Genomic DNA, 279,194 nt, shown 5'->3' with positions numbered 1-279,194 from the left:
TGTAAAATTATCACTATTATCTTAATTTTTTATTATAACCAAATGTCAAACTAATGATTTTTTTTATGAATTAACTTTATATGCAATCCAATATTTTTGCTGATTTTTGCTTTCTATTTTTTTGTATTAAAATTAATATAAATCAAAAGAAAATTGCTCAAAACTATTACTAAATTATGATAATCCCATTACTCGAAAAATTCATAAAGTCTAAATAAATTATTTCGACATTTTCTTTTCTATCTTATAATTTTAAATTCATAATAAAATACCGTCAAAATTATTCTATTATAGTGATAAAATTATTATTATAGTTGTTTATCAAATAATATATATGAACGTCAAATATTTGGTACATTTTCTTATAATTATACTAGATAATCTTATAATTATATAGAAAAGTAAATTAAAACTCATTACACAAGAGCATTTTTGGATATTCATTTAAAAATTTGATCAAGTCAACATAATTTTAAGATTTTGTTATTAAAACTATCAAATTAAGGGGAGTGGGTAAATTTTCCAAACATCACGGGAGATCAGTGAAATTGTAAGAAACCTTAGGGAAGGTTTCTGAAAGTATCCCTTAAAACTTTAAAGGGAAAATACACTATCTTTGTTTGGATAAGAGTTTATTTGGATGATTTATTTGAGATATTTACTGTAGCACTTTTTGTGATGTGATGTATGTGAGATAAAAAGGTGATTGAGAAAATAAAAAGGTGATTGGGATTTGTGAGAATAAATTAAGCAAACCAAATTCTCTCTATCCAAACCAAATTCTCTCTTTTAACATTGATTCTGTTGTCCCGTGCCAAATAATTGATCGAGGGAATCATAGATGCATGTGGTTGGTGAGGCCCAAAAAGCAAATCGCAAGTTCAAAAAGCGGTATAACGAGACCATTATCTACAAGGACAACTAATGAATATTCAATTGGCTCGTATCAATTGCCATATCCAGTTCGTCATTCGTGACACACACCTTTCTTTTTCTTTTTTCTTTTTTTTTAGCAAGGAAAAAGTGAGATCTAAGAAGTAAGAAGGGAGAAAAAGGATTTGAACTTAGAACCTCTACATAGAGGTGTTCACACTTCCAAAAAAAATTGAATGATTGGCAGATCAAATTTAGATTAGAAATTGGATTAAGTAAAATGGAATTTGAAAAAATCAATTGATATCTAATTCTAAAATATTTTAAAACAGAGTAAAACAGTTTGGAAATGGATATTAAAATTAGATTCTCGAATTCTCAATTATCGACCAAATTACCAAATTTTATATTTTAATTTTTTTATTTTTGTAAGTGAGAGGTTTTGAATCTAGAATCTCCTACTGTTAATTAAATATTTTATATATATTTCATGCCTAGTAATATCGCATATTACATATTAATCTATTAGTTAATATTGCTATAAGTAATAATTTATGCTTATAAACAAATATGAGACTTTAAAAGTGTATTAATTAACATATTAATAACTTCTATATTGTTAGTTACATATTAAATATACTCAACTAATCTACATTAGAAAACTAATTTAAAGCTTTGGATATTTTACTGAAATATCAACTATCCAACCAAAATCCATTACTAATATCCAAATAAATATTTGGATGGTAATTGGATGTTGACCTTGTCAAGAAGAAAACTAAACTTGTTTTTTACCGATTTACTGATTATCGCCTGATGAAACCTCTGTTTTCAAACTCGGACCGGACCGGCCGGTCGAACCGGGAACCGGCCAGGTAGCCGGTCCGAGTCACATTAAAAAACCGGAAATTTAAAACCCGGTCAAAGCCGGTCAAAAACCGGGTTTGACCGGGAAAAAACCGGTTTTTCCGGTTCAACAGTAATTTTTTTAAAAAAAATTCAAACTTTTTAATATTATGTTTTGACCCCCTAAATTGTTAAAACTTATTGATATACCTCAAATATTTGATACTTTATAAATATTGTCCTAAAATTTGATGTTATTTTTCAATTAAATTCATAATTTTAATTCTAAACTTGTTAATATTTATTAAATAATATAAATTGCTACTTGATTGTTCTAATTTCTTTGTATTTTCTTGTTAAATATATTTAAAACATCAAATATATATGGATATACCTTTATTAATATCAATATATTATTAGATATTATATATATATTATTAGATATTATATATATAATATTTTAATTTTTAAATAATTTTTATTTATGACGTCATCCGGTTCGACCCCTATCGACCCCCGGTCGAACCCATTGACCCCTGACCCCTGACCTCGGCCGAGTCGCTATCCGGTCCGGTTCTGAAAACATAGGATGAAACCCTTCCTCTACGTCCGGAGGCCTTAATTTTAGCTATTAAACTAAGACTTTCTTGGCATTATTCATGCTGCTCCAAATTTTGTCAAGGCATTTTATTCGTCCTGAGGCTAGCTACTTTTGGACCACTTCATCCCTGCCCATTGCTATAGACTAAATTAGGGATGCATTCGACTTGAATCAAGCTCAAGTAGTACCATGTTTAAGTTCAAACTCAATAATTAATAGTGCTACTCGAACTCGAGTTCGAGCTCAATTGAAGAAAGATTCTTAAACTTAAACTCGACTCGAATAAGTAGTACATGAGCTCGACTTCAGCTTGAATGAGTTCGAGGATCCTTGTGAGCCATATCAAGCTTGAGTTACTCGAGCTCAAACTCTATTTTTTAGCTGTAAATTTCACAAGTTTCATACCTATAAGTGTAATTTCACATATATATTATTTTTAATTAAAAATAACCTAATTACTCGAATAATCTCGTCAAGCACTTGAGCCTTATTATCTAAGGCTCATGCTCGACTTGAATTCACATTGAAGCAGCTCGAGCTCGATTTTGGCTGAGTTCGAATTGACCCGTTGACTGAGCTGCTAGCAAGTATCTCGTGAGTAGCTTGAATCTCTAGCAACCCTAAACTTAATTTACGGCCTCTCATCTTAAATGCACAGATTGTAGAATTCTTAAAGCTAAATTATCAATGCATCAGAAATGTAAATTTAAAATTGAGGTGTGTAGATTTAACCCCTTGTTATACCATTTAATTTAGTAATAGGTGTACTATTACCTTCGCGACTTACAAATGTGTATTTAATTAGAAAAGTAGATTGCAATTGGACACGAGTAGATTGAATTTAAAATTTTGCAAGCCTAATTTTTTGTTTTTTTTTTTTTTAGGGGTGGGGATTGGTGAAGGGGCGGAAATACTGTTGTAAAGTTTGCTTCTTGTCAAATGTCCGCGAGATTCGTTTAGAAAAACGCTCACTAAAGACGAAGGCACAGTGGGTGACTGTTCTTGAAGGTCCTCCGGAAGCTGATTGCTCATGGCCCTCATGGGTGATGGTTTTGTCGTGCTAATTGTATTCATTTGCAGCTTTTGATCGTGTGATGAGACATTTACCTTTCAAGTAAAACTAAAGATTTTAAATTTTCTCCGTGAAATTATAGGTGCAAACTTTGAGTTTACTAACGTATACAGAGTTCTAATTTTGCTCCATTTTTCTCCTATCAGCCATATTTAACAACAATTTTCCTTTTTCTTTGGAAAAATGAAGAACTAAATTCGCAAAACATTCCATTTTTATCAAAAGATATTTCACAAAATTTAATGAATTCAAAACTCTGCAACTATTCAAAATATTCCTCCTCTAATGATGAACATCAATAGAAGGAGGTGAAATGCAAATGCGATAAAATCTGTCATATGCACGTTGTTGAAATTTAAAAATCCCAAGGGGATTTCTTTATTTCTACAATTACATGGTATTCTTTTTTATAATGATTTTATTAGGTTTTTTGTGCACAAAATGGTCCTATTTTTACATTTATGGTAAACTTGAAGGCATACAAGTTTTTTTGAGTGATTCAATTTTATTTTAAAGGGCATTTTTACAAAACAAAAATATTAGAACTCCTTGACATGTAATTATTCTATAATTGCTAATTTGAGGACATTCATGTCCGTTTACTAAACCATTAGTGCTTATGGCTGGTAGTCGAAAGAGGAAAAGTAGGCCAAGGAAACTTTAATTTAGTGGTTAAAGTTGAAATTTTGAGAATTAAAAGTTTTGAACTTAAATCTTTCTTTCCCTATCTCGCATCTTAGGGTCTGTTTGATAACATAAAAAAGTGATAAATCTGAACTTTTTCAGACATTCAGATGTTTTGAATATTTGATAAATGAAAATCCATTTGCTGAACTTGTTAAGTAGTGCGAAACTTGTGTGTATTTTTTTCAGTACAATAATCCTAACTGAATGCTTAATTCTGACAAGAATCAATAAAATTACTTCAATTACCTTATCTTATCTACCAAATCTACCCTTATTTGTTAATTATGTTCAAAATTCTTATCTAATTAAACAACTTAATATTCTCTATCTAATGATTTTCTATTTCTCTTTTCTCCTTTTTGATTGACTTTCACATCTTCTGTGTACTCCTCATATAATATATTTCATCTTTTATATTAATTTGATTTAAAAATAAATATTGTAATTTTCATACCTAACATTTTTAGCTAATTAAATCATAGGCTCTATTTCTTTTTGGATGAAAAGATATAAGAAAAATTGTCAAATTTAACTTATTAAGCATTTAGTTATAAATATTTATCAAACAGTATAAATAGGTTTAGCATTAAAATTCAGACATTCATATATTTCTTTTCAGTGCTTAAAATTCAGCAAATTAATTGTTTCAGTATTTAGATTTCAGAATTCAGACTTCAGAATTCAGATTCAGTTTTATCAAACGAAATATTACTCTTTTCTTACTTAAAAAAGAAAATTTTCAAAGGGGAAAATTGCAACAAAAAAAACACATTAGGGGTGAAAAGTTAAAGGGCCTTATTGCATTTAAACTAACCCTTCTAAAATGAAGATACAAACTACAAAGAGGATAGACAGGACCACCTTACCTGCCGACAGGATTAATGGTACCCCCGCATCTGAATTATTAACAAGAAACATACATTACAATTGAGCACGAGCTTCATTTCATGTGTCGCTGTCTTTACAGAGAAATTGTAGTACCACTACTATAACAAGGGCAACCTTATGATTGTTGGGCATCTCAGATAGTCGGTAGGGTAGGTATCATTCTACATCACATTCCTTTTCAGTTTTTATCAGCATTTTATTTGAGCTCTTTTCTTTGTTTCTGTGACTCTATTGCATATATTATTGTTAATTTTGTGCCCATTACTCTACCAATGCATACGTGATACATGTGACACTGCTGCGTTACTATGATGGTGAAATTTCCATTTTTCATGTCAATTTCTTGATTCAGCTCGGGAATGATTTGTTGTCTGCAGCCTCAAGATTTGTAGAGGATCAACCAAGCAGAAGATTGATAAATGGGAAATAAGCGGCAACAGCGAGCGTTCATTCCTCTCTTTTTCATTTGCTACATTCTCTTCTTCGTCCTGGTTCGCCCTGCGGAAGGGAAAAAGCAATTTCAAGCTCTCAACCGCAAATTTTCTTTGAATGGGTTCCTAAACCTTGTTCATGGCGAGGACTCTGAGCATTATGTTGTCATCTTTGATGCTGGAAGTACTGGTAGCAGAGTTCATGTCTATCGATTTGATTCAAACATGAATCTCCTAAAGATTGGTGACGACTTTGAGTATTTTGAGAAGGTGATAATAATTCATGAATTCTTTTGTCCAGCTAATACAACATATTACTAGCTAGTTTGTTTGTAACATCAGCCATCAGCTTTACGTGAAAAACTGGAAATGCTCACTGGTCGAATTAGTTTCACTGTTTATTCCACTTTCTACTCTTTGAGTTAATTTCTATATTTCCTTGTATTGTGCAGTACAGAAGAAAAGCCATGTCATTCATTCTTTTTCGTAGATTTTAATTTCCTCTGTTTTGGCATCATTGATTTGGTGATGCAGACAACACCAGGGCTGAGTTCTTATGCAGATGACCCTACAGCTGCTGCACAATCTCTAAAGACCCTGCTTGAGAATGCTGAAGCAATTGTTCCAGAAGAGCTTCGGGCTAATACTCCAGTTTTAGTTGGGGTTAGTGATTCTGTCAAGCACTATGTATGCAGCTAATGGAGAACATGGTCTTTTGCTGATACTTTGTTGTTGAAACTGAATTGGCAGGCAACTGCAGGTCTTAGACAGCTAAATGGTGACGCAGCAGAAAATATTTTGGAAGCGGTAAAAAATGTTTCATACTTCTCTTCATGTACAAGCAGACATATTGTTTCTCGTCTTAAAATGACGATTGGAGTGTTTACCATCCTCATCCCCCACCCTTTTTCAAACTTTGCTTCTTTGTCAAATATCAAAAAAGTTTTTTTTTTTTTTTTTTGGCTGAAGGTGAGAGATTTGTTAAAAAATGAAAGCTCGTTCAAGTACAAGGCAGAGTGGGTGACTATTCTTGATGGTTCTCAGGAAGCCGCGTACGCATGGGTAAGGTCTTTGCTGTTGTAGTTGTATTGATTTGCAGCTTTTGTTCACGAGTCTTCATCAGGAAATCTGATGAGACAAATTTAATTACCTTTCGAGTAATAAACTTTGTAACTGAAGATTTTGAATTTTCTGTGTGAAAATAAATATAGGTACATTGAAGGTAGGGATAATTTTAGAAACCTCCCCTGAGGTTTCCAAAATATCAGAGACCTTCCCTAGAAGTAAGCAGCTAGTATCAAATCCAATCCAATTAAAAAAGGCAAACAATAAAAAATTGGGAGTTGGAGAGAGAAAACAACTTGATACCACAAATGCCCTCAAGCCTTGCATTAGTAAGATAATTTCATATGAACACTACCTAGGCAATTTAACAAGAATAAAATTTTAGGGGATGTTTCTGAAACAGAAAATCACCCAAGCATAATCTGCTATACACAAACAACAACTATATCAACATAAGCTGCCAAAGAATAGAAAATTTTCAGTACAAAATTCTTAGAGACTGATATGAAGATTTGACTTAAAAAGCTCTAAAATTCTCTACAATAAAGGTAAGAATCTTCACATATGGTTTAAAAACCTGTGTTTCTCTTGCTCTAATTAAAGTGACTTCTTGCTCTTGCAGTTTTCTATGCCATACATCAACCAAAGTAGGTGTCCAAATTTGGTGCCCTATTTCGCATGATATTTTAGATATTATTTGAACTTCTAAATTATTGTTAATTCAGTTAATTATATTTATAACTAATTTAAGTAAATTTGTCCAAATAATTGTGAAATATCTGATAAGTTGTGCGGGTATTTAAGTCATTTTACCCATGATGATATAAGAAGTGGGATCTAATATTCTACTAGGAGAGATCCTTGATATTTTGAAAATCTCAAGAGAGGGGAGTGAGATTGTGAGGTTTCTGAAATTATCCTTCAATGTCTGGGGTGATAACGCCACCACTCAACTGATATACTCTCTTCTGAATATGCAGGCTGCCATAAATTATCTGTTGGGATCAATAGGCAAAAATTACTCAGAAACTGTTGGTTCAGTTGATCTCGGAGGTGGATCGGTAGAAATGACATATGCTGTGTCAGAGACAACTGCTGCTCAGGCCTCCAATATATCAAATAATGGAGAACCATATATTCATGAAAATAATTTTCTGGGAACAACATATTACCTTTATGCCTACAGGTTTGTTACTCTTTTTGATGATTATGGTCTCTTGGTTCAAGTAATAACTGAGATGGTCGTCTTCCAGTGAAGTGGTGATGCGTACGGTCTTCATTTTTTGTCTACTTTATCTTCATATTCTTGAATGACACTGAAATTTTTTTCAGTCAGCATTCACTCAATTCGGTCGTCCTAGTTGTGGAAACTAGGAAGTGGTATTTTATCACGTTGATATAGCATTACAAATGACATGCTAATACTCCTGGTCCTGGGCTTTTCTGTACAGTTACTTGAACTATGGTTTACTCGCTGCTCGTGCTGAGATTCTGAAGCTTTCAAGAAATTCAAGCAACCCATGCATTCTCTACGGTTACGATGGTACTGATCACATGGATCTGTGAATATTCTTTTGACAAGTTATATGCTATGATTTTTTTCCTCTATCCACTGATATATGATTTGCATCTGATGAAATGTATTCTCAGTCTCTCCATACCTATATATAATTCAGAGATCTAGACTTCTGGAGATACTTTGTTAACCCGAAAACATAAAACACAAGGCATTCAAGTTTCAACTAAGCATCTCTCTTCCTTGAAGGATACTATACATATGAGGATGTTGTTTATAGAGCATCTGCTCTTCCTACTGGTCCAAACATCAAGCAATGCTGGGGATTTGTTAAGAAGGTACTGAATATCAGTGCCCCTTGCCAGCACAAAAACTGCACATTCAACGGTGTCTGGAATGGCGGTGGCGGGGATGGGCAGAACAATCTGTATGTCGCCTCATTTTTCTATGACATTGGTTCTGAGGTAGAAAATATTAATCGCTCCTGATTTTGACCGTAGCTGTATTAGAGTTTAGACATGTTAGTTAATAAATGTTCACTATCTAAGCCCACCTTTAACTCTGAAAACAAACTATATTTTCGTCTCAGGTTGGCATTTTTGAGCCAAATGCGCCTTCTGCTACTGTTCGTCCGGCGGATTACCTGTCTGTAGCTAATCGTGCTTGCGCAACAAAATATGAAGATATTCAATCCGTTTTTCCTAACATCTATGAAGCAGATAAGCCGGTGATATGTATGGATCTCATTTATATGTACACACTGCTTGTTAATGGATTTGGTAAGCTTCACTGTGATTTTAATTCTTCTGCAAATGTCTTTGTAGTAACGTTCAATATAACCAGTTTACATGATAGGTTAGAATATTGCTGACTTGTGTGTATATATATATATATATTTTCCAGGTGTGAATCCTTTCAAAAAGATTACAGTGGTTCAAAGCATCGAATACAAAGATTCCCTTGTTGATGCTACTTGGTCATTAGGGTCTGCTATTAATGCTGTTTCATCACTATATGAAGCAAAAGATGAGAACCGTATTAAAGATTTGATGTTCTTGGCCCATGTCTGAGGGTTGAAACTTGAAGGAATTAGCTGTTGTCCCTCATATCGGCCGGCCCATGATGTTACTATACGGAATTATCTTATTTATCTATTCGGTTAATAAACAAATAAAACAGCTTTTTCCTTCTTTTTTTGTTTTTGTTAAAAAGAAAGAGTGAGTGGATGTGTCATTTTCTTCCAAACTATACTTTTTTTTTTTTTGTCGCAACGATAGATGTCCTATAACCTAATCTACCTAATCTAGCCTAGTCTAAGGGAAAGGGGAGGGGGTTCGATGAGAGTACAGACTCCATCGATGAAGGTCAATTAAGACCGCCACAAATTGTGGCAAATTTGTGGGAGGCAGGGATTGAACCCCTGACCTCCAGCATCACCTTTAATGGTGATGACCACTGGACCAAATGGCCAGTGGCTTCCAAACTATACATTCCACCAGAAAGCCAGCAATCTTGCTCCACACAGGAATTTCAATTTTTTTTTTTTTGGTTAAACCTCCCTCCCTTAGTCATACCTTTTCCGTCCTCAATTAATTGTCAAATTTATAATTCGAATTTGAATCTGAAAGCGGAACAATCTCTGGGAACCATCCCTAGACTACTGAGCCAATCCCAATGACTAAAATTTGTTGAGTTATGCAACGTTCTGTTTTCATTTTTATCTATACACCATATATACATATTGAGGTAAGGGCAATAAACTCCCTCCAAGACTATGGTTTCATCGCTTTGCCCACTTGAGCGTTCAATTGCACCCGTATACATGTGGTCCCTAAATTTTATCAAGTACGATCGGCATATAAGTTTCTCAAGATAATTTACTTTGGGAACATCTAACTAAGCTGATAAGGTAATGGAAAAAATCATGATATTTGACCGATGGTTGTAAAAGAAGGAAAGAGATCGAAAAGATCTTTTTGCTAAAAATCTCCTTTGTCGACCCTCCCCTTCAATGAATATTAGATTTTTAGCGCATTATTCAATATTCAAATTTAAAAAAAAATCACAAATAGATCTCGTTTCAGTCGATTTTATTCAACTATTGACCAATTCCTCTTTCATTTACTCACATGACATGACATGTACATGTTATCGGAGAAAAGACTAAATAATCCCTCAATATTTTAAGCTTGATTTTGTTTTCAAGTACACCACTGTTCTTAGAGGGGAGTTTTTTGGAATTAAAACTTGAATTGATGCAAATAATAGATGTTCATTATTAGATATTTATCCCGATACGGGTGATTTTTTTTTTGGTTGTATAGAACCTTTTCTTTCTTCTGTATATAAAATGCAATCAGATATATACTTGTGAAGAAAATCCAATTGGTTGTTGTTACACACCATGAGTCAATAACTTGAACTTTATCAAAGAAAGATGTATGCCCCTCCTAGGGTAGCTCGAGTGGTTCGATGCCCCCCTTTAAGGTATGCCGACCACGGTTCGAGTCCCAAGAGTACCTCGCTCGGAGTTCAGGTTGGGCGCCTTCCCCTGGGCCCCAGGGGATTAGTCGGGCCGCAAGGCCCGGACACCCCTAGGTGAAAAAAAGAAGAAGATGTATGATGCATTGTAACATGTGAAAAGTAGATTGCTGAAGCTGATAAAGACTAAAACTTGAACTTTCTGTATATCCTCTTCTTCTTACTTGAGAATTTGTTTGATGTTACTTTATATGGCCATTTTATGCTTAAAACTTAAGTCACTTTAACTATATTTTCTATGTATTGCAAATTGTAAATGTTTTAATTCGAAAGCCGAATTGGGGGGCTTGATACATGATATGTCGTGCTCCACCATAATGCACACGGGATCCTCAGTGCCACTTTTTCAGTGACAATTCAGTGTTACTTCTATATTTATGCCAAGTGTCTTGTTTATTTAATTTGTCATGTGCTGTTTATTTAAATTTTTTCTACCGTCACGTGATAAGTGGGATTGGCACTGAATTTGGCACCAAATAGTAGCATAGAGGATCCCAACTGACCATAATGGGCCCTTTTTTTTTTGGGTAAACTACTTATTACCTAATGTAATTTTACAGAATGCCAGATGACCCTCATAAGATTTTAAAATAGCCACATAACCCCCTATGATTTTATATAATGTGAAAAATGAATAGAATGAACAATCAATTATGCATTTATACCAAACGCACGTTAAAAACGTGTGATAAAATTTTAATATTCATATAACCTCCTCATGATTTGCATAAATATCTACTTTACCACCATGTGATTTTTACATTTATTCACGTAATCTCTCTATACTTTTTATACAAGGTGGTTAAGTCATTAATTAATTTAGTATTTAGATAAGGGCACTATTGATATTTCAATTAACAATGTTACATAGTTATATTCCATCAAGTTTTCACTTTTCATAAAACCATAGGGAGGGTGAAGTAGACATTTTGAAATGTTAGGGGATCACATGATAACAGATGAAATTACAGGAGGGTTACATGTAATTTACCCTTTTTTGTCTTTTTGGTTAGATGTACTATAATATTTCTCTCATTATTTGCGTAGGTTACTTGTATTGTATACTCCGTCTGACCAATTCTCCTGCTAGCAAGAATCAAATCAAAACAGAAAGCAATTTATCCAAAATAAGGGAACAAATGAAGCAATTGCAGTTCAATTTATTGGCTTTGCAGCTTGTCCCAACATCATTGCTTTTCTGATCTCGTCACGCAGAAAGAGAAAATACAGAGATTCCTAAAAGCGCAAGTGCCCCCTTCCCATCATTCCTTAGTTTTGGGGGGGGGGGGGGGGGGGGGGGGGGGGAAACGGTGAAAACAATAATCTTTACCTGTAACTCATGGATCAGATTATCAGTGAATTTTTAAGCCTAAAACATGTAGAATTCTTATGACGAGAATATTGCAAGTTTTTACATCATATCAGTGTAATACTTGCACGAGTTGCATTAAGTTTTTGTTTTTTTTTTGGATAAAAGGGTCTTGTTATCATTTGCAAAATTTGAACAACGTATTACATGAGTATGACGACATACAAGATTGTAGTTATATAAGTATTTACCCTAAGAAATCTGAAATGTATAGATGCTAGAAAGGAAAAAATACTACAAATTCTAAATAAACACCACTCACCCATTAGCCTTTCTGAATGAATTTAAACCAAAAAAGAAAAAAAAAAAACAAACCACTTGATTCTTGCGTACTAAGGTTAGGTTCTACAAGTTGGTCCAAATTCTAGAATATATATAATCTCGCTTGCAGCAGGTTATTCTTTTTTTTTTTTTGTCATCGTCACTTTATCTATGTCATCGTATTCTATCCTAATTTAAGAAAAAATGTCCAACTGAATCTATGAAGGAATGAACCACCGTTTGACTATGCACCTGTCTAATTTTTTTAGAAAAAAAATCTCATATTATAATAACTAGTAAAAGATAAAATTTGAATCTTGACATCCAATCCAACCAAGCCTTACCTACCGCCCAAAGCCAGCTGGTCGTTGAAACTTAGGTTTCAATCCGTTTTCGGATTTTACAAGTTGAATCCACTGGTAATGTTACAACTGTGCCGGCATTTAATAATACACCAATTAGCTGGGGTCAATGATAGTGGAGTGACGGACACAGGCTCACAGCATTGAGTCCAAAAGTCAGAAGCGTAAGTATATACTTGAACAGATTCGCATCTTGATGTGCTGATCTGTTTCGTGTAGAGTTAATTACACTTTTCCCCCCTAATGTGGAACTGCAGTAACAATTCCCACCCCAAAAAAAAAAGAAGAAAACTCAGGCTATATAAACTTTGGCCTCTATAGAAAAAATTTCAAAAATTCAAAAATTCTGTAAGATGACATTAAAGCCCGTAGATAATGGTTCCATAAATAATGTTACCCTTTGAAAGGGAATACGGAGCATAATATTTGAAAAAAATATCATACTTTAGGTCACGTAATAAAAAAAATTCCCATAATAACAAATGATATATAGTGTTATAAGACAAAAAAACTAGAAAAATTCACAAATCTTTTGCACGGGGAATTTTTGCTTACTTTGCAGGAAATTTGTACGAGTCCATGAGGTGCAAATTTTGTGTCTTTATACTATATTTGCACTTTGCTAAGTAAGTTTTTTTTTCCCTAAAAAAAACTGTAATTAGCTTTGAAATCAACGCTTTGAGTTGTTTAGATTCTTGTGTAGCTTTTCTAATTTTTCGATTACTATAATTTTGTGTGTGTATAGCATCGGTTAAAAAAGGTCGTTTATTAGATTTATACTGTTACATATATATATTCGAAAATTAGTTAAGAGTATTTTGGTCAAGTAACATATAGTGTATTACATTGTCTGTTATAAACGGTTGGGGAGCAATGTTCATATATTCTTACATTAGGGGGGCAAAGTGTTACTGGGATCTGGTTGAGGGGGTTAAGTGTTGCCAATCTTATGCATGCATAGAATCCTTAAACGCAAGTCAAATGTCTTCGCTTGTCTCCATCAACGAAACTTCGCACCATTTCTCCCCACCGTGTTCTCCGGCAAGCAATAAATGCAATTATATAACATCCTAAGTGTTACTAGGTTTTTTTTCTGTTTTTTTTTTAAAAAAATTTTTGGACGAATTCGATTTCGATCATTATCACGAGATAGATCATGCTTTTGAAACGTATTTTACTTATAGAAATTCTTTTTTTTTTGGTCAATACAGGGTGTATCCCACCTTTGCCGGACTAATTATCCTGTACCTGAAGTACCCCGCTCTCCAAAGGCACCCAGGCGTTAAAGAGAGGTTCGAACCCTGAATCTTGGGACCTGAATGGCTACCTCAAGACCAGGTGATCTAACCCCAAAGGGCCCACTTATAGAAATTCTTACGGATTATATATCAACGCAATTTTTACACTAGTATGAAATTTGAATATACGATCTTTTACGTGAAAGTGATCACGCAATTTGAACACACCATTTTCCACGAAGAAGTGACTCATCCATCGGTCAAGTCATGCCTCGGGACCATAGTATGTATTACTACTAGTAGCTAATATTCAAGAAACTATTTTGGATAACCAAATAATGGCTAAACATTATATCCTTACATCACAAATACAATTTTTAACACATCTTTTTATCTTTTTAATTATCTTTTTATCTCATATACATCACATCACAAAAAATATTACAATAATTATTCCAAGTAATATTTCAGATAATCTTCTGTCCAAACACACTTACATGTGTTAGAAGAGAAAATGTTAGTATAACCGATCTTATATTTGTTAGTCCATATGATTAACTTGTACTACCTACCTACGACGTAGTAGAGTATGTACGCATAGAGTGGTCGATCCAAGTAGTTTCCTGTTGTATCCATTGAGTTTAACCCAGACTTTATACATAGAAATCCAATCATCATCATTCATAAACAATAAGCTACTAGAGCTAGTAGTAGCATAATTTTTCTGAATTAAGCTTGGCCGCAAGAAATTACAAAGCTAGCAGCGATGGCGTTGAAAGTTCTGTCGTCCCTAGACACCGCAAAAATACAGTACTACCACTTCAAAGCCATCATCATAGCCGGCATGGGTCTGTTCACCGACGCTTACGACCTCTTTTGCATCCCTCTCATCATGAAGCTCATTGGTAGCGTCTATTATGCCGGCCCTCCACACGACCAACAAGTTCCTGCCCTGGTCACATCGGCCATGGGTGCCATCGCTCTCTTAGGCACCGTCATCGGACAGCTTGTCTTCGGCCGCCTCGGCGACCTCCTGGGCCGCCGTAAAGTCTACGTCTTTGCGCTCCTGATCATGGTTTTTAGCTCGGTGGGGTGCGGATTCTCCATGGGCAGAGGACGGACGTGCGTGCTGCTCAGCCTTGGGCTGTTCAGGTTTTCATTGGGCATCGGGATCGGAGGGGATTACCCCCTGTCGGCGACCATCATGTCGGAGTTCGCCAATAAGAGAACGCGGGGGGGTTTCATAGCGGCTGTTTTCTCCATGCAGGGTTTTGGGATCTTAGCAAGCTCCACCGTCACCATGGTGGTGTGTGCCGTATTCAACAGGGCGTCGGGTTACCCGAAGAAACCAAGTCCGGAAATGGTGGATTTGGCCTGGAGGCTTATACTGATGATAGGTGCAATACCGGCGGGGCTCACCTGTTACTGGCGTATGATGATGCCGGAGACTCCCAGGTAAGACACACAACACCTCCCCCCCCCCCCCCCCCCCCCCCCCCCTTCTTTTTTTTCTCGGAGCAAGAATCCCAGATAAGACTTAAAACTTAAAAGAAGAAGGCTACCATGCATGTCCACGGAATAAGACCGAGTCGTGACGGTTGGACCCCGGCCCACAGTGTTTATTCCTTCATTCATTTGATGATTTCAAGGATTACTAGCAGCTTGTAAACAAAATAAAACCTGTACTCTTGCACACTACTAGTAATCTTTGTGATGGACTTAATCATTGTCCTTTTTCTTTTTTTACTATTATGAAGGGATGAAATTTAATAAACAGAACGGGTAAGAGGGATTTGAATCCAAAACCTATAATTTCTGAAATCTTAAATCTAACTATTAGATTCCTCTCTAACTTAATTATTAGTCTTCTTTTGGCTTCATTGTGTTGGATATTAGGCCAAGAATTGAGAATATTTGGAGACAAAGGTAGTTTCAATTGTTTCTTTCTTTTATTTCTTTCACTCTCTTGTTGTATTTCTTTAGAACTTACAAGTTTAATTTATAGTTATAAATGAACATTCTTGATATATAGGAAAGATTTCCGGCCACACTTACCAACAATCTTTTTAATTTACAATCTTCTAGATATGTAGGAACATTCCTGTTATCTCATTTACTAAGTAATTGATCAACTAATTAATTCAGCACATTATTCAACAAATTGTTATAGTCTTAATAACTGAGCTATATGTTAATTGTTATCTGGACAGGTACACAGCTTTGGTAGAGAAAAATGTGGCGCAAGCAGCTAAGGACATGAGGAAAGTTCTGCGTGTTCCGATGAGCCCGATTCCGGAGGACCAAGAATATGATGAGAAGGATCCAATTACTCCAACTGCTAGTGCTAATCCTGCCTCCAGCTCTGATTATCCTCTCTTGTCCAAAGAATTCCTGGCTCGACACGGCCGTGATCTCTTTTCTTGTGCGCTTGCATGGTTTCTTGTGGACGTCGTCTTCTACAGCAATAACTTTTTCCAGTCCCAGATATACGGCCGACAATATCTTCCCCTTCATAATAAAAATGCTTACGAGGAGGCCTTTCATGTGGCAAAACTCCAAGCCATCCTTGCAATTTGCTCCGCCATCCCGGGCTATTTTGCCGCCGTCTTCTTCATCGATCGCATTGGGAGAGTCAAAATCCAAATAGGGGGATTCTTCTTCATGGCCATTGTATTATTTGCGATTGGAATCCCATATTATTCGTACCGGGATCGCCATGCCAAAGCGGGTTTCATGTTCTTGTACGCTCTCACTTTCTTCTTCTCCAATTTTGGACCCAATACCACTACTTTCATAGTCCCCGCGGAGCTATTCCCGGCTAGGTTCAGATCAACATGCCACGGCATCTCGGGAGCTGCCGGAAAACTGGGCGCGATCGTTGGGGTGGTGGCATTTCCGTGGGCTTCTCCTGATAATTACCACCAGCAAGGAATCAGAATGATAGTGCCGCTAGTGCTCCTAGGTCTAGTTTCCTTGGTGGGATGCATCACGACATATCTTTTTACGCGTGAAACAATGGGGAGATCACTGGAGGAGAATGAAAACGAAGACCAAGCTAGCGGTAGCGGTACTGGTTGGGGTTTGGTGAGGCATTTTAGCTTCACAAGATGTTCGCTGCCAAAGTTATGTGCCAATAATGAAGTTGCAGATGGCTAATCAAAATCAGATAGATACTACTCAGTACTCGTACGTACAGAATTAAGCATGTAAATCACATATGGAACTACCGTACCCTAGTTCAGTGTCGCTCCGCTGCAGAGTGATCCTTTTTATTCTGTCTTCCTTCACATATATAAAGGGATTCAGGGTGTAGAATACATAATAATTTATTTGACTAATTCCACCTTGTGGATTAGTTTTATTGTATTGATTGTAATGTACATTTTATTGCTTGGAAATAAATTTTAACTTACAAAATGTTCATTGGAGTCTTTGTGTATTCTCCTCCCCCCTCGTCTTATTGTTTAGTACACTTCATTTTTCCTTCAGCACAATAACATGACAGGGATGGTGATAATAGGAAATGCTAAAAATAGTCACTAAACAATTTCCAGTTCCTTATTTTGTCACCAAACTTTTTGTTTAGCCAAAATAGTCATTTAATTAATAAAAGAGTACATTTTTTGTTGCTCAACTCAAAAAAACTCTCATTTCTAATTTTAGCCACTTAGGTAATTAATGAAAACATATGCTTTTTTGGTCATAAAATATAGTATGTTATAATTAGTTGAATGGCATTTTTTGGCTAAATAAAAAGTTTAGTGGCTAGAATAGAGAATCCTAACGGATTCAGTAACAATCTGTGACATTTTCTCTATTAATAACCGTAGAGAAGGATTAAAAAAATCCAAATCACAACATCAGCAGCATTTCCTACTACAGAAGTACGTCCTCCAGCATGTTAGCTAGCCACGACTCTAAAGCCCGTTCCTGATTGGAGTTTTTAAGAAGTTTTTGTGGATTGTAATAATGTAAAGTATGCAATATAAAAAAGATAATTAAAAATATATTTAAAAAAATTTTCAGAAAAACTCGCAATCCAAACAGATCTTAATTTAATATATATATATATCATTTAGAATAAGATTTTCTTTTCTATAAATTTAAAAAAAAACACACAATACAAGATTTTGTTTAGTTTTACATTGAAAGTTGTAAATTTTGCCCTTAATAATGCTTGCTCTAAACCACAAAAATGAAATTGTCTGGTAGATAACATGGCTCATACACCTCTAGAAGACTGAAAGCTAAATCTATAAAAGAAAATAAAAGAAAAGAAAAAAAAATGAAAGTGAGAACTCGTTAAATAGGAATGGCTGGAAAAAAAATGAATATTCTTCTTGACTAAGGCAGAGTGGGTGCCTTTTTAATTTGGAACATTCGTGATTAATTTCCTGAAGATAGCAGCAAGAGGAAGCCTAGCTTACATATCCCTGAGAACTTTTCCTTAAGATATGGTTCAAAGGTAAATTTTGCTAGTTAAATTATTAATCATACGTTTGTTCCACAAAGTTATAAATTCTTCCCCAACAATATGTCAGCACATACCAGTGCAACTCCTGAGTCCATGGGCAGAATTTTTTTGCAGATTCTACTCAAACTCAAACCCTCACTCCAAAAAGGAAAGGAAAATGGATAAATGCTGTCCTGTTTCCAGCATTAGCTTCACAGAATGAGAATACACAAGTATCTTCGTTTAGAACTCTCGACAATGCATGAAAGACCCTGCAGCAAACTCTCGTTTTTCTTTTCCCACAAATTTGTTATTCTATACTTTAAAGCCACGCAGATGACAGAAATGTGGACTACAACCTTTCATATGTATAAAAATCTATGTATTTGTGACTAACGAACGATTCACTTGTAAGATTTAGAATATAATAGTTTTCTTTTATGCATCAACATTGGTCACTCAGATATATATGAAACTTAAGTTGCATATATTTGCCGTTTTATTGTGGCTTTTTCTAATGAAATATTCATGTTTGTTCATGCAATAAACTCAACAATTTTTCCCGTCCAAAAAAAAAAAAAAGAAGAGAAAAACTCAATAAATTTTCTCGCCGCCTTGTATCGCATTATTGACATTTGGTTTTTGTTTATTATCAATCACATTTCTCAGTCACGGTTTTCAATTCGAAATAAAATCTCAATCGAATTAGACCAACATGCATGAGAAATGATTAAACATAAAAAAAAACACACACACACACGCACACAATATGTATTACCAGTACTGCAACAACTTGCTACAATATTCTCCTTGATTTATTCATATTACAACAATACTTAAAGGTGTTTTGGTAGTCACCCTATCACTGATTCGTGATTAATACATACACACAAACGCAGATGCATATCCAAGAGAAGAGATGGATCCATGCATTTTACTCTTATTTTAGGTTACACTGCAAGGAGAAGTCGAAGTTGCATGCACGGATGGACGATCGTCATAAACTACTTAAACCACACGAAATGCGAACGCCAGAACATTGAGAACGACTCCTCCAACACCTGTGACACCACTCAGGATCGCAACAAGTCCATTATCGACCAACAAACCAACAGGCGTAAGAACCCCCCCGAGCGCTCCACTGACTGGTAAAAGTAGGCAACTCCGAACAGGAAGTCGGACAGACACCTGGCAGACGGTAATCAATGAAGTGATGCTGAGGGTAACGTTAAGGTTAACACCGGGTGGAGTAACTATGGTGCCATTGAAGAATCCATTAGTATCAGTTCGAACAGTAACCGTAGGGATGTTGGGACAGGTTATAGCCACGGTTGCATTAACCAGGGGTGGTGAAATACCGATTGGTGAAGGGTTCCCTGTAGGAGTACAGTATAAGTTGCCAGTTACCCTCACGGCAGCGGGAATTACTGAAATTTCACCTTTTCCCACATATGGAGTAGCAGCCATGATAGCGAGGAGGAGAGCAAGGCTCAGAGAAATACCATGACTACCATTAAAAGCCATAGCTAGAATAGCGTTGATCGGGATTCTGGGCTAATTTATGTTTGTAAAAGGAGGAGGAGGCTTGTGATGGAAATGTTTGGGAGAAAGCCAGTCTATTTATAGTGAAAATTTCCCAGTGTAACGCGTGCGAGTGGAAATGTCAATGTACTTTTTATTTGTTAATCGCAGTCTTTTTGACCTTTATGACAGTGCATTATTTAGACAAGAATGCCCTTATTCTTCATTGAATTTATAATATCCCCTTTTTATGATTTTGTAATTAAAAACGAATGGTTGGGACATTTTTATCTTTTCCCACTATTAGAAAAATCAAGAAGGGTGGGAGTGCCATTTATATTTCCATGCACGAGAGTTATGAATCTAGTAGTACTTCCAGTAGCTATATATAGTAGCTTGGCCTATGAATAGCAAGGAGAATAAAATTTCTCCTCTTTTAGGCTCTAGCTATATGCAAAGTACAACCTTGTGGCCCTGCTACCCTAAGCTGCAGGGTTAGTCTTTAGCAAATGGGATAGCCTATGGAAAATAATAATAAGGATAAGTTTTATTTTATAATAATAATAATATTTATTATTATTATTATTATTGTGATACTAATAATAATAAGGATAAGTTTATTTTATTAATTAACTTGGACACACTACCATGAGAGTCACGAGAATTAGGGCCCATCTGAGGTTCCTATACTTTTGATAAAAAAGCAATTTTGGCTGCTAAAAATATTTTTAAGGCGTTTGGTAAATATCATCCTATAAATTTAGGAGTGTAGCTTTTAGTATTAAAAGCACTTTTAGTAAAAATTCAAATTTGGTACTTTTAAAATAGTTTTGTGTTTCAAAAATTAAAATATTAAATTTAATCATTATATATATTATTATTAACTAAATAAAGAGATAAATACTTTTTAAAAAAATTTAAATTATACATTATTTAATGCAATAAGTACTTATTGAACTATGTGTTCAAATAACATTCTCAAATGTATTTAAATACTTAATAAGTGCTTTTATTAAAAACTCTATTAGATGAAATACTTTTGATAAGTTACCATAATTCCAAACAACCCTCAGTGTCCTTGGAGTATTTTGAACCTTCTTTGTAGTTTTATTTGGGGTGATAGTGTGTAAGATTCCATATTTGTGTAGATAAATTTTATGTTTCGTTTAATATAAGGAAATTAAAATTGTCTAAACATATATACAATGATAAGTGAGTGGATGTGATAGTTTCTTCCAGAGATTCCTAAAAGCGCAAGTGCCCCCTTCCCATCATTCCTTAGTTTTTGGGGGGAAACGGTGAAAACAATCTTTACCTGTAACTCATGGATCAGATTATTAGTGAATTTTTAAGCCTAAAACATGTGGAATTCTTATGAGGAGAATATTGTAAGTTTTTGTTTTTTTTTTTTTTTTGGGTAAAAGGGTCATGTTATCATTTGCAAAATTTGAACAACATATTACACATGAGAATGACATACAAGATTGTAGTCACCGTATATAAAAGTATTTACCGGCCCTAAGAAATCTGAAATGTATAGATGCTAGAAAAAGAAAAAAATACTACAAATTCTAAATAAACACCACTCACCCATTCTGAATGAATTTAAACCAAAAAAGAAAAAAAAAAAAAAAACAAACCACTTGATTCTTGCGTACTAAGGTTAGGTTCTACAAGTTGGTCCAAATTCTAGAATATATATAATCTCGCCTGCAGCAGGTAGTTTTTTTTTTTAAAAAAATTCTACACTATAATAATTGATGAAAAATAAGATTTGAATATTGGCCATCAATGCTACCGAGCCTTTGCCTACAGCCCAAAGCCAGCAGGTGGTTGAAACTTACCCTTGTTTGGATTGTTTGTTTCCGTCGGAAAATATTGTCGTTTTCCGTGATCACATTTCCCTATCACCTTTTCCTTCACATATATCAAATCGCTACAGTAATTTTTCCATGAAAAATAACGAAAAATGCAATCCAAACACAACCGTTTTCAGATTTTACAAGTTGAGGCCACTGGTAATGTTACAACTGTGCACGCATTTAATACACCAAGTATCTGGGGTCGATGATAGTAATGATCGTGGACTGACGGACGCAGGATGACAGGAATGAGCCCAAAAGTCAGAAGTTTAAGTATAAAAACGTCTTCTATAGAACAAATTTCAAAGATTCAAAAATTCTATAAGATGACATTAAAGCCCGTAGATAATGGTTCCACAAATAATGTTACACTTTGAAAGGGAATACGGAGCATAATATTTGAAAAAAAATCTACTTGAGGTCACGTAATATAAGAAAATTCCCATAATAACAAATGATATATAGTGTTGTAAGACAAAAAAAACTAGAAAAATTCACAAATCTTGTGCACGAGGTCATGAAGTGTGAATTTGATCCTCATAATTTTTGCTTACTTTGCAGGAAATTTGTGCGAGTCCATGAGATGCAAATTTTGTGTCTTTATACTATATTTGAACTTTGCTAAGTAAGTATTTTTTTTCCTAAAAAAAAATTGTAATTAGCTTTGAAATCAATGCTTTGAGTTGCTTAGATTCTTGTGTAGCTTTTCTAATTTTTCGATTACTATAATTTTGTGTGTGTACATGTACGTGTATAGCATCGGCTGAAAAAGGTCGTTTATTAGATTTCTACTGTTACGTATGTATTCAAAAATTAGTTAAGAGTATTTTGGTCAAGTAACATATACTCCAGCCGTCCTACTTTGATAGTCCTATTTTCCTTTTTCGTCTATCTCAAATTGTAATCCACTTTCCAATTCAAGAATGTAGTTGTCTTTTAATTTCTCTAAAATACCCTTATTTAATGTAAGTTGTTATTACTATAAACTACCTTATTTAATATAGATTGTTAGTATTGAATATAACCTACCCTATTTAATGCATTTAGATTTTTCAAAACATATTGATATATGAAAAACCAACTTTATTTAATATAAGGGTATTTTAGAAAAATAGCAATCTAAATTTGTTTTTCCAACAAAATTAATTACTTTTTCTTAAACTATGTGAAAAAAAAACTAGAACTATCAAAATAGAACGGAGGGAGTAATGTATTACATTGTCTCTTATAAACGGTTGGAGAGCAATGTGCATATATTCTTACATTAGGGGGGCAAAGTGTTACTGGGATCTGGTTGAGGGTGTCAAGTGTAGCTAATCTTATGCATACATAGAATCCTTAAACTCAAGTCAAATGTCTTCGCTTGTCTCCATCAACGAAACTTCGCACCATTTTCTCTCAAGCGTGTCCTCCAGCAGGCAATAAATGCAAGTATGTAACATCTTTGAGTGGGTTCAATTTCGATCACTGTGGTTAGGTACAAAAATTTTTATAGATCGCACATTAATGCAATTCTCACACCGGTACAAAATTTAAACATAATACTCCATTCGTCCCACTTTAATAGTTCTGTTTTCTTTTTTCATCTGTCCCAAATTATAGTATACTTTTCAATTGAAGAATGTAGTTGTATTTTAATTTCTTTAAAATATCCTTATTCAATGTAAGTTATTGTTACTATAAATCTACTCCATTTAATGAGAGCTGATTCTTTTTTTACCATCAATTCAAGTTCCTATAAAGTTATACTCTAATTAATGTGAGGGTATTTTAGAAAAATAATTATCTAAATTGATTGTTTTAATAAAATTAATTATTTTTTTTAAATTATGTGAAAAAAAAATCAAGAATATCAAAATGAGACGGGAGTATCTTTTACGCGGAAATAACCACGGAATTTGAACGCACAATTTTCCACGAAGAAGTGGCTCGTCCGCCGGTCAAGTCATGCCTCGGGACCATAGTATGTATTACTAATAGTAGCTAATATTCAAGAAACTTGTGTTAGAAGATAAACTATTAGTATAACCGATCTTGTATTTGTTAGTCCATACGATTAACTTGTACTATCTACCTATGACCTAGTAGAGTATGTATGCATAGAGTGGTCGATCCAAGTAGTTTCCTGTTGTATCCATTGAGTTTAACAAAGAAATCCAATCGTCATCATTCACAAACAATAAGCTACTAGTCTACTAGAGCTAGTAGTAGCATAAATTTTCTGAATTAAGCTTGGCCGCAAGATATTATAAAGCTAGCAGCGATGGCGTTGAAAGTCCTGTCGTCCCTAGACACCGCAAAAATACAGTACTACCACTTCAAAGCCATCATCATAGCCGGCATGGGTCTGTTCACCGACGCTTACGACCTCTTTTGCATCCCTCCCATCATGAAGCTCATTGGTAGCGTCTATTATGCCGACCCTGCACACGACCAACAAGTTCCTGCCCTGGTCACATCGGCCATGGGTGCCATCGCTCTCTTAGGCACCGTCATCGGACAGCTTGTCTTCGGCCGCCTCGGCGACCTCCTGGGCCGCCGTAAAGTCTACGTCTTTGCGCTCCTGATCATGGTTTTTAGCTCGGTGGGGTGCGGATTCTCCATGGGCAGAGGACGGACGTGCGTGCTGCTCAACCTTGGGCTGTTCAGGTTTTCATTGGGCATCGGGATCGGAGGGGATTACCCCCTGTCGGCGACCATCATGTCGGAGTTCGCCAATAAGAGAACGCGGGGGGGTTTCATAGCGGCTGTTTTCTCCATGCAGGGTTTTGGGATCTTAGCAAGCTCCACCGTCACCATGGTGGTGTGTGCCGTATTCAACAGTGCGTCGGGTTACCCAAAGAAACCAAGTCCGGAAATGGTGGATTTGGCCTGGAGGTTTATACTGATGATGGGTGCAATACCGGCGGGGCTCACCTGTTACTGGCGTATGATGATGCCGGAGACTCCCAGGTAAAACGCACAACCCCCCCCCCAACCCTTCTGTAGTGGGGCAAATCCGCGCATGACATGTGTTAGGTCGGTAGACCACACGCGGCAGGTCGGCAGTGGGTACCTCGAGGCTGGCATGGGCCAGCTCGGCCTAAGAAAGCCAGCTCGGCATGTCGAGGGTCTCCTATGATGGGCTTGATGGGCCGCCGTCTCCGAACATTTAGGGGCCGCCGCGGGAAACCCTAGGAAGACTCCGAACCCTAAGGGAACTTTGACTCCCATAAGGAAACTATAACTCGAACGGTCCTATATATACTCCGCTATCAAGACTACACAAGGTACACTCACAAGTATTCTCTACTATTACTACATCCTTCTACGGCCAAACTAACTTGACCGTCGGAGTTATCCCAGGGACATCAGTCCCACCTCCGTTCTTTCTTCTCAGGTCACCTAGCACGATCCCAGCTCGACTTTTCCAATCAGGTCGGCCGCATCAGCTCGGACACGGTTTTTGGCAGTCGCATCAATTGGCGCCGTCTGTGGGAACCACGTTACACTTCATTGCGAGTCATGCCGAATACTAGGTCGCAGAGGAACGCTGGCGGATCCAAGGGGACCGAGCGTGGTGGCTCCCAAAACCCCTCTCGGGGTCCAACACCCGGAGAAGGAGGGGCAGGGCCCTCACGAATCCCGCCTGAACAACTGGTTCAGACAGTGGCCGAAAACCTGCCCACCTTCGAGGCAATCATGAACTATCTCAAAGAGCAGTCGGGAGGTCATCAGGACAAGGAGCCCAAGGTTCAGGGAGCAGATCCGTCAGAATCCCGAACTGGGAGTCCCACCAAAACTGGGGCCAAGCGAGCACACCGGGAAGTCACGCGTGAGCAAGTCGAGGTCATGGAGCCTTCTCACAAGAACTCCCGGACTGAACACCCGGAGCCCGTCCGGAGGCTCCCCAGGGAAGACCTCTCCCCCCGGAGAGAGAGACAGCAGGTGCGGGACGAATTGGACCTACTTCTGGACCCAGAAGCGGACAGGTACATTGCTTCCCCCTTTGTGCTCGATATCGAGGAGTTTCAACTGCCCGCGAAATTCAAAATTCCGAACATGAAGCCTTACGACGCAACTACGGATCCGGAAGACCACCTGTTTGTGTTCATGACGCAGATGCGTTTACAAACAGCCGCGGATGCGGTCAGGTGCAAGACCTTCCCAATGTTCCTAGAAGGAAGGGCTCGGCAGTGGTTCCAGGGGCTTCCCCCTAGATCGATCAGTTCTTTCACTCAGCTCGCACGGCAGTTCTCAGCACAGTTCGTTTCTTCACGAGCTTATTCTAAAAGCACCGCGCACCTCATGACTATTCAACAGAAGGCCGAGGAGTCCTTACGCGAGTACATGGTGCGCTTCAATAATGAGTCCCTTCAGGTTCGAGATCGCGACGACAAGGTGGTCATGGCCGCCTTCATCAACGGGCTGCGCAAGCAAAAGCTGTACACCGAGCTGGTGGAGAGACCTCCCAAGACAGTTCGGGAGATGTTAGATCGAGCCCATGAGAAGGCCAACGCGGAGGAAGCCAATCGCCTTAAGAGTGCACAAGAAAAATTGAGGGATGACAAGCGTAGGAAGGGCGCCGACCAAGTGAGGGCACGGCCTGACCAGGGAAGGAGGGGTGCTTATGACCGCCTCCCCAGGAGTCGCCCGATGGGAGGGGACAAGTCCTGGACTGGCCTCACGGCACCCAGAGCTCGAGTGCTCGCAGTAATGGAGCAGGAGGGGCTATCCCGACCTCCTCGACCTTTGGTTGGGGACAAAAGTAGACGGGATCAAGGTCTGTATTGCGCTTATCATCGGGATGTGGGGCACGATACGGAGGACTGTCGTCACCTCAAGAAAGACATTGAAAAGCTCATCAAACGAGGTCATCTGGGGCAGTTTGTACGAGAGGAACGAGCTGACCAGCAACGGGGAAGGCCCAGGTCGGAACGCCCGAGCTACCCGCGGGACCGGCCTCAGGGGCCCCGCGGCCGAACTCCCGAGCAGGAAATACAGAACCTGGCGGGGGTGATTAACACCATCGCCGGAGGACCTGCGGGTGGAGATAGTCATGCAGCTCGGCGGCATAACCGACCCCCTCCCACGGGGGAGAGCTCGGCCAAGCGTTTGAAGATGTATGAGGAAATAATCTATGGACCTGAGGACGCAGTCCCTTTGGCCTCTAATAACCATGAAGCCATTGTGATAGAAGTCATCACCTGTAACTTCAAGGTAAGGAAGGTGTATATAGACAACGGGAGCGCCATAGACGTGCTGTATTATAAGACCTTCAAGGAGCTGCAGCTGGAGGATAGACAGCTCGTACCGGTCCGAACTCCGTTGATCGGCTTTGCTGGTCCTCCGGTGAGGCCGGAAGGGATGATCACTCTCCAGGTCACGGTGGGGGTGTCCCCGAAGTGCCGAACGATTCCGGTAAACTTTGCGGTGGTTAAGGAGCCGTCCTCCTACAACATGATCCTGGGACGTCCCACGTTGAATGCCCTCCGAACTGTTTGCTCCACCTTGCACCTCAGTATGAAATTCCCTACTTCTGATGGGGTGGCTGAGGTGCTGGGAGATCCAGAGGTAGCAAGGGCGTGTTACATTGCCACCCTTAAGGGCAAAGAAAAATTGGTAGCTCAGACGATTTGTCTGGAATCCTAGGAACCCCTGGAGAGGGGGGAGAGATTGGAGACAGATGAGGGATTGGTCGAGCTACCCGTCCAGCCCGACCGACCCGAGCACACGGTGAGGGTCGGCGCCGGCCTGGGTGAACAGATCCGAAGTTCTTTGGAATCTCTCTTGGAAGAGTATGCTGAGATTTTTGCTTGGAGCACTGATGATATGCCCGGAATACCCACCGAGCTGGCAGTCCACAGACTACATGTAGATCCCAACGTCCGACCAGTGAAGCAGAAGAAGAGGAATTTCGCTCCTGAGCGAAAGGAGGTCGTTAAGAGCGAGGTGGGTAAGTTACTGGAGGCTAAGATCGTTAAGGAAGTCTATTATCCTACCTGGCTAGCCAACCCGGTGCTGGTCAAGAAGGAGGAGAAAGCCTGGAGAATGTGTGTGGATTTCACTGACCTGAATAAGGCTTGCCCGAAGGACTGTTACCCACTCCCACGGATTGATCAGCTCGTGGACTCGACAACGGGCTACGAGATCTTCTGTTTTTTGGACGCCTTCAAGGGGTACCATCAGATAGCTTTGGACGAGGGGGATCAGGAGAAGACCTCGTTCATCACTGAGGACGGGACCTACTGTTACGTTACCATGCCATTCGGGCTGAAGAATGCAGGCGCAACCTACCAGAGGTTGGTGAACAAGCTGTTCAGAAATCAGATCGGCCGGAACCTAGAGGTTTATGTGGATGATATGTTAGTGAAAAGCCGAACCCAGGAGCAGTTCGTCTCCGACCTGAGGGAGATCTTCGAGGTCCTTCGGAGCTCGCGAATGCGGCTAAACCCCAAGAAGTGTACTTTCGGGGTCAGGTCGGGCAAATTCCTGGGCTACATGATCTCTAAAGAGGGGGTCAGAGCTAACCCAGACAAAATCAAGGCTATCACGGACATGGCTCCTCCCCGAAATATAAAGGAGGTACAACGATTGACAGGGAGGATGGCAGCCTTGAACAGGTTCCTGTTCAAATCGGCAGTTCGGGGAGCGCCCTTCTTCAAGGCCCTGAAAGCTAATCGGCAGTTCGAGTGGAGCCTGGAGTGCCAAAGGGCATTCGATGAGCTGAAAGCCCACCTCGCACGGTTGCCGGCCCTGACCTCTCCAGAGTTGGGGGAGACCCTGTTCATCTACTTAGCTGCGGGAGAGGGGGCCATTAGCGCAGTATTGGTGCGAGAGGAAGAAAGAACGCAGAAGCCGGTGTATTACGTTAGCCGCGCCCTGCAGGGGGCCGAGGCAAGGTACTCGGCGGTAGAACGCTATGTTCTGGCATTGGTACATGCAGCTCGGAAGCTTAGGACGTACTTCCAAGCTCATCCTGTAGTGGTCATAACGGACCAGCCCTTGAAGCAGATCCTTTCCAAACCTGAGTCCTCGGGACGGATGGTAAAGTGGGCTGTGGAGCTGTCGGAGTATGACTTGGGCTACCAGCCCCGGACCTCCATCAAAGCCCAAGCATTGGCAGACTTCATAGCAGATGGTGTATCCTTTGGATCGCCTGAAGCGGAGGTCAATCAGGCCAGTGACATGCAGGCTATGAGGAACAGGGGAGTTGGTAAGGAGGTACCTGCTGGGCAAGCAGCTAAGGCTTTACCGACTCACGAGGCTACCAAGGCCGTCCAGGCCCAAGAAGCAGCAGAGGTCTTACAGGCCGAAGATGCTGCCGAGATCACCCAGGTCACACAGGTAGCGGAGGGAAGACCGTCCGGAGAAGCAGCTGAGGCCCGGCAGGCCGGAGAAGCTGCCGAGGACAGACCGTCCGGAGAAGCAGCTGAGGCCCGGCAGGCCGAAGAAGCTGCCGAGGACAGACCGTCCGGAGAAGCGGATGAGACTCAGCAGGTCAAAAAAGCCGTCAAGGATAGGCAGGCCGGAAAAGCAGTGGAGGCCGAGCAGACCCAGGGAACTGCCAAGGCCGGAGAGGCCGAGGAGGCAGCTAAGGTCGGACAGGCCGCCGATGCTGACGAGGCCAGGCATCTTGGAAAAGCAGACAAGGCTAAACTGGCAGGGGATACTGTCCAGGCTAGGAAGGACGCAGAGGCGGTGGAACGAGCAGGTCCCACCTGGACATTGTACGTGGATGGTGCGTCGAGCAAAGAGGGGTGCGGAGCAGGTCTCCTCCTTATTAGCCCTATGGGGGAAGAACTGCCCTATGCACTAAGATTCGACTTCAGAGCCTCTAATAATGAATCAGAGTACGAGGCTTTGATTGCAGGGATGGAGATAGCCCGGAAGTTAGGGGCCAGGTCGATAAAAATCTATAGTGACTCACAGCTGATAGTGAACCAGGTGTGGGGAAGCTACGAAGTCAAAGAGGGGACGCTTAGAAGGTACGTAGCGAAGGCACACGAATTGAAGGGTTTGTTCGAGCAGTTTGCGCTTGAGCAGATACCGCGGAGCCAAAATAGGAGAGCTGACGCCTTATCCAAACTGGCCTCCACCTCGGCAGGAGGCATAGGTCGGGAAATACTGGTGGAGATGGTTAAAAGCCGAGCATATGACCAAGTCAGCACGGCGGTCATTCAGGTAGTGAGCTCCTGGATGGATCCTGTCATTCAGTATTTAGCTCAGGGAGAGCTTCCACCAGACAGGACAGAGGCCCGCAAGATCCTCCTCAAGTCACAGAGGTATGTACTCACACAAGGGATTTTATACAGGAAATCTTACTTGCAGCCCTGGTTGAGGTGTGTGACGCCTGAGGAAGGTAATTACGTCTTACGCGAGCTGCATGAGGGCATCTGCGGCAACCACGTCGGCCCGAGAGTATTAGCCAAGAAGGGGATGTTGGCGGGGTACTATTGGCCCACCATCTTTAGAGATTCAGCCGAGCTGGTAGCCAGGTGTAGGTCTTGCCAGCTACATGCCCCGATCCATCACGCCCCCACTCAGGAATTGATTCCTCTCAGCAGCCCGTGGCCATTCTTCCAGTGGGGAATTGATCTGTTGGGGCCGTTTCCCCGAGCTCCAGGGGGTTGTGAGCACTTGGTGATAGCCATTGATTACTTCACCAAGTGGATAGAGGCCGAGCCCCTTAACACGATAAGCAGCAGGTCTATTCAGAAGTTCCTTTGGAAAAGCATAGTTTGTCGATTCGGCGTACCAAGGACTCTCGTCTCGGACAACGGCAGACAGTTTGCTGATCAATCTCTTCGAGAGTGGTGTACGGAGCTCGGCATCCAGCAGCACTTCACTTCAGTGGGGCACCCCCAGGCCAATGGGCAGGTCGAAAACGTAAATAGAACCATCCTGCATGGCTTGAGGACAAGATTAGAGTCCGTGAGAACTAGTTGGCTGGAGGAGCTACCCACCATACTATGGGCTTACCGGACAACACCTCGGACGGCCACCCAGGAAACCCCATTTATCCTAACATATGGGGTCGAAGCGGTGATTCCAGCAGAGGTTGGGGTACCCTCAGGTAGGGTGCAACACTTTGTGGCTCAAGACAATGATGAGGAGATGCGGCTTAATTTGGACCTGGTCGAGCACCAAAGGGAAGAGGCGGCTATACGGATGGCTAAGTACAAGGGCCAGGTCGCACGCTACTACAATGCTAGGGTAAGGCGCATTTCTTTCAAGCCAGGAGACCTGGTGTTACGCAAAAACTCCGTTAGCCGAGCTGTGGGCACCGGTAAGTTGGATCCGAACTGGGAAGGTCCCTACGTGGTAAAAGAGGCTGACCGAGCGGGTTATTGTAGGCTGGCCCGCCAGGATGGAAGCGAAGTTCCACGTACCTGGCACAACTCAAATCTGAAGCTTTTCCTTTAGGGGCTTGCCCGAGCTGAAGTGCTCAGCTGGACAGGTCGGCTCTATGATTTATTAGTTCACTTTATTGGTTCACTTTATCTAGTTGGGCCTATCTTGGCACCACTCAGTTTTGAGGTTTTTTCTTGATAGTTCGTCCGAGCTGAGGTAATCAGCTGGACAGGTCTGATCTTCACTTCATTAGTTAGCTCGGCCCGTATTAGAACGGTTTCAATGCCCGAGCTGAGATATTTTTATCTAAGTACCGGATATTTTTATTCGAGGGGGCCATACAAAAAGTGAGCTGGCCGAGCTCGCCCTAGTCTAATAGACTTATCTAAGTCACTATCCCTAGTTCTCCCCTTGCTGTTCTTGCTCTTGCTCAGGGGAGGTCGCAGGCAGGGCAGGGTTGGCGACCAAGGCAGCCAGGTCGCGCCCATTGGAGTAGCCCGTGACGAGTCTGTCAATCTGGTCAGCAGCCTGGGGATTATAATCAGGCCATCTGCTCAGGTCAAAGCCCGGCAAATTCAAAGACTGAACATCCGCCATGGCCTTGGTGTAGCCCAGCTGCAGGACGGGGCCATTCAAGATGGCTAAATCATCCATAAAGGCCTCGGACTTCTTAAAATCTCGAACGCCTAGCTGGCGCCCTTCCGTCCTGGCCGCTTCCACTAGCTCGACTGATTTTTTCTGCTCACTCTCTAGCTGGGAAGTCAGCTCGGCGGACTTTTCCTTCTCAAGCTCGCAGGCGGCCTGGGAGTCGGCAAGCTGCTTTTTCGTTGCCTCCAGCTCTGCCTCGGTTGCTTCGAGCTGACTGGACAGCTTGTTCTTGGCCGCATCAGCCTGGGAGAGATTCTCTCCCATGTTTTCATATCGCTGAGCCAGCTCGGCACCGGCAACGTTGAGCTGCAGGTCCAACTATGAGAAGTCTATGGATTAAGGATACTAATAAAGTACCAAGTGAAGAAGCTACCTGGGCTGCGCTCAGGTAGTAGTGCGACAGTAACTCGGAGTTGGATGCGAGCTGGATAAAATGATGGTCGCGTGGGAGCACCGAACCTTTGACGAGCTCTCGAGCAGCCTCTGGAAACTGAGCTCGGTCATTCATCGACAACCCCCACTTCGGGCAGAAATGGAGTGGGTGGGGATGTGTGCTCAGCTCGGTTGGGGGCTTGAGAGGAATGATGTTCCTCGTCCGCCACATCGAAGGGGGCGACTCAGATGAGGCCTGCAGCTCGGCAGTGTTGACCCCATAGTGCTCCGTGGACGCGCCAGTAGGAGATGGTTGGGGCGTAGGTGTAGCCGAGGTGGTCACCTCGGTCCTGGTTTTCTTGGCAGTGGTCTTCCTCCTCTTCTTTTTGGGTTCCTCCAAGGGGGTAGACTGAGCTGCGGGAATAGGCTCTGGTGGGGGAGGAGCCACGTCACCAGGAGCTGAGGAGGGTACCGAGGTAGCCGCGCGCGAGCTGCCTGTCCCTCCTATGTTCAGAAGCTGGGAGAACCTCTTCACTGAGAGCAAAGAAAGGGGTCAGTTCGTGCGACAAAGGAAAAGAAAGGAAAGCAAGGAAAAGAAGATCAAAGGGATTACAAGCTGTAAGCTCCTCGGGTGTGAGAGGTCGGAGGTCAGGCGCAGGGTCGTTCACCTCTGCTCGAATCAGCCCCGCCGACCGGAGCTGGGCATTGCTAAATTCCTTCACCGATAATCGAGCATCCGAGCTGACCAGGAGGTCCAGTTCGGCCGCAGGAAGAGGTGAAGGAATGGGGTCGGACACCTGGGTCTCCTCCCTCCAGGTCAGGGGAGGGAAACCCGTGTTCTTCACATAGAAGAACTGAGCTTTCCAGCCCTTAATGGAAGAGGGGGTGTGCGTGAACAGCTCGCGGGTTGGGAGTTCTCCCCCGCTCCTGCGAGCAAAATAGAACCAGCCATGAACTGGCCCGCTCACTTTCATCTGAAAGAATGACCTGAAAAGGTCTAGAGAGTATGGAATTTCGAGGACTCGGCACATAATAAAAAAGCCGAGGATCGATCTGATGGCGTTTGGAACGAGCTGGGTTATACGAATTCCCCAGAAGGTTAGAATTTGGTAAAGGAATTGGGGAATGGGAAGACGGAGACCAGCTATGAGCTGATCCCTGTAGATAGCCACAAACTCAGAAGGAGGTCGGCAAGCGTACTCCCCTGGTCGGGCAGCCCTGGCCTCGAACTGAAGGGGGATATCATACCTCCCCACCAGCTCGTCGACACTTCCCTGGTCTAGGATAGGGGGGATAAGCTCGACTTCCCCGAAGTCGATATCCGGCCCCCTGGAAGGTCCCGCCCTGGTCCGAGCTGGAGTTACCTCTAGGGGAATCCCTAGGTCGGCAGCTCCAGCGTCAGGCCGGACAGGTTGGATGGGTTGGTCCATCTCTAAAGTAGGAGAATGAATGGGGGAAGGTAGATACTCTGACGAGCTGGAAGAAGAAGAGCTAGAGGAGGAAGAGATTATTTCTATAGGTGCAGGTCGGACTACTCTACGCCTAGGTGCCGAGCTGGTGATGTCTGAGTGCGTGGAGGAAGAAGACATAAAAGGGAAAAGAAGACTTACTAGTGGATGAAGAGCTGATATGTGCTTAAGGGAAAGCGCTACTCTGGAACTCTCTAGACGGGGAGCGAGCTGGTAAAATTTGTGAAGGAGGAGAAATGAGGAAGGAAGCATGAAAGTGACGTCTGGTAGGGCCTATTTATAGGCCACCAGGGCGGGAAGTTGAAGAGTCCCGAATTGAAATCTCAAAATTTATTGCTGAGAAACCGTCACCTTGGAAAACGTTTGAGCTAACAACTACCGTCATGGGCGGACGTGACCCCTGAAGTGACGGTTATGACAGCATGCGTGGCGGTTATCCGTACAAGGTGCACGGTCGTGGGATCGTGGGTCCCATCCCTGGCAGACCTGACGCCTCGAGATTTGGTCTAAATTCACGCGACCCCTCGGTGACTCTAGACTCAAGGGGGGCTAGTGTAGTGGGGCAAATCCGCGCATGACATGTGTTAGGTCGGTAGACCACACGCGGCAGGTCGGCAGTGGGTACCTCGAGGCTGGCATGGGCCAGCTCGGCCTAAGAAAGCCAGCTCGGCATGTCGAGGGTCTCCTATGATGGGCTTGATGGGCCGCCGTCTCCGAACATTTAGGGGCCGCCGCGGGAAACCCTAGGAAGACTCCGAACCCTAAGGGAACTTTGACTCCCATAAGGAAACTATAACTCGAACGGTCCTATATATACTCCGCTATCAAGACTACACAAGGTACACTCACAAGTATTCTCTACTATTACTACATCCTTCTACGGCCAAACTAACTTGACCGTCGGAGTTATCCCAGGGACATCAGTCCCACCTCCGTTCTTTCTTCTCAGGTCACCTAGCACGATCCCAGCTCGACTTTTCCAATCAGGTCGGCCGCATCAGCTCGGACACGGTTTTTGGCAGTCGCATCACCTCAAGGATTACTACCAGCTTGTAAACAAAATAAAACCTGTACTCTTGCACACTACTAGTAATCTTTGTGATGGACATAATCATTGTCCTTTTTCTTGTTTTACTATTATGAAGGGATGATATTTAAGAAACACAACGGTAAAGGATTTGAATCCAAAATCTATAATTTCTGAAATCTTAAATTTAATTATTAGATTCCGCTCTAACTTAATTATTAGTCTTCTTTTGGCTTAATTGTGTTGGATATTAGGCCAAGAATTGAGAATATTTGGAGACAAAGGTAGTTTCAATTGTTTCTTTCTTTTATTTCTTTCACTCTCTTGTTGTATTTCGTTAGAACTTACAAGGTTAATTTATAGTTATAAATGAACATTCTAGATATAAAGGAAAGATTTCCGCCACACTTACCATCAATCTTTTTAATTTACAATCTTCTAGATATGTAGAGAACATTCCTGTTATCTCATTTACTAAGTAATTAATCAACTAATTAATTCAGCACATTATTCAACAAATTGTTATAGTCTTAATAACTGAGCTATATGTTAATTGTTATCTGGACAGGTACACAGCTTTGGTAGAGAAAAATGTGGCGCAAGCAGCTGAGGACATGAGGAAAGTTCTGCGTGTTCCGATGAGCCCGATACCGGAGGACCAAGATTATGATAAGAAGGATCCAATGACTCCAAATGCTAGTGCTAATCCTGCCTCCAGCTCTGATTACCCTCTCTTGTCCAAAGAATTCCTGGCTCGACACGGCCGTGATCTCTTTTCTTGTGCGCTTGCATGGTTTCTTGTGGACGTCGTCTTCTACAGCAATAACTTTTTCCAGTCCCGGATATACGGCCCACGATATCTTCCCCTTCATAATAAAAATGCTTACGAGGAGGCCTTTCATGTGGCAAAACTCCAAGCCATCCTTGCAATTTGCTCCGCCATCCCTGGCTATTTTGCCGCCGTCTTCTTCATCGATCGCATTGGGAGAGTCAGAATCCAAATAGGAGGATTCTTCTTCATGGCCATTGTATTATTTGCGATTGGGATCCCATATTACTCGTACTGGGATCGCCATGCCAAAGCGGGTTTCATGTTCTTGTACGCTCTCACTTTCTTCTTCTCCAATTTTGGACCCAATACCACTACTTTCATAGTCCCCGCGGAGCTATTCCCGGCTAGGTTCAGATCAACGTGCCACGGCATCTCGGGAGCTGCCGGAAAACTGGGCGCGATCGTTGGGGTGGTGGCATTTAAGTGGGCTTGTCCTCATAATTACCACCAGCTAGGAATCAGAATGGGAGTGTCGCTAGTGCTCCTAGGTCTAGTATCCTTGGTGGGATGCGTCACGACGTATCTTTTTACGCGTGAAACGATGGGGAGATCACTGGAGGAGAATGAGAACGAAGACCAAGCTAGTGGGTGTGGTACTGGTTGGGGTTTGGTGAGGCATTTTAGCTTCACAAGATGTTCGCCGCCAAAGTTATGTGCCAATAATGAAGTTGCAGATGGCTAATCAAAATCAGATAGATACTACTAGCATACTACTCGGTACTCGTACGTACAGAATTAAGCATGTAAATCATACTATATGGAACTACCCTACCCTAGTAACAGTTGAGTGTCGCTCCGCTGCAGAGTGATCCTTTTCACTCTGTCTTCCTTCACACACACACACACACACACACACACACACATATATATATATATATATATATATAGGGATTCAGGGTGTAGAATACGTAATAGTTTATTTGACTAATTCCACCTTGTGGATTAGTTTTATTGTATTGATTGTAATGTACATTTTACTGCTTGGGAATACATTTTAACTTACAAAAAAAAAAAAAAAACATAATAGCATATTGCTGGCAGCTTAGTAAATGGAGTATATGATTGTGCCATTAAAGTATTTGCACCAACAACCAGTTTTTTCTACTACATGGAGTTTATGATGATCTGTGTGGAGGCAAATAAAACTTTGATTTGATTCAAAATGTTCATTGGAGTCTGTGTGTATTCTCCTCCCCCCTCGTCTTATTGTTTAGTACACTTCATTTTTCCTTCAGCACAACAACATGACAGGGATCGATGGTGATAATAGGAAATGCTAAAAATAGTCACTAAACAATTTCCAGTTCCTTATTTTGTCACCAAACTTTTTATTTAGCCAAAATAGTCATTTAATTAATAAAAGAGTACATTTTTGTTGCTCAACTCATAAACACTCTCATTTCTAATTTTAGCCACTTAGGTAATTAATGAAAACATACGCTTCTTTGGTCATAAAATAAAGTATGTTCTATCACTATTTTGGCTAAATAAAAAGTTTAGTGGCTAGAATAGAGAATCCTAAAGGATTCAGTAACAATCTGTGACATTTGCTCTATTAATAACCGTAGAGAAGGATTAAAAAATCCAAATCACAACATCAGCAGCATTTTCTACTACAGAAGTACGTCCTCCAGCATGTTAGCTAGCCAAGACTCCAAAGCTCGTTCCTGATTGGAGTTTTTGAGAAGTTTCTGTGGATTGTAATAGCGTAATGTATACAAGATAAAAAGATAATTAAAAATATATAAAAAAAAAGTTTTCAGAAAAACTCGCAATCCAAACAGTTCTTAATTTAATCTTAATGTTTCCTAAGGTTCAAAGTAGTCTAGTAATCCAGCGCTGCGTGGCCATGTAGATCTAGATTATATTCATTTTGAGTATAAATATATAATGAAGTCAATTTTGGAATTTAAAGACGATTATGGTGTGTTAACTAATAGATTGTTAAACATGTTTCTCTTTCAGCTAGATTTTCTCACGAACTGAATAGCTTTATCTCACTGTTTGCCCAAATATCTTCTAAGCCAACAACCTATCTAATATTAAGAGCAGAATTTTCTTTTTTTTTTTTGGGGCTGAGCTCTTAGAATCTGTTTATAGAGTTCACCTATAAAAAGTGATTGAAAATCACGCTATGTTTAAGTGATAGATACAAAATTGAAAATTTCTAAAATCAAGGAGGCAGATGATCATTTAGTTTGTGTTTGTCATACAAAGTAGTATATTGTTTAGAATAAGATTTTCTTGTCTATAAATTTAAAAAAAAAAAACACAATACAAGATTTTGTTTAGTTTTTGCATTGAAAGTTGTAAATTTTGCCTTTAATAATAATGCTCTAAACCACAAAAAAAAAAAAAGAAATTGTCTGGTAGTTAACATGGCTCACACAGCTCTAGAAGACTGAAAGCTAATCTATAAAAGAAATACAAGAAAAGAAAAAAAAAAAAAAGAAAGTGAGAACTCGTTAAATAGGAATGGCTGGAAAAAATGAATATTCTTCTTGACTAAGGCAGAGCGGGAGCCTTTTTAATTTGGAACATTCTTGATTAATTTCCTGAAGATAGCAGCAAGCGGAAGTCTGCTTACGTATCCCTGAGAACTTTTCTTTAAGATATGGTTAAAAGGTAAATTTTTCTAGTTAAATTATTAATCTATGTATTTGTCTATAAATTATTAATCTATGTCCCAAACAATACGTAAGCACATACCAGTGCCAGTCTTGACTCCATGGGCAGAATTTTTTTGCAGATACTACTCAAACTCAAACCCTCACTCCAAAAAGGAAAGGAAAATGGATAAATGCTGTCCCCCTGTTTCCAGCATTGGCTTCACAGAATACATGAAAGACCCTGTAGCAAACTCTCGTTTTTCTTTTCCCACAAATTTGTTATTCTATACTTTAAAGCCACGCACATGACAGAGATGTAGACTATTTATTTTTAATGCATCTTTATTTACCAAAAAAAAAAAAACAGAGATGTAGACTACAACCTTTCATAAAAATCTATGTATTTGTGACTAACGAACGATTTCACTTGTAAGATTTAGAATATATATAATAGTTTTCTTTTACGCATCAACATTGGTCGCTCAGATATATAGGAAACTTAAGTTGCATATACATGCCGTTTTATTGTGGCTTTTTCTAATGAAATATTCAAGTTTGTTCATGCAATAAAGTACTCATCAATTTTTCCCGTCCAAAAAAAAAAAAAAGAGGAGAAAAACTCAATAAATTTTCTCACCGCCTTGTATCGCATTATTGACATTTGGTTTTTGTTTATCGTCGATCACATTTCTCGGTCACGGTTTTCAATTCGAAATAAAATCTCAATCGAATTAGACCGACATACATGAGGCATGATTAAACATTAAAAAAAAAACACAATATGTATTACCAGTAAAAGCAGTACTGCATGCAACAACTCGCTACAATATTCTCCTTGATTTATTCATATTACAACAATACTTAAAGGTGTTTTGGTAGTCACCCTATCACTGATTCGTGATTAATACATACACACAAACGCAGATGCATATCCAAGAGAAGAGATGGATCCATGCATTTTACTCTTATTTTAGGTTACACTGCAAGGAGAAGTCGAAGTTGCATGCACGGATGGACGATCGTCATAAACTACTTAAACCACACGAAATGCGAACGCCAGAACATTGAGAACGACTCCTCCAACACCTGTGACACCACTCAGGATCGCAACAAGTCCATTATCGACCAACAAACCAACAGGCGTAAGAACCCCCCCGAGCGCTCCACTGACTGGTAAAAGTAGGCAACTCCGAACAGGAAGTCGGACAGACACCTGGCAGACGGTAATCAATGAAGTGATGCTGAGGGTAACGTTAAGGTTAACACCGGGTGGAGTAACTATGGTGCCATTGAAGAATCCATTAGTATCAGTTCGAACAGTAACCGTAGGGATGTTGGGACAGGTTATAGCCACGGTTGCATTAACCAGGGGTGGTGAAATACCGATTGGTGAAGGGTTCCCTGTAGGAGTACAGTATAAGTTGCCAGTTACCCTCACGGCAGCGGGAATTACTGAAATTTCACCTTTTCCCACATATGGAGTAGCAGCCATGATAGCGAGGAGGAGAGCAAGGCTCAGAGAAATACCATGACTACCATTAAAAGCCATAGCTAGAATAGCGTTGATCGGGATTCTGGGCTAATTTATGTTTGTAAAAGGAGGAGGAGGCTTGTGATGGAAATGTTTGGGAGAAAGCCAGTCTATTTATAGTGAAAATTTCCCAGTGTAACGCGTGCGAGTGGAAATGTCAATGTACTTTTTATTTGTTAATCGCAGTCTTTTTGACCTTTATGACAGTGCATTATTTAGACAAGAATGCCCTTATTCTTCATTGAATTTATAATATCCCCTTTTTATGATTTTGTAATTAAAAACGAATGGTTGGGACATTTTTATCTTTTCCCACTATTAGAAAAATCAAGAAGGGTGGGAGTGCCATTTATATTTCCATGCACGAGAGTTATGAATCTAGTAGTACTTCCAGTAGCTATATATAGTAGCTTGGCCTATGAATAGCAAGGAGAATAAAATTTCTCCTCTTTTAGGCTCTAGCTATATGCAAAGTACAACCTTGTGGCCCTGCTACCCTAAGCTGCAGGGTTAGTCTTTAGCAAATGGGATAGCCTATGGAAAATAATAATAAGGATAAGTTTTATTTTATAATAATAATAATATTTATTATTATTATTATTATTGTGATACTAATAATAATAAGGATAAGTTTATTTTATTAATTAACTTGGACACACTACCATGAGAGTCACGAGAATTAGGGCCCATCTGAGGTTCCTATACTTTTGATAAAAAAGCAATTTTGGCTGCTAAAAATATTTTTAAGGCGTTTGGTAAATATCATCCTATAAATTTAGGAGTGTAGCTTTTAGTATTAAAAGCACTTTTAGTAAAAATTCAAATTTGGTACTTTTAAAATAGTTTTGTGTTTCAAAAATTAAAATATTAAATTTAATCATTTTATATATTATTATTAACTAAACAAAGAGATAAATACTTTTAAAAAATTTTAAATTATACATTATTCAATGCAATAAGTACTTATTGAACTATGTGTTCAAATAACATTCTCAAATGTATTTAGATACTTAATAAGTGCTTTTATTAAAAACTCTATTAGATGAAATACTTTTGATAAGTTACCATAATTCCAAACAACCCTCAGTGTCCTTGGAGTATTTTGAACCTTCTTTGTAGTTTTATTTGGGGTGATAGTGTGTAAGATTCCATATTTGTGTAGATAAATTTTATGTTTCGTTTAATATAAGGAAATTAAAATTGTCTAAACACATATACAATGATAAGTTACTAATTCAAAATAGAAATATGAAAAAAATAATAAACTTTTGGAACACAAAGCTAAATTGGTTGGTTCATCATCTTAGAGCTAATTTGTTTGGATCTAGGAGCTCTGGTCTATCAGATATGAAAGGGATGGAATGGTAGGATTTTCAAATAGCCAGCTGCTCCTGCGGATCTAGTTGTCCTAATGGTCCTGCAGGAAATTCGAAGATATATTGCTACTTGCTGCAATGTTTTGAATGCTAGCTAGAAAAAAAGCATTGGCCACTGAGTTTGAGTGGGTAAACAGCAGATTAGTCTGATAATCTACAGGCTGCAGTTCTGTGCTGTTCAACATTCGTTTTTGCACCTATTTGCTTGTGTAATTTTCTTGATTGTCGATAACAGTAATATATATACTTCCGTGAGGAGGGGAAAAAAGCGAAAATGTTTTGGATCTCATACAAATAATGGGTTTTTCCTTAGATGATTAAACTTAGAGAAAATCCATGTTAAAGCACATACTCAGAAGTGCTTTAAAAAAAAAAAAAAAAAAAAAGCAACAAGGGCACAGCCCAATTTAGAGAGAAAATTTTCAGTAACAAACTCTGAACAACAAGAAGGAAGAATGTAATCATAAGTAATCAATGCAAAAAGTAAAGGAGTACAGGATCTTAGCAAAAGCCGATAAAGGTATTAACTTTTTTTTTTTAAAAAAAAAAGGGTAAAGGAGCACAAGGACATCAGCGAAAAAGATTTGTCTATTCACAACTACATACAAGAAGTAAAATAAAAAAACGAGGTACAATGACTAAAATGAAAAAAAAAATTCTATTTTTTAAATTTATTTCTGCTGCAAAAGAAAGTTTTTGGACCCCAACTTCAAATTTCAACAAGAAACATTTTAACCCCTAGAGGGCCTAGACAACCTACAATAAAAGAATTTTTAAACCGCACACATACAATTCAATTGGCCATAGATACATCTTGATTAATTTAGTTTGGTAGATTTCTCATATTTGTCAACATTTTTGGCAGGCTAGGGTCTAACGTTTCTTGGAGTTTCTGTTCTGTCTGTCCACTAGCTTTGCATCAAGTCCAGTTGGTTGATTAGGAGTAATGGCTATTAGCTAGTTAGCTGCAGTTTTGGGGCTCACTTTTTTTTTTTTTTTTTTTTTTTGATTTGGGGTGATAGTTTTTTTTTCTTTATTATTTTTAGTAGCAGAAGATTCAAATAGAACTTCCACAAGCTCGAGCTTATGGTATTAGAATCTACTCTTTTACATGTAAGACTTAAAACAACACACTTGTTTTCGTTTTTTGTTATTTTTTCCCCTTTTCTGCACTTCATCCCTGGTTGCTTATTGCAAATGATGATGCCATGCTTTTTTCTTGCCATTTGATATTTGAAATCTTGGGTCATTTCTACAATAACTTAGCACTTTTACTTTCCTTTCACCACCTTTATCCCATTGTTATTTTTTTGGATATGTAGAATTTTAGAATCACACATTTTTTGGTTCGTTTTTTTGGGTTCCTTGAGACCTTTGACTTAGCTAACGTGAGAATCGCTTGATTGTGCAGAATTTTAATGCTTAATCAATTAGAAGTAAGTAGACAGAGCAAGCATTACCTACACATTTATGGAAGGAATTAGGGAGGGAGGGGGTCACCATCCCCAAGTTTTAGTAAATTAAGTTTTTCAATTGGAAAAATCTTTTTAATTTAAATGTTCTTTTCAATTTTAAAATTTTGTCCCTGCAAAAATTAGAAAACATATTAGATTACATACTTAAGTTTAGATATTCACCCACTAAATTTTCTAACTCCAGCTATGTGCAGAAGTTCTCGAGAATTGGTCTAAGCAAAATCAATTCCAGCAGAGGGCTTAAAATTGTACGAGCCTCATACGCGAATCACTATCACCTTTAGATTAATATTTCCTATGCTGTAAGTATATAAATAATTTTGCAAAAAAAAAAAAAAAAAAAGAGTCTTGATTCATCACATTTAATCTGTATGCTTTTAAATCGAACTTCTTATAATTTGCATGTTTCCACCTTCAAATCGACTGGCTCTCCACACTGGGTCCAAGTGATGCAATTTCAGCCAACACGCTTGCGTCTAAGGGGTGTTCAATTATTCCACAACCATTCTTTGAAGGTTATTCTAGAATGAAGCCTTGGACTTATTCACGCTCTGAACCTTGTTAACATGTCATATTCCAAATTAATAATTTAAGCTCAGGTAGTACGTGAGAAGTTCTTGGTACTTTCGTAGAAGCTGTAGCAGACGGCCAAGGTCACTTCCAGTGATTTTCTTGCTATTGCTAATAATTAAGTTTTGTCCAGTTTTGTCTTATGCATGGTCATCACTATCAATCATCCGCAAAATTATCACTATATACAATTTTGGCTGTTATAATAGTAGTCAGTAGTAACAGCTAAGAAGCAGTGGATTGGTGATAACGGCAAGTGTGATAGATGATATGCCGATAAGAATTTGGGTTAAGTACAAGTTAAGCGCCTTGTGAACGTCGAATCTCAATAGCAGTAATGTGAAAATGTGAAAATAAAACATCAACAAGAGTTTCTTGGTATACCCTGGATTTAGAACCCGTCAACCTGAGATTGTAGAAAGTATAGAAAATCGGTATTGAAAGTTCAGTATACAGTAGTGTTCTTAGAAGCGGGAGTTTGATTGCCTGCTCTCGTTATCTAGCGGAAAATCTGTAAAACTTGCTTCTTCTTTCTGCCTTTTTTGATTCATAAGAATATTGAACACATTTAAAGAACTTTAACCAGATTTACAACGCTAGTCTCGAATGCATCTTGTGTTGATCAGCGTCAGAAATGTTGATTAATACTAGGCATCGTCAGATATTTCACCCTGCCAAATCAAGATTTCGAGGAATTTTGGTCCCTCTCTTGATAACCTCCAGCACAATTTGCCTTCGACTTGCTGATTCATTTTCTGAAGCCAAAAAGTTCCCATTATCCGGCAGCAATTCGCTTGACAATGTGGTGCAGAGTCAAGAGCCTAGGAAGTACACCATAATCTTTGATGCAGGCAAACGTTGGACCAGAGTCCATGTCTTCTGCTTTGATCGATGCATGAATCTCCTTCCTATAGGCAACAACTTCGAGAATTTTATACAGGTAATCCATTTCATATTCATCCAATCATACTGTCAACATCGAGGCAAACCTGTCAGGGAGAACCCCCTTCCTTTTATTTGGCCTTCGAATCGTTTCTCAAGTTTCAATTTTGCAGAATTTGACTATTTGTACTCTTCTTTGTTTTTGGGACTGCAGATAATGCCAGGTCTGAAAGCATCTGAGAAACTACAAGAAATTTGGTCATCAGTGACAACTGATTATTATCACAGAAAATGTAAAAGTCGTCACTAACGTGTTTTACTGACAACATTTTAGTTGTCACAAAGTCATCAGTGAATCTCTGTCGGTAAAGGTACACAGTCATAACATTAAATGTCGTCAGTAAATGTTATTCATTAGTGACAATATTTTTTGTCAATAATAAATACATAAATAGTGACGACATTTCACCTTATCAATGATGCTCGTAGTAGTGTCGTCAGTAAAATCCTTTTCATAGTTGCCGTTGGTATTGATTGGTTACTCACAACTCTTTAGAGTCGTCACTAAAAATGGCTCTTTACTAACAACATTTATCATCACTATATACCTTTTTGTTATACATCCTATTTAGTGACAACTTTTTGTTGTTAGTGGAGAAATCTGATTAGTAACAATATATTGTCACTATGAAACCTGATACAAACGATTGTCCTAAAAGCAACCAATCCAACAATACATCAAATTAGAACCATATAAGGCCTGCTAATTAATATCTAAAAGCATCCATTATACTAAAAAGGAATCCAACAATTCATCAAATCAAAAGAACCATAAAAGGCCTGCTAATTAATAGCTAAAAGCATCCATTATGCTACAAAGGACCAAAATATAATGTTTAACTTCAATGTCATCCTACAAATACTACAATAGAAGTGGTACTGTGTAACCCAAATTGTTCATGAAAGTCAATCAAGTTTACAAAAAGCATCCGAGCCTCAAAAGTCATAAAAACTTCCAAAACACTTCACGAGCCAAAAAAGAAGCTTTATCTTCATCCTTCTTGAGTCCACTTAGTAGCTGTGAATTTTGCACAAAATCTGACATAGTAGCATTTGTCTGCATAAAGTAGTATAACAATAGTAAGTAACAAGCATTTTGAAAAGGAAAAAAATCTTAGATTTACTTATCACAAACTCAAATAATGAGTAGGAAATTATTAAGGAAAAGAATAAAGAAGGTGAAGAATTGTCATAACAAGAACAATATCCCAAATGAACTCAAACGTTAGCTATTAAAGTATTAGTAATGTCAATAACTTATTTATATTCTATATGTTCTACTGAAGACAAAGGATTGTTACTTATAAAAATTAGCCATGGATAACATAAAACAATGATTCGCTGCAAATTGCTGTGCTACAATAACTTGATTAAGTTCATTCTTCAACCCGTAAAAGGTTATTTTAAATTAGCTTACTACCCAAAATTAAACCATCTATATAAATGCCCTCATTAAGTCAATTGGGCAGAAAATTATGTCCATGATTCATACTGCACTTGATTTGTACTATTACAAATCTACCTTATTAAAAGTATGATCAGAAAAAGGTTTTGCCATGCATTACGAGCATCAATTAGCAACTCTGGAGTACAAATCTACCTTATTAAGTTTTATTGCCATGCATTACGAGCATCAACTTTAGTCAAGTTGTCAATAAAACTTATCAGTGATGACTTTAATGTGTCGTCGAAAAATTTCTTGAGTATAGGATTTTCTCTACAGTTCTTGAGTCAATTAGCAACTCTGGCTGCTGATCTTCCAAAAATCTAAAATAAGCAACATATCTGCAGTGAAGTACTTCAATTATTAGTAGGTGAAAATAAAAACTTGAGACAAGAAAGAGAACTTAGAAAATAAGCTGAATCATTTCTTTTATGTATCGTCTAGACAGTGACTGAACAAGAGCAAAGTAAGAGATAAAGCACTTGAAACTTTAGAACTCAAGAAAGCTTCAGATTGGCTTCAAAAACTCACTAATTTCAAAGACTGGACACACATGCTCGGAGTACAAGTACTACTAAAATGAAAATGTATTATCAAGTAATAACAATCAAATGTAAAGACAAAAAATTTATGTATGAATGATTACAATCATATCCAAGTACCGGTATAGTAATCATAATGAAATGAGTAACATAGCAAGTATAGCAGATAAGTTCCATAACATTATAAAGCTCAGAAACAAGTGCAATAGAAATGAAAAGAGCATGATAATCAACTGCTTTGAACCTCTAATTTAGCTTTGATTGAAAAACGTATTCAGCACACCATGCTAAAACACTTGAGTAAAACAAAAGCAAGAATTTTATCATCCTTATGAAATTAAAGCTGTCAAACCATACAACTAAATTAAATTAATGCACAAAATCAATCATGGAACTGCAACCCATTAAAAAAATGCTACTGCATATAAATACTTACAGTGTCATAATCCATTCAGATAATACAAACTTTCACCACAATATATCCACATATTATAACTATAGACAATTCGCCTACACAGTAATCAGCCATGACATCTAATTAGAAGAATACAGACCAGTCAATTTATGGTATTCTTTTATGCAAAATTTGTTTTCACCCATGTGACAACCACTTTGAAATTTCATAAGAATAAAATCTGGAAAGTCATATGAATACATTGCCCGTGTAACTAAAACTCGTGCAACCAAAGCCCACAAATCAAACAGAGTTCATAGATCATATTACAAACTTTTGAGATGATGTCCGTGTTTATTCCCTACTTATCACTAAGTTCAACTTATATCCTAGCATGAAAGCTTAGTACACACTTTTATAGCAAGACAATTACATAATTCAGGTTTAAACACAAAGACTAGTCCAACTAGTTATGTTAAGAAAAGTATCCAAATCTGAGTTTTTTTTAAAATCTCCCTTTTGACATTCAACTGGCTACTGTAATCAGTGCAACAAAAAGCTGACTGAAACTCGTCAATCACTAGTCCAGAGCACATAGGCATCAAAACTTCTCAGAAGCAGAGCAAACTACACAAGCTCGACAGCTTCACTACTTTATCTTCTATGGCAAACTCTCCTTTCATTTAACGTCAACAGTGGAAAATGCGGGCCAGATGCAAATCTCTAAAAGATTCTAGATAACATAGGAAGACATACAACTGTGAGTCTGTGATGCAATAGTAAAGAAAAAGTAAACAAAGAGCCACTGAATATTAGAAGTGAAAGAAGAAAACTTCAGAATGAACAAGCCAATTGTCAGGACTAAGCGTTCGATAAACATAACTTGAAGTAATTCTCCATGCATCAAATTATTTCCACAAAGAAAAAAGAAGCATTAAGTTTTCATTTCCTGAATCAACCTTACAAAAAATGCCTTCCAATCCAAATTTGAGTATTTAGTGTTATTGTATGAGACAACTTGATGTACACATAACACCTGGAATATACAATCTATACCCAGATTAGAAAAGGGAACTTTTCCCACAAGTCATTACTTCACCAGAAACACCAAGGAACCATATATGAACGCAGGAAAGAACTCTATTTTACTAACACAAACAATTAAAGAACATTACTTTAGCATTTACCAATAATTAAGAATGCTATGAGATGTAGTTACATAAAAACAGATTGAGCTAAGATGCTAGAAGTAGAACAGATTCATTGTACCAAACAAAGAAGAAAAGTAAATCCAAACTACAATCAAAAATGAAAAGAAAAAATTCCCTTCAATTAACCAAAAATAGTCCCATAGTTATCACTTCGGGCAAAGCACAAAAGAGACGGGAAGAAGAAATAGAAGTGATTACCCTCTTGGAAACAGAACGAATGTTTCGTGTTGCAACCTTGGAGAAAATTGAAGTGCGCAGTTCTGGAGGAAAAATCATTCAGCCAGAGCAATAAATATTTTGAGGTAAATGAGTATGCTATTATGCCTCATCTAAAGCTTGTCTAATTGCCTCATCTAATTTGGTCATTATTATTCAATTCTCCCCCTACCAAGTCCAGCTGTAGCTGATTTTGTACCAAAAATCTTTGGAAAGTAGCAAGTCCTTCCCAAGTGGGCCAAGAAGTAGAGGATACAATTAATCTAGGGGATTCACGATAACTAGGTAAAAAATTTTCCCTAAAAATCAACCGAAAGAACTAACCCTAGAAATCAACCGTTTTCTCTTCAATTTCCTCAAGAGCTAGTGAATTTGGTAACAACCTTGGTGCCTTCGGAGACGGCGTGCTTGGCCAATTCACCGGGAAGTACAAGTCTCATAGTAGTCTGAATCTCCCTCGACGTAATCGTCGGCTTCTTATTGTACCTGGCGAGCCTGGAAGCCTCCTGAGCCAATTTCTCGAAAATATTGTTGATGAAGCTGTTCATGATACCCATGGCATTGCTGGAGATCCCGATGTCGGGATGGACTTGTTTCAGCACCTTGAAGATGTAGATCTTGTAGGTCTCGCTGCTCTCTTGACTCTCTTCTTCTTTTTGTCGCCGGCAGTGGCTCCGCCTTCCTTCGGGAGTTTCTTCCTGGCCTTTGGCTTCTTCTCTGCCGGAGCCTTCTCGGCTGCTGGGGCTTTCTCGGCCACGAGCTTCTTCTCAGCCGGCTTCTTCTCCGCCTTTGGTGCCATCGCTGCTTTTGAAGCTGAAATTAGAGAGACTTTGACGGGAAGGATAAAAAACGGGCTTCGATTTAAAGACTGGAGAGGGGAGATGTCTGAGAGAGAGTTCAACACTTAGAAAAGTTATTATTTTGCATCTACGTAGTACAAGAGACTTGGACAATTTTGCGCCTCTTTTTTTGCCTTGAATTTTAAAATTGCGCCACTTTGTTTTTGTCTTGAATTTTAACTAGATTTGGACATCATAATTCCCCCCCTTTTTACACAAGAAAAATTGGTGCAATTTTGTCTTTTATAATTGTATTTGAAATATAGATTTCATTTTTATTCATTATTTTTGTGTCACAATTTTAAAATTTTAGTATGATTAAAAATTTTAGTATGAGTGGCAAAATTTTTTAAATTCATATAAATGGAAAAGCATTTTAATAAAATTTAACTAGTTCTTATAAGTGCTAAAACTTTATATCAATTATAACTACTATTTATAAAACTTCACTATTAATCCATTATCTTCAAATAAGAAAAAAATGCACAATTCAACTAATACATAAAGTGTATTAGTTAATTAACTATGAAGTTTATGATTTATCCGCTTCGATAACCGATTCAATTTGAAAACTCTTATTTAAATTCATATCAAATTAACTAATAATCATTCTAAGTTAAGTAGTCACAAGTTTATTTACACTAATGAATTTTTTATTTTTAAATTATTTTTTATTCTAATGAAGTTATTACATATACAAGAAAATTAAACTAATAAGGAGGCTCGTAAGTATACAACAACTAAAAATCATTAGAGAACACATAATGATTACAAAAAATTAAGAGTAATAGTTGCAAAAAACAATAAATATTTAAAATCAAACAGTGATAAAACTAGTTGTCACTAACAGCTATATAATGTTATCAGTGACAACAATAGCAAAGTTGTCAAAGAAAGGTGCTATTATTACTGACGACTTTTAGAAAGTTGTCACTATTGCAGTTCCCGCTCTCTTCATGACTCCTGGCGGGAATCGAATTGTGACAACAATGCAAGGTCGTCACTGATGTGTTGGCTTCCTTGACTCGATTGTGACAACTTGCCGTATTGTGGTTAAAGGACCCCATTTTGTGACGATTTTTTTTCATCACTGAGAAATATTGTCACTAATGACCAAATTTCTTGTAGTAGAACAGACCAGAGGCGATCTCAGGTTGTTTTCTGCACCTACTAGACAGAGCCAAGAGTGTGATTCCAAAAGATCACCACAATAGTACAGTCGTCAGATTTGGGGTGAGCAATTTTATGAAATTTAGAGAGTCAATCAAATTCAACATGATCTTGTTAAGTTGTTTTAACTGGATGCTTATGTTAGCAGGCAACATCATGGGCACAAGGAAATGCATATCATAAAATTTTGCAGGCGGTAGACTTTGCCTCTACTCATAATATTTTTCTAGCTACAGGTTCTACATGTTAGCCTGCTGTTAGCCTCTACAGGTTCTACAGGTTCTACATGTTAGCCTCTACTCACAATATTTATTGACTGCTGAAGCCCCCACTGTCGCGCGCACTGTCGGCGTCCTGCCTCGCGCCGCCAGCAGCACCTCTGTCTTCGCTCGCCGCTGCTGATCTACCTCTGCCTCACATCCGCTTCACCCACTTCACCCGCCACCAACGAGCAGCCGTTGCTCACTCACGGCCACCGCCGAAACTCCTCACGCGATTCTGGCACACCTGGCACCCACCACTGTCTCATTTCGTCTGGCTACCATCTACGGTGGAGGTAATTCGCCGTTGCCGCCCAATTTCTTAATACTCATTGGTACTGCCTGGGTCGTTCCATAGTTGATATTGTTGACGAGTAGAGTTTACTTTCTCAATTAGTGATTTTCCACCAGTGGTACTGGTTGGATTATTTTGCTTGGACTTGCTAATTCTTTTGGGTTGGGTGCAATTGTGCATTTAATTGGCCATCTAAAGCCACTTGTTGGAAATCTGGGTGAGCTACAATACTACATTGGTTTGACTGTCTGAGTAGCTGTGTTTATTGCGTTGTCACTGTCCCCTTGCTGCACTCCTATTGCTGAATATGAGTTAGCAATTTTTCTTGGCCAACTGGAGCCGTTTATTGAGATTTTAAATGTGTTACAATGCTCTGATTATTTGTTCGATTTGGAGATGACTTTGTGAACATCACGTTGCTTGGGGATATTGCTTGAATTGCTGGATAACTCGCTGGGGTTTCTCTTGAGGTTTTAGTTGAGTTATTTCTGAATTGCTTGTTGATTACTTGCTGGAACCCTTTTGTTTGCTATTGGCTGGGTTACTACTGGGAGGTTTTCGCTTTGTTATTGCTGCTTTCTATACCTGTTAGATTTTCGGTTGCCTTGAACTTACTGTTGGGGGACATGGTGAGACCAAAATCATCCTCTAGGTCTAGAGCCTCTCGTTCTCAGCCCCCTCCACAGGCATCTATTCCTGTGAATACACCTACCAACCTACCGTACTCTTCTAATGTCCGAACCCGTTTGGGTAGGGGTAGGGGTGCTCAGGTAGATACCCCAGCTCACTTTGGAGGGCACCTGACCTTCACTAAACCTGCGGATCAGCAGAGGTATGCCAAAGTCTGTGAGCGGCGTATCATACCTTGTAAGACTAGTGACAAATTAGCCATGATGGGCCTAGGCATACGAGAGGAGGTAGAGCAGATGTTTACAGCCATCGGGTGGCGCCCATATCTCAATATCTTCTGCCCCGCATTTGTCGAGCTAACTCGGGAGTTTTATGCTACCTTCGAGTTTGAGTTGCCCTCGAGGTTCACCGCTGCGACGCCTAATGTCATTCGCTTCCGTCTGATGGGTCGGGAATTTAATTTTTCGATTACTGAATTTAATTTGGCATTTGGGCTCATTACTCGAGAGTATGCTGAGACGAGGGAGTATAGTGAGAGTGCCTGTGACTACGTAGAGCCATTCCTCTCCCGCTACCATGATGTATGGGAGGACATGTCCGTCGATAGGGAGCGCTACGATCCTTCCCGGTCTAGGAGTTCCTTTCTTAAGGACACTAGTGCCCGCTATGTGCAGCGATTCTTAGCCTACAGCTACTCAGGGCGCAAGGACAGCTCCGGTATACTCTCCCGCCCCGAGTTTTTCTTCCTCTGGAGTATGAAGAATAACATTAAGGTCAACTTGGGGTGTTGGTTGGCGGCGCAGTTCAAGACGGTTTTGACCAAGAAGAACAAGCCTCTGATCCTTGGGTCCTTTATCACTCACTTGGCGACCGAGCTAGGGGTTCTTAACCTGGAGGACCATGACTTACATTTGGCATTCGAGATGGAGCTCTTGGATGCGGATTGCTTAGAGAGGATGGGAGTCGTCGAGCGCTTGCCCGATGGTTCCTACCAGTTTACCCCTCCGGGACCACCTCGAGCTCCGGGTGCACGCCCTACGCCCCGACCAGGACCCTCTTCCTTTCATGAGTCGGCCGAGGACACGGCTGGGCCGTCATCTTCTGCACCACCTCCACGCCGTGGGACTTCTGAATGACAGCAACTCCGGGAGCAGGTTCAGGATTTGCAGGCCCGGATGACCAACGTCGACGCCAATGTCGCCGGCATAGCACAGAATTTGGTGCAGTTTCTGATGCATACAGGCTATGCACCTCCGTTTCCACCTCGCCCTCCGCTATGACCCGATTTCAGGGAAGTTTGGCTGATTCCCCTCTCACTTTTGCTTCACTTTTGGTTCTTATTTGTCATATTGAGGACAATGTGTCCTATAGGTGTGGGGGGGATCTAAAGTTATGCTAGTGTGCATGTTTTTAGTAGTTTTCAATTTTCAGCTTTCCATTTTAGTAGTTTTTAGTGTTTTTAAGTTTTTAGTTTTCTTAAGTTTTTAGTTTTGGGTTTTAGTTTTTAGCTTTTTTTCGTTTTATTTTCTTTCGTTCATTCTCTTTCAATCTTGTTGGTTAATGTTACAAAAAAGAAAAAAGAAAAAAAAAAGTCAAAAAAAAAAGTGAGTTTTTAGTTTTAGTAGTTTTTCGTAGTTTCATTTCTAGTTGCTTATTTTCCGTTCTTTCTTCTTGGTGCTTACCTTTCATGTGAATGCTAAAATTGAGATGTGGACTTATTGACTCCAAGTCTACTTTTGCCAAGTTTTTAAAATACAAAATGTATCGGGTTAGTGTGGTTGGGTCCTGAATATCTCCTTGGTGAATTTTGAACTGTTTGACTCTTTCGAGTTCTTTGTTAACTTTTCTAGGCATTGGGAATGACTGTTGGCATTTTAATGTGAACTGATCCAATATTGACTCCAGTTCTCCATGTTTGGCAATAATGAGGCGAGCTGCCCCTGTGTTTAGTTGTTAGTGCTGTTATTTTGCGTTTCTGCTTTGATTAGCTGTGAATAAGCTTGACTGTACTCCTCTATTGGCTACTACCGAGTAACCGGGAATCTGCACCTAAAAGTGTCGATTCTCGCGTCAAAAGGTGGTACTTAATATGAGTACGTGGTTGCATAGCGGTAGGAGCTGAGTAACCGGGCTCCTTCATCTAAAAATGTTGGAGTTCGCGTCAAAAGGTTCCGGCGGCTAGAGACTAAGTCTTCGTGTGTCAAATATTATTAGGTGCTTTAAAAAAAAAAAGACAAAAAAAAGGAAAAAAAAGAGAGAATACATAATAGGGAAGCTTGCTGGTTTATGGACTCCATATGGGGACTTGTGTGAATATTTGGACCATTAGCTGATAAATGCTGTGTGTCATTCCTTTTCCTTAGACTAGTTAATTTGGAAATTGAAGGAGTTTGCGGTAGAGGCTAACTGGGGGGATGTTTCTCGGATTTTAACTACTAGTGTCCGATATATGATTTTCTCTTGAATCTCTTGGCAATGTGGTAGATTAGAGTGATGACCACTGTCAACTTTTTGGGGTCTGTCCACTTTTCTTATGCTTGAGGGCAAGCATGGTTTAGGTGTGGGGGGAATTGATAGGGTATAATTTGTTAGTAATTTTATTATTAATTTCCCCTTTCATCCCTGATAAATATTGTGTTAATTGCAGATATCTACTTATATTTGGTTTGTGGCCTTTATTTCAGGGATAGAACGGAAAACTACCAAACATGAGGGATTTTCTGGAGAAAATTGAGTCTTCAAGCGAGTCACAGGCCAGGGCCACAGTGCTGAAAAGAACTGGACTCCCATCCCTTTATTCTTGTTGACCAAGAGGATTACAACCGGAGACTTTGGCAGAGAGAACTTGAAGGCTTGGGCCTTTGACTTCGGTGGGGGCCACGGAGGAAAGGAAAAGGGCTTTGGTCCTTTGGTTCTTAAAGGAAAAGCAACGTACAAAGCCTAAGGAAACTAAGAAGAAATGGGGCAGCTTGTGGCCAATTGGTGGGGACCACTGGATATCTTTCCTTTGGCTTTAAATAGGGAGCTAACGTACGAAGACGGACGGCCAGCTTTTAGTTTTAGTTTCTTAGCCTAGTCTTTAGTTTAGTTTTTCCTTCTTTTGACTGGCCTCTGACACACGTCAGGTGTTCCACAAAATTCTCCAACGGGAAAAACACCTTTTATTCCTTGCTTCTTAATAGAAAACGCTATGCCTTTGCAATCCATTAATTCGTGTGGTGATTTAATTATGCGGCGTGGTTAAATCTTCCATCTAGTCAAGGGTCAACTTGACGGCGCAGTCCCGAAAATCTGTGAGATCTAATTAGTTTTCACGTGTTCCTCTATTTATTAATATTTGCACGTTATCTGCTTGAATTTTCATGGGATTATTTTATTAATTGGATGTCAAGGGCCCGATGTTCAATGTGATTTATTAATCTCGTGCCAATTTAGTCAATTAAATCCGTAATTGTTTGATTGATTAATGTTAGTGGCAACTGGTGTGTTTACACATTAGGGGAACGTGCAATCTAATTTAAATAACCCTCGTAGCGTGTTATTGGTTAGGGCTAGGTTTTTCTAGTTATTAATGCAATTGGAAAATTAATTCCTACGGTCGTACCTAGGAGTACTTTTCTGGTTAGAGGTGATTAATGGTCGTACCTTGGTCATCTATAATTTAAGGAAAATTGGTCGTCAGACTATAACTAGCCTATTAATACATTAAGTGAACCTCTCTTGCATCAATGATCGGATGATTGGACTGTGCCTGAGTAGTTGTATCCTTGGCTAGAATTTATTTATTCTTGATTTAATTCCTGTTTTACTTGTGCTAGTGATTTATTTATTTTTAATTAAATTGTTTAATTATTTTTAGTTTCATTCCGGTGAAATCCCCCCTTATCAATTGGACTTTAAAAAGAGACAGATATCTCCAGTCCCTGAGGAGACGACCCTACTTGCCACTGTCTACTATTTAGTAATTTTTGTCTATTAATTAATTCTGGTATATCGGGTTAAGCAAACTCTTCGGGAACAGGGTGAATCAAGTAACTCATTGCACACCTAGAGTCCCTGCTCCAGTACCTAGGATTGATTATTGACTGCTTTTAGTGGTATCTAGGTTCTATATTTATTATTATTATTGCACAGGCTGACGACCTGTCATACATGTTAGCCTGCTGTTTCACCAACATTTTGCTTGCTGCAGATAAGAAGTTTTCTCAAGAATGAAGGTAGCTTTTACTATGAAGTTGATGATGTTGCCATCGTAGATAGAACACAAGAAAGTGTTTACAAATGGGTATGTTGTTTGAAGACTATATATCCAGAACTTTTGCATCAATTATATGTTCATCGTTTACATTTATTTGACATAGTTTTTGCCTGAGCCGTGAACTATATGGAAGACTGCTTTATCATTTTAGAATCTCATCTGAGTTGTTACTAAATCATTCTTCTGCTTTAGTTTTCTTGCAGCCACTGTATTTTTTCTGTGCTGCAATGAGCTTATGTCTTTGTTCTCCTTGATGTTGTTGAAGTACCAATATGCTCATTAATCTCAAAATTTGCCTATTAGAGGAATCCCTGACAAGTTTTTAATGTGGGGAGGCAACAATTTGACTTAATTCCAGAAAATTGTTTTTGGCAATTCAACCTGAGAAGATTCAACTAAGCGGATATTGTTAGCCTGTGGTTTTTGGAATGCTTTGGTGAAAAATATGCAGCTGCAAAACATGAAAACACCACTGTGCTACATCTGCCTAAAGAGGGATCACTTGCCCTTTCATTAGCCAAATATTGGTTTTCTTCAAGTAAATTAAAAATTCATGAAGGAATAACTTCAAAAAATTCATTGTAACATACATGGCCATATGATCAATATATATAGAATAAAACAAATGAAGGAAAACGGATCAATAACGGAAACACTTTGCATCATCCAGTTCTCTACACGAGTTAAAATTCAAATGATATAAGAGGTTATGGGATTTTAAAGTGCATCCTCTGGGAGTTGTGGCTTGTGGAGGTTCAGTCGGTGATACTAGAAGCTATTCTAATCATATGTAATGTCTTGTAGATAGGGATACGTATTAGAACACAATAGATTAATCAATCAACATTCAGAGGCTTACTCCAGTCTCCGGTTTTCATATTATATCCCATTTTTTTGTGCAGATTACCACAAATTATCTGTTAGGAAGTTTGGGCAAGAACTGTTCAAGTTCAGTTGGAGTGATTGATCTTGGAGAAGAGGCTGTCCAGATGGTTTATGCTATGTCAAACACAAATGCCTTAAATGCACCAAGAACATCAGTGGGAGACAATGTAGATGTACTGGAGAAATATCTAAATGGAAGAAGATATCATCACTACACCAAAAGGTGATAAAGCATGATCTGCATTTTGCGACATGTCTTCCCCTCATCGACCATATAATTGTTTCAACTCCCATTCTCCTCTGAGTCTATTTTGGTGAAACTGACCTCCTATTTTGCAGGTGTATCCCTCTTATGTTTCATGATGTTTTTCCAGTTTTCTTCTTCCCGTTGTAAATATTGAATGCTTTTCGTGATATTTCAACACATTGACAGTTGTGAGAAGTATGGCATACTCTCGGTTCGAGCCGAAATTCTCAAGCTCTTCAATAACACTAGCAATCCATGTGTTTTAGAAGGCTTTCATGGTTAGGAATACTTGAGCCCTGAATTCTAGTTTGTAGTGAGCACTACGGTATTTTTCTGTGTTTCCTCCTTTCTTTGTGTAGATATGCCTTTTTGTGCATCATCAGGTCAATAGGAAAACCATATTAGCTCCCATGCTGACTAGCAAACTATAATGAACATATGGAACATTAGTTTCATATTTATCTGTTTGTCTGCACTAATTGAAGTGTAAAGCATGTCAGCCAATGGGTTTTTGTCTCATAATCTCATTGAACATACCTCATTCGCTCTTAATTCGCCCAGGAACTTACAGATATGGAGAAGAAAAATATTATGTAACTGTAGTGACGGAGCCAGGATTTTTTTCTTGGGAGGGCCAAAATTTTTTCGAACAAAATTATCTTAATACGTTATGTTCAAACTAATTTGTGTTTATTTAAATATATGACATCTTAAAATATAAAATTTTAATTTTAATTATAAAGGTATGTCTATTTCATAAATATGTAGCATAGTCATAACTAAAATTAAGATAAGAAATAACATTTGATTAAATATCTTATAACATCACAAACCACTTAAGTTGCACATTATGAGAAGATGCTCCAATATGTCACCTGTGCAAATACAAAAATATAACTATGTAATATAAATATAACTATTTTCAATTAAAAAAAAGATAAACGTTATGTTAATATACCTTGAAATTTCATCCTCTTTTATTAAGAGTAAATGGAGTTTTACGTTCTTTCATAGAACTAAATTCATCTCTAATTGAATCGCTGCTAAATTTTCGAACAACTTCCTTTTTTTATGTACATTGTTAGACAGTCATTCAAGAAATTATCTTTTATCTTGTTTTGGAGTTTTGTTTTGATTATATTCACAATTGAAAATGTACTTTCTATAGTTGTAGTTGATATAGAAAGAGTGAGAACAAATATAATCAATCTGCCAATAACAGGATATATCACTCAATTTCTTGTCTTCATCAAGCCTTCAAGTAATTATTTGTATATTTGTATATGAGTCAATAAGAGAATAGATCACTAATTTCAAATTTTTTATCAATTAGGCTAAGGTGTATATTTGTATATGGACCAATAAAGTAATTAATTTTATTTTAGCCCATTGATAATTATGAATTGAATCTTTTATTATAATACATCAAATTGGGTCAATTTATTATGGATCATCAAATTATATGTTTAATTTTTTGAATGTTAAATAATTAGTACAATAAAAAATAAATAACTTTTTTTTGAAGAAAAAATTAAATCAAAAGGTGGCTAATTCACACACACACACACACACACACATATATATATATATATCTATATACTCTCATAATATAAACTAAAATTGTAAAAAATTAGGGGGTCAACTTTGACTTATATATATATTTACATATTATGAATTAAAATTTTCAAAACTTAGGGGGTCCATGGCCCCCCTCTGCCCCCGGCTCCCTTTGGCTCCATCATTGTGTAACTGCTTCTCCATCCGGTTCAAGCATAACTAGATGCAAGGAATTAGTCAGCCAGGCTCTGGGACTCAATAAAATACAGAAATGCAGATGTGGAGAGAAAGAGAGAGATGGAGGGGTGCCTGATCAAGATTAGCTGTACATATCACCAGAATTCTTTTACAAGTCCGTTCAGGTATGCATTGGGCATGCATTATCATTACTGATGCATCTTTTCTTCCCTCGGCATTAATGCTGACCTCAGTAATTTCTATCAACAGCTTGGTCTTATCGATCGCAATGCAGACGCAGCTGTAATTCGTGCAACAGATTATGCGAACGAAGCTGATCGGGCTTGCAGGACAAAAATGCGAGATGCAAAATCCAAATACCGATTGGAGGATCCTAACCTTCCTTATATTTGCATGGATCTAGTGTACCTGTATACTATACTGGTAGATGGATTGGGTACGTCATTTAAGCATCTCAATCTGTTGTTCGTACGTTTATCCTTCAGATTAATCAGGATTCAGGAAAGATGCTGCAATTCACAGGTCTAGATCCTTGGCAAGAGATTAAATTGCTGCATCAGATAACATACCAGGATTGGTTGGCTGGACCAACATGGCCACTGGGCTATGCCATTGATGTTGCCTCATCAATCACAGAAAGCCAAATGACAGCCTAGTCATATGGGGTTTAATTTTGTTGTTATTTTACACTTGTTGTTTATGTTCCTATAGTTATGTCCATTGAAATTTGAAGAGTGCACTTGTGGTTGATCATGACAATTATATAGCCCCTTATTTCCAATTTGCTGTCCCTTTTTCAAACGCGTTGATTAGTATATATAGCCATTTCTGGCTCATTCTACTATTGAATTTAAAAATATCCTAAAATATATCCCAAAAATACCACTAAAAACATCTACAGTAAAAGTTTTTCATATACATTATTACAGCAAAATATTTCAAAAATATCCCAAAAAACAGCTAATCCAAACAGAGCCTAAATTTCACCATTTCCATCTAATGATGTTAGTATTAATTAGCTTTATGTCCCACATTATGCATGACAATTACAAATAATTCAAAATTTAGAATAAAATACTTATAAATTTTTTCATAGAAAACAATTTAAAATTTTTACAATTACATGCAATTCAATGATTATTTTTTAAGTTAGTTTAATAAAATATTTTCTACTTAAAATATAGAAATTTAAATATTTGAACTAAACTAACTAATAAGTAGTATTAGATAACATTAATTAAATTTATTAAATAGTAGTTATCTTTAAAATTAACCAATATTATTCCAAATGTCTTCAGTTGGTTGTATTTACTTCTTTTTTTTATCATTAAGGATAAATTACACTTTTCTCCCCAATGATTTAGCTCTTATCCACCTATACTCTCATATAATTTCAATAACTATATTTGACCCCTCATAATTTGGACTAAAATATCAAAATGACAAGACTTACCTTCTGTTATAGAGTCGACTAAAATATGAAATTTATTTGTAAACCACGAGGGAGTTATGATAGATTTTGAAACCATATAAGGCTATAATAAAAACTGCTAAATCATAGGAGATTAAAGTGTATCGTATGCTATATTAAATTTTTGTCCACTTCAATCATTACAGTTTCTAGATGAGGATAATCTTTACATTTCATCTAATTTCATTACAGAGGTGATTTTCCTTATTTTGACACTTTAATCCAAATTTTGATAATGTTATTTATAGATGTTGTAATTATAAGAGAGTTATGTGCGAAGCCACTAAATCGCACGAGGGTAAAGTATAATTTAACCATTTTTATTCTATATTTTCGTTGACTTTGTCCTTCTTGATTAAGAACTTGTATGAGTTTTTAACAAGAATAAAAACAAAATGAAAACCCACCTTCACGTGGTAGGAGATTTGGTATGGCCCCTACCCGTTAATAACTAGTTCGCAATCTGAAAGAGATTTAGTGAAAGATTCTTGTTCCAATGAAATCCAATCGAGAGCCGCGTAGGATGTACGCTCAAATTGACGATTGGTGCTAACCACATTTGACCGGGCTCATTTAATTAACAAAAGGGTAAATTACATGCAATTAACTTTGTACTCTTGTCTCACTTTGTCGGCTTTGATTTTATTTATTATCAATTTACCCCTTTTTTTGGTACCTTGAGGAACCAAAGTACCCCTTCAATGTCATGCAAAATTCATAAGTAGGGTTCAGTTTTTAGTAGATTTTGAGAAAGGGGAATCAACTAATATTCACTCAGTTTAAAGCATATTGTAAGCCTTGCGAAATTACCTAGAAGCCTTATCTTTCTTCTTCCAATGATAATTGTACCTTTCTTGGTTTTTTTTTTTCAATCATTTTTCCCCTTTAAATCTTTGTCTTCCCCTTCATCATCTTCTTCTGGCTACCACTATCACTACCCTTTAAGATGGCATATTTGCAAATTATGCATTCAATTTTTTCAAAAGTTGAGCTGAGGATTTTAGTCAACCATAGTGACATTGAAGGCAAACAAACAAACAGTTTTAATTTGATCTAACAAAAGTGCCCCCAACACAATAAATAGTAAATGTTTTTATAATGAGTGTTCATTGGGCATGTATTAGTGCACCAAATCCATTATATATGTGTGTGTGTGAGTGCATACACTTACATTGATTGTCCCTTCCTTGTGCTTAAACATTTTTTTTAATATAATTTTTTTTTTTAGTTTTTTTCCAAACATTAACACTTGACACTTTAAACAAATCCAAAAAAGTACACACACACTCACGCACAAGAGGGAAGATAAACAAAAATGAAGGAGTCAAATAAAGACACTCATATAAACATAAGAGGGTCAAGTATAATTTACAAAAAAAAAAAAAAGTTTTTCTAATGGGGGTTAAGTGCTAATAAACAAAATTGAAGGTGATAAAATCAGACAAACATATAAAAATAAGGGCCCTAAGTCAAATTTACTCTTGATAAGGTATACTTTTTCTAATTGATGCCCATAGCGCATTAAATCTATAACCAGTACATGTAAATGCATCCGCGTGCACTCAGTCATGAGAAACCGTCTCAATTGGAAGCTTTCCTTCTCGAACCAGGAAAATTTTGCATTCTTGACCCGGCCAACATTTTATCCTTCTCATTGGTAGAGGAGAAAATAAGCAACAACAAACTCGAGATTGACCTGCATTGCAGAGAGTAACAATAAAATGGCAAAACTAAATTAAAATTAGAAGGCAGACGACTTTGAGTTTGAGGAAAATAAACTACTGTAGTATTAAAAGCAACTTCACAAGTAAATAAAAAAAAAAAAATTGACTTTAAAGTCAAGGACATTGTAACACGCTGCAGTTGCCGGCCGGGGCTGAAAACCCTATAAATGAAGTAAAGATTCTTTGCAATTTTTATATCAACTCATATTCATCTAGCAAAAGAAAAATCATGACAGACCCTTGTGTGCAATTTGTTCTTGCAAAGCTCGATGCTTTTCTAAAGCGAGAATTGCAGTTGCCAAAGAAAGTTGATACTGGAATCCGGACTTTGGGAAGCGAACTGGATTCTATAGCAGCATTTCTGAGTGCAGCTCATCAAAGAGCGGTCCAAGATCAACAAATTTTGAATTGGGTTCGAAAGGTTCAAGATGCAGCTTATGACATCATCGACATTCTTGACCTTTTTGACCATCACAAGGCAGAAAATGGCAGGGCAATATCGGTGACCAGACGGCGGGCATACCGGTCAATTGCCGATCAGATAAATGATATCAAATCAATTCTCGAGGAAATCAACAAGGGTAGAGAAAGATACCCACCAGCAAATTCGTCCCAAGCTGCCTTACCACCAAGTCCAACTACAAACCGTGATTACTCAGATCTTCATCCAAGATTTGCTCCTTTGTTCCTCTCAGATGCTGATGTTGTAGGCTTTGAGGAAGATAAGGACATGCTGATGGCGTGGGCACTAGATATGGTGGATGAGCACAAGGTCATGTTTGTTGTAGGCATGGGTGGATCTGGCAAGACTACTCTTGCCAAGCAAGTATTCGACGCAGTTAAACAAGACTTCTGTTGCTCTGCATGGATCAGTGTTTCAAAGTCCAAGAAGAATCTGGAGATCTTGCGGAACATGTTAGATCAACTATGCAGATGCAGCTCCAGGGCGGAAACAGCCCCAACTCTCCTGCAGCAAAGCTTGGACTTCTACATCAACCGCATTAAGGAGTATTTGCTGGATAAGAGGTATGTAATTGTCCTCGATGATCTGTGGGTTGATGATGTTTGGAGATCTATTATGTTAGCATTGCCAAGAAGGAATAGGAGTAGAATAATCATCACCACGCGAAGAGGGGATATAGCCTATTCACTGAAAGATGGATCCGTTGATGTCCATCCCATTCAGCATCTATCTCTAGAAAAGGCTAAGGAACTCATTCACAGAATCGCCTTTCCAGGGTCTCGTATATGCCCTCCAGCTTTAGCTACACTGTCCAATGAAATTCTAGGAAAATGTGAAGGGCTACCATTGGCAATCACTGAAATTGGTCACCTTTTGTCAACTAAGGGGGAAAGGGAACCTGAATGGAAAAAATTGCGTGATAGTCTTGCATCAGAACTGACAAGCCATGGCCGGCTTGCAAATATTGCAAAAGTGTTGATTCTTAGTTATGATGACTTACCTTACCATCTTAAAAACTGTTTTCTGTTGATGAATACTTTTCCCCCTAATCACCCCATCCAGCGCACAAAGCTAATACGGTTATGGATAGCAGAAGACTTCATCACAGAAGGGAACAATGGAAAAGAACTCGAAGATTTGGGGGAAGAATACCTGAACGAGCTCATTCAAAGAAACTTGGTTCAGGTGTGGCAAATGGACATCGATGGGAGACCAAGAACTTGTCATGTTCAAAATATTATGCATGAGATTGTTCTCTCACAGCTTCAAGATGAAAAGTTTTGTGAAGTTTATCCAGAACAACGTACATTTGCCGTCAGTAACGAAAGGATCAGGCGAATATCGATCCATAAAGGTGATCTAGGCCAGCTGTGCCCAAATCTTCGTGCTCGTGCTTTGCTAATATTTGACTCATTGGATCCATACCAGCACTCCATTCCAATTGGCTATTCAAGCTTAAAGATGTTGAGGGAATTGCATCTGGAGGGTGCAAACTTGGACATGTTTCCTGCAGACATTGAAGAACTATTGTTGTTGAGGTACTTGTGTTTGAGGAATACAGGAATCAGAAGCATTCCGAAATCAATAGGAAAGCTTAAGCACCTTGAAACCTTGGACCTCAAACAAACATTAGTCAGAACGCTGCCAAAAGAAATATGCCATCTTTCTAAGCTTCGTTACTTACTTGTTTACAGATATGACATTGAACATTATGTGGCATTTAACACAATTAAAGGATTTGAGGTCGCAGGAGAGATCACGTGGTCGGCCAATCTTCGCAAGCTACTGTTTGTGCAAGTCAATAAAAATCACAAAATCATTGTTGCAATGCGAGGCCTCAGAGAACTGAGACGGCTGGGAATCATGGGTTTGCGCAAAGAAGATGGAAGGATCTTGTCTGAGACCATTCAAATGCTGCCAAATTTGCATTCTTTGAATGTGGCAGCAGAAAATGAGGCTGAAGTTTTAGACATGCAAGAAATTTCACATCCTCCTCGACTCCAGCGTTTGTATTTGAATGGAAGACTGGAGAGGATGCCTAGCTGGATTTCCAAACTTCACGATCTGGTAAGGCTTCGTTTGAAGTGGTCTCGGCTGGATCAACAGTCCAACAATCCCATTAATAGCCTTCAAGATCTTCCTAATTTACTAGAACTCCAGCTGCTTGACGCCTATAATGGGGAGCAACTGGATTTCAATGCTGGCAAATTTCAGAAGCTCAAGATACTGGAGTTGGAGCTCCTTCCACAGCTGAAAATGGTCATAATGGAACGCAATTCATTGCCTTGTCTACAAAAGCTGATCATAAGGCGATGCGGTCAGTTAAGGCATATTCCAGTTGGTATAGATGACCTCAGCCAACTCAAGGAGATTCATTTGTATGATATGCCGAGAAATTTTGTCTCCATGCTCGAGAAAAATGGTGGCAGTCTTTATCAGCTTGTACATCATGTGCCATTAATACGTTCTTATGATGCTCAGAATGGTGGACGGTGGGATGTGAAAGATCTTTCTGATTGATTAAAAAAAGAGATCAAAATGAGAGATTCATTCCCCCTTTTTGGTAAGGCAAAAATTTCGGTTGTGTAAATTTATGAATTATATGTAATTCCTACAGTCACAAGATCAGAATTTTCTTTTGTGAAATAATTTTAGTACTACTATACAAGTTGCTCTATTTTACACCATGTCATGCGAGCCTTCTCCATTATATCATTCTCAAAGGGTTTTGTGAAAGTGAAGAACGAAGAATGCAACTAAAGCCAATTAGCTTTTGATCGCAGTTAGTACATTCAAAGAAGTTCGTGTGTAAATTTCAGTTAGCTTTACTTCATGGAACTTCAGATAAGATCAGTTATATTAATGTATTAGGGGCCGGCGGGGGGGGGGGGGGGGGGAGGAGAAAGTCTAAGCTCATATTTTCTAACTATTTTCTTAGTCTTAGTTTCAACTCGATCGTTTTTCTAACTAAGATGCAATCGCATATCATCTAGAAGAGAATTTTCGATGGAATGAAAAGATTAATCTAAAGTAAGACATTATGAAATTACATATTTAAACCAATCTAAATTAATTTATCAAATTAAGTTACATATTTATTGTTAGTGGTTGCCTGATTGGATTTATTTTGCTGAGTACATGGGATCATAGCCCATGTTCCTGTTTATTTTGGTAGTTGCCTTTTAATTAATTCAAACCAGGAAGTTCTAGTATATCCACTGGTTGATATAATTTGGCGTGTGGAGCTATGTTTCTTGAAAGTTAAAAGCTGAATAGTTTTTTTTTTTTTGGAGGAAACAGTGAAACTCCGTGAGCTAAAAAAGAAAGCCTACGAATTGTTCATTATTTTTTGTGGAGTTATAAATAAATAAAATTTGGTTAAATATTTGTCTGTATATATGATTATATTCTCTCTTCCCACATATATTTATGTGGTAAAAAATACCTACTCTGAAATATAATTTTAGTACAATATATTATTAGTGCAACAATAACCTACTTACATTCCCCTTGGTTAATTCGATTTCCTTGTCTGTAAGCTTTGTAACAAATTACATTAGTGTTAAGCAATGGCACCTGCTGAAGGGGGGATAGCAACGGGTGCTCTGAGGAGCCCACCCCGTGGCAGAGCTGAGCATTGTCCGATTGGAAGCCGGACAGCGACTGAGCAAGTGGAAAGAAATGTGGTCGCGGCCGTGACACCAGAGCCGTTGTCGGTTGAGCTCCTTATAGGGTGAGTTTGAAGAACCCATTGGCATTTGTGGCTGTAGTTGCCACAGTGCTGGCAATGGTAGTGGTACTGGTACCAGCAAGATTGCGAGTGATCGAGACATTGGCTCCAGATAGAGGAGGAGTAATGCCAATAGGTAAAAGATTCCCCGTATTAGTGCAAAACAAGCGACCAAAAATGGTAGCTGAAGCTACAGGTAATGCAATCTTGTCAAGTGCGACGGTGGACGGGGTAATAGCAGTCGTGAAAACAATGAGGAGAGCAAGGCCAAGAAACAAATCATTATGTGCTGATGAGAAGCCATGACTGCAGATATCAAGTATGCGGCTTTTGCTGGGAATGCTTGGGAGAAGACAAGCTTATATAATAGAATTTTGGCCCTGGGGAATGTAGATGATGGTTATCAAGGTAGCTATCCTTTGAAGTCTTACACCTATTTACCCTTTCAAGTTTCTTTCGTATTTTTGCTAGGTTAGAAATTATGACCACTTCATCCAGGAAATACGAGAATGATTGGTTTGATAATAGGTATCCACTTTTGTAAACTTCATAGCCATTGGGTCTATTTTCTTTTGAATTTTAGTAGCATGACAAGTCTGTCATTTTGGAAGTTTCCCACATACTACAGCTCTCTCTATCCTTAATTATTTATCACTTCATGTAAGACATAGGCGAAAATATCTACAAATCAGGGATGGAAATACCTAACATAAAGGGATAAAATACGCAACGGATCTTCTGTATCACACCCTGTCTCACATCCTGTCCCACTTCTTAGAATCTCGCCAAGTGTCCCTTAATAAACCAACCTCTCAAACAACCCAACTCAGACCATATTAAATTAATTAATCGATTAACCGGACAAAGAAACTTAATCTCTTTAATCAATATAATCAAAACCAAGAAAAATAAAAACTCTTTAACCAAAATTACAATTTATCAACGGAAAAAACCCTATAACTCAAACAACCTCTGTCCTCTTCATCATCTCTTCTCATGGGAAACAACTTTTTTACGAGGATTAGATAAAGCTTCGAAGCTCTTCCCAAAGGTGAGAAACAACTTATTTCTTAAAAACCTTGGTGGGTTTCTTATGGTCCGAAGTTGTGTTTGAGCATGCAACTTAATTCTGCTACCTCCGGAATTTGAACGGTTCTGGTAATCTTTGCATCTTTTTTTTTTAAAAATAATTTGCTTTCAGGGCATTTTCTTTCTAGCTACGCAGGCCAATTTGATGTAATTTGCTAAGCTCACCACCTGTTCGAGCAAATTCCTAAGAGGAAGATGAATCAAACTGTAAGGTAAAAGGGAAAAGGGTTGCTCCCATATTTATTAGGAGGGTGTTTTGCGTTTTATACGTTTGATTTTGTTTATTAGGACTGCCTGTAGGCTTGTAATTAGTAGTTAGAAAATATGTTAAAGTTTGCATGATGGTTACTTTTTTGTGCTGGCACATGCGATCCTTGTCTCCCTTCTCTGCGCAGGCCAATCAAACTGTAAGCTTCTAATTTGCTTAATTTGCTAAGCTAAGCAGGCCAATTTGATGTAATTTGCTAAATTTGTTTGAGGACTCTTAGAGTGGAAAGTTCAAGGTCCATACGAACTCAATATTATTTACTCTCTGGCCTTTTCAGTCGTGCAGAATTAAGAGTTTTGTGGGGACTATGCCAGCGATGCTCTGTATTATATGGAGATAATACTTGAGGGCAAGGAGTTCATATATTCTTTGATTCCGTGACTACAGTTGCTGTATTTGATTTGTGCCAACAAAGTAAGCGAGCCTTTGGACTTTTTCCCATAACGTTTGAAAGAAACTTGAAATTCAAAAGAAGATATGAAAAGGTAGGCTCCCGCTGCCGATGCTTTAGCACATTGAGCCATCCAACTCACAGACTGGCTCTCATGGTCAAACATATTCAACAGCCTCTTGTTCGAATGGGAAGGATAAGATTCAGCAACATTTTAAACAAGTACAAACTCATTCTCAAGAATGTTCAAGTAATTCATAATTTTGGTTTTAATATCATGCTCCACAGTACCTTCCTCTGCACCCCCATGAAGTACATGATTGCTCAAATTTGCAATAATTTCCTTTAAGCTAAATGTAGATGAATCCCAATACTGTAGCATTTGAAAATAAGAGAACAACCCGTACAAAGTCAAGTCTCAATTGATCAATTGTTTCTGAACATTGGAACTTTGGGTACAAAGTCAAGAACTTATTGAAGGCTTCATTAAAGCCAGGAATGGATTCTTCAGTGCAAAATGTCCTATCAGACAATGACCCATCTTCAGAAGCCTCCTCAAGAGCCTCCCTTAGTTTGTTCTTGAGAGTTGATGGCTTTGCCTTACCCCACTCCTCCTCCTCCTCCACGCAAGAACCTTTCCTCTCCTGCTCTTCTTGTCCATCATCAAGGTTGCGCAGAATGATATAGGCTTCCATAGTCTCAGATGCATTAACACGAATCAGTTCCAGTTGACTGAAAAAACCTATCATCATATCAGATACCCCTGCAATATTAGGGAAAAAGTTACAAGCTCTACATGATTGAAGCTTCATTATGCATAACATTCTGCAAATAAGAGATTTCAATTATCTAAGTTTCATAATTTTCATAAACATTGAACTTTGTAAACAACAACAATGAAGTGAATGAATACATAAACCCTGCAACTAGTCACACTAATACAAGTCAAGATGGCACCTCTATCAATATAGACCAAAACCAGAAAACCATTGCAATTTGCTGCAGCAAATGTAACTTTAAAATTATCGGTAAACTTATCCTTTAAAATTTAGAAAAACTAAACGTAACAAAAGAACTTTGGGGGAAAGAGAGAGTGAGAAAGCATTTCTCTGTTAGTTGCACAGCACCCCAGAAAGAATTCGAAGAGCATGGTGATTAAAACAAGGAAATTCATCATTTTTCAGACACAGGATAAAAATTGTTATGTAGATTCTAGCTTCTTTTTTGAGCTCACCATTTAATAAAGCTTTGGAGAACACTGTACAACCGATAACTAGTTTGTCCCAAAAAAAAAAGACAAAAAAGTAAATGAGGTGATTGGATAAACAAACTAAAGACTAATTTATCATCCTTCTGCTCTGAGTGAGCTTTACAAGTATAAATTCAGAATAATGAAAGGGCAAAAAATTAAAGCTATAATTGTTATTAGAGAAATAATAAATAAAAGGACCCCAAAAACTAACAGAAGAAGAGCTCTACAGAAGATAGGAATAGGCTCGCCTAAACCTATTTATTGGAATATGCTTTCCACACTGCAAAACAAGGAACTACACTCAAACAAGTAAAGGTTATACAGAAAGGCATGAACGGAAATCCAATCCATAAGCCAGCCTAGGTCGCCAATTGAATTCACAGTCCCTATCACAGATCAAAGGATGAAATTTCAGAACATTCAGTAAAGTATCCACGATGCAACCAATCAGCAGCTTCACTCAGTACATTCAACAATCAACCGCCCAAATATCCCTCCACTTTAACCAGAAACAAAACCCACCTAACGCCATCCATCAAAAACCTCAAACAATAAAAAAATCACTACAAATGGCAAAACAAATAAAAAAAAAACCGCAACCGAGAGAACAAAAAATGAAACCGCAATAAACTCGTCCAGGGTGCACTAAAAAGCAATCTGGATTTTCTAGAAAGGCAAAAGATAAAGATAGCAGCTTGATACCCGATACTAGTTTCAATTGCTTCAATGGAGTGAATGCCATGCTTCGGAGCAGCGCAGGTGACAATTTTGAAAAAGCTGTTGGAATTCCATCGATGGGTTGGAGGGGGGAAAAGGGAAAAGGGTTTTGAGGAATCCGAAGGAGGAAGAAGAAGAAGAGTCAGTGAAGCAGAGGCTGAAACAACCGTAATTATGTTTTTATTTTTCTTCGTAAAAAAGTTGTTTCTCATAGAAGAGATGATGAAGAGGACAGAGGTTGTTTGAGTTATAGGGTTTTTCCCTTGATAAATTGTAATTTTGGTTAAAGAATTTTTATTTTTCTTGATTTTGGTTATATTTGTTAAAGAGATTAAGTTTTTTTGTCCGGTTAATCGATTAATTAACTTAATATGATCCGAGTTGGGTTGTTTGAGAGGTTGGTTTATTAAGGGACACTTGGCGAGATTCTAAGGAGTGGGATAGAATGTGAGACAGGGTGTGGTACAGAAGATCCGTTGCGGATAAAATAAAGATAGGCGTGAGAAAAGTAGTGGCCAAGAGTTTGCTTTCACAGGGAAAAATGGGGACTTGGACAAGTACAGTCGTTCACATTATAGTGGTATATTTTTGTTGTATTTGCTATACGGATTAGTGTACAATCATATTTACTCCTCCCTTAACAAGCCATCATTAAAATTTTAAAACCCTAGACAATTCGAAAGCCAAATACATCACCTTAAACAAAAAAAAGGCAAAATTTTGCATGCCCCAAAAAAAAAATTGTAAGCAGAAAAAGGGGGCCAGCAACAAAATTTGCTCCAACATCAGTAGTAAAGTTGGGATTTTAGTAGTGGGATTTTAGTTAAGCTCACTTTTGTTTCAGAAGACAAGCTTTTATATATGCAGATGTTTGGACTTGAGGGATGTAAAGGACAGTTATCAGGATAGCTATTCTTAAATTCTGAAGAGAAAAAGTGAAAACTTGATAGAGGCTATGCCTCCAGCTATACCTACAACCAGGTTTGTACCCTCACTTCCCTTTAAATCTTACTCTTGATATGTATACTACTAGTTGCAATAGTAGCAGTGTATTGCACATTAGCTCGTTAATCTCATTGCAGTTACTGAAACGAAAATCATCTCATCTCAAGACTAATAAAAAGGAAAAGAGTTTTAATGATTTAGGCTGTTCTAAATTATGTTTTAGCTAAGCAGAAGGAATCATCAGTTGAGTTGATTCATTTTCAAGTCCGAACATTTAGACCAACATCACTTGATTGAGAGAACAAATTTGTTATTGTTATAATGAAACAAAACTACTATCTTAATGCTATTTTTTTCAATATATTAGTATCTTAATGAGGTGATTATTTTGTTTATCAGCATGTATTAAATTTGACTTCTCGTAGGATGGGTGATATCTCGTAATTGTAATTCAAACATGTATCACTATTATAACTTATTATTTTTCTTGGATAAAAATTAGGTAGAGATTAGTTAACTAAGGTTTAGCATTGTTGACTCTTTTTGGATGCATTAATCGATGTGTGTAGGCTTTTATTTCCATTGAATGGAAGGCAGCTCGTAAAGGAGAGGGCTGATGCGAGAAGAAAATGGGGTTGTGCTCGTCTACATTTTAGAGAAAGGTGGGTTTTTGGAGTGTGATGGGTGTTGGAAAGAGCCGGGTTGCGCTTGGAGGAACGGTTAGGTGATGGGACAAGAAGGTGTCAACTTGGGATTTGAAGAGGGATTGACTTCTCTTCGATGAATTCTCCCCTCATTTTTCACAATACACATTTGGATGCATATTACACACGTTTGTCTTCATGTACTATGAAGAGACATGATCATTTTAAATTTAACTAATTTTAACCCTTGTTAATAAATGAAAATAAGTGTCCTATATGCATATGTACACTGCAAGAAATAAAGAAAGAATCCACTGAAAATGAGCTAAAATAGGTAGGGAAGGTAGCGGGTGTAAGTATATTCGAGAAAAAGAGTTTCGCTTGAGGAATGGGTATGATAGTTGGGGGAAGAAGGGGTTGGTAACGATGGCCAGAAAATGATGAATGTACTCTTCTTCTTTTTTTTTGGTTGGATTCTTGCATGAACGGTAGTGATTTCATTTTATATCAAAGGAGGTAAGTGTAATATTATTGAAACAAGGAAGGGGTTGAATGTAATTATCATAAACCTCAAAGGAGGTTTATGAAATTATACCATAAAAATATAGATGGTGTTAGGTGAATATAGTAAAACGATTGGGCCAGAAAAAAATAGTTAAACAATTGCGGGATAACGCGGTAGAATACAAAATCATAGAAGGGTTAAATAATAATAATTGACCCTTTTATCTATTAGATTTACATTACTTGGATATTATAAGCGTCCATAATTAGTTTAATTATGATGGGCATCCTCCATTTCGATGTAGTTCATCAATTCTGGCTACATGAAGTACTTCAAGGTCATAATGTGACAATGAAAGGATATACATATGCGTAAAATTTATGGATATGGAAAGTAAAAACTTTTGGAGAATTCATAGTGGAAAATTGTCTATACTATTCAAAATTTTTAAGATCTTTAACTTTTTCTATCTTTCAAATTGAAATTAACAAGTTCAGCACAACCATATGCAGGTGAAATCGCAAAGAAGTACTTCAACAGTGACTTCCAAGGTAGATTCTCCATCCTGTCCCCTTCCCCCTTCACCAAAAAACTGCGTAGGTGAATTTTAACCGCAAGATCTATTCTAGTTATTGAACAATTTATGAACAATTCATAAGTTACTCAATAGCTAGAAGTGCATAATTACTCTTTCCGTCGTCCCAATATGTTTATCGTTCTTCAAGAATCCAACTTTTTAATAATAATACTTTAATTATGATATTTGTATTTTTCTTTTCAATTTGATTCTCCAAATTTTGAATTTTGAATTTTAACATAAAATGTGCATAAATAGAGAAATGGACAACATTGGAAAAAGAAATTAAAAATGACTTTAACTTGTATGGCATAACAAATATATTGGAACATTTTAGAGTGAAATAGATGACAAATATTTTAGAACTTAAGGGTGTAATATGTAATAAGTACATTTGGCAAGGAATGCCAAGTCAAATTTGACTGGCTGTAGCCCACTTCTATTCTATGTCCTTGTCCCCTCCACCGCGGTTCTGCACTCCACAATCTTCTCCATTCGCATTTGCCCGAAGGGCTGCAGAGAGTTGAGTGAGGGAGGAAGAAGGCATAAAAGAAGAGAACTAAAATAATATGTGTTTGAATAGAGTACTATTTAAAATATTATTTGAAATAATTACTATAGCACTTTTTGTGATGTGATGTATGTGAGTTAAAAAATAGTTGGAAATATAAAAGAATGAATTGAAAAATGTGTTTATGATGCAAACGAAATATTTTATTTGAGATAAATTTACCATCCAAACACAAATACAAAGCCACAAAAGTAATAAAAAATTGCAAATAATGACTTGGCATATACTTTTGCCAACTAGACTCATTGGTCATCCACTTAATAAGTTTCAATTGACTATCCTTAAAAAAAATATTTTTAATTAACTATTGAGCAACCCTATGGATTGTCTGTAAATTGCTCAATGACCATAATAAAGTTTGTCGGATTCAACACCCCAGTTATCATATGTCAATTAAAAAGAGAGAAAAATGCAGTTTTGATATCCAAATTTTGACACATGAGCGGTTTTAGTCCCCAAATTTTGGGCAACAACAAATTTGGTACCCAAATTTTCAAATTTCGCGCACATTTAGTACCCTTGACGATTTTTTCCCAAATTGCTACTCGAAAAAGTCATTGTGGCAGTCATATGTCCGGCCACTATTGTATAAAAAAATGCCAAAAAAATGTCAAATGGCATTCTAATACTAAGTATTAAGTTTAAGGACTAATAATGTAATTAAAAACCCTAAGTCATTTAAAAAAAAAAAAGAAGAAAATGACTTTGGCAGAGTTTTACATCGTTTTCTTCTTCTTTTATTTTTTAAATGACTCATGTGATGTTATTTAGTCCTTAGGGTTTTTTTAATTACATTATTAGTCCTTAAACTTAATACTTAGTATTAGAATGGCATTTGACATTTTTTTTGGCATTTTTTTATACAATAGTGACCGGACATGTGACTGCCACATGATTTTTTCCGGTAGCAATTTGGAAAAAAATCGTCAAGAGTACTAAATGTGCTCGAAATTTGAAAATTTGGGTACCAAATTTGTTGTTGCCCAAAATTTGGGGATTAAAACCGCTCATGTGTCAAAGTTTAGATATCAAAACTGCATTTTTCTCTTAAAAAGATGTGAACGGCATTTGCACCCAAGAAGGATCCATCAGACGAATATGATTTGGGGCTTGGCCCTAAATTTTAGGCAAAATACACTTTATCCATTGTGGTATAGTTATTTTTCACTTAACCCGTCTATAGTTTTAAAAATTATATATAACTCCCTCATAATATGGATTAAAGTGTCAAAATGACGGAAATGATCATTCGTAAAATTATAATTATTTAAAAACTAAAATAGCTGAAATGATTAAAATATATAAATATAATATGCATGACACACTAATCCTGTATGATTTTATATTTTATCATATAACACCCTTATAGTTTAGTACTTTACCATGTAACTCCCTTATGATTTTCAAAATATATATATAACCCTCCTGTGGTTAATAAATTAGTTGGCTCCATTATGGAATACAAATTCTGTCACTTTGACATTTTAATTTGAATCATGAGGAGGTCATGTATAGTTTTTGAAACCATAGAGGATTATGAAAAAAAATACTAAATCACAGGGGGTAAAATGTAATTTATCCTAAATTTTACATTGCGAGTGAATATCCTTGATGCAATTCAGCCAATTAATTAACTGGGGTACCTTCTTTCTCTATAGCGCTGTCTACAAATTTTTTATTTATTTATTTTTTTGTGAATATACTACTGTCTACATCTTTTGATGGAGACTTTCCTTTTTTTTTTTTTTTATTGCTGGCAAGTTGCAAGTCGGGCTTTCGTTTATTAGTAGCAAAGTTGTTTGGTCCCAACTACTTGACAAATACATTTGCAATTAAGCATCCCAACTACGTTGAAAGTTCCCTTGGATTTTCTATTCTTTTCAAGTGGGTGATGTAGGCTGGCTCTGAGCTGCAAGTGGGAATTTTATTTGCTAGTAGAAGCATTAGCAGTAGAACAAACAGCTTGTACCTTTTCGAAGTATGGTTGTCAAGAAAAAACTAAATAATGATAATAGCAATAAAGAAAGAAAAGTATGCTTTGCAGTTCGACAAACTGAAAAATCAAAGATTCTCGTTCTTATCCGAGTCGACGGCTATGTTTGCACGGATTGTCTATGCCGTGCTTACAGGATTTGACTTTTACCAAAACAAAAAAAAAAAAAAAAGAAAGAAAGAAAGGGTTTTGAACATTGAATTCACCTAACATAAATCAAACAAATGCACATACATCGATTGTGTCCTTTTGCATTTAAGTACCTTGGCACGCCTGTTTTAGGAGTGTTTTAGAAAAACAAAATTTTACTATTCAAATATTTATTTAAGGTGACACTTTAAAACACTCACAAGTTTTAAAATAGAGATAATTTCAAAAATCTCCCTTGAAATTTTTAACAATTGCACTTAAATATTCCCTAATATTAGAAATTATACTGCCCTCTCCTTGAATGACATTTTTTATAACTATTTTAGCCCTTGTCAAGAAAAGCTTCCTTAAAAATGGAGAAAAAGTACTGACACATAATTTTCAACCAAATTTGCCCTCCTTGTATGTAGGAGAAAACATGTACCACTTTTTTATGAAATTAATAAAAAAAAGGAAAAATATTGGCCTTTCAATGATCCTCTTAGGACAGCAAAGAATACATATATAAAAGTCAACTTTTGACCATTAAAAACAAGCAGTGTAATTTTCAATATTAGAGGATATTTAAGTGTAATTACTAGAAGCTGTGAGAGAGGTTACTGAAATTATCCCTTTGATATATATATATAGTAGTGGTAAGTGGTAGAGATTGCTGGTAGTGAGTAGGGATGGCAACAGGGTGGGGTTGGAGTGAGGGATGGGGAAGCCCCTTAATTTCCCTCGGTCCCCTGCTCCTCCCGCCCCACCCCGCTTCCCCCGTAGAGGCATCCACAGGGCTAATAAAAATTTATTATATAATTTTATTATAGTCAAATTTTAACAAATAATCAAGTACTAAATTATCAACACATCACCAAATTATTATCCATTGTAATTTCACAATTGAAACTCATAAAAATAATTTAAAAAAGTTATTTGAATACAATCTAACATGATGAAACAAATATAACTAAAATAGTTAAGTTTTTACTTTTAATACAAATACAATCACTAAATCATTATTGCATTTTTTTTTAGAAAAAATGTGTTATTATGTCAAGTGTAATTAGGAATTCAGTATAAATGTATTAGTAAATTTATTTTAACTAATTAATAATTTCTATTAGTATAAACATATATAATTATTAGTATAATTGATAATATCAATTATATTATATATACTAATATACAATATATAATACATATAACTAATAATATCATTGTTATAAGTTTGTAACTAATTAAGTTGAATATTAAATATAGATATATATATATTTATTAATTTTTTTAAATATAGATGGTGATGACGAAACTGTAGTTGAACCTGTGACAGTAGATCCCTACAAAATATATAAACTACCAACCCTGCAAGCTTTGATTACAACGAGAGCATCTTTAGAAACCTTCATAACTTCATTTTCAGTTATGTATTTGCACCTAAGAGTCTCTAGGATGCCTAAAGAGATGAGATTTTTTTTTCAAATTAAGAATATGTCTAATATTAGTGAGCGTCCTCACAATACCATTATGCATTTTAATTCAGATTGTACCCTTATCAACAACATCACAAATGACATTATTGCTCATCAAAATAATTCCACCATTACAAGATTCATAAATGAAAAATAAATCCCTATTGGGACACATGTGATAAGAGCACCTTGAATCTAAAATCCATTCATTTTTAGACCTTGTTCTGTCATTAGTCGCAAAGAAAATATTTCTTTCATTCTCATCAGCTACAACATCAGATTCGGCAGTCTCAATATTTTTCTCACCAGATTTCCCCTTTTATTTCAATCTATTTTTCAATTTAAAACAATTTGCCTTAATGTGCCCCAATTTATAACAATAATTACACTCCCAATTTCTATGTCTTTATTTAGATTCAGATTTAGATCTACTACTGTCAAATTCTCTTTTCTTTTTTCTACCCATAACAACCAGACCTTCCACCTGACTTCCACTAAATTTTCAGTAATATCTGTGTCTATCTGCTTCTTAAATTTTAATGCAGATCTCGATACGAAATTATTTCTTTTCCATAAATCATAGTATCACGAAAATAGTTAAAAAAATTTGGTGAAAGGAATACAGAAGTAACAAGGCCTAATCCTCATTATCAATTTTCGAATCTATATTCTCCAAATTCATAATAATGGAATCAAATTTGTCAAGATGTGAGAGTATAGATGTATGTTCAGTCATGCGAAGCATATATAGACTTTGTTTTAAATAAAGCCGATTCTCAACTGTCTTCTTCATATACAAGACCTTAAACTTGTCCCACATGGCCTTTGCCGAAATCTCAGTGGCTACCTCCCGCAAAACCTCATCAGAGAGATTTAAGATAATACTGGATTTTGCCTTCTTATCCATCTCAGCAAAATTTGCATCTGTCACACCTTTTGGCTTTTTTTCAATTTATTGTATTGCTAGATCAACTCCGTCTTGAACCAAAATAGCCTCCATCTTGAGCTGCCACATCCCGAAATTGACATTCCTGTCGAATTTCTCGACAACAGTCTTTGTTATCGTCATTGTTGTCACAAAATTCAAAACCTCCGAAAAAACTCTGATACCAGTTTGTTAGGTCTGACTCCAGGAAATTAACGAAAAAATTTTTGGCAACCCCAAAAATACAAATAACAAAGCAAAGAATAAATAAAATAAGAACACATGAATTTACGTGATTCGATCAAATTGATCTACGTTCATGAGCGGAGGAGGAGCAATATTTTAGTATGAAGAAGAAAGTACAAAAATGCCTTAAAAAAGTATTTTTAGACTCAAAACACCTAGCATTTAAAACACAACTGAGTCCAAAATATTTGACTAAACAAAAAATTTAATAACTCAAAAGTCCAAATAGTCCACTAATACTCTTTTGATTTGGTGCACTTAATCCCATCACAAACCTATTATATTTATAGACAACCAAAGGAAATGCTTCTTTATACAAAAGGCAACGTGGGACAAAGTCATTTTAATACTATGGATGAAGTTTTGAACAATTATTGCCCCTACCAAGATAAAAAAAAAAAAAGAGGCGTTTAATCATGCATGTGAGACAAAAAAAAAATCATGCATGTGAGACAAACAACTCCATGAGATTCTCCTCAAGAAAATAGCTCAGGGCTTCACAGGATCACAATCACGTGTGAAATTTGTGGATACAAAGCATGGATCGGTAAATAAATGTGATATTTGTCTTTTGGTTCTTTCTTGGGAATTTGCGCTTGTTCCCAGTCATGACGTAACCGTCTCAAGTGGATGAAATAAACAACATTAAGAAAATCGAGATTGACCTGCTCGCAATAAAATGACAAAATTAAATCAAAAGCAGAAGGGAAATGAAAAGAAAAACTTTGATGCCAAAGTTGACGGCAACTTTTTGTCGTTGAATACTAGAAAATTGAGACGAAATGGAAAAACATTCATGGACAAGGACCGCAGTGGCTTTTCCGTAGGACTGGGGGCCAGCACGGCTGGGGAGACTGGCAGCCTGGCACTGGCTCCGTTTGCCCTTTCCGTATAAAACAACAATATCTAAAAGTAAAGATTCTTTGCAATTCTATATAAACTCGTATTCATCATAATATAGTCCAACACAAACTACACACAATCTAGCAAAAGAAAAATCATGACAGACCCTTGTGTGCAATTTGCTCTTGCAAAGCTCGATGCTTTTCTAAAGCGAGAATTGCTGTTGCCAAAGAAAGTTGATACTGGAATCAGGACTTTGAGAAGCGAACTGGATTCTATAGCAGCATTTCTGAGGAAAGCTCATCAAAGAGCAGTCCAAGATGAACAAATTCTGGATTGGGTTCGAAAGGTTCAAGATGCAGCTGATGACATCATCGACATTCTTGACCTTTTTGACCATCACAAGGCAGAAAATGGCAGGGCATTATCAGTGACCAGGCGGCGGGCATACCAGTCAATTGCCGATCAGATAAATGATGTCAAATCAATTCTCGAAGATATCAACAAGGGTAGAGAAAGATACCTACCAGCAAATTCGTCCCAAGCTGCCTTACCACCAAGTCCAACTACAAACCGTGTTTACTCACATCTTCATCCAAGGATTGCTCCTTTGTTCCTTGCAGATGCTGATGTTGTAGGCTTTGAGGAAGATAAGGACATGCTGATGGCGTGGGCACTGGATATGGTGGATGAGCACAAGGTCATGTTTGTTGTAGGCATGGGTGGATCTGGCAAGACTACTCTTGCCAAGCAAGTATTCGACGCAGTTAAACAAGACTTCGGTTGCTCTGCATGGATCAGTGTTTCAAAGTCCAGGAACGATTTGGAGATCTTGCGGAACATGTTAGATCAACTATGCAGATGCAGCTCCAGGGCGGAAACAGCCCCAACTCCCCTGCAGCAAAGCTCGCACTTCTACATCAACCTCATTAGGGAGTATTTGCTGGATAAGAGGTATGTAATTGTACTCGATGATCTGTGGGTTGATGATGTTTGGAAATCTATTAAGTTAGCGTTGCCAACAAGTAATAGGAGTAGAATAATCATCACCACGCGAAGAGGGGATATAGCCTATTCACTGAAAGATGGGTCCGTCGATGTCCATCCCATTCAGCATCTGTCTCTAGAAAAGGCTGAGGAACTCTTTCATAGAATCGCCTTTCCAGGATTTCATATATGCCCTCCAGCTTTAGCTACACTGTCCAATGAAATGCTAAGAAAATGTGAAGGGCTACCATTGGCAATCACTGAAATTGGGCACCTTTTGTCAACTAAGGGGGAAAGGGAACCTGAATGGAAAAAATTGCGTGATGGTCTTGCATCAGAACTGAGAAGCAATGGCCATCTTGTGAATATTGCAAGAGTTTTGATTTTAAGTTATAACGACTTACCTTACCATCTTAAAAACTGTTTTCTGCTGATGAACACTTTTCCCCCTAATCACCCCATCCAGCGCACAAAGCTAATACGGTTATGGATAGCAGAAGACTTCATCACAGAAGGGAACAATGGAAAAGAACTCGAAGATTTGGGGGAAGAATACCTGAACGAGCTCATTCAAAGAAACTTGGTTCAGGTGTGGCAAATGGACATCGATGGGAGACCAAGAACTTGTCATGTTCAAAATATTATGCATGAGATTGTTCTCTCACAGCTTCAAGATGAAAAGTTTTGTGAAGTTTATCCAGAACAACGTACATTTGCCGTCAGTAACGAAAGGATCAGGCGAATATCGATCCATAAAGGTGATCTAGGCCAGCTGTGCCCAAATCTTCGTGCTCGTGCTTTGCTAATATTTGACTCATTGGATCCATACCAGCACTCCATTCCAATTGGCTATTCAAGCTTAAAGATGTTGAGGGAATTGCATCTGGAGGGTGCAAACTTGGACATGTTTCCTGCAGACATTGAAGAACTATTGTTGTTGAGGTACTTGTGTTTGAGGAATACAGGAATCAGAAGCATTCCGAAATCAATAGGAAAGCTTAAGCACCTTGAAACCTTGGACCTCAAACAAACATTAGTCAGAACGCTGCCAAAAGAAATATGCCATCTTTCTAAGCTTCGTTACTTACTTGTTTACAGATATGACATTGAACATTATGTGGCATTTAACACAATTAAAGGATTTGAGGTCGCAGGAGAGATCACGTGGTCGGCCAATCTTCGCAAGCTACTGTTTGTGCAAGTCAATAAAAATCACAAAATCATTGTTGCAATGCGAGGCCTCAGAGAACTGAGACGGCTGGGAATCATGGGTTTGCGCAAAGAAGATGGAAGGATCTTGTCTGAGACCATTCAAATGCTGCCAAATTTGCATTCTTTGAATGTGGCAGCTGAAAATGAGGCGGAAGTTTTAGACATGCAAAAAATTTCACATCCTCCTCGACTCCAGCGTTTGTATTTGAATGGAAGACTGGAGAGGATGCCTATCTGGATTTCCAAACTTCGTGATCTGGTAAGGCTTCGTTTGAAGGGGTCTCGGCTGGATCAACGGTTCAGCAATCCCATTAATATCCTTCAAGATCTTCCTAATTTACTAGAACTCCAGCTGCTTGACGCCTACAATGGGGAGCAATTGGATTTCAATGCTGGCAAATTTCAGAAGCTCAAGATACTGGAGTTAGAGCTACTTCGGCAGCTGAAAATGGTCATAATGGAACGCGATTCATTGCCTTGTCTACAAACGCTGATCATAAGGCGATGCGGTCAGTTAAGGCAGATTCCAGTAGGTATAGATGACCTCAGCCAACTCAAGGAGATTCATTTGTATGATATGCCGGAAAATTTTGTCTCCATGCTCGAGAAAAATGGTGGCAGTCTTTATCATCTTGTACATCATGTGCCCTTACTACGTTCATATGATGCTCAGAATGGTGGACGGTGGGATGTGAAAGATCTTTGAGATTGGTCAAGATCACAGATCAATTGATGATGATTAGTGTTAGGAAATTTTTCTTGTAGACAATGCTCATTTTGCATTGCAGGTAGTTTGTACTAGTTGCTCTCTACTTGGAATAGTGGTTAAGGAATTTTTTATTTGTTATGAGTTTTGGAATTAGCACAAGTGATATTTTATTATTATTTGTATGTTGGTTAAGTAATATGACCTATAAATAAATTGGTTGGCTAAAAAAGTCTTTGATTCGTTTCCCTTCAAATTAAGTAAACTTACCTATTATATATGCACTCGAATATGTTAGTGTAAAAATATCATTACAGTGACAATGTTCAAAAAATTAATGCTCGTTGGCTGAGATGATAAAATAATCGTGTAAAAATATCATTACAGTGACAATGTTAGTGTAAAAATGTCATTACAGTGACAGTGTTCGAAAAATTAATCTTAGTTGTCTGAGATGATAAAATAATTGTGCTTTTGTTTTCATGTTGTAGCTATCAAAAATGAAGACAGTTGAGATAATAGTTCTTGCTCGAGTAAGAAACCTTCATTATAGTGCTAATCCCTAAAAAATTAGAAAGGTGAAAATATCAACTTAGACACAAAACCAGGTAAAAATGTTTTCACAAATGGGGGAAAAAAAACAAATTCTAAGTAGAGAAAGGGGGGAGAACATTAAAGAAGCAAGAGATATCGTCATCAAAAGGTTTAATGTATGGTCCCAAACACCAAATGCATCAAAGTTAGTATTATAGCATGGTTGTGTTGCTCATAGTATAAGTGCAAGCTTGAAAAACGAAACTATAAAATAAAAAGGCCTCAAGGGATGCTCAGAAAGAGTCTTTGATTCCTCTCCCTGCAAATAAGGTCAGTGTTCTTATTATGCAATAAAACCAGTTATTGCCTTCAAAAAAATTATTTACACTAACAGCATTTGAAAGATTTATCCGAATTTTCTTTTTCAGTTGTTCCTATGTCTAGGTTCAACTCTGTTGTTATGGTTATAACTTACATTTGATGTTGTTTTTTAACAAATTTAACTTACCTAAAAAAAAAAAAAAATTCACCCGAATAATGCTTTTTCTTTTTCATGAGAATAATGGTTGTTAGCTGCAAAATTAAAAAAATGTAGTCTTTTTTTCACGCTGTTGTAGCTAATTTTTTTTTTTTTTTTTGTCGACACAGGGGTGTTGTAGCTAATTAAGTAAGACAATTTAAACAATGCTTGTTCGTCCACTAAGAAATCATCATTAAAAAAGCTCGTAGTTGGGAATTTAATATTGAGCTTACCCAGGTCTAAGTACGAGGCTTTTGTTGGAATCGCTTTGGATAAGACAAGCTTATATATACTTCTGCAACTTGGAATGCAGAGGGCCTTAGTTCGATCAACATAGCTATCTTTCAATCGTGGAAAATTGTTGATCATCCGTCCATGACCATTATATGAAAAGAAAAAATGTTGGAGGCTCCACCTCCGGCTACAGCCACTTACCCACCTTCTAGTCTTCACTTTTCCTACAAAACTTGCTCCATTTTACACTTCATATCGTTCAAGAATTGTTTAAAATATAATTTACGGTTAAATGCAAAAAACCCTCCACGAGCTATTATATGTGAACTATTATATCGAGTTACTCGCGAGTTTGATTGGGCAACGCTCGAGCTCAAGCGAGTTCGAACCTTATATATATATATATATATATGCTTGAGTTTGGTCACGTATTTTCTTTTCATTTTTGCTTTCTTTGTGTTCTATAATATGCTTGTTTCTAAAATCACTGAGGAATTCTATAATGTGTATATGCTTTCTAGGGAAAAGAATAGGGACTTAATGGTTTATTGTGGTGAAAAATTTACATGCTGAAAATTTAACTGATCAGTAAGGATAGTTATTCCTCTAATTTTTGCTCACAACTACTTACATGCCACGATCGATCCATCATCTGTTTGATACCTTCATGTAATTCTGGCCATCGTAGGATGAACTCTCGTGGAATTCCCATAAAAGTAACAGACGATCGCCAAATGAACTTAACTAAAAAAAAAATGACTTAAAAGAAAAGAAAATAAAGAGTAATTGCTTGACTTCGATTCCTACTTTATCAACTCCTATTTGGTTTGTAAATAAATAACTAACAACTATTTTGGTTTCTTTTTTTCGCCAAAATAAAATTGTTACCATGTTTTTCAATCTCCACAAGATTTACATAGATGAAGGCGTAAAAATAGGTGCTCAAAAGAGGAGTTCCAAATTTTTAGATTGAGCAATTTTTTATTTTTATTTTTTCACAATAAAAAAATTATGTGTTTCTTGTTTATCAATTTCACGATGCAGCTTCGTAAAACATGCATCATAATCCTTCTTTAATGGAAACTGTCAATCAAATTGAATTCTACGTGAAAGTTATTCAATTGATGACCCAATTCAGAGAATTGATTAAATAATCACATCATCCAGATCTCAAACAATATAAACTGATATTCTTGTATATTCATCCTAAAAATATTACAAACGAAAATAATATTAAGGAAAATGGTCTTCCTACAATGGATTACTTAGAAGATATGTTCCAAGGGAAGTTTTTTCCGACCATATTGTCCGCGCTAGCAATTTATGGTGCATTTAATAAATTTGAAATTTGAATCTGTTAAGTTACTGAATTATTAAGTATTAAAATTTTAAAATTTGAGTATATTTTACATTAAGTGATAAGTAAATAGTCCATCACTTATTTTTTGGAGTGAGTTTTGTTTAGGTATTTCAGAACAATTTAATTAATTAAGATATTCAACTTTTTGTTATTAAACACATCTAAACATATTAAAATCTGATTCCATTAATTTTAAATGCTGAATTAAGTTATCAAACCGAGTCTTACCCTCCTTAGTTGACCATCCGGGCAACAAGAAATCACAACCTCCTGATCCTATATATGGTAAACATCTGAATTGTACATGAAATTATATGATTCAAGAATTTGCAAAGCAAGATAAGACTTTTATCATTTAGAATATATATTTTTATTACTCTACATAAGAGCGTACAGCTTGTTACATCCTCAATTTATTCAATTTCCTTATCCATAAACTTAGATAGAGCCTAACACACAGACACATGCATGTACAACCAAGAGAAGACATGCATGTTATCAACACATACATAAAATACTCCAAGGAGAATTGGAACTTGCACACATGCATATACATGCCCAATAAAGCACTATACAGAATTGTAGGAAAAGGGGCCAGCCGCAGCTCTTACTTCAACATAACCTAATACTGATACCGACACAACATAAACAAAAAGTCCTTCATTTGAACTGTAACGAGCAACCGAGTCGAGAGAAAGGAATTCTCCAGAGGTACTCAATAAACCAACAGGTGCTAGAAGAACTCCTGCAGGTGGCAGAGCTGAGCATTGTGGAACTGGAAGTGGGACATTGACTGTGCAAGTTGGAAGAGATGTGTTTGTGGTGTAATTAAGGATGATGTCGACATCTTTTATGGTGACACTGAAGAAGCCATTCACATCTGTTATAGTTACCGGAGCGACAAAATTTGTAGTACCAAGATTGCAAGTGGCTGAGACTTTGGCTCCAATTAGAGGAGGAGAAAGGCCAGCAGGTAAATGATTCCCCGTATTGGTGCAGTGTAATCGACCAGAAACCCTCATCCCTGACACAACTATATATTGACGTTGGCTGTAGCAGAAGCCATGAAAGCAAAGAGGATAGCGAGGCAAAGAAAGACATGACAGAAAGAATGATCACGATGAGAAGCCATTGAGGAAAGCGCTGTCTTTTTTTTTTTTTGGGAAAGGAGGAGAAGTTAGAGAAAAGGAGGAGAGTTATATACTAGAAAATATCGTTCACCACTAATGTTTAATACATAAACCAGTGGCAGCGTTTTTTTTTTTTTTTTTTTTAAGTATATATAAGTAGAAGATTTCAAATCTAGAATCTCTCAGATATACTACCCATATCCACCCCCACCGGTGAGAATGTTTTGATATTTTTATTATACCCTTAATTGTAAGGCCTAACTGGTCCTAACCTCTTAGGTTAAAAAAAAAAAGGAAAAAAAAAACCATTTTTGAATTTGAACTATTATCCCCAACAATTGCACATTAACCCCGATACTGCTAAATTAACAACCATATGTTATTTAAAATTTTCTAATCATCCTTGTAAGTGATGATTCTAGAGGCCTGACTTGATCAAGTGCAGTGACTAGAATTAAAACCATCCAACCTTTTTTCTATCTAATAACTTCTCCAATCATTCATTCCTGATCCTCCACCATTTTTAAACAACTTCATTATTCATTAAACAAGTAAAAACTAATTACTATAAGTTACTATCCATTCACATAGACGTATCTATATATTCACTAGGAAAATACAAAATCAAATTTCTTAAAAACAATTTTACAAATATATGATATTTAAGATTTGATGCATATGCATTGAGTGTGCACTAAATACTAATTTTATGTAAATTTGGTACAATAATAATATGTACAAAAAAAAGATTGTAGCAAGCACAACAACTAGTAGAACCGGTCCAACCGGACAAAGCACAGCTATACTGACTTTGAAGTGTAACATTATCCCGTGCTACACTAATATCAATCATATTTTAATTTATGAACAATTTAATTGTACTAAGTATTTGATAAGAAATGATGGATAGTGAGCTATTGCACCCATGCAATAACTTCTCGGTCCTATAGATAAGGGACTGCCCCGGCAAACGTGCAAGAACAACTACCTTAGGAAACTACCCTACCACAATCCCACATATAGAGCAGGGACAAGCTTATACATGGCTGGGACCGTCCATGAAAATCCACCGCAGCAACTGTCCTGCCATACTGAAATCCCCTAAGAAGTAAGAGCTTGGACAGGGAAGTGCCAAAGTAAAAAATTTACAGCTAATAATAGTTAAAAATATATATATAGATCCCAAATCACAGTGGGGATACTTAGCAAGAAAGGACCGGAAGTTGTCAGGACTCGAGGAGAAATGGCCAGCTACAGCGTTTGCTTCAACATTACCACCTAAAACTAGCAGCTATGGCGGCAGCGAATGGATAAGCAAAAGCATAGATGGATCCAATTGTTATAGCAATGGGTGAAATGGGTGCTCTAAGGAATCCCCTTTGAGGCAAAGCTGAGCATTCATGTCGAGATTAGAGATGTTGACGCCGGTTGGGCTACTTAGGGTGAGATTGATGAACCCCATCGACATTTGCTTTGGTTCCCGGAGTGACAAAATGTCGTGGTAGGATTACAAGAAAGTAAGACATTGGCTCCTACTAGAGGAGGAGAAACACCACAAGGGAAAAGATTCCCCCGTATTGGTCCAATACAAGGGAACAAAAACATTCATCGCAGGTACAACTACAGCGATCGTCCCCCCTGATGCGTCAATAGTAAGTAACCAGGCCACCAAACTGTCCTAGACATTCTACCGTGTCCTACCATAATCCTATGTATAGATCCAGCACCAGCTTATTTATGGTTGGGACGGCCCACGAAATTACACCGCAGCAAATTGTGCTACCAAACTTTAAAGTCTAATCCTTGGAGCGGCGGAATCAGGGAACTCCAAAGTCAAGAATTTACAGCCAAATATTCCTATAGTAGTTAGGAATGGCAAACCGATAGTAGGGCGCACTGTAGCAGGATGTGATGGGATGGAAGATGAGAGAGAGCAAGTGAGAGTCAATTTCAACATTGTGCTGAAGGTATGAAGAGCAAGGATGGAGGCTTGTATGCATTGGAGTTCCAAATAAAGACCTGCTGCAGCAAATTCAAGGGGGTAAAACAGTCTATATATGGCCAGCTACCCTGACAAATGACATCCGTGAATTTTTATTTTTTATTTTATTTATTTTTTTTTTTGTCAATTGTCAACCCTACTCTTACTCCTACTCTATCTACGGGGAGGCTCAACTGAGCCTATGGGGACCGATGGGGACAGAACCACCACCGGACCAAACGGGTGCACGACGCACCCGTCTGGATTTGAAGCAAGCCACAAGAATGGCATATTGGTGGGAGGCAAGGTTTGAACCCTTGCCTCCCACCCCAAGGGCTTGGTGGTTAAATGACATCCGTGAATTGAGTGCTATGTTTTACAAATACTCCTATTGTCTAGAAAAAATTAATAGGAATTATCTTAGCAGTTTATTTAGTGCTCAAGCTCTGAACGATTCTCATGATGTAGAGTGGGTTAATCCAATTTACTGTGCTAAATGCACAGTATAAAGCATCGAGCATGTGCTCGCCTATGTATACTTTTGTCCAATCAATACAATCCCATAACTTCGATAAAAAAAAAAAAAAATAGTTAGGCATTACAAACACTTGCCACATTTTTCTTCCCCCATTTTAAATGGGGCAAGGAACGGGGAAGAACATTCTCGTATAAAATATACATACATACATAATATAAGGCTACTTGTCTGGGGTTTAGATAGCTAGAGTTTAGGATGCCATTAATTAGCTTGATTTTTTAATCTAGAGTTTATAGGAAATGTATATACAGATATTCCGAACTAAGAAAAGACAATTTACTCTCCTTATCACTCAATAAGCAATTTCAAAGGAAGCTCTAAAACATCACAAAAAATAATTTTGGTGAGACAATACTTCTTAGGAGAAGTAACAGATCCAAAGAGGAAAATAAAGCGTTTCAAGGCTTTGGCCAATGTTAAGCTTCTCATCTCTTTCTTCCTCCACGCTCTCTGAGAGAGAGTTGAAGTGTTTCTCCGGGTGCAACGTTATAATATGCGAGCGACAAATTGTCCTTGAGAAAACCAGGCCTTCCACTCAGTTTCTGTTTGTTAGCCGGAAGTTGAATCTCACCAGCTATTTTCTCTTTCAAGCTGCTGACAGTTTCAGACAGCGACTGCACAAGAATCTCCAGCACCTGCCCTTTCATATTGCCTTCATCATGATTGGGCACAGACACGTTGATACGAGCAGGTCCCTGCAGTGCACACAAATGCAAGCTTAATTACAACCCAATGACGTAAAACCTTCTCTTTTTTCACAAAAGGAAATTTTTTTTTTTAAAAAAATCACAAATATAAATGAATGCAAAAGTGCATCATACCGAATGTTGAGCTAAAAATTGATCCTCGGGAACAAGCAGAGCATCATCAAGTTTCTGTCTTTTTGGTTCTGGTTCTTCAGGAAGTGGTGGAGGAGCTTCCTCAGGTGGAGGTGGTGGCATTCCCTGAGGCATGGATGGTGGTGGGACCATAGGCAGGCCAGGCTGAGACATGGAAAGGGGAACAAAAGGCCGGGGAGCAGACAAATGTGTAAATTGAGACCCAGGTGGCGGTGGCACAGGCATGTTGGGGGAATTCATGGACATGGACGGATGCATTTGGGGTCGATTTACCATCAGAGGTTGCTGGCCCGGCATCATTGACATCGGATGAGGTGCAGGTCTAGGCAGAACACCGACGACTGGAGGCCTAGGAGGAGGTGGAGCCAAAACACCGGGACCAGTTGGGGTTGAATACTGAACAGTATTAGGAGGCCTAGGGATATTCAAGGCAAGTCCAGGAGGTGGAGGAAGAGGTCTAATTGATGGCATGCCAGGTCTGGGAGGAGGAGGAGCTGCAGGACCTGGAAGATTTCTCATGTCACTGTTGCCTGCTTCATTTAGATCTTCTCCACCAGCATTCTGAGACATGGCCTGACTTGCCGTACGACCAATACTTCCTGTATGCCCATCCCAAATGACTTGCTTTGGTTGATCATCTTTTTTCTTCTCGATCTCTGCCTTAACAGCATTAGAGACTTCCTCCTCAGTAGTACCAAAAATATCAGGACGGGTTCGAGCAAGTCCAACAATATTTTTTGTGATCTCATCATCAGGAGCAAGAGTTGTATCCCTAATTTTTGCAAACATCCTCTCCTTCTGCTCCTTGTACTTTGGATCAATTAAAGAGATCCTGATATGTTCAGACATCTCATTGTCAGGAATCAGCTCACCAGTTATTGGAGACACAACAAATTTAGTTGGATCTCTTTCAGCAGGTAACCTCTCCTCAGGTCTCTTCCAATTCTTTACTATCCTCATAGGTGGTTCTGCTTCATCTATTGTAACCTTAGCTTCATTATTCTTCAGGTCCCCGTTCTCTTCAAGACTAGCTGCCCTCATGCCCTCCTCAACAAGCTGCACCTCCTCTTCATCCATTTCCATTTCTACTTCCTTCCCAGGCTCAATGATCTCCTCTTCTTCCACTCCTGTCATCTTGCTTCTTCGTATAACCTCCTCCAGGGTCATAGGAGGGGGCAAATCTTCATCCTCATCATCTGCAAAGTCTATGGTCTCTACTACAACAAAGTCATGCCAATCAATCATGGCCATATGTAATCGCTCCTGTTCTATCTCATCTTCAGCTTTCTGCCTAGCCTGCTCCTGCGACTGTTCCCACTCCAAGCGATGAAGGCATCTTTCAAGCACCGTAGTCATGTCAGTTACACTCCTCCTCAACTTATCCGTTAACGCTTTTGGAGGCATCAATACTTTCGAATAAGCATCCGCAAGAGATGTAAAAAACATAAACATGCTATGGGTTGGTTTTAGAAAAAGAAATTGAGGATTGTTAATCTCCCTACTGGTCAATCCAGTCAAAAATGATTTCCCATTCCTTGCGACAAACTGGGCAGTAAGCTTAATTATGTCCAACTCCTCCCCTGTAATCCCTTCAGGGAGACGAACAGTGTACTGCTCTGCTTCAGGGGGTTCAAGAATTTTACGAACAGGCCTAAACTGCACTGACGGATCAGGCTTTGCAATCGCATCCTTGCCATCAGCAGCCGGGGCAGCAGCTGCAGACTCAGGAGCAGCTGAATCTGCCAGTTGCAATGGCTGCAGAGCAGAAACCTGATTTTGTGCACGAGCTTCAGATAAACGATGCTGATAGTATGCATGGTATGGATCAGAGGCATTCAAAAAGTTAAATTTTGGATTCCCAGCATTGCTAGCGATAATCCTCTTTTCAAACTCAGGACCATTCTTGGCCACAAACTGAGATGTCTTGTCAACAATATTTCTGATATCTGGAGGAGGATAAATAATACCAATAGTTCTCGTATGAGTCGCAACCGAAATAGGAGCTGAGTTGGATTTGTCAGCTTTGCTCAGATCCTCTTGACTTCCATTCTGTTTCTCGTCTTCTTCAGTTATCTGAGCTAGTGGTAAAGGCCCAAGATTACCATCAGAAGGGGGTGCAGGTAAAGGCAATATCGGCAAATTGCCCAACATTTCCAGATGGTCTGCAAAAAGTTCACAAAAAAGTTAAAAACAAACCAACAAAAAACACATGCAGCACACTATTTTTACTTCCTAGCATATCATGCTCTGATAACTCATGACTTCATGAAGCTTTATCACGATGAAGACCTCAAAAATGAGCACAACTACAAGAGACGGGTATTACCCCCTTGAAGATCATAAACTAGGTATGAGTTCATGCCTACTTCAGACCATCCACAAAATTTTCAATTCACTCAAGACAAACATTCACAAACATATTTCATCACATACGTTCACATACATCAAGTGGAATCACTGCATAATCCCAAGTACAAGCAAAATAAACTAACGAATCAAACATGTTAGAAAGCCACCTCTGCTTAAAATGAAAATAAATAAATTACAGTAACAGAACAACCAACTTCAGAATAAACTAATCACAATGAAATTCATTAGAGCATCAAGATTCAGATTTCAGCAAAAACAACACCAACTAAAATAAGCAAGGAGAACTCATAACTAACGAAACAGAAAATATCCCCCAACCACCAAGGAATAATAAGAAACTTTCTCAGCATAAAGAGAGAGTAAAGAGGTCACTACAAGCTGCAGATTCAGAATTGTCGATAGGGGAACTAGGGTTAGGGATTTTGAATTTCATTTTTTTTTTTTATTCTCGCTCTCTCAGACTTTCACTCTTGCTGACTCTACATTAATTGACATAAAAACTCAACAAAACCCGAAGGAAAAAGAAATGGGTGGGTTGGGGTATTCCAGGTTCTTTTACTACTTCCTATACTTCCTTTTCAGGGTCCGCTACCCTGCCCTAAAACTTTTTCAGGATGCAAACAATATCCTTCAAGCGGTGTTCTTTTAATAACTGTCCCCAAAAATTCTTACTACTTAATCAAGTTGGAGGAGAAGGTTTACAAGTTAAACTTTTTTTTAGTCATTTTTTAGCGTTACTTTTTCCTTCACTAGAAAGGTTAAACAGTAGCATTTGAAAATAAGAATATGTTAGCCCCCACTTCATATTGATTAATCAAAAGCTTCCCTCTTCAATTTATTTCTTATCTATATATGCATACACAACAAACACCACTAATATACATCATAAACGGTATACAGAAATAACAATAAAAAGGTTAATTACAACATTCACTCCAAAACTATTATTAATTTGTACTTTCTCACTTATAATATCAATTTAGCACTTTACAACTAACAATTTGTGCATTAATGGCAAACAAGTGGGATGACCAGGGTTTAAAGAATTCAAAGATACAGAATGAACTAGACACAAGAAATCCAACGTTGGTCAAAGAACTAATGAGTAAGGCAATACAAAGCCTATTTTAGTACCACCTCTTATTTTACAAATTCTACCCATATTAATATGCACCTACTTACACTCTCTACCTCTCTTTCCCACCGCTCCAAACACCTTGAGGTACTTGGATTTACAAGTTTTTAAAATCATTGAAGGTACTTGGATGCATGTTTTTAAACTCAATTCTGATATTAAAACAAATTAGTTTGGTGTCTGGTTAACTCAAACAATCTAGTAGGTCTGGTTCAAAGACTAGGAAATAAGTACAAGTTTTTCCATCATTTGTTCCAACTCGAGTTAAAATACAATTGCACTTGGGCTTTCTAACGGTGTTTTTTTATAATTAAATGAAGTAAATCCAAGATGGTTGTCTTTCAAGTCCTTCGTCCTATCCCAAATCCAAGTGGGTTGCCTCTCTACGAGATTTTCTTTAACTATTTTGTTTGCTGAAATCAAAAGGGGGGAGGGAATCCATTTAACAATGAAAAACTAGGGAGAAGGTGGAATCTTTTCGGAAATTGACATTTTTTCCCTAAAACATGAGCACGATTACAAGAGAAGGAGTGTCACCCCCACTGAAGAACACAAACTAGAGTACACTTTCCAGCCCATTTGAGACCATCCACAAACTTTTCAAGTCCCTCAAGACAAACATTCACACACATTTCCACCCCATATGTCTACATATCAACTCATATCACTACAAAATCCTAATCAAAAGCAAAATGAATAAACGAAGTTTAACATGTTAGAAAGCTGGCTATGCTGAAAACGAGAACAAATATTATTGTAACAGAGCAACCAACTTCAGAAAAAAATAATCACGATGAAATTCACCTGTCCAGACGAAGAACAAAGCCCATTAAGATTCAGACTTCAGAGAACAAAAATCACCAAATCAGCAAGCAAGAATAACTCGTCGCTAACCAAACACAAAAAATCCCAAACCCCAGCGAGTAACCCAAAAAAAAAAAAAAAAGATTTCAGCATAAAAATAGAGTAAAGAGGTAATTATAAACTGAAAGCCTGCTACTTCTAAGTCAAATTCACCAACTTTACCAGAATTTTACAGAACCCCAACCAAAAGCGGAAACTTCTACTTTTATAGGGTTTATTCATTACAGAACTTCAAAACGAAAAACAAAAATAAAAGGAAACAAATGGAAATGATTAAAGCGAAGAAGGACTGACCAGAGAGATTTGAGCTCGCCAAATGAAGACAGTATATTGAGAAATTAGGATTAGGGATTCAGAATTTCTTCTTTTTATTCTCCCTCTCTCCAACTCCCACTCTCGCCGACTCTACGGTTCGTTTTGAGATGGTAAAATCTAAACGAAACCCGAAGGGAAAATAGGTGGGGCGGGGTTTACCGGGTTCTGTAACTTCTGTCACTACTTCCTAATTGCTTTTCTCTTTTTTTTTTTTCTTTTTTTTTCTCTTTTTCGTCTATTTTCTTTTTTATACTCGTTACCACACAACCAAGTTAGGTTTTGGATCGGAGACTTCCTATTTGTAATTTAAAAAAAAAAAAAAAAGAGTTGAGGTATGAGGTTTAATGTTACCTTTTTCTCTATTTTTTTTGTCATTTTTTTAATGTTAATTTTTATCATCGGAACCACAGCAAAGAAAGGAAAAATGATAGCATTTGAAAGGTAACAGTTTTGTTTAGATAGAAGATTATTTGTAAAATTTATCAATTGGACTAGATGTGAATAAAAAGCAAAATATTTGGGATTATATTTGTTTTGTTTGAACTCTAGGGACTAAAATCGCTTGTGTTCCAAATATTGCGAATCAAAATTTTAATTCTCTCATTTTCTCTTATGAGTAAATTATCTCGGTCGCCACCAAACTTTTGGTATCGTTGAATTTTGACTATTGAATTATTAAAAGTTTGATTTTGACCATTGAACTATTTAAAGTTTATATTTTGAACCATTCCGTTAGGTTTAATCATTAAACATGACAGATCTAAGTGTTCGCACAATTCACAAGACAAAAGAAAATGACATAGTTAACGATTAAATCTGATAGAATAACCCAGAATCTAAATTTTAGATAGTTCAGTGACCAAAATTCAATGATTCCAAAAGTTTAGTAACCATTCAGATAATTTGCTCTTTTGCAATTATTAGCCCCTCTTTATATTGATTGATCAATAGCTTCCTTCTTTCTTTCATTTTATGCTGTATATTAGGAATATTCTTGTATTGATTGATCAATAGCTTCCTTCTTTCTTTCATTTTATTTCTTTTCCAAATTTGCAGACACATCATCGAGTATTTCTAATATACAGCATACATGGTATTAAAAAATAACAAGAAAAAGGGTTAATTAACACATTCACTCCAAACCTATTATTAATTTGTGCTCTGCCACTTAAGTTATGTATTTCAACACTTAATGACCGACAATTTGTGTACTTAAAGGTAAACAAGCAGAATGGACAGGATACAAAGGAATCAAGAATAATGATCTATACCCAAGAAATTCGATGTTGCTGTAAGAACTGAATAAATTGTCAGTATTAAATTTAATACATTTGAATGTATATCACATTAAGTGATAAATGAATAACTTATTATTTATTTTTTCGAACAAATTTTGTCTAGAAAATTCAGTACCACTTAATGAATTCAGATGTTCTAATTTTGGTTATCAAACGCATCTGAATATATTAAGATCTCATTAAATTTAAGTGTTAAATTGAATTATGAACTCCGCAATAGTGGCAGTAATCGGTCTAGGCTCCAAGAGTTTCACAAAGTTGTACAGTTTTAAATCCGAGGGAAACAAGCATGGAAAAAGATATCACATCTTTACGTTGCAGGCATGGGAAGGATGAAAGCACCATACATTCAAGCTCTTCTTGTTTGATGACATGTGGTAAATGAACAATATAATGGTTTTGAAGTAGGAAGTTCAAAAAACCCAGATTCTTAATGCTATCATCAAGGAAGGAAAGTTCGAAGTTCTTGAAAACGCGAGAGGCAGAATGGAAAAAGAGCAAGAAATTGGAATTTGGCCATCCAATTTTGAGTCAAATTTCAAAACTTAAAACAGCTTTCCAACAAAACCAAGTTGCAGAATATGGACTTTGAATGATAATTTACCACCTCAACGAATTAATAGTAATATTTTGCAGAGAAACTAGTACGCTAATATGTTATTGTACCTGCATGTTTACCTAGATGCCGAATCGAGTCATAAACACACATTGAAGACAGAATTTTATTTTCCCCTACAAAATTTCCAGTTATGAAATGGCAAGGTGAATTTATCTGGAAACAATTATCATATAGTACTGTAGAGTAAACATCTATTTCCTAACAATCACTTTATAGCTTATGCTCAACCTGTCAAGGACGAAAGGCAGACAAGTCCCCTGATAAGCCTGTATAGTTTCTGTTGTACAATGTATGATGGAAAAGGATTCGAGACTCTACAAAAATTTGTCAATTCGCAGAGCTTAAAGAGATCAAACAATTATATTGATGATGAGGATTCCGCAAACGAGTATTGCCCAGTTTACATTGGACCTCAAGACGGGTTGAAGGAGGCCAGCAAAATCATGGCATTGCCAGGGCAACCAAAACGAGTGAATTTTGATCAGTATTCTGGGTACGCCACTGTTGATCCTAAGGTTGGTCGAGCTCTCTTTTACTATTTTGTCGAATCCGAAAACACTTCTAGCAAACCTCTTTTGCTGGCCATCACGTACCTCAACTTCTCCTCCATAACAACAAAATAACTAACCAAGCAGTGATCAACCTGAAAGGAATTGCAGTATGTTTTAATCTCTTCTTTTTCCTTTATTGGTTCCATGAACGTTTGTTGTTTGAACATCTACAATCTATATGTTCTGCATCTAATGGTGATATTTCTTGTTATTTTCAGATTGGAAATGCAGTTCTGGATACAGAAACGGAATGGAAGGGGCAACATGATTTTTTGTGGTCACACAGCCTAATTCCTGATGAAATGTATCAAGGTTTAGTTACAAATTGCATTGCTACAGATGGTTCCTTATCAGATGCTTGTGTAAACTACCTTGAACAAGAGGGAAAGGCACTTGGCAATATCAATTATTATGACATATATTCTCCCTTGTGATCTTCTGCTTCAAATACTCCTTCCGTAGAATGTGATTCTTCATTTATGACATTATCACCTCTCTATTCTCATCTGAATGAAATATCAAATCACCTTTGTTCCATGATTGAAATAGATATCTGGAGCAGATCCATGGGCAGATGATTATGCATTATCCTACCTAAACAATCCTGACGTGCAAAAATCACTTCATGCGACTACAACAGGAACATCCGGACCTTCGAGTTTGTGCAGGTACGTATGGAATCATACCATTACATTATTTAAAATCATTATTCCAATATATGTGTGTGTCTGTACACTTTACTTTGAATTACCAACATAGTTCTGTTACTTGGATTTTCATATATAGCAACTCCATTAATGGGACAGATAGTCCAGACCATGGTTCAAAGGCGCGGTCGCGGTCACGGTCGTGACACAGACCGTTCCACATTGGTTTCTACATATCGGTCGCGATCTCGACGAGATGCAAATTTTTGATAATAAAAAAATAGTAAAAATAATAAAAATTTGAGTTAACTCGAGGCGACTCGGCCATTTTTATCCTTCTCGGAGACGTCTTGGCCGAGTTCTTGGCGATCCATTATCTCGGAGTAATCTCGTCTCGGTATTGAAACAGAAAGAAAGCCCTGTTCTGGTGACAACTCGGCCGAGTCGTCTCGGTCTCAGTTTTACCTACAATCAAGGAGCTAATGGCAAGTGGCATCAACTTGTGGATTTATAGGTAACTAAGTGATGACCTTGTGGTTGTGTAAAAGCTAGCATTAACGAGATTCTACCTTTCCATTTCATGTGTAAACTAAGAAAATGGAACAATTTTGAATTGAAGTGGAGATACAAATGACTTTAATACCTGTGACTGACGGCAACTAGGTATGCGATAAACAAGTTAGGGGTATCTGTGAAAAGGAAAACCACTTTTCATCCTTGGTACACCCAAGGCGAGGTAATGAAGAGCTGAATCTCAGATGCATTATACTTTTTTCAAGTCATTTTTATTTCTGTCCAACACTTAGTGTTGAATAGACATGATCTAAATCAGGAATGATCAGGTTGGAGGATATGTGGTGGAATATCAGAACTAACATTTGTGACCGTACGAGGAGCTGGACTTTTGGTTCCTCGCTATCAGCCTGCTCGTGCACTTGCTGTATTCTCATCCTTCATGGAAGGAAAGCTTCCATCATCAAGCTAGAACAAGATGAAATGGTGAAAGAGAAAAGGATTTTGATTAGTGTGATCGTTGTTTCCAGTATGGTTCAACTTTGTTGAACCAAAACAGGTTTCTGTACTTTGCTTTAATTCTATAATATTATGGGGGCTTGGTATGTACCCCAGCTTTGTGGCTTGGTCATCATACAGCTAACCTTTAATCCGAGATTAGTCTAGTTTATACTTGTTCAATCATCTAATTTGACCACGTTTGGAAACATACTAATCACTACATTTTAGCACATCCGCGCTCAAGAAAATATTGAATTTACATTCCTAGATGAAAGTTACAAAGATGGCATTTCCTTGGCTTCAAATCCTCGGTCGCATTTCTTGAGGCACTATTGACTGATAACCTTTCGAGTCACAGATGCCTTGAACAAACCCTTTGAGAATTGAATGGTGCCACTAATTCAGCTTCCACTACTGACACTGCTATATCCAAATTGCTTGACCAATCCTCTGCTTTCCATTAACCTCCGTACTCTCACAGCATCATCTGGTCTTCCAGCTTTAGCATATAAATTTGACAATGTCACGTAGTGTCCAGCATTTTCTGGCTCCAGATTGACCAGATGCTCTGAAGCCAGGACTCCAATTCTTATGCTTTGCTGTTCTAGAGAGGCAGCAAGTATAGAACCCCAGATATGTTTATCAGGCCCGTGAGGCAATTTTCTGATGAAGTCAACAGCATCATCAAGCTGACCAGACCGTGCTAGTAAATCAACAAGACATGTAAAGTGTCCTGTCTGAGGTTTGAAGCCAAAATCAGTGCTCATCCTGTTGAAAATCTTGAGACCCTCGTTTACAAGACCAGAATGACTGCAAGCTGACAGCACAGAAGCGAATGTCAAAGAGTTGGGGCTAACACCAGAACTACACATCTCTTCAAGGAGTTTAACAGCTGCTTGGCCGCAGCCATTCATTCCAAAGGCTCGAATCATTGTATTCCATGATACCAAATCCCTCGATTCCATTTGAGAAAATACCGAATAGGCAATATCAACATCTCCACATTTGGCATACATGTGAATGAGTGCGTTACAAACCGGACCTGATTGAGTAAAATTGTCTTTTATAATGTAGGCATGGATTTGTTTCCCGAGTTTCAGGTCACACACTGGCAAAAGAGTGGAAACTGTTGTGTGGTCATTCTTAATTCCCATGTTTTGCATGTCTGTGAAGCACTTCACAGCCGAATCCACCCTTCCTAATTCGGCAAAGCCAAGAATCATGGCGTTCCAAGTAACAACATCAGATGTATCCATCAAGCCAAATACATGCTCTACGTCTTGAGTTCTCCCACACTTGGCGTATAGGGCAACCAAGGCAGGCCCAGCTGACTTGTAAAATGCATTCCCTGGTTGAACTTTAATCCCAGAAGCATGAATCTCTTGTCCAAATCTTAACACCCCAGATTGTCGACAGGCAGCAAGGACACTGGAAAGGCAGTCTACATCTGGACAAACTTTTCCTCGGCGAACCATAGTCCTAAAAAGATCCAGAGCTTCTACATGTTTTCCTATTCTAGAATAACCAGATATCAAAATTGTCCATGATATTACAGTAGGTTCCTCAATCTGCCTAAATATTTTCAATGCGTCGTCACATTGCCCCATTCGACAATAAGCATCCATTACAGAATTCCAAGCTACAATATCAGGCTCCATCCCATCCAATCTCATAGACCCCAGCATTTCCACAGCCAGCTCAGCAAATTCATTATATACGTACCCTGAAATCATTGCATTCCATGACAACAAATCTCTCCCCACCATAAGATCAAAAACCAACCTTCCAGAACCAACCTCCCCACATTTTGAATACATATCAATCAAAGCATTGCAAACCCGGACATTACTTTCCACTCCACACACAATTACATCTTTATGAAGCTGAATGCCAACTTCTAAATGCAAACTCACAGCGCACGCTTTCAAAGCCTTCGGAAACACGTAATTATCAGGCAACACACCCTTGAATTTCATTTCTTTGTAAGTGAATATGCACTCGTTAAAAATCCCATTTCGCGAGTAGAACGAAATGATAGCAGTCCAAGCGAACACGTTTGGTTCAGACAATTTGTCAAACAACAGGAGGGCGATCTCTATCTGGTTGCAATCTGCATACATTTGAACCAATTTGGTAGACATGAAATAATTCTGTTGAAGCCCATTAATGATGATTTGCTGATGGGCCTGTTTTCCTTGGTTTAGCGCTCTAGAATTGCTGCAGAGTTGAAGCAAATGGTTGAGTTGAACTGGGGTTGGTAATTTGAAATTGGTAGTGTTAACAGAAGAAATTTGTCTACGAACAGTCCAAAATAGTCTCATCCAAAATGCAGTAGAGTTGCATCTGGGTAGCTAAATAGAAGTTGGTGTACAAATATACGGATATGTCAAATATTTCTTCGTGTCAAATTATTCTGAGGAGGGGACAAAAAAGGGTGTAACTCTTGGGACAATGAACAAACATTTACTCAATTTTCAATGTCGAGATTTTGCTAGTAGTTAAGCGTGGACAATCACATATCATAAAGACATAACCCAAAGTCTGTCTACTTCAATAAAATTTCTGATTGAGTTTTGCTAGCAATAAATTGCTTACTCGTAGCAGACAATGATGATGCTTCAAAGTTGTACTTTGTGTTTCTAATTTTTAGTAGGATATTAATTCTACATGATGTATTTCAAGCTTATCCTTAGCAAAAGCCACTTCAAATCAAACTAGTGAATCTAACTGTGCATCTGAAAAATTTGCCAATAAGAAATGGCTAGTTTAAATCCAATAACAGTAAGTATGTTGAAAGAGAATTATGATGAAAATTTGATGTCGAATGTGACTAGATCAAACATGATTCTTGAAACGCTAAGGTAAAAATCCATACATAACCCGGTAGAGGACAGAAAATGGAAAATAAATAAATAAATAAATAAAAACCCAAGACACAAGGAGGAGGTGGGAATAAGAATTTTAATACCACTGGTACTATTTAATTTGCAATTTGAAGAAGTTAATAGAACATTTGGCATGTATGACAAACAGTCAATCCACTCATTCAACTAACTACTGTAGATAAAACAGGAAAGAACTTAAAGAAGTTTCTAAATCTCTAGGAAAGAGACATGACCCAGGATTGGACATACTGCCTTTTGAAAGCTTGTATAATATAATGTCTGAAGAAACAGAGTAAACCCGAAAAACAACCGTTATAATGCAGCAAGAGCTTCTACTGAGCTTGAGATTTCTGGCGCTTTATGTACTGAAGGATTGGCTCTCTGACCTGTGAAAGAAAATGGTACATCTCAGGAGAGAATTATATCAGGATGACAAATATCTAACCAGTTTATGGCAAATTTAGAGCATACCGTGCTTGCTTTCCTGTAACGCTTGCCTTGTGTGGACCTGCTACATAAAACAGTGTCAACTTCATCTTGGAGATTTGCGTTTGATTTATCTCTGCCATTCTCAGCCCCAGCAGCAAAACTCTCCCCAGAAGCCACGGGCTGTCAAACGCCAATACATTAAAATCAAACCACTGAAATATATCAACAAACAGATAGAATTGTGTTGCTTTCAATAGATGGTTTTTGTCATTTCATGACTGAAAAAACCTCAGCTCTACTCATGGGTGTATTTCCATGCTCCTTTCTCTTTGAGACAGTGTGCTCGCTCCTAATGGAGCCATTCTCATATCCATCAGATCGGCCTCTAGTACGTGTAAGATCTGATCCAATAGAGTGAAGGCCACCACAGGTGGACAAATCCTTGTGACTATTTCCTAATTAGCCACCAACAACATCATTAATTTCCATTACTGTATGCAAGAGTCATCTCTCTCATCCAAAAGTACAGAGGAGGTATGATCAAGTACCATTTGCCTCAATCTCTAGACGGTTGGGCTTTTTAGTAGATTCATTAACATCCACATCCTGGCCATAAAAAAGTTGATTAGGAATAATTAAAGACGTGCACTATTATATAAGCCTTCTAAGTAAAAGTGTAAAAAACGACGACTATCACCATGGCGGCATCCAAGTCCAGGGTTTTCTTGACTTCCAACAACTTTTTCTCTGTCAGATCTGAGTGTATGACTCGCCTCCCTAAGACGAAAAATGAAAATGTAAATGATACAGCTGCTTCCAAACATAAAGACGAACGACGTGTTTGAACTGAATGTACCTAATTTGCGGTTGCTATTAGCCTCAACAAAGCCATCTTGGGTCATTTTATTTATTAACTTTCGCACAGTAGTCAGGTTGGCTTCTCCATCGAGTTTACTCTGAAGCTTTGCAGCAGTGATGTAGTTCATTGGGAGAGCATGATACAAAGCCTGAAAAAAAGAGATAACCATATGACAAGCTATGCAGGAATATAGGAAAGAAATAGCGACCTGGACAGCAACTTTACTTCATAACTACAGTCTTCGTCAAATATGATGCAGGGGTAACAGAATTTTGATGAACTCCAAGTTATCCTACCCTTTATTTAGATTCTTATTTTCCAGGTTTTACCTCAAAATTCTTATTTAGTCAATCAACCAGACTCGTAATGAAAAACAAAGTAGCTCTGCCCATAGGTTCCAGAGGATGTGCAGTAGTCGAATTGGAAAAATCTGTTCTTGAAACAAAAACCACAGTAGTTGCATTTCCATGGCAATCAGGTAATAAAGAATCAATAGACCCAACTCAAAAATTTAAGCATAAAGCAGACAACATAGCACACTCTTCAGCAGTTCTTTCTATTTCCTTTTCTGGTTACATAAAACCAATGGCAGCTCATATTGCATACTCATGAGCTCAGTAGTATGCTGCAACGTATCCTTAAATGAGGTTGACATGCTTTACAGAGGAAATTCTGATGGTCCAAAAGATTAACTGCTAAATGATATTAAACTTTGCCAAACGTGGACAAGAAATTTCAAAATACCTCACCTTCATGTACATAAGACCTTCATCTGTACTGTACTTTCCAATTGGTAACATTTGAACATTGGGTTCTTCTTTCACAACATCAAACTCATAGTCAAATTTCTGCAATTGATACATTGCCAAAAAGGGAAAAGAATTAAGACACGACAACAAATATGAGTAAAAAATGCTAATCAACAAATGAAAAAGTGCAACCTTCTTTTTGTTGATATTATAACTGTCTTCACCAGATTTTGATAGTACACCTTCCTTAATGAGCTTATCCATGATTTCTGATACGAGTAAAACCAGGACGAAATGATGAAACAGTGGCAACAGTAAGTTTGTTTTGTAATCAGCTTTAGCACAAAACAGGTCTCTGAGTTACCTTCAATCAAAACCTGCAATAGAAATTTACAATGATAGCATGAACCATACTCCTTTACTATGAAGGTGCTTAATTAAGCTTATTAGAAGATTTTCAAAGAGATCAATTTTCTTTAACATAATTTCGCCATATAAACTACTGCTTACCACTGAGATATCTGGAAAGTTTGCGAGAATGTTGGTAATTTCAATGGTTTCAAGGTGGTAGGTGTTGATCCAGTCCTTTACCCGCTCTAATTGTTGTTCATCCTCTGCCGGATCCTGAGTATCATCTGAACAAATAGCTTGCCATGGATCAGATTGTGATCCTGAAGTCCAGTATTATTTTTTAAGCAAGTAGATGTATACCTTCATCAACAGTGGTGCCATTTTCAGGACCCTGCTGCTTTTCTGCCAAAGAATAATTATTTGCTGAATTACATAAAAGGTGAATCTTCAAGAATTTGCAAAGCACAACACAATAATGTCCATTTACCGACTGGCGCAACTATGTATTGATCTTCATCTGACATACTGGCCTGAAATGAATTCCAGTTAAAAAGTTTTAGTATGTTGAAACATCTTGAATTATGTATGCAAGAGGGAAAGTTTAAACAGAACGTGCTATTGAGACATTACATCACTATCAGAATCACTATCTCCGTCAGTCTGAGAAGAATCAGCAGCTCCCAAGCTCACTTCATCCTGGTTTTCATCATGTTCATCCTCACAAGGATCAAGCACACTCTTAACCTACACAAGTTCCCAACACAATCAATGTGGATTAGATGCTGCCCTTGACCTAAATAGTATAATTTCCAGCAGCTACATCATTTACCTTCAGAGTTAGTACCAAATGCTTGCTGTTGACATTTCCAACCTCCATCTTGAGAGGAATTTTACTCCAGGGATTTTGAGCTTCCTCTTCTGTGCAGCCTCGGAAGAAAGGAGGCTCATAATCAGCAGGCTGCAAGATCAAGAGTTTTTCTCTTACTTTATGTGGACAATATAAGGAAGCCAAGCAAATGCACAACTTTAAAGAATCCATAAATGCAACTTTATGGAGGTGGATTAATCCATGAGATAGCTGCCATATGCATGGCCATAACTACTCGAGTCCTAACAGAAGACTAAACTATCCCCCTCATATACTAATTACCTAAATATTTCCGATATAGAAGATTAGAATACCTCAAAGAGTATGACAGTAAATTATGGAATCCTTGAATATTTCAATTTGTGTCATGTACTCCAAAGAAGAAAATGGATAGACAATCTATGTGTGTATACAATTTAACTACCTGAAACTCAAATAATAGTTATTAAAGTTCTTTAGAAACTCAATAATACAATGAGTGGTGGAAATAACTGGTAAATTATAACTTGATAAATCACATACCGTGATGTCCTCATACAAGAGCTTCATCAGGATAATACGCTGAAAGAAAATATGTTAAGTTTAGAATCATGGAAACAGAAAATGACCTCAAGTATGAGTAACAGAAGTAATTTCAATTTAAGTTTAAAAATAACAGTAAAGTACCTCTTCTGGCATCTGGTCCAGAGTTCTCATCAGTTGAACCAATGTTCTGACCATCTTACATGCAGAACTCCTGAAAACAATGGCTTGCATAAAACTCCAAGCCACTCTTGAAATAAAGTAACATTTTCAACATAACAACAACCAGAATCTAGATCCACTTATCTTGCTTGAACTACCTCATCTCATTGGGAGTAACTTCTTTTGTGGAATTGCATTTGAAGGTCCCTCCCTTCTTGGTTCCAGAACGATTAATGTTCATTGAAACTTCTTGAGAATCAGAATTTGGATAACTGAAAGAAACTGTGGGAACAAATGTGTTAATATATGACCAAAGCAACAGTGGAATGTTAAAAAAACAAATTTCCTAAAACAGAGAGCAGTATCTATGTCCTGCTTTATGTATTATGTTCATCACTAAGCAAATTTTAAAGTGGTATGAACCTAAGCTGTAGAAGCACAAAGGTAGTTCCTCAAGAAAAAAACTAAAATGCAACTGTCTTTGTCTGAATTCATGATTTAGTGTTGTTGTACAAAATATCACATGTAAAAGATGATACGGTGTTGTCAACATTATCTCCACGACCACAAATTCCTGCAGAGCAAATTTAAATTGTAGCATCTTACATGCATATTCTTCAATCATTGGCCCTTCAACAGCTTCACACACACAAAAGAGAAGCGTTTTCAGGTACTTCTTCTGTAATGCATCATAAACACCTACAAATGAAAAGAAACATGCGTGAAATAAAATAGAGAGAATAAGATTCTGAGCTATAATTCCAGCAGATAAGGAGATAGACAGGCCTTTTTCCATCCAGTCAATGAGTCTGCGTGACTCCGCATCCATTGGCATTAGTTTCTTAATTTTCATATCTGATAATAAGGCAGAGAGTAATAGAATCAATCCTGAAACTCAGTAAGCACATTTAGCACAAGTGTCATAGAAAGTTTACCCAAGGCTGGAACAGATTTGTCAGTGAAATATTTCTCAGGGAAAAGGCCCCTGATGTAACTAATGTTGAATATTGCAATTCGCAGCAGATTCCTCGTCTGTTGATTGTCACAGATAAAATAAGATGGAGCGGTTCGTGGTGTCCTCAACAGATAAGAGTATTCAGATATTAGAAACCTTAACCAAAGAAAACAATCTAAAACACAATCGAGATTTGCTCCAAGTAAAACAAACAGAAAATCACCATTCTCAGTTTTGCAGGAGGTTTTACCAGGGAGAACTTGGTAAATTAGACTTATATTATGATTAACAGAGATTATAGCACATAATTAACCAAAACAGGGGACGAATCAGATCTCTCCATTGGATAACCGAGTAATTAAACAACTATAACTAAATTCAATGCTAATTGTGTGTACAATTTGCGTAATACTCCTCTACTCTCTCATCTCTAAGAGCAATTTGATGAACTTGATCAAAACACATGAGATGAACAAGCAAACATCAGGCAGAATTCATCATTTAAAAGCGCAATATCTCCAGTTAAAACTCCAATACAGTTAAATTCTTATGAGAAATACTCAAGGACGCAAACTGCTTCAAAAGTCAATATCTGGAAACTACATTAGGCCATGATTTGTGTAATTTTTCATTCATCATCCAAAGATAGAACCTCCAGTGATCAAAATTCTACACTAAGTAGCAAAAAGAAGATCAGAAAATATGGCAACTAAAATGACGGAAACAGCTCCGTTGCATCATCTGATCAAATTAATCAAGACAAAAGGCGAAATAACAGCATCATCAACTCGAGCAACATGCATACCGAACGTTGAAGATAGAAGAAAAAGCTACTAGTACTCAAACTTTTAACAACGTAAAACATTTTTAAAAAAAATCAATGGATTAAATCACCAGGAGAAGCGAGTCCTGCTCGGTAATCTCCGATTCCTTCACTTTCTGCACAACAACCTGAAAACAAAGAGGAATTCATGGTTAAAATTTCTGGAAATTCATGCCGCACGCGATCGGAGCTGAGAAAAAGCGACGAAGTTTGAAGGAATGCTAAAAATCTCGAAGAGATTATCTTAGCTCACCATTTTTGTTTCTCGTTCCAGAATCTGTTAGAGAGAGAGAGTTGGAAAACTTGGAGAGAAGGAACGAAAGAAAAATTTGAAATGCGTTTGTAGTAAAACGGAAAGATGCTGAAATGGAATGAAGAAGAAGAAGAAAACTGGCGGGAGTTTATATAGAGACGTCAAAGGTAACGCGTGGTTAATTGCAATTAACTGTGGTTAATTGGGCAATGTGGATTGCATGAGGGGAGGGGCAGACTTGTATTTCTCTTTAAAAGTCGGGGTATTTGGATGAAGAATGGTATTCGTCTTTTCTATTTTTGTGGTTTGAGAAAATAATAAGGAATTTACGATTTTTCCTTTTACTTTCTGTAATTTATGAGAAAATAAATTATGGTGACGGATTAATCATATTAAGCCGGTGTGCATTTAATTGGTAAGAAATTAAACAAAAAGAGTAAAAAATATTAGGTTATTGTGCGAATGTTGCCTATGGAATTTTCTTGTTTTCCATTTTTTCTTTATATAATTTCATGGGTTTTTTTTTTTGTATATTTTGACATTTTTTTTATATATAAATAGGAGGTTTTAAATTCAAAACTTCCTATTTACGATCCCTCCTACTGTACTACCCAACCTAATTTTATGAATGAATTGTCGCATTAATATATTGTAATTCTATTTCATAAATGGATTTGACACAATTATATTCTATTACTTTTTGTTTGCAAGGACGTGGAATATTAGAGCAAATAAACAATTGCAAAAAAAAGAAGAAGAAGAACAGTGAGTGCAGAATTCTGCATTGGACTTGCAATCCTTTGTTCACCTTTTAAACAATGAATCTTGTTACAGTTAGGTGCTCTGAGCCACCATATTCACAATGATTTTGCAGAATTTTTTGTATTGCTTCCCTCCTTATATTAACAATGATGTTAATTCACCAAAGCTACTCCAAGTCATTAAGCATGACTTGTCCATCTTAGCCTGTGCGTTTGGTTCCCTGATCTCAACTGTTGAGACCTTCTATCCTTGAGAAACTAAAGCTTACAGAGATATTTCAAGAAAAGTTGGAAATCAATCCAGCATAGCGCAAAAATTACAAAATCTATAAAGAACTTTAGTACTTATTTTACTAGCCCTTGTAAAACACCCCTCTAATCTTACAATGGCATTCTTATAGAAGAGATCGTATGCCAGATAACGGCTGCCAACTGGGAAAAATGGAGCCATACTACACAAGAAAGAACTAAGCAAGACTAAGAAGTTAATCTTTTCTTTCCTTTTTTTTTTTATGGAGGAATAAGAAGTTAATCTTCATCATTTCTTTTCTATAATATACAAAAGAAAGAACAATGTCAAACCACCCAGCTAATCTGCAATTCTCTCAAACCTAAGACTGCCTTCATCCAAGACAGCCATGTGCTTCCTTTTCTTGGATAATTTAGTAGAACTTTGCCCATCAGTGTACTGAGCAGCTGTACGAGCCCGCAGTTCCTCTAAGCTCTCACCTTCTTTTGCTCTCTCCAAAACCTGAAGGTCAGAACGGCAATCAGATAACTTGGAACAGATATAATATATTCATGTTTCAAGAGGTCTCAACTAACATACCAGATGGCGACCATACAGATGGGTGTTAGAAAGAGCTTGAAGAGCATTCTTTGTCTCTTGCTTTGTCACATATTCCACAAAGGCAAAACCTCTGTGCTTCCCGAACCTCATTGGCAACCTCAAATGCTTTATCTGGTTCCGTATCATACTTACGATGTCAGTCAAAGAGAATAAATTTCAATGAATATGATAGAAAAAGAGGCTGTTCAACTTTAGTCCACCTCAATCGCCAGAAAGAAAGAAAAAACATTTAAGAACAACCATACAACAAAAACTTTTTTGTCAGAAGCCCTTCAGCTTGATTCTCAATTTATTTCCCTCCTCTTCTTTACTTTTGGGCCGACAAGGGGGGAGGGGGAGTGTGGTGGTAAGTGGGGTTGCCGCAATTTTGATAACTGCCTCAAGATGAAACCCCAAGGTATGATGTAGGACATTGGCAAGGCGTTGAGTCTTTGCCAGCCCGCCAACCCAACCCCAACCTCTCTTTCTCATTTTTTGGAAATTTCATGAAAGACTTTCGTCCGACTCTAGAAAAACCAACAGAAAACATTTGACAAGCTAGAAACAACAAAGAAAGAAAAGGATGGCATGATTCTGCTGTCAGGTTTGAAAGAGGCAGCATAGCACACAGAAGAACTGCAAATTGTGCCACAACTGAAACTCAGGTGACCTATAAACCTCATTAGCTGGTGTGAAACATGCTTATCACTGTGATCATGTGAGCTTATATATAGCATATTGAACTGTCACTGCTGATTATGCTTGATGTTCAAAATAAACAGAGTTAGTATCTGTAATCCACATGTAAGAACCTAAATGGAGTGCAGTAGTTCATTTTGAGGTCTAGTTATTACTTAACCAAATAAGTAACTTATCAATCATTGATTCAACAACACAATACTCTACTACTTATGGTCGTGACTCTTAACATGGCAATAAGTAATAGCTACCTGGCCAAATGGACTGAATAATTGTTTAAGATCTTTCTCCGTCGCCTCAAAAGCTACATTTCTCACTATTAATTTTGTCGAACTCCTATCATTCTCCCCTATTTTAGGCACTTGTTCGTCCTTCTTAGCATGACAAAGTTGCAAAATAAGTGCGTGCCCATCTAAAACAGTTCCCTGGGGCAAGGAAAAGAAACTGAAATTAGTAACTCAAAACAGTCTAAAAAGGTTTAAAGGTTGCATGAACAATAAATATTACCTGTAAATCTCTGCAAACATTCATTGCTGTATCCATGGAATCAAACTCTATAAAACCAAAACCCATAGAAACATTTTTCCCATTCTTTACATGTTTCTTCACCTGAATGCGAAAACCATTGAGTACAGGAAAGCATCTAAACATGTGAGTGATGACAACAGTAGCACTGGAAGTAACATGTTCTGAACTTCTGATGAAGTTAAGAGAATAAGAAGCAGAAGCATTACCCGGACACTCTGTACTCTTCCTTCCTTCAGGTGTCTGATGAAATGCTTTTTCAAGCTCTCATCAGATGTTTTGAAGTTCAGGTTCTTCACGTACAAAGATCTCGACTGTATGACCAAAAGATGGCAAACAAATGAGTTCTAGAATGGACCCTCAAGCTCAAACACATGACCCTAAATGCAGCTCATGCACCAAATAACTCAAGAGAACATTATGGAGGTCAATAGTAGGTAAATCACTAAGTTCAACATTGTCTGAATCAAATTGTGTTTCCTAATTGAAGCTTGATCTAAAGCCAACCAAGCTTTACTCATTTGCCACAAACAGACAACAGACACACACACAGAGACACAGAAGGTATCAAAATATTTTGAAAGGGGAGGGATTGTTGCAATGAACCATCGTTACTTCCCTTCACTTCGTCAAAGGCCACTGGATATTTTACCTTAAGATTATGTTTCCTAATTGAAGCTTGAGGCGGTGACGACCAACCTTGACCCATTCGGAACCTTCACGTAAGGAATTAAAATCGTCTGGAGGGGTATTAGTTGCGATGAACCATCTTTACTCCCTTACTTCGTCAAAGGCAGCTAGTTATCTTGTCTTATGCTAGTTATCCTAGATATTATCACGTGGAAAGAGGAAAGAGAGTTGTATTTTGTCTATGACAAGTGTCAGCAACTACAATAATCAACACACACTAACAGTTTTTACTTTCTCCACAGTGAAGTTTAGTCAAAACACCCGAACCAAGCGGAACTTATAATTGGTCATATGCAGTGCCTTTAAAGCCAACCAAATTGATAACTTTGAAATCAAGATAAACATTATAATTCATGAAATCTGGGCAGGAGGACACAAGTCCTTTATAACTCTTAAGTGCAACTAAAGCTTGAGCTGTAACACGCAGGCTTGAATTTCTTGCATCCATAAGTCACATTTTTCTGATAACCCCCCCCCCCCCCCCCACCACAACCAAAAAAAAAACCCCCCAAAAACCAAAAAAAAAAAGAAAATCAACAACAACAAAACTTCATTTAAAACATAGGAACTGTAGAAGGGAGAAGGGACTATAACCACACTCAGCACCACCTAGTTGAAAACCAATAGAAGATTTAAACAAATACAATAATTGTAAGATGAAAACTACCAATGAAGAAGAGTGATGACATGAAATAGCTCATATTATCACCTCAACCCTGTCAGGATCAACGTCAGCATCCGTAATTCCTCTTTGTTGCTCTAACAAAACTTTCTTTACATCATGCTCACCAACAACATTATCATCTGAACCATCTGAAGATGATGCATTTTGACTAAGGATGTTTGCAGGTGCCCATTCCAAGTACAGTGGAGCATCTCTACGTCACAATAAGAGATGTCATTATTAATGTCACTAATATTTACCATCTTGCAGATTTTCTTGAAATTAAAAGTATCACCATCAGGTTAAAAAGCTAAAAAAGCCAATCTCTAAACTAGGGAGGTCAATTAATTGACTGAACATGTCATTAAATACGTTCAAAACCCCACAAACAACAAAAGAAGCTGTCTGCATGGCATCTTTCAAACTTGAGGATACATTTTATACTATGAGAAGCAAGACAACAATGATATTAAAGTGCATTGGCAAATTGGATAGTAATCTCACAATTCAAGTACTCAAGTTATTTATGTAGATGACTAATGATAGCAGTTTATCCACATAAATTGGATTTAGATACGTGAATTTTTGCTTCAACTAAATCAGACACATATGATAAAGCTTTCAAACATGTACTCATGTAAGCATAATTGTGGTTAAGCCAGCATAATATTCAACTAAATGTGAACCAGCACATAAATTAAAAAAATTCTACACTATTTCCCGCAAAGAACCTTTAACAACTGCACAAATATTTTGCCTAAGAAGCATGACTACAGAAAGCACAACAAGCAATGTAACCATAAAAACAAGGCCATGTACATCATGAATTTCTAAAGGAGAGAATGGGAGGAAAGTATGGCAAGCAAGAAAGAGAGCATATGTATGTAGACAAGATACAAGAAGACAGCAGGCAAGACATAAAGAGAATTATTTCAAACTCCCAGCAGATTATAAACAAGAGGAAATTAAATCAGCACGGCATGGAACTTAATTCAAATGCATGTCTCCTCTAGATTACAAGTTTTTTTTTGCAAGAGACAAACATCCAAAACCTTCTATAAAACAGGGTCAGCAAAAGGGATTTCAGGCACCTCCCATCTTCCAACAATAATGCCAAAAAAAGCAAGCACTCAGATGGTGCATGAGACCAAGAATTTGAAAACAACTATCTGAACCTCAAGAACTATTAGTTTCATTTCTCTATCAAAACAGCCTTGTTGGTCCTTGTAAAAGGCTAAATCTATAGAAAGGAACATGGAAGAACACTGAGTTGTGGCCAGGCCAACCCTTAAATCAATAGAAAAAGCTCAAAGCAAGACATAAAATTAGCATATAACTGCTTGAAAATATGCAAAATAACTCAACCAGTATCCAATATGCCAAATAACTTGGATAGGAAATGAAAATTAGCTCCTTAAAAAAAGATAAACAGGATTGGAAGCAGCTGCTGCAAAGTATCATGAATCCATTATCAATCATGCATGGTTCCTATGAAATACAAGAAAAAGTCCTTATGTGTTGCTTCTATGAAACAAAATCAGCAGTCTGTCTACATATTCTCTACCACAATGCAGGATGGATTTCAATAGTTTACATATTGTTAAGAGAAATGAAGCAGCTTAATGCAGCACTTGGGCCATGAATATCAGATTTTCATCGCTAGGTTATGACCAACTCATAACCAAATATTCAACAAATTTGTTCCATTTACTTAATGTGTAACAGTATTACATACACAAGTAGCATGTAAAACCTTGCTAGCTTTGACTCCATGACAAATTGAGAGTTAGAATCAGCTGAAGACTTTAGTTGGTTTCCCCAGCTTAAGAAACCACTATCAAAGCTTCCACGCATCAAGGACATGATAGAAGAGTGCCAAGCACAGATACCAGATCTACAGGCAAATAACGAATGCAGACAATGAGTACTAATAGTGAACGAGGGTGCAAAACATACTTGTAACGCTTGTAAGCTAAACCCCTGAAAGCTGCACGTGCTTCAGCCGCTTCAAGGAAGACAACCTAAGTTTCGCAATAATAAGATAGCATAAGAATCTGAAGCATTTAAAAGAATAACCATAGTCTATCCAGTTTCTTCATCATGATATTTCAATTCTCTATATAGCATGAAAAAAATTTCTATCCCTAAATATCACTACACACATTTTGCTCAACTTTTGTCCAATGCCCACCACTGAAAGTTGTAGTAGCGTGGTTTAAATTTTAAATATAAAAATGTTGACATTAACTGTGAGTATGGGAGAGAGAGTATATATTGTCTTTGCTCGAGCGTAAGCCTGTGTATACAGGTGTGTGAATGTGTCCACACCTGCATGCCACTAGCTATTATATGCAAGACAGATAGCACAAGACACAGCTCCAGTCAGAGAAATAATGCAAAAGATTTTAGTGCTATATATGAAGTTGATATCATGAAAAGGTGTGGAAGCCATTCACCAATAATATGTAAGACACAGCTCCAGTCAGAGAAAAATCATGCAAAAAGTTTAATGCCAGATATGAAGTTGATATGAGTCAAAGTGATCTAGTCAACTCAATGTCTAACACGTGAAAAAATGCATGTAAAGAACAATTCAGAAAATGTAAATATTGGTGTGATAGCTCGAGAAGCCAGAACAAATATGATCTGGCAATAAAGCATGAAAAAGATACAACATAAAGACGAATAGGAAGTTTTCCTATTTTAAAAGTGAAAAAAATAAGTAAATCCATAAAAAATTAAAAAACCTAAAAGAAGTGCTCTATGTGCATCTTCAAGGTCAACTATGTCGAATGTTCAGTAACACAACGTAAAATGGACAGCGTTCATTTGTCACATCCCAAAAGCAGGGAAAAGAAAAATTTTCAAGCAGAGAAGATGCATACCAAAGCCAAGGTTTTTGACGGAGGTAAAATTATTTTGTCCAGGCTCCCATATTTCCCAAACATGTTAGCTAGTTCACCTTCAGATGATCCATAAGGCAAGTTCTTCACTAAAATAACATGGTTGCTTCTTTTTATACCATCAGTTTTTCCAGAAGCAAAATCCTCCAAGGAAGCAACATTGACCCCAGCATTTGCCAAAGCCTTTTTTGTCTCCGCAATCACTTGAGTTTCTCCAAGAGCAATACGAACAGCCAAGTCATCAGCTTCCTTATCTAAAAGGTCGCTCTTACTTACGCCAAATTTTCGAGCAATATTTTCCACAACCTACAATTTATGAAGCAAGTGAAAAAGAATTAGAGTTTGCTCCACATATACAAATTAGGAGAAGACATGGAAAAAGAAACTATTACAGACAATACCAATCCATAGTCAAAGATGAACATATTATGATGCCATACAAGATATAGAAATGATTATTACACCACAATAAAGCAAATTTAAAGACACTAAGGGAATCCTAAAACAAAACCACAGGAAAAATTGTTTTGGATAAATTAAGACTAAGCAGGAAAAATTATCCTAACCACCGCAAGATAAGAAAGAATTAAGGAGAAACCAAATTAAAATATAAGAACCAAATAGCAGTATAACCATTATAAGAAAGGATAAAGTAATATAGGAACATATCAAGCATCAAACTCTGTCCAACAATGTACATACAGTTGACAGAGAAAACCAATAGCGTAACTTGTAGGGTGAGAAATGCTCAACAGGTATGACATTGAAGTTGAGACTCTAAATGAGGAAAACCTGCAGATGCGAAACTCTAGTAGATATGAGAAACAATATTCTTGTCCCCCAAAAAATAAAAAATTCTCTAGCACATGCATAACTAAAATTAGTTCTAAAGAACTAAGGCAGTACTTGAGCAACCAAAGCAGCTGACTACATCAGACACCCAAACAACTAGAAGATTAAAGATGCTATAACATTCAGAGGAAATCCTGATTTAGGAAAGAGGTTAAAAACATTGACAGCTTTACTCAGCAGCTTTACTCAGTTGAAAGGAAGACATCAAAACTAGAGGTTGCAATTTGCGGGCAATGGATGAAGTGGAGAGAGCTAGCATTTTGCATGGCACCAAAGGGAGATGTACCTTTTTTTTCCTATTGTTGCTTTCTTTGCAATAACACATTTTCACTATATAGTGTACCTATGTGAGGAGAAATCTAGATTCATTTTCAGTCCTTAATCTAAAAACATAAAAATGACATCATTATCGCGGGCTGCATTTGTTCTTTTTCTCTCCTTGAGAACAAATGCGTGCACCAAAATCATTCAATCAATCATTTGAATTCTATCTTCTTTTCATCTTTTCATTCTCAGGAACAACACGGATAGAAGTCATGCACATGAGGTACAGTATGTCCAAAAGAGTGCATTCTTCCAAAAGCTCAACAAAAGTATTCACAACATTAAATATCAATTAATGCAGGATGCGAACATAATGCTGAACTATCCAATAAACATGTGTTTCCTTCAGGTTTTGAACTCCAAACATTTGCGCTTGCTATAACATAATATTATCGCCTAAAGCTGATCGTTGTTTTCATATTCTTTTTTAAGTCCTGTCAGTACTCGTCCCTCTCTCTCTTCAATTGTGTAATGGGTAGTGGGGTTGCAGATGAATAGGATAATGTAATCAATCTCCATAAGTTCTTAAACACAGAGGCCAACAGCTAAACTAATCATCTTACAACTTAAATATTAACACTCATTTAAAGAAAATAACGATATATACAATTCGCTCATTATCATGTTGCCCCAATGATAAAATGTTACCTAGTGATAAAGCTATTATTCCTCCCTGCAGTAAGACAGAAGGCCTGTTTTAATGGTAAAGCACCAAATTACACAACAAATTCTCCAATCCTATGGAAGAATAACTACTCTTTTTGTCTTGGGAGAGAAGGATAAAAGTCATTGGATGAAAGGTACACGACATGAATGGGCTTAATCTGGCATTAAACCAGAAGCAGTCTCTATGAAGGTGTTTGCCCAGTGCTCAACGTACCATTATCTTGAAGCTTTAGAAGAAGAAACCAAAGGAAGACTTTAGAACAAGCAATTGATGAAGAATACACCAGGTAATTTTACTCTTGTAGTCAACATACTCGATGGAGCGACTTCGGGAATTGTAAATGAAGCTTTTCTCCTACTCTTTGTTAGGGACTGGCAAGCAGCCTTGTTGTATGTTGGGTTGAAAAAGAAGCAAATAGAAACGAGAAGAATAGAATAGAAAGCTAGGAATCCTGATGATGAAATAGAAGGTCAAGAAACTTAAACAAAATCCTCATCAAATTTTAAGGGTAAACTCAAAAACATATGCAAATCCTGCAGAGCATTATAAATTCTTTCTGAGTCAAGCTGTGAAGATGAGTAAGAAACATACTGTATCAGGGCGCATGAACAAGCTATTCCATGATCGTGTATTTCCACTAGCCTCAGATGTCTTCCTCTCCTCCACCTTCTGTTGCTTAAAGGTTTTTGCAGACTGTTGAGTCAACACATTGGTCCTACAACACAAGAACAGTAGAAGTGTGGCTCTTGTCAATCATACAGCTTCTAAACAAGTACACAGGATACATTATTGATATTTAAACCTTGACATCGACGTAATTTTCCCTGTATGCATTTCAAAAAAGAAAAAAGAAAAGGAAGACCAACAATCTCTGCAGAATAGAAAAATCTAAAAATTTAACGGGGGAAAAAAACTTACTTTTGTTTCTCGTTTTGTTTTGCCACCATAACATGCAGTAATCTTCCTTGGAAAATGGAACTATCCAGTTCTTCTAGTGCCCTAAAGAAATCTAGAAGTTAGCTGCTTGAATTTTCAGATGCACATACAATGAATACAAATTTACACGACTTTATGCAATAGAATTACAAATGACATGCTCTCAAAATAAATAAAATATGCCAAGGAAAGACGGAAAAAAGAACCCTAACATGCTATAGAACTCCTTGGGAGAAGAAAATTTCATTGTTAATATAGTGACAAAAATAAAGTGAATGATGCAAAATATGAATCAGATCTAGATAATGAATTTGCATCACTAATACATGTAAGAAATGATTTATTCAAACAAAAAATCTAGCTTAAATCTTCAAGCACAATCCAATCCAATCAAATGAGGTAAAACTCAGATTTCGCACCTTGATGGTGCAAAATACTTTGCAATTTGAAGTCTAATGGAAACTAATACCAGCAAATTTTCATAAAAAAGCATATTTCTGACTGTTTCTCGATACAGTACCTAGAAGCAGATTCTGGAAGCGCATATAGAACATAAGCAATCCCCTTGGACCGTTTCGTATCTTTATCCACAACAATATGGACTTGCAAGACATTTCCAAATTTTCCAAAGTGCTCTTCAAGTTCCTCTTCTCTAAAGTCATTATCAGAAGTCAAAAGATAAGAATGTCACAAATTGGAAAGACCGTGGTTATTGCCATTCTGGCAACTTACGTTATTATGGTATGATTTTAAGAAGAAGAATGTTCAGTACTTACGTGGTAGTATATGGCAAATTACGGACAAATAGACGGCCACTCTCCAGAACTTCTTTTGGATCTTCCACAGTTGATGATGGTCCTTCAGTCTCAATCAGTTCATCAACAGGTTCTTCACCATCTCCATCTTTGTCATTTTCTTGTTGGACATCTTCTTCATCTTCATCTTCATCTTCAATATCCATTTCATCTTTGGTTTGCCTCCGAGAATCACTGTTACCATTTTCGATATCTCCTTCCTCATAACTATCCTCATTTTCTCCATCTTCACCTTCTGAATCTGACCACTCTTTCTTTACTCGACTTCTGAAATAATCCATATCAGATATAACATCATCGTGAACTGGATTTTGTGGTTTATCTGCATCTAGAGTCTCAGATGACCTATTTTCCTCTTCATCACTTTCATTTAACTTTGATTTCTGGTCACCTTTTCTCACTTCACTTTGCTTATCTCCAATCATTTTTCTTTGATCTGTTGAGGTAGCAATTAGGGTATCATTAGCCCACAACTTTGACTTACTTCGTGGCTGCATGACGTCAAGGAATTCCTGAAGCTGAGGATCGTCATTGCCATCATCCTTCTTATTCTTTTCCTTTTTCTTCTTCTCTTTTGAGTTTGCAATCTTTGAACTATTTGAGCCAGGCACTTCCTTTCCCTCCTCTGATGATTTCTCTTGTTTCTTCAATGAGTGCCTACTCCAAGGACGTGGAATATTTGGATCGCCAACTTTCCTGGCAATCTGGCAAAATGTAGATGAATTTACTCTCAGAAAAAGAAAAAAATCAATCACAAAATCTTTCCAAGTGAAATGAACTTTGTCTACAATTGTAGTAACAGGTACTATAACAAATAAAATACAAATGAGGTATTAATGTCTAAGACAATCAACTGATGTCATCCTTCAAGCATTTAAGCTAAACTCTTTATTCTTCAATATTTTCGTTATCTACTAAAACTATTATTAAAAGAGCAAGGAACTTGCCATTGCCAGGAACCTATAGCAATACAAAAAAGACCATTTCCAACTCATTTGGAAAGATCATTCTTTGCTCACTTTAAACTTTCAGGAATTCACTACTATAAGAGAACTTCAAAACTTGCAAAAGGTGACTGTACTAACTTAATCATGCTTACAACCAATTTATTTTGTAAGAATAGTTTAACTTCAAACCTTGCCAAATCAAACATACTAACTTCTAAAATCATCAATCTTCAAAAACTCATCCATGTTAGCATATTTCTTCAAACACAGTTAATAAAAGTTCAGAATTGCTACCAAAAATACCAAATAGAGAAACTGACCAAGAAATGAATAGAAAGGGTAAAAAAGAATCACACCTCGCAAGTAATTCTACAAGTATCCATGAAAGACCTATGGAAAAACTTGATAGCTTCCTCTGCTTCTTGCTCCGTTCGAAATCCTAAAAACCCAAACTGCCTACTCTTCCCATCCCTGCTCAAAACATAAAAAAACATACCAAGCAAAAAAACTTCAAAAAAAAACCCCGCGAAAATTCAACAATGACATCCTCATATTGCATAAAATAATTAATATCAAAAATTAATAACCAACAAACGCAAAAAGATGTATACTTGGTACGCATGAGCTTGGCATCAGTAACTTCACCCTTTTGGGAGAAGAATTCTCTGAGACGATCTTCACCAACGTACTTCGGCAAATTCTTCACACATATTCGAGACCTTTTCCATAAATGCACAAGCAATTAGTACAACAGTTGCAACTTAACTTCCAATAGAAAAAAAAAAAAAAGCTAGAATTAAATGATGGAGACTTACATTGCTTTGAATTTCCTGTTAGAATCAGCTCTATGCGTATGAAAGAGAAAAAGGGTGAGAAAATGAAGTTACTGGGATTCTGAATTTTGAGGGTTTTGAGGTTTTTCTCCACAGGAGAGAAAATGTGGCCGGTGGCGGCGAAGTCCTGAGCGGCGCCGAAGCTGCGGCAGGGTGACGAAAGAAAGCACGAAAGTAAGAGTTAGTTTATCTTTTGGGTTAATTACACTAAAACCCCTTATGTTTATAGTTAATTAGTTACCCCTCAACAGCCTAAACAACTACTTTTTTTTTTTTTTCAACATGGGCAGTATCCTAATTTTGCCAGACTAATCTCCCCGCTTGTGAGCCCTAATTTAAACTTTACAAGGTTGGGATTGGTAACACCCCTAGTTGGCTCATTTCTAGACTAAATTCACCTATAAATAGTCATGAAGTTGCAAGAATCAAGAGAACTTAGAGAAGGGGTGAAGAAACACCACAAAATGTAGTTCTTAGATAGTTTTTAGCTCTTTAGTTTAGACAGTATAGTTTTAATTAGTTCATCATTTCTTGTGTATTAACTAAATGAAAAAGAAGTTGGAGGATGAAAAAAGCAAGGAGAGAGCTCATGTGACAAGGTTACTCTACCTTTCCAACTCTTTATCTTTTGAAATTGATTTTAAGTTTAGTTAATATGCAAGTTTTGGATTTTATATTTATTATGTGTTTCTAAAGTTTATACCTTAGGTTTGGTTTAACTTTTTATGATTGTATTGTGTTAATTTCTTAGCTATTTGATATTTTTATTTTGAGCAAGTTATTTAGCACTTTTGCTTCTCAAATCATGATTAGTTTGGTACCATTAATTGTGATTATCTTTTTTTTTTGTCAGACAAATTGTGATTATCGAAAGGTGTTGTTTGTTCAATGAAAATTGGGATTTAATACTAGTTCAAGAAGTGCTAAACCTAAACAGTACAATCACGAGAGTAGAGGTACATTTTTGTAGTTTTAGTGATTCATTTTATATAATTTCATAGAGGTAATTAATTTGTAACTAATTTCATAACCACGAGAGTAGGCATGGTTAGTTATAAGTATAGTTGATTCACTACGAGAGTAGGTTTCACATGCATGAGAAAATTACGCCATAACTAGCTAAGATAGTAGTACTCAATGATCCAAAAATAGCACTTGCATGAATAGTTAGGAATACTATAACCTAAGGAACTTTTATTTACTATTTTCTTGCATAAGTTTAGCATATTTTTATTTCCTTTAATTTGTTAGTCGTCTAAATAATAGAAAAATTTTAGTAGTGACGGTAATTGACAATCTTCCTTGTAGGTGCACTTGCGAAAAATCGCGTGTGGAATATTTAGGACGTTATAAATATAAAACTTGACCATAAAATGAGCTAATTGTTATATGTATACCCGCACTTATCAAATACAAATTTTAAGATATAAGTTTATGTACAACCCTATTTTGATTACTTCAAAATACGACCATTCTTCTTAAAGATGCCTAAAAAATTATGAATACTCATCCTCTTACCCATTTTTTATATGAAATTATTAGACAACATCCCTCAAAAAATTGAACCCTTTTTTTTGGGGAAGGTTTATTTCAAGAATAATTAACTCGATTTGATAATTGATGGTCAACTTCAATTTTCAGGTTTTGCAATTGGCTATTCAGTTTTCAAATTGAGCAATATAAAGGGTGTAAAACTAAGAGAACTTCTGTTCAAATTCAGAACATCACACATTAGAGTGATCAATATGTCTACATGAATCTCTTTTTTTTTTTTTTTTTTGCCAATGTAGTTCTTTACTGGGACAAGAATACTTGTAGCTTTTACTTATTTTCAGGATTTTTTTTTTAATAAGAAAAGATGTACGTTTATTGAGGAAAAATTATTACAATGCCGAAAAAAACTAAACCATAAAAAATGCATTCATGATAGAAAAATTAGGCGCTTTTGCATAATACAAGCATAATTACATCAAAAGATATTTAAAACACGTATGAAAAAAAGTAGTATCTGATTCCAATTATATCAAGTCATTTTTTCTTTTTCTCTCTTTGCTGCTGCAAATTGGCTTTTATCCTCCTAATCGTATTCAAAAGAATTTTGTCATATACTGCATCCAAAGCTCTTCCCCAGAACTGACAGCTGCAAGAAATGCCAGTAGTGTAACAATGGCTTGTCTTCTGTTCTCAATTAGCCAAAAAGGGGTTTCAGTTCTTTCATCTGTGAAAACTAATATATTGCCTCAATGGATTCCTCCAGCTTCTTCTTGACAACTGGCCGCCCAACTCTTGTTGTATTAGGTCCCTTCAGAAACTCCATCGCTTGCTCTAAGGTAACATCTTCAGACTTAATGTTCTGTCCACAATATTCAGAGGATTAAGCATTATAGCAGACTGCATTGTGTATTTGGAAAAAACAAGAAAAGAGGTCAAACTTATACTACAGTTACAGTTCAAAATAAGGAAACATACCAGACAAGAAGGGTAAGCTACTTTTGGATTCATTTTTCGAGCCCATGTCTACTTCATGATTTACTACTTCACCATATCCCAATTTCTTATGTGTACTCTTTGTGTTCTAGATGCGACATCCATGGTACCGTTAAAAAGAAAGGAAAAGGATATGCTACAATGTGACATAAATTTGTGCATGCATCAGAATATCTGTTGAAGGGCAACATCTTCAACCAACAAGGCAATAATGTTTTTTAACTGTTTCTGTTGTCAAAATGAGTTAAAAGTTTCCAGTACTGGGCTCTGCACACCAGAAGCAGTAAATTATCCCTAGCTTGAACATCCTATGACAGCCATTATAACCATTGTAAAAATTAAACGCAATACTCTAAATCACATATAGACATAAATGGTACAGTTGCAGGCCGGTGAGAGACTTTAACTAGAAAACATACCTTGGGAACAGGAGCGAATGTCCTCCCATGTCTAATGACAAAACTTTTCTTCTTTCCAGGAAATAAAGTCACAGGCCGGCCGTCATCTGGATGTTTCCCCTAATATATCAGACAAGCAACTTAGATGAGTTGACCAGCAAATACTTAAGCACCATTTTGAGTTTTCCTTTTTTTTGTGTGTGGGGCCTGGGGGTGATTTTTTTTTTTGGGGGGGGGGGGGGTGTGTTGGGGAGTGGCTGGACAAAGAACAACAGTACAATCTGCTAACAGACACACCAAGGTCACTGGATAGCGCAGCAACTCAAGAGCGACTTCCAAGGTAACGCAATCCAAATCTTTTACCTGGAAAGGAAAAGGAAATCCAGTAAACCTTCCCATTCATGGTATGATGTGTAAAAGTCAGAATTTTGAAAAATAAGAACTGAATTTCTGATCCCTGTAGAAGGAAAGGACGATAGATACTCACGATCCGTAACTTTTAAATTAAGTGTTCAAATCAAAATAAACCAGTTTAAATGTTCCAAGAAAGAAAGCAACTAAAAATGCTTTTCAACTTGGGACAACCTCAATCAACAAGAAGACTTTAAGCCAATTGTTGACATCAAGTCACAGGTTTAACGGAGTAGATGTCACAGATGAATAAATGACAAAATAGTCCAAGATATGGTAAAGTGACATAGTTGCGCAACAACAAAAAGGAATAAGGAAGTATAACACTGCAGTGTTAAAATAGGCTCCATGACAGTAAAACAATGTAATATGCGACTCCCATCCATGAACCAAACAAATGCAACCCATGTTCTTAAATGGCATTGACCCCTAAAAGGAAGTATCCAAATGACCATATTGCTTACCAAAACCATAACTGTCCATATTAACAATTATCAAACATGATGTGATATTTCTTGAGCCAGATCTAAAGTCATATTCCAATTTTCTTGTAAGTCATAAGTTAAATTGACTAGACCAAGAGGCACAATCTGTGCACCGAAAATGTGCACAAAATAAAAGTTCTGGGGGCCTCAATAAGTCAACCATTAGAAGACGAGACATCCACCCCCAAGCTTTCAACAAAATTTTGTAGTGAACTCACAATGAAAAGTTTGACTTTACCAGCTAAATGACCAAAAATTCTGTTAACACATATATTTTCCTTTATGTTCAAAATGGAACTATTACACTTGCACCAAATTTTTCTTGCAAAAGAGTTAAATAAACTACAAGGAAGATGTATCAGAATACCGGAGTTCATCGATGCAATTATTCAAAGATACCAAAAGTTGGCAGAATTAAGAGAAAAAAGAATTACAAGATTCTGTATAAACAAAAGTTATACATCACTCTTTCAGGCACAGAAGCAGTATTAAAAAGGTATTGGAGAACAAAACCATGTTCACATAACAGTTGAAAATGCTGGCGAACCAAAAATAGTTAAATACTGGACAGTGCTGCAGACTCTAGCGTGCAACACAAACAAGTTGGACAAATTAATATAATTCCACAAGAAACTTCATGGTATATGGTGGTAATATTCCCCTTAGAATTAAATTTCTCTGTAAATAGATGTTAAATCCTAAGTAACAAGAGTGCAGATTTTTTTTGTAGAAGGGGGGGGGGGGGGGGGGTGTGTTCGCGGTTGGGGAGCTCTTTATGTAACCCACTAACTGTTTTACTTACATTGTTCAGGGAAGCTCGTTTAGGCAAGAAACCTTCCCTGTCTTCACCAAGCTGAACATAGTTTCCATACGGACCACTCTTCAGAAGAACCTAAACACAACCATTAATGCATGTATGTAAACAAAAATAATCTACACAACACATATATCATTTGGTAACCCAGTAAGTAGAAAATTTTAGCCAAACCTTCTCATTGGTACCAGGATTTAGGCCCAGCAACTTTGGCTCCTCCATATTTTTGTTGTTATTGTTGTCACTAGGGATCTCTTCATCGCCTTCGCGACATAATGTCTTGGCAATATACCTGCAGAACAGCTCATAATTTCAGATGTAAGCTCAATCACAAACCAATGGCTATCAACAAGCAGGGACCATTAACAGAAGTCTAATAAATATAATTTGATGACATTTGCAGCCAGACAGTTACCAGAGAATGACAAAGAACAGTCTAGTTACCTGCCCAGAATTGACTGGGAAAACAAAAATCATAAATTAGCAAAACATAAAGAAAGAAAAAAGTGTAAGAACTCCACTTAGTTGGATTAGCCTTGTGTTGTATATTGTTTTCATCTTTCGATTTCATTCAGCTCTAAGAAAATTAAAAGAATGTATGATGCAGGAAAAAAGTTGTACATCTACACAATGATTGAATAAGGAAAAGAATCTATCAGACATATAGATGAAGTAACAGCCTGATCTGTTCCTGTTTCTTTCCCCTTCCAACACTCCTCAATCAAGATAATTTATCAGGTCTGGTACTGAGACTCCAAAGAGATAAAAAATGCCATATCCCACCAACACCTATCCATCTTAAAGTTACAACTAGTAAGTATCCTCCCTCAGTTCTTCGAACAGAAAATGAATACTGATATAGTTTTCTTTTGTTTTCCTCAAGTTCAGCTGTTAACATAGTAAGGGACCAAATCTATTTACTCTGGATTACTTCCCAATGAAAAGTATCTTTTCTGGTTGTGAACAGACTATGAAAGAATACAACTGTAAGTTTCCAAATTCATTAACATTCAATTTCAGGCAATCCTTCACCAGCACTTCAAAAGTAAGCAGACAAAATTCTGAATTAAAATTGAGAGACCTTTTTCATTCGTTTAGAGATCTTCCAAAAAGGAGATTGAAAGAACTGCAGCAGTATATCACTCTCTAGATATCTTCTGGACTCTTAAGAGTGATAAAGCAATAATTGATTTGATGGTGGACTGAAGCCCAAGATCATTCAATTATCTATCAGTAAAAGTGATGGTAAGGATTTTCTAGTAATGCTAATTCACAAAAGTAGGAGCGGATGTTTTGAACTGTTTAATAACAAAGACTACTACAGGATAGTGAGATCAAAATGACTAGCTTAGATGTGAGGCGCATAGCCAGCAAGAGAGAAAAAAGATGAGGAAGAAACATTCATCAAGTCTACAAGAAGATAAAACAAAACAAAATCTACAGGAAATATAAAAATATATTAAAATATAAAGGAACATATTTGAGAGGCAAGCTTTGCTTCACTTTTTTTTAAATAAAGAAATGTATCATAATTACTTCCAAAGCGGGACAAGATTCAAAGGTTAAGTCAACTGCATCATCCAAGCCACTGTGTCTAGTGTTACCCGGAATTAGTTTGCTTCATCATCATCAAGACATAGATTCCTCATTCAAAGCCTTAGCTCTATAGCAAATATCCCACCAAAACTTAATCTAGAACTAGCTTTTATAAAATGGGCAATGAACTTTGAAGAAGATTACAAGGAACTGCATTTTACTTCTCTCCACAGTTGCCCCGGTCAATGCCTTTTTTCCCTATAGTATGCCACTCAACAAAGCATCTTATTTTACTTCCATAACCATTTCAACTTCAATGCATGATATGCAAGTCTTGGTATATTCGATTCCGCTCCAAAAATTTCAGATCATTGACTGATACCATTTCTTGATTATACATGACTTTTTGTCAGCACTGAGATTTTAAATTCTTAAGGCAGATTTTCAAGGAGGACTAAAGCTCATAAAACTTCACCACACCTTCCTTTGAGTCACAGGGCTCAAACATGTCGCATCTTTTCTGAAATAATATTGAATCTTTTGTGCACATGAGAGCCCAAGCTCATTCACGGCACTAATGGTGTCTCAAGACGGAACTCTAAACACATTGATGTTCTTGCATATATAGCAAAGATCCTAGAGAAAAACTAGGTTTTCAAAGCAGTAGACAATTCATCCTTAAAATTAGGCTAGAACCTAAACGGCCACTAAACTAGTCTCATTGATTAACCTTGCACAATAAACTTGTAGTTTCAATCATACATAACTCACAATTACCATTAAGATAGACAGAATCACGAACGAGTATGATATTAGATATTGTTTTTAAGGATATCTATGTCATCAAAACATGTAAAAGTAAAGCAAAAGACATATCAATGTAAAATTGCACCTTATCACCAGACAGACTGTCCCAGAACCCCAACCACCTGAGGGTGAGCCCCTTTTCCACTCATTACAGCCTAAATACCTCTCTGCAACTACTCACAACAAGAGAAAGAAAACAAGAGAAATTTAAGCTCTCCTCTTCCAGGCCTGAAGAGCCCCCCACCAACCAAGCCGTATGCTGTGCTGATATATTCGATACTCTTTCCATTCAGCTTTATCTCTTTTAGAACTGGACCAAGTTAAAAAATTGTGCCAAGAAACCATCTGGTCTTGTTCTTAACTTTTGGTCACAGAATACTATATAAGCATTATCCCCTCAAGCTCTGACAGAAATACTTCCTTTTTTGTCAAATTTATCTTTGTGTGTGTATATATAGAGAGAGAGAGAGAGAGTCTAATAGAAGAAATCTCACTCTTCTTCTCCTATAAACTTTATGATTTTGCTTAAAATTGTTAAAAAGCATTCACAAAATGATGTGCAGGCTCATTTGGTTGGACAGTGGTTCTCTTTCAAATTGGTCTCCAAAAGTCCCATCTACACCGGTGTCGACAAGTTCAATCTATGATGTCTAAAAATTAAAAGATATGGAGAATTGAAAGAGAAGATTGAATTTTATTTGGTCAAACATATGATCAAGTGCTATGTCAATACAGGGACTTCAACCAGCAGATTGACCAGCACAGTGGTAAATTTCCATTCTTCTGGTGATCAAGTATCCAGTATATAAAATGATGTTAAATCCAGTCTTAGAAGCATACAACCTATCAAAAGTCATTTATATAAGATTAATACGTTTTTACTGCATTGCGTACCCCAGGGATGGTATTTAAAGAAAAAGAAGAAAAGAAAGTTGGATCACTTATTCATTTCTTGACCTGATTACTACTTAATCAAAACTCTCATTCTTTCAGAGCATCCGATGCTCATATACTTGCACAGACTGTACCAAATAACCATGGACATAACACATTGATGTGTAACGAACACTTTTATCACATAGGAAATTGTAGTCAAACAGTGGAGACAGCACAAGACAGTGAAAGTACAGACTGAAAAAGCATCCACAAAGAATGTAGCTAGCATTAGAAAATAAATATGATAAGCAGCGTACTCACTTGCATCTTGGATGCTGATCACAACCTATAAAGTAGCCTGCCCCAAATCTGCTGACCTTGAAGATTAGATTTCCCTCCAAACAACTAGGGCATCTCCTACTTCCATCTGGGAGAGAAGCAAACAAAAAATCTGAAAATTCCTTCTCCAGCATCTTCTCCACCTGATGAATATGGACATTAATAGCATGTGTACAGTACTTGCTAAACCTTGTCCAATAATCTTTTAGAAGGCCTTTCCATTCAGTCAATCCAGCTGAAACATTATCAAGTTCAGTCTCCATGTCAGCAGTGAAACTGTAATCTGTGACCTCAGAAAAATAATGGGAAAGAAAAGCAGACACCATCCGCCCTCGAAATTCTGGATGCATAACCCTGCTATTTATTGTTACGTAATTTCTATCTTTCAACACCTTAATCGTTATTGCATAAGTCGAAGGTCTTCCAATGCCAAGCTCTTCCATCTTTTTGATCAATGCCCCCTCAGAGTAGCGTGGTGGTGGTTGTGTATAGTGTTGCTCAAGTTCTACCTTACCCAAATTCAAAGAATCCCCAGATTTCAAAGTACTCAAAACCTTGAAAAGCTCACCACGATTATTTACTTCATTCTCATTCAAACTTACTGTCTTGGATTCCACATCCTCAAACACAGTTTGGTAGCCTAGAAATTCAACTCTTGAGCACGAAGATCTAAGCATAATGGATCGATCAGTATTCGCAATATCAAGTTGTACCTGATCAATAATAGCAGGTTCCATTTGGCTGGCAATGGTTCTAGACCAAATAAGTTTGTATAACTTCACAGAATCATCATCCAGGACCCCAGCAAGCACTGAAGGTAGCCTCCTGATATTAGTTGGTCTAATAGCTTCATGGGCCTCTTGAGCATTCTTCACCTTCTTAAAATATTTGCGAGCACTTTTTGATGCAAAATTTTGTCCATACCTTTCTGTTACAAACGACTGAAGGTCTTTTACAGCATCATCAGAAATGTGTGATCCATCTGTCCTCATGTAAGTGATCAATCCTACTGCTTCACCATCAGCTAACTGCACCCCCTCATACAGCTTTTGTGCAAGTTTCATAGTATATGAAGCAGAAAAATTTAATTTGTTTGCTGCTTCTTGCTGAAGTGTGGAAGTTATGTACGGGCTGGGAGCATTTCTTTGACTTTTGCTTTCCTTAGAGGCAATAACTTCAAACTTGGATGAGTTAATCTTCTGTTCAATATCCCTTGCCTCAGTGTAAGAACCAATAGATACCTTGCTTAACTTTTTGCCACTAAAGTGGGTTAAATTTGAGGAGAAGCTGAGAGTATCTGTTGAACTTGTGTCCTTCTTGTTGAACTCAACCTCAATTGTCCAGTACTCCTGTGGTTTAAATTTATCAATTTCTGTTTCCCTGTCACATATAAGAGACAAGGCAGCTGACTGAACCCGACCAGCTGACTGGCAACTAGGCAATTTCCTCCAAAGCAATGGTGAAATGTTGAACCCAATCAAGTAGTCCAATGCACGACGTGCAAGATAAGCATGTACCAAACTTACATCAATCTCTCTTGGAGCTTGAAGGGCATTTTTGATGGACGACTCTGTTATTTCATTAAAAACAACCCTTGCCACAGTGATATCATTGCGTAAGGTATCTTGTTGCTGCAACATCTCAATTATGTGCCAAGCTATAGCCTCTCCTTCACGATCAGGATCCGATGCAAGAATAAGATTTTTGGCTCTGAAAGGGAAAAAATGCACATATGAGAATGCAAGTAAAGATGGTGAACAAGCCAAACCTAAATGGTAATTTCTTGTGACCAAACTGAAACATATTATCAAATCTTGTCATAGCAAGTATAGAATTCAACTGGCAGTCAAAAACAAGTATTCAAAAGAAAGACATCATACCCACTTAGTGCAACCTTGATACTCTTAAGATGAGTCCAGGCCCGCGATGGAACCTCCCATACCATACTGAAGTTATCATCTGGTCTAACAGATCCTGACCTTGCAGCCAAGTCCCTAACATGACCGTAACTTGGTAGGACTTCAAACATGTCGCCCAGGTACCCTTGAATAACCTTTGCCTTCGTGACAGACTCCACCACCACAACTGATTTAGCAACAGGTGGATATAATTGAGGAAATTTGCCCTGCAAACTACTTTTGCCACTCATCTGTGATTTGTGGCTCTGTGATACCTCGCTGCTAGATGAATCAGCAGGTGATTCATCAGATTTTGAAAGGGCAGCAACCCCTTTATCAGTCTTTTTCTTCCTAGATGACTTAATAGGCTTAGGTTTGGAATCCTTGGTCAAGACATCATTTTCGAGTATTTCTGTAGAAGTACTTTGAGTTGTATTAATCTGCAAAACTGCGTGGTCAGAACAATTTCCAGTTAAGAAGAACCGTTATTGGCTAAATAACAAAGATTACTTACCTGAGAAGCTACAGGAGATTGGTTTTTTTTCTTAGGTTTAGGCTTCTTGGCTTGAGAAACTTTTTCAGGGTCTTTAAGATGGTTTGCCTCATCACAAGCAGCAGTATTATCAGAACCATGATTTTTGCTTTTCTTGCTCCTTGCCTGCTTCACTTTGCTAACACCATTGGAATTACGACTTCCACTGGTATCAGAAGAATGTGAAGTGTCCAACTCCACATCCTTCATCTTGTCCATGGGAATGCCATCTTTTGAACTGACCGTACCAGGGGCTTTAGTATCAGATGTTTTATAACTAGAATTGCCTCTTCCAGGTCCAATATTGGAGATCGCATTCCTCCTATGAGCAGAAAATGCCTTTTTCCTTTTCCAGTACTTGTTGTATACTTTTAAGGTTGAATTGCTACCACTTCCACCACCTCGTATACCCACTGCATCATTTTTATGTGTCAAGGCTCCAGAGACCTTGGAAAAAGACCTCTTGCCAGTGACAAATGCATAGCACTGACTTTCAAAACCAACTATTGACCTATAACTTATTACATTCATCTGTATTGCACCACTTAATGATGCTACTCTCATATTGGGCTGTTGAATTGAGGCAGAGAACGGCCAAAGCCCATAAGAATGGCTTTTGAGAGCACAAGATTTTCGCTCAGACTTAATCCTTAAAACTTTGGGTTGAGATCTTGTGAATGCAGAGCACACCCTAAGTTTTCGGGCTAACTGGGCAAATTGATCAGCACCTTTGAATGGTGAACCTAGTAAGCATGTCCCTGAGAAATTATGCAAAGTCCTATTCTGCAACTTTTAGCACAAAAACACAATTATGATTTTGCAGTAACTGAAGATACAAAGGAGGATAAGGAAGCTCACATTGGAATTAATCTAAAATAACTTCTTCTATGATCAAATTACTCAAAGCGTATTAATTTAAAGTCAAACTTTGAGACTGAACAATACTCATACAGGAAAGAAAAAAAAGTCAAAGAAATATTAGTCCAGGTAATGGATTAGATTATTAGTAAAATTATGAAGAACATAGCCCAGGCCCAGTATCAACACATTTGCACTAATTTAAAAAAAAAAATATCAAACATAACATCGCAACCATTTCAAGTATAACATATTACTGATATTAGTCATTCGTGCTAGATAAGGTTTATGAGAGTGCTGGAACAAGAAAATCTACAAAGTTTTCACGTGTTCTATCAGCTATATATAAGCAAATCCAACTTACACAGTAATGCAACTCAATGGCATCAAAGATGACAGGCAGTAATGCTTAACATCTAGCACTTAACTCGTTCAACTACTGAAAACCTCATTCCTGCATTCTTTTTGCAGCAATCCAACAAAAATCAGTTTTCCTTCCAAAAACTTTCTTCCTTTCCATCATGTTCCTCAATTTCCCTATTAACCCTCAAGGTTCTCCAGTTATCTTTGGTCATCAATTCAATTCATTTCTAGTGAAATAAGAGAAAAATGAGGGAAATAAAAAAGAAGCAAAACTCCTCTTTCTAACAAATTATATGCATCAAAGTTTAGAACTTTCATATGCACAACTTGAAAATGAGAGACACAAGCCCAAGTGATGGCTTGCAAATTCAGTCCTCCAATTGTTTGACAACGAGTTCTGAGAAAACAAATAAAATTTCTTTCTCGTTTGATCATTTCCTTCTCGCCGCATCCCTAAGTTCTGCATTCCAGACAAAGCCCACCTAGTTTAACACATATAGAAAAGTAGCACCATGAAGAACTACAAACCATAACAGCATTTCGCTTATTCAACCCGTTAAACAAACCAATTGGATAAGTCCCAAAAGGAAAAGATGAAAAATAAAAATCCTTCCTACCAGCACTTTCAACAATTTAGAATTGAACCCATTAACATTCTACCAGCAAAGTTGGAAAAGAAATAATAAAGGGCTTCAAACGAAAACAAAAATGGGGTTGGCTTTTGGTACCATAATGGAGCGGCAGCTAGAAGTAGCAGTTGAAAAGAGTAGTTGAACCAGAGCCATAAAAGAAGGCGATTTATTATTGGTCGTTAATACAAGGCAATGCCCAAGAACAGCCAATTATATTCTTGAATTCTTTATTTAGATGAAATTGATAATGAAACATCTGTTTTGTGGGAGTGTGACCGCCGGCGGGGGTGGCGGTGTGTGACTCTGTGTGAATGTTGTTCAGTTGGGAAGAGAGATGGATAAAAGAGAAGAAAGAGTTTTAGGCCCTTGTGCCCCCCCCTTTGAGGGAAGTGATGGAAGGGTTTTAGATTTCAGAAAAGGTTGAGGGGCCACGGCGTCGTTTTTTTTTTTTTGGCCCTTTTTGTTAAGTCAAATGAAATTATAAGAATGTAATAAAATTAGGAATTTGCACTCCATGTTTTATTATTCACACTCCCATCATTTGTTTTATCATATTATTTTAATAAACGAAAATTATATAATAAGATGATAGCGGGAGTATGGGTAATAAAAATGTGAGTACAAATAACATTTTTATAAAATTATCTCAAAGAATATATGAAGTTTTATGAGAATACAGTATAATTATTTTTAATAAGGTAAATTACTTAGAAATTAAAGCTTAACTTCATAACTTTTTTTCCTTAAATTAATTAAGCGCATAATTTTGGATATTATGGATATAAGGGAGTCGCCTTTTTACTATTTATATTTTTTGCTCAATAAACTTCAAGTTTACAATAAAATCTTTCATCTTTGATAGTAGATATTTCATTATAATTTGAAAATTAAGATTTTTAAAATTATATTTTTATTATCATCTTGAAAAAAAAAAAGAGATTCCGTTCTAAACTTTTTTTCTTCTTGAAATTTAACATGCTAAGACGGTAATCCAAAATTCTTGACTTGAGATATGAGGACTAAAATGACAGTTTGTGCCTTTTTTCTTCAACTATGGGTAACAAATTTAGAAAATATTGTTTTAATATCAGAATATGGTAGCTATAGCAATTTCTTTTTTTAAAAAAAAAAATATAGGAGTTATTTTTATTTAGAAAATTACCCTGAACAAGCACAAGAAATAGAATAGAAGTAGAACAAACGACAAACAGCAGAAGGAAAAATACGTAAACCACTCTTGCCCTCCTTCGGCCTGCCCTCAGTCTCCGGCCGCCACCACCATCATCCTCTCTTGCTGCTGCCTCTCCGATCGTCACGGTTTTACCATATCCCATCCCTCTATTTTCACTAGAAGAAGGAAATCATAGGATAAAAATGGAAGCTTTTCTGCAGATTATCTGAGGAAGCAGTTGAAGCATTTGATTCTTTACTTGGTTTTTAGTTAGTGGACTGAAGCTCCTATCCAAGAAAACCCAAACCATAGAAAAGGTAAAATTTTTCAACTGCCCATTAACGGTTTTTAGCTCTGGATTACTCACTGTTCAGTACAAGGTCAAAACATTTCAGTTCTTGTTTGGTTTATTAGATTTTTTACCGTTTGTTTTTTCCTCAAATATGCATTTCCCTGAATTTAGCTTTCCACTTTAGTGTATTCTTATATAGTGTGCATACTTAGGTTGAGTTAATGATGATTTCCCCATCCAAGTTTATATATGTCATGAATGTTTCATTTGTGGGCTGCTCCCCTAGAGAATGCTTCCAATAATGGGGAAATTTCTAAATGTTCAATCTGCGTTTGCTGAAAGGTAGGACGGAAGGATATATAAGGGAGTAAGATTGGCACATAGCTGAATTAGCCACTTAAGATGGACTCCTAGTAATAACCATTTACATTAAATTTCAGCTTGTATTAGCTACAAGGAAATGAGCTTCGGGAGCTTGAAGAGCGTACTGGCTGAAGCAGCCATCAAAGGTGTGACTGAGGCAAGAGCTAGAATATTTGGGCATATACTTAACCCAACCGGGCAGAGATCGGCTCACAAGATTTTGCGCAAGAAGCTAATTGGTGAGAAGGTTTCGCAATGGTACCCTCACGACATCAGGCACGACGACCCTCTTGTCATGGCCCAACAGGAGCAAGAGTAAGCTCTCTGTCTGACCCTCTTATCTTGTTGTCAAAGAGTTTTTCTATGGCCATATTATGCTTACAGATGTGTGTTTGCTTATTGACTGTTTTATTGTATGCTTGATTCTTACATTCATCCTTGTGTTTGTGTCTTTCCTGGTTTTTTTTTCCTGTTCAAAAAGTTTGATTTGCACAATGGGGATGAAAATTTTGAGAATTTGTCCTTTTTTTTTTTCCATGTGAACAAATTTTGCATGACAAGAGAGAGCAAATTTTGAAATTGTATGCGTGACATGAGAAATATTTGATTGTTGCATGGTCCCAAATCTGGGATATGTTATGGTGGTTCTTGTCAGCAAGAAGTAAAAATGGTTCATTTCCTGCTAGGGGAAGGTTGTGAGATGAGATGAATATATTCCAGATAATTGCTTTAACTTCATATATTTGTATGCTTCCTTGTCCTACTGAAATCTCAATTTTCCCTTCTTAATGAGGGAAAACTCTGAATTTGAATGGCTTCTAAATTTACCTTTACTGTGTTGATATAATGAGAAAGGTTTAATAGCTGTCTTGCTGATCAAACAAACTTGTCTTCTGTTCTATACCTTTCCTTCAAGAATGCCGCTAAGAGTTGTATCTAGATCTGCTGGAGTTTTTTAAGGTTTGAAAAGTGTCTGTAAGTCATGATATCACTGAAAAATGAAATGAAAATGACTCGTAAATCTGAATAATGAGGTTATGTTGAAAGATTGTCACACCATAATGTGGAGGTAAGGTTCTCTATGGAAAGATAAGATAACAATCACTGAGCATGTTGATGAGGCAAAGATGTGCTTTTGAAATTGTTCGTGCATATTACATGAGCACTACTATGATAGAATTTCATACAATTGATTCTGTTGATATGTTTTTGTAGTCTTTTCATATTCGAACAATTGTTTTGAGGAGTCATCTCTCAACATACAGCAAAGCAGGTTTTGATAAACATGCTCAATGAATACAGTGAAAACTTCCAAACTTTTAACAATGGTATAGATGAATTCCTGTTTTTGATAAACGATTCAGGTGGTTTTTTGGAGTAAGCTAAGAAATACAAACTTAGGACAAGAACGAGTTAACAAAGTTTGAATGAGGAGATGTACTTTTCTTTTCTTTTCTTTTTTGTGCAAACCAGTGTCCGGTGACCGCATTGGGCCCTGACTAATGTGGAGTCGAGCAATAATGAATGACTGTAACGGAGGATTGAACTCTGCTACATTTTGGCTCCATATGGATTGGAGCTTTTTTTCAGAAACTGTTTTTGTTTGTGGAGTCTACAGTACCAAGTCCTTGTTACTTCAGCTTCTAACATTGAATGACTATAATAAATGATTGAGCAATAATGATGTTTTAGCATATGAGTTATTCTGTGTGAAAGTAATATGATGTTTCTTGTGCCTTTTACCTTAAATAGGATTATGTGTTGATCTAGCTAAATGGTGAAGATTATGTGTTTCATATACCATGTGGGATGTAACCGAATGTTTTTGCTTCTAATGCATGGGATTCAATGTATTCAGTTCATAGATCTTGACTGCGTGTTCCAACACGTGATCCTATCTTCTGTAGCTTTGTCCTCATGTTTACTTTCTTAAGACACAGTTGAAGAATCTACCTTATGGCCAACCCCAAAGAAATATGAAAACGCCCCATCTTTTCCATTTAAATTTGTCCTGTGCAGCAGCATCAGGTGTTTACCTTCCCTCTTCCTTGTGGTGCTCACACGCACAATGGAGACAATTGGACATTCATGTCTTCACCAAACCTATATTTACTTACTACATCTTCTTGCTTCTTTGGATCTTCTTGTTGGAACCTGTACTTACTACAGATTCTTGCTTCTTTGGAGCTTCGCCTCCTTTCATTAATCTTGTTTGGAATTTTACTTAACCCTTGCCTCCTTTCGCTTATCCTGGACATAGTGCTGCCGTACCTCCTGTTTGAGCTAAGTAGTTAATGGGTTGATACCGGTCTAATGGCATGGTTATGTTTGTATATTTGGCAGGCGCCTGGACAAGCTTGAGATGTTAAAACGTCGTGGAAAAGGACCACCGAAGAAGGGTCAAGGAAAGAAAGCTGCAAAGCGCAACAAAGTCAGCACCCCTGGGAAATAGTGACTTTGTCTTGGAGTTGAATGTGTTCCAAGGAAAATTTAGACTAATAGCATTGGAAAAATGGGTACCTATTGATGGTTGTCCAGTCATATTCTGAGCTACTATGTTGATATTGCCACAAGTTTTTTTGGGCTGACTTCAATGACAATGGGTACGATCTTCAGGATATTGTAGAATTATCTTTTTTGGTCTATAGTTCCATTCTCTTCATTTTTCTTTCCTCGTCCTCCTGTAGTAAACTATGATGCTCGTATGGCAGCATTGTTGGGTCTCTGTTCTGTAGTAAAGACTAACTTGTATCTAATTTTAACGCCGCTAGGCCTTTGGCCTGGTAGTCACCACCAACTTGGTGGTGCGGGAGAACCCTTGACCTCCCACCAAAATTTGCCACAATATGTGGCGGTTTTAATTAGCTTCCTTCGATAGAGTCTGTATTCAGATCGAATCCCCCTCCCCCTTCCCCGTAGATTAGGTTAGATTAGGTTATAGGAATTCTATCGTTATCACAAAAAAAAAAAAGTAACTAATTTTAATGCCTTTTTTCTTTTTTTTTGGGTTTTGTGATTTTTAATGGCTGAAATCGGCTCAATCTAGCTCGGGCAGAAGTCGACCGTGATTTGAGTTGAAATTCAAGTCAATGGCTGAGATCAGCTTTAGTTCTGCTGGGCTGATCTCGGCCGTTAAAAGACCTCTGCAGTTGCACCTACTACCACAGAGTATCCGCTTATCAGTGCACCTCTCCTTCCCTGTGACGTTATATTTTCTCTACACTTAAATTTTGGCCTTTCATAGATTGTGCATTGAACATGATTATATGTTGAGAGTCTTAACAACAAAACATTAAATGAAAACGAGTTTTCAGATGGAATCTAGCCACCCTCACGCAGATGACTCCCAAGGTATTTCTGAGAACATTTTCTTCCTCCTCCATAACCCTCTATATGCTCCACAAAAATGGTTGCCCTTAGAATTATCAGTTTTGCTAAGTCATATTTACCTCTTATTTTCCAAGCACTCATGCAACAAAAGTGTGTCATCTGGCTCTGGACTTGGAAATGCATCAGAATTCTTTTCCCAATCCTCACTCTCCCCTTTTAGCATCAACATCATCCATCAGTAGACAAACTTAGTCGATGAAATAAGCATTGTTGTTTAATTTGTTAGTTAATCAAGTTTTGCAGTTCTAATCTGCTTGGTTTGTGGAGAAACTTGGTATTAATGTTCCAGTGACAATTTACTGCCTAAAGACTTTATGAAAAGTTGGTATTAAAGATGAGAATTTAATCAACTACTGTATTAAGAAAGTGAGAAAGTTAAGCAAACTACTCAATATATCCAGGGTTAAGTAGAATGTGGTCATATGAATCTGACAGGAGGACACAGCTGGAATACACTATTAAGAACTTACAAGCTTTTGATCGTATAACATTTCTTCATATCTCATCTCCGCTCTGCTGATCCTCAAATTGTCAACAGAGAGCAATCAAACACTAGATAACAAATGACACAAAATGTACATTTGGTGTTTCTATCTGTACTTAGCTCAAACGTGTCTGTTTCCATTAGGGACAAAATATCACCAGTAATCCCCACAAGAGCAAGTACCATCCTTGAAATGATGGAACCTGCGAACATCTCTCACAATGATCTCCCTCTCTACAATCTTTGAAATGAATTTGCAAGCAGCATGACAATCATTGCAAACTCTAAGATTCTTGGCTACTCGAATAGTAGTCCCAGGAGGGGTATTTAGGAGACCAAAGGCCATTGCTAATCTCTCACTATGTCCACACAGCAAATTCTCTTTCTGCTCTTCATCAACATTGTGAAGTACACAGGAAGTATCAGGCTCATAACCCTCCTCTTTCATCTTATCTGACAGTTCATCAATAAAGCTGTATAGCTGCTCACTTTGTGGGTGTGATAGGTCTCCAGCCAAGAACTTATGAACCTCATCACCAAACTCAATCCAACTGCACCCAGGTTCTTTTCTCACTCCCTTTTCCTTCATGTTCTTGCGGACATTATTAGCTTTTTCCCAAAGTCCAGCAGATGAGTAAATGTTAGATAGTAAAACATAGTGGCTAGCAACATCTGGCTCCAACTGAATGAGATTGTTTGCTGAAATTTCGGCAAGTTCTACATTTCGGTGGACCCGGCAAGCACCAAGCATACTGCTCCAAGCCCCTACCTTGTCACAGTGTATGGGCATGGAATTGATGAGTTGAAGTGCTTCCTCAAGCTGACCAGCTCGACCAAGCAAGTCAATAACACATGCATAGTGGTCCGCTGTAGGTTCAATCCCATGATCTTCTTTCATTTTATGAAACAGTTGCCGGCCTTCATCTACCAACCCAGAATGACTGCATGCTGCAAAAATCGCAATAAAGGTCACTTCATTAGGTCTCAGTTCTCCATTTCTGGATCCATCCACTACCATAACATTGAAAAGTTCCAAGGCTTCGTTTCCTTTCCCATGCATCCCGTAAGCCATGATGATGACATTCCACGAGATCAAATTTCTGGTAGGCATGCCATCAAAAAACCTTTTTGCTAAATCTAGACATCCACATTTGGCATACATATCAACCAAGGCACTACCAACAGCAACATCTGAGGCAAGGGCATTTCTAATAGAATAGGCATGAATCTCTTTACCCTTTGATAGTGTTGATAAGGCAGCACAACCAGGAAGGACAGTCATTAGTGATATTGAATTTGGTTTAATGGGAGTTCCAAGATTGCCCTCATGGTTATCCTTCCATTCCATGCTTATTTCTGCTTCTTGCATTTGATGCATTAGACGAAGTGCATTTTCATGGTATCCACACACTACACAGCCCGTAATCATAGTGTTCCAAGAAACAATATCTCTACTGTCCATGATTGAAAAGATATATTCTGAAACAGTTATCTTGCCAATCCTAGAGTACAAGTCCATCAATGCATTTTGCACATACCGATCTCTAGCAAAACCTAGTTTTATTATATATCCATGAATGACTTCTTTATTGGAAAATGCTTCACAGTGCACGCAAGATGGCAAGACACTTGCAATTGTGGTTGGGTTTGGCAGAAGCCCTGGAATCTCCATCATATCCATAAAAAGCATCAAGGCATTCTCATAAAATCCATTCCGTGCATAACCAGCAAGCATGGCATTCCAAATCCCAAGCCTCCTCTCTGGAGTACCATCAAACACTCTCCTCCCACTTTCCACCTGTTTACAATTGCAATACATGTCAACCAATGCACTTGCCACGAAAGAGTTCTCTACCAAATCTTCATTCCTCAGAACAAATGCATGAATTTCCTTCCCAATGTCAAGTAGCTCTAAATTAGAACATGCAGGAAGAATACTCGAAAGTGTCATGCCATCAGGCATGAACCCCTCAATTATCATAATTCTGAAGTGCTCCAATGCCTCATAAAATTGACCATTCTGTTGACATGCACTTATAATGGTATTCCATGCAACCACATCACGATTAGCATAAACCTCAAATACTGCCCTAGAATCACCAACACTTCCTAGTTTTGCGTACATAGTCATCAAAGCATTCTTGGTAAAAGTCTTGCAATCATCCACTCTCAAACTATACCCATGAACTTGCTTCCCAAGCTTCAACCCATCACTACCACCCAAATTACTACACGCCAGTGCGGCACTCACCAAAGTAAAGGAGCTAGGCTCAGTTCCCTCATTACCCATCAATCTTAACGCTTCTAATGCCATTTCCCACTCCTCAAATTTACACAAAGCATTAATCATCGTATTCCAAGACACTTGATCTCTTTCAGGCATTCCATCAAATACCTTGAACACTTCTGACACATCTCCACAACTCCCATACAAATGCAGCAGGGTATTGGCCACGGTAACTGACGAATAATCATACCCAAGCTTAACAACAGAACCATGTACCTGCTTTCCAAAATTCAAGTCATGAAGACCCGTGGCGGCCTTCAAAACCGCTGGAAAGATAAAGTTGTCCGGCGTAATGCCTACAGTGGTCATCTGAATGTAGGTGGAAATGGCCTCTTCGAAGCGTTTGGCTTGGGTCAGGGATCGAAATTCTTTGCTCCATGAGGTTAAGGAACGTGCGTGTGAAGTGGGTTTTGGTGGGTTTTCAGTGATGGTCGGAGGAAAAAGAGTTTTAGTGGTGGTGGTGGAGAGCGGTGGTTGAGGGTAAGTTTTTATCTGAGATGGTGGCTTCGGAATTTGAGTTTGTACAGAAGAAACAGGGTAGGGAGGCTGAGAAAGAGCTTGTGCGGATGTACAGGGGAATGACATTGGCGGATAAGGTAGTTATCACTGTTGATGCGGCTTCCCTCCCATGTAGTCGTTTGTTTTGGATGGTTTATTATACTTGCATACTTTTATGGGTTAATCACAAAAAGTCCCCCTAAAGTTTGGTGTGTTTGGAAGTTTACCGCTTAACTTTTCTCACTTGATCCTCTTCGTCAATTTACCTCAGCAAATGGGCCGTCAAAAGTCTGATAAAAAAAAAAAAAAAAAGGGCCGTCAAAACATTGTAATTGGCAAAAATATCCCTCAATTTAATCATTAAACTTTTTGATGAAAATGGCACTTTTCATGTTTGATAAAGAAATGAACCCCAGAAGTTATCAAGTATGTTTTGGGCATTTACCACGTCAAAAAATTTGCTCCCATTCTTTTGCAATATTTGCAACTAAAATGCCAAGTTTCTTAAAATGCATTCCCTTGCTCTCTCTTTAGATGTTGCTCAGCACACCATATGAAAAAACCAATTCAAGAAACCTGTGAATATGTTAAAATAGTCTTGAGAAGATGTTGAATGTTGAAAATTTTTCGAAAGGATATTTCATGGATATTCAAATTATAAGGTTTAATTTTTATGACAGGCTAATTATTTTTTGTACTTTTTAGAAAACTAATTTGAAATACAGAATTTTTTCGTCATGCATATAATTACTTCGAATGGATAGACTCGAAATTTTGCGCAAGAAAAAAAAATATATGCTATATCCAACCCAAATCTATGGGCATTTATATCTGTTCATTATTTTTTAGGAATAGCATTGTCCTTTTGATGTCCACTGTTTTTTTTTTTTTATCAGACTTTTGAAGTTAGTTAATTAAACCTAATCCCAAATTTAACCCCAAAAACCGGCAACTCTTGAAGCAAACTTGGGGACTGAACTACCCAACCCCCAAACCTTATGATGTCCACTCTCAGCATTACCCTTTTTTATGTTAATTGTCAGCACCGTCACTAAATGTTTGCTTTGACTATCAGTCAAGGGGATAAAATGAGAAAAATAAAACATTAGGAGACAAACTGCAAAACCTTAGGGTTAGGGGGACTCCTTGTGATTAATCCTAATTTTATTTGCTTGGATTTTAAACCCATTTCTTAACCACCATTTATTTGGAGTACATTACATCAAAATAGTGTTACAGATCTTTTCAAAAAATTATCCCAAATACTCTTCTATCCAAACCTCGTCCCTGTTATATTTAGTAATTTCTTATTCATTTATCAGGGACAAATTAATCATTTCTTGATTGCATTTTTACTTCAAAAGAAATAAATTAATGTCTTTCCATTGGATACAACATGAACATTCTTGCTTTTCTTTTCACAGTCTCGATGACATGTAATTGAACTTAAACCTAACCGAATCCAAAGATAATTATGCAGGAAAGTTTAATTGACATAAATCAATTCCTTTACTTCTCAAATTTCTTATGGACTATAAAGCATAAAGATTTTTTGCATCACCGATCTAAGATAGACATGAACACATCTTAGTGCATCATACTATTGCACGGATGGTTTGACAGATGAATTGTGAACGTTTTTTTAACATTTTCTGTACTTGGCAGTATTGTGAAGACAACGTAAGATAGGATTATTTATATTATCCAATGTCCATTACTAAAACTTTAGGATCCTAAAAGTGACATTCCATGTCTATCCAGAAAGATAAAAAGAGTAGAATCTCTTTTCAAGAAAAAGGAAAAAAAAAAAATCTTATATTATTGACTGACGTTTACATTGAGAGTGTATACACTATTACAGTTGGAAGGTAGCCGACCTAGTGGTGTAGTCCCTAGTTAGGGTATCCACCAGAGTTCGACCCTTATAACAAAAATGGGGAATAACCCAACAACCCAAATAAGGGTTGGAGCCTGAAGTGGGACCAGGTCTTTTTTTTTGACAAAAAAAAAAAAAACAACACATAAGCAAAATTTAATTTTCAAATTTAAATTATGTATCATACATATAAATATAAAGTGTATATTGTCTGTGTATTAACGATTAATTAAAAAATATGCCAAAAAAAAGAAGGGGAATAGATTCAATAGAATCTTGCAGAACTTTTCCATAGAATCTTTTGAAAGTGCAAGTGAAGGATAAGAATCCGCGCTCTTTCCACATTTCTGAACCTGGTCATCATCTTTCATCCTTCCAGCACGGAATCCCCCCAGGCCCCAGCCCATCCTCGAGACCGCTTGACTACGACCGATCACTTTCCCGCATCAAAATCACATTTAACATCCATCCCTCCAGACAACAAGAATCCCAGTTAAACTTTCTTTCTATCATTTTACTGTAGGTTAAGATTTTGGTAGAGACTGATTGCTACTATAAATATGGAGTCTTGAGCAAGGAAGATTGCATCCCAGAACAGCTTTGCTTTATCTACCATAATATCAGCACCAGCAGCAGACTGGTAGTACTAGTAGTTGTTACTATTATAGAGGCACAAAAATGGCCGAGTATAAAAGAGAAGCAGCTAAAGTTACATCAATCTTTGTATACCCCATCAAATCTTGCCGTGGAATTTCTGTTTTTCGGGCACCCCTTTCTTCCACTGGTAAAATCAATCACTCCTCTACATCTTTTTAAATTTCAGATTTTCATCTTCTTGTCCCTTAATTGGTTTGGCATATGCTTTCAATTTCTATCATGGGTTCTTGGAATTTCCCCGCCATGCATTTGATTATAACCTATTTGTGCTGAAAAAAGAAAATATGATCTTGGAATTTTGGTCTTCAGTCCATGCATATGTAACTAAATTCAGTTCAGTTAGAAGAGAATTTTGGGTTTTTCTTTAGTTAACAAGAATGAGAACATTTACTGTCGAAAGGGATAGATTATTGAAGGCATAGGTCAGTTGAAAAAAGGATTCTGGTACAGGTTAATGGGGCCGTGCTTAACCTTGATGGTTGTTAATGGTCCTTTCAAGTTATGGTAATTATGCCTTCCTATTCTCTTTCTTTCTTGTGCTACTAGTCATTCATTTCCTTCTACACACGGCAAATTGAGCCCATAGTTCTGTTGGATGATAACCATGTAATCTTAGTACTACAAGAAGGTATTGGATGGTTAAGGTACACGCAATTTATAATTTTTAGCAGTAATACTAAATTTTAATTCTGAAATGCTAGCCTGGCTTGTCAGCGATTCTTCACTAACATGAAACTTGATTTCAATTTCACGTTCAGAATGATACAAATTCTTTCCTGCTAAATTTATGTTGCAGGGTTTCGATGGGATCGACAGTGGTTGGTAGTGAATTCCAAAGGCAGGGCTTATACACAGAGAGTAGAACCAAAGCTTGCTTTAGTTGAAGTAGAACTGCCAAATGAAGCATTCTCTGATGGTTGGGTTCCAAATAACAGCTCATACATGGGTAAAAGCTCGGACTTCTACAATAAAATTCAAATTTATTCTCCAGTTTTTAGATATTTACCTTCTTGTTTTGTCATTTGATCAATAACAACCTACTACAGGTTTGAAATTTTCCCCCTTGACTTGACTTTTCATGTCAAGCTGCATATCTTAGGCATTATTAACACAATAAGATAAAAGAATTTAGATAAAGAACTGGCGGAAGAGTTGAGAACTAGTAGATTAATTGCGAAATTATGAGCATACTTTCCCTGTTGCCTATTCGTCCTTTTCTTTTTCTTTTTCTTTTTTGGGGGGGGGGGGGGGTGGGGGGGTGGTTGGTTGTCTCCAGAGGTTGGGGTTGATGGAGAGATTGGAATTTCTTCCTATAATTTATGATTGCAATATACCTGTAATCTTTGGTGACTATTGGATATGCCATAAACATTGATAAGATGTGCATGTAACTTTTTGTTCCTTTCCCTGACCTCCGAGGTAGGGGAACTTTTCCCCTGGTTCTATGATTACATTATGCATGTTCTTTTTCTGACTAATGGATGATACATAATGTCACAGTGATAAGAGCTCCTAGCATGGATCCACTGAAGGTTCCCTTATCTAAACCCTCTGCAACAGCTGATGGTGTCTCAGTCTGGGAGTGGTCTGGCTCTGCATTTGATGAGGGAGATGGTGCATCAAAATGGTTCTCCAGATATCTTGGAAAGCCCAGTAGATTAGTTCGTTTTAATGAAGGTAGCGATCAATCTTTATATCTACAGAAATTCTGGTTTTATGTCTAGCAATGAAAAATCTGCCGCTTGATATTATGGTTGTCTTCACCTCATGAATGCAAATTCATGTTTGTGATATTTACCCTGCTTATTTCTTGAAAGGTCACTAGGCATGCTCTGAAGCATTTCGAAAGCAACTTGTTGAGCGTTGTAGCTTTTTTTTTTTTTTTGCCCCTTTTATAAATTAAGAACTGTACTCTTTTGTTGGTTGGCTACATTTCACAGAAACCTGGCTTGAAATAAACTTCTCTTGATCTTTTTAATTGTTATTCTTCAATTTTTTCTTTTTTGGTTTTTGAACTTTTTGATTGAACCATCGGCTTCTCTAACTTCAAGGATGACTTGTCTGTACTACTAAGTTTGAGATTCTTAGTCATACATGGATCTCTCTGATAGTCTGTTTACTTAACAATTGATGCCTAGAGATCCTTACTATGTTTGACAAGAATTGAAGTTTCAAAGTAAATTTGAGTTGCAGTCGTAAGTTGAGGCTATAAGGCTAGGATCTCCAAGGCTTTTCATGTTATGCTTTACTGACAGATTTATTCAATTAGCAGGAAATTGACTGTCTATATATCAATACTTGGTAATGTCCCTGAATTTCCACAATTGCTAACATGTTGAAATACAGGGTAGTTTGATTGCCTGTTGGCAGTTGTTGGCAATTAGAGGATTTGACTTAGTTGGATGTCCTTGTTGATGACTTAGAATCCAAAAATGCTACTGTTTTTCTTTGCATCTAAAAATTTGACGTGCAGTCCATGCTGCACCTAAAGCAGAATGACTAGGCTGTTTATTTAAAAGAAAAAAATAAATAAAATATAGAGGGATAGGAGGAGAATGATTTTGTGTGTTGTTTGTGGTGCAGCGTCAGAAACAAGGAATGTCGACCCTAACTATGCTCCTGGATACAAAGTCATGTTTTCTGACCAGTATCCCTTCCTCCTTGCATCCCAGGTTAATTAAATTTGAATTACAGTGGCATTGTCCTATCAGATGGTTTCCAGATGTTGATAATTCCCAATATGCCTTTTGCAGGGATCATTAGAAGCCTTGAATAAACTTCTCAAGGAACCAATACCAATTAATCGTTTTAGGCCCAAGTAAGTATAGAAAGTTCTCCTTTTCATAGTTTTGATCATTCCTCACTGCATATCTAACACTTCTGCGTACAATAGCTACACTCAATTTTTGCAGTGCTCAGACCAAACATATTTGGTCTTTTAAAATCCTTACAGGTGTTTGCTTCTCCTGAAATGGGCAGAGATTCTTGTTTATTCTTTCTGCAAAAAAATGTTCTTTTCTTGAACTAAAGATATTAAAATTTGCACAACGGCAGTATTCTTGTTGATGGATGTGAACCATTTGCTGAGGACTTGTGGAAGGAGATCAGGATCCAGAAGTTAACATTCAATGGTGTCAAATTATGCTCTCGCTGTAAGGTAATATCCTATCCCTTATCTTTTGGCTGAACTATTTTCATTCACCTTGTTTCTTTAGAATCCAATTGTCGAGTGGAGAGATCCTGGCTTTCAGTGGGCAGTAATTTATTGGTCATCTTGTTGCCAGATGTTTTATTGCTAACAGAAATGTGGCTGTCTTACCAACTGGAAGAACAGTGCTTGGTTTGTAGTTGAGTGTCGCAAAATGCTAAGTAGCTCCTAAATATGTGAATTTGTGGCTGACCATGCATGTCACAAAGCTTTAAATATGAATACGATTGTACTAAAAAATTTTGCAGGTTGCCATAGGTTCCGAGTCGACCGTGCACATTTATTTGTATACACTTAATAGACTCCAAGAGCCATAGAGAAGACTTGTCCAACTTGGTCTGCTACCTAAAAGGAAATTGATATTTTGTCATCATGTGATTTTTTGAGTATAAATGAGACTCTAAGAACCGAAGTAGAATTTAGCTGGTGTATTAGGAATTTTGAAGCGAAATAGCTTGAGAGCTAATCAGAACTACAATAAAAAGTTCATACTCTAAGCTGTGTAATGTATTTTTTAGCTTGAGAAAGGTTGTAATCTCATACACAAGAACCATTCATGATAACCTGCTATTGGATTTCTTTTTTCAACTTTCATAATTAACCAGCCATAATCAAATGTATTTATTCCTTGCCTTTCGCCCTTATTTCATCATGAGCTTCATTTTGGGCCAAACTTGCACTGATGGACATAAACCTCAATAAACACGCAGTGCTGTAACATGCTGAAATCACAAAACTCGTATATTATAATTACTAGGGTAGAAAGATAGTTGCTGTTCTTGTACTTCCAGCAGTTCGATTCTCAGTCTGATGTAAATGTCCAGTCAAATTTACAATGTCAGCTCAAAAGCCACATGTCTGTTCATCACAGATTACAAACTGACCTTACATGATCTTAACATCTGTAATGTTGACTCAAATCTTTCGCGTCCAAACCGTGGGATTTTAGATGGTTGTTAGGTAGACTGTTTATTGAATGCAATTGTTAGTTCAGGCGTGCATGTGTTGATATGTTATAGTACTTCTCATCAATCTAGAGTTGAAGACTTTAATGTTCTATGCTACATGTCTCTTTCAGGTACCCACAATTAATCAAGAAACTGCAATTGCAAACTCCGAGCCAACCGAGACTATGAAGAAGTTCCGTTCAGATAAAGTACTGCGCCCAAGCAAGAAACCGCAGGGCACCAAGGTAAATCAGGGGAACTTAGGCTATAACTTGGAATATAATCTATCAGCATAATTACGTATTGAGGGTGTGAGCATTTGAATCTGCAGGTGTATTTTGGACAGAACATGGTATGCTCCGACTCTCAAATTCCAGGAAAGGGAAAGATGATAACGGTGGGAAATCCTGTCTATGTCCTCAAGGCGTTCTCTTCTGCAGCTGATGCTGCAGCTTGAATGCTCTTGTAGTCTTCCCATTTGCCAGTAATCTGTTTTATGGGAAACAAAAGAACCAAATAAACAAGTTGTCACAGGGTATTTTCTTCGCCTTTGTGAATCATTTCCCCCGTTGCCCGATGCATTTCCTCTACTGCATGCCATGGCATGGTTTGCTCGGAAACCGGTTCAGAATTACAGAGGGAATTGTATGCAAACAAATAAAAATCCCGTGTTCTTGCCTTAAGCAAAGATAGTTTATTATTATACAATGCCGTCCAAGTAATCTGAGATATTTTTTAAAAAGATTTTATACGGTAATTATTATATCAAGCTTTTCTTTAAAACTATCTATAAGTAGTAGCACAAGACTGATAAACACTTAGTGAAGGCTACCACTTAAAACCTGCTGCTCATTTTTATATTTATAATAAGGGTCAAATTCGGGCCAAAACAGACTGATCTGATTATTGATTGATTCCTGTTCTGAAGATCAAAGGCTCATGTGCTAGATTTTGGAAACCACAAAGCACAAATTGTGGAATCCTCCTCCCCTTTTGTTTTTTTTTTTGATATGATAGTAATACCAGTGGATGAACCAAGCTGCAGTTAGAAATCTGCCCAATCACTCAAAAAAAATTGCAAGAAGACAAATTTAAATCAAAATTCTGTAACCAGCAAGTTGTATAATCTAGTTGCTGGCAAAATCTCAAAATCCTTGACCATTAAGATAAGCAACACTCGTACAACTAAACAAAGTAATGCGAACTAAAACAAAACAATTCTGAGCAACCACTGCTTGAAGCAAACATGCTCCAGCTCACAGGTCCTGCACGCTCAAACCTGCAATACTTGAAAGAGAACGAACGTAAGTGTCCAGGAAAGATGATAAAACAATCTCAACTACACCACAAGTATCAGACATAATGCACATAGCTCTTGCAACCTTATTATTTGATCTGTCAAGGGCAAGGCAACTCAACCATAAATTACAGCCACTAGCCAATTTCCTGTCTATTCATATTTTGGTTTTCATTCATACATTGTTAAGAATCTGTGCCAGAATACCCAGCTTAAAGTTTCAAAATCAAGAAATCACTTCAAACTCAGAAACAAAGACATGAAGCTAAATAATGAAATCTACTAGTTTAACATTGGAAAGCAAATAAGGTTTAGAAGCACGAGTCAAATCACTACAAAATCCAACTTAGACAAAGTCTACTCAATCTATGAGACTTCCACATCATTATCAACAATAGCAAAATGAAGTTAGAGATAAAAAGCACAAAAAACGAGCTTGTACTTTATATTCTGATTGATAGTATGTTACACTACATAATTATGGTAGTGAATGGTTTTGAGAAAATACTAATGCATGAATATCACAGTACTTGGAGTAAAAGCAGTCATCACAAACCTGGGGGAAGTGATTGCTTCAACTTGTCAGCCTTCTCGGAGTCGAAGACGCAGAGTGTGTACAGATACTTAGAGCAGCGAACCTTGAACTTCACCACATCTTTGCTCCTCTTTATCTTCACGGAACGCGCATCCTTCCTTCTAGCAGTGAGAAGGAAATCCTTAATCTCGTGTATTTGCTTCGGCTATGATCAAGATCAAAGATCAAAACAGAAGGCAGTTAGTGACATCCACAAGAAAGAAACATTAGCAGCTAAAGTTTTACTGTAAAAGTAGATACTATTGCATAATAATGAATTAAGTAGGAATTCCGCAGAAAAACAATTCTCGCAAATCAGTTTTTCAGCCTAAGTGTCTCTTTATCAGATTTCAACTTCTAAGGCTTTCCTCTTCCCTATATAGAAACATAGTGAATTTATCAAAAAATAGCACCATTTGTGAACTAGATAACAGTCTTGCAATAACATCAGGACAATAGCGTATGAGCTCTGATAACAAAGTCAATCCAAGCATAATGAGTCCACGATGGTCCAAATTCAAAAAGAAAACTTTCACCAACTGAATTGTACATAGCTAGATATTCAGCTATCGCTCAATCTCATTACAGTTACCAAATATAAGCAGAACTTCAAAACAAATTCTACATAAAAGTAAATGTGCATATGATCTCAACGCTAATAGGGGAAATTTTATATAAATTGAGCCCAGGAAGCTATGAAAAGGGGAAATGACAACAGAAAACGGTAATAACCGCAACATAATTACGTATATTCGTATATCCACTCCAACCAATAGTCATCGTTCACACAAAATCAAATGATTGTATGACATTTCCTTAAAATCAAAGTAAAATAAAATCCAAAAAGGAAGAAAGATCCTAAGCCCGAAATGGAAAAAAAAATGAATCGATAATCCCCTAACCTCAAGTAATAGTAGAAGACAAACAAATGCTAGTTCTTCCACGAATAAGAATTAACCAAAAAAAAAGAGGAAAAAAATGCAAAGAAAATGACTACAAATGGCGCATTAACTCGAAACTCATACAGAAATATGGCAAAGAGAAACCAAATTTAAATGGCAAATCGGAAGAAATTTGAAGGGGAGATAGAGATAGAGAGACAGAGTACCATGTTTAGCGACGATGAAGAGCAAAGTAAAGCAGCTGCTGCGGCGGCTCCTCCTCCAGCACCAGAGCAATGGTTTATATAACACTCTCGGCGGACATAAAACCCTAGGATTTTGTTTTCCGAAGTTTCTTTTCCCAAAATTTACCCCTAACCTCATGATATTTATCCTTAAGTCCCTCCCTTTCTTTGGTCTTCTAATTTTTGTTCTGGAGTTTTGAGGGAGAAAATTAGAAAATAGTGTTAGTATTGGTTCTAATTGTAATATAGACACAAATAGGAAAATTTTTGATAAGATAATTCTCTTCTTTTTTTTTTGGAGTTAGGCCCCGTTTGATAACTCAATTCAGTACGTAAACTTAATGGATTCAGATCTTAATATATTCAGATCGTTTGATAACAAAAAATTAAACATCTGAATTAATTAAATGTCACTAAATTTTCAAGGCAAAACTTGCTCTCAAAATTAAGCGATAAATTATTCACTTATCATTGAATGTGATATACACTCAAATATATTAAATTTAATACTTAACAATTCAATAATTTAATAAATTCACACTTCAAATTTCAAATTTCAGATTTCAATTGTTAGACTTCAATTTTATCGAATGTATTGCTTAAATATTTCAAAATCTTAATTGAGTCCTTGAAATTTTAAAAGGTTTTCTTTTATCCTTTAAATCATTCCAAATAATAAAAATCTCAATTTGGTCACTTTGAGAGAAAAACTTTCAATTTGGACACCAAAGGTAGCACAAAATTGTACCTTGGACTCTAAAAGTGAAAATCTTAATCGGGTCCTCCAAATTGAGAAAACATTCCAACATGGTCCTCTATATGTATTTTGCATTTGCTATTAAAACAAGATACCAACGCCGAAAGAATTAACTCCAAAAATAGAAAAATATAAGCAAAAGTAATTCTTGTCCTTCTATCTAAAAAAAAATCTTCGTTGGTGGTTCTTCTTCTTCTTTCTTTTTTTTCACACAATGGTGAAAATTATTTGGAATAATTCTTTTTTTTTCACATAAGATGACAAGTAACTCATAATGGTGAGAATAACATAATTATAAAATTAACCCATTAATAATGAGAATTATAAATAAATCATGTTAGGATAAGAGATTATTTGAAATAATTTTTTTAAAAAATACTATAGCACTTTTTTGATGTGATATTTATGAAATAAAAATGTGATTAAAAAAATATGTTGATGATGCAAGCAAGTCAATGTGTACAAATAAAGTGTAAATAAAGTGCAATCCAAACACAAAGTTGAACCCCTTGACTTCTATTATTGATAAACTCCAAGCCTTTTGTGCTAAAAACTCAATACAAGTAAATTTTTTGATTTAATTTCAATACAACATACCGTTTTATTATCGATGAAACTCAAAATTGTTTTGTGTTAAAATCAAAAGAAATTAACAATAGATTGGACTCTTATCATTGAATAAATTAAGCCTCAAATGCTTTTTGTAACAAGACTAAAATGGGATTGCGTTTTGTATGTATTTTACTGTTGTAGCTCCAAATCAAACAAAAAAAGCAGGGAAAAAAAAGTACTGCACATCTAATATACTATATACACCTGCTTGAATTTTACATCTATAGGTTTTAAAACAGCACTGGCATGGTCCATGGTTGGAGCAATCATATTCGATCTAATCATAATGTGATCACGCTCAAATTGAATTTAAATCAATTAATTAGCTTGGCCTGAATTCTAGTTGGAACTTAGTAATTAGTTCAATTAATCCTTTAACCTTCAACCAATTAGAAACTGCATACTCTAAGTTCAAAAACCTTAATTCTCGAAAGGGAAAATGGCCAAATTCATTTCTAAACTTTTTTCTAGTGCTGATTTAGTCTCTAATTTTTATTTTTGGCCAATTTGATACGTGAATATATGTTGTGGTTCTAATTAAGGACTTCTGAGGCGGTAACACCACGTAAAAGCACTCGAACCTCTAATTGAATAGCTAAATAGGGGTATTTTGGGAACTTCAAGTATGGATGTTAATAAAACCAAGTAAATCAGAAAAAAATCATTAGTTTTTGGGGTATTTTAATATTAAAAACTTTTTTGAGGTATTTTTAAAATTTTTATTTTAATTTATTTCCTTTTCCCCTACCTTACCTCTTCCTCGTCCCTACCATCATCACCAGACTCACCACTCTCCTCTTTGCCACAGGCACTACCCCCACTATTTCCTCTCCTCTTTGTCTACTATTCTCTCTCCTACCCCTTTGCTAATGCTGCATCTCTTGATCTCGTTCCATCAAAGAAAAGTCCAAAAGATGAAAAGCCAAAGTTCCCAAATTAAAGGAAGAAAGAAAAGTTTTTAAAACCAGATCTTGCAAAAATCCCAGATTAAAGGAAGAGAGAAAAGCTTTCCATTCGATCTCACTTCATAGGATAGGATTTCTATTCCAAAACTAGATCTTACAATTCAAATAATTAAAAAGGTGACTGCATAAGAACATTTTGAAAAACCCAAATTCAATATTAGAAGTCTTTGGTTTTTTTCCTCAGTTCATTAAACTCTTTCTCAATCTCAATGCGTTGGGATTTGTTGTCCATAATACTTCCAGTTATCTTTCTTATTGCTAGATTTCTTGAATGTCATCAAGATGTATCATTTCCTCAGGCAATTGTCCTTCAAAAGAAAATTTTACTACTACTGCACTTCGCTTCTCATGTCCCAAGGGAGAGGTGGGTGGTAGGCAATGGAGTTTGGTAGTGGAGGAAGAAGATAACCAAAAATACCAAAATAACCTTGTTTGTTCGGTCTATCAGGAACTAAATCGATGTTTAGTGGTGGCACTGTCGCGGAGGTCCCTAATTAGAGTCGCAATATAAGTTCACATATCAAATTGACCAGAAATAAAAACTAGGAACTAAATCAGCACTAGAAAAAAGTTTAGGGATGAATTTGGCCATTTTCCCATTCTCGAAACTTTAAGGCTCTTATAAAAACTTGGATTAATTTCACTTTGCACCTTTCAATTATATTCAAATTCTCATTTTAGACCCTAAATTTCAAAATGAGATAGTTAATTAGTTCCTAACATATAAAATTTGTCCCACTTAAATAAAATCATTGACTGAAGTAGGACAAATTTTATACATAAGTTGGATGAATTTTATGAATTAATCTTTTCTATATTATTATTATATATAGTGATGGATTTAGAAGCATGACACAACATCTCAATTTGAATTTGAACACCAAACTTTGCACAAGTAACACTCACTAGTGTAGGCATTGATAGTGCATAAAAGATTTATCCAAATTTTGTACTTTATGAGCTAAAGTGCGACATAATTTATATTTTAGAAAAGTATGTTAGATTTTATATATATTTTAGAAACCAAAATAGGACATATTTTATAATTTAAGAAATAAATTATCATATTTCCAAGTTTATGAACCAAAGTAGAAATTTAGCTATTGTTGAAAGTGCAAAGTGGAATTAGCCCTAAAAACTATTTTTGTTCATAAGTTCTGAAAGCACAGGTACTAGCAAATGTATTGACATAATTAAGCATCTTACATAGATTTAGTTTTGCATGTGATGCCCATTCTTGGTCTGAATTGTCGAAGATGTTTTGTTTACTTTGTGTTAAAGGGTACGTATTTCTAATCTAATTTGTTTCACATAATAAGTATTGCTTCTAGTACTTGAAATAGGATGGAATTGATCATAATTCAACCTGATTATAGTAGCAAATAAAGTCTATGCAATAGTCTCATGACTTAAACGTAGTAAAAGGACATAAGATAAAGATGCTGCTGCTTGTTTGTACGTAGATGGCCATGCAAATTCTTCACTTATAACTACCTGAGTTTTCTCTGAAGTATACCTTATGGCACTTAAGAATTATGGTTGCTTTTTACCTCATTTTAAGTAATGCAAACATAGAAAGAATATAAGATGATCGGGTTTTGTGAAGCAGTAAGTGACTTTTTTTTTTTTTTTTTAAATCAGTTTGGGAAGGAACAAAATTTAAAGAAACAAAGATTATGTTGCTTTATAATATATAAACCAAGTTCAAGCCCAAAGAAAAAAAAATAACGAATCAGTAAATCTAGGCAATCCCACTCGTATTGATATTGGCACTCAATTCCAGGTTTGCCAATTTAAAGAAAATTTCACGTCGTTGAAGCAAAATTAACCAAATTCAAACGCTAATAAAACCAAAAACACAAAATTTTTTTTTATTAAAGAATCATCTCAAAGAATTGAAGTCCCAATCTTGATCTTATTAATCTTATACTCTGTTTGGATCTCCTGTTTTTGGAGTGTTTTTCAAAAACTAGTTTTTCAAATACAATAAAAGTTACAACAAAGTACTCTAAAAGATAATCTAAAAATTAGTTTAAAATTATTTAAAATTTTACCAAATATCTCATAATAAAGTGTCAATAAAAAATATTTCAAAATATTTTCTAAAAATATTTCAAAATATACTCTAAAAACTCTGCTACAGCAAAATTTTTCAAAAATACCCCCAAAAACAGCTAATCCAAATTGATTATTGTTTTAGCAGGAAAGCAAGAATTAGAAAATCACCTAAAATATGCATGCAATCGTCTTCTTAACCCTAAAGGGCCTAAACATTCAGGCTCACACTGCATATACACAACATGTATCTACCTGATTCTTTTGTCTCCAATTCTTGCAATCAACTGCTGATTTTGGTCATTCATAAATACTCTTAAAACAAAAAAAAAAAAAAAAAATCATGTCTGCTCATGCTGCACCTGAATCACAAACTTTATCAAGGGTTTTCTTTTGGAAGTTTTTTCATGCCAAATTTCCATTCAACAAAGGGAATTGAAGAACAATTTCGAGGCCTTCCAAGATTAGCCAACTCACATTGATTAACAATCATAAACAAACTTCTTCTGCACATCAAACATGCATGCATGCATGCACATATAATTACAGAATTAACAGGGAATATATATATTAGCATTATAGAAACAGAATGCTATATATATATATAAATAAGTCTAGTTCTAGATCAGTTGATCATCGTCTTCTTGCTTTTTCCTTCTCCTTCCTCTTCGAGATTGCTTTCTAGTCATCGTCCTCTTTCTGCCTCCTCGAGGCTACCCCTATATCTTTCTTGATATCAGCATATATATGTCCGTAGTTTCGGCAATGGGCTCTTCTTTGCTTTCAAGTCATCGTCCTCTTTCTGCTTCTTCAAGGCCGCCTCCATCTCTATGTCTTTCTTGATATCAGCATATGCCATCACCCTACACTGAAACGACATCCTCTGCTCATCATGCTCGTTACTACTTTTAGACTTATAGAATAAGCTAAGCTGTAAGAGAAAAAAAGGGCAAAGGATATTCTTAGAAGAGGAAAATAAGCTTAGAATTAAATGTGGAACAATTTTATTAACTCCAAACCCCATGAATTTATCAAGCAAGCTATATAGTGGCTGATTTCTAGCAAGTTTCATGATAATTTTTTTTTTTGTCAAATAAAAAAAAGCTCCACCACAAAATTTCAAGTTCGTTGAAATAAAAAATAGACATAAATTGCAATATTCGGCTTGTTCACTGCATTTTGTATTCCTGTTTAGAGCCTATTTGGGAGTGCGGTACTTTTGTTTGAAAAAATAAAGGTACTTTTCAGTAATAGAAATATTTTTGTGGTGTTTGCTGAATATTATTTCATAAATTTAGGTATATAGTTTTTGGTGTCAAAAGCACTTAGCAAATGTCCAAAATCGGTGCTTTTAAAATAATTTTTATGTTTTAAAAAATAAAACTTAAATTTTGATCATTTTATCATAAATTTTGAACTCAATAAAGAAATAAATACATTTCCAAAATTTAAAATCACACATTATCTAACATAATAAGCATTTATCCAAGTTTACATCCAAACAACATATTTTATCGGTTGATTATCATAGTAAACATTTGATTGGTTAGGCTTGGTAACTTTTAAAAATTAATTTTCTATACACTAACAGTACATATATTTTCGACATAAGACGCAATCTAAATTTTGAATTTAAAATTCAAATTTTGCATATATGTCATACATCAAATTATGATAGTATATACATTTTTAGTGTATATAAGGTTAACTCTATTTTTACCAATGTGGTATGTGTCGTTATATGTTATACATTCAATCGTGATTGTAATGTGTGTCGTTATGTGTTATACTGTTATGCATTTAACCATGGTAACGTGTACATTATTAATATATTTTAAAGGTGAACTCTACTTTTAATGGCTTGTAGAGTCCTGTCCGAAAATACAAGCGTGATATGCGAAAATATTCGAGTTGATAACCTGCGGGATGCTAGTGTACGTGGTTACTGGCCAACTTCCGGCTGGGGGCTGCTTAGTTTCTAATAAATCCGGCAAACTTTATGCTGACCTTTGGGCTTTATTGAGCCCACTCTGCAACTCCTTTCCAATAGGTAGTGTTTTTCAGTGATGAGAATGGCGGCAAATCAAGCATTGCCGTTTGCGTGTGTCCGATATGATTGTTGTAGTTATCCTCTCAATCTCATTAAATTTACATTGAAATAGTTTTAACCTAGGTTTGAAATTCATTTACGTACACCAATACTATGTAAAATTTATATAGATATTATTTCAAAAAATTATGTGGATATTAACGTAGTTAAATACTTATATAAGTGTAATACTAAACATTGTAAAAAATTTGCAATAGCGACCATCCCTTTGAAATTTTCATGACCACTAACAAGTCTAATTCCATGAGTCACTATTTCCCCGTTTGGATTGACTATTTTTTCAAAAATAATTTTTTTAAATACAATGGTACAATAATACACAATAATTCCAAAAAACATCACATCTATACAATATATCAAATTTTTTTTCAAAAACACTCCCAAAAACATTTAATCCAAATGTAGCCCTTTCACAATTACAAAACTAAGTAGTGGTGTCAGGTTTGTTACACCCTATAAAACTAAAGATTCAAGATGCAATGAATATTTGGTAAAACCTATGAACTAATGAACTTAACTACATGTGATTTGCTACTTCCCACACCGAAAATCAGTTCTTTAATCCTTGCCATGTTAAATGCCGTTCTGACATTTTTATTCCTTTTTGTCACAAACTATGGAAACATCAGGGCCAGACACAGTTTTCAAGTTTCAACCCGCTGTTACATACATACAAATTCTGGTATTTGAAAGACCAAGAAAACAAGAATATGGAGACGAGCGTCCGTGGTTGAATACCATTTTCTGTCATGATTGATATGTTGTAACATGTAAACATTTTCCAGAACTACAATTGCCTTGGGTTTCGTTCTCATTTATGCTTCATACCGTCTTATTTGTGCTCGTCTTTTCTGGTTTGCCGAAGTTTTCATCACCTATAAATACCCTTGAACTGATTTCCCTAAGGCATAAGATCACCGACTTCTCTTCTTGATACTGAAAGGGGAGCAACAATGGATTCCTCCTTAGCATACATTGTAACACTTGCAGTGATCCCAGTTTCAATTGCCTTCATTTTCTTGATCCGCAAACGAAATTCGAGCAGCTCGAAGCTTCCTCCAGGAACGTCAGGGTGGCCAATGGTGGGAGAAAGTTTGCAGTTTGCTTTATTAGGCCCCCAGAAGTTTGTAAAAGATAGAATGAAGAAATATTCACCAGACGTGTTTCAGACGTCCCTGATGGGAGAAAAAATGGCTATTTTCTGTGGTGCACAAGGCAACAAGTTTCTATTCACAAACGAGAACAAACTTCTAACCTCATGGTGGCCTCAGTCCATGAAAAAAGCTCTGCTTTTCCCTGAATTTGTTGAGGATTCTTTAAAGGAAGTATCAGCTCTGAAGCGTAGTTTCATGCATGATATTCTCAAGCCTGAAGCTCTGAAGCAATATATTCCAGTCATGGATGCACTGGCTCGGGAACATATCGAACAAGAATGGGCTCCTCACAAGAAAGTTAAAGTCTTCCCTTTGTCAAAAAAATACACATTTGATTTAGCCTGTCGCTTGTTTTTGAGCGTTATGGATCCTGAGCACATCAAGAAACTGGCTGATCCTTTCCATCTGGTTACCAATGGGATGTTCTCTGTCCCTATTGATCTCCCTGGAACAGCTTACAATGGAGCTATCAAAGGTGGAAAAATGGTCCGTGAAGAGCTGTTGAGGGTCATCAGGGAGAGGAGAAAGGAGCTGATGGAGAATAAAGAAACTGCAGCAGCATGCAAGGACCTTCTGTCGAGAATGTTACTTGTCACAGATGAAGATGGACAATATTTGAGTGAAATGGAAATCTCCAACAACATCATAGGCTTGTTGGTAGCAAGCTATGAAACTACAAGCACTGCAGTCACCTTTGTGTTGAAGCACCTTGCTGAGCTTCCCCACATTTACAGAGAGGTTCTCAGAGGTAAAAATTTCTTGTGCCACTTCCAAACTTTAATTCTCCTTGTTTTTTCCGTGTAAAGAATGGTTGATTGACTAATTCAGTTTCCATACACCCATACATACATATATACATATATATATTATATATATATATTCAAAAGGAGATTATCGTATTCAAATTTAGTGTACTAACTTTTTAAAATAAGTTAACGGACATTGATTATCGTATTCATCACCACAGAACAAATGGAGATTGCAAAGACAAAAGGTCCAGACGATTTGTTGACTTGGGAGGACATTGAGAAGATGAAATATTCATGGAATGTAGCCCGTGAATCCCTGAGGGTGACGCCGCCAGCTCAGGGAGCTTTCAGGGAATCTGTTGCTGACTTCACTTATGCCGGTTTTACGATTCCAAAAGGATGGAAGGTATATGAGCTGAAATATCTATATCTATATCTATATCTACACACACACACACAAACACATATGTATATATTTATCCTGCAATCTTATTTTCTTCATGACCGTGAGCTATGAATACTGAAAATTCAGCGGCAATCAAATTTATTTGCAGACGTTTTGGACAGTGCACACAACTCACAAAAATCCCAAGTACTTCCCTGAGCCCGAGAAGTTCGATCCTTCAAGATTTGAGGGAAGTGGACCTGCTCCTTACACTTTTGTTCCTTTCGGAGGAGGACCTCGAATGTGTCCTGGAAAGGAATATGCTCGGCTAGAAGTTTTGGTTTTCATGTACAGAATCGTGACCCAATTTCAACTGAAAAAGGCAATTCCAAATGAGAAGATAGTGTACCATGCATCTCCTGTGCCCGCGAATGGGCTTCCCGTCCTTCTCCAGCCTCATGGGAAATAGCTTGCAAGCAGTTATTGGTACCATGCATCTCCTGTTCCCGGGAATGGACTTCCTGTGTCCTCCAGCCTCAGGGGAAGATAGCGTACCATGCATCTCCAGTGCCCGTGAACGGGCTTCTTGGTTGAGTTCGAAGTTTGCTGTTGTTTTTTTCTTTTTTCTAAAGATTATTGTGAAAATTTGTGCAAATTATTTTGTGCTGTATCCATAAACAGACCTAATATGTTCGTTCATTTGAGAAATGGACTATATCTTCAAAATAAAGTTTGTTAGTCAACTTAGATATGTATTGTAATAATTCATTTCTGTATTCTAGTATCATTTTGTCTCTGGTGAAACAGAAAGTAAGACTTCCCCAAGGAGTTATCAAAGAATATTATATGTGCAAACAAAGAGATTAATATGTTATCTTGTTTCTTTAAAGCCAAATATGCTGCATCCTAGATGGTTCTCAAAAATATAGTATTTTCTTTCTTTCTTTCTTTCTTTTTTAGCTAAAAAGTTTCTCTTATTTTTCAGAAAATCTCTATTTACTTCTACAGAATGTTATTTTTGTAATATAAAAATTGCACCAAATTGGTTCCAAATTCTATGTTCTGCCATAAAATGCAAAAATGTGGCCGTTACCACATATTTGATGTGTATCTTTTTGATAAACAAATTATAAGCTGACATATAACTCCCCTGAGAAGTCTTGTCATACTTAATTAGAGAATGCTATAGTTAGCTAGTTGTCCAAGAACGATTTGCACCCATCAGGCAACCAGTATCGAATGTAAAACTTGAAATTATTAACTTCTATCTAGACAACATCTAATGCTTAAAAAAAAGAAAGAAAGAAACTATCGTACGAAATGTGTTAAACTTGGTTTAAAATAGTAATCAATAATGGTCCACAGAAGTCAGTGCCTGGTTGTTAAAAAAAAACAAAGCATAGCATTCTCTTTTGGTTTCTTAGTGAAGGGAACTACTACTATTTTAAGTCATTTTTCATCAAGTATGAATTGACATCTTTCTTCAAAGTAAGAAAAAGCTTAGGCATTTCCTTCTGGTATTCATCATCAAAGTTGTATAGTTTGACAGCAGAAGAAAAAGGGGCATAAGTGAAGGTAAATAATGGCATCCCAAGAAGTGGCTGCAGCAAAGGTGGCATCGATTTTCATATATCCAATCAAATCCTGCCGTGGAATTTCTGTCTCTGAAGCACCTCTTGCATCCACTGGTATGAATTACACTCTTGTAACTGTACCAACCTTATCAATTTCAAGAACATGCTTTAGTGCTGCTGCTTTTCCTGGTTATTTTGCAGTGATGGATGAATGGGAGAGGATGGCCTCATTGCATGTTTATGCTGTAGCTGAAATTTCTAAATGTTGCATCTTTTGTCTGCTGCCAGATTAATTCACTTCCTTCTGTTATTTCAACTCTGGTATTATAGAATTGAGAGGGGGTAGGGTCCTCATCACCCCACAAAACCAAGCCAGTGTGGTATTACTGTTAAAACAATTTTTCTAGCAACTAAGAGCTTAAGAGTTCTTTGTTGTTGACAAAATATAAAAAAATTCCATCAATTGAAAAAGGAAAAATTCTTTCTTTGGAATATGGCTCAATGATCTTCAATCTGTTAAGTGTGATGTTGGCAAAGAGAAAATTTTCTGTGTCAGGTCAAATTTGCACAAATAAATCTTCTATGGTTCCTTTTCTGTTTCCATATTCTATAGCACTGTAAATTCTGAGTAGATGATCCACACTACAATGATATAAGTTTTATTTCCCTTCCAGTAATGTTATTCTGTTCGGATATTAGCATCTGCATCTTAATGCTTAAGCCATAAAAGAGAATTATAACATCTTAATCTGCCAAAAGCTCGTTAGCAGACTTGTGTTCTTGAGTTTTCTTCTCCTAATTCAGCTGTATTCTATTTCGTTAAAGTTCTTGATAAGATGGAGTGAATCAGATGATGCATGCATTATCAATATCAAACTACTCTTTCGATCTCTATGAAATCTTTGTTCTTTTGATTTTCATTTTGATAAGATATTCGATTCAAAAGTAAAGGTAGTTTTTCTGGCAGAAATTTGGCTTACTTTTCTTCTGTTTAAATTTACTTACAGGTTTTAGGTGGGATAGATTGTGGATGGTTGTGAATTCTAAAGGCAGGGCATATAGTCAAAGAGTTGAGCCAAAACTTGCTCTAGTTGAGGTAGAAATGCCAATAGAAGCATTTTCTGATGTTTGGGAACCAAATAACAATTCCATCTTAGGTGAGTTCTTGATCACTGAGAATACATAGATAATACCTCTTGATTAGGCTGTTTTCATTCCTCTTTTCTGCCGCCTTCCCCTTGTCCACTCTTGCTAGTTCAACAAGTAAATTGCTTAAGATCTTAATACTCCCTGTTGCTTTCGACCGTCGTTTCTCTTTTTCTGCGCAATGTGGACCAAAATGTTAGAACAATGGCAGATCACCGATCGCTTTTTTCCAATTGGAGTTGTGGTAACAGCTGAGAAATGAAAGAAACGCCTGGAAAGAAAATTAAAAAATCAGGAACAGTTTTAATTCTTTTGTGATTTCAGTTAGTTCTGAGAGTTGGTTTTGTTCCATTAATGCAAGGTAAAAGAATGATTGTTTAAAGTAGCTGCAGATTTAGCTGGTGATCAATGTTCTCTTCATCCAACAGTTGTCAGGGCCACAGGCATGGATTTATTGAAGATTCCGCTGGCCGAACCATCTACAATAGCAGATGGAGTCTCAATCTGGGAGTGGGCTGGCGGGGCACTTGATGAGGGAAATGAAGCATCAGAGTGGTTCTCCAGATTTCTTGGCAAACCAAGTCGGCTAGTGCGTTTTAATGAAGGTAGCACTCAGTTAGGCAATGAGATTTAACTTTCTACCTCTGGGCAAATGTATATGAACTCATTTTTGGCAACATAAAATGCTGAGAGCTAGGCTGCTGCATACAAATCAGAATGAACTTCAGCATTAGGTTCTTGATGAACTAACATTTCTAGTCCTTTTCTGTTATCTTTGGATGTTCAAATTGTCTTTGTTTTCCCTGTGTAATTTGGCTTCTATCATTTCTAGAAATTTATTGCATTACTCTCGTCTCAGAAATGCACCAATGTCCAGAATTAGGACTATCTTTTGTATCTAAGGAATAGAGATGATAATTTTGAGAAAGAGCGAATTTCATGTATGCGTGCTTTATTACCAAACTCTTGCATTATAGCTTTTTTTTTTCCCTGAAAGTCTATTTTCTGAAGCTTATTTATTGAAATCATGCATCATTGAAATGTATTTAAGTCACAAAATCAGACAGTAATTTGGGTTTTGATTAATCATGCAGCATCAGAAACCAGGCCTGTCTACTCTGATCCTGTCCGCAGTTATAAGATTAAGTTTAATGACATGTATCCTTTTCTCCTGGCATCTCAGGTTAGTTAGCGCGACTGGTACAAATCGATATCTGTCCAAGTAGAAGTTTTGATCTAAGAATTTTTCATTGGTTGTTCTGCAGGGATCATTGGATGCATTAAATGCTCGTCTGGAGGAACCTATACCCATGAATCGGTTTAGACCTAAGTATATGCATGCTCGAACCCCTTGCTCTCCTGCTCTTGTTTGCTTCTTTCAGTTTCCTTTCACTTTCTGAGTATATTTGTACTCCTTTTTCCTATATGCTTCATAACCCATAACCCATATTTTACCCAATGCAGAAGAATTCAAAAGGCTTAAAAAATGATGTGTTTTTTTTGTTTTTCAGTATACTTGTTGAAGGATGTGAGCCATTTTCTGAGGATTTGTGGAAGGAGATCAGCATAAACAGATTAACATTCTATGCTGGCGAGCTATGCTACCGCTGTAAGGTAAAAGTAAAACCTCACTTTTCTTCAGTTTTGGTCTTGATCAGTATACTCAGATTTTATTTGTGAAGACTAATCAAGTATAGGTTCTAATCTGCCCTGATCATTTTAGTTGATTATCGTGTAACCTTTTCCTTTCTTCCCCCATCCCAACAAGTCCTCGATTAGAAAGTATTTTAGTTTCTTTATTGCTTTCAGAGAAAGAGAGAGAGGAGTGGCAAATTGTAAACAATCTTGCACCTTTTCTCATTACTGATCTTGGTAGTGAACTCACTCCATAAATTAAGTTTCAGAGGGCTCAACTATGTATCCTGAACCTTTGCCTAGATAGGAGGCCCTGAGATAATGCTGGAGGATTACCTGCTCTAGAAGTTCACTGCCTCTTATCATGCTGCATAAAAATTGCTCCAATCAAAAAGGGGCAAGAAAAAGATTAAAAAAAAAGTGCCATAATACATATGTTTGCTGTCAAATCTGTATTTGCCATTTCCGTAGCTGTTTGTTTAGTTGAGGTTAGTGTTGCGAATGTGCACAGAGGAAGTAACAAAAGTATGCTATTGCACCTATAAAGACTTGACATCTGAATCTCTCTATGAGTTTCTAAGCTCAGAAATCTTGCCTCTTACTATTTACAGATTCCAAGCATCAATCAAGAAACAGCAGAAGCAGGTTCAGAGCCCACGGAGACGCTGAGAAAGTTTCGTTCAGACAAAGTCCTGTGTCCAGATAAAAAACCACAGGGGAGGGTAAGCATAAACAAAACATTGTCATGGTCCTTCTAGAGACCAAATCCTGCTACTAACTTAGCTCGGATCTGCAGGTTTACTTTGGAAAAATGTTAGTTTGCAAAGATTCACTTACTCAATGGAAATCGAAGAAAATACAAGTGGGAGATCCTGTTTATATTCGCGAATTATTACCTTCCTATAACGATGCAGCAGCTTGACCTTAATATGTTCCATGTACAGATTCTGCCCACTTGCCCTGCCTTGAAACCATGCAAGTATAATGGTCAAACATTTTATGTTAGCAAAGATGTGTTTTAAACTGCAACCCTTCGTTATATGTTTACCAGTCAAGCTAGTTGTAAAACTTTTCATCTGATGTTAAGAATTATGTGGTTGGTTTGTGGAACACTTTTCCTCCATTGTTGGCTCGTATGTCCCCTGGTAAGGTGATCATAAATTTGATATTGAAGATCAAACCATCCAAGATTGTTTAATATAGGTTCATGAGTGATAATTGAATTCCAAAATCAAGTGATAGTTTGCAGCTGAACTCTTGGATACACAAGCAAATGATTCAGTTATCTGTTCCATCTTTTTATAGCCACCAATTTTGCTGTTTGTAGATAATAAAATGGTAGGGGATCGATAGTATAAACTTCTGATTTACAATATGATCCTAGACAAAATAAACAACAGATCCCTGGTTTAGTGTACAAAGTTCAACATTGAAAGAAAAAATCACTAACACTTCAGGAAATGAATGTTACACTAAACAGAAGTTGTAATGGAACAACAAAAACATTAAAACCAAAATTTTTCTCTGTGTTTCCTTTGATTTAATTGCAATCTACAACCCTGTAAAACCGTTACATTGATGTCACAACTCTCGTGCATTTAGGATGCTATGCTAAATCTTGTGTAAACATTCACTCTACAGTGTAAAATCAACTACGTGTTGTTATGCCCCTCTGGCCTATGAATTAAACAGGGATGGAAGCCCTTGAGTAGGGACTCGTTATGCATCAGTTGAATCACTATGAAGCCTGCCGAAGCATCTGCTGGAGTTGAATGACCTGTTGCTGCTGATCAGGTGGCAGTGAACTTACTTGCTCAGGTGTTAGAAGAAGCACTTGCTGTAGCAGAGCAGTCTCCACATCAGGAGGAAGCTGTACCTTGAGAATGAGAAAACCAAAGTCTTACTACAATTAAAGAACAAACCAAGCCACCAACATTCAATTGTTCATAGTTGCCACTGAAAAAGGTCACAACTTATAAGCACCAATTTTCAAATGCATAAACTACTGGAGTCTTGCGGTCATATTCAGCAAAGAAGTTACACTCCAACTCAAACCGCCGTTTGCATAATGCCACGAGCCAGTCTATTTACGCAAGATGAGACCCAATAAAGAATAAAAATGAAGTCTGGAAAGATATGGCAAGAATTTATAAAAGATTCCAAAATTTAACTTATGACTTGTACCAAAATAGATGGAGCTCCAGTTAACTAATCATCAATAGATATATGTGTCTGTAACCAATGCCATGTTCAAATCTCAGTTCGTACTTCCTTAATCACTAGTTCCATTTTGTTCTTTCATTGCTATATTAAATTCCTAAGGATCTTACAATGATGTTCTAAGTGAAATCCTCAGTGAAGAAAGCTGATCATATTAAGCAAAAATTTTCCATCTATTTTCCTAGTTCAGTGAATTTTCCAATTTGACAGATATAAGGCCATAAGCAATTCTCTAGAATACTATGATCTCAGTCATGTAAAGACCTTCAGACATAAGTTCTCAAATCTACATAAAACTTGATTGAATTTCTACTAACAGAAAAAGAAAACACAGCTTGACCATCTAAAAAAAATAGTTTCCAGTTCAAGCATAACCTCAACAGAATCAGCATCCATACCCATCCGTACACACCATACATAATTAAAGTAGTCGTACTTTTGAGAAACTGACTGTGCAGGATCATAAATCTCTAAATTGTAGAAAATGGATGTAAAATAATAATCCCATCAGCAGATACCTGAGCAGCTTGTTTTTCAGATACAGAAGCTTCTTCTACTTTAGGAACTTGGTTTGTAGTCATGCTAAAAGTCTGAGATGGTCCAGATGCAGAGGCTGCCATATTTTCATCGGTGGGCGAAGGTATAGGCCTTCCGTCATTTAACCTAACCAGTTTTGATGGCTGATTTGTTGGATCTAGACTGTCATTGACTCTTGAAATCATAACCTGTCTGCGTGGATCTTTATTAATGCTATCTTGTATGCCAGATAACAGTGAAGAACCATGCTGCTAGCAAAACAGACACATACAAGAACCACAAATTTACATTTACGAAGATAGTGTTGTTCCAAATGAAAAGGCAAGAATGTAAACATCAGGATAAACTTACGGCAAGGTTAGCTCTTGCCAAGTCAAATAGTTGGAAGATAGCAACAGTGAAATTTAGCAGATGTGAGCATTTCTACTAGAGAACTAATCTCAACAAACCAAAATATTCATCAGTCAAACTGATGAAAAAGTCAGTGTTGTCATTAATGTGTTACAAAAGTTGGAAGATAGCAACAGTGAAATTTAGCAGATGTGAGCATTTCTACTAGAGAACTAATCTCAACAAACCAAAATATTCATCAGTCAAACTGATGAAAAAGTCAGTGTTGTCATTAATGTGTTACATCATTTGGGTCATGGAGCATACTGGTTAAATCTACAGGAGAAAAAAATCAAATAAAATGTATACTGTACTTAAGGTATAGATTAAAAGCCACTTGAACCAAGATTTTAAGATTGACAATTTGAACTCAGCAAACATATCATTATGGTTGATACAACACATGGATTAATTAGACCAGTTCACTTGCAATACAATTCAGTATAGCCCTAGACACTTGGCCACTTCAGATCAGCCCACTTGGCAGATATATTACAACCAAAGGATACAAAAAGAAACAAATCATAAATTTCCTCCAATCATGCCTTCTAGGTCATCACCAATTGCAATGTATCTACCTGTCTAGGGGGAGAATTTAGAAATAAAGAAGCATGATCTGGGCTTTCTTACTCCCCGCATCCCACTGTAAATCTAATCATGGTCATCTGAATCCTATCTTTGCACGGAAGAGATACTTCAAGAAATTTCAGAAGTCAAGATCATATATAACTCCTCCAGATCTCAATTAATACTATTTAATCCGAACAGATTGTAAGACTGCTGGTGGAATATTGACTGATTACAGACTAGATCTAAATTCAAAGAATCCTAGTTGCTTAATGCAAAAAGATGTTAGACAACAGAAATCAAATAGGAGATACAAATGCTACAGCTCTGCATTATCTGGTTGGATTCAATTTTCAAATTATAGTTGTTAAAGGAGTCGAGACTCTCCCATATATGACCTTACATCAATTCGCAGTCTCACTAGATCAAGACCAGTCAAACAAAACCTAAGGAAAGCTTATATACCAATCACAGTTGGTCTTTTCTACAGTTGGGCACACAAGAAACTAAACTGAAACTTGCACCTGAAAGCCTTGATCCAGCAGTGGTGGCTGTATTGATTGAGAAGTTTGAATAGATGCTGCGGTAGCAGCGGCTGTAACTTGCCCTAAATGTTGCATCTGAGGAGGAGTTTGCACGTGATGCTTCAAAGAAGAGGAAGCTGCTGCCTGAATTTGCGGTCTAAATGAGAAATTGCCCTGAGATTGAGGGCGTATCAATGAAAGGGCTGGATTTCCAGACTGAATAGGCAATTGGTTCTGCTGCAAAACTTTATTCTGCATAGGCTGTGGAAGCTGAATTTGAGGTTGTATAGGAAACTGAGTTACCGAAGCATGCTTGTTATTCAACATAGAATTTGGACGACTAGCAGAAATTGCACCCTCTTGTGCTGTGGGCAACAAACTGTATTGCCCTTTATTCTGTGGAAGAGGGGGGAGCCCAGGAACATTTTGAGTTGTTAATAGTTGATTCTGCATACCATCTTGCAGTAAAGGCTGCAATGGTGGAGCAGACACCTGCCTAATGTTGGGCATCTGCAACTTTATAATTTAAAGAAAGAGAGGAGGAGAGAGAGAGAGAGAGAGAGAGAGGAACAAAACATTCAAATCTCATGCTCAAAAGATTCGAAGCTCAGTAGAAAACTATAAAACTAAAAGTTAATCGTTCAGGGCAACATGACAAACCATGTGTGGTGGTACTATTCCCAGCATTATCCCTGCCTGCAATGACATCACAACCAACCTTGTAAAGAAGCAAGAAAGTCAGAAACAGATAACTAAGGCAAGAAAAGGAGTAGTGGAAGACAGGCCATAGCAGAATAGATCAATTGCTCAATTCTAGTCATCTTCACTTGATGTAATATATTGCTGTAATTGCTTTTTAATCCTTGAAGAAAACCTCAGAAAAAAAAGCACAACTAACGATGAAGTGACATGTAACAAGATACTTAAAAGTAACATCAATAATAGTGGTAGTCATAACTAATATGCCTATATGGAAAGATAGTGTGTATCCTTGATCCCCAAGGACTTGATACCATACATAGGGTACTTAACACCAAAAAGAATTGTTTCATCTCCGTAAATATGTTTAATTTTTCAGAATCTAAATTATTCTCTCAACTGACCAAGGCATTTAAGAGGTTTTGAGTGATCTGCTCAAGATAATAAAGGATTATTTGCACCCACTATTTGCTCCAGCTTGGATACAAAGTAAGAAGGCATCGTCACTGCCAATTGAGAGCAAGCTACCTTTGGTGGTCCTTCAATAGTTTGCTTATGAAACAGTTTCTGGCATAATGCCTGAGGGAAGATTTTCCATTACGATGCCCATTCCACCTAAAGCATTCTCTTTTGTTCCTTTAGTGTACCACAAAATATCATTCTTTAATTGCATATATCCTTCAAAAAATTTTAAATGACAACTCCTCATCACATAGATTAACTCTCCTTCCCAGCATATCAGGTACAATCCTCAAGAGCCACCAATGGCAGAAAGATTTTTCTCCTGGCTTATTTATATTCACAACAGTATACATATGCAGAAGTCTATTTTTACTGGAGTTCCTCCAGATTTCAAGCCAGAATCAGCATCGTTTCAAATGTTGTTCTTGAATTTCCTATGAAATTCAACTCCTAAAATCAGAAACTCTTGATCAAGAAATCACTTGCAAAACATTTAGGAAATTAGAAGCCTAAATTGCCTCAAATGCTTCTGACAAGATTTTCCTGGATTACACATCAAAATTCTCTCACCAACCAGCTTTTTGCTCTGGAGAATTCGTTCTGAAAATCACAAGCTTTGCAAATCGCCCAGCAACCATGGTTTAAGTCATAAACTATAGCTCAATATCTTAGTTATTCATTTTTTATGGAAAAAAAAAAATCCTCCCTCTATTCTTCCTAAATTTCAATTAATGAGACAAACTCAGGTATATACACACAGCCAAAGTCCTTGCAGAAATATCATAAAACTGTAAGAAAGCATATTCTGTAGCTGCACAAGACATAAAACAGGGATCCATTAATCTCATCATAAACTGACAGAGGTATGGAAGATCAATGAAAACCTGTAAAATTGCTTTAGGCAAATGGGGGCACGCAAGTAACAGTTGACGAGCTTGCTCCTTGTTTTGTGTAGCCATTGCCTGATATGAAAATGAGAACAAAAACAATTTGATACATTAAAAGTTATCCAAGAAGTAATAAGCCCTCACTCTAAAAGATCTCCCCCATTACTTCACCTTGTGATGTCAATTCCTAAAGTTTATATGCAGAGTTTAATCCTTCACTACATGTTTCTCTAAATTTTTTGACATAGTTCTATTTTTCTTACATATAAAGTTAATCAATGGAGCAAAGGCGGTATAATCCATATACTGTCATTCTTGAATTTGAATGTTATCTAGTCTAGAGTCTCTAGACAGAAAGTTAGACCCTTTGCCTGGTTAAACTAGCTTATCAGGTTTTTGATACTTCCTTTGCAATTAGATGTGCATGTTGAAAGAGACTAGAATTTCTCTAGTTTCTAAGTAAGTTTTAAGCCTCCTTGAAGGATCATATTCTTCTGCAAAGAATATCCATAACTCAGAGGGAATACATAACAATCTAGGCTTTGACATTCACACATAACTTGCTCAAGCAGAAAAGATTTTATCTGAAACTGACCTTCATCTCAGACATAAGCTCGATTAGCTGGCTTCTTGACATTTTGGCCAGATGCAAAGTTAAAGGATCACTGCCCAATGTTGGCTGACTAGGTATACCAATCTGATTGGACATGCCACCAGTCTGAGCAGCACCAAGAGCTTGTGCCATGATACTTGCAGCAGTCATAGCTACAGAGACACCTATTGGCTGAAGAAGACTGGAATCCTTGAGGACTGCTGGTCCCCCAAACTGTTTTTGATTATCTACAAATACCAAATATCTCTAGATTATGATAACTCAAGATAATTTAGACTCCAGAATTTCTTTGCTCTATGCAAGGGACAAGTGTACTGACAGTCCAGAGAAGCAAGTAAAGATGAAACTTACCAACATGTGCAACCATTCCAGGTCCACCACGGCCCTGCAAGGAAAAAGAGTCAAAACAAAAATTAGCTGAAATTGAAGTAAATTTAGTACCCTGCAAGAGGAAAAAAGTTAGAGTGTTCCTGATTGCCCCATCCCAAATTCCAGTGTTGGCTGATTTACCATATGTTATCCAAATTTGTTGTATCAAACCTTTAACTATCTAGAAAAGAATGAAAGGATCCTCTAAAAGGCCTCAATTTCTTAAAGAAAAATTTCTGCTCACCCCCTAAGGGCATATTAATTTTCCATACAGTAAGAAATAGAATTACCACCAACAATGATCAGGATAATTAACTAAAAAGAACTATTTTATTTCAATATTTCCACCAGTTCATAAATTCTTTAATATACTGATATACCCACACTAGTAGTTGGCCAGTCTTGTCTTTAATCAATGAGTGAATACACAAGCAGCAAGCATCTGGTTCGCTGTAGTTGGTGTTATTAATCTGCAGATGCTTCATTCTTCATTTGTGGGCAATTAGACCTTGCCCCTCTCATCTCTATATATACGACAGCTTGACAAAATTCTTTAGGGCCAATAAACTGTTTTACTTTGGTTGTAGACTCTCTAGTAACTACTATTAAAGCCCTAAGACTCTTTCAGTGAACGAAAATTCCCGGTAAAAAAAAACAATTTTCTACAGGTACTAGTACATACCTGTTCGCGATTCCTGTCAGCATTTTTATCATTTTCAGCAAAATCAACACGTAATTGTCGTCCGTTTATCTCGTACCCCTGAAGATTCCGGCGTGCACTCAAAGCCGTCTCCTCATCCTTATACTCACAAAATCCGTAACCTTTTGGTTTCCCAGTTTCTCTATCAATTACTAATCTGAACTAAATGAAATAATAAGTTATAGATCACTCAAACTCTACTAAGATTAGAATAAATAGGAAAAAAGTAAAGACACACCACATCCCTTTCCTATACATAAACTAGCTTTTAACAATGTATCTTAAGCAATGCAGTTGATTTTCCAGGCCAAGGAATTCTAAGATCCTTTCCATGTAATTTATGTTTGAAGATTAATGTCATCCCGGCTCTTACTTTTCAAATCTACCCAAAGCTAAACCATTGCATCAATATGGACTAACAGAAAATTGGTGAGCACGCCACTATAGAAGAACTTACCCACTGAACAATACAGAAGTAGCTTAATCAATTCTGTCAATAAAGTCCATGCCATGCCAAACACACTCTACCAAATATTCTCTAGGTCAGGGAGTTATCGTCTGACTACAAATTCAATATATCTTTGCAGCTCTGCTGGAGGTGGAGGTTGCAACAATATAAACAATCCTACTATGTCAGATACCTATCATGTTGCATACAATTTCCAGTACTATGCATCAAAACACCTCCTTTTATCTATGCTCCTTTGAAGGTCCATTTTTACCCAAAGCCACTCTTTTCTAGGCGAGCTTATACATGTCAAAAACTGAAACAAAGCCTAGCTTGACTGTTTTCCCGCCAAATATTCTTAAGAGAGTAGACATTGCAATTAAATCTACAGATTCAGCTATAAAAACCTTGAGACCAAATCTTGACTTAAAAATTCTCCCAAATCACAAGCAACAAGAAAGAACTCACCCAATTCGAGGAACAAAGAGCATATGAAAATATCACAATATCAACTCCAATGATAAAAAATTTCTTCTTTTTAAATTTTTGTTCTTTAGATGCAAAATGAAAGACATTCAGTTAACCTGGTTCCAAAAAAAATTAAAAACAAAAACAAAAATGCTTCAATTTGTAAGATGAGGGCTGCCCAACACACAAAAGTAAATCATATCTTCAACCCATTTTGCTCGTTTACAATATTTTTCACTCTCAATACTATTACTAATTGAGTTTCACCTACTCACACACCTACTCACATATTTAACTAAATTAGCATCCAACACAGAAAAAAAAAAACCCACAAAAATGAAAAGTAAAAAAAATTCATCAACTTCTAAACACATCAAAAGGGAAAAATAGAGGAAGCTGCAAAATGAGGAATTAAACAGAAAAAACAACAGACCTGAAGGAAACAACAGGGCCCACCTCCTCACAAATTTCTTTCAGCTGTTCTTCAGTTGCATCATAAGGTATATTCCCAACTGCCAAAAAACCCGAAAATCAGAACAAAAAAACCCATTTATCAAATTCCCAGTTTCTGATAAATAACAGAATTCCAATTGAATCAACTTTGCAAAAAAAAGGTTCGAATATAACCATGGAGAGACAGAGGGAGAGAGGGGGACTAACCAAAGACGCAGCGGTGCTGAGGGTGAGAAGTTGCCATTAAAATTCAATAAGAAAGCTAAAAAAGTAAGATTGAGAAGAAGAAGAAGAAGAAGAAGGTGAAGAAGCTTTGAGCATGCAGCTTCATCATCTTCTTCCTCCTTTGAATTATTTTATTATTCTTCTATTATTGTTGCCATAGAAATCCTGGTGAAAACATGCATCACTACTCTACTTCACAATCCCAAATTAACTTTTGTAACAATTTTATTTACTACCAAATTATGAAATTAATTCACTGATTCCTCTTTTCTACCTTTCCAAACAAATTGTTCTGAGAAAAACCCAGAACTCTCCCCTCTGTAAACGTGTGCGAGATGAGTTCGTGTTTCTGGCGTGGGCTATTTTTCAAAGTGCAGTTTGCTCTCGAAACTTTTGCCTTATTGTAGGTTGACCCTTTATTTTTTAATACTGCACAAAGTAGTCCTTATAGTTTTTGACCACTGACATCGAGAATAATAATGCATTTTAGCTTTATAACAATTTCACAAGCAATATTGGGGTTGGTTGGATGGTATGGAGAATCGAAAAGAGAGATTGATTGGATGAGTTGAAGAGGTCGTAAGTGAGAGATTTTGAATTTGAAATTTTTCGATTACAAAAAAAATTATATATAAAATAAAAAAATGATTAAAAAATATATTCGTTAAAAAATCTAAAATTTTTCTATGAAAAAACTACAAACCAAAAAAGGCGTCAGCCGACAAATATGACTTTTGGACCAAAGTGGAAAGGAAAGAGAGAAAGAGTAATTGGACCTTCAAATATATTTGTGTGAAGTTGGAGATATAATTGGTCTGAACTAAAATGCCAAGGACCAAATTGAACTCAATTAGCCTTCCTTTTCCCTTTCCTTCTAGACTAATTGAATAATTGAAGAACTTTTCCATCATAATTGCCATTAATCACTCAAAATTAAGAAAATTAATTGTTCAAATTTGTTTTCAGGACATTGTGGACCAAAAATGTAACTCAAAAGGGGAAAAAACTTTTTTCTTTGATTTGCCCCAAGGAAAAAAAATAAAGAAAACGAAAGAAAAGCCAAACTTGGCAGTGGACTGCAAAAGTTGTCAACAATGAGTTCTATTGTTTTTCCTTTTCTATATTTTGTCAATATTCAATTTCACCTAAAGAAGAAAAATTGTAGGTAAAAATCGTTCAAAGCGTCATTCACATTTTACAAAATGATTTTTTTCGTCCTTTACTTTTAAAAATATTCTTTTATATCCCTTACAAATTCATATTGGTCAATTTGATCCCTACCTAAATTTCTGACTAATTTTTGGTCGGAATCCACCACATGCCTTGCACATGATCATTTTTTAAGAACAAAATTATCAAATCAAAATTTATGTAATCCGATCCATAGTCCCTTATATTTCATAAAATGAATTTTTTCATCCCTCACATTTTACAAAATAATTTTTTCATCCCTCATTGATCATGTGTATGAATAAATTTTTTTAAAACTCATGTATATATCTATTTAATTTAACCTGAACAATACAAATAGTATATAATATATCTATATTTGATTTCGCCTGAACGTACTGCTCAGGTGAAATTAAATAGATGTATATATAGGGTTTTAACAAATTTTGTTAATTTTTCACTCATATTCATTTCCTTTTACTCGAAAATTGAAAACAAAGAAAACATTTAATTCTAAACATTATCAAATGTTTATAATGAATTAAATTTGGACAAAAAAATAAATAAAGGAAAAGTATAACAAAAAGAAATAGGTGATTGACACTTTCAAATTTTAAAACAATCACACAATAAGAAATTCAACTGTTAGTCTTAAAAGTGATGAGTATGATTGTAATTTATTAGTATGACTATAAAATTTGAATTAGGATCGATTAATTAGATGGTCTTATTACGCAACTCAATAAATAAATTATTATCAAAAGAGAAAAGGTCACAAATATTGAAAGGATTCATATAGTGAAATCAAATAGATATATATGTGTTTAAAACAAAATTGTTAAATTTAAATCCATGTATATATCTATTGAATAGTATGTATACAACTATAATTAATCTGTTTAGATAAAATCAAATAGAAATATATTATATGCTATTCGTATTATTCAAGTGAAATCAAATAGATATATACATGGATTAAAAAAATTATTCATATGCATGGTCAATGAGAAATAAAAAAATTCATTTTACAAAATATGAGAGATGAAAAAATTTATTTTGTGAAATATGAGGAACGAAACAATTTATTTTGTGAAATGTAAAGAATTATAGATCAAATTATATAAATTTTGATTTGACAATTTTACTCATAAAAAAATGATTATATGCAAGGCATGTGATGAATTTCAATAAAAAAAACTAGTCAAAAACTTAGATAGGGACCAAATTTAACCATTATGAATTTATAAGGAATATAAAATTATACTTTTAAAAATGAAAAACGAAAAAAGTCATTTTATAAAATGTGAGATACTTTTGAACATTTTCCCAAATTATAGTATTCACTTCACTTTTGTGCTTATTTTCTTAAGGGTTATTATCATTTTACCCCCTTAAACTATATCACTACTAGCAGTTTACCCCATAATGTTATTTTTTAGTCATTTCACCCCCATAAGTAATTCAACTCAACATGTTAAGCAATTTTGGACAAAAATAACCTTTTATTCTATAGCATTACTACATTGTTATTATTATTTTATTCCTTTAAATTATAGTGATATAATCGATTTAATTTCTAACATTATTTTTTTGAAATTTTATTTCAGCGTTAATCTAATTAGTATGGTCAAAAAATTTTAAATATATTTACCCTTATATAGATAATTAAAAATAAAAATTTAGAATGATTATTCTTCTTTTTTTTCACTTTAAGAGATCCAAAAATATAAAAATAAAAGGATTTTCTCAAATTTCTTTTTTCACACTTATTAATATTAGAAAAAAAAAGAGATAGGAAAGAAAGAGACAGAAAATTAGATTTTGTAAAGAAAAAATAAAAAAGGTCTAACATTATCATATTAATTTAAGGTTGTTGGAAAGGATTGAAATCTGGTGGTAAACAGTAAAGTGAAATAATTTTAAAATAATAAAAGTATTTAATTCTTTCTTATTTGTATTTTCTAAAAAAAGAATTGAGCTCTCTCTATCTATCTTTTTTTCCCTGTCTCCCTCCCTCTCCCTATCTTTCTATTTTTTTAATATTAGTAAGATTGTCAAAAAGAAAGAAATTAATATTTTAACCTTTTTTCTTGATACTAAAGAGGAGTAGAGTCACTCTAAATTTTTTTATTATTTTTATTATACAAAGATGAGGGTACTTTTTTTTTAAGTTTTTTAACTTGTTAAGTTGGTTTAATAATTGGATAAATGTCCAAAAAATAACTCCATGGGGTAAATTGATAATGAGACTATAGTTTATAGGGATAAAATGATAATAACTTTAAGGGTTAAATTTGTCTTTTTACTTTAATTAACAAACTCCGTTAAGTTTGACTATTAGTTTTAAGGGATAATTTCAGAAACATTCCCTGAGGTTTCTGACACTTTCACTGGCACCCCCTGAGGTTCTCAAAATTTCACTGACCTCCTTTGATAGAAAATTGGGCCCCTTTGCTGACATCATGAAGGCCAAAATTACAAATATATCCTATGAAGTTGGATTTTATTACTGAAGATGGAGTGTATTACTACCGTTTAGTTGGAGAAAAAGGCATCTAAAGTGATTAATCAAGCTTAATAACAATAACACAAACTTGATGGCTAATACATGAATTAAAGCTGGATTAGGGAGTAAGGCGCCATTTTTGTGCCTGCTGTGAATATATAAATGTTTTTAAGTAAAATTCAAAAAATGTTACAGTAACTTCTTACGAAAAAAAACTAGTAGGTTATCTATTTAACATAAATTAAATATTTTTTAAAAAAGAAATATCCCATAAAGTACCAACTCTTTATGGCTTTTCTCTATTACATGAACCAAGTACCAGGTTTTATGGACATTTTATTCTGAATCATTTAATTTATGTTAAGTTCATAAATATTTGCAAATAAAATTCAAAAGCCGTTACACAAGTATTTTTAAGAAAGGAAAAGTAGCATGTTTTGTATTTAATATAAATGAAGTATGTGAAAGTAAAAAAAAATTTCCATAACATACAAGTTCTTTACGAGTTTCTTCTATTGTATGGAAAGTACTAGCTATTTATGAGCAATTTAATTTGCATCATTTAATTTATATTAAATACATAAATGTTTACAAGTGAAATTCAAAAATTGTTACACTAATATTATTACGAAAGGGAAACTACTAGGTTTTGTATTTAACATAAATTAAATACGTGAAAGTAAAAAAATAAATTACCCACTTTTTACTAGCTCTTTACGAGTTTCTTCTATTATATGAATAAATTACTAGCTATTTATAGGCATTTTACTCTGAATCATTTAATTTATATTAAATATACAAATGGTTGTAAGTAAAATTCAAAAAGTATTACACTCATATTTTTACGAAAGGAAAACTGGTAGGTTCTGTATTTAACATAAATTAATTATGTGAAAGTAATACTCGCAGGTAATTTAATTAGTTTAATTAGTTACTTAAGTTATGTTAAATAGATAACATACTAGTTGACTTAAGATTTATGAAAACCGGCATTTTCCCTGGCACATCTAGTGCTTACAATTTTTTGTATTGTACTTACACCCCCTCAACTTCAGTAATCATTCTAATAATTTATTATTCTTTCAATCTTCTACTAATACAAGGAGCAAAGGGGCAGCCATGGAATAAAAATTCCTTCTCACACATGAAAATAATATTTTAATCAGATTTGGACTGCATTGTTGCCAAAAACTCAAAAGCAAGGGAGGTCAGTGAAATTTTGAGAACCTCAAGGGGTGCCAGTGAAAGTGTCAGAAACCTCAGGGAAGGTTTCTGAAATTATCCCTAGTTTTAAGGGTAAAGTAACTAAAAGATAATAACCCTTTTCTTAAGGGAAAATTAACAGTGGCATCGAACGTTAAACGGGTAAAGTGATAATAACCCTTTTCTTAATTTCTTTACTTTGAGTGTTGATGCAGAGGGAAACTCGAGGTTCAGTCGCCCAGGTGCTTCAAAAATCCGGCACCCGCTCTCTCCTCCTCCTTTCCCACCTTCGTCGGCCTCTTTTGATTCCATGAAGCTTGATTTCTATCAAGAAAGCTAGAGCCCACAAAGGCATGCCCGCCAAGGCCTTTGCTTCAAAGCGGCTTGGCTTCAACCTCAGTTCAATCCCTTGTAAGTCTTCTCCCCATTTCTTGATTCATTGCCCCTTTTCAGCTCTCCCAAACCCACTTTCTGAAACTGAAGGATCCCGCGAAAAAGATGATCTTTCCATTGATTCCCCCAATGCTTGCAAAGTTTTTAAGCCACCCCAGAAAGTTACAGGTGAATTTAGAGTTGAGCAGCCCCCAATTTCTCATAAGCTGTTTAAATATGCTCAGAAATCGGGTTCTTATAAAAGGGGTGATTCCACATTCTATTCGCTTATCGAGAACTATGCTAAAAATGGGGACTTTAAGTCTTTGGAAATGGTTTTTGGTAGAATGAAAAGTGAAAGGAGAGCTTTTGTAGAGAAGAATTTTATAGTAGTTTTTAGGGCTTATGGAAACGCCCATTTGCCGGAAAAGGCGCTAGAGTTGTTTGATAGAATGGTGGATGAGTTTCACTGTAAAAGAACTGTAAAGTCTTTTAATTCTGTTCTCAACGTAATAATTCAAGAGGGTTTATATTATCGTGCATTGGATTTTCATTCTTATGTTATTAATAAGAAGGGTATTAGGCCGAATGTTTTGACTTTTAATTTAGTTATTAAAGCAATGTGTAAGGCAGGGTTGGTCGATAGAGGAGTGGAGACATTTAGGGAAATGCCATCTTGGAAATGTGAACCGGATGTTTTTACTTATTGTACTTTGATGGATGGGTTGTGCAAGGAAGATAGGATTGATGAGTCGGTGGCATTGTTGGATGAGATGCAAATAGAGGGTTGTTTTCCGAATCCAGCAACATTTAATGTGTTGATCAATGGGCTTTGTAAAAAAGGTGACTTGGCTCGAGCAGCAAAGCTTGTGGAAAATATGTTTCTTAAAGGTTGTATTCCAAATGAAGTTACTTATAATACTCTTATACATGGTTTATGCCTTCAAGGGAAATTGGATAAGGCAATTAGTTTGTTGGGTAGGATGGTAGCAAATAAATATGTTCCCAATGATGTTACATATGGGACTATTATCAATGGCCTTGTTAAGAAAGGAAGAGCTGTTGATGGTGCAGACGTCCTGATGGCCATGGAGGAAAGGGGGCAGCAGGGAAATGATTACATTTACTCAACACTTATTTGTGGGTTGTTCAAGGAGGGGAAATCTGTAGAGGCACTGAATATGTGGAAGCAAATGATGGAAAAAGGATGGAAACCGAATACAGTTGTTTATAGTGTTCTTATAGATGGTTTATGTAAGGAAGGAAAACCTTTTGAAGCTAAGGAAGTTCTTTCTCAGATGGTTAATATAGGTTGTGAACCAAATGCATATACCTATAGCTCCTTGATGAAGGGATTTTTCAAAAATGGCAAAAGTGATATGGCAATTCTAGTATGGAAAGAAATGAGAGAGAGAAATTGCCCCTATAATGGAGTTTGCTACAGCGTACTTATTCATGGACTCTGTGAGGATGGGAAGCTGAAGGAGGCAATGATGGTGTGGGGGCAGATGTTGGGTAAAGGATACAACCCTGATGTGGTCGCTTATACCTCAATTATATATGGCCTGTGCAACAATGGTTCAGTAGAGCAGGGCTTGAAACTTTTTAACGAGATGCTTTGTAAGCATTCTGATTCTCAACCTGACATAATCACTTATAACATACTTCTTACTGCTTTGTGCAAGCAAGATAGGATTACCCGTGCCATTGATCTCCTGAATAATATGTTAGATAGAGGATGTGATCCTGACACTGTGACATGTAACATTATTTTGACAATTGTAAAGGAGAAAATAAATCCATCTCAGGATGTGACAGAATTTTTGGATGAGCTAGTTTTACGGCTGTACAAGCGACAAAGAATTGCTGGAGCATCCAAAGTCATTGAAGTGATGCTTCAAAAGTATCTTCATCCCAAAGCATGCAATTGGGAACTTATTATTCAAGAGTTGTGCAAGCCAAAGAAGATTCATGCAGCCATCAACAAGTGTTGGAATAACTTGTTTGGCTGATCTGAGGGGTAAACTTAATTCCTTCACTCTACTATTTTGTTACTTGTTTTTCAATTTCAAAGAGAGATAATGTGTTCCAATAGTCTGTTACAATAGCTCCATACCTGTAAAGTTCCTTTTCCTCAGGAAATCTGGAAGTTTCATTTATCTACTTTTGGCTTGGCGGAATTGTCAAAGAATAAGAAAGTTATCTTGTTAATCTTCCGGTGATATGTCAGTGTCAGGAATAGCATTTACAAATTCATGATAAGAGATAATACTTCGGAAAAGCAGTCATAGTTAAAATGCCTATGCTGATTAGTAACTAGCTAGGGTCTGTCAGTAAATATCTATAGAGGTGACAGAACTGGCAATCTACGATAGAATAATGGTCATCCATGATCTAGGTGCTTCCAGTCCAATAGCTCGTATTCAGTGTGGATATATGTAAGATATAAGTATTAAATTTACATAAACCTCAATTTGAGCAACTAGAAATGCTACTTTCTTTTTTTCTTTTTAGCAGGAATAGTGCTAATTTTTTTATGGAAAAACAACCATGTTCAGATCAAAGACTTGATTTTGCTAACACGGAGTGTTGATAAGGGATACTCTATAAGAACATAATATGCTGGAATTATCTTCTCCCCTACCTCAACTTTTCTTCATGTAAGAAAGCCACTTGTTGATGGATGTTTAGGGGTTTGTCGCATTACCTTATTGCATTGTCACAAAAAAGTTTCTCGTTTCAATGATTAGGGTCACTTTTTCCTTCTTTGAAGACTTTTTAGGAGTATTAGGACGGTGCAAGGCAATAGATTACAAAAACTAAACTGGTTGAAGAGATGGTACTGGGACCCTCCCAATTTTGAAATTGAGCATTAATCTGATAAATGGGACTCGCATAGTAGAAGAAAATAAAATTGAATCAACTACGAAAAGATCCTTTAAACAAGATGAAAGGTAGCAAACCCTAAAGTATTAAGCTTTATCGTTTCATATGACAAGCCATCAAGTTCCAAATTTCTATAATGCTGCATATCAGAAACAGGCCAATGCATCTTGAGTAGATTACCTATTTGTTATCACTGCATAATGACTCTTTTACTTAAGTCGGATACTCAGAGTCTTCTTAGTTTTGCAGATTTATTGAGTTTTGGTGGAAATATTCCATCATGATAGTGATCCTGAAAACACTCTCTGAAAAGTTAATAGATTTTAGTGTTTTCTTGTGCTCCGGGTGATTGAAGAGTTTCTATTGATGATAGTCTTTTCATCTTAGACATCACGTTTATGGTAATTATACAAACAATGGTCTGTGAAAAATGTATATAATTTAAAGCATCTCACCATGAATAATACTATCAACATGCAGGGGTTATTCAGTTGGCCGATGGTCTAAAGCTTCTGGGCTGTGTGAGAGACTTTTGTGAAAACACTCTCCTGTGTTTCAGAGGTTAGTTCACACTTTAAGCTGTAAGCATGTTTAATTAGACTCTATTATGTCTATCCAGGATGCATTTCTCTTTGGATTTTCTTCTCCTCTTTTGGTTCAATCTCTTTCCCTACATTGATGGTTTGTTAAGCCTTCATTATTATACATCTCAGTATGCCATATGCCTCCAAGCTGAAGATTATGGAGATAAGAGGTTGTTCAAGAGAAATTTGCAGGCCTTGTATTTTCCTGGTGAAGGTAACTTTTGCCTAACCTATCTTCATAAATTTCTTATTCCTGCAAGTTTTATACCTTGTAATTTTTCATTTTTGTGCTTATATATGCTTTCCTGATGGATATTTTTTGATCTAATCTGTGTAACTTGAAGTTTCAAAGGGTTTCAATGTGTCTCAAGTCATAAAACTTACCAAATGGCGCAATAAGTTGGAATCCTATTACATCATATAAGAAGATGATAGAACAAGACTTGAGCTTCGAGATGCCATCAGCAGTAGTTCCACTTGGACATGTTGGAACTTCAAAAGATGCTGCTGAGTATAACTAAGACATGGAATTTCAAAAGATGCTGTCAACACTAGTTCCACCAGAAGTAGATTTTTAAGCTACATAAGTGAATGGGCTATCAATTTTCAAGTCAGTTTTGCTTAGATTTAGATGAAACCTTAAGCTGAATTTGACTTGTTATTTTCTCGGACACCACTAAGACATAAAAAGTTATGAGTACGGTACTTAGGTTACTGGGAAAACTGATACTGTGAACTTTTGCTTTGAATTTTTTTCCATCTCTTTTCGTGCAAGCTTAATTTATTGGCTGCGTTATTCAGTGTGACATAATTTTTTTTTTCAAAAAAAGGGCTTGAAAAATGAAAAGACGAAGGGGATTCCCTTTGCTGGCCAGGCACTAACGTGATGCATGATTGCACAAAAAATATGTTTATAAAGAAAAAGAAAACAACATATTATACGAACTAAGTGTTGCTGAATGCCCCAGTAAAAGTTCAAGCGGAGGAGTTCCAGAAAACAATGATCATAAAATGGCTTTCATGGTGAAGTGAATGGTCTGTGTCCTGTTAGGAACATAATTAGATGCATGCATGGCTCTGTTTTACCATGGTGCTGCTTATGTTTTGTGTCGTCAAGTGAGTGTCATATGCATTATTGGACTATGAGCCATGTGGAATATCCCCTAATTATGTGCTTTTACTTGACATGTTTTTATTTATTTTACCTTTTTTTCCCTGTTTCTTGAGAAATGGAAATATATTATATCTTTATGAACTTTTGGCATTTACTATTATCTAAAGAAATATAATGCTTGTTGAACATATAATATAAAATGCACATGGTGAAGTCCATAGAGTTAAAATTTGGACACCTTTTGGGAGGGAAAGATATGTAGTGTATTTTCACAATTTGCACAGCTTCAACTATCGTTGCCATCACATATATGAATAACAAATTGGCTCGCCAAATCTGATATATTGACCACAAAAACAAGTACTTGAATTGAATTGATGCTCAAAAGAGTTTTGAACTCATTGCTGAAACCACCAATTACCTCTGCTTGCCAGGAACATATCCCTATTGTAAAGCAGGTGCATTTGCAGCTTTTTTCTCCAGATCTCCAGCTACCTATGTAGACAGAATTAAAAAATTGACTCTGTTGTCAAATACAGCTACAGTTATCATTTTGCAAAAGAAAACCTTTTCAGGTTATTGTTGATTTGTAATGAGAATTCTATCATACTGGTCAAGAAATATATTTATCTTGCTTTAGATCAATCGCTTATGTGCAATTTGTACTTCAAATTAGCTATCTTCTGTTCATTGACTAGTTCTTAAATCATATTTAGATTCCTGATTTGAGCTTGGTTTTTGGCTGGGATTATGGCTAGTACTAAAAGCCATACAGAAGGAGGAAAGGACTTATAAGATGCAACCAAAATCCAGTGAAGAATAAATTCTTTGTGAATGATCAAAGAATCCCTGCTGAAAAAGTGCATAATTTCTACTGGCATGAGGAGGGAGATGAGGCATGCAACGGTTCTCCTCGATTTTGTTGAAGGTATTAGAACATCAGAAGGAAAGGAAAGGACTTATAAGATGCAACCAAAATCCGGTGAAGAATAAATTCTTTGTGGATGATCAAAGAATCCCTGCTGAAAAAGTGCATAATTTCTACTGGCATGAGGAGGGAGATGAGGCATGCAACGGTTCTCCTCGATTTTGTTGAAGGTATTAGAACATCAGAAGGAAAGGAAAGGACTTATAAGATGCAACCAAAATCCGGTGAAGAATAAATTCTTTGTGAATGATCAAAGAATCCCTGCTGAAAAAGTGCATAATTTCTACTGGCATGAGGATGGAGATGAGGCATGCAACGGTTCTTATTGATTTTTTTGAAGGTATTAGAACATCAGAAATCGCCTATATTGGTAATAATTGTATTGCTCCCTCTAACAAATTGAGTACGACCACCCACCCCGGCGTTATGAACCGAAGAAGAAGAGGGAAAATTAGATAAGAGGACGAGCTTGTTAGTCACTGTTTGAAATATTATGTACTTCCTAGTTCAGTAGCGCTCGGGATCCTGAAGGATGCTTTTATGGTGGGCACAGAGTTACTGTCCCTTTGAGGGCATTAACAAGTAAAAGAATATTTCTTATTCTTCGGAGCAACTGTAGCATATCTCATAATGGGAAACCGAAGACAAAAGGGCCAGAGGTGTATCATGCGGAGGATGCTGATTGTTTTGTATACTATTGCAGAGAACAAGGCCTCTTGAATTTGCCTAATACATCCTTGAAGTGCCTTAATTTCGTCAACCTCATTGCAACCTTGCTGAGGTGGAACCAAGAAGTTCAGGCAAATCTTAGTGAAGTTTCTTCGTATTGATTTTGGCAGATGTACATTTTCTAAAAGCTAACTTTGTATTAGAATATTTAGGGAGCTGATTATGAAATTACAGCTGTAGTGTGGTCATTTATGGCCTAGAATTTCAGAAACTTTGTTGAAGCTCAACCTCCCACAAAGGATGAGCTCTTGTAGTAAGAAAAGCTAAGGTCAGAACAAGGCTGAACCAGAATATAAAGCAATTGTGCTCTCTTTCTCCCTCTTTGCACGAGTTCAAATATGAGATACTCGGTTCGATTCAACTCGTTTACAGTTCTAGTCACTTTTGAGGTTAGGGTGGAGTTATTTTCCGGATATAGATTTCTTTGTGGACTACCGATGCTTTTATTGCAGGAATTTTTGGAGCATTTTGATAATTTTTTTTGAAGTGCAGACAAAAATGTCTACACTGTGTGCTAAAAAATTAAAGAAAAAACCTGTAGAATAGGTTGAAATACTACTCAAATCACTTCTCGACTTATGCACTAAAAAGGGAAGATTGCTGTTTAGAAATCATCAGGGGGAAGACCACTGTGAGCGTAGTTTATAGTAAGTCTCCTCTTTTCTCTGTTGGACATGATCATATTCATTTGAATTACAGATTGAAAAGTAAAGCTCTAAGAACCACCTTCTTAATGTACCGCTCAAAAGTGGATTTCTAGTGTTCGCAGCCTTGACAAGCAGCAGCCCATTTTACTAGCAAGTTTCTAACTTTCTCTGGGAAGGAAGCCAACCATTTTCCACTGCAATTACATTGTTGCAAGAGGTACAGACCACTCTTCAGTCCTGGTATTTAATGTACCTCTCCTGGTGTTTAGGGCTAATATGAGGTGATTGAAGCACAACCTTCTCATGCTTCCTTTCCCATAAAAAGGAAAGAACTATAAGTTGATAGAGGCCTCATTATGCCTTCACTGGGGAGCTCAGCCTCAGAGAGCAAGGATCTCAGGGTCAATTCTTCTCAAGAACCTGAAGATTTCTCCTCCTTAAGAGTGGTTTAATAAATGCGACAGTATCCTGGTTCACTTATCACTATCGCTGGTTGTTTCAGATGCATGGCCTAATAGCTTGTATACCTTTGGTATACTGTATTTGTCATGTTACATTGGTTGCTTTCCTCATGCACAAGTCAGATGAATCTGTCTAATAGATACAAAGTGTTCTTTGGCCCCCAAAATCTCTAAAAAAAAAAATTCCTTCCTCTCTGTCTAGGCCTGGTATATGCATTAAGCTAGACAAAGTTTGAGAAATTTCTGGTTTAAAAAGGATAGTTTTTAAACTTTAGTTTCCATCAGACAAGGTTATTATTGTGCCTCTATGCGCTACTTCATGCACAAAAAAATTTAGCTGCGTGTGGCAACCCGCCTGATAGTGTAGAATATTCTTGATTTGCCACCTCCTGGGGTAAAGATTTTTGGTTGGTGGAGAAAACCTCCCAACAACTAGGCCAAGCTGTGTATTGCTTCCTGTTGGCGTAGAGGACTTGAGGGTTTAGAGATTCGGGCAAAATGTACATGTATTAAGACAGAAGAATCAAAGGAAAAGGCATTGATAGAACAAAATTAGCTTTCCAAAGGATGTCAATCTCTTGATTAATGGTAGTCTGATTGGTTTTGCTGTTATCCACATTGAACTGCTGCAGAAATAAGATTGTGCTTATAATGTTTGAAGCACTGTAATACAGCGTTAATTGCTCTGTGACTTGTAAAAATTAATCAATTAGCCATTGAGTTTGAGCATGAAGGGGAAAGATTAATATATGCATCTCGCAATTCACAACCATATCAGCAGCAACTTTACACAACCAGGAAACAAGAAATGGATACCATATCTGCCTTTTAACATTTCTAAGGATACTTCATCCTGAACTTTGCATTGGATAACCACAGCAACAAAGGGTCTGAACAATTGACAAGCACAATTGTTTCAGACAATTGATGGTTATTATTTTGGCTGAACAACATATTCTTTTCCTCAAGTATTAAGATCATTCGCGCGGACAGACACTCTTGGAACGTACACTCGTATATTCTCTGAGCGTATGTAGAACTGGATAACAATAATGAGACTGTATAAAAGTTAATTTAATCTAGGGGTTGGGATTTCCTGTATCTTCTTCATCAACAGTCTTCGACGATTTTTGATGAGCCAAGTCATAAGTAGCATGTAAACCAACAAAGACATAATAAATCAGCATTACCACTGTACATATTCCAAACCTCATGAAAGCCTCAGCACCTAAAGATCCCATGAGAAACAAATTTGTGGCAATGGATAAGGAAGGCAGCCACGGAACAAGTGGAACACCCCAGACCTTTGGAGCTCTCTGCTGTGGCAAGAAAACTGAAATCCCCAGAGTCGCAAAAAACCAAAGAGGAATTGTTATAGTGTAACCCAGCCAACCTTTAGGATTTAAGCCCCAGTAAGCAGAAGTTCCCATGGCGGAAGCAATGATAAGAAGTAAGAAGATCATCAGCTTCAAGGCATCCCTCTGAGGAGTTATTCCTCTTGCATAGTACCTTCTCACAAGAAGGGCAACAGACATCATCATGAAGATAAATAGGGTGCTAACCGATAAGAGACTTGACAGGACACCTAAGCCTGAAAAGAAAGCGATACAGGAACCAGAAATGGTGATCAAAAGAGTAGCATATATAGGAGTTCCTGTCACCGGATGGACAAGTGAAAACCATGGAGGAATCATATGTGCTCGCGCGATGTGAGTAATGTATCGTCCTTGTCCAAGTGCACCCACCAATAAAACAGTGGTCATTCCCTTGAGAGCTCCCAGAGCAACCAGATACTTTGCCCAGTTCATACCCACACTCTGAAATGCAACTGAGTAGGCAGCATTTGGGTCAATATCTGTATACTTCTGCATCATACTAAGTGAAAGTGCCATCAGACAGTATATTACTGTGATCAGTGACATTGATCCAAGCAATCCTAGTGGTATATCTCTTGATGGATTTCTTGTCTCTTCAGCCATAGTTGCTATGTTGTCAAATCCTCCATATGCAAAATATACAATTGCTGCCGCTTGGAAGACCCCTTCAGCACCATGGGGCAAAAAGGGGGACAGATTGGTGGTATCGGCATGAGCAAATCCTGCAATTATAACAAATATAATTACAATGTTGTTGATTGCAGATGCAATCCAATTGAAGTATGAAGTCTTCTTTGTGCTGGTCATGGCAATAGTACTGGCAACTACGAGAACTACAACTGCAATTGGATCTAACAAGTTATATCCATCAGCAAGATTTGTGTGGATACGCAATGAATTGGGATGGCGATTAAGGAGGGTTGTAAAGTATGAAGTCCAAGCTCTTGCTACTGCTGCATTTCCAACCATGCACTCAAGAAGTATATTTCCTGCTGCTATGAAGGCTGCAAAATCGCCTAGTTCTACTCTGAGGTAAGCAAATGACCCTCCAGCAACTGGAATTTCCACTGCAAATTCTGTGTAGCAAAAGACCGAGAGCATTGCAGAAATGCCTGAAGCAACATAGGATAACACAATAGCTGGTCCGGCATGCTTATGAGCTTCCTGGCCAGTGAGTACAAAGATGCCAGCTCCAATAACTGAGCCAAATCCAAACCAGATGAGATCCCACCAACTCAGGCATTTTTTCATGTCATTCTCACTTTCTTTCCTGACCTCCCCAACTTCATTAGCATCATCAGACCGACCTACAAGACGGTCCTTGAATCGAATACCAGTCTGTGATAAGGCAGACCTGTAGTTACTCCAGCTCTGGAAGGATTCTTCAGGAAAGAAGTCTTTTTTGCTCCATCTCCAATAACTCCTTGGTTGAGCCTCATTGATACTTTCTTTTCCCACTGACCCCATTTGCTAGCTTTTCTCAAGTGACTTGCTTTCAAGACTATAGCAAAGCTAGAGCTCAATCTGTTGCTTATTCTATGCTTGTGTTTCTGTTGACATTAGACTTGTAAAGATGCCTATAATCTGTGTCTTGCTCTGTTAAGGCCAATTAATTACAGATATGGGTAATCCAGCAAACAACTTGCAATTTGATATTCTGCGTGAAATAGTCAGATTAAATGCGTTTCTTGTCTTCTTCTATTGATTTTCCAAGATCCTGTCCTCTTTAATTTTTTCTATTTTCTCTAGTGTCATCTGATGTGGACAGAGGACCACCCACAATATCTCATCCTCATTGCTGGGTGCTTTGAATTGCGGTGGGTTTGCCTTCTTTTATTACACGCGTCCAAGCTGTGTGGTTCCTCTCATTGTTTGGCCAAATGCATCGTGGTATCTTGTCAAGTTGATTATAACCTTCTCAATTATAAGCCTAAGTTGTGGGAGATGCATGCAATTCTGCAGAGTTTCACACCTCCAAATAGAAGTCAAGACTCATGACGTATTCTTGATTGGTTCAAGAGTTAAAATCACTCTTTTTCAAGAGTTAAAAAGACTTCAGCGTGATTGTCTTGCTATCTGTTCATTTCCACAAAGCATTTAATTTATTTTTGGCTGTGGAAAAGTTTGAACTGGTAGCTTTCATATTTTAAGGCTATTTTATCCAATATTCAGGAGTTATAGTGCTCAATTTTCTGGTTCATATTGCTTTCCTTCATTTCATATTATTTCGATTTCTTGTTTCTTTGGGGTCAGTTGCTTTCCACCTCTTAACTTTTTCAGCCATAACAATCTGAGAACGTTAGACCCAAAGATGGTTTGAACCCAAAAAATTATAAGCAAGTGGCATGCTCAGATTCATGTGCATGCTTGCTCTTAAAGAATCCAAGGACGAGAAGACAAAAGTGACAGCCAAGAATCTGAACTTATCCTTAATATTTTTCTTTGCAATCGATCATGATTAGACTAGTAGACCAAGACAGTAATCATGGTTCATGGAAGAAAACGTTCATATGACATTAACTTTTCTTTCTTTTCCTGTCCAGTTCCATACTCAGTACCTTATTTATGTGGGGTGAACCACATTAAGAACTGTCTTTGACTTGTCAGGCCTCCTGCATTATCTTGAAAAGAACGAAGAGTCACTATCTTGCCGTCCCTTGATGTCTTGTCTTCTTCTTTTCCCCTCAATTCCTGAAAATCCCATATTCCTAACCATTTTGCCTACGACCACTCTAATTTGGGACAATGAGAGATTATGTATGATGTTAATGACTTGTCTGTTGTCTGTATTGAAACATGGCTGCCAAGATGATCATGACCATTTCACACCAAATAAAAATTAAAGAGCAAAAAATAAAAAATAAAAAGAAAGCGGGATCAGATGCCCATAAAACTATTTTGGATTTAAAATTAAAAAAAAAAAAAATGACCCCTAATTGGGTTCAATTATTTTCAGTACTCTCTGTATCAGTGTCCAGTGAAAACGTTAATGATGTAGCTAATCATGCTCATTCATGACATATTTTCTTGGAATCCAGCCTAATTTTTTTCTGAATGTATATAGGAATATGATAACAATAATGAGACTCCTGTATATGAAAATTTAGTTTGGGGCAGGTTTGGTTTTTCTGTATTTTCTTCATCAACAATCTCCATAGATTTTTTATGAGCCAGGTCAATCAGATAATGACACAGGGATCAAATTCAACATTTTGGGGTTGGTTTGGTTTTTCTGCATTTTCTTCATCAACAATCTCCATAGATTTTTTATGAGCCAGGTCAAAAGTGGCATGTAGACCGACAAAGACATAGTAAATCAGAAGCAACATGAAGGCAGCATGAAGATATTTTCTTCCATCCACGCTTTCAAGAAGTATATTTGCTGCTGCTATGAAGGCTGCAGAGTCTCCTAGTTCTACTCTCAGATAAGCAAATGACCCCCAGCTACCGGAATTTCTACTGCAAATTCTGTGTAGCAGAAGACTGAGAGCATTGCTGAAATGCCAGAAGCAACATAGGACAAGACAATAGCTGATCCAGCATGATTGTGAGCTTCCTGGCCAGTGAGCACAAAGATGCCAGCTCCAATTAACTGAGCCAATACAAACCAGATGAGATCCCACCAACTCAGGCTTGTTTGACAAGAATCTTGAAGGGATAGGAACAAATTAGACATTGAAATTCTGATCAGTGATGGTCATTGATGAATAATGATACTCCATTATTTATTTTCTTGCATGGGCCAGGACGGATCTATTTTTTGACTTTTGGAACAACAATATGCAATTCCAAAAAATAATTGCGACCCTCTTGTCTTTATAGCCTTTTTCAAGTCAAGGCAACATTTTGGAATACACAACAAGGATCAAAATACAAAAGCTCTGATTTTTACCACCTTCCTCTATTTCCCTTTTTCCGTTTTTGGTCAGGCACAAGACTCAAAAGCTATGGTTTAGAGGTGCAGAGGTGCCTTGTTCATGATATATATTTCCGGTTAATGAAAGAATTATTTGTGTGTCTGTTACTTGGGGAGTAGGAGTTTTATAACAAATCTCCTTTTTCCAGTTAAAGAATTGGTGGCCTATCATTTGCACCACCATCAGAGTCTCGTGTCTTTTGTCATTCCAAATTACAACAGGGGAACTTTGTAACTCTCCATCTATCACATTCATTAGCTTTATACTTCAACTGAATCTTGTAATTAAGAGGCAAAGTTTGTATCCAACTGGAGTTGTATTAGGATTTTCTAGTAACCAAGTATGAAACTTTCCACCATCTTGAAGGTAGTTTTCCACCTGTTTTGTTTCCCTTTTGTTTACCTTTTCTGGGGTATATGGGAAAGTGATCACAAGTTCACAAGGCATGTTATCACATTTTACATAAAACTGCAGTTTATAGAGCATGTAATCACATGTTAAACTTGTATATATACAAGCTAATAAACTCAAATAGACCAAATGCAACGATACCACACAAATGCAAATATACAAGCTATTGAAGCTAGCAAGGCTGACTACTGCAATCATCAGTGATAACGAAATAACAGTAAACTGTCAGTTTGAAAATGCCGCAGTTTCAATACACTCTTCCAGATTGTAAAATTCATCATCTTGATAGGAAATTAGCAAGATGTGGGGGAAAACTTAGCCCGTACAGGTAATCAACTCTCTTTTACCTAGACATGCTGTAAAGCTAGCATATTATCTACTACCCCACATTAGCAGTAAGTGCAACACAATATTACAACTTATACATACACTGTAGCAAAAAGAACAGGCAGCCACGAGCTTTTGCATGAAGATTTTCTCTTAAGGGATTGAATGATGGTTGAAAGCACTACTTATAAAGGCTAAGATTTTCTTTGCATTGGATCAAAGGTACACCATCTTCCCGCCAGATTATCCTTTCTTCACATAATGCTGCCACAACCTCTTTATACAATTTATGTTCCTAATAATAGTACAAAAAAAACCATGTCATCAAAGATGAAAATATCAGCAAAAAGGTGCAGTGTAAAGCAAATTTGAGGTGAATTACACAAAATTCAAATCACAGTAGAGAGTGTGTCAGGCTTGAGCTTTTCTAATCCCTGTTCTTCCCTTCTATGATTTCTAGTCTCAATTTGAAGAAAAGCATGCACAGTATACATTGGAAGGAATGCAGTGGATAGGGGGGTAGGAATACAGATGATAAGCCATAACAATCGTGAAAAACTTCAACCAGGTGTCAATTTATTCAAGGCAGGCACTAATATGTTTGAGACAAAAGAAGTTCAAAAGCAAGAACCAGTAATGGTGCTAAACAGATTAGCAATAAACTTTTCTTCCGGTAGTCATTAATACATCTGAATGAAACATAGAATTGCATATTTGGCGTGTAAAACCTTACATAAAACTTCATTACCTCATGGAGGACTCTCGCAGCTAGCTCTTCTGCTGTGTCATTAGGTAGCACGGGTACAATCCTTTGGGCAAGTATGCGACCCCTGTCATACTCCTCATCCACATAATGTATTGTGGGACCCGAGTATCTAAGAAACACCGAAAGAAATAACAGGAAATTACTTGCTATATGAAAGGTATAAAAATTTAAATAAAAGTCTCTTGACTGAAAACAGCTAAGCCTAATAGAATTCTAACGTCAAAGATATGTTCTACATCCACGTAGAAGAGGAGTGTATATAGACCCATGATCTGATGTTTCACAGTAAAAATCTCTTCTCACCAGCCACTACCTTCCTCTTCTCCAATCATTTAAAAAAAAAAAGCATTGAAAATGGGAAACAAAGAGAAGAGAAGACCAAATATTTTTTGATGCAAAGAGAAGCAAAACATGAGTTTGAAATACTTTAGTAAGGCATACATTGACAAATATCAGGTATCAGTTCAATGACAGGTTATGCTTGCACTATCGCAACCCTCAAATAATGTTCTGACAGATAACTAAGCAACTTTGAAGCTCTGCCATTAAAATTGATGGATTTTACAAATTATCCAGCTCAGTCTGGAAACTTAAACCACTTTAATAGGTAAGGTGTCAAAGAGATTGAACTGCTGATAATACTCGCCATACATTTTCTTAACACTTTGAAGGAAATTCCATCAAAGACAAAGGACTACCAGAACCAAAAGAAAAAGAAGTTAAACATCAACGACAGTGGGGACAGGACTAACCTTGCTCCAGATGCAATGACTGCCTTATGCACCTTCATACTGTAATAACCTTTGCCTCCAAAAGCTGGAAGAAGTGAAGGATGGATGTTCAGTATGGACCTTGGAAATGCTCGAATCAACTCAGTAGGTATAAGCTTCAAGTAGCCAGCTAAGAGAATGAAATCGACCTTGTAGCTTCTGTCAAGTTCATGGCACAGGGAGAATTAAAAGAGAAATGGCGAAGCACGAATAGCCATTAACTTCTTTTTTCTTTCTTTTTTATGGATTCCTGATCTTTCTTGATTTTGCTTTTTCTTTTGTGGGTTAATTCATCTTGTTTGGATGGGATGCCGATATAGAGGATACCATTAGTGATTGATAAATGTACTAGCTGATGACAGAAACTTACTTAGCATGGATCGGTTTCACAATTATACATTCATATTCATCAAGATATGCAAATTTTCAAGGACAAATTTCAGAGAATAATTCATGCTCTTTGGGGAAGGAGAAGTACATTATTATCATCCAAGCCTCTTAGATTACATCACTTTCGTAACTTGAATCACGCACATCTATCTTCATTGCCTTTCCATTTCCAATTTGCAAATATCACCACATGTGAAAACAACCCCTTGAAATCGAATCATATGCCCAATCAATTTCAAACACACTCTAATAACTACCACAGTTTTCACATTTTTCCATAATCTTTACTAAAGACTTCAAAGAGGGTACATGTGAGAGTTGTTGGAAACTTTTCAAAATTTGTATGATGTACATACATGTAATTAATGTATATTCATTAATTTTTGGTACATGTATAGTATTGTGAATGTTTCTAAAATGTACATTCATTTATGAATGTATTCATGTATATGGGAATTATTGAATGAAAGGATAGATTCATGTTTTGATCTAATGATCATGAGATGCATGAATTAAAATGCATGAATGTGTACACAATACTTTGAATCTATTCATACACAATACTTTGAATCTATTCATACAAGTGTTTAATGAGGTCTTTTGTTTCCCAAACAATCTTCCTATATAAAGAGGTCAAGTAAAGAGTGGTTTGCTGCAGAAAATCACTTTCCTACTATCCTTACTCTCTCAAAAGCACTCCTTAGTTCATAAAGGGTTTGTCTTACTTTGTGCAAAAGTTTAAGACAAACAAAACTTCATCTTATCCTAAAGGATATTTGTCCAAGGTTATTGCACGTTATACCGGACAAATAAAGCCTAAAGGAAAGTGATATCTATCACGATTTGAAGCCAATTCTTGTTACTACATTTGCTAGTCATTTACAATTTACCCAACAATCTTTAGGCTTTATTTATACTCTACAATGGCTGGTACCTTGAAAGATTTGGCATCCAATATTGTCAAGCTCGAGAGGTTTGATGGAGGGAATTTCGTTCGTTGGCAAAAACGTGTTCGTTTCCTTCTCACTGCACTCAAAGTGGTCTATGTTTTGACCACACCAAAACCATTGGTCAATCCCGATGAAGAAACTCTTGAAGACATCCGAAACCGTCAGAAATGGGAGAACGACGATGAAATATGCCGTGGTCACATCCTCAATACCATGAGTGACAACCTGTTCGATGTCTACCATTCAATTACGACCGCCAAGGAACTTTGGGATCGATTGGAGTCCAAGTACATGCAAGAAGATGCTACAAGTAAGAAGTTTCTTGTCTCGTCTTTTAATAATTATAAAATGGTAGATAATAAGTCTGTTATGGAGCAATTTAGTGAGATTGAAAGGCTTCTTAATCACTTCACACAACACAATCTACACATGGATGAAGCCATTATTGTTTGCTCTATAATAGATAAGTTACCACCTTCTTGGAAAGATTTCAAAAGAGACCTCAAACATAAGAAAGAGGATATCTCTCTTAAGATTCTTGCTAAATCTCTTCGAGTAGAAGAGGAAATTCGCATGCAAGAAAAGAAGGATAGTCAAATCCTTGAAGAGAACAAAGATTCTACTTCAAAAGTGCATGTGATTGAAGAGAGACAAACTGAAAAGTCTCAAGGAAGCAAGAAGGGCCAACAACCCAAGAATCAGTCCGAGAAAAGAAAGAAGGGACAATGCTTCTATTGTAAGAAAGAGGGACACTACAAGTCCGAGTGCAAGATTCTTCAAAACAAGAAGAAGAAGCAAGAGTCTTCCCAAACCACAAGCAAAAATCTTGTAGCAATGATATCTGAAATCAATATGATTGAAGATGATTTTGCTTGGTGGGTTGATTCTGGAGCTACGCGACACGTAACAATAGAACGTTCTTCAAATCCATGAAACCGGTGGATGAAAACACCGTTGTTTACATGGGAAATTCTGCTACAATTCCGGTTCAAGGCATTGGAGAAGTAGAATTAAAATTTACTTCCGGAAATGTTGTAACCTTGACAAATGTGTTTTATGTACCGGAAGTTAGGAAGAACTTGGTGTCGGCTGGGCTGTTAAATAAATTTGGCTTTAGACTTGTGTTTGAGTCTGACAAATTTATTTTGTCTAAAGGTGGTATGTTTGTAGGCAAGGGTTATCTTTGCAATGGGATGTTTAAGTTGAATGTACTTGCTATTAGAAATAATAAGAGTGATATTATTTCTGCGTACTTGGTTGAGTCTTCTTTTGAATTGTGGCATAATAGGATTGGTCATGTTAATTACAAAAGAATGCATGAAATGATGAGACTTGATTTGCTGCCATATTGTGATAAGATTGAAGGAAAATGCAAAACATGCATGCTAACGAAAATCACAAGAAATTCGTTTCCTAAAGTTGAAAGATCATCTAAAATATTGGATCTCATTCATAGTGATGTATGTGATTTGCATGGTACTCCTACTTTGGGTGGTAAAAAGTACTTTGTGACTTTTATTGATGATTATAGTAGATACTGTCATGTTTTCTTGTTACACTCAAAAGGTGAAACTTTGCAAAAATTTAAGGCATACAAATCAGAAGTTGAACTTCATTGTGAATCCTTTATCAAATGTCTAAGGACAGATAGAGGTGGGGAATATTATGATATTACCTATTTTGAGTCTGTTGGGATAAAACATGAGGTGACTGCTCCTTACACACCACAACAAAATGGTGTAGCCGAAAGGAAAAATCGTGTATTGACAGAAATGGTTAATGCACTTTTGTCAAAATCTGGTTTAAGTCAAGGATTTTGGGGTGAAGCCTTGTTAACGGCTTGTCATATTCTAAATAGAGTTCCTAATAAAAGGAGTTCTATAACCCCTTATGAATTTTGGAATAAAAGAAAGCCCAACCTAAACTATTTGAAAGTTTGGGGTTGTAGAGCTGTTGTAAAACTCCCAGAACCTAAAAAAAGGAAATTGGGAGAAAGAGGTGTTGAGTGTATATTCTTAGGATATGCACAAAATAGCAAAGCATATAGGTTCATGGTAATTGAACCTAATGATTCAATTTCGGTTAATACCATAATTGAGTCTAGAGATGCTATTTTTGAAGAGAATAGGTTCACCTCTATAAAAGATATTATTCCAAAATCAAGTGAATTGACAAAAGATGGTGAAAATGAAACCATTGAATTGAGAAAGAGCAAAAGAGCTAGAAAGTCAAAAGACTTCGGTTCGGACTTTTATATGTATCTAGTTGAAGGAACTAGAGATACAGTGAGCAACCAAATCTCATATTGCTTCAATATTGAGGCTGATCCCAAGACCTATGAATAAGCAATGAACTCACAAGATGCTCCCTTTTGGAAGGAAGCTATTAATGATGAGATGGACTCAATCATGGGTAATAAAACCTGGAAATTAGTAGACTTACCACCTGGTTCAAAACCAATTGGTTGTAAGTGGATCTTCAAGAAGAAAATGAAGATCGACGGAACTATTGATAAGTTCAAGGCCAGGTTGGTTGCCAAAGGGTTCACACAAAAGTATGGTGTGGACTATTTTGACACATATTCACCAGTAGCTAGAATTGCTACAATTAGAGTGCTACTTGCTATAGCTTCGATCCAAAATCTAGTCATTCACCAAATGGATGTTAAAACAGCATTCTTGAATGGTGATTTGGATGAAGAAGTATATATGGAGCAACCCGAAGGGTTTGTGATGCCTGGTCAAGAGCATAAGGTGTGTAAACTTGTAAAGTCTTTATATGGACTAAAACAAGCACCGAAGCAATGGCATCAGAAATTTGACCAAGTTATTCTTGCTAGTGGGTTCAAAATAAATGAATCTGATAAATGTATTTATAGCAAGTTTGATGATGGCAAAGGTGTCATAATTTGTTTATATGTTGATGACATGTTGATTTTTGGGACTGACTTGGAACAAGTTGAAGTCACAAAAACTTTGCTTTCAAGCAAATTTGACATGAAAGACATGGGTGAGGCAGATGTCATTCTTGGTATGAGAATCTTCAAACATGATAACAATATAATGTTGTCTCAAACACATTATATTGAAAAGATTCTTAACAAATTCAATCAAAGTGATTGTATTTCAGTCTCAACACCATTGGATCCCAAAATAAATTTTGTGAAAAATGAGGGGGATCCAAAATCTCAAATGGAATATGCCAAGGTTATAGGGTGTTTAATGTATGCAATGACTTGTACTAGACCTGATATTGCATATGCAGTTGGTATATTGAGCAGATATACAAGCAACCCTAGTAGGTTACATTGGCAAGGTGTAACCAGAATTTTAAAGTACTTAAAGGCCACTAAGGACTATGGTATATGTTATACCGGTTATCCTTCAGTTCTAGAAGGATTTTCAGATGCTAGTTGGATCACCAATAAAGATGATCACTCGTCGACAAGTGGTTGGATCTTTATGCTTGGTGGAGGTGCAATTTCTTGGGGTTCTAAGAAACAGACTTGTATCACCGATTCAACAATGGCAGCAGAGTTTGTAGCACTTGCTTCGGCCTGTAAAGAAGCTGAATGGCTACGTAATTTACTTTGTGATATACCATTGTGGCCAACACCTTTGTCGCCTATCTCAATCCATTGTGATAGTGCAGCTACACTTGCTAAAGCATATAGTCAAGTGTATAATGGTAAATCAAGACATATCGGTTTGAGACATAGTTATGTCAAAGATTTGATTACAAATGGAGTCATATCAATTGACTTTATGAGATCAAATGAAAATTTAAGTGATCCTTTGACAAAAGGATTATCAAGAAATTTGGTGTCAAAGACATCAAGGGGGATGGGTTTAAAGTCCAAAATTCTTGATCACTAATGGTGGAACCTCAATTCAACGCTAGATACAACGTCTAGTCTTGAATTCAATGAGTGAAAGTACACCATTCTAGTGGTTGGTGCACTATGTGAAGTTTAGACATCCCAATGTTGAATAGTGCATGTTATTCTCGCCAGTGCAAATGTAAGGATGAGTCATTGGACTCTTAACGAATCTTAAAAGTGCTATCTATGGCGGGGGCACTAAGATGTCGCCTATATGAACGTTGGTTTTCGGCAAACCACAAAGTTAAGGACTTTACTTTGTAAACATTCATGAAAGGATAGTGATACAAGGCCGTAAAATGTATCGTTGAAGAACTTATGGTTGTGCATTGCTCAGTGTGTGATGTGTTTATGAGGTTGGTCCAATGTCCAAGTGGTTCAAAGCTTGTCTACCATCTTGACGGATTGATTTCAAAGAACCTTCACTAAGATAGTGGTTCAATCGAAAGACACCATTATTTATGCATATGAGTGTCAGATTACTTGGTGACCTTTTAGAAATCCATTTTCTAATTTTGAAAATGGCGGGGGATTGTTGGAAACTTTTCAAAATTTGTATGATGTACATACATGTATATTCATTAATTTTTGGTACATGTATAGTATTGTGAATGTTTCTAAAATGTACATTCATTTATGAATGTATTCATGTATATGGGAATTATTGAATGAAAGGATAGATTCATGTTTTGATCTAATGATCATGAGATGCATGAATTAAAATGCATGAATGTGTACACAATACTTTGAATCTATTCATACACAATACTTTGAATCTATTCATACAAGTGTTTAATGAGGTCTTTTGTTTCCCAAACAATCTTCCTATATAAAGAGGTCAAGTAGAGAGTGGTTTGCTGCAGAAAATCACTTTCCTACTATCCTTACTCTCTCAAAAGCACTCCTTAGTTCATAAAGGGTTTGTCTTACTTTGTGCAAAAGTTTAAGACAAACAAAACTTCATCTTATCCTAAAGGATATTTGTCCAAGGTTATTGCACGTTATACCGGACAAATAAAGCCTAAAGGAAAGTGATATCTATCACGATTTGAAGCCAATTCTTGTTACTACATTTGCTAGTCATTTACAATTTACCCAACAAGAGTAAGCACACAATTCATCACAGCAATCATATATAAGTTCCAACTGACAAGTTCAAATCAGGAACCAGTCATATTGTAAGACCAAATGCCTTTCATGTACCTCATATTTCTATTTACTGTATACTCTAAGAGGAAGACACTAAAATATGGAAATCAATGTCCAGTACTCTTCTTTTATTTAAGCAAATTCAAAAGCAAACAAGAGCTTTCAGCTAGAGTATCCAGTAAATTAATCCTAAAAATGAATTTAGGCAGCAGAAGGACTTCCAGAAGACATATTTTCACCCAAAACGTGATTTTGAATCAGATAGCAAAAATGCTGGCTATAAAACAGGGAGGGAAAAAAATACCTAATAGCATTTACAAGGTCTTTGGAAGACAAACCAGAGTCATCTTTCACCTTAGGGAACAAAATGACAGGGATGCCTTTATCTCTAACGAAGTGTGCACCTCCACAGTCTGTTATGCATAAAAAGTCACAAGAAAAAAATGATCAGAAGACAGCATATCTGTTTGGATCCCCTGTTTTTGGGGTGTTTTTCAAATACAATAAAAATTTTAAAAAGTACTCTAAAAGATAACCTAAAAATTAATTTAAATTTTTTTAAAATTTTAAAAAATATCTCTAAATATATTCTAAAAACTCTTCTATTCTTAAATATTTCTAAATAGTTTCTAAAATATTCCAAAATATACTCTAAAAACTCTGCTGACACTCCACCACTTGCTTGTTTGATACAAACAAACATGTAGGACCATGATTTCATTAGTTTATACTAAAATGGAGCTAGAATGCTATAAATCCATAAAGCCTTTATTATCACAAGAATCTTGGTATTCAGTTCATTAATCTCCTTTCACAAACTTATCGTGGCATAATCTTCACAAAACCTTCTCTACAAGTGTTCCTAAACAAAATTGCTAAAGCCTTTAAACATGTATGGCTAGAGGTAGCCCAGATAGTTTGATTATTTCTGCTTTCCCAAATCATTCTTCAAAGATTTATGGAGGCAATGCACACTAGCATGAATCTATAAAGGAAGAAAACTATGCAATTCATATCTAGACAAACCAAAACAAATGGTAAAGCTTAAAACTTCATACAATGAAGCATTGAATACCACAAAACCATAACATGCAAAAATTGAAGTGGAGAAGCAAAAAAATGAAATACCAAGCTTTCAATACCAGGTTTATTGGTGACCAAGACAGAAATGTCTCCATGAATAAAGCCATTGACAGTTGCCTCATGAAGTGACTTGAAATTAGAACCTCCACCAGAAACAAAAACAGCTAGATTTTTCCTCCTAACTTTTGCTCTTACACTATCCTCAAGCACATTAGGACCAACTATTTCACTATGTACCTCCTCAACACTACCTCTTATCCTCAATCTTTTCTCCATAATTGTAATATTTGAAGGAAAAGATAAATGGGTCCTCAAGAGAACTTGTTTTGAACTTGAAAAAGACGCAAACTTTAAGGCATAACACGGGGTTTTAGGACCATGAATGGTAGAATAATTTCCAAAAATAGAGCTATGAGCTTCCTTTTTTTTTTTCCCTCACTGTTTTCTCACAACATTATCTATCATAAATAATAGCATCCCTCATCAAGTGTAGATGAAAACGAATTAACGAAGAATAAAGGTTCAACTATTGGACTAGCTAGTGTAGTTGCAGAAGCCTCTTTTCTCCTTGGGGATCATGGACGAGGATACAGGGGAAGGAAGGGCTTTAAAGGAAGTGGGATGAGGTCAATGTATTTGTGCACTGGGATTCTGGGATGTCGAAGGAGGCAGTGATGGTGTTGGAGGGCGGAGGCCGCGGAAGAGGGCGGAGGCCGCGGAAGAGGACGAAAGCTGCGGAAGAGTGAAGAAGTAGGGGTTGGCGCTTGAAAATCGAGAAAAAGAGGCAGAGGCAGAGCAAAGTAGGAAAAAAAATTGTAGTATAGTTATTTTACAGAAAAACCTCCTTTAGTTTCAAATCATACATATCGGTACCCCATGATTTGAAATAAACTGAAAAAATCATCGAAAATCGTTAAATTTGAAGCGTTTGATGTAAACGCATTGGAAATGCACGAGGTTGGTTCTTCCAAAAATAGCTTTGTAAGGTAAATTTTGACCTAAAAAACCTATTTTGCTCCTCATGCCTTAATAAAACAACCATGATTTTTCTTCAAATTTGCTCCAAACTTGTAGAAATCGACATTTTTTGCTTATATCATTTGTGAATGAAACTAATGAATAAAAAATAGTTTGTTTTAGGCTATTTTTTACTTATATTGTCAGGGCATTTCTCTCATTTCACTCAAAACAGTTTTTTTAACAATTTCTGTCAATGTTTTAAATTATTTCGAACCATGAGGTACCAAAGCGGTTTTTCTATAAGATAGCTACACTATATGGGACTTTTTTGTTGTTTACCCAAAAAAATATGTTTATTGGATAGTTTTCTATTATTATTATTACTGTTGTTATTATTATTATTATTTATTATCTCCCTTATTTCATTTTTCTTACAGATTTTCTTTTAAATTTTCTCAGCATTCCCAAGCACAGTTATTGATAAGGGTATTCTAAAATACGTTTGAAGTGGCAAGAAAAGAAAAATCAGAAGTGAGTAACCACGAAAAATTAGGATGACTTGAGATAATTAATGGAAGAGTAGTAGCTGACACAAAATAATCTAGGGGAAAAAAATGTAACGTTTTCTGTGAATACAAACAAGAACGGATAGAATTTCAGTTAGAATGGTGATCATTTAAAAGAGAGGATCATGGTGAGAATTTCATTCATTGACTTGAAATATTTTCCAATGAAAAAGAGGATAATGGTGTAAATGTGTTCTTCTCCCCATGCTAATGTTGCATCTCTGCATTTTTTTTTTCCTGGGTAGGATCGTGTATTATTCTACAATCCGATCCTGCAAAACTATTCGGTGCAGATGCAGGATTCCGACTTTATAAACTTTGGTAAAAATTAGCTTAGTAGAGTAACAAAAGTAGTCTGTTGCCACCACAGCAGCAAGTACAGTGACAATTGCAGTAAATCTTTTCGTACAGAAGCTACGATTATAGAAGCAATGACAACCAGCTCTGAAATGGCTTTTGCAATTGAGAGAAACTGGACTTCTATTTGCAGATGTTCTGATTGTCAAGAGATAATTAACTGATATCTTGAGATTGAAGGATTCCTTCTCGAGCTATTTTTTGCCTTTGTTCACAGGCAGGAATACAAAATGTTGGGCACTCATCGGCAAGATTTGCCACAAAGCTTCTTCATCATGTCAAGTGGGAGTTAGAATTCCCCTATGGCTTGAAAGAGAAGCATAAAATTATGGTCAGGCAGTTGTGCAATAAATATACATCTACAAGTGACAGTTTTATACCCTCCACCACATCCCCCCACCGTGCCTCCCCACAAAAATATAAGAGGAAGGGCGGTGTTGGGGGGTTGGTTTGTTAACATATCTAACAATGAAATTCCTGTTGTACAGAATCCATGTTCTAATAGCAATTTTCGTAGGCATAACATGTTCGCTGTTCACAGATGAAAACTTGATGTTTGATCAATGATGCGACTGCCGAAGTGAAGGTCCGAACTGGCCGGGTGCCTAGGCAGCGAGCTGGTCAAGCGTTCGACCTGCACGGGAATGAGCTGCGGGGCTAAGTCCCCTGAAGCAACTCCGACGATCAAGTCAGAATATATTCGTAAGTAGAAGAGTAGGGTTTACGCTATGAGAAGCGTACCTTGTGTTTTTCCCACGCGTGGTATTTATAGGGTCACAGATAGTAGTCTCCTAGTAGAACAGGGAGTCCTTATGGGAGCAGAACTCTCCCTAGGGCTCCATAACTCAGTTAAGGCGTGCTTGGGCTCTGCAGCCCGCGCGGCCCATCGGCTTGGGGAGACCGCGCCCTCTGGGCCCCCAAGCCGACCTGCTGGGCCGAGAACCTCCTTCGAGCCGAGCTTGCAGGCCAGGCCGACGTGCACGTGGGCCCCACTAGACTAGCCCCCCCTCAAATCTAGAGTCATCGATCGTGCGCGTGAATCTAGGCCGAATTCCAGGAGATCGTGTCAGCTCATTGTGGGGCCCCCCGTCAGAGAGTGGCGCAAGCAACCGTCGCGTCAGTTCGCGCCTGTCACCTCAACCGTCACCTCGGCTAATTATGGCGGTTAGGAACGGTTCCCCATAAACTGTTCGAATAAATGCGCGCCTCTTCGCTTTCCCGCGCTGTCGTTGCCTATAAATAGGATCCTCCAAGCGTCATTTTCACTCTCCTTCTCTCATTTCCTCAGTTCGCTCCTTCAATCCCTAGCTCGCTGCCTCATCCTTTTCTCTTCGAGAACACGTCGGGTCGCCCCGCCTTAGGAGCCCAGAGTCAGCCCGCGCATTCCTTAGATCATCCTTTCACCAGTAAGTCCCCCTTTCCTTTTTATGTCTTCTTACAGTTCTGATAGTTCTGACGTCACCAGTTCAGCCCATAGGCATAGAGCAGCTAGCCCCATACTCTTAGATAGCAGCTCTTCAGATTCCTTTAGCTCTTCTCCTTCTATTTCATTTGGACCGAGACCAATAGCCTCTCCTAACCTGTCCCCTGTTAGAGTAATGAGCCCAGCCGAGCGACCTGCCCAACCTCTAGTCGGAGCAGCTGAACAGGCAGCTCCGGATCAGATGGCAGCGGGGACCTCGAGGGGGCCAAGTGGCGACTTCGGAGAGGTCGACACTATTCCCCCAGCCCTGGAGCAAAAAGATGTTGACGAGCTGGCGGAAAAATATGAAATCCCAGCCCAATTCGAGCCCAGGGCCGCGCGTCCAAGGGAGGTTGCCAGCCGACCTCCCACTGGTTTCGTGGCGATCTACAGGGACCAGCTGATGGCTGGCCTCCGTCTGCCCATCCCCAACTTCCTCTTCTTTATTCTTACCTTCTGGGGTATTCGCATAACCCAGGTCATTCCCAACGCTGTTCGCTCTATCATAGGCTTCTTCATCCTTTGCCGAACACTCGAAATTCCCTTTTCTCTCGACCTGTTCCGTGCCTTCTTCCAGATGAAGGTCAGCGGGAAGGTGCCAGGGTGGTTCTACTTTGCCCGCCGAAGTGGAGCAAAGACCCCCACCCGCGAGCTGTTCACGGGGGCACCTTCCTCTATCAAGGACTGGAAGCCCCAGTCCTTTTTCATGAAGAACCTAGGTTTTCCTCCCCTTATTTGGAGAGTAGAGACTCAAGTCTCAGATCCCCTTCAATCCCCGCTCCCCGTGTCCGAGCTTAGCCGCCTACTCAGCTCGGACGCGAAGCTGGACGTGAAAGAGTTCAGCAATGACCAGCTTTGGGCGGCGGGGTTGATCCGAGCTAGCTCCTCGGATCCCTCGCCAGAGGACAGGCCACTCACCCCGGGCGAGCTGGACACCTGTAACTATCCTGCCCTTCCGTCTTTTCCTCTTTTTTTTTGTATACATGGGCATCTGCTGACCTCCTGGACTTCTGTTTGTGCAGTGAAGCGGTTTTCCTCACTTCTGTCCATCGGTGGTACTACCAACCCGGGCGCTACCACTCAGAGTCCATCGGCCATCCCAGCCAGCTCGGTGCCAGCTCCCATACCTCAGCCAGCTCCCGCCCAATCCTCCAAGGCGGTTGAGGCTGGGAAGAAAAAGAAAAAGAAGACAACTGCTAAGAGAGCCAGGGTGGAGACGCCCTCGTCCCCAGCTCGGGAGGAGAGGTCAACACCTGAGCCTGCCCAAGGTGGCCACTACGGTGTGAACACCGCCGAAGAGCAAGCCCGAGCTGAAGCTCCCCCTAACCTGTGGCAACGTCAGAGCTCCCTGCTCTTCGACCCCCAGACTCGGTTGACGACGCACCAGCACCCCATGCACTTCTGCCCCCAGTGGAAGCTATCCATAAATGACCGGGCTCAGTTCCCCCAGGTGGCGCGGGAGCTCGCTCACGGGGCCATCCTCCCACGGGACTACAATTTGACCAAGGCCATGGAGTCATCCGACCTCCTCAACTACTTCTACACGGGAACGGCTCAGGTGAACCTGGTTGGGTCCGAACTGGCCAAGCGCTACGAAAGCCTGCTCCCCCTGCTGAATGAAACAAAGGCGGCCAACGAGAAACTGCTCAGCCAGAACGAAGCAGCTGTGGCCGAAGCTGAAGGCCTGAAGAAGCAACTCGCGCAGGTCCATACAAACTTCGAGCTAGAGCTGAAGAAAAATTCTGAGCTGACCTCCCAGCTGAAAGAGGAGCAGCAGAAGGCAGCCGAGCTGGCGGCTCAGGCGGAAGCGGCCAGGGCTGAGGGAGGCCAGGAGGGCGTGCGGGCCTTCCTCAGGTCGGATGACTTCAGGGGCGATCTGGCTATCTTAAACACCCCCGTTCTGCAACATGGGTATTCCCAAGCCCTGAAGGAAGTGCAAGGGCTAGGTCTGCCCGGGTTCGACCTGGAAAACTTTTCCAGCTACAATCCCCTGGCCGTGGAGCAGCTCGACCGCTTGGTAGAGGGTTACACTCATGGACGGAAATTGACCGACCTGGTCGCTGACCCCCTGCTGCCAGTGACCACCCCCGAATCCGAGCAGGAGGAGGAGAGGGAGAACTAGAGTAAGGCTTAGGATAGGACCCGAACTGTCAGTAGGCAGTTCGTTTTGTATGAGCTCTGTTCTTCCTTGTACAGTTTTTATTGAATGAAATGAAAAGCCTTCCTCTTGCTTTATACTTAATCGCATTCGCAAAGTTTCTCACAATAAGACATATCAGTTCGGCCCTATGCCGACCTAAACGAGCTATTCTATAAGCTGAAATAACTTACTAGCCAAATACATTAACATTAATCAAAGTCTTGACCTTGAAACGAACTGTCATGCGCGAAGTTAAGTTGGAATTGTGCCAAGTACGCGGGACCTCTTCTCCGCTTAGGTGAGTTAACTTGCAGTATCCAGCTCGGTCCGCTTCTTTCACCACATAGGGTCCTTCCCAATTTGGATCCAGCTTGCCCATGCCCCGAAACCGACTTACGCTGTTCTTCCTTAGGACCAGGTCCCCTGGTTTGAAGGATAGAGGCCTCACCCTAGCATTGTAATGTCGCGCAACCTGTCCTTTATACTTAGCCATGCGTATAGCCGCCTCTTCTCTCCTTCCTTCCAGCAAATACAGGTTAAGACGCAGCTCATCTTCATTGTCCTGAGCTATGAAGTTCTGCACCCTGTTCGAAGGAACACCTATCTCTGCAGGAATCACAGCCTCTGCTCCATAGGTCAGAACGAAAGGAGTCTCCTGAGTGGCAGTTCGGGGAGTGGTTCGGTAGGCCCATAGTATGGTGGACAGCTCGTCCAGCCACCCAGCTCGAGCGGACTCCATCCGCGTCTTCAAACCATGCAGGATAGTCCTGTTAACGTTTTCGACCTGCCCGTTGGCTTGGGGATGACCCACCGAGGTGAAGTGCTGCCGGATTCCGAGCTCCGTGCACCAACCTTGGAGAGAACTGTCCGCGAACTGTCGCCCATTGTCTGAGACTAGGACCCGAGGTATACCAAATCGACAAACGATGTTTCTCCAGAGAAATTTCTGAACCGACCTGCTGCTAATGGTGGTGAGGGGCTCGGCCTCCACCCACTTGGTGAAATAATCCACCGCCACCACTACGTGCTCATAGCCTCCAGGAGCTCGAGGGAACGGACCCAGCAAGTCTATCCCCCATTGGAAGAAAGGCCAAGGGCTCTGAAGAGGCACCATCTCCTGAGTTGGGGCGTGGTGGATCGGAGCGTGCAGCTGGCAGGGTTTGCACCGAGCTACCAGTTCGGCTGAGTCCAAGAAGATAGTGGGCCAGTAATATCCAGACAACATTCCTTTTTTGGCCAAAACTCTTGGTCCGACATGATTCCCGCAGATACCCTCATGCAGCTCACGCAGGATATAGTCTCATTCCTCCGGAGTTACGCACCTCAACCATGGACGCAGGTATGATTTTTTGTAAAGTACCCCATTCGAGAGCTCGTATCCCCGCGACTTGAGAAGGATCCGTCGTGCTTCCACCCGACTTGAGGGGAGTTCTCCATTGGCCAGGTATCGCACGAGGGGATCCATCCAGGAGCTCACTACTTGAATAACGGCCGCATCTACCTGATCATATGCCCGATTCCTGACGACCTCCACCAAGACCTTTTTGTTCAATGTGCCCACTGAGGTGGAGGCGAGCTTGGACAGTGCGTCTGCCCTCTTATTCTGGCTTCGCGGGACCTGCTTGAGCGTGAACAATTTGAACTGAGCTCTCAGCTCATGCACTTTTGCGACGTACCTTCTTAGTGGCTCCTCCTTGACTTCATAACTTCCCCCTACCTGATTTACTATCAGCTGCGAATCGCTGTAGACTTCTATTGATTCGGCCCCCAACTTTCGAGCTATCACCATCCCCGCGACCAGGGCCTCGTATTCGGACTCGTTGTTGGAGGCCCTGAAATCAAACCTTAGGGCGTAGGCCAATTCATCCCCCATGGGGCTGGTCAAGAGAAGTCCTGCTCCGCATCCTTCCTGGCTTGACGACCCGTCCACGAACAGCGTCCAGGTCGGAATGGACTGACCTACCTTTCCCGCGGCCTGCTCGTATTTCACAGCTTTTCTGACCTACTCGGCCTCCGCTGCGTTTCCGTTCAGATCGTCCGTGGCTTCCGTTGTGGCCTGTATGACCTCGGCAGGTTCCCTGGCCTGCTCGGCCTCGGCTGCGTCTATGGTCTGTTCGGCCTTGGAAGTCTTAGCGAACTTGGTGACCTCGGCAGCTTCTCCGGCCTGCCTGGCCTCAGCTGCGTCTTGGGTCAGCTCGAACCTGGTGGCCTGCGCGACTTCGGCAGCCTCTCCGGCCTGCTCGGCCTTAGCTACGTCTCTGGACTGCTCGGCCTGCGATTCCTGTTGCCCAAAGGAAATTCCTTCGGCTATGAAATCTGCTAATGCTTGGGCTTTAATGGCCGTGCGGGGTTGGTAGCTGAGATCGTACTCGGACAGCTCCACAGCCCACCTCACCATTCTTCCCGAGGCATCGGGTTTCGAAAGAATTTGCTTGAGAGGCTGGTCGGTCATCACTATCACGGGATGAGCTTGGAAATACGACCTGAGCTTTCGGGCCGCGTGAACTAATGCCAGAACATACCGCTCAATCGAGGTGTACCTTGGCGCCGCGCCCTGCAGAGCCCGGCTGACATAGTATACGGGCTTCTGGATTTTGCCCTCTTCCCGAACTAGAACCGCACTGACTGCCTCCTCCCCTACCGCCAGATAGATGAATAAGGCTTCTCCTTGCGCGGGAGAGGTCAAGGATGGCAACTGAGCGATGTGGGCTTTTAGTTCGTCAAACGCTTGCTGACACTCGGGGGTCCATTCAAACTGAGGCCCTCTTCGCAAAGCTTTGAAGAAAGGGGAACCCCGAACTGCAGATTTGGACAAGAACCTGTTTAGGGCCGCCATCCTGCCCGCCAGCCGTTGGACCTCTTTTATGCTTCGGGGAGGAGCCATATCCATGATAGCCTTTACCTTGTCGGGATTAGCTCTTACTCCGTCCTTAGATATCATGTACCCAAGGAACTTGCCCAACCTAACCCCGAAAGTGCACTTCTTGGGGTTTAGCCGCATCCGCGAGCTCCTTAGTACGCCAAAGATCTCCCGAAGGTCGCAGATGAACTGCTCCTGAGTCCGGCTCTTCACCAGCATGTCATCCACATATACCTCAATGTTTCGGCCGATCTGGCTTCTGAACATCTTGTTGACCAGGCGCTGATAGGTCGCGCCAGCATTCTTTAACCCAAAGGGCATGGTAGTATAACAGTACGTGCCGTACTCGGTGATGAAGGCAGTCTTCTCCTGATTCTCCTCATCCAGGGCTATCTGATGATACCCTTTGAAGGCATCCAGGAAACAGAAGATCTCGCATCCAGCAGTCGAGTCTACCAGCTGGTCGATGCGAGGGAGGGGATAACAATCCTTCGGACAAGATTTATTCAGGTCGGTGAAGTCCACGCACATTCGCCAAGCCTTGTCCTCCTTTTTGACCAGCACCGGGTTGGCCAGTCAGGTCGGATAGTAGATCTCTTTCACAATTCTGGCGTCCAACAGTTTGCCTACCTCTTCTTTGACAACCTCGTTGCGTTCAGGTGCAAAGTTTCTCTTCTTCTGCTTCACTGGCAGGATGCTCGGATCCACATGCAACTTGTGAACTGCCAGTTCAGGAGGAACTCCCGGCATGTCATCAGCACTCCAAGCAAAGATCTCGGCGTACTCCTCCAGGAGAGACTCCAGGGCTCTCCTCGTCAGCCCGTTTAGTCCAGATCCCGCCCTAACCACACGATCAGGCCGCTCGGGGCAGATAGCCAATTCAACCAGATTCTCGTCCGTCTCCAACCTCTCCTCCTTCTCAGTAGGCTCCCAGGGCTCCAGAAGGACTGTCTGCGCCACCAGCTTCTCCTTACCCTTGAGGGTTGCGATATAGCAGGCTCGTGCTACCTCCGGGTCTCCTAGCACCTCGGCCACCCCCTCAGGCGTTGGAAACTTCATGCTGAGGTGCAAGGTCGAGCAGACAGCTCGAAGTGCGTTTAATGTTGGACGTTCTAGTATCATGTTGTAGGAGGACGGCTCCTTTACCACTGCAAAATTCACCGGGATAGTTCGGCACTTCGGCGATTCCCCCACAGTGACCCTGAGAGTTATCATTCCCTCTGGTCTTACGGGCGGACCTGCAAATCCTATCAGAGGAGTTCAAACCGGAATGAGCTGCTTATCCTCCAACTGCAACTCTTTGAAAGTTTTGTAGTACAGCACATCGATGGCGCTCCCATTGTCGATGTATACCTTCTTTACTTTGTAGTTGCACGTGATGACTTCTATCACAATTGCCTCATGGTTGTTAGAGGCTAAGGGTACCGCGTCCTCTGGCCCATAGATGATCTCCTCGTACATCTTTAAACGTTTGTTCGAGCGCTCCCCGCGGGGGAGAGGCCGGTTGTTCCGCCGAACCGTATGGCTATCTCCCCCCGCAAGTCCCCCTGCAATGGTGTTGATTACCCCGGCTAGGTTCTGGTCCCCCCGCTCCGGAGTCCGATCACGTGGACCTCGAGGTCGGTCGTGCGAGCTGGTCGTCCGATCTCGCTTGAATCCCCCTGGCTTCTGATCTGCTCGCCCGTCACGGACGAACTGCCCGAGATGACCTCTTCGTATCAGCTTTTCGATTTCCTTCTTAAGGTGGCGGCAGTCCTCGGTATCGTGCCCCACATCTCGGTGGTATGCACAGTAGAGGTCCTGATCCCGTCTACCTTTGTCCCCGGCCAAGGGTCGGGGAGGTCGGGAAAGCCCCTCCTGCTCCATCACTGCAAGGACCCGAGCTCTGGGGGCCGTGAGGGAAGTCCAAGGCTTATCTCCCCCCAGGGGCCGGCTTCTCGGCGGAGGGTTATAGGTATTCTTTCGCCCCTGGTCACGTCGCACGTCTCCCTGGTCGGTGATCCTTCGGCGTTTGTCGTCCCTTTGCCTCTCCTGCGCGCTTTTCAAGCGATTGGCTTCCTCAGCATTGGCCTTCTCGTGAGCTCGGTCCAGCATCTCCCGAACTGACTTGGGCGGTCTCTCCACGAGCTCAGTGTATAGCTTCTGCTTCCGCAGCCCGTTAATGAAGGCAGCCATCACCACCTTGTCGTCTCGGTCGCGGACCTGGAGGGATTCGTTATTGAACCGCACCATGTATTCGCGCAGTGATTCCTCAGTCCTTTGCTGGATGGTCAGGAGGTGAGCGGTGCTCTTAGAGAAGGCTCGCGAAGAAACGAACTGTGCTGAGAACAGTCGTGCGAGCTGGGTAAAAGACCTGATCGACCTGGGAGGAAGTCCCTGGAACCACTGCCGGGCTCTTCCTTCCAGGAACATCGGGAAAGTCTTGCACCTGACCGCATCTGCGGCCGTTTGTAAGCGCATCTGCGTCATGAACACTAACAGGTGGTCTTCCGGATCCGTAGTTGCGTCATAAGATTTCATGTTTGGGATTTTGAACTTCGCGGGTAGTTGGTAGTCCTCAATATCGAGCGCAAAGGGGGAAGCAATGTACCTGTCCGCCTCAGGGTCCAGTAGTAGGTCCAGCTCGTCCTGCACCTGTTGTCGCTCCTTCCGGGGGAAAAGCCTCCGGACGGGCTCCGGGTGTTCAGTTCGGGAGTTCTTGTGAGAGGGTTCTATGACCTCGACCTGTTCACGCGTGAGTTCCCGGTGCGCCCGCTTGGCCCCGTGCTTGGGACTCCCAGTTCGGGACTCCGACAGGTCGGCTCCCTGGACCTTTGGCTCCTTGTCCGATTGACCTCCCGTCTGCCCTTTGAGGTAGTTCATGATCGCCTCAAAGGTGGGTAGGTTTTCCGCCACCGTCTGAACCAACTGTTCGGGCGGGATTCGTGAGGGCCCTACTCCTCCTTCTTCAGGGGTTGGATCCCGAGGGGAGTTTTGGGGGCCGCTTCGCTCCGTCCCCTTGGATCCGCCAGCGTTTCTCTGCGACCTAGTTTTCGGCATGATTCGCGAAGAAAAGTAACGTGTTCCCACAGACGGCGCCAATTGATGCGACTGCCGAAGTGAAGGTCCGAACTGGCCGGGTGCCTAGGCAGCGAGCTGGTCAAGCGTTCGACCTGCACGGGAATGAGCTGCGGGGCTAAGTCCCCTGAAGCAACTCCGACGATCAAGTCAGAATATATTCGTAAGTAGAAGAGTAGGGTTTACACTATGAGAAGCGTACCTTGTGTTTTTCCCACGCGTGGTATTTATAGGGTCACAGATAGTAGTCTCCTAGTAGAACAGGGAGTCCTTATGGGAGCAGAACTCTCCCTAGGGCTCCATAACTCAGTTAAGGCGTGCTTGGGCTCTGCAGCCCGCGCGGCCCATCGGCTTGGGGAGACCGCGCCCTCTAGGCCCCCAAGCCGACCTGCTGGGCCGAGAACCTCCTTCGAGCCGAGCTTGCAGGCCAGGCCGACGTGCACGTGGGCCCCACTACAATCAACATTTACCGTCGCTTCATCAGCGTCTACAAAAGACATACACGTAAAGCACATTTTCTTTTCTTTGGTTGATTCTTCCCGACCATCATTCTCTCAAAATTGTTCTTCGGACCTCTCTCATCAAAAGGAGAAATATGTTCTTGTATCACTCTCCTTATGGATTTTGACTTTGGTGCAGGAGGGACCTTCTTTTTCTCTGTCTTTTCCTTCTTCTTCCCTGACCATCTTAGAGGATAAAAAATGGACTGGGCAGGTCTTCATAAATAGTAGAGCCCCTTCAACCATGGTTCAAAGTCGTGGTCGCGGTCACGGTTGCGGCCCGGAACGTTTCACATCGGTCTCGGCATATCGGTCACGGTCTCGGTGAGACGCAAATTTTAAAATATTTAATATTCTAAAAATTGTTAATAATATAAAAAAAAAGTATGCTAAACAAAAATAATAAAAAATAGCAAAAGAAATGGCCGAGTCAATCCATTACGGTGTAATTCGGCCAATTTCTCGTCTTGACTCGGGATAACTCGAAGCGACTCGGTGTGACTCGGCCGAGTCAATCCGTCGCGGTGACGTCTCGGCCGATTTCTCGGCGAGTCAAGTATCTCGGTATCGTTTCGTCACGGTATCGTATCGGTAGGGACCGAGACGGTGACGACTCGGCCGAGACTTCGAACCATGCCTTCAACTCCTTGGTTCTCTGAATGGATTTTATATCTAAGATTTCCAGGCCTTCTGCAATTTTTTACTAACGTACTAAGCTCCGCCAAATACACCAACTGTCAATAGGCCAGCAACAGCCTGCCTTGCACTTGAAATCATAACTTTGTTCCTGAGAAGCTTCTGCATACACTTTGCAGCCTCTTCTTTTGAACCAATTACAACTTCTTGTTTAACTCGACCTACAAACCAAATGCCAATTACCTTAGTTGTATACACAAAAGGCCACGTGGAGGTCCAAGTCAACAACTTGTAGAGCATGTGACACATTAATCCATAAAATAAGCAACATCATACCAAGACCAACTAAACAAATGAATGAATGAAGGTCCATACCCAATTCATCCAGTATTTTCTTCTCTCCAACTTTTATCCCCATTTGACTTCTGATTGGTGGTGGAAGAGAAGAGACAAGTTTTGAAGCAGCAGATGACCCACAATCCTTATTTTAACAGTTCAAAGTATATATTAGAAAAAGAGTAAATCTTATATACACTGATAGTGTATACACTATTACCATTGGATCTATGACATATGTGCAAAAGTTGAATTTCAAATACAATACATGATAAATATCAGATCTTCTGAGACCAGGTTTGACTATAAACATGCACTTTCAGACTACGTAGTATCAAATTTCACTGGTCACAAGTAGAGAATATCCTATACAGATGCAACTAATCTTGTAAACAGACTCTAGAGAAAAGTACACCAACTTAGAGTGCTTTAAATCGCATGAAACCTAATATAGCCTCAATAAAGAAAATCTGAGAAATCAGAAGTTTCCCTTAGAAGCTCAGACAAGTGAGAAGCAGCTGACAGTCGACAGTCATTTGAAACTTGATAAATTGAATGCTTAACATAGATGACAAAAAGCGTTCCATTTCAAAGAACAAACAGAAAAGTGTACTACATGCCAGATAACATCAATAAGATTTGACCTTTTCAAAGAAAACACAATGATGCTAGTCATACAGCATTCAATTACAAAGTAAATCAGTGAAGAGGTCCCGACTACTGATTGTCCAAGCCAATATTTTTGGCAAGCTAGAGGACATAACTTGATCACAGAAATGATAGGTGAGGGAAAATTGAGTTGAGTTTAAATGTTTAACAAAAAAAATTGAATTGAAAGATAACAAGAACTGGAAGAATGAGTTAAATTCATGTAGCTAGCTAAAAAATTTAGACATACCTACCTGAGATACAGTTACTTGAGCATCACCAGAAGATGAAAGTCTCAACAAGTCCTTGGCTGCATATTCTTCAAGGAAAGGGTTATACATTCTATGAAACAAACTGAACTGCCCTTGGACAATCTTTTTCACCTGTGGACAGATTGGCATTTCTGTTAAATAGAATGATGATACTCAAATAAACAAAAGAACCAGCATCGCCCTAAATCTTCTCAAGCTTACAGCTATGCCATATAAAAGTCATTTCTAAAAATTTATTTCAGGGAATAACACCTTTGATGGTGGAGCTTTAGGCATGGTTCTCTGGCACTTTTTCAAGAACTTAGAGAATTTCAGGAATGGAGGCGGGCATAAACCTGACCTCCAACTCAACCACAAGAACAAGTGGACCCCAGCCTGTCAAGTCTAATCAGTCCTACCGTTAAGAAAGGAACATCACTTGAAGACAAAATTTAAATTAGTTTGACAGCTGACGCTATAACTAGATAAAGTATCAACTGGCTTATAAGAATCCCTATATTTGATCCACTCCGATGATTGGTACCTTACACAGAAGCCCTTAATAACTCGACTTACATGGTCTAAATACCAAGGACGCTGCCAATGATCGTTCAGAACACCAACAAGGATTTCAGGATCCAGCCCTACTTGTAAGGGGAAAATATTGTAAGAAGTGCACAAATTAATGCCATCAGGAGAGCCAAAGTCTGCTGTTTCTTAAACTAGTATCTAGTTGGTGATATAGCACACAAAATAAAACATTGGAGAAAACTATTGATCTGATTAAGAATCGAGGAAAGATATGTGTTTAAACTTTGTCAAAATAGGTGCTAGAAACAGAAGCCATGTCCATCTTGTATGATAAAACCAACAAGAAAAGAAAGGATCTGTAAGCTGTTGATAATTCCATGTGACAAAAGACGTGTAGAAGGAGAAGATAGAGCTTTTCTTGTGCTACCAAAAGCCATATCTACTGCAAATCTCCCAGAGTTTCAATCAGCTTACTTTATTTTTGTCTTCAGCAAAGAGCATTCTTAAGTCGCCCATATATGATAGGCTACATATTTTGGCATATAGATCCTCCTGCAAAACATGCCAATTTTTAGAAGACAGAAGATAAGTTTATGAATCAAACATAAAACATCACAAACCAGCAAACCTCTGTAAACTTGGATGGCAAAAGGAGAAGAGCAGCAGAAGTTGCAGCCCTCAGATTAATGTGATTCAGATTTTCAAGATCCAAACTATCCATGATTATATTTACCTACAAGCAAAATGATATATTCGAATGTGATATAAGCTTCAGTGCAACTTATTAAGCATTTAAAGATGAAATGCAAATGGACATTTTCTAAATTTAAGTATAACGGAAAACATTTCCATGAAAACTTCACAAGCCAAGTCCTACCAGAAAAAGCAATTCATTGAAAATTGGAGCACTTTGAAATAAAACATACAGGTTTTTGCAAGCGGCCACAAGGGTAGAATCTCTGCCATCCCAAAATGTCGTTAATCAAGTCATCCATTCTAACAACTCCATACTTATACATCTGCCAAAATCAGTTAAAGGTAAAATTACAAGAAAGATATACCGCAAGGCATTGATAGAACCCATGTAAATGTAAGTCAACAACCACTTGAACTTCACAGAGTTGTGGTGTGTTCAATTCCTCGCACTAAAAGCACACGAAAGAGACACATGCCAGCTCATATCATCAACCAAAACCATACACTCTTTATGTTTTCGACGGACAAAAGAAAAATATACGCATTCATTTGAAATGGTAGATACCTTATCATTCAACGAAACAAATAGATTGAAGTGCACGCCAACGCCAATATCATCAGCTACGCCAGCAATCTATTATCATATGATCGAAATCATTTATATAATTCAACTTAAACCAAATTAAATAAGTAAATCTTAGTCAAAAATCAAGCAAGAGTAGCACCAGCCTTGCACCACCGAAGCGCAGCAACCATGAAGCATAGTGATGCGCAGCAACCATGAAGCATAGTGATTCCTATTCATCTTCAAGTCCTTCATTTAAAACAGGGAGTAGACAAAAAATCAGCATGGTTCACCGAGTTCATGAGAGACATAAAGCAATATAAATAAAGATGCAGCACAAAGCAATCCAACTGCATACCTCAGAATGCCATTTCTCAGGATCAGACACACCAATAATGCAATCTATCATCGAGTTCTGCACAACCAAACAAAATTAAACAAAGAAACACACAAGTGAATGAAAGAAACCTGGAAATGTTGCACAAGAGTATTCAAGTGATCATTGCTACAAAACATAGTGGAGAAAAGGGAAGAAGTGAAAACCTTGTCGAGATTGTTTGGATGGAGAGTGGAACCATAAACACAACAGAACTCAACTGGGGGTAGAATTTCCAGCAAACCATTTAGCTCCGATGTACCATATTGTAGATCAATAATATGCAGAGGTTGGCCGCGGGCACAAGCTGAAACTGTGAAATTAATCTAGTACAATTTTGTTTAGGCTTGTGAAATTCGTTTACAAAAGTACATAAACATGTCAATTTTTTTTTTTTTTTTGCTCGAGTCCAAAATATGTGCTTTTTTTAAATAATAAATATATGCATGCTATACATTGTGATATTGCATTTGCACATAATAGCAAGTCATCTGTCACGTTTACTTTGTGTACACACTATCTAAAGTTGTTAATTGCAAGCCTGGCTAAGTTTGTTTGGATTACACATTATTTACATCTTATTTATGCACACTGATTTGCTTGTATCATTAATAAATTTTTCAATCATTTTTTTATCTTACATATATCATATAAAAAAAGTGCTACAGTATTTTTTTACAAAATTATCTCAAATAAACTACTATCCAAACACTGTTGTAATATGACATGTAAGAAAGCTGTTGCAACAATTTTTTCATTACTCTTTGGAAAATAGCGATAGTGTCAAAGGATATCAAACAGAATAATGCAGCTCACTCCTTTACAAAGCCCTAACATGTCATTTGGCATACTAGTTTTTTTTTCGTCAATAAGCAATTTTTATACTATTTCTATTTCTACTCTTATGTTAACTTATCTAAGAAAAGTCTAACCAAGTCAAGAAAATCGACAAAAACTAAATCACCGTCGAACGAGATGCATGCGTAGGAGTGCAATCAAGTCAAGCCGCTCGCGAATAGCTTGCGAGCGGCTTGGTCAAAAGTTTGGCTCGAGTTCTCAAACCAAACTCGAGCTACTCGTTACATTCAACAAGTCGAGTTCGAGTTTCAAAAATAAATACTCGAGTGCTCGACGAGTTTAATCGAGTTTTAATATTATATTTATATTATATTCATAATATATTTATATTATATATTTTGAGAAAATTTTTATAGGTTTAATTCAAAACTCGAGCTCGAGTTCGAGTATAACGGACTTGATATTTACTCGAGTTCAAACAAGTCGAGCTCGAGTTTAATTTTATTTTATCGAGTCAAGCTCGAGTCCAAATTTATTTATTCGTTCGAGCTCAAGTAGCATTGATTGTGATCGAGTTCGAGCTCGAGTATGGTACTACTCGAGCTCGACTCGGCTTGATAACACCCCTACACATGCCTGCACCCCGTTTTACATACTAGATGATTTACACCAATTTGCCAGTCAATGATGCTTTAGTTAGTAGGGTAACTTGAATTCAAATGTTCTGAATACGAAATTAATTCCCTACCAACAGCAGCGTCAAACATAATTTTGAATTAAAAAAAATTAAAAGTGTTCATCGTACCACGATCCTAATTCATTATCTGGACAAATGTGCCACAATCTTAGGAGTAATTGCGGTGGATTTGAAGAAAACAGGCAGAGGAAGGAAATCAGAAATCTAGGCGATGAAACTATCGGTGCAATTGCCTGCCAGATATTGGGACGCTCTTATGGCGCGTGACTGCAATATGACAAGAACTCTAATAGCTAGTTTGGGAGTTTAGGATAGAAAAAAAAAAGAAAAGAAACCTTAACAAGGATGAGAAGAGAAAAGAAAAGAAAAGATTTTGATGTTATTTGGGAGTTTAAAGAAGAGATTGGAAAGATTTTGAATATATATGTCATTAAAAATTTGTTCAATAACCATTTAGGGACATAATTGGTATTTTGAGAAAAATTTTCCACTTTCCGTCCAATCAGCCCAAAATGGGCGTAAGGCTTTTCCTGCTATAGCCTCAAAATGGATCTGATCAAATCGGTACATTTCCTTTCTTTTCTGACATCAAAAATCTCCATAACGAATAGAAAATTAATTTCCTCTATTATTTTCTTTTCTGTTTTGGTCAAATCTCTCCTCCCAAACGCCCTATAAATCCTACGTGCAGCAAAAGTCGTGTTGGTTTGGTCGCATCTGACTAGTGTATTCGAGCTCGAGATCAGAGTGTATTACTTGCGTTCGAATTTGAACTTGACCTCGACGAATTCTCGATTTCGAATCTTGAATTCGATCGCGTAAAAAAATGGAATGCTTAAAATTGAGATTGAGTTTGCTCAAAAAATAAATAGAGATAGAGTGATAAAGCATGTAATTTTATTCTAAATTGTATAAACGTTAACAGTGTATACACTATAAAAAAAATATGAGTGAACTTTCAAAAGGTTGAATTTGAACTTGAACATGTATTATCGGAGTTTGAACTTGATGAACTCGATGAACTCTTGATTTTGAAACTTGAGCTTGACCGTATAAAAAATAGAATGCTTGAAGTCGAACTTGAATTCGCTCAAAAAGCAGATTGAGATAGAGTGATAAAACATGTAATTTGTTCTAAATCTTATGTACGTTAACAATATATATATTAGGGTTAATCACATTTTATCCCCCTAAAGAATACCCCATTTTTCAGTTTACTCCCTAATCTTTAATTTTACTCACTTAACTCCCTTTAGGACAAAATTGCCCTTGCATTATTTTGATTTTTCCTTTACCTTATTTTCCTTTCTTTTATTTCTTTTTCACTTTCTTCTTTATTTAATTCTTCCTCTTTCCCACAAAAATCTTTACCTTAATGATTGAAATTAAAAAAGAGGAATTGCGGAGATCTATCTTCTCCTTAAATGATTAAAAAAATATTCAAATCACTTTCCTAAAATACAATTTTTTTAGCCTTTCAATTCCTTTAATTTTGGGTTTTCCTCTTTCCTTTTTAGTTTCTCATTTTATTCTCAAGAAAATATCATAAGATGAAGTTGTAAAATACGTGTCATTTAGCTCTTATTTCAAGTCATCTACTGAAACGTGGTGCGTTGATGTAAATGGTTTTTGGTGTTTGTTTTGATGTAGAAGCAATAACAAGAAGCGTATCAATCTAAGCGATACCACCTACAATTTGGAAAGCCCAAATGCGAAGCTGTAGAGCAAAAGTTTAGGCGTACAAAGTTTTAAAAGTGGTAAACGCCTACAACAATCTAAGTCTGCACTTTCAATTGATGGATGTTCCAAACTTTTACAAATCCCTAGATCCTATCTAAGTCTGCAAGGATTCCATGTTCTTAGTTTTCAGAGTAACTCGCACATATTTGCCTCCCCTGCTGCCTTTTTCTTCCAATAGTGCCTTAAGCCTGAATTCTCAGTATCTAGCGTTGAGCACTGGTTCAAGTTATTGGATATAGCTTCTTGAAAAGGACAATTTGGGTGCTCTAGTTTGTAGTTCCCAGGTGTTGGTTTACCCGCTTGACAAACTGATGAAAATAATTGCTTAGAGATCAATCATTCTAAGTTTCTGGTGAAACATTTTGCAAGAACTTACTTATAAAACAATTTTAAGATATATATAACAACAGGTCAATGGACGTGAAATGTAATGAATCTCATATGGGCTGACTGAATAAATAGCTCAATCTTACTGTCTGATGCAGGTTTTTTATGTGTCCAGGAAGCTGCTAATGTGCAGTTCAAACGATAGCTTCATTATCCTGCTGAATTCTGATAAAATTAGATACAAAACTTCTGAAGTAAAGCTCTGAATTACGAAAGCACAGACCTGTGATTCAGTCCACTATACAATGTCTACGCTAGCAAAGTTGCGCTGTGTCACACTTGATGTTACTGGTACACTGATAGCATATAAGGGCGAGCTTGGTGATTACTACTGCATGGCAGCTAAAGCTGTTGGTTTGCCATGTCCTGACTACAAACGAGTTCATGAGGGCTTTAAGCTTGCATATACTGACATGGCAAAGAAACATCCATGTTTTGGGTTTGCAGAAAATATCCCAAACATAGTTTGGTGGAAGAGTTGTGTGAGAGACTCTTTTGTTAAGGTATAACGATATGCAGGAGCACGAATTCTACTTATTTTTTATTTGGTTCATTGAACTCTTTTTCTGTGGAGCAATTTACTAACAAGGAGATGAGATAAGATTTGATCTTGTGGTGTCCACTGTGTCACAGGTTTCCTTCTTGTCAGAATATTCCATATGGTTATGAAGGCAATTGCTTTTGTAGATATGGCATTGCAAAATGTACAAACTCTAGGAAGGATGACATATTTTAAGCATAGGAAAGGACAGGATGGCTGTTTCCTAAGAAGATCAAGAGACTTGGTGCATTGATCCTCCCCAGAAAGGATTGAAATAGTGAACTTCGATTAGCATAATGTCACTTTTGAGGTTAGGGTGGAGTTATTTTCCGGATATAGATTTCTTTGTGGACTACCGATGCTTTTGTTGCAGGAATTTTTGGAGCATTTTGATAAACTTTTTTTGAAGTGTAGACAAAAATGTCGACACTATATGTGCTAAAAAATTGAAGAAAAAACCTGTAGAATAGGTTGAAATACTACTCAAATCACTTCTCGACTTATGCACTAAAAAGGGAAGATTGCTGTTTAGAAATCATCAGGGGGAAGGCAACTGTGAGCATAGTCTATACCACTAGGGGAAAGATTAATATATGCATCTCGCAATTCACGACCATATCAGCAGCAACTTTACACAACCAGGAAACAAGAAATGGATACCATATCTGCCTTTTCACAATTCAAAGGATACTTCATCCTGAACTTTGCATTGGATAACCACAGCAACAAAGGATCTGAACAATTGTCAAGCACAATTGTTTCAGACAATCGATGGTTATTATTTTGGCAGAACAACATATTCTTTTCCTCAGGTAATAAGATCATTCGCGTTGACAGACATTCTTGGAACGTACACTAGTATATTTTCTGACCGTATGTAGAACTGGATAACAATAATGAGACTGTATAAAAGTTAATTTAATCTATGGGTTGGGATTTCCTGTATCTTCTTCATCAACAGTCTTCGAAGATTTTTGATGAGCCAAGTCATAAGTAGCATGTAAACCAACAAAGACATAATAAATCAACATTACCACTGTACATATTCCAAACCTTATGAAAGCCTCAGCACCTAGAGATCCCATGAGAAACAAATTTGTAGCAATGGATAAGGAAGGCAGCCACGGAACAAGTGGAACACCCCAGACCTTTGGTGCTCTCTGCTGTGGCAAGAAAACTGAAATCCCCAGAGTCGCAAAAAACCAGAGAGGAATTGTCATAGTGTAACCGAGCCACCCTTTTGGATTTAAGCCCCAGTAAGCAGAAGTTCCCATGGAGGAAGCAATGATAAGAAGTAAGAAGATCATCAGCTTCAAGGCATCCCTCTGAGGAGTTATTCCTCTAGCATAGTACCTTCTCACAAGAAGAGCAACAGACATCATCATGAAGATAAATAGGGTGCTAACCGATAGGAGACTTGACAGGACACCTAAGCCTGAAAAGAAAGCGATACAGGAACCAGAAATGGTGATCAAAAGAGTAGCATATATAGGAGTTCCTGTCACCGGATGGACAAGTGAAAACCATGGAGGAATCATATGTGCTCGCGCGATGTGAGTAATGTATCGTCCTTGTCCAAGTGCACCTACCAATAAAACAGTGGTCATTCCCTTGAGAGCTCCCAGGGCAACCAGATACTTTGCCCAGTTCATACCCACACTCTGAAATGCAACTGAGTAGGCAGCATTTGGGTCAATATCTGTATACTTCTGCATCATACTAAGTGAAAGTGCCATCAGACAGTATATCACTGTGATCAGTGACATTGATCCAAGCAATCCTAGTGGTATATCTCTTGATGGATTTCTCGTCTCTTCAGCCATAGTTGCTATGTTGTCAAATCCTCCATATGCAAAATATACAATTGCTGCCGCTTGGAAGACCCCTTCAGCACCATGGGGCAAAAAGGGGGACAGATTGGTGGTGTCGGCATGAGCAAATCCTGCTATTATAACAAATATAATTACAATGTTGTTGATTGCAGATGCAATCCAATTGAAGTATGAAGTCTTCTTTGTGCTGGTCATGGCAATAGTACTGGCAACTACGAGAACTACAACTGCAATTGGATCTAACAGGTTATATCCGTCAGCAAGATTTGTATGGATTCGCAATGAATTGGGATGGCGATTAAGGAGGGTTGTAAAGTATGAAGTCCAAGCTCTTGCTACTGCTGCATTTCCAACCATGCACTCAAGAAGTATATTTCCTGCTGCTATGAAGGCTGCAAAATCTCCTAGTTCTACTCTGAGGTAAGCAAATGACCCTCCAGCTACTGGAATTTCCACTGCAAATTCAGTGTAGCAAAAGACTGACAGCATTGCAGAAATGCCTGAAGCAACATAGGATAACACAATAGCCGGTCCGGCATGCTTATGAGCTTCCTGGCCAGTGAGTACAAAGATGCCAGCCCCAATAACTGAGCCAAATCCAAACCAGATGAGATCCCACCAACTCAGGCATTTTTTCATGTCATTCTCGCTTTCTTTCCTGACCTCCCCAACTTCATTAGCATCATCAGACCTACCTACAAGACGGTCCTTGAATCGAAGACCAGTCTGTGATAAGGCAGACCTGTAGTTACTCCAGCTCTGGAAGGATTCTTCAGGAAAGAAGTCTTTTTTGCTCCATCTCCAATAACTCCTTGGTTGAGCCTCATTGATACTTTCTTTTCCGACTGACCCCATTTGCTAGCTTTTCTCAAGTGACTTGCTTTCAAGACTACAGCAAAGCTAGAGTTCAATCTGTTTCAATTGATATTAGACTTGTAAAGAGGTCTATAATCTGTGTCTTGCTCTGTTAATGCCAATTAATTACAGATGTGGGTACTCCAGCAAACAACTTGCAATTTGATATTCCGAGTGAAATAGGCAGATTAAATGCGTTTCTTGTCTTCTTCTATTATTGATTTTCCAAGATCCTGTCCTCTTTAATTTTTTCCATTTTCTCTAGTGTCATCTAATGTGGGCAGAAGACCACCCACAATATCTCATCCTGATTGCTAGGTGCTTTAAATTGCGGTAGGTTTGCCTTCTATTATTACACACGTCCAAGCTGTGGGGTTCCTCTCATTGTTTGGTCAAATGCATCGTGGTATATTTTCAAGTTGATTATAACCTTCTCAATTATAAGCCTAAGTTGTGAGAGATGCAGTCAATTCTGCAGAGTTTCAAACCTCCAAATAGAAGTCAAGACTCATGACTTTTTCCTAACTGGTTCAAGAGTTAAAATCACTACTCTTTTTCAAGAGTTAAAAAGACTTCAGTGTGATCGTCTTGCTATCTGTTCACTTGCACAAAGCATTTAATTTATCTTTGGCTGTGGAAAACTCTGAACTGGTAGCTTTCATATTTCAAGGCTGTTTTATCAAATATTCAGGAGTTATAGTGCTCAATTTTTTGGTTGATATTGCTTTCCTCCATTTCATTTTTTTTTTTTTTATCGAAACGTTAGAATCATTTCATTCAAAATGCTAAAAAACACAGTACGAGCAAAGGCTCCATTTCATGTTATTTCGATTTTTGTTTCTTTGGGGGTCAGTTGCTTTCTACCTCTAACTTTTCAGCCATAAAAATCTGAGAACGTTGGAAACAAAGATGGTTGAACCCAAAAAATTATAAGCAAGTGGCATGATCAGACTCATATGCCTGCATGCTCTTAAAGAATCCAAGGACGAGAAGACAAAAATGACAGCCAAGAATCTGAACTTATCCTAAACATTTGTCTTTGCAATCAATTATGATTAGACTAGTAGACCGAGACAGTAATCATGGTTCATGGCAGAAAACATTTATATGACATTAACTTTTCTTTGGTCATGTTTGAATTGTTTGTTTTCGTTGGAAAATATTATCGTTTTTTATGATCACATTTTTTTATATCTTTTTCTTTTACATATATCAAATTGTTACAATAATTTTTTCATGAAAAATGATGAAAAATACAATGCAAATACAGCCTTTATTTTCCTGTCCTGTTCCATTCTCAGTACCTTACTTATGTGGGGTGAACCACATTAAGAATTGTCTTTGACTTGTCACTTGTCAGGCCTCTTGCTTTATCTTGAAATGAACGAAGAGTCACTATCTTGCCGTCCCTTGGTGTCTTTTCTTCTTCTTTTCCCCTCAATTCCTGAAAATCCCATATCATTTTGCCTAGGACCACTCTAATTTGTGACAATGAGAGATTATGTATGATGTTAATGACTTGTTTGTTGTCTGTATTGAAACATGGCCTCCAAGATGATCATGACCATTTCACACCAAAAAAAAATTAAAGAACAAAAAAAAAAAAAGAAAGCAGGATCAGATGCCCATAAAAAATTGTGAGCTGATCCAGCATGATTGTGAGCTTCCTGGCCTGGCCAGTGAGCACAAAGATGCAAACCAGATGAGATCCCACCAACTCAGGCTTGTTTGACATTGAAATTCTAATCAGTGATGGTCATTGATGAATGATGATACTCCATTATTTATTTTCTTTCATGGACCAGGACGGATCTATTTTTTGACTTTTGGAACAGCAATGCAATTCCAATGATAATTGCGACCCTCTTGTCTATATAGCCTTTTCAAGTCAACATTTTGGAATACACAACGAATCAAAATACAAAAACTCTTGACTATTACGACCTTTTTCTCTTTTTCCTTTTTTCCGTTTTTGGTCAAGCACAAGACTCAAAAGCTATTGGTTTCGAGGTGTAGAGTTGCCTTGGTCATGATTTATGTTTGCGGCTAATGAAGGAATTATTTGTGTGTCTGTTGCTTGGGGAGTTAGAGTTTTATAGCAAATCTCCTTTTTCCAGTTAAAGAATTGGTGGCCTATCATTTGCACCATCATCAGAGTCTCATGTCTTTTGCCATTCCAAATTACCAAAGGGGAACTTTGTAACTCTCCATCTTTCACATTCATTAGCTTTATACTTCAACTGAATCTTGTAATTAAGAGGCAAAGTTTGTATCCAACTGGAGTTGTATTAGGATTTTCTAGTAACCAAGTATGAAACTTTCCACCATCTTGAAGGTAGTTTTCCACCTGTTTTGTTTCCCTTTTGTTTACCTTTTCTGGGGTATATGGGAAAGTGATCACAAGTTCACAAGGCATGTTATCACATTTTACATAAAACTGCAGTTTATAGAGCATGTAATCACATGTTAAACTTATATATACAAGCTAATAAACTCAAACAACTTTAAGACAACAGCAAATTTACCACAAAAATGCAACAATACCAATGGTGGCAGCAGCCAATAGCCCAGCACTGTAGAACACCGAATGGATGGGATAATACAAGAGCAAAGGCAACAGTTTACCTCGCTATTGAAGCTAGCAAGGCTGACTACTGCAATCATCAGCGATAATGAAATAACAGTAAACTGTCAGTTTGAAAAAGCCGCAGTTTCAATACACTCTTCCAGATTGTAAAATTCATCATCTTGATAGGCAATTAGCAAGAGATGTGGGAAAACTTAGCCCCTACAGGTAATCAACTCTCTTTTACCTAGACATGCTGTAAAGCTAGCATATTATCTACTACCCCACATTAGCAGTAAGTGCAACACAATATTATAGCTTATACATACACTGTAGCAAAAAGAACAGGCAGCCACGGGCTCTTGCATGAAGATTTTCTCTTAAGGGATTGAATGATGGTTGAAAGCACTACTTATAAACGCTAAGATTTTCTTTGCATTGGATCAAAGGTACACCATCTTCCCGCCAGATTATCCTTTCTTCACATAATGCTGCCACAACCTCTTTATACAATTTATGTTCCTAATAATAGTACAAACAAAACCATGTCATCAAAGATGAAAATATCAGCAAAAAGGTGCAGTGTAAAGCAAATTTGAGGTGAATTACACAAAATTCAAATCACAGTAGAGAGTGTGTCAGGCTTGAGCTTTTCTAATCCCTGTTCTGTTCTTCCCTTCTATGATTTCTAGTCTCAATTTGAAGAAAAGCATGCACAGTATACAATGGAAGGAATGCAGTGGATGGGGGGGGGGGGGGAGGAATACAGATGATAAGCCATAACAATGGTGAAAAACTTTAACCAGGTGTCAATTTATTCAAGCCAGGCACTAATATGTTTGAGACAAAAGAAGTTCAAAAGCAAGAACCAGTAATGGTGCTAAACAGATTAGCAATAAACTTTTCTTCAGGTAGTCATTACTACATCTGAATGAAACATAGAATTGCATATTTGGGGTGTAAAACCTTACATAAAACTTCATTACCTGATGGAGGACTCTCGCAGCTAGCTCTTCTGCTGTGTCATTAGGTAGCACGGGTACAATCCTTTGGGCAAGTATGCGACCCCTGTCATACTCCTCATCCACATAATGTATTGTGGGACCCGAGTATCTAAGAAACACCGAAAGAAATAACAGGAAATTACTTGCTATATGAAAGGTATAAAAATTTAAATAAAAGTCTCTTGACTGAAAACAACTAAGCCTAATAGAATTCTAACAGCAAAGATATGTCCTACATCCACGTAGAAGAGGAATATATACAGACCCATGATCTGATGTTTCACAGTAAAAATCTCTTCTCACCTGCCACTACCTTCCTCTTCTCCAATCATTTAAAAAAAAAAAAAAGCATTGAAAATGGGAAACAAAGAGAAGAGAAGACCAAATATTTTTTGGTGCAAAGAGAAGCAAAACGTGAGTTTGAAATACTTTAGTAGAGTACACATTGACAAATATCAGGTATCAGTTCAATGACAGGTTATGCTTGCACTATCGCAACCCTCAAATAATGTTCTGACAGATAACTAAGCAACTTTGAAGCTCTGCCATTAAAATTGATGGATTTTACAAATTATCCAGCTCAGTCTGCAAACTTAAACCACTTTAATAGGTAAGGTGTCAAAGAGATTGAACTGCTGATAATACTCGTCATACATTTTCTTAACAGTTTGAAGGAAAATTCCATCAAAGACAAAGGACTACCAGAACCAAAAGAAAAAGAAGTTAGACATCAACGACAGTGGGGAGAGGACTAACCTTGCTCCAGATGCAATGACTGCCTTATGCACCTTCATACCGTAATAACCTTTGCCTCCAAAAGCTGGAAGAAGTGAAGGATGAATGTTCAGTATGGACCTTGGAAATGCTTGAATCAACTCAGTAGGTATAAGCTTCAAGTAGCCAGCTAAGACAATGAAATCGACCTTGTAGCTTCTGTCAAGTTCACGGCACAGGGAGAATTAAAAGAGAAATGGCGAAGCACAAATAGCCATTAACTTCTTTTTTCTTTCTTTTTATGGTTTCCTGATCTTTCTTGATTTTGCTTTTTCTTTTGTGGGTTAATTCATCTTGTTTGGATGGGATGTCAATATAGAGGATACTATTAGTGACTGATAAATGTACTAGCTGATGACAGAAACTTACTTAGCATGGATGGGTTTCACAATTATACATTCATATCCATCAAGATATGTAAATTTTCAAGGACAAATTTCAGAGAATAATTCATGCTCTTTGGGGAAGGAGAAGTACGTTATTACCATCCAAGCCTCTTAGATTACATCACTTTCGTAACTTGAATCATGCACATCTATCTTCATTGCCTTTCCATTTCCAATTTGCAAATATCACCACATGTGAAAACAACCCCTTGAAATCGAATCACATGCCCAATCAATTTCAAACACGCTCTAATAACTACCATAGTTTTCACATTTTTCCATAATCTTTACTAAAGACTTCAAAGAGGGTACATGTGAGAGTAAGCACACAATTCATCACAGTAATCATATATAAGTTCCAACTGACAAGTTCAAATCAGGAACCAGTCATATTGCAAGACCAAATGCCTTTCATGTACCTCATACTTCTATTTACTGTATAATCTAAGAGGAAGACACTAAAATTATGGAAATCAATGTCCAGTACTCTTCTTTTATTTAAGCAAATTCAAAAGCAAACAAGAGCTTTCAGCCAGAGTATCCAGTAAATTAATCCTAAAAATGAATTTAGGCAGCAGAAGGACTTCCAGAAGACATATTTTCACCCAAAACGTGATAGCAAAAATGCTCGCTATAAAGCAGGGAGGGAATACCTAATAGCATTTACAAGGTCTTTGGAAGACAAAACAGAACCATCTTTCACCTTAGGGAACAAAATGACAGGGATGCCTTTATCTCTAGCGAACTCTGCACCTCCACAGTCTGTTATGCATAAAAAGTCACTAGAAAAAAATGATCAGGAGACAGCATATGAACTTAAACTTTTGACACTCCACCACTAGCTTGTTTGATACAAACAAACACGTAGGACCTTGATTTTATTAGTTTATACTAAAATGGATCTAGAATGCTATAAATCCATAAAGCCTTTATTATCACAAGAATCTTGGTATTCAGTTCATTAATCTCCTTTCACAAACTTATCATGGCATAATCTTCACAAAACCTTCTCTACAAGTGTTCCTAAACAAAATTGCTAAAACCTTTAAACATGTATGACTAGAGGTAGCCCAGATAGCTTGATTATTTCTGCTTTCCCAAATCATTCTTCAAAGAGTTATGGAGGCAATGCACACTAGCATGAATCTGTAAAGGAAGAAAACTATGCAATTCATATCTAAATAAACCAAAACAAATGGTAAAGCTGAAAACATCCTACAATGAAGCATTGAATATCACAAAAACATAACATGCAACAATTGAAGTGGAGAAGCAAACAAATGAAACACCATGCTTTCAATACCAGGTTTATTGGTGATCAAGACAGAAATGTCTCCATGAATAAAGCCATTGACAGTTGCCTCATGAAGTGACTTGAAATTGGAACCTCCACCAGAAACAAAAACAGCTAGATTTTTCCTCCTAACTTTTGCTTTTACACTATCCTCAAGCACATTAGGACCAACTATTTCACTGTGTACCTCCTCAACACTAGCTCTTATCCTCAATCTTTTCTCCGTAATTGCAATATTTGAAGGAAAAGATAAATGGGTCCTCAAGAGAACATGTTTTGAACTTGAAAAAGCCACAGGCTTTAAAGCATAACACTGGGTTTTAGGACTATTAATGGTAGAATAATTTCCAAAAACTGAGCTGTGAGCATCCATTTCGACCCGTTTACCGACGGGTCTCTTCTTTATGTTCCGGAACCGGATTCTACGGGTCTCGGATCCGGGTCGGCCTACCCGCAAAAAAGAGAGAGAGACGGTACAAAGCTGAACCACCTTAATAAAAGAAATTGGTTTAATTTTTTTTTTTTAAAAAAAGGAAAATATGCATCAATAGAAGTGAGCAGAGCAATCCCGTAAAGAAAGTCCGAAGTAGAAAAATAGAGGTGGGAAATCGAGGCGATAAAAGTGCCTCCTGTTGCTTAATTGTTGTTTTGGAGAGCAGGAGGTAGAAATGATGAAGGAAGCAGCCGCAGGAATGAACAATGAAGAATGGAGGATGAATATACCCCACGGTCCCCACCAATACAGTCCACTGCAGACTGCATTTAAACCAACTAAACAATAACTGCTCTCTCACTTCTCTTTCTTCTGCTTCTTTTTCTTTTGCTCTATCAATCCATCAATGTAGTAGCGTATTTACATTTCCGAGAAGAAAAACTCCCTCTCCCTTCTATTTCCTTAACAGTTAACAGACCCAGAAATAGAAAAATGCAAAACAAAACCCAACCTGGCTTTTTTCACTGCAAATAGATCCTTTCCGATTTTTTTTTTTTTTTTAAATTGGTTTGGGCATTGCAACCGCTTCTTTCCTTCCTTCCTTTTAACTAATTGCCCGGGGCCGATGAGAAAGAGAGGCGATGGACTGGAAGCTTAGATTTTGCCTTGCTCCTCTTTGAAGCTTGAAAAGGGGACGGCTAAAATTGGGGACAACAAAAGAGAAGAGAGAGTGAGAGAGACATGCGGCGCTCGTCTAAAATGGGGTATCAGGGTTTAGCCTGTTTGGATAACAAATTGAAGTAAAGTTGGAGTATTATAGTGATAAATATATTTTTTTAAATTATTAATTAAATTATATTCGATCCAGGTCGAATAAGGATCGGAATATATTCGTATCTGATCGTTTTTATGTTTGATAAAACGGATCCAGATCCAGGTCCAGGTAACAGAATTATATTCCTACCCGTACCCGAAATTATTTGCCGGATCCGATCGGGTCCGGGTCTGGATCCGGACCGTTGACAGGCCTACTCCTAGTATAGCTATTTTATAGAAAAGTCTCATATGATTTTAAATTATACACATCAGTACCTCATGGTTTGATATAAAGTGAAAAAATTAACAGAAATTGTTAAATTTAATGTGTTTGATGTAAACATGCTGGAAATGCGTGCGGTTCTTCCAAAAAATAGCTTTTTAAGGTAAATTTTGACCTGAAATACCCATTTTGTCCCTCATACCTTAATAAAACAACTATGATTCTTCTTCAAATTTGCTCCAAACTTGTAGAAATCAACTTTTTTGCTTATATTATTAGTGAATAAAACTAATGAATCAAAAATCGTTTGTTTTAGGTTATTTTTGCTTATACTATTAGAGCATTTCTGTCATTTCACTCAAAACCGTTTATTTTAACGATTTTCATCCATTTTGAATCATGAGATACCAACACGTATGATTTAAAATCACAAGGAGTTTTTCTGTAAGATAGCCATACCACATAGAACTTTTTTGTTGTTTACCCAAAAAAAAATATGTTTATTGGGTAGTTTTCTATTATTATTATTATTTATTATCTCCCTTATTTCATTTTTCTTACAGATTTTCTTTTAAATTTTCTCAGCATTCCCAAGCATAGTTATTGATAAGGGTATTCTGAAATATGTTTGAAGTGGCAAGAAAAGAAAAATCAGAAGTGAGTAACCACGAAAAATTAGGATGACTTGAGATAATTAATGGAAGAGTAGTAGCTGACACAAAACAATCTAGGGGAAAAAATAATGTAACATTTTTGTGAATACAAACAAGAACGGATAGAATTTCAGTTAGAATGGTGATCATATAAAAGAGAGGATCATGGTGAGAATTTCATTCATTGATTTGAAATATTTTCCAATGAAAAAGAGGATAATGGTGTAAATGTGTTCTTCTCCCCATACTAAATGTTGCATCTCTGCATTTTTTTTTTTTTTTTTTTTTGATAGGATCGTGCATTATTCTACAATCCGATGCTGCAAAACTATTCAGTGCAGATGCAGATTTCCGACTCTATAAACTTTGGTAAAAATTAGCTTAGTAGAGTAACAAAAGTAGGCTGTTGCCACAGCAGCAACAAGTACTATGACAATTCCAGTAAATCTTTTTGCACAGAAGCTAAGATTACAGAAGCAATGACAACCATCTCTGAAATGGATTTTGCAATTGAGAGAAACAGGACTTCTATTTGCAGACATCTGATTGTAAAGAGACAATTAACTGATATCTGGAGATTGAAGGATTCCTTCTCCTGCTGTTTTTTGCCTTTGTTCACAGGCAGGAATACAAAATGTTGGGCGCTCATCGGCAAGATTTGCCACAAAGCTTCTTCATCATGTCTAACAATGAAATTCCTGTTGTACAAAATCCATGTTCTAATAGCAATTTTCGTAGGCTTAACATGTTCGCTGTTCACAGACGAAAACTTGCTATTTGATCCACATTTACCGTCGCTTCATCTGCATCTACAAAAGACATACACGTAAAGCACATTTTCTTTTCTTTGGTTGACCCTTCCCGACCATCATTCTCTCAAAATTGTTCTTCGGACCTATTTCAGCAAAAGGAGAAATATGTTCTTGTATCACTCTCCTTGAGGATTTTGACTTCTGGTGAGTCTGGTGCAGGAGGGAGCCTTCTTTTTCTCTGTCTTTTCCTTCTTCTTCCCTGACCATCTTAGACAATAAAAAATGGACTGGGCAGGTCTTCACAAATGGTAGAGCCCCTTCAACTCCTTGGTTCTCTGAATAGAGATTATATCTAAGATTTCCAGGCCTTCTGCATTTTTTTACTAACATATCGAGCTCCGCCAAATACACCAACTGTCAATAGGCCAGCAACAGCCTGCCTTGCACTTGAAATCATAACTTTGTTCCTAAGAAGCTTCTGCATACACTGTGCAGCCTCTTCTTTTGAACCAATTACAACTTCTTGTTTAACTCGACCTACAAACCAAATGCCATATACCTTAGTTGTATACACAAAAGGCCACGTGGAGGTCCAAATTAACAACTTGTAGAGCATGTGACACATTAATCCATAAAATAAGTAACATCATACCAAGACCAACTAAACAAATGAATGAATGAAGGTCCATACCCAATTCATCCAGTATTTTCTTCTCTCCAAGTTTTATCCCCATTTGACTTCTGATTGGTGGTGGAAGAGAAGAGACAAGTTTTGAAGCAGCAGATGACCCACAATCCTTATTTTAACAGTTCAAAGTATATATTAGAAAAAGAGTAAATCTTATATACACTGATAGTGTATACACTATTACTATTGGATCCATGACATATGTGCGAAAGTTGAATTTCAAATTCAATACATAATAAATATCAGATCTTCTGAGACCAGGTTTGACTATAAACATGCACTTTCAGACTACGTAGTATCAAATTTCACTGGTCACAAGTAGAGAATATCCGATACAGACGTAACTAATCTTGTAAACAGACTCTAGAGAAAAGTACACCAACTTAGAGTACTTTAAATCACATGAAACCTAATATAGCCTCAATAAAGAAAATCTGAGAAATCAGAAGTTTCCCTTAGAAGCTCAGACAAGTGAGAAGCAGCTGACAGTCGACAGTCATTTCAAACTTGATAAATTGAATGCTTAACATAGATGACAAAAAGTGTTCCATTTCAAAGAACAAACAGAAAAGTGTACTACATGCCAGATAACATCAATAAGATTTGACCTTTTCAAAGAAAACACAATGATGCTAGTCATACAGCATTCAATTACAAAGTAAATCAGTGAAGAGGTCCCGACTACTGATTGTCCAAGCCAATATTTTTGGCAAGCTAGAGGACATAACTTGATCACAGAAATGATAGGTGAGGGAAAATTGAGTTGAGTTTAAATGTTTAACAAAAAAAATTGAATTGAAAGATAACAAGAACTGGAAGAATGAGTTAAATTCATGTAGCTAGCTAAAAAATTTAGACATACCTACCTGAGATATAGTTACTTGAGCATCACCAGAAGATGAAAGTCTCAACAAGTCCTTGGCTGCATATTCTTCAAGGAAAGGGTTATACATTCTATGAAACAAACTGAACTGCCCTTGGACAATCTTTTTCACCTGTGGACAGATTGGCATTTCTGTTAAATAGAATGATGATACTCAAATAAACAAAAGAACCAGCATCGCCCTAAATCTTCTCAAGCTTACAGCTATGCCATATAAAAGTCATTTCTAAAAATTTATTTCAGGGAATAACACCTTTGATGGTGGAGCTTTAGGCATGGTTCTCTGGCACTTTTTCAAGAACTTAGAGAATTTCAGGAATGGAGGCGGGCATAAACCTGACCTCCAACTCAACCACAAGAACAAGTGGACCCCAGCCTGTCAAGTCTAATCAGTCCTACTGTTAAGAAAGGAACATCACTTGAAGACAAAATTTAAATCAGTTTGACAGCTGATGCTATAACTAGATAAAGTATCAACTGGCTTATAAGAATCGCTATATTTGATCCACTCCTATGATTGGTACCTTACACAGAAGCCCTTAATAACTCGACTTACATGGTCTAAATACCAAGGACGCTGCCAATGATCGTTCAGAACACCAACAAGGATTTCAGGATCCAGCCCTACTTGTTAGGGGAAAATATTGTGAGAAGTGCACAACTTAATGCCATCAGGAGAGCCAAAGTCTGCTGTTTCTTAAACTAGTACCTAGTTGGTGATATAGCACACAAAATAAAACATTGGAGAAAACTATTGATTTGATTAAGAATCGAGGAAAGATATATGTTTAAACTTTGTCAAAATAGGTGCCAGAAACAGAAGCCATGTCCATCTTGTATGATAAAACCAACAAGAAAAGAAAGGATCTGTAAGCTGTTGATAATTCCATGTGACAAAAGACGTGTAGAAGGAGAAGATAGAGCTTTTCTTGTGCTACCAAAAGCCATATCTACTGCAAATCTCCCAGAGTTTCAATCAGCTTACTTTATTTTTGTCTTCAGCAAAGAGCATTCTTAAGTCGCCCATATATGATAGGCTACATATTTTGGCATATAGATCCTCCTGCAAAACATGCCAATTTTTAGAAGACAGAAGATAAGTTTATGAATCAAACATAAAACATCACAAACCAGCAAACCTCTGTAAACTTGGATGGCAAAAGGAGAAGAGCAGCAGAAGTTGCAGCCCTCAGATTAATGTGATTCAGATTTTCAAGATCCAAACTATCCATGATGATATTTACCTACAAGCAAAATGATATATTCGAATGTGATATAAGCTTCAGTGCAACTTATTAAGCATTTAAAGATGAAATGCAAATGGACATTTTCTAAATTTAAGTATAATGGAAAACATTTCCATGAAAACTTCACAAGCCAAGTCCTACCAGAAAAAGCAATTCATTGAAAATTGGAGCAATTTGAAATAAAACATACAGGTTTTTGCAAGCGGCCACAAAGGTAGAATCTCTGCCATCCCAGAATGTCGTTAATCAAGTCATCCATTCTAACAACTCCATACTTATACATCTGCCAAAATCAGTTAAAGGTAAAATTACAAGAAAGATATACCGCAAGGCATTGATAGAACCCATGTAAATGTAAGTCAACAACCACTTGAACTTCACAGAGTTGTGGTGTGTTCAATTCCTCGCACTAAAAGCACACAAAAGAGACACATGCCAGCTCATATCATCAACCAAAACCATACACTCTATATGTTTTCGACGGACAAAAGAAAAATATACGCATTCATTTGAAATGGTAGATACCTTATCATTCAACGAAACAAATGGATTGAAGTGCACGCCAACGCCAATATCATCAGCTACGCCAGCAATCTATTATCATATGATCGAAATCATTTATATAATTCAACTTAAACCAAATTAAATAAGTAAATCTTAGTCAAAAATCAAGCAAGAGTAGCACCAGCCCTGCACCACCGAAGTGCACCAACCATGAAGCATAGTGATTCCTATTCATCTTCAAGTTCTTCATTTAAAACAGGGAGTAGACAAATCAGCATGGTTCACCGAGTTCATGAGAGACATAAAGCAATATAAATAAAGATGCAGCACAAAGCAATCCAACTGCATACCTCAGAATGCCATTTCTCAGGATCAGACACACCAATAATGCAATCTATCATCGAGTTCTGCACAACCAAACAAAATTAAACAAAGAAACACACAAGTGAATGAAAGAAACCTGAAAATGTTGCACAAGAGTATTCAAGTGATCATTGCTGCAAAACATGGTGGAGAAAGGGGAAGAAGTGAAAACCTTGTCGAGATTGTTTGGATGGAGAGTGGAACCATAAACACAACAGAACTCAACTGGGGGTAGAATTTCCAGCAAACCATTTAGCTCAGCTCCACTTTTCTCGTTCTCTGATTTATCGTTATCATGAGCCGGTTCCATTCCTGCAGCAAATTCAATAATAAAAAAAAAAAAAAGAGTGTGAACCAAATTGAATTAAGCTTATCCTTCTTCGCTACTGTCCACTAATGGAATTAAGGGCTTTTTCAAGTATCTTGCATATACACTAAATTTGACTCGGGAATTTCGTCGAACAAGTGGTATGCAAATGCTTGTTCAAAGTAATGAACTTTATTTATGGGAAGAAGAAGAAGAAAAGGATCGCCTTTTGCATTCATTCTACGTTTGTTATAATATAATTGGCTTCAATCCATACCTGAAGTGGTAAAAATGCAATCGTGTTAAGCATAGAAATGCAGCTTCACCGAGGAAAGTGGAAACTTTTCTGTGTCCTTTGTTTCTCGCCCTTTTTTCTTGGTGGAACGGCTTGAAGTTTGAAGATGGAGAAATGGCGGTTGGGTCAATGTTAGGCTGGGCTGGGCTGGGCATGTCTTTTTAGCATCCTGACTCGATTGCTCAAACGCATGCATACCATTTGGTGGGTTAGACAGGAAATGATCAAGGCCCAACTGGAAGAGCTCATTTGTGATTTGAGCCAATAAACGACCAAATATTGACTAAAAATTCAAGTATTTAGTTAATGAACAACGTACAACAAGATGATAGTTATTTATTTTAAAATTCCCTACAAAAATTTTATTTATTTTAAATTTTTAAAAAAAAAAAAACTAGATACACTTTACGCAACTTCAGATCATTTATATATTTTTTTCCTTAGTTGCTAGCTGTTGAATCCAAAAATTTCTCGAAAAACCAAAAAAAAAAAAAGGGGAAAGAAAAGGCTACAACAAATTGGTGGGCTATTACCCACCTCAATTGCCGGTATGTTGTAACCACTAATCACATATACTGTTAACTTTTCTAACGCTGTCATTGATTTGATTTAAATGAGATAAATTTGAGAATTTAGAACATAAAGTATCCAAAAATTAAGATTTTAAAATGCAAAGTTAGAAAATGATACGAGTTCAATGATGGAAAGTGGAGTTAAGTTAATCCGATGTACCATATTGTAGATCAATAATATGCAGAGGTTGGCCATGGACACAAGCTGAAACTGTGAACTTGAAAAAGTGCTACAGTATTTTTCAATCACAAGCCGTGGACATTTTTCAATCATTTTTTTTTATCTTACATGTATTACATCAAAAAAGTGTTACAGTATTTTTTCACAAAATTATCTCAAATAAACTACTATCCAAACACTATTTTGTAATATGACATGTAAGAAAGCTGTTGCAACCATTTTTTCATTACTCTTTGGAAAATAGCGATAGTGTCAAAGGATATCAAACAGAATAATGCAGCTCACTCCTTTACAAACCCATAACATGTCATATGGCATACTAGTTTTTTTTCGTCAATAAGCAATTTTTATACTATTTCTATTTCTACTCTTATGTTAACTTATCTAAGAAAAGTCTAACCAAGTCAAGAAAATCGACAGAAACTAAATCACCGTCGAACGAGACGCATGCATAGGAGTGCAATCAAGTCAAGTCGCTCGCAAATAGCTTGCGAGCGGCTTAGTCAAAAGTTTGACTCGAGGTCTCAAACCAAGTTAAGAAAATCCACGAAAATTGAATCACTATCGAACGAATGCACACCGTTTGGCATACAAGATGATTTACACAGTAGAGTGGTTTTTCAATTTGTCAGTCAATGATGCTTTAGTTAGTAGGGTAACTTGAATTCAAATGTTCTGAATACGAAATTAATTGCTTACCAACAGCAGCGTCAGGCATAGTTTTGAATTAAAAAAATTTAAAAGCGTTCATCGTACCACGATCCTAATTCATTTTCTGGACAAATGTGCCACAATCTTAGGGGTAATTGCAGTGGATTTTAAGAAAACAGGCAGAGGAAGGAATTCAGAAATCTAGGCGATGAAACTATCGGTGCAATTGTCTGCCAGACATTGGGACGCTCTTATGGCGCGTGACTGCGATATGGCAAGAACTCTAATAGCTAGTTTGGGAGTTTAGGATAGAAAAGAAAAGAAAAAAAAGAAACTTAAGTTACGAAAGAAAAGAAATGATAGGAAAAGAAAAGAAGAGATTTTGATGTGGCTCGATAGTTTAAAGAAGAAAGTTGAAAGATTTTGGATATATATTTTATTAAAAATTTGTTCAATAACCATTTAAGGACATAATTGGTATTTTGAGAAAAATTTGTAGCCACTTTTCCACTTTCCGTCCGAATCAGGCAAAAATGGGGGCAAAAATTGGTATTTTCTTTTCTTTTTTGGTCAAATCTCTCCTTCCAAACACACTATAAATCCTAGGTGCAGCAAAAGTCGTGTTAGTTTGGTTGCATCTGACTAGTGTGTTCAAGTTCAATCAAATTAGAATACTAGTGTATTCAAGCTCGAGATCAAAGTGTATTACCTAAGTTCGAATTTGAACTTGAACTCCATGAACTCGATTTCGAATCTTGAATTTGACCATGTAAAAAAATGGAGTGTTGGAGATCGAGATTGAGTTCACTTAAGAAACAAATTGAGATAAAGTGATAAAATATGTAATTTATTCTAAATCTTATATACATTGACAGTATATACACTATAAAAAAATATGGATGAACTTTCAAAAGGTCGAACTTGAACTTGAACATGTATTATTGGAGTTTCAACTTGAACTTGAACTCAATGAACTCTCGATTTCAAAACTCAAGTTCGACCGTGTAAAAAAATAGAATACTTGAAATCGAACTTAAGTTGGCTCAAAAAATAAATTGAGATACAGCGATAAAATATATAATTTATTCTAAATCTTATATACGTTAACAATATATACATTATTAAAAAAAAATAGATGGACTTTCAAAAGGTTGAATGAACTTTGAACAGAATAGTTAAATTGCTCCACCTCGAGTCAAGCTTTATCATTGCTATATGTGACCCCGTCTGTTATAAAGGCGCGTGCGTTCATTCCTTCGTACAACCCGCAGCGGTGCAATTTTGATGACACGTCCCCGGCCGCTACAAAACCAGTGGCAAATCATCCATGGTTTTTCAAAATTTTAAAGAAATTGCTGAATCGATGCCCTCTACTTTTCCTAATTTGTCATTAAGTCATTATCGTCTTTATTGACACCCATATCGACCCACCGTTATTTTGCAATTTATTTTTCTCAACTTTTCCAGCATATAAGGTTTGTTTTTGATTGATTATTTTAATTGATTATAAATTTTAATTTTAGATAATCAATTTTTATAATATTTTTGATTACTTTTATATTTTAATTATAGATATTTTAATCACTAAAAATGCTAAAATCTATAATAATAAAAATGTAGCTTTTTGTTGATTCTGTTTATTCTTGATATTCAGTATCTATAATCAGATTTTGTAAAATAAAAAACAATCAAGAACAAAGCCATAACACTAAATAAAAGCTATTAGAACATTAGGAACGCATGAGCAGCGCATTTAGTAAATTTTTAAACAATAAATAACAACACTAGTACAAAATTAATCCAATTATCATATATGCAAAAAAAAAATAAAAGATTAGTGATATCACAAATGATATTTTTTTTTTCAATCTAATCGAGTTTCTACTAATTGATAATGTAACTATAATTTCTTGCCATGTGATAGTATTGAAAGTAGTAGTTAAAAATGTTAAAATAAGAACCAAAAGAAGAGAATCAAACAACAATGAAACAAAATAGCAATTTTTAGAAGAAATTGTTGGGGAAGGGACAAGAAAGACCAGCATGAAAATAAATTGTTCCCGTCCAAAACATTTAAGCAAACTATGGGGACCCCAAAGGCAAAAAAGTTTCCCACCTTAGTTATAAGTAGCTGCAAAATCCAGAACAAAAAGAAAAGGGTACTAAATACAGCACGTGGGAAGGAAGAAAAGATAAATTTTTTAAAGCAGTTTTGGCTATGTGTTTACCAAAATCAGCATTTTAAAGGAGATACTCCTCCTTCTCCAAGTTGCTGACTCAAATCGAATCATGGCAATTTTGTGAAGCAACCAAGACTCCTTTCGGCTTATTCTCATCTGGGTATGCTTTTAATCCCTTTATTCTCAAATGGGTCTGAGAAAAAATTTGATCTTTCCCAATGCTGTTTGGTTGTGGAATGTATAAAAATTTGAGCTAATTCAAGGTAGAATTTTCTATTGAAGTGACTGCATTTCTTGGAGGTGTTGGGTGATTTAGTTCAATGAAGTCAAAGATTTTTGCTTTGGGTTGGTACTTCTTTTATCTTGGGTTTCTCAAGAGTCTTTAATCTTTCTGCTGCCGCTTGTATGGTTTTTTATTCATTTTAGCGTGGAATTTGTTTTGTCAAGGAAAGAAATGAAAGTAAAAATCTGGGATTTTGTCCTTGTGTTTGTCCAGGTTTGGATTTTACTTGGAAATTGGGATGATTATATCAACCTCCAAAGTTGATTTCTTTTCCCCCTTGTTTCACTAGGGAGCGGTTAATTGATTGGGATTAAAGATGAGTTGATGTCTTTGAGGGACAAAAAAAAAAGCTGATTGTTTCTGGTTAATTGTGTTTTATTTCTGCAGGCAGAAGCTTAAAATGCGATTTTGTAGTTTCAGTGTTCCATTTTGTGTCGTTTGAATATTTTTAGGTATTAAAAATGGGGCTACTTCTGCTGCATTATGTCTCAAATAAATTGCATATAATATTATTTTTTAGACTTAGTCCTTTCTTCTTATAAATACAATTCTGTCTGGGGTTAGGTTGATGTATGTAGAGTATGTGTCATTTAGCTCTTATTTCAAGTCATCTCTGAAACGTGGTGCGTTGATGTAAATGGTTTTTGGTGTTTGTTTTGATGTAGAAACAATAACAAGAAGGGTATCTATCTAAGCGATACCACCTACAATTGGGAAAGCCCAAATGCGAAGCTGTAGAGCAAAAGTTTAGGTGTACAAAGTTTTAAAAGTGATAAACGCCTACAACAATCTAAGTCTGCAATTTCAATTGATGGATGTTCCAAACTTTTACAAATCCCTAGATCCTATCTAAGTCTGCAAGGATTTCATGTTCTTAGTTTTCAGAGTAACTTGCACATATTTGTCTCCCCTGCTGCCTTTTCCTTCCTATAGTGCCTTAAGCCTGAATTCTCAGTATATAGCGTTGTGCACTGGTTCAAGTTATTGGATATAACTTCTTGAACAGGACAATTTTGGTGCTCTAGTTTGTAGGTCCCAGTTTTTGGTTTACCCGCTTGACAAACTGATGAAAATAATTGGTTAGAGATCAATCATTTTAAGTTTCTGGTGAAACATTTTGCAAGAACTTACTAATAAAACAATTTTAAGATATATATAGCAACAGGTCAGTGGAAGTGAAATGTAATGAATCTCATATGGGCTGGCTGAATCAATAGCTCAATCTCATTCTCTGATGCAGGTTTTTGATGTGTCCAGGAAGCTGTTAATGTGCAGTTCAAGCGATAGCTTCATTATCCCGCTGAATTCTGATAAAATTAGATACAAAACTTCTGAAGTAAAGCTCTGAATTACGAAAGCACAGACCTGTGATTCAGTCCTCTATACAATGTCTACGCTAGCAAAGTTGCGCTGTGTCACACTTGATGTTACTGGTACACTGATAGCATATAAGGGCGATCTTGGTGATTACTACTGCATGGCAGCTAAAGCTGTTGGTTTGCCATGTCCTGACTACAAACGAGTTCATGAGGGCTTTAAGCTTGCATATACTGACATGGCAAAGAAACATCCATGTTTTGGATTTGCAGAAAAAATCCCAAACATAGTTTGGTGGAAGAGTTGTGTGAGAGACTCTTTTGTTAAGGTATAACGATATGCAGGAGCATGGATTGTGTAGTTATGACTACTGTCACGTATAGGTTTCTTTTTTCGCAGTGTTTTCAAATAAGACAATACATGTATGCTCACTTTGCCATGGAGAATAAGTGAATAACATGATCAACACAGCTGAATACTTCACTTTGTTTTTCAGACTGCTACATTTGGCACAAGGTGGCTGAATAGAAAACAAATTTTTAGCGGCTGGATCTGGAAACACGATTCTAATAATTATTATGTGAATAGGCATGATTGTTCTTGTAAACTAGATAATCTGTTGTCTGCAGGCTGGATATGACTATGACGAGGAGACATTTGAGAGAATCTTTAAGCGCATCTATGCTTCATTTGGTTCCTCTGCACCTTACAGTATCTTTCCAGATTCTCAACCTTTCCTTAGATGGCTTCGAAAAAAGGGGCTTAAAGTTGGGCTTGTTAGCAATGCGGAGTACCGGTATCAGGATGTAATCCTTCCTGCATTGGGCCTGAATCAGGTATTTCCTATTAGGTCTCGTAAAAAGCTTACAATCTTTATTGATCAAGCCTTCTGAGCTCTGATACTCATTACTGAATTATGAACCATTTTCAAACAATATATTGGTTTCAGGGATCAGAGTGGGATTTCGGTGTATTCTCTGGTCTTGTAGGTGCGGAGAAGCCAGATCCGAGGATATATGAGATTGCCTTGGAAAAGGCTGGAAACATCCCACCGGAAGAGGCTCTCCATATTGGAGACAGCATGCGTAAGGACTACTTACCTGCAAAGAGTGCGGGAATGCATGCGCTGCTATTAGATAGATTCAAGACACCTGATGCTGAGAATTGGCGGAAATCCGGTGCTACAGTTCTTCCTGACTTGGTTGCTACACAGGAGTGGCTTACTAATTCTGAACGATTGAGTTGCTAATAAATTGTACCCCTTTTTGCTCAGTCTGATTACCAGTTTGGTTAAATTATATTCGCTTCAATGGCAAACCTTGTTGTAATACACAGAAGAAAGAAAGGGTGCAGGGAGAAATATAGGATCTTCCTTTCCTTTAATGTTTTTCAATTCCCTTTTCAGGTCATAATATCATTTCATGTTCCAAACAATAAGCAGCCACTTGATTAGCATCCCTATCAATCCATCGAATCTTTCTTGACTTGAAGATGTTTGGTTGGCATCATTAATCAAATTTCCAATGTCAGAATCATCTCCCTCGGATTCCTTCAGCAAATTAAAATGTTTTCTGCTGAAATCTGGAAGCCAGACCAATACCTTCTGCAGCTGTCATTATATCTGCTACGTCGGGCCGCAAAATCCCAAGCATGAATTCGCCTTTGTGGTCCCTTGTATTGTAACCAACCCTACTCCAGCTGCCTGCAAGTCCATAAATATTGCACCGCCAAAATTTACCTTCAACTCATCTATAGTAGAAGGAATCCATGGATCCATCTTTGGTAATGAAAATGATCTTTTCTTTGTTGACATGAAAATAAGAATCTTTACAATCAATTGTGTGCTCAATCACAATTTGGCAAGCATTTCTTTTTTTCTGATTTTAGCACCCGAGAAATTTTAGAAGTTTAAAGAATAGAATGCAAGAATAACCTTGTAAAAATTTAAAATAAAAATCCCAACTTTAGTCATATATATAACATAGACATGCAAGCTGGGTTTGGAGTGTCATTGAAAAAGATGATAAGATTCATAACTTCATAGTGATAAGATCCATGGCTTGCAGAAATAAATTAGTAGAAGCTACTTACTAATTACACGAGACTCTTATGTGTTTGGATGGTAGATTTTTTGAAATATTATTTAAAATAATTACTATAGCACTTTTTGTGATGTGATATATATATATATGAGATAAATAGATTGTTGGGATTAGGCCTGCAAACGAATTAAATTGAGTCAAGTTTTGATCTAATCGAATCGAGTCTCGACTTAAATTTACCAAAACTTGAACTTGAACTTGAACTTGAGCTCGACGAGCTCTCAATATAAAATTCAAACTCAAGCTTGATCTGAAATTCGAGTCGAGCTCGAATTAAAAAAAAATATTTTATTTTTAAAATGAACAAAATAGTAATTTTTCTTAACAAATAATAAAATATTAGGAATATATGTGTGTGTGTGTAATTTCACTATTAAAATAAGAAAATAAAAAATATAGATAAAATCGAGTCGACTCGCGAACTAATGACCTCAATATCTTTGATCTTGAACTCGATTTCGTCAGCTCGAACTCAACTGGAGATCGGTGTTGACCGAACTCGAGTCGAGTTTTGACTCAAACTGCTCGTGATCGGCTCAGGAGTAACTCGACTCGTATGCAACCCTAGTGTTATGATCATTAAAAAATGATTGGAAATTGTAATTGTGATGGAAATAAAATAATTGATATAACACACATCTATTCAACCAAAATAACGAGCAAAAAATGATCAAAAAAAAAAAAAAAGAACTTGCCAATAATGCCAAAAGTTTTAAAATCAGTCTTTATTATCAAGAATTTCAATTGAAGCAAACTACAACAAAGAAAAAGTGGACATAAAATAAATTTCAAATTTCCATTGGAAAGTGAAAAATAAAAGGGCGGTGAAGGGTCTGAATAAAATAGCAAACATATTTTAAATTTAATTTTTTTTAGTAAATAAATAAAAAAATATAAAACTGGAAATAATTGAAGCATATTGCCTTGGCTTGGGCCGAAAGACAGCTGAAGAGAAAATAGCATTAGATATTATAAACCCCATCCCAACCCAAAGCTAGGCACCTACTCCGTTCTTCAACTCCCCGATCTCCGTTCAGGTATATTTACGACTGCTAATATACATATACTCGCAGATTACTTATTGGTTTCTAGTATTTGCTGTCTCGTCGGTCTCTTCTAAGTCGGCCGTCAACTGGGTCTTCTTGGTAATCCCGGAATTTTACAGATTCCGGCGAGAAAAGCTTCAATTTTTACTGGGATCTTTGTTGATTTATTTCTTGGAGTTTAACAGGAAAATTGATTGATTCGTTGGTTTGATCGTTTGCAGGCTGACAGTAAATCCCGGCAAGCAAGTCCCTTTTTCAGTTTTGGCCCTAATCTTCACCAGGTAAATTCTACAATTTTTTGGGATTTTTTTTGTTGAATAGATTGATTTTCAGCGTTTTTTTTGGGTTGTCGAAGTTGTGGGTTGGTTTTGTTGGTTTAGAAGGGTTTATGAATGTGACAAGAATCCACATTGGCCCTGATTGGGTTTCTATCTTTCCTAAAGATACAAAAGGAAAAAAAAAGATAAAAAAGGGAAAAGAAGAAGTTAAAGGGGAGATGTTCTACTAAAATTAGCTAATTCAGGAACTCCAAGGTTATTTTATTTAATTTAGATATTAAATTGAATATTTTGCTCAATGTTAACATATTATTAAGGTTTTTGAAGATTAGTGTTGACATAATTAGGTATTGTTGAAGTTCCTTGTTTGAGGTTGCAGGGGAGAATGCTTTCCTGTGTAGAAACTTTTCTACTTCAGAAGCATGAGAATATTTTTTGGTGTAGAAAGACTTGGTTTTGGAGCTCATTATGTTCATTGAGCTCATTTTGTTAGTTGTATCCACTTCTTTTAGGGTCAATTGCTAAAACATTCTATGAATTTTTCACGAAATATTGTTGTCGTTCTTGAGATCTTTATCGTTTGCCAATTTAGTAATTGAACTTTGTTCATCCTTTGGTGGTGGTCTTGTGGTCATTCTTATGGGCATATTGATTGGTTAGCTTGTTTAGTCATTTGATTTGGAGCAAAAGGGGAACTAAGGTTCAGTCCTCCAAAACTAAAGTCTTCTGGGACAAAATCTATTCTTTGGATTAATTTGAGACCCAGTAAATGAGATGATGGTGATCAATTAATTTAGTGACTTCTCCGTTGGATCTAAAGGTTGCCTGTGCTCTTGTACATCTTTTTTGGATCACCAACTGAAACCCAATAAAGAAGGCAACTGGTTTTGGGTGCTCCAAGTGATTTTATTGCTTTTGGATTCCATTTGAAATTGTGCACTGGTGGGAGAACGTCAGAAATAGAAATAGCTAATAACAGTTAGTGGCCTGGTTGTCTACCCATCACCCTACGTTGTGTTGGAAGTCAGCTGTATGCCATATTTATCATGCTATGGATGTTGGAATCAATAGAATGTTGGAGATCCAGAAAAATACAGTAAAAGAGGACTAGCAACCTTAGAAGCTTTAGAAGATTATTCATAATCCTGAAAATCTATTTGGAAGTCCACCGCATGATTCTTTTCAGTGTTCCTTTGGGGAACAAGTACATTAGTGCTTGTGTACACATAGGTGTCATGTTCGGGAAAATGCTTTGAACTGAACATATAGATCCATATGCACCTTTTGGAGCACCAAAATATTTTCCATAACAAAATCAAATTGTCTTAGAGAACCATTTGAGGATAGAGTAATTGGGTTTATATTCCAGTGCTCCTAGCATTTTGATCGTATTCAATATTTATTTTTCTCAAAACATATTTATGCCTTTTTTTATTTATTTGGCGATCTAGGAATGTTGATCTTACCCAAAAGTACAAACAAAATGCAACCAAAGTTTTAGTTATTAATCTTTGTATGTTGTAGAAACATCACCACATGTTTCTCAGTCTGTAGCATGATTCCTGGCTGAGCGATAGAGACTAAAATATTCCACCGAAGTGTTTAATTGATTTTGATCTTTGCTATTACTACTTTTAGTTTGCTTTATGCTTGTTGATTTTTAAGTGGCTTGCGCAAAAGTATTATTTGGATTTGTAAATTACACTTTCCTTTTGTGCTCACTATCTTACGTGTTTACTATAGAGAAAAAAAATGTCACGAAGGTATGATAGCCGCACAACTATCTTCTCCCCAGAAGGTCGTCTCTATCAGGTCGAGTATGCAATGGAAGCCATTGGAAATGCGGGTAGTGCAATTGGAATCTTGTCTAAAGATGGGGTTGTGCTGGTAGGTGAAAAGAAAGTCACATCAAAGCTTCTTCAAACATCAACATCCACTGAAAAGATGTACAAGATTGATGACCACGTAGCATGTGCTGTGGCTGGAATAATGTCTGATGCCAACATCCTAATTAACACGGCCAGGGTTCAAGCTCAGCGCTATACTTACGCTTACCAAGAACCAATGCCTGTGGAACAGTTGGTTCAGTCTCTATGTGACACCAAGCAGGGGTACACACAATTTGGTGGTCTCCGTCCATTTGGTGTTTCGTTTCTGTTTGCAGGCTGGGATAAAAACTATGGTTTCCAGCTCTACATGAGTGACCCAAGTGGAAATTATGGTGGTTGGAAAGCAGCAGCAATCGGAGCGAACAACCAGGCAGCACAATCGATGCTGAAGCAGGACTACAAGGATGATATCACTAGAGAGGAGGCAGTTCAACTTGCACTTAAGGTGCTCAGTAAGACTATGGATAGCACTAGTCTCACTTCAGAGAAGCTTGAGCTTGCAGAGGTATTCAGCGTGGATGGAAAAGTCAAGTACCAGGTCTACTCACCAGAAGCACTTAATAAATTGCTAGTCAAGTCTGGATTAACCCAACCTGCTCCAGAGGCCTCTTAAGATATTGTACTTTCCTTTGTACTTGCTTATGTGGTAACTGGTGCCCTGTTGCAGTATTTGGTATTTTGTTCTCGTTAAGTACATTGATTCTTGCTGATATAAGCTTTTTTACTCGTGATCCAAGAACTTCGGTGCGTTTGTTCCGTTTCTGATTTGTTACCTTCATCACTGTATTTTGTCTCTTCGCTAACTTCAGACTATTCTATAGTTGAACTGAGCAGAAGCAGCTCCCGTCCATTGGAGGTCTGCCTGGAAATGTGCCATTGGGAATTGTTGGTGCCTTTTGTGCTTAGCTTTGTTTTCTACAGGGACTAGGTGTATTTCCTTTGAGTGTTTTACTTTCACTGTGCTATTGAATTTGTGCAAAACCATAGCTATTAACTAAAAACTGAGCTGATCAGAGCGATGTGCTTTTAACATGGGATTCATAGTCTGGTTTCAATTTGAACAAATTCTAATCAGGTAGTTTTGATGAGAATGGATTTTCGTTTAACATCCAATATAGGGGTAACAATTAATGGATTGGATCTGGGAAGAACTGGTAATTTTAGACCTAGATGTAATATACAATAAAATGATCCAAATCCGGATCTGGATCCGGATTCGGATACAGATAGGTTTCATACTAGGTCTGATCGGATTCAAATTTGGGTCGAATGTATCTGAATTTTGAAATTAATTTAATAAAATTATTTTCCAATAAATTTAAAATTTCTATTCTTACATAAAATTTATCAACACAATATTAACAATACAATGAGACAATTCTAACAACTATTTGATATATAGAAAATCTTTTTTTTTTTGGTGTGTATAAAACAAGAGGTTTAGTAACATATTTTAATGAATATGTAGATGCTCATATATAATTTTTTATGAAATTATTTATATTAATTGGATTTGAGTCCAAAACGGGCTGAAATATATAAATTCATTTTATATTACAGATAAAATGGATTTAGGTTAGATGCGAATAAGAAACCTACTCTCCGTTCGGAGTCTAGGAAAATGGACTAGATTCGTTAACATCCCTACGTTGATATTGGATGATTGTTGGTCTTCAAGGAAGTACTCTGTTATATTAAGAATCATTTTCATTTTCCCTACTATTTTTCCTCTGTTGACCAAATAAAGAAAAAAAATTAGGATTTTCAAGAAATCACGCCCTCTTTCCTTTATTGTCCAACAGGGCCTAAAGGTTCTATTGTTTGGGTATTAGCCATGCAAATCAACACTCAAACTACTAGCAATTTGGTTGGCATGTTTATAAAAAAGGAAAAAAAATTCCGTTGCTATAACCAGAAAACTCTCCCTACTTCCCTCATTTTTGCGATGCCTTTTTTTTTTTTTGTTTTGACAATATTTAGAGAAATTAGCCACTAGGGGCTGGGAAGAAGAAAGCATCCAAATTGTCATAAAAAAGATTGTGCATGCAGCACTCCAATACCTTGACAATAACACAGATTAACAAGATGCTAACTACAAATTAGGACTGCAAACGAATCGAATTGAGTCGAGTTTTGACCTAATCGTACTGAACCTTGACTTAATTTTATCAAACTCGAGCTCGAAGAACTGCCACAAATAAAGCTCGAGCTCGAGCTCAAAAAAACAAAAAAATTATTATTTTATTTTGCAAAAAATAAATAAAATAATATTTTTTTCTTAATAAATAATAAAATATTAGGAATATATATGTAATTTTACTATTAAAATAAAAAAAATAAAAAAAATATATATATATATACTCGAGCTCGCAAACTAACGAGTTTAATTTTTTTGAACTCAAGTTCGATTTGGCCAGATCGAACTCGACTCGATCCGCTCGTGAACGGTTTGATTCGTTTGCAAACCTACTACAAATGATGACAAGTGCATAACATATAAAAAGGTAATTAATATTCGAGATAAATACAATTAAACTGGATGGATGGCTTTTCCTGCCACCATCAAATTAATACATAAGGATCTTAAAATGATTTTTTTCACAACTCTTATTGCTAATAAACTTTGATTTGCGATGGTTGGATAATATAAAATTGAGATTTCCCTACCAGGTTCTAATAATCTAATTTTTCTATAAAGTACAACACAAAATATACTACATGCAAAGAATGTTTGTGTTGTTTATAACTTTATACCACTCCATCATCCGTGGTATGGTTCCACTTTCCTTATTATAGTATTATTATTATTGTCTCCTTAAACATTTCAAGTATTAGGAGCCCAATACAATTAATATAGTAGCCCAACACCACCTACATCAATAGCTTTCACAATTAATATCATCATCTTTATTTCCCTGCCGCCCATGATGTCCCAGATATCAAAAACTTGAAGCAGCACGGGTCCCAATCCCAAAGAGAGTTTTTGGTTAATTTTTTTTTTTATTTTTGATAAGTGGGAGATATTGAATTCGGATCTCTCATTTATATTTTTTTTCATCGTACCACTCAACTCATCTTTCTCATTAGAGGTTAAATTATAGTTTTGGGACTATTTGTGTGAGCGTTTTTTTTAACAATTTAAACTTGAGATAGTTTAGCTGGTAGTTATTTCGTGAAACTGAAATTGCTATTGAGCATATCTTATGCATCTTTGAATGTAATGACAACAATATTATCTCTGTTGTAGCTAGGGCTGCAAACGAGCCGAGTCGAGTCGAGTTTTGAGCTTATCGAGCCGAGTCTCGACTAAATTTTACCAAACTCGAGCTCGACGAGCCGGCAATTTTCAAGCTCGAGCCCGACTCGAATCAAGAGCTCGAAAAAAATAAAAAATAATTATTTTATTTTTTAAAAAATAAATAAAATAATATTTTTTTTAATAAATAATAAAATATTAAGGATATATACGTAATTTTACTATGAAAATAAAAAATAAAAAAAAATATATATAATATACGTAATTTTATTATTAAATAAAAATAAAAAAAATATATATATATATACATATACTCAAGCTCGCGAGCTAACGAGCTTAATATTCTGATCTCGAGTTCGAGCTTGAGTTTGACTCGAGCTCAACTTGAGTTCGATTAATATCGAGCTCGACTCGAGCTTGACTCGAGCCGCTCGCGATTCGTTTGCAGCCCTAGTTGTAGCTATGATTCAGACATTCTTCACAAAAGGGTGTGAGGCCAAAAAAAAAAAAAAAAAAACTATGGGTTAGAATAAATTTTTGATGTTGAAATTAAGATTTCAACTTTCAACTTCTTGCTGCAGTTCCATTGGAGAATTCTCATTTAAACTTATGGAGGATCATGTTAGGCGAAATGTGTAGTTGTAGAGGAGTGGCTGATTCAGTACCAAGCCGGTGCTTGTCATGGACCAAAGATATCGAGAGAATTAGCTGCATGTTAACATGCAATTTGTGGGTGCCCTGTCGCCGACCCGCCTTGCTACGTTACAACTGGTTGCCCTCTTTTTGACCTGCGAATTTCCCTGTTGCTATGGAGCAGCTATTATCAAGAGCGTCGCCTTGGGAAGATTCCGTGATGTGGCCCTCTATTAGGCGTCGGGTCCCCCTTACTGACAATTTGTATCAGCCCTGACACCATTAATTATCCCAAACTGTGATGTCAGGTTTGGTCCCCCTTCTCCTCTCTTACCTATTAGTATAAATCGTCCTCACAACTCGCAAAAACATGCACTGTTCATTATTCCTTTTGATAATGTTACTTTCTCTAATAACACCGATTATTCCCAAGATGTGATGTTAGGGTTTGCTCCCCTTCCTCTCTCTTACATAAAAAAGTAAGGTGTTACATTAATATTTTTTCAGAAGGAAAATCGCTAGGTTTTGTATTTAACAAAAATTAAATATTTGAGAGTACAAAGATTTGTATTTACTCTCAAATATTTAATTTTTGTTAAATACAAAACCTACCATTTTTCCTTTCGTAAAAATATTAATGTAACACTTTTGCACTTTTACTTACAAATATTTATGTATTTAACATAAATTAAATGATTTGGAATAAAATGCTCATAAAGAACCAATACTTTACTTATCTAATGGATGAAAGCCATAAAGAATTAATACTTTATGGGCCATTTCTTTTTTTTTTTAAACATTTAATTTATATTAAATAGATAACCTACCGATTTCCTTTTTGGAAGAATATTACTGTAATACTTGTTGAATTTTACTTACAAACATTGATATATTTATCATAAATTAAATGTTTGAAAATAAAATATCCATAAAGAGCCGGTACTTTAAATGGGTAATGTGTATTTGCTCATAAACTATATCCCTTAAAGTTTATTAATTGTTAATTGATTTGTAGTACTTTGTCATTCATTGGACATGTAGCACAAAGGGCAAATCTGGTACAAAATTCTAATTTCACTCCCTAAAACAATATTTTAATCGTTTGGACTGAATTTGCAAAGGATTAGTAAGTTTAGGGGAGGTCAGTGCAATTTTTCAAACCACAAGAGAAGTCAGTGCACGTGTCAGAAATCTCAGGGGAGGTTTCTGCAATTATCCCTAATATAAATACTCCTCACAACTCCTAAGAAACACACACTACTATTCTTTACTTCCTCCGTCCCACTTTAATAGTCAATTTTCCTTTTTCGTCTGTCCCAAATTGTAGTCTACTTTCCAATTGAAAAATGTAGTTATATTTTAATTTATCTAAAATGTCCTTATTCAATGTATGCTGTTATTAGTATAAACTACTTTATTTAATATAGATTGTTAAATTACCCCATTTAATACATTTAGATTTTTCAAAACATATTGATATATGAAAAGCCAGCTTTGTTATTCTTTCAAGAGAAAATGTGAAATAATAATGTAAAATGAGGATTGATTCTTTCTTGATCATCAATTCAAGTTTTCATAAATAATTAATATAAAATTATACTCTATTTAATGTAAGGGTAATTTAGAAAAATAGCAATTTAAATTTATTGTTCCAACAAAGTTAACTACTTTTTCTTAAACTGTGTGAAAAAAAAAAACTAAAACTACCAAAATGGAACAGGTTGTATTTCTTTTGACTATTTACTTTCATTTTGCTTTGTGCTCTTACTCACTTAAGCAGCGGAGTTACACCGAGAAATTAAGTCCCATCTCTTCCTAATTACATGTGGCAAGACTACTGACCGTCCATACCCGAAGTCCCAGATTGGCAGGTTCCAGCGCATCATACACAATTAAAACACAAACATAAATTTTGTTTTGGTTAAAAAGATAATCAAAATTAAACTCAAAACATGGAGAACAATATGATGAAGACAACGAGGTGACGAGCACACCGGCTCGCGCGGCAACGCTGCCACCATCACCGGCTCGAAGTCCGCATCGACACCGCTATGGCCAACTCCTCCTTTTGTCCCCTTCTCCTTCCTATTTCTCACCCTTTCCCTGTGTCCCCCGCCCCGTTTTCCCTGCCTGATCTGGAAGGTTTCAACTTCTTACTCGTGTGAACTTGCAAATGTCAGAACTATGTAACTCATTTTGATTTGCATTGCTGACGCCAAGAGTATAACCTTAATCCAGTTTCAACCAAATTGGAACTTCTTCAAATAAAAAACTAGACTATGATTCGTAAAATACCCACAAAAAAAAAAAAAAAAAAACAGATGGTATGAGCGACGAGCAGCGGTTGAGGTAGAATATATGGCTAGTGCAGTATTGGAGATTTAAGATGATGTCATTATTATGCATGCAAAGATAAATTTGATTTAAGATCATGCTTGCATTATGAGCTTTTTTAATTGGTTGTAAAGTTATTTCTTGTCTAAGAAGCAATAATATTTTGTGCTTTAAGAGCTCTAAAACAATATTGTATCATAGGAGACACGTCTCAAAGAAATTGGTTGGTTGGTTGGTTGTTTAGGAAGGTAATGTTAAGGGAGATAAGGATTTTTCATAACATAGGGGCAATATTAAAAAGAAAAGAATATTTTTTTTTTATAAAATTGAGGGATGGCAATAATAAGGGGAAAAGGAATTTTCTAAAATTGACACAATTTATTTCTTAAAATTTGCCAGGTTGAGGGGGGCAATTAATTGCACACCCTTAACACACAGGCTGACAAGGATGTATGTTGTCAAAATTAATTAACGAAATATTAGACGAATGAAGTGATGCTCAAAATTTAAGGATTAAAATAAGATGAAATCCATACTTAAGGGGATAACGTATTCAAATATGATGTTTAAAGACTAAATAGGATGGATTAAAAATAAGTGAGATGAATTTCATATTTTAAGAAAGCATAATGCTCGAAAGTGAAGTTTATATTAAGACCTAAAATGAAAGTGCATCTATCTTTAAAGGTCCAAACCAGAATTTATTCTAAACACCATTATCTTTCATAAATAGTTTGAAAAGGAAAACAAATCTCTAGCTATTTTTTGATTTTCTTTGGTCTGTGAAAAAATTACTGAGATAAATAAAATAAAATAGGATAATAAAAATTATCAAACAGCCTATGCGTAAAAGCTCATCGCAGATCATCTCAACTATTATACAAAGTAAATAGCTATGGTTATGGATATACACAAACCAGCAGGGAACGAAGCACGAGAAAAGATTAGACAACTTATAAGGCCTTATTTGGATTGTGATTTTCTGTCAAAAAAATGTTTTACATTTTCTACGAACACATTTTTTAATTATCATTTTACTTAACCTACGTCAAATTGCTACATCATATTTTGCTACAAACGATCCTAAAAATAGCAATTCAATTTGATTGCTGAACTGCACTCCACTCTCCTAGTCCATTTCATGACAGCTCAATGCATAATAAAACGAACCGTTAGAAGATACCTGCCTCTGTCATCTGCTGAGATTTTTGACGAAAATTTGCTCCGCATACAGTACATTTCAATCAATGATAGTACTGTGCATGTCAAATTATTGTGAACTATGAAAAATTCTCACCCTTGCCATTCTTGCCAAAATTCGAGATACATGCATTTTTCTGCACGAATCATGTGGGCACGTAATCTGAATGGAATGCAAATGCATGGAGCCCATTATGGTCATCAAGTTTGAGCAGCCATTTTCTTTCAAAATTTGTACATTTAATAGCTCCACGTGAAGAAAATTTGTCTGTACAGAGGATATGGAATGCACCAAGCAGCACCAAAAAAGACATCGCACACAGAGTGTTCAATTAGCTAGGGAATCCTCCATGTACATACTGAGTCCTTTCTTGTTACGTTTCTTTTCTGTTTTGGGATTTTTGGAATAATTCCTTTTACTTTGTTATCATCTTAATAATGATAATAGTTTTCGACGTAGGTTTAATTGATTGAGACTGTACATTTTTTTTTGTATCTTTTCATTTGTATGATTCTTCTTCCTTTATTGTACCCTTCCTTAATATTGGTGGTAGGTTTTCTGATACGGTTTAAGGAACCCTTAGTTCTTCAATCCATTGTTCCATATCGTTAGGGCTACCCAAGAGTTAATTAGATGTAAATAAAGTTGGTAGCTAGTCGTAGTATTTTAGTAGTATTCTTAGTTGTAGTTTATTTGCTTTAATCTTTATTACTGTTCTTGGTGTGGTGTCGATAGAGGAAAGGTTAACAGGAATGGAGCTGATTCAAGTCGAGTCGGGCACTCGGCATGGTACTCGTCATATGGCCTGCCACATTCTGGTTCCTATTTGGCTTGCAGAGCTACTAAGATGGATGGTGATTATTGAACTCAACATATGACCAAACATCGTCAGAGGTCATCCCAGCCAAATAACGTAGCATTGTTTATTAGGGTTTTAGTGGTGTTTGTTTCCTTTTTAAAATAGGACTTATTGTAACCTATAAATTGACGTAGTTAGGACTTTTGTAACTAGACAATACAAGACTTTTTCCTCCAAAATAAATATATTGTTGGTTGCTGTTTATCAATTGTGAGAGTTTTCTCTCATTTTCATGAGTTTATGATTCATGGCTGCGTCTCGTTCGAGTAACGATTCTGGTTGAGAGGGTGCTTGTGAAATCCCTTCATTTCCTACGCTTCCGCTACTGCATCATTTTCAAATAACTTGTGTTATTACACAAGCTGGATCATAGCACAAACAAGTTGATACTATTGTGGTAAATCCCTTTTATAAGAGCAATTTCAAAGAACAAGGTGATACTATAGTTTAATGATGCAAACGAGAAATAATGAGAGAAATGCGAAACTTTAGAACAAGACAATGCATGGCGTGTACAAGCAAAGATCGATGCAGATCAAACTGATTTAGCTCTGGGAAAGATATGAGCCCGGAGTGGATTCTTCATGACAACAGTGAAAGTATGCTTCTCTGATAGATCGACACCAATCCCATCAACAGCTTTCCAGTTAAAGTACCAAACCAAATTGGCCACAAAGTACTCCAAATGATGCAGTGAAAACTTGGAGCCTGGACACATTCTTCTTCCAGCTCCAAATGGCATCATCTTCATTTCTCTATTCCCCTTGATCATGTCCAACATTTGAGGGCTATCAAGCTCGTTATCATGGGCAGCAGCAAAGCTGGTTGACAAGAACCTCTCTGGCTGGAATTCCATAGGGTTTTCCCATACCATCGGGTCCCGACTGATTTCAGCTAGCATGAAATTCACGGAAGCATTTTTTGGGATTGTGTAGTTGTCTAACTCAACATCTTCTGTCACCCAATGGGGTAAAACAAAGTGCCCCGGAGGATGACGCCTTAAACCTTCTAAAATTGTTGCTTTTAAGTAGGGCATCTTCTCCAAATCTTTCTCTTTCACCACTCCAGCATTGACCAATGAGGATGGTTTCAGAAGTTGTGGCGGCTCTCCAACAACTCCTGCTATCTCTTGATAGAGCTTGTCTTGAATCTCAGGATTTTTCACTAAGTTGGCCATGATCCACTCCAATGCTGCGGCAATAGTATCAGTGCCCGCATTCAGGAACTCTCCGCATAGGCTCACTATTTCCTTATCAGTGAAAGCCCTCTTCTCATCAGGCAGTTGAAGATCAAACAAAGTATCCACATATGCCCGAGGTTGATCTTGGTCATCTTCATTTGGTCCTTGTTTGGCCATTCTTCGAGCTCTAATAAGTGGTAAAAACATGTTTTCTTGATCTCTCCGAGCTCGGTTGAACTCTTCCAATTGCTTGCCGAACAATATTTTCCTGAGTCCGCGCCAGAAGTCGAACAAATTTAGCCATGCATGTCTAACCAACAGTAGAAGTTGCACACTCTCGAATTCTTTAACTTTGTCCTCGTCGAGCTTGTGATCACCAAAACACATAATTACAAGCAAACTAAACACGGAAAACCTCAGATTTTCCATCACATTGATGGGCTGGTTTGATTGGCTAACGAGTTTTTCAACCAGATTGCCAAGGACGTGTAGCCGAGTATCAGAGTAGGCCCTCATGCAGGATGCACCGAACATTTCTGAGCTGAGGTTGCGACGAAGGAGGTGCCATGTGGTGCCGTTGCTACTGCTTATGATTTTGTGTAATTTGGGTCGATTTGGTGTTGGACGATTGGAAAAGATGGTACTCTTCTCGACAAGAGCTTGGCGGGCTAAGGAGTGGCTACAAATGACTATGTGTGATCTAGCACCTAAAATCCTCACAAGGAATATTGGACCATGTTTTTTCTTAAGGTCCTGGAGTACAGTTTCAAGATTAAAACATGCATTCTTTTGATATTGCAATAGGAATGTCAGTATATTTTTCAGTACAATTAAAAAAGGGGATGGTTCTGGTGGGGGAGGAAGCTTTTTTCTCTTGTTCTTGTGATTATCAGAGGTGAAATTGAAGAGAAATTTGAAGAATATGGAGATGCAAAGGGCTACAGTGAAGATGATCAGGATGACCCCGAAGGAGTACTCCATCCTAATAATTTGGTGAAAACACCCCACTCGTCTAAGCCTGCAAACTGGCTTCAATATGTAGAATTGCTCTCACCAACTTTTCTGTATCAAATTTATTAGCCCATGTTAATTACCGCCGGATTTGATTCAGAAGTTAGTTGATCTCCCGTCTTTTTATAATAAAAACTACTCCCTCCGTTCCATTGAAAGTGTCGTACATTTCTTTTTTGGCTATCCCAAAATATTTGACATTTCAAACTATTTTATACTCTGAAATTTCTCTTATGCCTTTCATTAATGATACGTAAAGACAAATGTGATAAGATTGCTTTTTATCTTTTACTTTGACCAGCACATGATTAAGGATAAAAATGAAACAAAAGAAAAAACTTTTTGATGGAGTATATTATGCATAAAAAGTACATATTCCCAAACATGACAAAATATATGGGACAGAGAAAGTAAATAGAAATTTGAACAGTTTGGATCAGGTCATATCCAGTTACAATTTCAGCTTCTCGAGGTTATTATTGATCAAATTTTTTAGGTACATACATGCCCATTGATCATCAATGTTTGTCCCGAGATGGCTATATTGGCCTTGCTACATTTATGTGTCACACAACCAGTCTTGTAATACGGTTAGTTGATCATCAATGCCATTCTGTTATTTCGCAAGAATAAAGTCAGCAATCTTTTTGTTTTTTTGGCTTTTTGGGGTAAGTAGACAGCAATCTTTGACTGCTGTAGAATTACCACGATTCAATAATGTTCATGCTTACCGTAATTGGCCGAGGCAGTGTTACAATGCCACCATAAATGCCAGCCTGAATTTTGGTGTGATATTAGTTGGCACCAATTGCTAACATTGTTAAATTTTGGCGTGGCATAAAACATCTTGCAGTTGCAGTGGTAAAAAATTCCCAGCAAATGACAGTGCCACTGCTACAAGCCAAAGCAGTTGCCTACCACTTCCGAAGGCCAACCACAGCTTCCTCCCCTTTTCTCATCAAGCCGTCCCCCTCCCCAGCGACTCTCGCTCCTTGTTCCATCCTTCTTTCTTTATTTTTTTTCATTCCTGTTCATTGTCAATAATGGGCAGTTTTAATGGTTACTATTAAGGTTTTAAAACCCAACCTGCTCAATGAATCGAAAACGTTAATGGATCAAGAGTTACTAGTTCAACCATTAGACTAACCGTGATGAGTTGTTGTTGACTTGTGATGTCATCAATATGTCATTAATAGTTAATATATTATTTGTATTATCATATATACTACACGTAGTCACCTACTACTAAAATGAGTTGCGTGAATCTTATACTTGGTTGATCAATGAATGACATTTTTTTTTCATTATTGTTTTTAAGTAGGAAGTTTTGAATTTACAATCCCTCTTATTTTATCATCTAACTCAACACTCTCTGGACAGCGTTAGTACACTTTGGTTCATAAATTGAAGAAAATAATTAGAAGTTGAAACATAATAAATTAAGTAAATATATATTTACAATCACAAGATATTAAAATCAAGAAGAAAATTACATTGCAGCAAATATGAGTGATACGAAAGAAAAAGATAAAATAGAAATGGATTTAGCTTTGATAAACATGAAATTTTAATGATATAAATATATAATACTTGTGAATTCATGAATAAAAAATGCAAAGTTGTCTAAAAATTAAGCTATAGTTATAGATAGCTTAAAAATGGTTCACTGGGTAAAAAAATATGAAATTTATTCAAAAACTTTGAAAATTTTAAATAATTGAGAGTTAAACTGTAATTTTAAAAGGTAAAATGATAAAAACTAATGTTAAACAAAAATGGGGTAGTTTTTAAACTCAAAAGTAAGTATAAGGATCTCATAGCAAAAGGTTAGAAAAATGTAGAAGACAGCAGGCGCCTGCCCAAATGTCAGATGATATTGGAGTGGGCCAGTATTTTTTTTTTTCTCTTTTAATGAAGAAAAGTACATCTGGGGTGGTTTAATTAGAATTTAGTAAGGTTCGGTACGGTCGGATACCCGGCCGTCGAGCATTTGGCTGGTTTGACCCGCATATTGCGGATAAACTGTTTTCTTGCTCTTAGTTGCCTTGCATATGAATGAGTATTCCATGATTGGATGCCCGGTGGAAGAAGGTCGGATTTGCTGGTACCCCCCTCGCTTCTCTCCTCATTTATTTTTTTTTAAAAATAATTTATACTAATTTAATTTTATATTTTACAGATTTATCTAAGATTCAATATAGATTTTTGTCAAAAACAAATCTCATGCCGAGAAACAAACTTGCAAGAGAATACAAAAGAAAAAAGAAAAAAAGAATACAAAACTAATAAAAATTGTTATAAGCATTGCCTTGCGCTTTTTTTTTATATATATTCTACATCAATTAATTTTTTTTTATAAAAAATAAGATCATAACATCTATCAATGAATCTTGTAAACAAATTTTAGGATCTCATATTTGGAGTGTAATTTGCTCAATAAAATTGCTTAGTTAGTTCTAAATATAATATTTTTTATACGTATATAATTATATATATGTATGTATGTATGTGGGGGCGAGTTGAGTACCCGTGGGATTTTAATCCTCTGATCCTAACCCTTTTTGCATATAAACGGGTATCCGATCCCCTTTTGATCGGCTCAAATAATGCAGATCAGATTCCCTATTTTTGGGAGTGATTGAATCAAATCCTATGGGTTTTCCTATCAGCAGATATTTTGCCCAACCCTAGAATTTAGAACTATTCGGAATCGATGATTCAACGGTCCAACTAAGAGGAAACTATTCGGACAACGTCTAAACTATTGTCTTTGTACTATTTTGGCCTCTCAACTATAAATTGTCATAAATAAAACCTTGAACCAAAAAAAAAAAGAGTTTAGTCTAGGGACTTCCGTCAATTTTGGCTGTTAGAGATAATAGAATTAGGGGTAAAACGGACCAAACAAAAAAAAATCAACCTCGAAAATAGCCTAAAGGGCCTCATTGACTTATTATTTCATCAAATTAGGGTTAGAGAAGATAGAAGATGAAAGAATAGGAAGAAACATTAAACTCCATGTTATTAATTGGCTTAATATATTTGGTTTTTAATCAAATCGTGGGTTGGTTTCTCTATTTGATTAGTTTTGCCCCTAATTCCGTAACAGTTAAGGCCCAAAATTGATGGAAGTCCTTAAACTAAGCATTTTTTTTGTCCAAGGGTTTATTTGCAACAATTTATAGTTGAGGGGTCAAAACCATGTAAAGTGAATAATTTAGGGGTCTGGTGAAAAGTTTCCTCTCCAATTAAACAAATTTATTTTGGTTTTAGTAAATCTAGTATGGTTTTGTTACTCATCAAGACTTGAGCCTTAGCTCATCTCAGAAAACAATCTGGTCCACTATTCAATCAATTCGATCGAGCAGTTCGGATTAAGTTATAAAATATTGGGTAATATGTCAAAATTAAAAAGCTACTAATGGAATCAGAACTCACAATTTTAGATGAACAATTTGTGCATTTGACCAATTTTTTATGTAATCCATTTTCCAAAATATTCCATTTGATTTATATAAGTTGGTTTGAATAGTTTTTTTTTCAATCTCTAGGAATTGGTGTCCGGGCATCCACAATGGAATGTAATGAAGGGTGTAATATTCTTTATTACACCCAATAATTATATCTTCTCCCATAATAGGATTGTAATAATTATGATGGAGGCCATTACCCGCAGAATAGACATCCAAGAAGAAAAAAACCTGGTTGTGAGTCTCATTTGATGATTATGATATTTTTACGTTTTAAGTGTTGGGTATTTGTTTATAAATTATTTTCAGAAACAAAAAAAATTCGGGAAGTAAATTTTTTTTCTAAAGTTAATAACTTATTGTCCAAAAATAATGAAATCATTATTTACGAAATAAATTTATTTATTTGTTGGATGCATATTGTGAATTATTGAAGTAAATATGTGATTTGAAGTGTGTCCATGCTATTATATTCTGTAGAGTGTAATCTATACCAAGATATAATATAACGAAAGAGGGGATAATACAGCGATGATATGACATATGGATTACATTCTTTAGAGAAGATTCCATTATGGATACCCTTACGGATAATTTGTAGTAAGTTTTTATATCTCAACCGTTAATAATTTGTAGCAAGTCACCGATTGTTTTAAACTCAAGTTTTTAAATCTCAGCCATTAAATGCTTGCTATCATTTTTGGCCAAACCTGGGTTTGATTTGAAACTTGAAAGGGGAAACTGTGAAGGTGGATGCAAAATCCAAAGTGGGTTCCAAAATTGAACTTGTTTTAGTAGGTATTTTAAAATGAAAAATTCTATACTAAGCGATATTATAACTAAGCAACAGAAATAGATCGAAGGATAACACACCTGATTGATTTTAGAAATTATCATATTTGTATCTATCGTTTAGTAATATTGTGTTTTACGATTGCTTCTTTTATGTGAATCCTTTTAAAATTTTGAAAAATAAACTCACTACTATGTTGATTTATTGCCTATAAAATTCCTCTTTCCTGAAGTGTGCATGTCACTCGCCGGCAAGTCCGACCGCGGGGCACGAAAAGGAGAAAATGAGAAGAAATGAGGAACTGCTTGCGGAGGAAAGTGGGGTAACGGCCCGTAAAAGGGATATATGAATTACACTTCCCTTTTTTGTTAATTTTATTTTATTATTTAGTTTATGATATAGCCTAATAAATAAAAATTATATGATAAAAATTCTACAAAGAGTGCGATTAATAAAAAAGAAGTGCAATTAACATTTCTACACGAAAAATTGCTAACGCTATTAACAAACAGTCACTTCCAAAAGAATATTAAGCTTATACTTATTGTAAAGAAAGACCATAAAAACCTTGCCAAAATCCTTTTATTTTTTTGGGCACCTTGCCAAAATCCTTACATCAATGTGCAAATAATTCATGACCAGAAACAGGGTTAATTAGAATCTGACCATTAATGATTTCGTAGCAACAATTATAATATCGCATGCCAAGCAACAAAAATCCACAGCATTTTCGAAAAACTTTGCAAAATTCTAAATTTAGAAGCTCCAAAATGTTTGCGCTCTCAAACTTTACAAGTTTATTTCACCTACCCCTAATCAACACTTATGCCAGGGGTGGCAATTCTAGACACGACTTGAAAACACGATTCGAATCTAATATAAAATTAACGGGTATGGATTTACTCTTCACGGGTACGGATCAAAATCAGGTCAGATTCGAACTACCTGCCAAGCAAACTGGTCCAAATCAAGTCAATCACGAGTTTTTGATCCATTTGACCCATTTAATGTGTATTTTTATAATTTAATAAATAAATTGAGGGCATAAAGTAAATTAAAAAAAAAACTAACCAAGACTATCAATTAGTATTATGAGAACGCAAATCATGAATTTGATGTGAAAACAAGAGATTTATTTGTGAAAGTGTTGCAATTTTGTTTTTGTTCATGATTTTTCTTATACAAAAAAGGAAAACCAAAAAAATTAGTATAATTAAAATATACAGAATCTAGGATTGGGCTGCAATTTCCTATATTTTTATGAAAACTTCATCATAGAAAAGTCCACCAAATTACCATGGTGAAAAGCCCAAAATAAGAAAAAGGAAAGTTAAGCAAATTAGTTATTCAGGCCGGAGTTGAATAAGCCACGAAATTAGCAGGTTGTGTTTGGGTCAAGAAGGTTGTTCCATTTAATTTTTCAGGTTGTGTACGAATTGATGTGTTATTAAAGATGCTTGGATCTCAACCCAACCTGCTATCACTCGATGTGATTGCCACCCCTACATATATAGCTTCCACCATCCTACTACAATCTCAGTACCACATAATTACTAACCGTTTTACTTTTTATTTTGTATTTTTGTATAAAAAAAAAATAGTTTTAGATTGAATAAGTTTATTGACATTGCTTTTTTTTTTTTTCATTTCTTCCCTTTTTAACAACACTAATTACTGTAGTTGGTTGTGCGCTAATAAACAGTTAATTGTTGTAAATATAGTAAGTTTTGTAAAAGAAAATAGGGTAAAATATCAAAAAAATTCCTTGTAATTTTTCAAATGTGCAATTTAACTCTTTTTGGTTTAGAAACCTACATTATAACTCTTTGTGGTTTTAATTAAATTGAAAATTGAACGGAAAGTATCCAATCTAACGATTGTACATAAAATGTTAATATTGCCTTTGTATAAATGAACTCCATGTGGTTTCTCAATGTTCAATTTAACTCCCTCTAGTTTGAAAAACTGTACTATAACTTCCCATGGTTTCGACTAAATTGAAAACTGAATGGAAAGTATTTTACGTATAGTACGGATAATATTGATAATTCACATACAACCGTTAGATTGGATGCTTTTTATTCAATTTTCAGTTTAGTCGAAACCATAGGAAGCTATAGTGTAGGTTTTCAAACCAAAAGGAGTTAAATTGCATATTTGGCAAATCATAGGGAGTTTTTTTGGTATTTTACCCAAGAAAATATTGAAAGGGAAGAAAGCACATCCTTGATGCGAGCAAGAAGTGGATTCCTCATCACAACGGTGAACTCTTGTTTCTCTGATAGATCAACTCCAACTTCATCTATAGCTTTCCATTCAAAGTTCCAAACAAAATTGGCTACAAAGTATTCCAAGTGCAGTAATGCCAAACCGTAGCCTGGACACATCCTTCTCCCAGCACCAAATGGCATCATCTTTATCTCTTTGTTCCCTGTTAAATCAAACCATTGATGGTTACCAAGGTAATGATTAACAGAAGGATTTACATGATTGCTGGCCAAAAATCTCTCAGGCTTGAACTCCAAAGGATCCTCCCACATGCTTGGATCCCAACCCATGTCAGCCACCATTACATTCACAGTAGCATTTTTGGGAATCAAATAGCCATACAATCCCACATCCTCTGTCACAGAATGAGGCAGAAGAAAGTGCACTGGTGGATGCCTCCTCAGCCCTTCTAGCACTACAGCTTTCAAATAAGGCATTTTCTCCAAATCATCTTCATTCACGACTCCCCTGAGCACATCAAAGTCATTTTCTTGGCTATTTTCAGAGCTACATTTGATTGGGGATGTTCCTAATGGCTCTGGCAATCCAACCACCCCTATTATCTCTTCGTAAAGCTTGTCCTGAATTGCGGGATACTTCACCAAATTAGCCATGATCCATTGCAATGCTGTGGCTGTGGAATCAGTGCCAGTGTTCAGAAACTCTCCACAAAGACTAACGATTTCTTGATCATTTAGCTTCCTTTTCTCTTCTGGAAGTTGCAAATCGATTAAGGAGTCAACATATGCCACCAGCTCCTCGTCGTTGTTGGATTTCCCTTGACTTTTCATCTTGATTCGAGCTTGAATAAGTGGTATAAATGTGTTTTCTTGATCTTTTCTTACTTGGAGAAGCTCTTTCCATTTCTTCCCCATCAAGATCCTCCCAAGTTTAGGCCAGAGGATGAAGATGCTCATTCTCCCAAGACTTAACAACCATCTACGCTGAACAGCCTCAATTTCACTGATTTTCTCCTCCGAAAGCTTGTCCCCAAAGCACATGAACACTAACAGGGAAAACATAGCATAACGGAAATGATCCACTACATCTGTTGGCCGCTGAAACTCGTCAAGAAAGCGCCTGCAGAGTAAGCTAAGCACCCAACGTCGCACTCTAGAGTAAGACTTGATACAGGAAGGATGAAGGATTTCTAAAGCAAGATTGTGGCGAAGGAGCCGCCAGGTAGCACCATAGGGGGCAGTGCTGATTCTATGGGCGTTGCTATCGAAGATTTGCAGCATTGGGGTATTTTGAGAACTTGGGCGGTCGGAGAAGATTGCACCCTTTCGGATGAGAGCTAAATGGGCTAAACCATGGCTGACAATGAATATTGTTGGCTTTGATTTCGATCCAAAGATGAAGAGAGGGCCATACTTGTATTTTGTGTTTCTGAGTTTTGGTTCCAAGTCGAAAACAGTCAGTCGATGCCATATGGATATCAGGAGAATTTTGAAGACTTTTAAAGTTGAGGGTCCTGGTGGGAGAGGGAGGTTGTTCTTGGTAGTATTGGTTCTGGGATTGGTAATGGTGAAATTGAAGAGGGATTTAAGGGTGGTTAGGATGCAGAGAAGAATGGTGAATATGAAGATGAGCCACCACCAGGTTTCCATGTTTGAGTATTGACCTTTCTTTTACAGTTCTCAACGTTGGATCCAAGTATTATTCAAAAGCAGTGCCACCAACGAAGAGACAACTCTTTTCAGGCATAAAATAAAGCAAATCAAAGTATAATTAACTCCAAATTAGGTGACTATATGTCGTTGAGACTAATATTAAACATCGTTGTTAGCATGTAGTAAGACATTGAATTTGTGGGTTTGGGACACAAACAACACAGAAAACCTAAATGGCCTCAAACTTTCGAATTTACATACTTTTAACCATCTAACTATTAAGTCTATCCTTTTGCCCAGCAATTTTTAAACTTTGACCTCTATGGGATCTTACTTCAACATTTGAGTTTACGGGTTTTTTTTTTTAAAAAGTTGTTTATAATCATGTCATTTTTAACAACTCAAATAGACGAAAAAGTTACAGAAATATACCTTATAAGTTTACGGAATAAAAAGATATGCCAATTAGAGGTTTAAAAGCATACAAAACCTAAAAGTTAGACTATCAAATGGATATTTTGCACCCACAAACAATATTTGACAAGGGTTATATACGTGTATTGACTGATTACCCTTGGATTTTCGCTTTCAATTTTTAGTATTTTTCCGGTTAGCATCTCACGGTTTGTGTCTATTCACTCAGTTCTATTACCATTCCATGTCAAAAGTTTCCAAAATAGCCCCATTTAAGTTAATGGCACCACCGTAAAGGGACTTAATTGAACCTGAAATTTAAGGATCAAATTGGTCAAAAATAAAAGTCTACAAAAAGTTTTAAGGACAAAACTGACCATTTTTCCTATGCAAAATGGATAGATTACACTATGTTTGTCGAGAGGATGCATTTTAGCTTTTCTAGTTGTTATTTCTGAACTTAAGCAGAAACTACGGATTGAACCCTAGAACATAAAGCAAATCTATTTGATTGTACCAACCAAATTTTGCTTAGCGATAATTAGTTGTTTGCCACCATGAATTGAGATATGATTGCAAGCTAGCTAGACATTGTTCAACCCCAAACTAACTTGGAAATGTAATCCGCGGATTATGAAAAAGACCCCATTGCTGGTAACAAAACCCACTTTTTTTTTCTTTTAATGCATAAAGATACATAATACAGACAGAGCTTCCCACTTTTTTTTCTTTCCACTGCTTTCTGAAGTCCGAAAAGAAGCTTCCCAAGTTTAGGCCAAAGAATGAACAAATTCACCATAGGTAAGATTGCACTGCAGGAGGCGCCATGTAGCACCATAGGTAGTAGAGCTGATTTCAAGGCCATTGCTATTAAAGTATGTCGAGCAATGGTGCGTTGTGAGCACTTGGACGACCAGAGAAGACAGCACCCTTTTGAATGACGGCTTTGATGGGCTAAACCATTGCTAGCAATGAAGATTGATGGTTTTGACTAAAGCCCCATGGTGAAGAGGGGGCCATACCCATACCTGCTTTTCAGGTCTCTTATGTTTGGGTTCCATGCCAAAAACAGTCATTCTATACCAAATGAAGGCTTTTGAATGCCAGTAACATAGAGGGTTCTGGTGGGAGATGGAGGTTCTTGTATTTGTTGTTTTGGTATCATTACAAGCGAAATGAAGGCATTTGAGAATTGTGAAGATGCTGAGAAAAATGGTGAAAATGGGGATGATCCACCACCGGGTCTCCATGTTAGGGTTTTGATCAGTGTTTGATTGAATTCAGTTAATAGTATCATGCAAAAGCACAGTCCCAAGTGTTTTCATCCGGAAAATAAATGCAGATGATCCAAGTATTAAGAACTTCAGAACAGGTCAATAGTGATTGATAACTCAATCGTTCAGAACAGTGGCAATAATATCCTTACACCAACATTATTTCTGACAAACACATTGTTGCTACTTGCTACTGAGTTTTCCGACATTGAAACTTTACAACGTAGATTTTGTTCTTATGTAGACATTATTTTGCAACAGCACATTGTTGGTTCGAGGATAAATGATTGAAACTGTTTGAAAGATTTAACCAGCGGAAGTAGAAGTTTTTCTCAAATCCTTTGTGGTATTGCCGTATTCTAACAATGAGAATCAACTGTAGCAGGCAGTTAAACTAAAGAAGACTTGAAGGCCAAAATATGACATTAGAGAATTTAGAACATATAAACTCAATATTGACATGTCCTATGTTACAGAATATAAACGTAACAATCAGCAATGGATGTAGGCTCCATTTAGAATCTGGGCAAAGCTCATCTGCAGTTAGGCCTATCAATCGGGCCTAATGAGCCGGGCCAGTATAAGTTCAAGTTTAACTCATTTAATTTGTAACATTTTTGGGGCTTCGAGCTACGAGTTTCGGGTTAATAAATGTGAATCTCATACTCAGCTCACATAATATTCGGGTCGTGAGCCTTATTCGGGCTTAGCCCAAGCTCACTTATTATTTCTTAATTTTCTTAATATAATTACTATAACTATTAAGTTGTAAAACTAATTTAATATTTACAAGACTATAATATTAAAACTAAACATGAATAAATAATAGTTTTTAAAAATTATATAAACCAAAAATTTTTCAACAATATTTATATTTAATTCATTCAAAATGCATGAAAAATAGAAATAAAACATGCGATTATAAGCCAATACATCTTAAAGTTGAAACTTTTTTTTATATGATTTGTGTTTCTAGACAAAAAAGAAATCAACCAATATTATGCCAACACAAAAATTTACTCAACCAATAAGAAAAGTTAGAGATTTAGTTATGCATTACTAATATTGACTCTCAAGAAAGCTCATAGAAGAGTCTTCAGATGTATTTTGTAATTTATATATATTTACTATTTAGTAATAATATATTTGGATATATAATTATATATAATATCAAAATATAAATATTATATATATATAGGTAATTAAAGGGTCAGGCATATATTGGGCTTGAGTCTAATGAAGCCCAAGTTCGGCTCATATTTAATTCGGTCTTAATTTTTAGGTTCAAACTCAGATCGGCTCACTAAATCAGGCTTTTTGTCAGGCCGAACGAGTTGAGTTTGGACTGGCCCAGTCCCATTGACAGTCCTACTTGCAATATATAACAGCTGAAACTTAGGTGTAATCAAGATACTGTACTTCAGAGCACCTGCAAGTGCACTAGGCAATTTAGGTTCACGTAATTTGGATAGTGTATTCAACCGAAACTTTCAATTTTAAGTTGCAGGTCAAGCCACACATGAGACAGCTCAATTTGGGGAGTAGAACTTCTCGTGCAATTGCTCTTGCAGCCACAAAGGGTAGATGGACCACAAGTGCTTGTATCATTTTAGAAGAAACTGTATAGTAGATTGTATTTCAGTTGAAGGCACTGAGGCAGCAGATCTATTGCATGCCATAGTATTGGCAGACTAAAGTACAGATTACATCTAGGTAGGAAAAATATACATCTTATCTCACAAGATGAGAGAATTTAGAATTTTTTTTAGTTGTACGGTATGAACAACTAACCTTAGTAGTCTAGAAGTATTCTGAAGTATAACTTTACATCTCTCTCTGTACAGACCAACAGTAAGGAAGCATCTACTTGTCTTTCGTGGGTAAGAAATAATGCGGAATATTAGAACCTTTCTTCAATATGTTAGCTCGCTTCTGCGGCCGGAGCCACACATTCACCTCCTCTTGTATTTCCAGAGGTAATTCATTTAGGATAGCACGGTCAATCTCATCAATCTTGTAACTCCAACTCCTCCTCTGTTCATCTTGATCAAAGTTAAATGTGCCAGTACGAGTTCCATTTTTTGTAGGTAAGTTATTTTGTTTGAAAGCTTCAAAACAGCTATTGACTATAGATTCAGCATCTGCATGATATTATACAAGTGAGACAGAGAGAGAGAGAGAGAAAGAGAGAGAATATGATATCAGATCTTGCAGAAGTTACCGACAACTATGGACCAAAATATAACCTGAGGATGACGATGCCTTAGCTTCTGCAAGAGGACTTGCATGCCGTTGCTTTGGAGAAGCACATGAGGTGCGGCTTTGAAAGAAGTTTAAGATAGAGGGTGTTCCCTAATCATAAATCAAATTCATAAGTCACCATAATACGCATCATAGGCGGAGATACGTAAATAACATCTTAGTTCCCTAGGTTACTAACATATAGCATTTTAAATCATATTTGTTATGTAACTAAAACTGATGCTAAGTAACATAGAATAACTGGAAAAAGAAAAAGAGCTCCGCATAATCCACTTTAGAATATGATAACCATAAAATTCATAAAGATATCTAAAGTTGGTCTTTCAGTTACATCTCTGCTCTTGCATCTCCTAATTGATTTATGCATCGATCTTAATGGCTTGCCGCCAATTTCATCACTCAATGCTCCTAAAAAAGCATGAAACTTCACAAAAATACAGCATGAAGCTCTGATCTACAACTTCAATGTTATGAATCAAGCAAATTTTTTTTTTTGTTTTCTATTCAAAAGTGTTAAGCATCGATGTTTCTCTCTCTGTGAAGCCCTATGCACATAGATAAGCATGCAGATATTAACAGCTAAATGTTCTGAACTGTTTACAGATTAATCTGCAGCATCACTTCTGCAGCAACAAAAAATAGTCCTGAATATTTTCCATTCCCAATTTTTCTGGAAATTGGATGCAAGGCAGAAAATAAAACTTGGGTGCTGATAGAGGGAGAAATGTAAATTCCACCATAGAAAGAGATGCGTGCAAAAAAGCATAAGATATCAATCACCAATTGTTAAGCCCAGATCAGACAAGAAGGGCATTTCCTCTTTTCTTTCTGTTTCCTTTCTGTCATTGAATAGAAGACAACGAATGCTTGGAGAAGGAAAAAAACCAATGGATAACACCAACTACGTTCAGGCTGAGGACCTCTTAGGCTCTTTTGCATAAATCAAGTTCTCACTATGGTAAAAGCAAAAGAGGAACCTCAAAGGACAGTATCTTTTTCCCTTAAAAGTAGAAAAATGGTAGGAGGGATCTTGAGAATAAGAAGCTCATGAAGATGAAGCTGCACTAGTTTATAAAGCATTGAAAAGCGAAACAAGCTCTATCAAAGTCATTATTGACTTCAGATGGGTTCAAGTTTCTCCCAAATATTCTATATTTTAAGTTCTGTCCTAGATTCAAATTTAGATAAGTGAGAGGGAGGCCAATATCAGCTAGCCAAGATACAAACACATGCGCTAAAATACATAACAGATTTCGTATCTGAATGTCCATCTGAGAATGCGCAGACAAACACGCACTTCTCAGAGTGGCAAAGACTGAAGGGTTTCGAGTGGAAAAATAACTCCAGATTGCAAACAAAACAATATTTCCAAACCTTTTCTTTCGAAGAGCTTGTTTTCTTTTCCTTCAATCTGACATGGAGAAAATTTTCTCCAGAGAGTTCTTTCTGTGATTCAGTTTGGTTCACTGTGAAACAACTCTGAGTACCTGCACAGGACATGCTACTCAGTTGTGGAATAGCCTGAGCATCAAAGAATGCTACCATGAGTTTAGCAAGTGTATTGAAATGGAGTTACCTGAGGAAGATGGTGTTACAATTTCTTGTGCAAATGCAAATCCATCATGCTGGGACATGGTTGAAGAGAAGGATGGATCCTGCTTGTTGACAGGACTTTTTAGAGTATACTAGTACATGAGTACCAGAAAAGGACCCTCTAAGTGACTATTATTGTTAGAGGAGCAAGCTAAAATCCTCTCAAAACAATTTAAATGGATTACTAGATGCAAAAGAGACCTTGTACCAAATTCATCTAATTACATCCAGCTTCTTTCCTAGATTATTAACATCAGATCCAATGCGTAAAATGAGTCAAACCTTGTCCTTGCAAACTTGCATCTCATTCTCTTTTAGATCAAATGATGCCAAGGCATGTACGCTCTTCTCCTCTTTGTGGGGAGATTCAATTTCGGGCACCGCAAAATGCACTCCTGAATTGCTTTCACTGCCTGCATGAACAAAAATAGGCCTGTATTATTGAATAGTGTTAAGGATGAGAATTGAAACATAAGCTCTAGTGATGTAACTGACAGAACCTGAAGGGGATAAAGGTGCAGCAGTTTTGGAAAATCTGTCATTTGACTCTCCTGCTGAAGAACAAATTTGACCTCGGCTATGAAAGTAATTGGAGATTGAACGTGTTCCCTGCAGAAAGCATTTGTACTCCACAATTGATTGAATAAAATAATTCCTAAAATCCCAAAACAAATCAAAAAAAGTGAAAAATTAATAGAATGGAAAAGCTTGGGGATGAGATGGATTGGGCCAAAATATAACCACTTGCTCAACCTCAAGTTGCAGTATGGTGGAGTTAAATACATCCAAAGAGACTAACTAAAATCTTACCAGAGCTTCTAAACTGCTAAATAAAAACTCCAGATACTTTGCAGTAATTGTGACTTAATCGCTAAAGGTTCTTTCATCCCATGCAGAAAAGCAAACAACTCCGCAATACTAGTCATACTGATCCTTTCCCTAGACATCAGACCATACATGTTCCTCAAACCCAAGAAAAGGAACGAAATATGAGGTAAACTCACTGATGGTATAGCAACTATTTTACTGGCTGAAACAGAAAGACCAATTATTCCCCATCCATCATGTTGACCTCCAGAAGTCTTGGGCTGGTATGACCCAAGATATTCACGGAGCCCTGCTTGAAATAGGAGAAGGGCATCTTCTTGAATCTTAGAAGTACCATATCTGAGTGGACAAGACTTGGACGGGAACTTTTTATGTGAATCTGTATCAGTTTTCTGCAAGAGAGTGCATGATTAAATGCAAGAACATCTGACCCTTTCAGCTACAAAGACAAAATCTAGATCCTTAGGTAATTCAGAGTATTGCCACCAAAATATGTTTCGGATAAATAACAAATGGAAAATATATACCTTGTATGCACTAGCATGAAGGGTTAATGTATGTGCAATACGCTTATTTTTTTCCAAATCAGATTGGAGACGCTCATTAAGCTCATCGCAGAGTTCATTTAGCCACTTTTCAACCTGGAAGAGCAAGTAATAGGATAAGAAAGCAAGCAAGCACAAACACCATGCATGGATCCCAACTAACTTGGAAGAGGACAAATCACAGTGAAAGCTGTAAGCTAAATAATATTTGTAACATAGCAGATTGTAGAAAGCAAACAATAAGATATTGTCTGCCTTCATTTGAATATATCTCTACAGTTACCAAAAAGGAATGAGAATTTTTGTACATCTTAACTCAAGTAGTAGCAGTTTGACAGAAATTGCAAAAGACTTGGTTATCATCCATAATGATAAAGGACAGCATCTTTCAGAAATATGCTTCCCAAATGGAGTAAACATACTGCAGAAATGGATCTAAGTGCTGCAGGTCCAGGAAAAGTCTTGCCGGCACCATGACTTTTGGGAAGAAGGCGACCCTCAACCTCTTCACCATTGATTCCTCGAGCAATATTCCACAACCAAGTGCTACCAAGATGAGTTTAAGAAAAACGGGTTCAGTTAGCATACTTGTACATCATAATTCAATAAAATTCGGCAGTTGGATGCTTTTCTAATTAATCATCCATTTCTACAGCGAAAACATGGAAACTGGGAAAAATAATAGTAAAGAATATTAGATCATAGAGGCTAATGCTAAAGGAAAGTGTCTTTCAGGAAGATTCTCTAGTAAAGCCTCCATAATAAGGTTTCCAGATAGTGGACCAAAGGTAAATCAATCCTTTCACAAACAAAAACTCAAAGAGTAATTGTGCATGAATTTCTAATGCATGGATTTTTAAGCACTCAATGAGAGATTTGAAACACGTGGAGTTATCATCATTCAGACGCAACCGAACTAGTCTGCTAAGAAAATATGCTAGATGGGCTGTAGTCTATTGCTATCATGAATAGAAAGGGCTTGAGGTTTCTATTGCATGAAAGTTTCATGGAAACACCAGCATGATATGAAAAGATGTCTTTGAAGTTTCCCATCGATGATTACCCTGTATTCATGCCATAGCATTCTTGAAGCTTCACTTCGGGAAATTGCAAGAGATCCCCAACAGTTTCTACGCCAAGGTCAGTTTGTAAAGATGTGCCTAACTTTCCTCCAAGCTGCTTCCTGAAAGTCGAAGAGCAAAAACTAATCCAACTCCATGACTGGAGAAAAGCATAGATATCTTGTAGTAATGCTCCAAAAAATGTGCATAGATAAAATAAACTGTGAAGCCAAAGGGAGTCTTTCCCCCCACCATCTCAATCATATAAAGTTTGGCATCAATTCAATAAAACATATTTTTAACTAGAGCTTCCAATCCAAAACAACAGGACAAGAAGTGGAAAAATGAAATTTTGCAATAAGAACTTACATTTTCTTTATTGGAAAACCTTCAAGCAGCTTCTTCACAGATGAGAAAGGCACAACTGTCTGCTGAGCAGGTTTATTCATTCCACTCACTAATTTAGCCAGCATCTGCCCATAACTTTAACTATTAGCTGACAACCTTCTCCAAATCATTTTGAGAAAAGGTGAAAATTAACAAGAAGGAACAGAGTTTCCAACCTTATTGTGTGCAATGCCTGCCGAACAAGTAAACTGAGTCTCCTGCAAAACCTGCAACCTAAGCTCTGAAACAAGAACTGCTCCACAAGCTAAAAGCTTTTCACGGCGATCAGCATCAGACCTGATTAGCCACTTCTTAACATTCTCCCTGGAATCAACTCCATCCTGCACCAATAAACAACGAAAGTAGATGTGACACATACAAGAAAGAGAAAGTATGAAACCAAGGCACTTAAGGATGACTAAACTACCTGAAGAATCTGCTCATCTAGATAAATTTTGCATGTAAACAGACATCAATACTATAAAAAGGAAACCAAAAATGCAATCATAACCATAAGAAAGTGCAAATGCTAAGAAGACAACAAAAATAAATACTTTTTTGAAACTCCATGGACAAAAATGTCCAAATTGCTTTGTACATCTTCTGTAGCTGTCATTCATCCAGGTTTCAGTAAGATCTTAAACATGAGGGAAAATACAAGGGCGAGTTTGCAGGATTTTCTTTATTGATCAAAGCTACCTTGCTCTTTTTAATCTTTTTCAAATACATTTTTCTTGTCTTTTATTTAGCATGAGGGAGACGAGAATGGTGATTTTGATATTGACAATGCTACAGAATTCAAATGCTAGTACTTTGATTACCACCAATGTAATCAAAGCTCTATCAACAATCAAAAACAAAAAAGAAGCAACAGCAAAGGGCAGACATTTACCCACCACATCAATTCCCAAAACATGTGATCTAACAGCTTCCTCATGTATTGCTTCTAGACTCTCAGGAGGAGTTTCAGCCAACATCAATTCAGCAGCTTCAGTAAGATCAAGATATACTTCATCTATAGAAGCTCGTTCACATCGTCCTTTCCTTGCAAGAATTGAGACTACCTAAGGAAAAAAAAAGTTACATTTTGGACTAATGATTGGCTGGATGCTATATAATAGCTAAAATGTAGAAGTGATTTTACCTCTGAACCAGCATTTCTGTACACTGTCAAGTCAGCTTTACCGCGGTTAACTGGTACTTGGACAAGCTGAATTTGCGGACAAACATGTTTTGCCTCATCACCTCGCATTGAACTAAAATTTCAGGTGTTAAACTACGTTCTCAAAGGTCTCAAGCATATCATTAGCTAACCATGAAAAGCCTTTTTAAACTAATCACTTGATAAGAAGGGAAGAACATGTTTACCGCTTCACCCCATGTTTACGAGCCTCATAACTGACAGCAATCAGGGCCCCACCTTTCCACGAGTTGTACTGTACAACAGCAGTTGGCTGACCTCTTAAATGTGGCTGCTTACGCTGCTCCACTACAAAAATGTACCAAAACCAGTTAGCCAATACCAAAAACAGTCACAATATAAATCCATCCAGAACAAAATGTCTCCCTCAAACTTATTCACCAGGGAAAAAGAAAGCAACAATTATGATATTCAGTAATTCCACAGGTGTTTAACCCTTGAGAAGGACAGGTACTGCAAATTACAAAATGATCACGCTTGTAGTATTTTATGAAAAACTTCAATACACACAAAGATAAAAAATTTTCCTAGACTATAGCTCCTATCATCGACAATACAACAAATCCAAAAGGCACGTGCCCTCCACTAATTTTTTAGACTGGTTAATTTACTGGGTTCAGTCGAGAAAACAAAAAGGCAAAAACAAGAACTGTGCATTGTCCTTTCAGCATATAATAGTAACTATCAAACATGAAAAACTCTAATATAACCACAAAATTTAAAAAACAAGTTCACCTCATTTGTATATTCAAAGCAATGCTCCTTGCGTTTCTATCATCTCAAAAATGAATCCCTCAAAAATTTCTCTAAGCTTTATGCACAATTGCCAAGCCTGAATACACAGCTCACGTTGTTTCTACTACTACTACTACTTTATCATGATCCCCTGTCTTCAAATTCATCCAAGAAACAATATAAGCTTTTATCTGATTTTCCAAAATGGTCCATTTATTTAATTATTTATTTTTTGGTTCAAACATAAAAGGCTCTGCTTTATAAAGTAATTTGCATGTCAAATCCAAGAGGGCACAAAATTGGTAAACCATGAACTATTTATACATTCAACCAAAAAAAAAAAAAAACACTACTGAAAAAATAAATGATACCCACATCATAACAATGCTCAAAATTCCATCTTTTTAACCAATTACACAAAAAACTACCATATCTCATCTCAATTGATTATAGCACAAGAATTAACAGATATATGGATATAGAAAACAGCCAAAAACAAAAAAGAGTAGATCAGGAAGGAGAACCTTGAACATAAAAGCAATCCATGTCAACATGAGCGATGACCCTTGAATCTGATGATTCTGGCCTTGCCACTGGCATCCTCTGTGTGTAAGTGTTTCTATTTGTATTTTCTTGGAGGCTTTTTTTCTTTTTTGTCTGTTTGATTTGGGCCTCCTTTTCCCTCCAACTTGAACGGGTGTTTGGCTGTCTGCGGATTTCAGTGGCAAAATCAGCTTCAGTCTTCTGCTTTTCTTGAGATTAATTGCAACATACACCCTTCAACTATCACTAATTTCCACAACCATGCACCCCTGCACTATCAACTGTAGCATTTTAATGTCTTGTGCTGTCAATTTACGACACATTTGCTCCAATCAATTGAAAATCCGTATTTAGGTAAATATTTTTCATTAAGAAAAATGAATGCCACCTAAATGGATAAACGTATTGTAGAAAAAAATATTTAATATATGGATGCTAAATTCTTGTCTTGTAAGGAAAATTAAAAAATTCACTGATTCTCAATAGATTAGGGACTCTAAATATCTCTGCTTGTTTGTATAATTAACACATGGTGATTAAATCATAAGATTTATATTTATTTATCCAAAATGAATATTACTAAAACATAAATAGTCACTTACTATGGTGAATTAAATGGTACATTGTCCTATTGACAGCTTTAGTAGAAATAGACCTAGAAAAATAAATTAAAAAATTGTTGTTAACACACACGTTCAAAAAGAAAAAAAAAAGTGTGTATGTATTGGGAATTTTTTGCTTTGCCCTTCTCTTTTCTCCTCCCCATTTAGGGATATTTGGCTGTTCGACTTTATAGAGGCGAAAATCACATCTTTCTTTTTCTCTTTTTCATTCTTTTACATGGAATTTTTCGCCATCTAGTATATCTTTATCTCTTTGCAAGAAGGATTAAATCACTTACACATCCTCAGTTTTGAGAGAATAAAGTATATAAACAATAATTTTAACAAATGCTACTTGGGACAATTGCGGTTGGGGAATTGTGCTGAAGTGGTTCTCAAAGTTTTGATGGAAATAATAAAAAAAAAAAGTTTTGATAGAAACAAATTTGTTTATTGTTTTAAATAGTATAACTTTATAAACCTCCCTCAAGGTTTTTGACAATTGCACTTAAATACCCTCTAATATTGGAAATTACAATATTCTCCCCTTAAATTGTGTTGAAATAGTTATCAAATATTTCATTCGAGGGGAAGCCAGTATAATTTCTAATATTAGAAAGTATTTAAATACAATTGTTAGAAACTTCAAGAGAGATTTCTGAAATTATCCCTTTTAATATTGGGTATACCAGTCCTCAATGTTTCAAATGAAACAAATCTCCTTTCAAAAATTGTTCTAATTTTGACCAAAAAAGGTGAGAACTCAGTCAATTGCTGACATGGAGAAGCCTGAACATATTAATAAAAACAAATAAGAGGTTTAGAATTTTTGCACCATTGGCGACTCTATCAGACAAAGGCGTGAAACCACTCAGCATGAAATAGGATAACGACTTCTAAAACAGCAGACATAGTATATATGGTATGAAGATGCCATGCCTCTTCTCCAGATATACACACCTACATCAATAAAAGGTAATAGCCTTTCTATGAAGATGTGAATTAGATATCTGATAACCAACGCCTGAGTCGCCTGCATACATAGATTATTGGATTGCTGAGATAGTTCAAGTGTGAAGTTCTGTGTTTTGTACTTTGTTGCTGGAATTACAGTTGAAATCACTAGTGTGAAAATTTTAATTCTTTTGCCTCATCTACTGAAAAAAGAATATACTCATCTGTAACCAAAAGGGTTGTAATTTTAACTTGACTTCGAATTTAGATAGCTACACCAAGTACAGGATTGCAAATATAATAAAACACTAGGTCAAGACTCGAGATGCAAAATTTGTGATTGATGCGGAAAGAAGACGAACAAAAATACGATTGAATTTAACCTTAGTCACTAAATCAAGACCTATTTAGCCCGTCCAATTGAACACTCTAAATTAAACTGCTAATAACTAAGGTTTTAACATAATTAACAGGGAGTGGTGGGATTTAAGAATTGAGGAAGGAAAAGGGAGAAGGAAGGAGGCATTTGAATTTAAGACTTTTAATTCTTACAAACTCAACCCTAGCCACTAAATTAAGGCCTCCTCGGCCCATTCAGTTAAATACTCCAAATTAAGTTGCCATCGATTAAGGTTAAGGATGGCAATGCCCCGCAGGGGGAAAAAATTCCCCCCCCCCCCCCCGATTGGAAATAGGGCGGGGGTATTCCCCACCCCGCCACCCGCTTTAAAAAAATAAATATATGTATATGATTATATATAATATATAATTTGATTAGTTACAAACTTATGATAATGATATTATTAGTTATATGTATTATATAATGTATATTAGTAGATGTAATATAATTGATATTATCAATTATACTAATAATTATATATGTGTACTAATACAAATTATTAATTGGTTATACGAAATTTACTAATACATTTGTAGTAAATCCCTAATTACACTTAATACAATAACATTTTTTTCTCAAAAAAAAGCACAAGCACAATAATGAATTAATGATTGTATTTGTACCAAAAGTGAAAATTTGACTACTTTAGTTGTATTTATTTCATCATGTTGGATTGTATTCAAATAACTTTTGTTTGATTATTTTTATAAGTTTCAATTGTGAAATTGTAATGAATAATAATTTGGTGATGTGTTGATATTTTAGTACTTGTTTATTTGCTAAATTTTAACTATAATAAAATTATATAACAAATTTTTATTAGCCCCACGGAGCTACTCGCGGAGGAAGCGGGGCTGGGCGGGGGGAATTTGTAGGCAGCGGGGCGGGGGACGGGGGACGGGTCCTTCGCCCCGTTGCCATCCTTAATTAAGGTATCAACATAATTAACAAGCTAATCTTTCGATTGTTCATGGGAAAAGCTTTTAGCCCATAGTTTTTAGTTTAGAAAAAAAAGCCATAATTTAGTGTGTTTAAATGCTTTTTTTTCTAAAACTTTGTGTTTGGATAGGATATTATTTCAAATAACACTTTTTGTAATGTGATATATATGAAATAAAAAAGTAATTGAAAATATAAAAGTGAAACGTGGTTATTATGCAAGTAAAACAATATTTAAAATAATTTTATATCCAAATACACCCAAATCAGCATTGATAATTTCTACAGATTGAAGAAGTGGAAATCAGAAGATGGCTCGAGAGTAATTGTTTTCACAAAAATGTAACAAAATGCAATTGACAATAATGATTGAGCGAGGGCTAAAAGGGTTTTGGGCACAAAATCGAGTATCAAATATTTCAACCAAGCTAACCACATGTACAAACTTTTATACGTGGAGTATAGATCTTACCCAACTTTAGCCTTTGTACTAAGATGTCAAGTGCCCAACACATCATGCTTTTGTTAATTTATGAGCTCTAGGCGACAGGCCAACTCCATGCTATAACCAAGAGATAATTGAAGAAACCACTCAACAAGAAAAAGTCAATCTAGATAGAACAAAAGATAATTGGAGAAACAAGAAAAAGTCAATCCTAGGACTTAATTAGTACTAAACTAGACAAGAAAGCTTTCCATGGATGATACGCAATCCTAAGAGATCTATACAGAGGTCAAACTATATACTAGTATAAAACTGGCATTTTAGTTTGTGGTAGAACTAGGATAACCATTCAATTCAAGAAATGAAAATTGGGAGCTGGAGACTGGAGCCTAACATTACTAGCTAGAGAGATTGAAGAAGCAAAAAGTAAAAGTAGTAGTAAATAAATTAGGAAAGAAAAAGCAATGAAACTCATGAGTAATGATATGGTGTGACCCCATGGAAAGGGAGAGAGAAAGAAAGAGAAAGAAGGGTTTCTTGAAGAAGTGCATAATTTCCAAATATGAGAGCCAACCCTTTTACTTTAAAAGGAGATTTCTTTAAGGGAAACACAATTTCCAAAAGTGAGGTGCAAAACTTTTTCTATTTTTGAATGTTGAAACTAAACTCAGAGGCAATCATGTTAAAGAGATTGACAGAAACAAGACAATGTGACTGGTGGCAGTGAAGTCTGACTTAGATTTGCTTCCATGAACAAAAACAAAGCAAAAGCCAAGGGAGATACAGAAAGAGAATATTATTACTCAGAGAAAAGAGAAAGTAAGGAAAGAGAGCAGTGAGGTTGCAAAAGTGAATGTACAGCAGAGCCGAGGCTGAGGGGCTAATGTCATTACAATTATTACTATTATTATTTTCCTCAATCAAAACAAGCTTCATGGTAGCTCCTCAGCTCTTCTTTCA

General features: G+C 37.2%; 32 protein-coding genes, 3 long non-coding RNA genes and 1 pseudogene across 57 annotated transcripts; 15 read left to right on the top strand and 21 right to left on the bottom strand.

Moving 5' to 3' along the window:
* Window positions 1–5,248: 5,248 nt before the first annotated feature.
* Window positions 5,249–9,169, top strand: LOC113710343 (apyrase-like). The gene is made up of 9 exons (XM_027233297.2): window positions 5,249–5,668; window positions 5,933–6,061; window positions 6,149–6,205; window positions 6,368–6,460; window positions 7,444–7,649; window positions 7,915–8,006; window positions 8,229–8,443; window positions 8,569–8,758; window positions 8,883–9,169. Exons 1-9 carry the CDS (start codon window positions 5,387–5,389, stop codon window positions 9,047–9,049), a joined length of 1,431 nt encoding a protein of 476 aa, XP_027089098.1. The 5' UTR covers window positions 5,249–5,386; the 3' UTR covers window positions 9,050–9,169.
* A 5,149-nt stretch (window positions 9,170–14,318) lies between these two features.
* On the top strand, window positions 14,319–17,178 carry LOC113709624 (probable inorganic phosphate transporter 1-9). The gene is made up of 2 exons (XM_027232417.2): window positions 14,319–15,205; window positions 15,961–17,178. Exons 1-2 carry the CDS (start codon window positions 14,517–14,519, stop codon window positions 16,904–16,906), a joined length of 1,635 nt encoding a protein of 544 aa, XP_027088218.1. The 5' UTR covers window positions 14,319–14,516; the 3' UTR covers window positions 16,907–17,178.
* A 6,607-nt stretch (window positions 17,179–23,785) lies between these two features.
* Window positions 23,786–35,955, top strand: LOC140014473 (probable inorganic phosphate transporter 1-9). Its single transcript, XM_072065355.1, has 2 exons — window positions 23,786–24,538; window positions 35,004–35,955. Exons 1-2 carry the CDS (start codon window positions 23,850–23,852, stop codon window positions 35,947–35,949), a joined length of 1,635 nt encoding a protein of 544 aa, XP_071921456.1. The 5' UTR covers window positions 23,786–23,849; the 3' UTR covers window positions 35,950–35,955.
* A 7,273-nt stretch (window positions 35,956–43,228) lies between these two features.
* Window positions 43,229–44,183, top strand: LOC140014531 (uncharacterized). The gene is made up of 2 exons (XR_011821299.1): window positions 43,229–43,768; window positions 43,925–44,183. It is a non-coding gene; the product is annotated as an uncharacterized lncRNA (long non-coding RNA).
* A 3,733-nt stretch (window positions 44,184–47,916) lies between these two features.
* On the bottom strand, window positions 47,917–48,453 carry LOC113710745 (histone H2B-like; annotated as a pseudogene).
* A 3,450-nt stretch (window positions 48,454–51,903) lies between these two features.
* Window positions 51,904–58,572, top strand: LOC140014703 (apyrase 1-like). Its single transcript, XM_072065801.1, has 7 exons — window positions 51,904–52,104; window positions 54,964–55,056; window positions 55,932–56,137; window positions 56,254–56,304; window positions 56,348–56,372; window positions 58,166–58,339; window positions 58,402–58,572. The coding sequence occupies exons 1-7, from the start codon at window positions 51,904–51,906 to the stop codon at window positions 58,570–58,572; spliced, it is 921 nt and encodes a 306-aa protein (XP_071921902.1).
* A 2,768-nt stretch (window positions 58,573–61,340) lies between these two features.
* Window positions 61,341–64,094, top strand: LOC113709370 (disease resistance protein RPM1). The gene has a single exon (XM_072065800.1). The coding sequence runs from the start codon at window positions 61,341–61,343 to the stop codon at window positions 64,092–64,094; it is 2,754 nt and encodes a 917-aa protein (XP_071921901.1).
* Window positions 64,095–64,509: 415 nt separating this feature from the next.
* Window positions 64,510–66,901, top strand: LOC113709363 (uncharacterized). The gene is made up of 2 exons (XR_003452656.2): window positions 64,510–66,355; window positions 66,506–66,901. It is a non-coding gene; the product is annotated as an uncharacterized lncRNA (long non-coding RNA).
* A 384-nt stretch (window positions 66,902–67,285) lies between these two features.
* LOC113709362 (uncharacterized) lies at window positions 67,286–69,285 on the bottom strand. 3 transcript variants are annotated; one of them, XM_027232109.2, is made up of 2 exons: window positions 69,007–69,285; window positions 67,286–67,784 (listed from the first exon to the last, which is right to left on the bottom strand). In XM_027232109.2, exons 1-2 carry the CDS (start codon window positions 69,231–69,233, stop codon window positions 67,403–67,405), a joined length of 609 nt encoding a protein of 202 aa, XP_027087910.1. In that variant the 5' UTR covers window positions 69,234–69,285; the 3' UTR covers window positions 67,286–67,402. The 3 variants fall into 3 exon arrangements, with proteins under 3 accessions (XP_027087910.1, XP_071922476.1, XP_027087911.1); XM_072066375.1 differs by having other exon boundaries at window positions 67,286–67,794; window positions 69,007–69,283; XM_027232110.2 differs by having other exon boundaries at window positions 67,286–67,815; window positions 69,007–69,270.
* An 8,673-nt stretch (window positions 69,286–77,958) lies between these two features.
* On the top strand, window positions 77,959–80,910 carry LOC113709598 (disease resistance protein RPM1-like). Its single transcript, XM_072066586.1, has one exon. It carries the CDS (start codon window positions 78,029–78,031, stop codon window positions 80,774–80,776), a length of 2,748 nt encoding a protein of 915 aa, XP_071922687.1. The 5' UTR covers window positions 77,959–78,028; the 3' UTR covers window positions 80,777–80,910.
* A 6,425-nt stretch (window positions 80,911–87,335) lies between these two features.
* LOC113710234 (probable splicing factor 3A subunit 1) lies at window positions 87,336–92,730 on the bottom strand. Of its 3 annotated transcripts, none has more exons than XM_072065456.1 (4): window positions 92,576–92,717; window positions 92,222–92,306; window positions 87,895–90,074; window positions 87,336–87,768 (listed from the first exon to the last, which is right to left on the bottom strand). In XM_072065456.1, exons 3-4 carry the CDS (start codon window positions 90,061–90,063, stop codon window positions 87,499–87,501), a joined length of 2,439 nt encoding a protein of 812 aa, XP_071921557.1. In that variant the 5' UTR covers window positions 90,064–90,074; window positions 92,222–92,306; window positions 92,576–92,717; the 3' UTR covers window positions 87,336–87,498. The 3 variants fall into 3 exon arrangements, with proteins under 3 accessions (XP_071921557.1, XP_071921558.1, XP_027088930.1); XM_072065457.1 differs by having other exon boundaries at window positions 92,222–92,258; window positions 92,576–92,713; XM_027233129.2 differs by lacking the exon at window positions 92,222–92,306 and having other exon boundaries at window positions 92,576–92,730.
* A 4,141-nt stretch (window positions 92,731–96,871) lies between these two features.
* Window positions 96,872–99,341, bottom strand: LOC113709734 (pentatricopeptide repeat-containing protein At2g03380, mitochondrial). Its single transcript, XM_027232584.2, has one exon. The coding sequence runs from the start codon at window positions 99,044–99,046 to the stop codon at window positions 97,127–97,129; it is 1,920 nt and encodes a 639-aa protein (XP_027088385.1). The 5' UTR covers window positions 99,047–99,341; the 3' UTR covers window positions 96,872–97,126.
* Window positions 99,342–99,699: 358 nt separating this feature from the next.
* Window positions 99,700–105,689, bottom strand: LOC113710703 (meiosis-specific protein ASY1-like). Its single transcript, XM_072066587.1, has 22 exons — window positions 105,582–105,689; window positions 105,400–105,456; window positions 104,486–104,582; window positions 104,337–104,405; window positions 104,157–104,249; window positions 103,709–103,832; window positions 103,533–103,602; window positions 103,389–103,427; window positions 102,828–102,956; window positions 102,629–102,742; window positions 102,486–102,528; window positions 102,359–102,400; window positions 102,158–102,282; window positions 102,012–102,024; window positions 101,840–101,916; window positions 101,648–101,746; window positions 100,896–101,046; window positions 100,737–100,816; window positions 100,588–100,645; window positions 100,328–100,494; window positions 100,082–100,219; window positions 99,700–99,996 (listed from the first exon to the last, which is right to left on the bottom strand). The coding sequence occupies exons 1-22, from the start codon at window positions 105,582–105,584 to the stop codon at window positions 99,943–99,945; spliced, it is 1,842 nt and encodes a 613-aa protein (XP_071922688.1). The 5' UTR covers window positions 105,585–105,689; the 3' UTR covers window positions 99,700–99,942.
* A 959-nt stretch (window positions 105,690–106,648) lies between these two features.
* Window positions 106,649–118,175, bottom strand: LOC113710590 (uncharacterized). Its single transcript, XM_027233686.2, has 15 exons — window positions 118,009–118,175; window positions 117,805–117,912; window positions 117,550–117,664; window positions 116,208–116,950; window positions 115,952–116,083; window positions 115,414–115,494; window positions 115,087–115,210; window positions 112,635–112,958; window positions 111,706–111,770; window positions 109,795–109,963; window positions 108,605–108,709; window positions 108,378–108,479; window positions 108,122–108,295; window positions 107,172–107,303; window positions 106,649–107,093 (listed from the first exon to the last, which is right to left on the bottom strand). Coding segments are annotated over exons 1-15 (2,538 nt in total). The 5' UTR covers window positions 118,011–118,175; the 3' UTR covers window positions 106,649–106,931.
* Window positions 118,176–119,923: 1,748 nt separating this feature from the next.
* On the bottom strand, window positions 119,924–130,835 carry LOC113708891 (uncharacterized). 2 transcript variants are annotated; one of them, XM_027231583.2, is made up of 9 exons: window positions 130,559–130,835; window positions 128,592–129,398; window positions 128,060–128,517; window positions 126,162–127,889; window positions 122,796–122,913; window positions 122,610–122,699; window positions 121,209–121,274; window positions 120,933–121,031; window positions 119,924–120,379 (listed from the first exon to the last, which is right to left on the bottom strand). In XM_027231583.2, exons 1-9 carry the CDS (start codon window positions 130,613–130,615, stop codon window positions 120,254–120,256), a joined length of 3,549 nt encoding a protein of 1,182 aa, XP_027087384.2. In that variant the 5' UTR covers window positions 130,616–130,835; the 3' UTR covers window positions 119,924–120,253. The 2 variants fall into 2 exon arrangements, with proteins under 2 accessions (XP_027087384.2, XP_027087385.2); XM_027231584.2 differs by having other exon boundaries at window positions 128,592–129,392; window positions 130,559–130,763.
* Window positions 130,836–131,644: 809 nt separating this feature from the next.
* LOC113707903 (small ribosomal subunit protein mS33-like) lies at window positions 131,645–134,950 on the top strand. The gene is made up of 3 exons (XM_027230300.2): window positions 131,645–131,950; window positions 132,366–132,603; window positions 134,632–134,950. Exons 2-3 carry the CDS (start codon window positions 132,386–132,388, stop codon window positions 134,738–134,740), a joined length of 327 nt encoding a protein of 108 aa, XP_027086101.2. The 5' UTR covers window positions 131,645–131,950; window positions 132,366–132,385; the 3' UTR covers window positions 134,741–134,950.
* Window positions 134,951–136,053: 1,103 nt separating this feature from the next.
* On the bottom strand, window positions 136,054–139,101 carry LOC113709565 (pentatricopeptide repeat-containing protein At3g57430, chloroplastic-like). Its single transcript, XM_072065909.1, has one exon. The coding sequence runs from the start codon at window positions 139,032–139,034 to the stop codon at window positions 136,317–136,319; it is 2,718 nt and encodes a 905-aa protein (XP_071922010.1). The 5' UTR covers window positions 139,035–139,101; the 3' UTR covers window positions 136,054–136,316.
* Window positions 139,102–141,172: 2,071 nt separating this feature from the next.
* LOC113710357 (uncharacterized) lies at window positions 141,173–146,195 on the top strand. Its single transcript, XM_027233313.2, has 8 exons — window positions 141,173–141,607; window positions 142,277–142,426; window positions 142,981–143,157; window positions 144,064–144,152; window positions 144,234–144,298; window positions 144,535–144,637; window positions 145,767–145,880; window positions 145,967–146,195. The coding sequence occupies exons 1-8, from the start codon at window positions 141,502–141,504 to the stop codon at window positions 146,090–146,092; spliced, it is 930 nt and encodes a 309-aa protein (XP_027089114.1). The 5' UTR covers window positions 141,173–141,501; the 3' UTR covers window positions 146,093–146,195.
* A 515-nt stretch (window positions 146,196–146,710) lies between these two features.
* LOC113710358 (large ribosomal subunit protein eL38z/eL38y) lies at window positions 146,711–148,745 on the bottom strand. The gene is made up of 3 exons (XM_027233314.2): window positions 148,615–148,745; window positions 147,489–147,672; window positions 146,711–146,914 (listed from the first exon to the last, which is right to left on the bottom strand). Exons 1-3 carry the CDS (start codon window positions 148,615–148,617, stop codon window positions 146,892–146,894), a joined length of 210 nt encoding a protein of 69 aa, XP_027089115.1. The 5' UTR covers window positions 148,618–148,745; the 3' UTR covers window positions 146,711–146,891.
* Window positions 148,746–155,865: 7,120 nt separating this feature from the next.
* On the top strand, window positions 155,866–158,259 carry LOC113710705 (beta-amyrin 6-beta-monooxygenase-like). The gene is made up of 3 exons (XM_072066332.1): window positions 155,866–157,033; window positions 157,253–157,440; window positions 157,589–158,259. The coding sequence occupies exons 1-3, from the start codon at window positions 156,085–156,087 to the stop codon at window positions 157,886–157,888; spliced, it is 1,437 nt and encodes a 478-aa protein (XP_071922433.1). The 5' UTR covers window positions 155,866–156,084; the 3' UTR covers window positions 157,889–158,259.
* A 570-nt stretch (window positions 158,260–158,829) lies between these two features.
* On the top strand, window positions 158,830–162,897 carry LOC113709678 (uncharacterized). 3 transcript variants are annotated; one of them, XM_072065536.1, is made up of 8 exons: window positions 158,830–159,107; window positions 160,001–160,150; window positions 160,532–160,744; window positions 161,234–161,322; window positions 161,405–161,469; window positions 161,651–161,753; window positions 162,386–162,496; window positions 162,571–162,897. In XM_072065536.1, the coding sequence occupies exons 1-8, from the start codon at window positions 159,002–159,004 to the stop codon at window positions 162,694–162,696; spliced, it is 963 nt and encodes a 320-aa protein (XP_071921637.1). In that variant the 5' UTR covers window positions 158,830–159,001; the 3' UTR covers window positions 162,697–162,897. The 3 variants fall into 3 exon arrangements, with proteins under 3 accessions (XP_071921637.1, XP_071921638.1, XP_027088306.1); XM_027232505.2 differs by having other exon boundaries at window positions 158,835–159,107; window positions 160,568–160,744; XM_072065537.1 differs by lacking the exon at window positions 160,001–160,150 and having other exon boundaries at window positions 158,833–159,107; window positions 160,568–160,744.
* A 306-nt stretch (window positions 162,898–163,203) lies between these two features.
* LOC113710490 (cleavage stimulating factor 64) lies at window positions 163,204–171,865 on the bottom strand. Of its 8 annotated transcripts, none has more exons than XM_072065530.1 (10): window positions 171,319–171,865; window positions 171,092–171,170; window positions 169,725–169,899; window positions 169,025–169,058; window positions 168,656–168,900; window positions 168,058–168,135; window positions 166,673–166,708; window positions 166,013–166,528; window positions 164,513–164,782; window positions 163,204–163,644 (listed from the first exon to the last, which is right to left on the bottom strand). In XM_072065530.1, the coding sequence occupies exons 1-10, from the start codon at window positions 171,353–171,355 to the stop codon at window positions 163,513–163,515; spliced, it is 1,602 nt and encodes a 533-aa protein (XP_071921631.1). In that variant the 5' UTR covers window positions 171,356–171,865; the 3' UTR covers window positions 163,204–163,512. The 8 variants fall into 8 exon arrangements, with proteins under 8 accessions (XP_071921631.1, XP_071921632.1, XP_071921635.1 ...); XM_072065531.1 differs by having other exon boundaries at window positions 163,204–163,650; window positions 166,013–166,522; window positions 171,319–171,854; XM_072065534.1 differs by having other exon boundaries at window positions 163,204–163,650; window positions 169,725–169,904; window positions 171,611–171,848.
* A 4,561-nt stretch (window positions 171,866–176,426) lies between these two features.
* LOC113709438 (uncharacterized) lies at window positions 176,427–183,149 on the top strand. Of its 5 annotated transcripts, none has more exons than XM_027232203.2 (4): window positions 176,427–178,607; window positions 179,954–180,034; window positions 180,187–180,271; window positions 181,930–183,149. In XM_027232203.2, the coding sequence occupies exon 1, from the start codon at window positions 176,569–176,571 to the stop codon at window positions 178,597–178,599; it is 2,031 nt and encodes a 676-aa protein (XP_027088004.2). In that variant the 5' UTR covers window positions 176,427–176,568; the 3' UTR covers window positions 178,600–178,607; window positions 179,954–180,034; window positions 180,187–180,271; window positions 181,930–183,149. The 5 variants fall into 5 exon arrangements, with proteins under 5 accessions (XP_027088004.2, XP_027088002.2, XP_027088003.2 ...); XM_027232201.2 differs by having other exon boundaries at window positions 181,888–183,149; XM_027232202.2 differs by having other exon boundaries at window positions 181,606–181,979.
* Window positions 183,150–184,736: 1,587 nt separating this feature from the next.
* On the bottom strand, window positions 184,737–186,998 carry LOC113710532 (cationic amino acid transporter 5-like). Its single transcript, XM_072066048.1, has one exon. It carries the CDS (start codon window positions 186,777–186,779, stop codon window positions 185,016–185,018), a length of 1,764 nt encoding a protein of 587 aa, XP_071922149.1. The 5' UTR covers window positions 186,780–186,998; the 3' UTR covers window positions 184,737–185,015.
* A 2,808-nt stretch (window positions 186,999–189,806) lies between these two features.
* Window positions 189,807–199,739, bottom strand: LOC113710707 (phosphoribosylglycinamide formyltransferase, chloroplastic-like). The gene is made up of 5 exons (XM_027233825.2): window positions 199,015–199,739; window positions 198,177–198,285; window positions 191,486–191,662; window positions 190,716–190,842; window positions 189,807–190,262 (listed from the first exon to the last, which is right to left on the bottom strand). Exons 1-5 carry the CDS (start codon window positions 199,229–199,231, stop codon window positions 190,149–190,151), a joined length of 744 nt encoding a protein of 247 aa, XP_027089626.2. The 5' UTR covers window positions 199,232–199,739; the 3' UTR covers window positions 189,807–190,148.
* A 6,001-nt stretch (window positions 199,740–205,740) lies between these two features.
* Window positions 205,741–206,313, bottom strand: LOC140014702 (uncharacterized). Its single transcript, XM_072065799.1, has one exon. It carries the CDS (start codon window positions 206,311–206,313, stop codon window positions 205,741–205,743), a length of 573 nt encoding a protein of 190 aa, XP_071921900.1.
* A 5,255-nt stretch (window positions 206,314–211,568) lies between these two features.
* Window positions 211,569–214,718, bottom strand: LOC113710690 (uncharacterized). The gene is made up of 8 exons (XM_072065509.1): window positions 214,681–214,718; window positions 214,521–214,589; window positions 214,186–214,278; window positions 213,888–213,992; window positions 213,734–213,811; window positions 212,732–212,860; window positions 211,869–211,974; window positions 211,569–211,714 (listed from the first exon to the last, which is right to left on the bottom strand). Exons 3-8 carry the CDS (start codon window positions 214,276–214,278, stop codon window positions 211,569–211,571), a joined length of 657 nt encoding a protein of 218 aa, XP_071921610.1. The 5' UTR covers window positions 214,521–214,589; window positions 214,681–214,718.
* Window positions 214,719–218,061: 3,343 nt separating this feature from the next.
* On the bottom strand, window positions 218,062–219,046 carry LOC140014788 (uncharacterized). Its single transcript, XR_011821465.1, has 2 exons — window positions 218,605–219,046; window positions 218,062–218,439 (listed from the first exon to the last, which is right to left on the bottom strand). It is a non-coding gene; the product is annotated as an uncharacterized lncRNA (long non-coding RNA).
* Window positions 219,047–219,688: 642 nt separating this feature from the next.
* On the bottom strand, window positions 219,689–224,305 carry LOC113708663 (cationic amino acid transporter 5-like). Its single transcript, XM_072065480.1, has 2 exons — window positions 223,051–224,305; window positions 219,689–221,803 (listed from the first exon to the last, which is right to left on the bottom strand). The coding sequence occupies exon 2, from the start codon at window positions 221,744–221,746 to the stop codon at window positions 219,983–219,985; it is 1,764 nt and encodes a 587-aa protein (XP_071921581.1). The 5' UTR covers window positions 221,747–221,803; window positions 223,051–224,305; the 3' UTR covers window positions 219,689–219,982.
* A 136-nt stretch (window positions 224,306–224,441) lies between these two features.
* Window positions 224,442–229,007, bottom strand: LOC113710709 (phosphoribosylglycinamide formyltransferase, chloroplastic-like). The gene is made up of 5 exons (XM_072065481.1): window positions 227,780–229,007; window positions 227,130–227,238; window positions 226,073–226,249; window positions 225,299–225,425; window positions 224,442–224,834 (listed from the first exon to the last, which is right to left on the bottom strand). Exons 1-5 carry the CDS (start codon window positions 228,141–228,143, stop codon window positions 224,721–224,723), a joined length of 891 nt encoding a protein of 296 aa, XP_071921582.1. The 5' UTR covers window positions 228,144–229,007; the 3' UTR covers window positions 224,442–224,720.
* Window positions 229,008–230,331: 1,324 nt separating this feature from the next.
* Window positions 230,332–235,113, bottom strand: LOC113710710 (uncharacterized). Of its 3 annotated transcripts, none has more exons than XM_072066284.1 (11): window positions 234,917–235,108; window positions 234,505–234,644; window positions 234,320–234,376; window positions 234,151–234,213; window positions 233,991–234,059; window positions 233,656–233,748; window positions 233,358–233,462; window positions 233,204–233,281; window positions 232,202–232,330; window positions 231,339–231,444; window positions 230,332–231,184 (listed from the first exon to the last, which is right to left on the bottom strand). In XM_072066284.1, exons 2-11 carry the CDS (start codon window positions 234,640–234,642, stop codon window positions 231,000–231,002), a joined length of 1,023 nt encoding a protein of 340 aa, XP_071922385.1. In that variant the 5' UTR covers window positions 234,643–234,644; window positions 234,917–235,108; the 3' UTR covers window positions 230,332–230,999. The 3 variants fall into 3 exon arrangements, with proteins under 3 accessions (XP_071922385.1, XP_071922387.1, XP_071922386.1); XM_072066285.1 differs by having other exon boundaries at window positions 231,016–231,184; window positions 232,198–232,330; window positions 234,917–235,113; XM_072066286.1 differs by lacking the exons at window positions 234,320–234,376; window positions 234,505–234,644; window positions 234,917–235,108 and having other exon boundaries at window positions 233,656–233,874; window positions 234,151–234,215.
* A 3,365-nt stretch (window positions 235,114–238,478) lies between these two features.
* On the top strand, window positions 238,479–241,511 carry LOC140014759 (uncharacterized). Of its 3 annotated transcripts, XM_072066054.1 has the most exons (5): window positions 238,479–238,678; window positions 238,801–238,863; window positions 240,042–240,446; window positions 240,748–240,954; window positions 241,068–241,511. In XM_072066054.1, exons 3-5 carry the CDS (start codon window positions 240,189–240,191, stop codon window positions 241,365–241,367), a joined length of 765 nt encoding a protein of 254 aa, XP_071922155.1. In that variant the 5' UTR covers window positions 238,479–238,678; window positions 238,801–238,863; window positions 240,042–240,188; the 3' UTR covers window positions 241,368–241,511. The 3 variants fall into 3 exon arrangements, with proteins under 3 accessions (XP_071922155.1, XP_071922156.1, XP_071922154.1); XM_072066055.1 differs by lacking the exon at window positions 238,801–238,863 and having other exon boundaries at window positions 240,059–240,446; XM_072066053.1 differs by lacking the exon at window positions 238,801–238,863.
* A 1,608-nt stretch (window positions 241,512–243,119) lies between these two features.
* On the top strand, window positions 243,120–246,189 carry LOC140014756 (proteasome subunit alpha type-4). Its single transcript, XM_072066015.1, has 3 exons — window positions 243,120–243,257; window positions 243,488–243,547; window positions 245,288–246,189. The coding sequence occupies exon 3, from the start codon at window positions 245,297–245,299 to the stop codon at window positions 246,044–246,046; it is 750 nt and encodes a 249-aa protein (XP_071922116.1). The 5' UTR covers window positions 243,120–243,257; window positions 243,488–243,547; window positions 245,288–245,296; the 3' UTR covers window positions 246,047–246,189.
* A 7,897-nt stretch (window positions 246,190–254,086) lies between these two features.
* LOC140014472 (cytochrome P450 89A2-like) lies at window positions 254,087–255,957 on the bottom strand. The gene has a single exon (XM_072065354.1). The coding sequence runs from the start codon at window positions 255,875–255,877 to the stop codon at window positions 254,252–254,254; it is 1,626 nt and encodes a 541-aa protein (XP_071921455.1). The 5' UTR covers window positions 255,878–255,957; the 3' UTR covers window positions 254,087–254,251.
* Window positions 255,958–262,209: 6,252 nt separating this feature from the next.
* Window positions 262,210–264,059, bottom strand: LOC140014834 (cytochrome P450 89A2-like). Its single transcript, XM_072066354.1, has one exon. It carries the CDS (start codon window positions 264,046–264,048, stop codon window positions 262,336–262,338), a length of 1,713 nt encoding a protein of 570 aa, XP_071922455.1. The 5' UTR covers window positions 264,049–264,059; the 3' UTR covers window positions 262,210–262,335.
* Window positions 264,060–267,370: 3,311 nt separating this feature from the next.
* On the bottom strand, window positions 267,371–275,108 carry LOC113708830 (DNA polymerase eta). Its single transcript, XM_072066107.1, has 16 exons — window positions 274,876–275,108; window positions 273,784–273,904; window positions 273,560–273,671; window positions 273,312–273,479; window positions 272,592–272,756; window positions 272,398–272,501; window positions 272,031–272,150; window positions 271,390–271,513; window positions 270,950–271,063; window positions 270,599–270,814; window positions 270,095–270,203; window positions 269,877–270,007; window positions 269,578–269,656; window positions 269,376–269,488; window positions 267,986–268,091; window positions 267,371–267,880 (listed from the first exon to the last, which is right to left on the bottom strand). Exons 1-16 carry the CDS (start codon window positions 274,949–274,951, stop codon window positions 267,603–267,605), a joined length of 2,136 nt encoding a protein of 711 aa, XP_071922208.1. The 5' UTR covers window positions 274,952–275,108; the 3' UTR covers window positions 267,371–267,602.
* Window positions 275,109–279,194: the final 4,086 nt, after the last annotated feature.

This window comes from Coffea arabica, chromosome 9e (genome assembly GCF_036785885.1).
Source record: "Coffea arabica cultivar ET-39 chromosome 9e, Coffea Arabica ET-39 HiFi, whole genome shotgun sequence".
Lineage (NCBI taxonomy): Eukaryota > Viridiplantae > Streptophyta > Magnoliopsida > Gentianales > Rubiaceae > Coffea > Coffea arabica.
The sequence above is the reverse complement of the archived record's forward strand: the minus strand, read 5'-3'. Positions and strand labels throughout refer to the sequence as shown.

What these genes read in the sequence shown, in the direction of transcription:
- LOC113709624 (XM_027232417.2), top strand. Translation starts at nt 14,517, where the DNA reads ATGGCGTTGAAAGTTCTGTCGTCCCTAGACACCGCAAAAATACAGTAC. An exon ending in ATGATGCCGGAGACTCCCAG is followed by an intron (nt 15,206 to 15,960) that starts GTAAGACACACA and finishes TTATCTGGACAG; the next exon opens with GTACACAGCTTTGGTAGAGA.
- LOC113710532 (XM_072066048.1), bottom strand. Translation starts at nt 186,779, where the DNA reads ATGGGGTCAGTGGGAAAAGAAAGTATCAATGAGGCTCAACCAAGGAGT.
- LOC113710358 (XM_027233314.2), bottom strand. An exon ending in GAAGCAATCACTTCCCCCAG is followed by an intron (nt 146,915 to 147,488) that starts GTTTGTGATGAC and finishes CAAGTATTGCAG; the next exon opens with GTTTGAGCGTGCAGGACCTG.
- LOC113709370 (XM_072065800.1), top strand. Translation starts at nt 61,341, where the DNA reads ATGACAGACCCTTGTGTGCAATTTGTTCTTGCAAAGCTCGATGCTTTT.
- LOC113710343 (XM_027233297.2), top strand. Translation starts at nt 5,387, where the DNA reads ATGGGAAATAAGCGGCAACAGCGAGCGTTCATTCCTCTCTTTTTCATT. An exon ending in ATACTCCAGTTTTAGTTGGG is followed by an intron (nt 6,062 to 6,148) that starts GTTAGTGATTCT and finishes CTGAATTGGCAG; the next exon opens with GCAACTGCAGGTCTTAGACA. An exon ending in AGGAAGCCGCGTACGCATGG is followed by an intron (nt 6,461 to 7,443) that starts GTAAGGTCTTTG and finishes CTGAATATGCAG; the next exon opens with GCTGCCATAAATTATCTGTT.
- LOC113709565 (XM_072065909.1), bottom strand. Translation starts at nt 139,034, where the DNA reads ATGTCATTCCCCTGTACATCCGCACAAGCTCTTTCTCAGCCTCCCTAC.
- LOC113710357 (XM_027233313.2), top strand. Translation starts at nt 141,502, where the DNA reads ATGGCCGAGTATAAAAGAGAAGCAGCTAAAGTTACATCAATCTTTGTA. An exon ending in ATTAGTTCGTTTTAATGAAG is followed by an intron (nt 143,158 to 144,063) that starts GTAGCGATCAAT and finishes TTTGTGGTGCAG; the next exon opens with CGTCAGAAACAAGGAATGTC. An exon ending in AATTATGCTCTCGCTGTAAG is followed by an intron (nt 144,638 to 145,766) that starts GTAATATCCTAT and finishes TGTCTCTTTCAG; the next exon opens with GTACCCACAATTAATCAAGA.
- LOC113709734 (XM_027232584.2), bottom strand. Translation starts at nt 99,046, where the DNA reads ATGAGACTATTTTGGACTGTTCGTAGACAAATTTCTTCTGTTAACACT.
- LOC113707903 (XM_027230300.2), top strand. Translation starts at nt 132,386, where the DNA reads ATGAGCTTCGGGAGCTTGAAGAGCGTACTGGCTGAAGCAGCCATCAAA. An exon ending in ATGGCCCAACAGGAGCAAGA is followed by an intron (nt 132,604 to 134,631) that starts GTAAGCTCTCTG and finishes TATATTTGGCAG; the next exon opens with GCGCCTGGACAAGCTTGAGA.
- LOC140014472 (XM_072065354.1), bottom strand. Translation starts at nt 255,877, where the DNA reads ATGGAGTACTCCTTCGGGGTCATCCTGATCATCTTCACTGTAGCCCTT.
- LOC113710709 (XM_072065481.1), bottom strand. Translation starts at nt 228,143, where the DNA reads ATGGATGCTCACAGCTCAGTTTTTGGAAATTATTCTACCATTAATAGT. An exon ending in GTCATTGCATCTGGAGCAAG is followed by an intron (nt 225,426 to 226,072) that starts GTTAGTCCTCTC and finishes GGTGTTTCTTAG; the next exon opens with ATACTCGGGTCCCACAATAC. An exon ending in CTGCGAGAGTCCTCCATCAG is followed by an intron (nt 224,835 to 225,298) that starts GTAATGAAGTTT and finishes TACTATTATTAG; the next exon opens with GAACATAAATTGTATAAAGA.
- LOC113710590 (XM_027233686.2), bottom strand. An exon ending in CGTCAAAAACCTTGGCTTTG is followed by an intron (nt 111,771 to 112,634) that starts GTATGCATCTTC and finishes TGCGAAACTTAG; the next exon opens with GTTGTCTTCCTTGAAGCGGC. An exon ending in TTAGCTTACAAGCGTTACAA is followed by an intron (nt 109,964 to 111,705) that starts GTATGTTTTGCA and finishes ATTGTGACGTAG; the next exon opens with AGATGCTCCACTGTACTTGG.
- LOC113710710 (XM_072066284.1), bottom strand. Translation starts at nt 234,642, where the DNA reads ATGGAACCGGCTCATGATAACGATAAATCAGAGAACGAGAAAAGTGGA. An exon ending in TTGTTTCGTTGAATGATAAG is followed by an intron (nt 233,749 to 233,990) that starts GTATCTACCATT and finishes TGATTTTGGCAG; the next exon opens with ATGTATAAGTATGGAGTTGT. An exon ending in TGCCATCCAAGTTTACAGAG is followed by an intron (nt 233,282 to 233,357) that starts GTTTGCTGGTTT and finishes CATGTTTTGCAG; the next exon opens with GAGGATCTATATGCCAAAAT.
- LOC113709438 (XM_027232203.2), top strand. Translation starts at nt 176,569, where the DNA reads ATGCCCGCCAAGGCCTTTGCTTCAAAGCGGCTTGGCTTCAACCTCAGT.
- LOC113710234 (XM_027233129.2), bottom strand. Translation starts at nt 90,063, where the DNA reads ATGTTGGGCAATTTGCCGATATTGCCTTTACCTGCACCCCCTTCTGAT. An exon ending in AATTTTTAGCTCAACATTCG is followed by an intron (nt 87,769 to 87,894) that starts GTATGATGCACT and finishes TGTGCACTGCAG; the next exon opens with GGACCTGCTCGTATCAACGT.
- LOC140014756 (XM_072066015.1), top strand. Translation starts at nt 245,297, where the DNA reads ATGTCACGAAGGTATGATAGCCGCACAACTATCTTCTCCCCAGAAGGT.
- LOC113710705 (XM_072066332.1), top strand. Translation starts at nt 156,085, where the DNA reads ATGGATTCCTCCTTAGCATACATTGTAACACTTGCAGTGATCCCAGTT. An exon ending in TTACAGAGAGGTTCTCAGAG is followed by an intron (nt 157,034 to 157,252) that starts GTAAAAATTTCT and finishes TCATCACCACAG; the next exon opens with AACAAATGGAGATTGCAAAG. An exon ending in CGATTCCAAAAGGATGGAAG is followed by an intron (nt 157,441 to 157,588) that starts GTATATGAGCTG and finishes ATTTATTTGCAG; the next exon opens with ACGTTTTGGACAGTGCACAC.
- LOC140014834 (XM_072066354.1), bottom strand. Translation starts at nt 264,048, where the DNA reads ATGGAAACCTGGTGGTGGCTCATCTTCATATTCACCATTCTTCTCTGC.
- LOC113710690 (XM_072065509.1), bottom strand. Translation starts at nt 214,278, where the DNA reads ATGTATAAGTATGGAGTTGTTAGAATGGATGACTTGATTAACGACATT. An exon ending in TTGCTGAAGACAAAAATAAA is followed by an intron (nt 212,861 to 213,733) that starts GTAAGCTGATTG and finishes ATCTGTCCACAG; the next exon opens with GTGAAAAAGATTGTCCAAGG. An exon ending in GAAAATACTGGATGAATTGG is followed by an intron (nt 211,715 to 211,868) that starts GTATGGACCTTC and finishes TTTGGTTTGTAG; the next exon opens with GTCGAGTTAAACAAGAAGTT.
- LOC113710707 (XM_027233825.2), bottom strand. Translation starts at nt 199,231, where the DNA reads ATGGAGAAAAGATTGAGGATAAGAGGTAGTGTTGAGGAGGTACATAGT. An exon ending in GACCTTGTAAATGCTATTAG is followed by an intron (nt 191,663 to 198,176) that starts GTATTTTTTTCC and finishes TGAACTTGACAG; the next exon opens with AAGCTACAAGGTCGATTTCA. An exon ending in GTCATTGCATCTGGAGCAAG is followed by an intron (nt 190,843 to 191,485) that starts GTTAGTCCTGTC and finishes GGTGTTTCTTAG; the next exon opens with ATACTCGGGTCCCACAATAC.
- LOC113709678 (XM_072065536.1), top strand. Translation starts at nt 159,002, where the DNA reads ATGGCATCCCAAGAAGTGGCTGCAGCAAAGGTGGCATCGATTTTCATA. An exon ending in CTTTTCTCCTGGCATCTCAG is followed by an intron (nt 161,323 to 161,404) that starts GTTAGTTAGCGC and finishes GTTGTTCTGCAG; the next exon opens with GGATCATTGGATGCATTAAA. An exon ending in AGCTATGCTACCGCTGTAAG is followed by an intron (nt 161,754 to 162,385) that starts GTAAAAGTAAAA and finishes TACTATTTACAG; the next exon opens with ATTCCAAGCATCAATCAAGA.
- LOC113709598 (XM_072066586.1), top strand. Translation starts at nt 78,029, where the DNA reads ATGACAGACCCTTGTGTGCAATTTGCTCTTGCAAAGCTCGATGCTTTT.
- LOC140014473 (XM_072065355.1), top strand. Translation starts at nt 23,850, where the DNA reads ATGGCGTTGAAAGTCCTGTCGTCCCTAGACACCGCAAAAATACAGTAC. An exon ending in ATGATGCCGGAGACTCCCAG is followed by an intron (nt 24,539 to 35,003) that starts GTAAAACGCACA and finishes TTATCTGGACAG; the next exon opens with GTACACAGCTTTGGTAGAGA.
- LOC113708830 (XM_072066107.1), bottom strand. Translation starts at nt 274,951, where the DNA reads ATGCCAGTGGCAAGGCCAGAATCATCAGATTCAAGGGTCATCGCTCAT. An exon ending in TGCAAGTTTGCAAGGACAAG is followed by an intron (nt 269,657 to 269,876) that starts GTTTGACTCATT and finishes GTCAACAAGCAG; the next exon opens with GATCCATCCTTCTCTTCAAC. An exon ending in TAAGGCATCGTCATCCTCAG is followed by an intron (nt 267,881 to 267,985) that starts GTTATATTTTGG and finishes AATATCATGCAG; the next exon opens with ATGCTGAATCTATAGTCAAT.
- LOC140014702 (XM_072065799.1), bottom strand. Translation starts at nt 206,313, where the DNA reads ATGGGGGATGAATTGGCCTACGCCCTAAGGTTTGATTTCAGGGCCTCC.
- LOC140014759 (XM_072066055.1), top strand. Translation starts at nt 240,189, where the DNA reads ATGTCTACGCTAGCAAAGTTGCGCTGTGTCACACTTGATGTTACTGGT. An exon ending in TGAGAGACTCTTTTGTTAAG is followed by an intron (nt 240,447 to 240,747) that starts GTATAACGATAT and finishes TGTTGTCTGCAG; the next exon opens with GCTGGATATGACTATGACGA. An exon ending in CTGCATTGGGCCTGAATCAG is followed by an intron (nt 240,955 to 241,067) that starts GTATTTCCTATT and finishes TATTGGTTTCAG; the next exon opens with GGATCAGAGTGGGATTTCGG.
- LOC113708891 (XM_027231583.2), bottom strand. Translation starts at nt 130,615, where the DNA reads ATGGCTCTGGTTCAACTACTCTTTTCAACTGCTACTTCTAGCTGCCGC. An exon ending in ATCAAGGTTGCACTAAGTGG is followed by an intron (nt 127,890 to 128,059) that starts GTATGATGTCTT and finishes TTTCCCTTTCAG; the next exon opens with AGCCAAAAATCTTATTCTTG. An exon ending in GATCAGCATCCAAGATGCAA is followed by an intron (nt 122,914 to 126,161) that starts GTGAGTACGCTG and finishes GCTGTTCTGCAG; the next exon opens with GTATATTGCCAAGACATTAT.
- LOC113710703 (XM_072066587.1), bottom strand. An exon ending in AGCAGGACTCGCTTCTCCTG is followed by an intron (nt 104,583 to 105,399) that starts GTGATTTAATCC and finishes GACAATCAACAG; the next exon opens with ACGAGGAATCTGCTGCGAAT. An exon ending in TGGCACCACTGTTGATGAAG is followed by an intron (nt 102,283 to 102,358) that starts GTATACATCTAC and finishes CTATTTGTTCAG; the next exon opens with ATGATACTCAGGATCCGGCA.
- LOC140014703 (XM_072065801.1), top strand. Translation starts at nt 51,904, where the DNA reads ATGACAGCAACTCCGGGAGCAGGTTCAGGATTTGCAGGCCCGGATGAC. An exon ending in AAGAAAGTGTTTACAAATGG is followed by an intron (nt 55,057 to 55,931) that starts GTATGTTGTTTG and finishes TTTTTTGTGCAG; the next exon opens with ATTACCACAAATTATCTGTT. An exon ending in TATCATCACTACACCAAAAG is followed by an intron (nt 56,138 to 56,253) that starts GTGATAAAGCAT and finishes CCTATTTTGCAG; the next exon opens with GTGTATCCCTCTTATGTTTC.
- LOC113708663 (XM_072065480.1), bottom strand. Translation starts at nt 221,746, where the DNA reads ATGGGGTCAGTCGGAAAAGAAAGTATCAATGAGGCTCAACCAAGGAGT.
- LOC113710490 (XM_027233527.2), bottom strand. Translation starts at nt 171,355, where the DNA reads ATGGCAACTTCTCACCCTCAGCACCGCTGCGTCTTTG. An exon ending in GGCCCTGTTGTTTCCTTCAG is followed by an intron (nt 169,900 to 171,091) that starts GTCTGTTGTTTT and finishes CATTTAGTTCAG; the next exon opens with ATTAGTAATTGATAGAGAAA. An exon ending in TGCTGGATCAAGGCTTTCAG is followed by an intron (nt 164,783 to 166,012) that starts GTGCAAGTTTCA and finishes CTGTTTTGCTAG; the next exon opens with CAGCATGGTTCTTCACTGTT.
- LOC113709362 (XM_027232109.2), bottom strand. Translation starts at nt 69,233, where the DNA reads ATGAGAAACAACTTTTTTACGAAGAAAAATAAAAACATAATTACGGTT. An exon ending in GCAATTGAAACTAGTATCGG is followed by an intron (nt 67,785 to 69,006) that starts GTATCAAGCTGC and finishes AGGTTTTTTCAG; the next exon opens with TCAACTGGAACTGATTCGTG.